This window comes from Pezoporus flaviventris, unplaced genomic scaffold (assembly GCF_033815535.1).
Source record: "Pezoporus flaviventris isolate CSIRO_AGI_PZ_B2104156 unplaced genomic scaffold, CSIRO_AGI_Pfla_v1 ptg000050l, whole genome shotgun sequence".
Lineage (NCBI taxonomy): Eukaryota > Metazoa > Chordata > Aves > Psittaciformes > Psittacidae > Pezoporus > Pezoporus flaviventris.
In genome coordinates, this window is record NW_026892598.1 from 2,243,040 (window position 1) to 2,531,397 (window position 288,358).

The 288,358-nt window shown below is 38.6% G+C and overlaps 1 protein-coding gene and 1 long non-coding RNA gene across 4 annotated transcripts; both read right to left on the reverse strand.

Annotated features, from left to right (window-relative positions):
* Window positions 1-27,667: 27,667 nt before the first annotated feature.
* Window positions 27,668-187,307, reverse strand: PRR16 (proline rich 16). Of its 2 annotated transcripts, none has more exons than XM_061468688.1 (3): window positions 186,945-187,307; window positions 73,855-74,727; window positions 27,668-28,138 (listed from the first exon to the last, which is right to left on the reverse strand). In XM_061468688.1, exons 1-2 carry the CDS (start codon window positions 187,104-187,106, stop codon window positions 73,969-73,971), a joined length of 921 nt encoding a protein of 306 aa, XP_061324672.1. In that variant the 5' UTR covers window positions 187,107-187,307; the 3' UTR covers window positions 27,668-28,138; window positions 73,855-73,968. The 2 variants fall into 2 exon arrangements, with proteins under 2 accessions (XP_061324672.1, XP_061324673.1); XM_061468689.1 differs by lacking the exon at window positions 186,945-187,307 and adding an exon at window positions 161,601-161,793.
* A 3,538-nt stretch (window positions 187,308-190,845) lies between these two features.
* On the reverse strand, window positions 190,846-208,589 carry LOC133277110 (uncharacterized). 2 transcript variants are annotated; one of them, XR_009746089.1, is made up of 4 exons: window positions 208,340-208,589; window positions 206,886-206,966; window positions 200,749-200,884; window positions 190,846-192,855 (listed from the first exon to the last, which is right to left on the reverse strand). It is a non-coding gene; the product is annotated as an uncharacterized LOC133277110 (long non-coding RNA). The 2 variants fall into 2 exon arrangements; XR_009746088.1 differs by lacking the exon at window positions 208,340-208,589 and having other exon boundaries at window positions 206,886-207,281.
* Window positions 208,590-288,358: the final 79,769 nt, after the last annotated feature.

The window sequence follows — 288,358 nt, forward strand, 5'->3', positions numbered from 1 at the left end:
TTGCTGCACCACTGTAGCTCAGTTGTAACTCAGAGAATGTACCCACTTTTTCAGGGATTATGCATTTATCTATCAGATAAATATCACTTTCAAGTCCAACATGATTTATGGAAAATTGTGTTTATAATGAATAGTTCTGTTAGAGAAAAGTAGATTACCTTTTGCTACACAAAAACCTGTCAATTTATCTCTGTGGTCCTCAGTGCTATTCCAAGTATAATTTAGGATAATTTGGGGCATGATCCTTTGTATAACTCAATATCTCTGTATTGATCTCAAGTCACTGTTTATAAATGCTCATAACACTAAAAAGCTAAAAATTTCCAGGCCTCATTCCTCTTGCTATTTTCTACCCATCCAGGCTCTTTCTTGTGATATTTTTATACAAGAAATCATATGAAACTTAAACTTTATTATTATTTTAATAAGAACTGATTTTATGCAACTTGACTAAAAGAATAGAAACAGGTAGTGAAATAGGCTGGTAAGGATGTTCTCACTGAAGAGGCAAGTCTGCTTTCATTTCCATCTGAGCACTGCAGTGTTTTCATACAAAAGTTTAAAAAGTGTACAATAGTACCACATCATTTTGGCAATATGTTTTTTTTTTGCTTATAAGACAAAAGAATTTGACTTGTGTGCTAAGATTTTCTCTACTTACTATTAATGTTGAACTCTAGTGACCTCAGTGAATAGATACTGTAATTAATTTAAAATATGTGGCTTAGGTTAATTTGTATTGACAAAAACGTACTGGTATTCTGCAGCTTAATTTCCTTTGGGTTGCACTGTTTGAACCATAGTCACACTACAGCCTTCAAAGTTTGAGATGCTAGCAAACAGCTTGATTCCCAAAGTAGAGAAACTAGCAATGAGCAGTTTTCAAAGGATGCCTATCTTTTTTCTCCTTACTCCCACCTCCTTCTCTACTTGTCTGGCAAGGTGGCTGCAGCATGGATTGTGTCTCAGCTGTGTCCTGGGACTTAGCTGAGCTGTACCTTTGAGCAGTGACACAAATATCACATTTCCCTCTCTAGGGGCTTTGGAAGCTTCACATCATTGAGCCTTTTCCTTGTGTCAAATTTGGGTGATGGTGGCCAAGATTTCAAAAAGTAAGACATGGAGGCAGATAATACAGTTTCATAGGCCTTGTTTCCTCAGGGACCTCTGCAGGAAACCAAAAGAGCATAAAGTTCAGCTAAAATAAACCAATCTGTGTAATCACAGAATTTGTATGTGAAAGCTGATTCAATGGAGATAGATTTTAAATAATAGCTGAAGAACATGAACTATATGTGCTTTTTTCTCTCAAGATTTCAATGAAAATACAAAAACTATACTCACTTATCTACACCGATTAGCATGTCATTTAGAGGGACAGACCTGTATTTTTCTGTATTAGCGCTAGCTGATTTTTAATCTATGGTGTCTTAGGCAGAGATTTAAAGATAGTTTGGATTTTATCTAATATGTCATGGCTGGCTGCTACATTGAAAGCAACTCAAAACCTGAAATAAACACATCTGGATTAAGGAGATCAAACATTCAATAAAATAATCTGAAGTACTGCTTGTTCTGCTTGGTTTGTTGAAAAATAGAAAAATAATGGGAATATAGGGCCTTCGATTACAAAGTCAGGACTAGCTACTACAAATTCTGAAAGCCAAGCTTCTCTTTCCTCTGCCCTTTCTCTCCCTATGCCACACACAGCATATCATCTAGTACAATAAGAGAGCTATTCAGAGCACTCAATCGGATGAATAATCTCATTTTATTGATTTACAGGCAATATACTTGGACCTACAGCAAGACCAAGAAATATCAGCATTGCTTTTACTTCATTCCTCATAAACTGTAAATTTAAAAATATATTTTAGTTGTATTAAAATGTACAGAAGTCTCAAAACCATTAATTCACTAAAACACACTTACTAATAAACAGCAAAGGAAACCAAATCATCTTTCTAGCCATTAACATTATTTTAAACCCCATGGTATCATTATGAGGTTCGTCCACTCTTTTAAAACAATTAACTGGAATAGTTGCCTTCCAACACTTTGGTTTAGTCTTCTTGTAAGTGGATGAATTTGAACATTGCCCTGGCCTGAAAGCAGCAGAAGAAAATCTAGAAAAATTGAATTTAAGTGAAGTGTTCCAACTCCTTGCCATAAAGAATAACTGCATTCTACAGGTACTCAAACTTTGGGATGGTCATTATTCCAGGCGACATAGTGACCACACAGATTCCAAAGGATCAAAGATGTTTTGGCTGAAAATATACTGTGATCAGTGCTCATTGGCCAAAAGGCTGAAAAGCTGCAGACATATTTTATATTGCCAGTAAAGCTGCTGCCTGCTGACATTCAAAATAGAATAACAACTAGCAGAGCTAAAATTGGGGTGCAAAATTTCCTTGTTCCAGGAATGCTAGTGGATGCTACATCTTGGAAAATCCCTACTTTAACAACTACAGAATTAGAAATCAAAGAGAACTTTTTTCAAAGCATACTCATATCTTAACAGGAATGGTGTGCATTGGAATGAACCATTCATGCTTTTGGCAACTTTGATGGCTATTACATAGTGAACCAGATTATTTATTTCCTTAAGCATTTTGCCAATAAACTCTTTTGCAGATTCTATATTCAGATGGAAAAGAAGCATTAAAACATTTTCATTTTGGTGGAACAGACAATTTCATAAAGAATACACCAAAATGTATATGCTGAACATTTCTTTTAAGGAAGAAAGGTAAAGTTCGTGTACTATAAATATGGTAGTGGTGAACTGCAAAGGCTATTTTGACCTTTCAGATCCCAAAAGGCTGAGTACTTGGTGGATGCTCCTTTTCCTATTTGCATTTTCAAAATGTTGAATTTTTTACATGAAAAGGAATATTAATCAAGTATTTTGTGTTGCTTGGGCTACCTTAAAATGCAGTTCAGCAGCTGAAATCCAGGAAGCATGCCAGCATTTTATAATGAGCTAACAATGCAAAAAACCACAGGAAATACTCTATGGATCACTTCTTTGAGATATTTCAAAACCAGAACACTGTTTGAAAACACAGGCTGATTTTCATGTTCTTATACCATAGCAACTGTCTCTGCCTCTTTTCTTATTTTATAAGGTATACAAATTATTATGTGGTAATACAAAGTATTTTGGCTGGGGACTGAGATGACAGATTTTATTATAGCTCCATTGTACACTTACTGCAAAGTCACCAATATATTATACTTGCTTTGTTTTGGGTTTTTTTTCCTCTGTAGAGGGATATGATTTTCCAGTTCTATTAATAATCTCTTGTAGAAATTAAGGGCTCAAAGCCAAGGAAAGATAACCATGATTATTACACTGAAAGATTTACGTAAGAACATAATGGGTTTTTAACATGAAATATGCACTTTTTAACAGAAAGATGATGATGTCCTAGGTTAGAGGAGTAGTGCATTTGAGAAATGCCCTGCAACTGTATACAATACAATTTCAGTATTAATGGCACTGTCAAACTGCTCGAAAACAATCAAAAAATAAGGAATAAAAAAGAAAAATACCACCACCCTTTAAACAATTTGTATGGCATGTTTCTGACTGAGACAAAAGGTGCATGAGCCTTTTAGAACTCTTTGGTAATAGCTGCCTATGGCTTACACATAATCACTGCAGATTCTGGTCAGAAGCAGTCTTTTCTTATCAGCTTTATTCACTATAGGTACAAGATGTTTTGGTATCCGCTGTCACTAAAATATCACTGACATTCAGGTCAGTGAAGCCGTCTTTTTACTTCTGACAGCCAGCAAAAAAAAAAATCTACCTGGGATTTATGCTGCTGGGAATTGTTGAAGGCACTTGCAATAATTTGTCAAAATAGAACATGCATGTGCTCAACAATCAAGATGGTGCATTATTTGGGGCACTAATGGAGTGACTGCTCCTTCCAAATCTCCCAGTGATCATGGACATGTCACTGATCCAAAGAAGCAAATGCTCTTTCCTCTCATGTTCAACCTAGACATGTGCGCTACTGCCAGGGTGTGATAATTTATAAAAGGCAAAATCAGGAGGTGACTTTGAAAGTCTTCCAGAAACAAAACCAAGAGATTCACAAGATTGCGAACATTCATTTAAGTGGACAGACAGACTAGAACTCACTTCTGCCTAGGCTGTAAATTAACTTCCTAATCTGACTCATGCCCAGGAGCGTAGTAGGTATACTACACGGTGTAACTTGGCTGTTAGTAAGTATCTGCTATCTTGATGAAGCTGAGGAAAATGTATTCTTGCTTAAAACTTTTCACTAGATAAAGCTCAGAAATAACCCAGGACTCAAACTTTATTACTTTGGAGGTATGTTTTATCCAAAGGACCTAGAAAAAGAAAGGCTTTTTCTTACAAGGAGCTGATTAGATACATAGAACCAAAGCAATCAAAGAATCAAGGAATGGAGGACAATAACTATTTTTCTTCATGGGTAATTTGTCAATTTGCAAAACTTTTAAGGTCTAGGCAAAACAAAATAAAGTGAATTTGCAAAATAACTGATAGCAATAATTTTGTACTTCATACTTGTCAAGACCTACCCCAGAGAAGGATCTTAGTATTTTAAGCCACATTCCAATATGACTTCAAAAAATTAATCTTGATAAAATTATCATCTAAATATTTTTACGTACTATGATGTAATTTTGACAGCAGACTGACAAGTCCTGGAACAGTGAGAATTTTTTTTCTATTTACATCAAAAGCCTGATGTTCATCAAACCAGAGTACAGGATTCTGTCAAATTTCAACTGTTACCTGTAAACCCTAATGCACATAGTTTCTGAAGATGAAACATGTTACTTAGTGACGCTACATTGCTGAAAGGCTTTTGTGTGCGTTTGTGAAGTCAAATTACTTTTACAGCTGTGCCAAAATATTGAGCATTTTCTAAAGAACAATGTAAATAAACATTCAACAGTATAAATGCAACACTGTTAAAGCCAGAGAGGTTTTTCTTATGCTCTTTTTATATCTAGGCACCTGAGATACAGAGTTTATCTTATTTAAACTTCTATAAAACAGATGATGTCAGTGCTTCCTCAACAGCCATCTCCTTCGTTGCAGGCTGGTTTAAAATGCTGGGGTTTTGTTGTCTGGGTTTTCTTTTTCAGTTTAAGGAAGCAGTAGTGATCAGTGAAAGTGTCTTACAAAATCAGTGATGCTGATTGATATTTCTCTGCTTTTACTTTCATTTGGCACATAAAAATAGACCTTTAGTGTTATATTACAAGTATAATAAAATTTGACATCTATCTGTGTCGTGGTTTAAACCCAGTCAGGTAACTTGTTCACTCACTCCCAGTGAGTGGTGCCGAGCTGACAACAATCAAGGTCCGTGTTCGTCTCCCCCCCCTCCCTGCACCGGGGCTCTCCCCTTCCCCGCTCCCGGAGGAACGGGGAGGAGGATCGAGAGAGTGCAACTCCTACGGGTTGAGACAAGAACAGTCCAGCAACAAATCACCACCGCTACTATCAGCTAAAACAATGATAAGGGAAAATAACAAGGGAAGAGAATACGATACCACCGGCCAAGAAAACGAGTTCCACCCGGAAGCTCCTGTCCTTCCGGGTAACTCCCAGTTACCCCCCACCCCGGGCATGACGTGCTGTGGTATGGAATACCTCCCCGGCTAGCCCGGGTCAGGCGCCCCGTCTCTGCTTCCTCACAGCTTCCCCTCTTCCCTGGCAGAGCATGAGCCTCACAGAGTCCTTGGACAGGGTAAACATCACTTAGCAACAACCGACAACATCGGCTTCACCAACACTGTTCTCAAACCAGAAGTCAAAACACAGCACTGCACCAGTTAACACAAAGGAAAAAACATGACTGCTACTGCTGAACCCAGGACATTATCCACCCCTTATTCCATACCATTCACGTCGTGCTCAGATCCCACATTTTCAATACACCATCGCTCTCCCACATATATACATCCATATACATACAGACCAAGAGGAAAAAAATCATTTTCTTAGTGCATGGACCAGTCCCTATAAAGCTGCCGAGTCCATCCAGTCTATGATGTTCCAAGTTCATTCTCTGTTGGGATGATGGCTGGAGGGAAGTCAGGGCCAGTCGCTGGTGACCTGGAGACATCTAGTTGATGGGCTATAAAAGCATTACACAGCAGGCAACAGCATACAATTGAGTTCACTGGCTGTTTTCCCCTAAAATCAAATCCCCTTGAGGTATACATCGGACTTCCCCATCTTCCCGCATTACCCACCAAGTATATCCAGGTCCCTGAGCAAAAGCAATCCCACGAGTGGGTTTGCCTTTACCTGAAGCAGGAATAACCCAGACTGTCTTCCCCAGCAAATTCTTCATATGCACCACGGGAACTTTGTCCCCCTCTACAATATGTAAAAGTTCTGACTGGGCTGGGCCAGCCCTGTTGGCAGATCCTCTGGTGTTGACCAACCAGGTGGCCTTTGGTAAATGTGTATCCCAATGCTTGAAAGTTCCCCCACCCATCGCTCTCAGTGTAGTTTTTAACAGCCCATTGTACCGTTCGATTTTCCCAGAGGCTGGTGCATGGTAGGGGATGTGATATACCCACTCAATGCCATGCTCTTTGGCCCAAATATCTATAAGGTTATTCCGGAAATGAGTCCCATTGTCTGACTCAATTCTCTCTGGGGTGCCGTGTCGCCACAAAATCTGTTTCTCAAGGCCCAGGATGGTGTTCCGGGCAGTGGCATGGGGCACAGCGTATGTTTCCAGCCACCCGGTGGTTGCTTCCACCATGGTAAGCACATGGCGCTTGCCTTGGCGGGTTGGTGGCAGTGTGATATAGTCAATCTGCCAGGCCTCCCCATATTTATACTTCAACCATCGTCCTCCATACCAAAGAGGCTTTAACCGCTTGGCTTGTTTAATTGCAGCACATGTTTCACACTCATGAATAACCTGGGCAATAGTGTCCATTGTTAAGTCCACCCCTCGGTCACGGGCCCATCTATATGTTGCATCTCTGCCCTGATGGCCTGAAGTGTCATGGGCCCACCGGGCCAAAAATAATTCACCTTTATGTTGCCAATCTAAGTCCATCTGAGCCACTTCAATCTTAGCCGCTTTATCCACTTGTTGGTTGTTCTGGTGTTCCTCAGTGCCCCGACTCTTGGGTACATGGGCATCTACATGACGTACCTTCACCACCAGATTCTGCACCCGGGCAGCAATATCTTTCCACAGTGCAGCAGCCCAGATGGGTTTACCTCTGCGTTGCCAGTTGCTCTGCTTCCATTGCTTCAACCACCCCCACAGGGTATTTGCCACCATCCATGAGTCAGTATAGAGATAAAGTACTGGCCACTTTTCTCATTCAGCAATGTCCAGGGCCAGCTGGATGGCTTTCACCTCGGCAAATTGACTCGATTCACCCTCTCCTTCAGCAGTTTCTGCAACTTGTCGTCCAGGACTCCATACAGCTGCCTTCCATCTCCGATGCTTTCCCACAATACGGCAAGAGCCATCAGTAAACAAGGCATACTGCTTTTCACTTTCTGACAGTTTATTATATGGTAGGGCCTCTTCAGCACGCACCACCTCCTCCTCTGGTGACATTCCAAAATCTTTGCCCTCTGGCCAGTCCATGATGACTTCTAGAATGCCTGGACGACTGGGATTTCCTATTCGAGTTCGTTGTGTAATTAGTGCAGCCCATTTACTCCATGTAGCATCAGTTGCATGATGTGTAGAGGAGACCCTGCCTTTGAACATCCAGCCCAGCACGGGCAGCCGGGATGCCAGGAGGAGCTGTGCTTCAGTGCCAATCACTTCCGAAGCAGCTCGAACCCCTTCATAGGCTGCCAGTATCTCTTTCTCAGTTGGGGTATAGCTGGCCTCAGATCCTTTGTATCCCCGACTCCAAAAGCCGAGGGGTCGACCTCGAGTCTCCCCTGGAGCTTTCTGCCAGAGGCTCCAGGTAGGACCGTTCTCCCCAGCTGCAGTGTACAGCACATTTTTTACATCTGGCCCGGTCCGGACTGGTCCAAGGGCTACTGCATGAACTATCTCACGTTTAATTTGCTCAAAGGCTTGTTGCTGCTCAGGGCCCCATTTAAAATCATTCTTCTTCCGGGTCACATGATAGAGAGGGCTTACAATCGAACTGTAATTTGGGATGTGCATTCTCCAGAACCCCACTGCACCCAAGAAAGCTTGCGTTTCTTTCTTATTAGTTGGTGGAGACATTGCTGTTATCTTGTTGATCACATCTGTGGGGATCTGTCTACGTCCATCTTGCCATTTTATTCCCAAAAATTGAATCTCCTGTGCAGGTCCCTTGACCTTACTCCGTTTTATGGCAAAACCGGCTTTCAGCAGGATTTGGATTATTTTCCTCCCTTTCTCAAAGACTTCTTCCGCTGTATCGCCCCACACAATAATGTCATCAATGTACTGCAGGTGTTCTGGAGCTTGCCCCTGTTCCAGTGCAGTCTGGATCAGTCCATGGCAAATGGTAGGGCTGTGTTTCCACCCCTGGGGCAGTCGGTTCCAAGTGAACTGGACACCCCTCCAAGTAAAAGCAAACTGTGGCCTGCACTCTGCTGCCAAAGGAATGGAGAAAAATGCATTGGCAATATCAATCGTGGCATACCACTTGGCTGCCTTTGACTCTAGTTCATACTGAAGTTCTAGCATGTCCGGTACGGCAGCACTCAATGGTGGTGTGACTTCATTCAGGCCACGATAGTCTACTGTTAGTCTCCATTCTCCATTAGACTTTCGCACTGGCCATATGGGGCTATTGAAGGGTGAGCGGGTCCTGCTGATCACCCCCTGACTCTCCAGTCTACGGATCAGCTGATGGATGGGAATCAGGGAGTCTCGGTTGGTGCGATATTGCCGCCGGTGCACTGTTGTGGTCGCAATTGGCACTTGTTGTTCTTCAACTTTCAGCAACCCCACAGCAGAGGGATCTTCTGAGAGACCAGGCAAGGTGGACAGCTGCTCAATTTCCTCAGTCTCCAAAGCAGCAATACCAAAAGCCCACCGGTACCCTTTTGGGTCTTTGAAGTACCCTCTCTTGAGGTAGTCTATGCCGAGGATGCATGGAGCCTCTGGACCAGTCAAAATAGGGTGCTTTTGCCACTCCCTCCCAGTCAGGCTGATTTCAGCCTCCAGCACAGTCAACTCTTGGGATCCTCCTGTTACTCCAGAAATATAGATGGGTTCCACCCGTTGACAGCTTGATGGCATCAGGGTACACTGTGCACCGGTATCTACTAGAGCCTTATACTTCTGTGGGACTGATGTGCCAGGCCATCTGATCCACACAGTCCAGTAAATCCGATTGTCCCCTACCTCCACCTGGCTGGAGGCAGGGCCCCTCTAATGGTCGTCACAGCATTGGACACTTAAGTCGTGTTGAAAGGGATTATTCTTCGTTATCACAGGAGCTGGAGTAAAATCAGCTCTTCCACTCCATCTGGGAAACTGCTCACCAGAGACTGAAGCCGTAGCTCTCATGGGACGATCAGTCTTGGCCCTTGCTCCCCTCTTCAGTTCCCTCACCCGTTCCTCCAAAGCTGAAGTAGGTTTTCCATCCCACTTTGTCATGTCTTCTCCGTGATCCAGCAGGTAAAACCATAGGGTACCCCGTGGCGTATACCTTCTGTATCTCCTCTCTTGAACAATAGGACGTCTTTTGTTAATAGCTGAGACGTGTGTTGGTACACGTGAGGAGCTGGATAAATCAGATACATCGTCCCTCAATTTGTCGAGGTCCTGGGACAGTTTTTTCACAGCTGAGATGATGGAAGGAGTGAGATTGTCTTCGAACTCTCGGAGTTTATGAACCATTTCATCCACTGTTAGTGGTACTATGTCATTCCAGGTCACTGTTGCCAATGAATGGGCATATGATGACGGTGCATTCCGTGTAAGTTTTCGCCACATGGGTCGTGTACATTCAACTTCATCTGGATCTATAGGTGTATCCCCGTTATTCGGCTTGATGTGATAGATGATCTCTACGATGGCCGATTCCCTCAGAGACTGGATGCCTTTGTCTATAGTAGTCCACTTGGCCGAACGACTCGTAACATCGTCCTTGTACGGAAACCTTTCTTTCACAGCTGCCAAGAGCCTCCTCCAAAGGCTGAGGGACTTTTTCTCTCTTGCAATTGCTTTGTCAATTCCCCCTTCTCTAGCAAGTGATCCCAGCTGCTTGGCTTCTGTACCTTCTAGTTCGTGACCATCGGCCCCATTGTCCCAGCATCGGAGTAACCAGGTGATGATGTGCTCCCCTGGTTGACGGGTAAAATCTTTTCGCATATTCCGCAGCTCGGTTGAGGTCCGAGGTCGAGAAGTTACCTCTTCTTCTTCTTCTTCGTCATGTGAGGATGACTCCTGATCAGATTCTGGACCGGGTGGTGAATTCATTGGTTCTTCATCTCGCTTCACCCTTTTTGCCTCCTTTTTGCTTGTTCTCTTGCGTACAGGGGCAACTGATATTGGTACGAATTGGTCCTCTGGTTTGGCTGCAGTGATTATCACTGTGGTTTGAGTAGCGACTGTACTTGTTGCTGGGGGTGGTGTAGCTACCGTGCTTGGAGCTGGGGTAACCGCGCTGTCTGTTGCAGTTGAAGTTTGAGCAGCTGCTGTACTTGCCACTGGGGTAGCTGCGCAGTTCATTGCAGCCAAAGTTTGAGTAGCGACTGTCGCTTTGCCCTCAAATCCGCCGATATTCTTTTCCTTTTGAAGGTGCTGGATAGTGTTGAACAAGGCCCTGTAAGCATAGGCCAAGCCCCAGCACGTTGCCGTGATTTGTCCATCTCTGGTATGGCCAGAATGACCACACACCTCATTTAAGTGTTTTACTAATTCTTCTGGATTTTGCAGTTGTTCGGTAGTGAAATTCCAAAATACTGGAGGGGCCCACTGACCTAGATACTTGCCCATACTATCCCACACACCCTGCCACTCATGGCGGTCCAGCCTCTGGGAAAATCTCTCGGTCCTCCTACATCGTCGTTTGACCCCAGACAAGACCCAAACCTGAATCTGCTTAACTCTTGAAATCAGTAGTGGGCAAAACACACTCTGTATGCGTGTTAGCATGGTGATTCCCATCACCATCAGCAAACAAGTCTCAAGAGCATTAAAAGGCCATTTAAAAAATTCAAAACTCTCAAATGTAAATGGTCTGGGGGGACGACTAGGAGGGTAAAAGGATGTCTCCTTCACAGGTTGAGCACCTGAGAAGGAGAAAAAAGATGTGTAATTGCTAAGCACCTCCATCATATACCTCCCAAAGTATAAAGGTGGTGACCACACTGGGAACATAAGCCAGATCAGTTTCATGATCAATGATTCTATTGTATTACAAGTCATTACCATAAAGTACAATGGGATAAAAACCTTAGCCCAAGCCCCACACTTGAAAAACACTAATACAGCCAATACCGGATGGACGTAAGATATGGTATACTGAAACTGTGAGATCAAGAGGAAAAACCTTGAGAGCCAATAAATCAGCATTGTGACGAGTGACTATCAATCCAGTCAGATCTGTTCTTATCTCAACCCCTCGTGCCCCACGTTGGGCGCCAAAAAGAACTGTCGTGGTTTAAACCCAGTCAGGTAACTTGTTCACTCACTCCCAGTGAGTGGTGCCGAGCTGACAACAATCAAGGTCCGTGTTCGTCTCCCCCCCCTCCCTGCACCGGGGCTCTCCCCTTCCCCGCTCCCGGAGGAACGGGGAGGAGGATCGAGAGAGTGCAACTCCTACGGGTTGAGACAAGAACAGTCCAGCAACAAATCACCACCGCTACTATCAGCTAAAACAATGATAAGGGAAAATAACAAGGGAAGAGAATACGATACCACCGGCCAAGAAAACGAGTTCCACCCGGAAGCTCCTGTCCTTCCGGGTAACTCCCAGTTACCCCCCACCCCGGGCATGACGTGCTGTGGTATGGAATACCTCCCCGGCTAGCCCGGGTCAGGCGCCCCGTCTCTGCTTCCTCACAGCTTCCCCTCTTCCCTGGCAGAGCATGAGCCTCACAGAGTCCTTGGTCAGGGTAAACATCACTTAGCAACAACTGAAAACATCGGCTTCACCAACGCTGTTCTCAAAACTAGAAGTCAAAACACAGCACTGCACCAGTTAACACAAAGGAAAAACATGACTGCTACTGCTGAACCCAGGACAATCTGTCATTGTAGAAAAGCTGACTATGAGAAAAAAATTAGTCCTAATTTACCTCCAAGCAATAATAGCGCAGCCAGCTTCATAAATAAAATTCGATGTCTTCTACCTTCTGTATGTATGTACCCCAACTGAGTTGAAACCAGCAGTCTAATTCCTATACTAGGTACATACATTGTGAAATCAGATGTGCATATTTAGGCCTAACACCAAACTAAACTAAGGAATAATTATGAAGTTAGAAAAATAACGCAAACCTTTAAATAAATACTGGGGACTCAAGGAGCTTTTCAATAAGAAATAAATATGATAATAAAATCATAAAATCAACCAGGTTAAAAAAGACCTTTAACACCATGAAATCCAACTGTTAGCCTAGAATTGCCAAGATCATCACTAAACCATGTCACTAAGGGCCTTGTCTACACTGTTTTTGAACACTTCCAGGGACAGTGATTCCACCACTTTCCTGTGGTGAGATTCCTTGTTCCAATGCCTTTCAGTGACGAAATTATTCTTAATATCCAGTCTAAACCTCTCTGACACATTCTGAGGTCGTTTCCTCTTGTCCTGCCACTTATTACTTGGGAGAAGAAATCAACTATGCCATGTCAGTGTTCAAGGCCAGACTGGACAGAGTCTTGGGTGACACGGTTTAGTATGATGTGCATTAAACTATGACGCTTGGAAAGTCTTCATATTAGCTGTGTGGTGCTGAGTGGCTGGGCTTAAACCATGACAATGAACACACAGCAGAACAGCAGGTGATGTCTGTAATCTTTATCCTTTTGTATCTATGTACACTTTTATCAAAGACATGAGTCCAGAGGGTACAAGAACAGAGTATATTACCTCTGCAGTTCATGCATTTGAAAGTCCCTATGTTCTTTATGTTTCTGCCTGAAGCCCAATTTTTCAGCTCTTAGAGACATCATTAAATTGCATTTCCTGTTTCAACCAAAATTAAAATATCATCCTTCAAGGATTATAATGAAACCTTTTTCATACTAATAGGGTCAGAGAGGATTCTGAAGACATCTTTTTTGCTTAGAAATGTTCACACTTAAATTGCATATTCTGAGCAAATACATCTGTCTGTGTCTCTGTTTTTGTCAATATGATTTTTCCCAAAAGAAAAAATATGCTAGTTGTTAGGGTAAATTCTAGATAGAAGTCCTATTAAATACTGATGCTGGCATGTAGGGATGATAATCTAGTAAAATTTCTTGGACTTTAATGAATATTAGAAGATATGAAGTTGTTATTTTCTATTTATCTGCATAAACTTTTTTTCTCTTTACCATCAGTGTGGTTTCTGATTATATCAAATATGACAAGACTATAACAATAAATTATTGTTTCCTCTGTCTTACAAAAGCCTGGCAAAAGCCAGTTTATCTGTTACCTTTACTGGTTTTGTTCAGTGAATCTGGCTGCAAATTACTAAATTATTTTTAGACGTGACCATGACGCATTAGTTAAAACTTATGCTTGAATGAAAAAGAATTCATCTTATGTAGCTTCAGTTCCCTTAAAGTTAAGTGTCTGATCTAAATTTGCTTCCCATCTGTTCATGCTTCATGAGAGTGGAAGGGTGTGTATCCAGAAGATAGTTCTAATTCTCACATAATAAATCTCAGTTAGTGTGAAAGAAACATTGTTTATTCTCAGCCCTTTTCCTACTGACATTTCAAGAAGATCCTCCCAAGAATCAGTGATCCTAGTTCTTTAATTTAAGAGCTATTCTACATGTAACCAAACAGTATCCATTTAGTGCTGACTAGGGTAAAACAATAGCGGGGAGGAGAAAAAATCTTATTTTCATTTAAGTAAATCCTTTTGCATTATACCATCAACAGAAAGTAGAATTGAAGTAAGAAAAAATTGGCTTTATACTTGTGGCAGGATATACATATTTTCATCCTGCAAAGTATCCAGATTAAGAGTAAGTGATAACCTAGTACCAAGTGACTAAATTTTTTTCTGCCCTTCATTTTGTCCACACAATAGTCACCTACATCCATATGCATATGGGCTGAGTATAAATGAAGTAAAAGCAAATTGAGATAATGTGTTCAAATGAGTTATGTGCTTGCCGGTATGATAGACTACTTTGTTTCATATCTTCATTCAGCAAAACGGGCAATATTCAATTTTTTGCAAATTTCACATTCTTTCAGGATTTTCTACAGTGTTCTTTTTATAGCTTGATCAGGGACAACAGAAGGCAAAGTTGACAAATTTCTGGAGGATGTTTTGTTAAGAGGCATGACTGACACAATGAATGAAAAAAATCAAGCCAGCAGGATCTTGGGAAATGAAGTTTAACAGGCAGAAGGGCCAAACTCTTTACTTTGCGTGGAAGAGCTGATGGGAACTGATTAGATGAGCAGCAGTCAGGCTGAAAGCATTTGCAGGTACAAGTACTAGCTTGACTACAAGGCCAGAAATATCCTTGTGCCCTGAGACAGATGAACTTTGTAGAATGCACAGCAGAGGACTACTAAAGCTCATGACTGAAATGGAAAGGTTGTTGGAGAGCAGAGTTGTTTCTAGTCTAGCAAAGTTAAAGCCAAGTGCCACACTTGAAGAAGCAAAGCTAAACTCTTTGCAGAAGTAACAGATGATACAAAAGAGACTGCACAAGGGATAGCCTTGAAGCGTTAGCTAAGCAAATCAGGTTGTACATATGGAAAAATTTCTTCACAGTACAGCACTACACCAGGATAGCCATAGAAAGTGTGGACACACCTTCAGAGAAGGTTATGAAGACAAAGTTTTGGTTGATCACCTCCAACGGGAAGCTGGAACAGTTTATATCCAGAAATCCATTCTAACCAGCATTTCTATCATTTCTTGGATTCTCTGAGACACAACTACCCTAACTGCAAAAGTCTGAAAGTTTAAAGGCAGAGTGATATATATTTTATATTTCACCATTTATTAATTCATATTTTGCGCACCTCAGTTCCACAAACCTAATATGCAGTGTGACCTTTGCTGCTACTTTTCTCTACATCACAATTTAGCTCTTTTAGCTATGGGTCTTACAGTGCATTTTCAGAAAAAGGAATTTTCCTACTTTTTATTTCTTTTTTTTTACTTTTATTAAGGTCTCCCTTCTGCTACGCTACATCTTATTGTTTACTCTCTTCTCTGCATATGATACAAAATCTGAAGAAATTTAAATCTTAATTAGAACCTTGTTTTAATGGGAGTTAAGACCATCTACACTGTCAGAAAAGTAAAAATTCTACAAACTAGAAACAGATTAGTTATGTAGTGGTGATTTCATTCAGTTCAATTCATTCCCTTCAAAACATCACATTGCAAGTCCAAATGAACAAAGCCATAACCAGGCATATGGAAACACTTCTCATCCATTGCCAAGATATTTTAAACTATTTTTTTCTTGGAAAAGCCTGTTTAAACAGCCTACAACAAAGACAGTGCTCTTAAGTCAGGTTTTCCACACAAATACCAAGTATTTACTTTTCCATAAGATAGAATCAGTCTCAGCTACATTAAACGAAGTCTGTTAACACAAAACCAATCTGCAGTATCTGCTTCTCAGAGAAGTAAGGTAAATGGCATATGATCAACAGGCAACAAATTCCAACAGATGAATTAAGTTAGTATTATAATGTTCCAGATTACATTTGTAGTTTGAAAACAGAGGAAAGAACAAACCAGAGGCCTCCCTTAACAATATGAATGCAGATCGCCTTACAGATGAAATGGAAAAAAAAAACAAGCGTTTGTTCTAAGAATAGGTAGATGAAAAACAGTGTTAAAACAAAATCTATTGTCTTATTTCAGCAATCACAACACAACTGTAACAGTGATGTATGCAAGGTCAGTATTGTACTTACTAAATTATAATAAATAGAAATTTTTACTGACGTTCCCAGCTGCAACATTTTAAAAACATTTTACTCTATGAAAAAATTCCTGATACTATTATTTTTGCACAAGATACTCATTGCTATTGCAAAATCTCCTTAAATGGAAAGAAATAGTAGGCCAACTAAAATAAATTATTTTACATTCTGCATTACAGATAAATTTTGGTTCATGTTAGAATCTCATCTGGTCTATCCACTCTAACTTCAGAAGCTTAAATTCTACTGAGTAGGTCTTCTGATAAGATTAATTTTAATCATGAATAACTAACAAAGTCAATTGCCTAAGTAAAGTTTTCTCTACAAATAATAGCTTTGTCTTACGCTCAACTGCTGTTTGTTTGGTTGAAAACTCTCTAGTTATTCACATGCAGGGAATTCAAAAGGAGTTTGTCCAGTCAGTGTCGGTCTTGAGTAAATTAAAAGCTCTCAAGTTTAATTATTCAGATGGCTTCCATTCACAACTTACACTGCAACTGTATTTATCAGTACAATATTAATTAACCTGAAGCTTTTTTCAGTTTGATTATATCCATTTTTATTTTTTTTTCCCTCCAGATGAAGATTAGAACTGGACATAGTATTAAAAAAGTTAAATATCATGGCCTACCACACATCCAATGACTGATAGAAGGACATTCACTTATTTTCTCTACTGTTTTCTTAATGCTTAACTGCATACTTGCATTTTTGTGGTGTCCTAATCACAGGACTGATATTTTCATAGAAATATTTAACCACTAAATATCAAACTAAGTGAAGTATGTGAAATAAAAATAGGATTTCATACAGATCAGCTTAAACTCACTGAATTTCATCTGCAATTTTAATAACAATTAATTCAGGCCACTCACATATAATACTTTTAAAACTTAGTATGATCAGTGAATTACCACATGCTTTTCCAGGATATTCACAAGTTCACATGTATTTTGAGAAACATGGATACCAGTACATGTTCCATGGAACATCACTCGTGACCTCTTTCCACTGTGAAAACTGAGCATGAAAAACCACCCTTTTCTCCCATATTATAACACTTATTAAAATTAATGCACGAACATTCCTCTTAGCCAGCTGCACTGTCTCCTCTATTTTATTTTAGATGGCTACATCATTTCCCATAGTATTTGATGACATTGACACTGTTAAATACCTTCCAGTTCTTAAAAAAAAAGAGAAAGTATTAAGACAGTTTCAACTGATTTGCCCAGTACTGACAATGTTCTGTACTCTTCTTTCAATCTCCCTCAAACTCACTTTAAAATTGTCAACATAATTTGCAGCTTCACATCTCAAAAGCCATCAAAATAGTTTTAAACAATGAATTTCACAGGACAGTTACCACTGGGACTGTTTCACCATTACCATTTTGAATGCTTCACTGAGTGCCTTTAAAAATGTTAGCTGTATGTCATCTGGTCATCATATTTTCTTCATTCTATTTTGTACCACCTCACACAGACAAAGCATGACTTCAGATGAGTTCCCCCACAGAGAAAAATTCATGTGTGAGAATCTACCAAACTCTTCTGCAGCAAAAGCACGATTAAAATGTTAAGCCAATTTTGTTCCTATAATTTCTAAGTGCTTCTGTTTTCCTTTATTATTTTTTGGCACTACAGACTTAATGCTGCTGCAACTATTTTGGTTAATAAATTTCTTATCTATTTTGCAATTAGTTTGATTTGCCTTGCTGTGGATTTTAAATTTATTTATATTTAGTTTTAAGAAGTTTGCAATCCTTTCATTTTCTTTAAAAATCTTCAACTATATGAAGGATGTCTTCTGGCACTCAGAAGTCCCTTACACCCTTCTGCTTAGCTATGATGGTTCTTTTTTTGCCCTTTCTCAAGCCTCTCTTGCTAAACAGGGTGTACTTCATAGAATCATAGAATGGCTAGGGCTGGAAAGGACCTTTAGATCATCAAGTTCCAACCCCCATGCCATGGGCAGGAACACCTCACACTAAACCATACCACCCAAGGCTTCGTCCAGTCTGGCCTTGAACGCTGCCAGGGACGGAGCATTCACAACCTCCCTGGGCAACCCATTCCAGTGCCTCATCACCCTAACAGGAAAGAATTTCCTCCTTATACCCAATCTGAACTTCCTCTGTTTAAATTTTAACCCACTACCCCTTGTCCTGTCACTACAGTCCCTAATGAAGAGTCCCTCCCCAGCATCCCTATAGGCCCCCTTCAGATACTGGAACGCTGCTATGAGGTCTCCACGCAGCCTTCTCTTCTCCAGGCTGAACAGCCCCAACTTCCTCAGCCTGTCTTCATACTGGAGGTGTTCCAGTCCCCTGATCATCATCGTGGCCCTTCTCTGGACTTGTTCCAACAATTCCATGTCCTTTTTATGTTAAGGACACCAGAACTGTACACAATACTCCAAGTGAGGTCTCAGAGTAGAGGGGCAGGATCACCTCCTTCGATGTGCTGGTCCCACTTCTTTTGATGCAGGCCAGGATACGGTTGGCTTTCTGGGCTGCGAGTGGCACACTGAAGCCGGCTCATGTTCATTTTCTCATCAACCAGCACCCCCAAGTCCTTCTCTGCAGGGCTGCTCTGAATCTCTTCTCTGCCCAACCTGTAGCTGTGCCTGGGATTGCTCTGACCCAGGTGTAGGACCTTGCACTTGTCATGGTTAAACTTCATGAGGTTGGCATCAGCCCACCTCACAAGTGTGTCAAGGTCCCTCTGGATGACATTCCTTCCCTCCAGCGTATCAACCGAACCACACAGCTTGGTGTCATCAGCAAACTTGCTGAGGGTGCACTCAATCCCACTGTCCGTGTCAGCGACGAAGATGTTGAACAAGACCGGTCCCAACACTGATCCCTGAGGGACACCACTCGTTACTGGTGTCCAGCTGGACATTGAGCCATTGACCACAACTCTTTGTGTGAGGCCATCCAGACAGTTCTTTATGCACCGAGTGGTCCATCCATCAAACTGATGTCTCTCCAATTTAGAGACAAGGATGTCATGTGGGACAGTGTCGAACGCTTTGCAGAAGTCCAGGTAGATGACATCAACTGCTCTACCCCTGTCCATCAGTTCTGTAGCCCCATCATAGAAGGCCACCAAATTGGTCAGGCAGGATTTCCTCTTAGTGAAGCCATGCTGGCTGTCACCAAGCACCTTGTTGATTTTCATGTGCCTTAGCATTCCTTCCAGGAGAATCTGCTCCAAGATTTTGCCAGGCACAGAGGTGAGACTGACTGGTCTGTAATTCCCTGGGTCATCCATTTTCCCCTTCTTGAAAATGGGGGTTATATTTCTCTTTTTCCAGTTGTCAGGAACTTCACCTGATTGCCATGATTTTTCAAATATGATGGCCAGTGGCTTAGCAACTTCATTCACCAGCCCCTTCAGGACCTGTGGATGGATTTCATCAGGTCCCTTGGACTTGTGCACGTTGAGATTTTTAAGATGGTTGCAAACAAGAATCTCTCCTACAGTGGGCCCAAGGTCTTCATTCTCACAGTCCCTGTGTCTACATTACAAGACTTGGGTGGTGCAGTCAGAGCCTTTGCCAGTGAAGACGGAGGCAAAGAAGTCATTCAGAACCTCAGCCTTCTCCAAATCCTGTGTAGCCAGTTCTCCCAAGAGCTTCCAGAGGGGGCCTACATTGTCCCTAGTCTGTTTTTTTATTTGCTGCGTACCTGTAGAATCCCTTCCTGTTATCCTAATGTCCTTAGCCAAGTTTAATTCTGACTGGGCCTTAGCTTTCCTAACCTGGTCCCTAGCTTCCTGGACAACATCCCTGTACTCTTCCCAGGCCGCCTGTCCTTGCTTCCACGTTTCATAAGCCTCCTTTTTTTCATTTGAATTTTCCTCAGGAGCTCCTTATCCATCCAAGGAGGTCTCCTGGCCCTCCTGCTGCACTTCCTTCTGGTTGGGATGCAACACTCCTGAGCTTGTAGCAGGTGATCCTTGAATATCAAGCAAGAGTCTTGGGCCCCCCTGCCCTCTAGGGCTATATCCCATGGAACCTTCTGAAGCAGGTTCCTGAAGAGGCCAAAGTCTGCTCTTTTGAAGTCCAGGGCAGTGAGCTTGCTGCATGCTCTTCTCACTGTCCTGAGGATCTCAAATTCGACCATCTAGTGTTCACTGCATCCAAGGCTGCCCTAGAGCGACACATTTCCAGCGAGCCCTTCCCTGTTGGCGAGCACGAGGTCAAGCATGGCACCTCTCCTTGTCGGCTCCTCTATTACTTGCAGAAGGAATTTGTCTTCCACACAATCGAGGAACCTCCTGGATTGCTTGTGCCGGGCCGTACCATCCCTCCAACAGATGTGGTTGAAGTCACCCATGAGAACAAGGGCCTGTGAGTGTGAGGCTTTTCCTATCTGTCTATAGAGAGCTTCATCCGCAGGTTCTCCTTGATCAGGCGGTCTATAACAGATCCCCACAGTAATGTCTCCCATAGCTGTTCTTCCTTTAACCCTGACCCACAAACTCTCTGTGGACTGCTCACCTGTCCCCAGACAGAGTTCCATACTCTCAAGCCTATCCCTAACATAAATAGCAACTCCCCCTCCCCGCCTGCCAGGCCTGTCTTTTCTAAAGAGCCTGTAACCTTCCATTCCAACACTCCAGTCATAGGATCCATCCCACCATGTTTCTGTGATGCCTATTATATCATACCCCGTAGATTTGCTCACATCTCTAATTCCTCTTGTTTGTTCCCCATGCTACGGGCATTTGTATAGAGGCATCTGAGCCGAGCTCCAAATGAAGCCGGCTCATTGGCTGGAGTAGCTGGGATATCTCTACATTGCTCAGAGCACTTATTATAGGTGCTGGCAGCTGACTAGGTGTGTTGGGATGGAATGATGCTCCCTTCCCCCAACAAATCTAGTTTAAAGCCTCCTTGACCAGTCTGGCAAGCCTCCTACCAAAACTAGCTCCACCAGCCCCTGGTAGACCTGGCTTACAAACTTGGGTCCCATGTTCAAGACATCCAAACCCCTGACTATGACACCACCCTTTTAACCATTTATTAACATGGCTAATCCTCCTAGCTTTTTTAGGTCCTCCCCTGTATCCTGGAGAATTGACAAAAAGACTGTCTGAGCTCCAGAGCCCCTAACCACCTCTCCCAGGGCTCTGTAGTCTTTCTTTATGTTCCCCAGTCTAGTACTATCTATGTCCCTAGCACCCACATGTATCACCAGGAGTGGGTAATAGTCCATGGGGCTTACTAGAGCAGGCAGCCTCTCTGCAACATCCCTGATCTGTGCCCCTGGTAGGCAACACAGCTCCCTTGAGAGAGGGTCAGGCCGGCAGATGAGTGCTTCTGTCCCTTTCAAAGCAGAGTTCCCTACTACTACAACCCACCGCTTTTTCCTGGCAGCACCAGTAGAGATCTTCTTTAGCAGTGCATCAGCCGGCTGTTTCTGGTGTGTTTCTTCATCAGCCCCCTGCAGGACAATAAAGTGGTTCTGAGTGGGGACATCAGATTTAGGAGGAAGCCCCTTGCTTTTAATTGTCCTTTTCCTCTTTTTTTTTGTTGTTTTTATTTGTCACTAATTCCCAATTTCCTGGGTTAACGGCCTCCTTCTTTCCTCATTGAGCTAGAGGGGAAGCTTGAGGCCCCTGCACCATTTGGGCAGGGAGCAGGCATTCCTGCTTCCTCTCACCTTCCCTGACATCTTCTGTGCTTCAATAAAGTATCAAATAGTCTTTGTGCCATCTACCATGACTTAACTTTCTGCGATTCCCTCCAGATACCTCCTTACAGGGGTCCTTGTTTTAATTGTCTTTTCTGAATTTGAGCACAACTGTGGGGGGATTTTTTTTGGCTTCTGCAGTTCTGCAAGGATACTGAATACAATCAGCTGAAGTATTTTGAATCACATCCACCTACCTGCCTTTTGTTTCTTTCTCATGGGATCTGCAACTATCCAGTCCATGAAAATCGGTAATTTACTCTCAGCAGCCCTCTAAGGAAACTTATTGTAATGTATGTGTCACTGTCAATCTGATTTCCTCTGTAAGACTCAGTCTTCTCCTTCCAACTCATTCGTACAGTTTTGCCCCAGTAACTGTGTCACCTTAAACAACATACTTGAACACCTTTTCCCCAAGTTTAGCTAGACTTGTGATCTCAACTTTAGTGTCAACCCTTCATTACATTCCTCTGTACTTGCAAGGTCTCCTTGGTTTGTCTTACAGATGAATGTTCTCCTTACACTGTTTTTGCAGCTATAGATGAAAATACTCCCTTTCAGACACTCTGTAACTCAGGGAAGGTCACTGCAGAGATCCTGGTCTGCTGCACCAATGCTGTTAAACCCTTGCTATTGACAATTGCTAAATAAATCACTCTTAAACCAATAGAATAATGGTATTTAAAAGCAGGCAACATAAACTGACGTTTTCCTCCCAGCCAATAATTTATCATAGAATCATAGAATAATTTGGTTTGGAAGGGGCCTTTAAAGGTCATGTAATCCAGCCTACCTGCAATAAGCATCTTCAACTGATTCAAGTTGCTCAGAGCCCTATCTAAGCTGACCTTCAATATTTCCAGCAATGGGGCACCTAGCACCAATCAGAGCAACTTCTTACAGTGTTTCACCACCCTCATTGTAAAAAAAAGTTCTTCCTTACAACTAGTCTGAACCTGTCCTCCTTCAGTTTAAAACCATTACTCTTTGTCCTAGTGCTACAGCCCCTCCTAAAAAGTCTCTCCTCATCCCCATGTAAGTACTGAAAGGCCCCCCAAAAGGTATCCCCAGAACCTCCTCCAGGTTGAACAAGCCCAACTCTCTCAGCCTTGCCTCATAGCAGAGGTGTTCAAATCACCTGAGCATTTTTGTGGCTCTCCCCTATACACACTCCAGTATGTCCATTTTTTTCCTGAACTAAGGAGCTGGATGCAGTACTTCAGGTGTGGTCTCACCAGTGCACAGTAGAGGGGCAGAATCACCTCCCTTGACCTGCTGGCCACAGCTCCTCTGGTACAGCCCAGGGTATGATTGGCCTTCTGGACTGTGGGCATACACTGACAGCTTTTCATCCACCAGTTCGCCCAAGTCCTTCTCTACAAAGCTGCTCTCAATTCCTTCATCTCACAGCCTGTATTGATACTGGAGGTTGCCTCAACCCAGGTGCAGGAACTTGTACTTGGCCTTGTTGAACTTAATGAGGTTCTAATTCTTGAGCTTTTTCACGTCCCTCTGGATGTCATCCCATTCCTCAGGTATGTCAACTGCACCACTCAGCTTGACGTAGTTTGCAGACTTGCTGAGAGTGCACTTGATCCCACTGTCTATGTCACTATCGAAGAGATTGAACAGTACCAATCCCAGTACGGACTTCTGGAGGACACTGCCTGTCATTGACCTCCATCAGGCCATTGAGCTGTTGGCCACTACACTCTGTATGTGATCATCCAGCCAATTCTTTATCCATCAAACAGTCCATCTCTCAAGTCCAAGCTTTTCAATTTAGAGAGAAGGACTTTTCTGAGGGCTGTGTCAGAGACCTTACATAAGTTCAGACAGACGACATCTGTAGCCTTTCCCGTGTCCCCTGAGGTAGTCACCGCATCCTAGAAAGGCTGATCATCCTTGGTGAAGCCATGCTGGCTGTCTCAAATTACCTCTCTGTCCTCTATATACCTTAGCATAGCCTCTATGGAGGAAGTGTTTCATGATCTTCCCAGGCTGACAGGTCAGTTCCCAAGGTCTTCCTGGGATTTGACATGAAGTCCACAGCTTCTTTCCCAACATCCTTTACATTTTGCCTTAGAAGCCACTTGTTTTCTTCTGCCACAGACATCCAGAGGGTCTATTTCCCCTGACTTCCCCTGACTGCTGTCTAGCAGACAGCCCTGATGCTGGATGATAAGTGGTACCTCACAGTCAGCAGGCATATTCCAGTATAACTGTCTCCCAGTAGGCTCTAGTTCTGTCAGATTCTGAGTGGCAGCTTCCTACCTATGGCAGGAGCCCCAGCGTAGGGCCATGGTCGCCCTCCCCCCATCCCTCCTAAGCAACACCCTCCCACACCAAAACCGGCACGGTTATCTTGTAGACAGGTTTTATTCACAAGATTATTGGAGAGGCTTGCTACAAACCAAGCACATATCCCATCAGAAAGAAAAACCTGTCCCTTGGGATATTCATGCCATGTGAGACTTAGGGTGATTGTTTATATCAGGCGAGGAACACTTCTGTAACATTCTGGTGGTCACCAGATATTTGTAACCTTTTGCTTCCACTTTATAAAAAAGATATGTATCCCCATTTTTCTGATGACTGATGGCAGTCCATGTCTTCAAAAAGGTTCAATTACTGAAAGCTTGTAGAGACACCCAAAACTGTCAGCTTTTTGGTTTGTACACCTCATCATTTCAAAATATTGGTTGTTTCAAAGAGATTTTCAGATGCCAGATAATGAAATACTGCACTATTTTAGAACCACTTCTGCAGGCACTTCTTATATACACAACACCCATAAACCATAAAGGACCCATCAGCTACCATAACGTCAGCTTAGTTGGAAAAGTTCTGCTGGTTTTGTCAAAATGTTTAGACTACAATAGTAGAAAAAAAACACAAAAAAATTGATATTTAATAAGATAATCTTATTGTCTCCTGTTTTTAAACCTTATGAAAAATAAAGTAAAATATTTCAGTGCTGATTATTTGCCAACCATTTGGGAAATTCCAGTAGAGTTTTATTATCTTGTGTTGAAGTGTTATCTCAGGGGAGTATCTGCATAGTATACATACATCAGCTCAATTTATATCACAATATTGAATATTTACCTAAGGATTTAATTATTTAAATTTACAAAAGTCAAGATTTACCGCAGTGTCACTGGTAGCAGAATAAGACATGGTACATGCAAGTGTGTGTGTGCGCATGCACTGAAACTTACTTTCCAGCACAAAACCCCAGTTAAAGTAGAGCTGTAAAGAAGGTGATTGATAGAACCATGTCCTCTTCCAATTACATTTGTAACTCAAATTAACCCTACATGTTGGCGTATGTTTATTATTTTTGCATTACACACATTATGTAAAACCACTCCAGGGACTATGCCATTATTTTTCAGATCTGCTGTATTTTTCTGAAGAAAACTGCATTGTTTGGATGGTTTTTGTACAATTAAAATTTCACACATGATCTCATCTAGAATTCAGCATAGCAGAAAAGTATTTGCAAGTAGTAATGAATTATTTCAGTAGATTTTTATTGGGCTATTTCCAAATATAGATGAATGCATTTTGTTCACAAAAATAGGAGCTTTTCCAAATATTATTATTATTAGATAATAATGGAAGTGCTCAAATTATCATTCTGAAATTTTCTCATTGTTTTGATAATGTTGTCCCTACTTTAAACAACTCTGAATACTAGTCTCAAAGAGTAAGCTCTCCAATTTTAAAATACAGGTTATCCAAGGAGGAAGCAAACCCAAGCCCATGCAAGTTCTGTGTCCAAGTATGTTACTCTAATGACACAGAAACGAAATCATAGTTTAAAAACTATAAGCCAACCATAAGCTAAAATGTGTGGGACTAAAACACAGCCATCATTCTTTAACGAAGTTTCATTTATCCATTGCACCAATGGAAACTGACCACTAACTTTGCTTAAAAAGAGTCAAACCATGAGATTATGCCAAGTTTTGCCAGATGAGGGAGGCTAATATTCACTTCATAATTTCATTTTCTGATTTCCTGACAAAATATATTTATGGCTTCAGAATCACAAGCAAAGACAGGGCTCAGGCCTTTCTCCAAGAAAAACAACAATATGACAATCTTTTGCAGTAACAGGACCTGTGGCACTTCAGCAAAATTGGCATTTCATTCATCAGCAGGTAAGGGTGCACATGTGTGGACACACACAAACACACACACATACACTATTTAGTACATTAGAGCAGAGCAATACATTTAAGATATCCGCCCTTTACGAAGTTAACCTAGAGATTAAAAAAGGCTTAAATTTTCCTTTTTTTTTGTTTTTGAAAGATAATTTTTCTGTTATTGAGCACTTCATGGGTTTCATAAAGCACTGAAAATAAAGAAAAAACTACTCAGCTTTATAAATCAGATACATGTGACTGGATTTAAGATGAATATTTTAAGTGAACTGGGAATCACGTGCTTCACTATTCTCTTAAAATTACACACAGGCTAATGGATTAGGAAAAAAGGAAAAAATATATTTTATTCAAAACAGCTCTAGCATTGAAATATTCAATAGCTTGACAACAAAACACTTCAGTAGATGGATAACAATGAGTTTTCTTAACTGTAAACTGTAGATTGTTCTAAGAAACAATCTCTTATTCTGTATCTTCTCCATTTGTGATGAAATAGTATCAACTTCATGGCCTTTTCAGTATGATAAAATGAACAAAATCCAAACAAACAGCCCTACACACACACAGAGAAAAAAACCCCACATCTCCCAAACCTCAAAAAATAAAACCAGTTTTTGAATAAAAAGAGACAACTGACAAAGGGTCTCTGCATAATTTGGGAAACCACCATTATTAGATTACATTCTTTTCACTCTTCAGCACTCAAATCTTCACTTGCTAAAACTCACTGATACTAAAAAATCTATCCCATTATATATTTAGACTTCTTCATGTCGATATTAAAATAAACTATGTTCTGAAATTAAGAGTTAAAATACCTCCTTTTGTATTCCATACATATTTGCCTGTATAAATATACTTCATCATTTTAAAAATTACAGTATTTATATTAAAGCTTTTGGTCAGCAAATCATTACAGCTTAATATGAACAATTCCTGCGTTTTGGTTCTGTCTTTAAATCATTTTTGGAGATAACGAAAACCAGCCAAAATGAGTGACTGCAAATAATACAAACAAGAAATTTATTTAGAAAAATAAACTGAAAATGCTGCTTGTCTGATAGGTATCTCCATGAAGCATAGACAAATGGCTAGAAAAAATTTATGTCAAATACATATTACAAATGACTTCTTTAACAGTAACTGGGACTATAATGTCAATGTTCAATAGGAACATTTTGGATGTATAATTCCATAGACTAAATTTCTTGGTTGCTAATACGATAAAAAATGGATGCTAATAAAAAAGATTATATCCCCGTTTTAAATACACCTTATCATGTTGATGCTTTTTCATATATATACATATATATATATATATGTATGTATATGTATGTATTTATTTAAACCAAAGAAAAGACCACAGTCCTTTCTGTGAAGAGATCCCCATAGTGAAAGAGAGCGCAAATATTCTTCTTCAGTTCTAACTTTCCTTTTGGAGCCCCAACAAAATATAGCTTGCTGTGGTCAAAAATCTCCTGGGGCCATCTGTGCAAACGGTGACACACATCATTACCCTGAATGGAAGTGACAGTGCAAATACTAGAAGTGCATTGAGATGCAATCTCTAACAGCTGAACTTCAAAGCTGGGTGGAGGACAGGAGACAGTGTCCTTTTAGGCAATTTAACATCACCGATGCTCTGTTCCTGTATGGCTTTGCATATGTACAAGGGTTTCTTTCCCTATAGACAGACATTCCTCTGTTATAGTAAATGAATTAATTTTCTGCTATTAATTAAGTGCTTCATCACTCCTTTTGGCTACATACTGAAATATTTGTGGATGCTGGCTGGACCTATGAAAAACTCATTGTTTGTTACTCTGGTTGGTCAGCACAGGACTCAAGTGTCAGGCTCGGAGACAGCAGTTTCTGCAATGGGGCAAGACATTTAGTCCTCTATATTCTTCTTTCCTACTAAATGGAATTTAAGGCTGTGGCTTTTGCCAGGACTCAGCTTGTAGCTGTTAGATCTGAGAAAGCTGATTCAATGCAGATTACATTCATGATCAGTTGTGCTCTGACTTGAAGGGCTTTTCCATTCTCCTCAGAGGGTCAGGTTCCTGGTTACTTCTCAGATCTGGCCTGCAGAAGTCACTATGATGAATCTGATATGCAAGAAATTATCTGATGTGCCTCCAGGTATAGATATTCCTTTAAGTCTGAAGGTGCTGTTAAAAAAAAGAGAAGACAAAGTTATAAAGATGTTATCTCAAACAGATGAAGTGAATAGTAAACAAAACAGAATTTTAAGTTATTGTTCTATTTCATGTGTGAGCAAGTGTTCAGAGAATTATGGTATTTTGAAACTTGCCCTTTTGTAGTTGCGCTTGGTTATTGATACAAGCCTTGGTTCTCTAAAGGGGTTTAGGTTCAATAATGTATTTGGAATCACATTGCATTACACCATCTGAGAAAGTGATTGCTACTGGCCTAGGTCTTGAAGCATATGAAGATCTTAAAATGATAACTTTTTTTTTTTTTTTTTTTTTTTTAGTTTTTCATTTTAGGAAGATTAACCTTCTTAACCTACCTAACAATTCAACTTCACAATATGCCTCAGGACGCAAAGTGAAACAAGAACTCCTGAGATCTTAAAAATAAAAAGCTATACATGAAGCAACAGAAAAAAACTCTAAGAATTCAAGTGTAATATAACCTGAGAATTTGCATTGTAATCCCTATTCTCAAATTAAATAAAAAGTGAATTCAGCAGAAGTTTCTCAACTGATATGTAAGTTTCCTAAACAATAATACAAGAGGTAAAATTTTGATTTGGTACCTTCATATTCCTTTTTGTTAAACTGCTTTAATTTGAATAGAATTGTCCTAGAGCCACTGGTAGAGAATAATACTCCAACTTAATGCTGAGGTTCACTGATTCACAGAATTTCCTAGCTTTATTTATTAGACATGAGATAAAGCAGCATCAAAGAGACCTTGGGATACTTACCTACTGGTAGCTAGGGCACTAATTTGGGTTAAATGATCGAATTCACACCTCTTGAGGAAAAGAATGAGAACTTCCTCTTTCAGCATTGGTGAATTACACCCAGAGCTACATTCTGCAAGGGGGAGGAAAATTACTTCTTTGCCATTAGTTTTATGAATGTAGCCTTTCATTCACACTTCTTTTTATTTCATATTGACTGGAATTCTTCAATTTGACAAAGATTGTCAAGGGTTAGGACTGAATTTCACCTTGGCAGGGTAAAAAAAAAAATAAATCTAAAGTTTGACCCTTTTTATTTTTTCTGCAGAACTAAAGCAAAATACTATTCAGGGAACCTTAATTAATATTCAGGATTGTAACAGTAGCCCAACAGTAACCCAACCCAGCAAACATGGTATAATAAATTTACAATAAAACTGTCCTGGAAGCGAATTTTTTTCTCAGTCAACTATTTAGGTCATGGCTTACATTATTAATGAAAAAGATGAGTATCCTAAATAGCTGTTAGTAGCTTATTTTTTAACTAAGGACAGTATTCATCTCACTAGAAATATACAGCCCTTTCTCAGCTGTCACAGCTTCTGGCTTCAACTACATCTGGGCTAATGATTCGTGTATGTTAATACCTCATAAAAAACACACAAAAAAGATGGCATTGTCCTTGTACTCAGCTTAATGTTCATAAAACATAATGAATAATGTACAACAAAACAAATGCAAAAGTAATAATCATCATAATCATCAAAACAGAAATAATATATATAGTATTTGCTCTGTGTCAGAAAAGTTGTTCCTTGAGCTTATTCTGAATACAGTACAATACAACACTGAGCAGCTGCAGGCATGAAAAGCAATATATTTTTTTTCTTTGCCCCTGGGTTGCAATTCATGAATATATTCAATATCATGTCCACAAAACCAGTAACTGGTATATGAGGTATATCTGGATTCCTCTAGAATCTCTGTAATTCAGGCACCAACCCACATCATTTGGTACATTTCCAGTCATACAACCACAGGATATCCACCTTCGTTTCATCAACATTCCACCAAAGAAGAAAAGCCCATCTTGTGTTTGTATATGATGTCTCTACTAAAAAGCACATGTGAAAAATATGACGCACCTTTCCACATTAATTAAGAATTTGTTCAATCTAGAAGATTATGGTTAAACTTCTTCAGTAAAAAATTAAGAAGGTGGCAATGTCTGCAGTAAAAACTGAAGAAGCAGTTCCTCTTATGACTTTCAAAAAAAAATCTGTAATTACAAGTCATTACTGCACACATGAAGAAGTAAGGCACCGGGAGAAAATAGGCCAGTTATTGAAAAAAAGAAGTGTCAAGTAATTATAGATTACTATCCTGATCTGTCTAGTTCTTAATTTTATAGCTTTGACTATTTTGACAGGCTGTCAAATCACTACATTCAAATCACTGCATTTAATTAATCACTGCAAAATCCCTCCATTAAACCATACCTTGTCAACACCCTTATAGTGGAAAAAAATGACTTTATTAGGGAGCTTGAATTTGGACAACTTATGGGAGACCCTTTTGTTAATTCATATCCCTTTTCCCTTTTTCTACTTGAAAAGCATTACTGGGTCATTCTCGTTCTTCTACAGCATCAGTGTGAAGTTCCAAAAAAAAGAGACTTAGAGAAACTAATAGCATTTTTTGCCCGTTCAAAACCAGATAACTAGTGTTCTAGAATAAAAATTTATACTTTACTTCTCTGACAGTATTACCGCAAAACACCTACTCCCTTTGTTTCCTTCTATTTGCCACAGTTTTTTTAAAAACGGAAAGTGAGTCTAGTCCAATCTAGCATGGCATTCTCGTCCCCATCATGCCCATGACCACAGTGTCACTGCACAGAGTTCTATGCTGAACACTGCAAATTGAAAATATTAAAGGAAAAGGTTACTAATGGAAACAGTCCTTTCACCTCAGACCTATAAAATGGCTATGCATATACTGGTTAGCATAAATTGCACAATGATTTACAGGTTTGGTACAAAAAAGGAAACTATAGAAAGGGACATTTATCCGCTGTTAGCTGAACAAGCAATAAATTTTGTTTTAAAGATACTCAGATACAGCTTCAGCTTACAGTATTTAAAGAATAATAAATGCAGTTTGATTCTGTAGTGGCATGATAGGAAGAACATCAAGCAAATCATATAAAAGACATTTATCAACCTGAACTGATGAGTGCAGTGGTGACTGACAATCACAGAAAAGACACTTTAGATGAAACTTTTTATGCTGGGTCTAGTGCCTTTTATAAAAATAAAAAATAAAAAAGGAAAAAAAACCTAGGAAAAATGCATTTCATGTTCAATTGAGAAAGAGAGATACGCTTGATTAATACTAAGCTATATAATTTCCACATAGTTTTGAATCTGAGAAAAGCACATGAAAGACTAGTCTAATGCAAATCTCCATTTTTTGGGCTATTTTAGCACAGACAGCATAATTTGAATGTATGTTGTCATCTGTCATAAGCACACTAGCTGTCAGAGTTATTACCTATACTCACATATTTAAGAGTATAACAAATGCTCCCAAAGAAAAAATAAAATCATATATTAATAAATTCTCCTAAAAATAGTGCACATATTGTGTAGATATTGCTTAAATAGTAATGACATCTATTTCAGTTACTCAGTTGTGCCTGAAAGATACAGAAATATTCAGATATAGACTGTCTTAACTCTATTACCTTGGGTTTATTACTCCTTTCAGATAAGATCCATTACTATACTAATTCATTCAATAGAAGAAAGAATTATTGAAAGGGAAGGAAATACTTTTGTAGATTTTTTTTTTTGCTTGTTGCCATTGTCCAAGAAATTCCCATCATGACTCCTGTTTTTTGGAGGGTTTTTATTAGGCATCAATTTAAATAACAGATTTCAGGAGACACACAGCTTCAGTCAGAAGCCAGAACTTTCAGATAAAATAGTGTGCTTTATAATTAAAAGAATTCTGCTGAATGCAAACCTGATTTTTTTTTCAAGCATTTTATTTTCCTGTTAACATTTTAACTATATAAGACAATGTTAATATTTTTGTGTTCTATGGTATAGCACTGTTGAGACATCTTTCCCTGTAAAAATGAAACAACCAAATCTAAACAAGACAGAATCTTAACAAATCTACACATTCTTTGTAACTCTTCCTGTCTTTTTCCTCTGAAGCTTCAGAATACTTATTTATGTATGATCATACTCATCCTACTGTTTCAGTCTATAAATAATTTATTTGCCAATGAGCAAACAAGAATTCCCTGCTGTTTATTGGAAGCTTTTTTTTTTCAAATCTTTGGAAGAGACCGTAAATGGAATAAAAAAACCCGAAATTTCTAAATTTTTGATAGCTAAATTTTCTATTTTTTTACTTAACACACTGTAATTCATTTTATATGTTGACAGTATGTATTAGCTTCTACAGTAATATTACTCATAATCTTGCTAAACAACACTTCTCTAATGTGATTATGAAGTCCTCCATTGTTCCAGCTGTGATATCTCTAGGGCTTTCTCTAAACCAGTTCTAAATATACTTCTAGGAAGATAATACTCAACAGAAATCTGTAAGTTATATCAGAGAGTATATGATGAAAGCATTCATTAAATACACTTTTCCAACTGAACTTACAGTGCTTCAGTAATGTATTTGTAGAATTTTACTGTCTTTATGTGTTTGCATAACAAAATGAAGACCATCAGAATATTGGCTCTGCGAGTTACATTAGAATAATTTTTTTTTATAATTAAAAGTTTATGGTAACAGAAGTACGCAATGAATGGCAGGAGCACCATGTTTGTCTATGTATGAATCTCATTTCTTGTTAATTGCTCATGAACTGCTGGCCAAATTGCTGTGGTACTTGTCTCAATAATGTTTGAAACAGTTAAAATTTAAAAGAAATGACAACATGAAATCAAGCCTTTTTTGTTGATACCCTTGTTTCCAATGCAGCTGATGCAGTTGAAATCTAGGAAAACAAAGTTACATCTTGACACCATGGAAGTCATTAGCCCACAGGGGTTGTCATGATGATTGCAAAAATTGCCAAAACTCTGATTACAAAATGCTATTTGCTGAGACAATGCATTTCTCTTCACCATTTTCAACTTTTGGAAACATTTTTATCAGGCCATTTTTCTTGACATGAAAGATTTTTCTTTCTTTTTCATTTTCCTTTGCCTTTTTGATCACTCATCCACTTAGATGTTGGAAAACTGCTTTGGCAATATATTAAAGCATTTCTTAACACAGAATTGGTAATACCAAGTGTGAATACATTCCTAGGAAGCCATTTCTTTTTTCATTAGTCTTTGGATATGTTATGATACATCTTTCATGAAGCAAGTATTCACAAAGCATTTTTTCATTTCATCTTTAAGATACGTATTTATTAGCTCCTAGAAAAGTTATTTTCTCAAAAAAAAATAGCTCTGGACTACATTTTACCTTGTATTTGATTAACATGCACAGAAAAAGCTAGAAAAGAAGAAACCAGCTTTTTTTTTTTGTGTGTGTGTGTGTGTGTGTGTTAAATTATGATATAAAATTCACACACTCATTTCAAAGGAACAAGGCATGGATCTTCATAATTATCATTTACAGTTAGGCTTCTGATGTAGACTTGCTTAAAAAGCAAGGCCAAGTACACTTACATGTTTATCGATGGCTGTATTAGAATGTATATACATATATGAAAACATAAGCATATATGCATTTATGCATTATTCATATATCATATGTACATATATATATATGAATTCTCTCTTCTGCTGAGTTGGGTTAGCTACAGGACAGATCTTGGACAATATCCACAAGGCTGCAACCAATCAGACTGCAGTTTGCAAGGTCACATCTGAAACAAGGGGGCACAAAATCACAAAATGGAATATAGAAACCTTTAGAATTAGATTTAAGTAATGTTAAGTTTGATGGCTTTGTAACAGTAGCAATGGAAAATTACTGAGGTGTATGATACATAGAGAAAAAAAATAGAGTACAGCTAGAGAACAGACTGAGAATTCTCACAAGATAAATCGTTATAGTTGTGACATAGTTTAAGAAAAACAGTCTAGAAGAACAGGACACAGGATAGGGAGTATCTAGGAACCGCAGGTGTCTAGGATGGGCTACAGTTAAACTAACTGATAAGTAGGAGGACAGGAGGATTATTATGTCTCTGGTGCTAACGAACCAATTAAACTGGTATGAGCACCTACTGCGCATGCTTCAAAGTCTGCCAGAAGTGATGAAGATTGTTGGAAGAAGTAAACAACCCTCAGGGACCACCACCACAATTCTGTATGCATGCGGGGAACTTTCTGGAAAATGATGTAATCCATACGTAGCCTCATGAATATGTATGTATGCCTAGTGGCTATAAAAGGACGGCTTGTGTGGCAATGGGGAGAGCTGTCTCCCGGCGCTGCAATAAAGAATACCTGCTTGTCAGCTTGAAAACTTTGTTGGCAATTTTGTTTCTGGAGTTTTCTCCGTATCAATTTGGCAACCCAGATGGGACCCTCTCTGCTCGGCTGCAGGACCTGCTGAGGACAGGGCTCCCTAGGGCCCTCGGGAATTTTTCCCAGAGGGACCCCTCGACTCATTCGGATAGCTGCAGGAGCAGACAAGGACCATCTCATAAAAGGTATTCTTTTCTTTCATATAGTTTGTAAGGTGCAGGGGGCATCTCGGTTTGGTAAATTGGTTTGGTAAATTGGTTTGGTAAATTTTCTTTTATATGGTTTGTAAGGTGCAGGGGGCATCTTAGTTTGGTAAATTGGTTTGGTAAATTGGTTTGGTAAAGCGGTTTGGTAAGTTGGTTTGGTAAAGCGCTGGTAAGCGTACGCATGGTTTGGAAGCCTTCCATAAATGAAGATAGAAAATCTCGTAGGTAAAGGTGTATACCCGGCTGCTAGCGTCCATTTGGTATACACCCACAAGAAGCAAGGGGCTTCTTGTGGTTTGGGTCCTGCAAGACACAGGGGGTGTCTTGTTGTCCTGTGTTGTGTCTGAGCCATAGGTGTTAGGATGTATTGCTTTTGATTCTACTGGTATTAGTCTTATTTTGTGGCTTGTTACAGTAATGATTTTGGTCTTGTGATTTTGGTACTCGTGACAGGATAACTGTGTTATTAACTGTTGTTTGTTTGGTTGAATTTTAGTCTCTGTCTCAAGTGTTGTAACTGTGTGGAGTGTGTCTGTGGGATCCCGTTTGTGTGTGTGTGCATGTGTGTGTGTGTGTGTGTGAATGTGAGATTGATAATGAAAAATCAGCAGAGTGAAGAGACTTTGAAAAAGAGTCCGTTGGGTGTGTTTTGGCACACTGGAAAGAACTTGGAGGGTCTCCTGGGGGCTCTGTAAATAAGAAAACATTGGTAAAATATTGTAACCAATGGTGGCTTTTGTATACTTTGGAAGATCAGGAAAAATGGCCTAAAAATGGAACTCTGAACTATAATACATTGTTACAATTAATGTTGTTTTGAGGGGGTAAGGAAAATGGTATGAAGTAATGTATGCAGATATGTTTTTCACTTTAAGAAATCACATGGAGTGACAGACTGAATGCAAAATTAATATAGCGCTGCCAGATTCCTTAATTTTGGCTTTGGAAAAGGACAGGCTAAAACTCAAAGTTAAGCGGGAGATGTTCAGCCTGTGATACTGGGGAAAGATGTTTAAAGTTAAAAAACAGTAATCAGGAAGATAGGTTGGAAAATCATGTATCACCGGTACCTCCGAGAGGATCACACTCTGCATCTGTCCTATCTGATACTGATAAGGAGGAAGAGATTGCTGTCACTGGCAACAAGTGGCACATTCACATTCAGAGTTACGAAGGGGTTAAACCAGAAGTGCTGTTGCTGAGGCAGGCATCTGCAGCCCCTGCAGAGCAGGGTAAGCAGCTGTGGGAAAAAAAAAAAAAAAGGGGAAAACCAAGGGGGAAAGGGGGGGAGCTCGGGCAGCTCCTGTGTTTGAGCATGGAGGAGTGATAATGGGCAGAGGTTGGGGGAGTGGGCTCTTCTGTGGAAACGGATCGGTGTGCGTGCTATGGGGAGTTTGGACATTGGAAGTGAGACTGCCCTTGGTGGGGGGGGGGGGGGGGTGTGCAGTGCCATGGGGTGGCTCCGGTGGCTGAATTGGAACTAGACTGAGAGGGACCTGGGGAATCTACCCTAGCAGATCCACTGATTAAATTAAAACTACAGACTAGAGGAAATAAAGAGGAATTTTAGTGGATACAGGAGCAACTTATTTGGTGTTAAATCAGAGAGGAAAGAGAATTTGTTACAGATGTGGGTGCTACTGGCCACCAAGAAAAAGCAGAAAAAAAAAAAAAAGACAAGACATTCTATCTGAAACCTTTAAAGTACAAATTGGGAAAACAGATAGGAATGCATAAATTTTTATGCATGCCAAATCCTCTAAAATCTTTATTAGGGTGAGAAGCAACATTTAAAGAAAGCAAAATGGAATTTAGACTTAAAAACAGTATATTAATTGCAGTTTTGAGTTTATCTTTAATGCAACAGAAAAGCAAAAAGAAGGACCTCCCTGAAGTAGAAGAAATCCTTCATTAGGTATATGTGGGAGTATGGGCATCTGAAGTTCCAGGTAAGGCAAAAAAATGCTTTACCTGTTAAAGTGGAAATAAAAAGGGGGGCCTGCCCAATTAGAATAAATCAATATCCCTTAAAATCAGAAGATCAAAGGGAATGAAAAAAAAACTGATAAATTTTAAAATATAGATTATTAATTGAATGTGAATTGGAATATAATACTTGTATCTGGACAGTAAAGAAATATGATGGGAAAAGTTGCAGATTGGTTTACGATCTCAGGGTAATCAACAAAATTGCAGAGGATATTTGTCCAGTAGTAGCTAATTCGTATGATTTATTGACTAAACTGTATAATAATCAGAAATGGTTTGCCGTCCTGGATTTAAAGGACACTTTCTTTTGCTTACCATTGGCCAAAGAAAGCCAAAATTATTTGCTTTCGAATGAGAAAATCCTGACGCAGGAAGAAAAACTCAATTAACTTGTACAGTATTACCACAGGGGTTTAAAAACAGTCCAGCGATTTTTGGAAATCAGTTAGCAAGAGAATTAGAATTATGAAAGCCACCTGCTCAGACAGGGACTCTGTTACAATATGTGGATGACCTGTTAAATGCTACAGAAACAAAGGAAGAATGTGTCCAGTGAATGGTGGGATTATTGAATTTCTGAGACTGAATGGTTATCAGGTATCCAGATAAAAGGCCCAACTAATCCAAACCCGAGTTTTCTACCTAGGATATGAAATAACAGGAGGACAGAGAGAACTTGGAACTGCCAGAAAAGAAGCCATTTGCTACAACCGTCGACTGTCAAGGAGCTCCGAAGATTCCTGGGAATGACAGGATGGTGCAGACTTTGGATCCATGATTATGGTGTTCTGGTAAGACCACTATGCAAACTGTTGAAGGGAAACCCTCCCTCTTTGGACTGGACTGATAAAGCAGAGGAGGCTTTTAGAAATTTAGAGTTAATGAGAGCTCCAGCTCTGGGACTTCCGGATGTGACTAAACCGTTTTGGCTATATTCCTATGAAAAACAAGGAATAGCCTTGGGGGTCCTTGCTCAGAAACTAGGACCATACAGAAGGGCAGTGGCATATTTTTCAAAACAGCTGGATGAAGCGAGCAAAGGATGGCCCAGATGCCTAAGGGCTGTGGCAGCAGTCGTCATGAATATTGAAGAGGCTCACAAATTCACCTTGGGGCAAAAGATTACTGTGCTAGTGTCCCATGTGGTATCAGCAGTCCTGGAACAGAAAGGAGCCCACTGGTTATCTCCTTCACGTTTTTTAAAAAAACAGGCCACCGCTGCAGAACAGGATGATATAGAATTGTGGTCACTAATGGTGTGAATCCAGCACCCTTTCTGCAGGAACAATCGACAGAACCACTAACACGCGACTGCTTGACCACCATAGAGACTGTATATTCGAGCCGACCAGATTTGAAAGAAAAACCTCTGGAAGATGCTGATTCTTGGTTTACTGATGGTAGTAGCTTCAGGAAAAATGGTAAACGAAAGGCAGGATATGCCATTACCATCACTTCACAGGTAATAGAAGCTAAACCTTTACCTGCGAACACCTTTGCCCAGAAGGCAGAAATAATAGCATTAATAAGAACCCTGGAATTGGCTAAAGATAAAAGGATAAATATTTTTACTGATTCTAAATATGCATTTGTTGTGGTACATGCACATGGTGCTATCTGGAAAGAATGAGGACTTTTGAACAAACAAGGGAAACAGATTAAACATGCTACAGAAATTCTATGATTACTGGAAGCTGTTCAGCTACCTGAAGAAGTAGCTATTATGTACTGTAAAGGACATCAACAAGGTGACTCTGATCAGGAAATTGGAAATAATTTGGCTGATTTTGAAGCCAAACGAGCACCTGAACAATCTCAAATCATGTCCTTAATCCCTGACAGCAAACTAACAATTTAAAAAAATCTAAACCTAGGTATTCAAAAGAGGATAGAAAATTGATTGAGGATCTAAAGGGACAGGAAAATAAAGAGGATTGGGCTCAAATACCTGATGGGCAAATTGTAATCCCCTATAACCAACTCTGGAAGTTAGTTCAGGAAGAACATAATAAAACTCATTGGGGTAGCAACTCTTTGTATAAATATTTAGACAAACAAATTGTAGGAAGGAATCTATACACCACAGTTCAATTAGTGACAAAACAATGTCAGTTATGTCTTAAGAATAATCCTAAAAGTGAAAATAGAAATCAAATTGGGAAAATTGGGAGAGGAAGTTTTCCAGGACAGCAGTGGCAAACAGATTTTTCTGAATTACCAAGAAGAGGGGGTTATCGATATTTGTTGGTGTTAACAGATACTTTTTCAGGCTGGCCAGAAGCATTCCCTTGTAGGATAAATAATGCAAGACAGATGATTAAAACATTATTAAATGAAATAATACCTTGTTTTGGTGGCATTTTTTTCCGACCAGGGTTCACACTTTAGTGCAAAATTGTAACAAGAAATTAGCAAAAAATTAGAAATTGATTGGCAACTACATGTTCCATATAGGCCTCAGGCCAGTGGGCAAGTACGAAAGATGAACCATCTGATTAAACAACAGATTAGTAAAATATGTCAGGAAACGAATTTCTGTTGGTACCAGGCGTTACCACTGACTCTATTAAGAATTCGAACTAAACCTCGGACGAAAGAAGAGGTCAGTCCATTTGAGATTTTTTATGGAAGACCATATCAGTCCCAGTTTAAAGGAGAAAGTCTTCAGGAAGTTGGAGAAGGCTATCTCTGACAGTTTCTGATCAATCTGGGAAAACAATTGGAGGAGATAGAATAGTAGGGACAAGAGCAAGATGTTTGGATTATCCAATTCACCCTTTCAGATCTGGAGACTGGGTTTATGTTAAGAATTTTTCAGGAGATCATCTACAGAAGTGGAGGGGATCGTACCAGATATTACTGACCACCTCTACAGCAGTGAAGATAACGGAACAACCTGCTTGGATACATTATTCAAGAATTAAGAAAGCACCAGAGCCAGAGAAGACATGGCGGATCAAACCTTCAGGACCCTTATGTATGAATTGCATCGGTCATAATTTGGACTGATATGATAACTGGCACACAAGCTTGGGACCAGAACTTATACCTGAAATTAGTGCAGAATGTTACTAATGTTTTTAATTGTAGTGACTGTTGTGTGTGTGCACAGTTGCCTAAATCAGGAGGAAGCCTGGATCTCCCATTAATTGGAGTTCCAATTCCTAACACTGTCTCATGGACAAATTTGTGGGTGAACACTAGCAATCTATATTCGAAGAAAAGGTTAAAATTTGGAATAGTTAATCCTAATCCAAGTAATAAATATTACACCTGTGCACAAAGATGTATTACACCAGGAACCAGGGTAGGAAATCTTGCTTAAATGCCACAGATGTAGGTCACCATTCAAATTGCAATCATACTATTAACACAGATGGTTTCATAGTTCAGTGATGGCCCATTCCTAAAGGGAAAGGATGGTATTGGTTATGTGGAGAAAATGCTTATAAGACTCTACCCCCCAACTGGAAGGGGGCATGCACCTTAGGTGCTGTAATACCCAATTTTAACCAGCCTCTCTAAAGTGGTTTTACAAAACCGAATGTCTCTAAACATGTTATTGTCATCACAAGGAGGGGTTTGTTCCATAAATCAATGAAAGCTGTTGTTCCTATATAGACCAAAGTGGCAGAATCGAAACAGATCTGGAGGAAATTTGGAAACAAACTAAGATATTTCATGAAATGGCCATGGATGACACCTCCTGGGGTTTTGAAGAAATATGGAAAAAGTTAACTTCATGGTTACCCAGTCTCTCCTGGTTGAGGCAACTGGTTGCAGTAATATTGATGTTAATTAATTTAATATTGATTACTTGTGGTATGATACAATGTTCCCTCTGGTGTTGTAAACGATCTATGATTGGAAAAGGAATGAAATTAATCACCAAGGAGAAATAGGAAATTATTTCAGGAAGAATTTTGATGGTAATGGTAATATATAAAATGTTGCAACAGAATTTGCAAAAGGACAGAAAAAGGGGGGAATTTGAAACAAAGGGGCACAAAATCACAAAATGGAATATAGAAACCTTTAGAATTAGATTTAAGTAATGTTAAGTTTGAAGGCTCTGTAACAGTAGCAATGGAAAATTACTGAGGTGTATGATACATAGAGAAAAAAAATAGAATACAGCTAGAGAACATACTGAGAATTCTCACAAGATAAATCATTATAGTTGTGACATAGTTTAAGAAAAACAGTCTAGAAGAACAGGACACAGGGATAAGGAGTATCTGGGAACCGCAGGTTGTGCTACAAGCACAAACACAAAACCAAGAGTTTTGATGCTTATTGAGGGCTTTCTATACTTTTGAAACAACAGAAAGAAATAAACTGTAAGTTGGTAGTGGTAAATAAAACCTTGTTTCTTAAAGCATCCTTCTGCTGAATATCAGAGGGCTGGGGATACATGGCTGGGTAAACCTGAGGCCTACTGCTATTTTCTGAGACTGAGAATCTGTATCTGAAAGGCAGAGGACACCCTACACTGATATGGAAAACAATATAGTGCAAGGAATCCACCTATTCAGTCTCACTGCATTTTTTTTGGTGTTTACACATAAAAGCAAGAGAATATGTTATACTATTTTAATCTTTCTGTCCTTATTTCTGCTCTCCTTTCCATGCTATATCAAAGAAAATGTCATTAATTAGCCAGAATCCACATCTATGTCAAATGGAGGTAGAACAAAGATTGGGAAAAGAAAGAGAAGCAAAAGACAGCTAAGTCCCTAACTGAAGTAACTTTCTGTTTCTAATGATTATTAGCTATTAACACACTTGGGGAGTGGGTTAAAAAGTTTACCACAGTTATCTAGCTTACCACAGGCAATGCCATAGCAAGGAAATACTGAAACAAAAATATGAGGTATGAAGTAATTTTGCATTTGCAATAAGTTGACGAAGAATTTCACATCCAATATTCATGCTGGAAGTTCCCTGTCAGTAATGTACCTATTAACTACCTCTGCTTTATCTAAGGATGTTGCCATCATTGCTTTCTTACATTCTAGCTGTTGGTGGAAACTAAAAGAGGTGGAAGGTCTGATAGGTGAGAAAAGACACCACCACCCCATACCTAATAAGTGTAACTGTTTTTCCTGTAAAAAATCAGATTTCTTGTGGTTTATTTTTAAACCAGTCAATTTCTAAGGCTGACTATTTATAACTGAAAAAAGGATAATAATACAAATCTCTATGAACCTACAGTCACCGAATAAAAATAAGTTCTTTGAGTATATAGCATAATCTATCTACAAATGGAAGAAAACCTTTTATCAGTTGGTGAAACAAATTAGTCTCAGGACACATGAAAATTCACACAGAAAAATTAATAAATGCTTTAAAGGACTTGTATCTGCTATTATTTAAATCGTTTATGTTTCAATTTTTAGAGTTTAGAGGTTTTTGTATAATTACATGTCTTAAGATGACATGTGAATGGTTTGAAAATCATTCTCCCTGGAGTACATCTTCCAGTTGACAGGTGCAACCTTTTCTCATTCAGCCTGAAGCTAGGAAGACTGGATGATATGTGAGCTGGCAGCCCTCCACTTGATTATTTTTTTTAAAAAAAGAAAGTATATGTGTGAAAGGAGCCATGCTGGAGACAACGTAACTATCAATATTTCTGCCTTTTTTTTTTTTTTTTACATTTCCTGATCTTTCATCCATTTCAAATTACTCAAGCAATCCAACAGCCTTGTAGGATTAGACCTACTTCACAAGCCATTAGGAGATATCAGAAAATATCTGCAAGTACTTTGGCACTGCCTTTCTGCAGGTTTGCCTATTGAGGGATGAAATTATTTGTGATTCCAGCTGACAACATGCTGTTTGTTACAAGTATTTGCAGTACTTACTTTTTCCTTTATTATTTGGCAGAAATATTTTGCTACTCAAGAAAAAAACAAACAAAAAAAATCACTGCCAGCAGATATATGGAGATTACTGAAATTACATTATCTCATTCTCCTTAAACATGCCAATGTGACTAAAGGCTCACAATGATTCATTACTTTCTGGTTAGTAAACGTACTCAAATTCAAAAATTTTTTCTTGACAAAATAAAACGGTTTTCTGTGATGTTTTGGAACACTGGGAGATTCTGTCTTTGCAGCTAGGAATTTTTAGCTGCTAGAAATTATTGAGTAGCTAACAGCTGAATCTTGAGCAGAAGCCTGTGGGTGCAAGAAGCCCTGGGCACATGCAGCAATGGCACAGTATTTACTACAAGTGTCCCCATTCCAGCAGCCTACTTGAAGGCATCCTGCCCATCAGTTGTAGCCCTTTTCCACCACTAGAGACAACAGAAAGGGTTGTACCTACTGCTTGAGATTTCATGCCCTATGAAAGAAAAATACTGAAACTTCTACATATTAATTTACCAAGACTTAGCCAGCTGCATTCTTGAGCTCCTGACAAAATCATGGTATCATGAAGAAATCGAATGGAAAGAGCAACAGTTATTCTAAAAATGTAACTGAATGTATTCTTAGATTGGAAGGTGAACAAAACCCCACAGCTAAGCATCCATAAATTACCTACCATCTTTGTATGCATTGCACTCTCAGCAACAATATGCATGAAAGAGATCAAACTAACATGACATTTACATTGAAGATGTATGAAAGATTCTCATAGTGGAAAGCATTATGTATTTTCTGTGAACGTTCAAAAGCAACTAATGTAAACTTTGTTAACGAGATCTGAATTGTGATGTGGTACATACACTACTAGAATGTACTTGCCTTCTAGATTATATAAATAAGCACAGGAAGCTTTATTTCTCTCAATTATTAGCACAGACATCCCAATCAAAATCTACGCATGTGAAACGTAATAAAGAACTGCTACAAGGGCATAAGTAGCAGTATGTTGTGATCTCCCAAAAGAAAAGGGGATGATTACATAGGGAACAATATATCCCAGTTTCAGATCTCTTTCCTTCTTATAGAAAAAAGCCATAAAACAGCTCTGCCTTTGATCTTTCATAACGTCCATGAAATATGCTTAAAAACTTGGCAAACAGCAAACAAAAAAGTCCTGGTTTTTTTCATGAGTTTTTTTGATTTTTATTTTTTTTTTTTGGCTGGAGTTTATGCTTTTTTTTTTTTTTCAATATAAACATTTGCAAACCTTAAGACCTTTGCCAGTGCAGACTGCCCTGCTGACTGAAAATCTCTGGCCATCAATGCTTCAGCACAAATATCCATGCTCAACTGGCCTTGGAGTGATTTGTTTAACAAAAAGATATTCAGGCCAGCAAAAGCAGCTCAGAATTCAAATACAGCCCATTAAACTCTCCTAATGCTATTCAGGAAAAGGTTAGTAGCAAAATGTGCAACACAGTGCCTTGCACATTAAGCATAGGCCTCAAATACAGTGTTTATCTAGCCAGTAAAATACCACAAACAATTAGATTAGCAATACTGCAAGCTGTTCACCAAAGTTTAGCCATTTTAATCGGCTGCCTTGAAGTTGAAAACAAGAATAAAACCTCTGGGTCTATTTATCTAAATCCGTTAGGCAGATATGTAAGAAAGCCTGCAGTAAAATCCTTATTCCAATCAGACCAGCAGTGCATGCTCTGGGCTACATAGATTGGAATTATGTTTGAAGCACAGAATCTATGTGTGCCTGCTGAGGTGGCTAAGGCCCTCTACAATGCTGTTTTCCAAGGCACAGTTCTAAGAGAACTTGCAGCTCTTCAGCTAAGTCACAGATGGCCTTCTACGTATTTGAAACATCTCTTCAAGCATGTACTCCTCTGCATGGGACAGAAGGCCAAAATCACTATTAATGCTTTTCAGGTAGGGTAGACTTTCTATATCATATGACATACAGCAAAGACACTTGTCTTTCTTTTCTGTAATTGATGCATCCAAAACCAGTTTGTTCTTGCTGAACTGGTAAAAATTATTAAAGTACTTAATCTTGAACAAGTATTCTCAAATCTTACCAAGTCTATGACTACACTTACAGTTATATGGACAAATTTCAGATTTTCTGAATTTATTTATTTTGCACTTGCAACCCAAAAAGCCAACCGTATCCTGGGCTGCATCAAAAGCAGTGTGACCAGCAGGTCGAAGGAGGTGATCCTGCCCCTCTGCTCTCGTGAGACCTCACTTGGAGTAGTTCTGGTGTCCTCAACATAAAAAGGACATGGAACTGTTGGAACAAGTCCAGAGGAGGGCCACGAGGATGATCAGTGAACTGGAGCACCTCTTGTATGAAGACAGGCTGAGAAAGTTAGGTCTGTTCAGCTTGGAGAAGAGAAGGCTGCATGGAGACCTCATAGCAGCCTTCCAGTATCTGAAGGGGGCTTATAAGGAGGCTGGGGAGGGACTCTTCATTAGGTTCTGTAATGATAGGGTAAGGGGTAACAGGTTAAAACTTAAATAGGGGAAGTTTAGATTGGATATAAGGAGGAAGTTCTTTATCGTGAGGGTGGTGAGGCACTGGAATGGGTTGACCATGGAAGCTGTGAATGCTCCATCCCTGGTGGTGTTCAAGGCCATGTTGGACAGAGCCTTGGGTGACATGGTTTAGTGTGAGGTGTCCACGGCAGGGGGGTTGGAACTAGATGATCTTAAGGTCCTTTCCAACCCTAACTATTCCATGATTCTATTTTGTACACCATTGCTCTTTAAATCTTACCCTATATTATATCAACTTTCAGTTTCTGGTGTTTGAAACCAAGTTAATTCTCACTTACACATAATCCCAATGCCTAACACAAGTCTATGTTCGCTGCTGTGATCTTGCAGGGGAATTTGATACCTTCTCTTGAAGTCATGGGAAATCATCACTGGTTTGATGTTTCTGCAGATGCTCTGAGAAATATCTGTGTATTCGCAGTGACTTCTCCAGTGTCCCTCTTGGGTTTTCCAACCTAAACAGTTCTATGTTTTTATCGTTCTATGGAATGGAAAGTGTAAGAGTAAGTAGCAATATACGAAACAAAACTGAAAAAGACATGTGGCCCCAGAAGTTTTGTGGGCCACCTCTGTAAGAGCTGGAAGAGTCTGGAGGACAATAATCAGTCACCTACCTGTCAGAAAGATAAAAAATAAAAAATAGCCCTGACAAGTAGATCATCACTTTTGTTTTCTCATAATTACACTTTCTTCCTGTATTCCTTTTCTTCCTTTTAATACTAAATTATCCAAAGAGAAAGACTAGTGTTAGTTTAGAGAGACAATACTACCAAGTCCAATCACCACATATCACCAGTTCAAAAGACAAACTTACTTAAGGTGTGGCTAATTTCAGGAAAAGGAGAATTTCCCAATACATATGACTTGATTGCTTGAAAAGCAGCAATTTGGTCACATAACAAAACTAGGTAAAGTTATTGTGGATTCTCAGTTGCCCTGAGGTAACTGAGTAAGTCAGATGTAAGAAAACAAAAAATGTAATATCTAAAATTTGAGTAAATTTATTCATCAAAACATAAATTCACATTTTATGAACATTTTTTTAAGAGACCAGACATAATTTTAGACATCAATGAGTAGAGCCTGGTAAGGACAACATGCACTTGTGTTAAGAGTTGTGTGATGAAGCAATGTACCCAAAAGCGAAAAAGGATGGATAGCCTGCTGAATCTGCAATTTGGATAATTCCTTTGTAAGTAGTTGAAAAATCAACTTTGCTCCAGTCATAATGAACCCTGATTTATTTTAATGGATTTGGGGTTTGTTGGACTCTGTTTTGTGCAATGAATTGTACTTTTCACAGCACAATGAAGAGGTAAAGTACTTATTGGAAATTCTTAGCTGATTAAAATAGCAATGAAAAATAAAACGGCTTTGTATTTTCATTTCAAACCCAACAGCTGGAAGTTTGGCCTGATGAAACTTTCTTTTACAATTAACATTGAAAAATCTATTAATTTTTAACATCAGTTCTCTTTTCTAAAGTTATTTAACAGCCTCTTAACTCTTAAATTCTAAAACAGCCTCTAATCAAGAGCAGTACAAAAATGTTTAAGAAAACAAGAATATCTTGTTTTTATTTCCAATACCTACATTTCATAGCCATGTGTCCTGGAACAATAAACTGGGATAATAAACCAAATAATCTGTGTTAATAATTAGAAGCACCTTTTTACTGCTTACAGATAAATACTTAACTTTCAAAATACATTCCCTAGGTTAAAAAAAAAAGGCATCAATGTGTAAGCATCACTAAATGCATCACTAAATGCAAAGATATTAAATTTATCTTTGTAAACTGTTTTACCTGTGTCATAATGATTTTTCAATAACAAAATAAAAAACAGAAAACCAGGAAACAAAATAAAAAGCTTTTAGCATGGGGGTATATAACTAACTGCACTCATCACAACTGTAAGTCAGCAGTCAGTTGAAAACTCATTGATGGTGTAATGAAACCTTCATGGTATACCAAATCAAACCTGCAAAGTATATTATGGACAAATGACAAGCTGACAGTTCACATCTGAAAAGCCTTTTTCTACAACACCAGACTCCGTTTTGAGTGAAGTCTTACCACTCCTCCCACCAACACAGAGTATGTGCTGAATGCTAAATTGCTAGCTGCATCCTCCTGCAGTCTTCTATTAAAAATCTCAGTATAACTGTGAACTTATTTTACTTCAAGAACCAAATTCTAGGCTATTTTAGGGAATGCCTAAACATATTCCAGCTGAAAGACACTCAGCTGCCTTTGCTGCTGCAAAGAGCATCAGGTAGCTGACTCATTAAGAGAATATTTTCCTTAAAGGGTTGGAGAGATAAGAGTCGGGGGAAGTTAGAAAGAATCAGAAGGCTTCATCTCCTCTTTGTGGCTTGGAAAAAGTCAGCTGCTGGTATGGGACCTGAGATGGAAGGCCAGGAGGACAGAATAAATTAAGGGCTTTGCTCACATTTTTTGGTATTTGTGGTTGTTGAGAAAGAGGAAAGCTGCACAGCATGACCTATCTGGTAGTTCAATCTCTCCTTCAGGTGTAGATTACAGTAGATGAAAAAGGGATACTCTGTCTTCTCAGTGTGGTGCTTATTGTTCTTCTAAAACACAACAATCATCCCAGCTCTCTATCCTCTCTCACAGCACCTTCTTCTACCAAAGTCACCAACAAGCTGGATCTGCAGCTGTGAGCAGCTGAAGTCACACAGCTCGGTACAGAAACAGAGAGCATGCTATGAGGTCAAAGTGCCTCAGGCAGAGGGAGCAACTCGATTTGGATTGCTCTCATCTCTAGCTACAGAGGTCAAAAGAAAGGCAGTCTAAAATCATCATCTCCTTCTCCAGCAATTTGTAAATCTAGCACATCTGTCCCATGCTTTATGAGTGAACGAAAAACAATTGGATTTGTGTCAGCTAGAATATCTAAATGCTGAATGACAGATTTCAGTTTTTCATTTTGGCCACACAAATACACTCTCCACATTTTACTTTCAATGTGAGTCAAAATACACTGGTTTTACTTCCAGAGTTCAACAGGATGGATACAAATGAACAACTTGCGCCCTACTGGCTTGTTTGAAATAACGCAGCCTAGTGGTCACCTCAGATGGTAATAACAGTGGAAAGCAAAACTGTCACCTTTCTTTTTCTTATTGATGACTTGAGCTCTAAGACCAGGACTGTGTTAGCTATATTTCTCATGTTTCTAATGTTACTAGGAATATAGCACTACATCTGCACATAGCAACCAAAAAAGCAAGCCTTCTATCTTTCCTGTAGGCTAGGTCAAACTATAGTTAAAAAAGGGAATTAACTTGTATGCAAGGATTTTCTACAGTAGAGATTAGAGAAGAATAATTCTTTCCATCTATCATCCTCCCCCACCCCATGAATAGCTTTTATAAAAAGGAAAGTTCAAATAGTGTGAACTGATTAAGAGTTAGCTGAACATTCTAGTAATTTATAAGAATGCATCAGCAGTAACCAAATTGTGGTTTGTGCTTTAGAGGTTTTAACTGAAATACAAGTCTTCTGCTGTTCAGACAGTAATTTAATAAATCTATGTGTAGAAGCAATTAGTAATAACTGCATTTTATTGCAGCTGTCAAATAGTAATGGTACAAAAGCTAAGTGGGATGATGGTGTCTTGGATTCTCCCCCCCTTTAAAAAATAGGCAATCAGAATAAAGTAACATAAAAGCTGTTAGAGGAGGATCAATATGCTCTCAATCTTGTTCAAGACAATAACACAAAGTTCTCCCTCAGAAAATTACAAGATTAAAAAGATAAACCCCTCCGTTTAATAGGATTTTGAAATAATGGCCTGTTAACTGAGATGGAATCAGAAGGAAAATCCAACGAAGTTATTTATATTATCTGTGTTAAGTAAAGTATAATTCCTAATGTTGGAGCCTGTAAGACATAGTATACTAATCATTATTAATGATATTTAAATTTCTCATTTAATTTTTTAGCAATTAAGAAAACTACATTTAAAAATCTCCTAAGGTGACAAATGTTTAATAAATTTAAAATCTAGTGCATATTCAGAAATCACACTTATTCATACACATATTGGTTACTTTTCAGGGCTTACAGAAATACCCTGCTTGATTTAATGCTCTTACAGTAGACTTTTCTTCTGTGATACTTGATAGCACTAAATTGATGGGTTTTGATGGCAGATACAGAGATAAAATATGTATTAATCATATAATTTAATCTTTTGTACTGCTGAATCAGTTATGCTCCATGTAGCTTATTTCAGGTTCACTTGCATCTTTCAAACAAGACCATAATACAGCAACTATGCGAAAGGCCACTGCACTTATCTTTTGTTTGTTCCACTCTACTACTTAGGATGATGTCTGTCATTATGTGCACATCTACTCACCTACATAAGCCCTGCAACTTGGCTGGCAATATAGTCTGGACAACAAGGAGACTATCTAAGTCAGCGAAAAAGCTAAACTATGTGTAAGATGTGCATATAACCCCATGGCCAAGACAGTGGTCACTTTTACAGTCTTGTAGACACCCAAGAGTGTGTCTACACCCACCAGTCCTGGGCAGGCACACAATGGCTGGTTGGAGTGCAGCATTCCCACCCCAAGAGCATGCTGTATCACACCTGCCTGTGTGAGTCCCAGCTCCTGCGAGGGCAGGCAGACTTATGGTCAAGGTGTATTACATGCTTTTACTCAAGAAAATTATAATCTGAAAAATCCCAGCATACAATGAGTAGTGATTTGTCATTTTATTTCTTGTGGTACTCACTTCCATCAAGGCTTTGTTTAACAGAGGTGAAATATATTGTTGCCACATGATGCTTCCTGTCCTGCTTTGTGAAAAATGCAAATTTTCACTTACTTGAAAAATGTAGATAGACACACTTCAAACCTTGCAAACCTGCTGATCTCTTCCACTGCTGTTCCCTAACTACTTCAAGTGATGAGTAGGCACTCCAGTATTTCTGATCTTTTCCTAAAGAGTGATTCAGATACTGTTAGCCATGTACAGATGGACTTATAAGACTTTTTTTACCATTGCTCTGTACTTTAATATTTCCATATGACTTTGTGATCCTCACATTGGAATGGCTTACTCTAAACCTAAGTATTTACGTCTTCATTGACATATACTATTGTGAACTTGCTACACAGACAACCTCAAAAGTGACAACCTCAGAACACACTGTTCCAGTTATGCAAACCATAAATTCAGGTAATGCTAAAAAGATACTAAATTTCTTTCATCAAATGGAAATTTTACTTTTTATTTTGCTAGTTATCCAGCTTCATAGCACTTACAATAGTTACTCAACTGTCTTTTCTTCAATTTCTTAATCATACTGTGTGTTTTACATGCCTGGTCAGTTATCTGCTCTCACACTGTTCACTGCCCATTGACTGTTCTAATGAAGCTTCAGAGGAAAGAGTATGCTTCCTATCTATTACGTACATGTACTTCCTTCCTACATTTCTACTCACTAATGACTTACAAAATTAATATGTTCACCAGTTACATAGCTGTATATAATATATATAGAAATAACTCACTTTTTCTATCTTCTGTCATATCCGTTCTCTTGCTTATGGACACTCAAGGCTCTCTGGAAATCCCATTTAGACTCTCCTCTAGCATCCTCCTGCAGCTATAACCCTGTGCAGTGTCAGCAGCTGATTTGCACTGAGAAACTTGTTTTACTCAAGCATGTAAGATCTGTTACAGTTGCTGAAAGCACAATTATTACAATATTATGAACTTAAAACATTTCTCATGCATAAGTTCTATCTTAAAAGAAAATAATGGATTTTCAGAAGAAAATTAGTAGAAGATTCTGTTTTATTCTTTTATAAAATACATGCCCAGCTGAAATTTAAACAACAAAAAGAGATACTGTTATGTCCAAGTATAATTCCTGTATTCCTGCTGTTATCAAATTCAAATATGCATTTCACACGTCTAATACTATTTAAAAATACTATTTCCAAGTTTAGTTGTTTGTTTGGTTTTGGGTCTGGTGTTTTTTTTTTTTTTTATTTTCCCCTCTTTTATTCTGGGGCATGTATGCACATAAATCCATTCGTTTTCTAAAATGCGAAGTTCATCAGCTGTAACAATGAAATTCTGCATTTATGGCACAGCATTATTATAGAAACCATGTAAACCAGTGATACTATTTAATTAGTACACAGCATTAACCACTTCAAGGTGTATTTTGAATTCAGCCATCACGTTTTGTGCCCACTGCACAAATCACATAGAGGGCCATAACTCGCTAAATAATTTATTTAATAATTTATTTATAGAATATCTAAATGCAAATAACTGCAAAGGTGTGAAATAGATGCTCTGATATATAACCCAGAGTTTAGATAAGACATGCCTAGGTTACCTTAAATTTCAGCATTTTAAGCTTAATTTCTAGAGCTTCAACTAAACTGTTGAGATTAATTATAACAAGTTTCACAGTCCTTTTAAGAGGTATATTTTCTTTATCCTCTACGCATTTAAACAAACCTGTTTAATGCATAACTAAAAAATTATATTGACACATTTTAAAGATAATATGAAGGTAATGTAAGACTTTTCAAAACAAACAGTAATATGATCACATTTCCTTAAGCCCTCTACCTGCATGGAGTGTCAGAAGTGCCACTAGTTACCTTGAAACTTTCTAGTAAGTGTATTTCTATTTAGACACTATGCTTTTTACTTTACTGACAAAATTTCTTTAAAAATTAATTCAGATAGTTGAATGCCAGCAGCAAGCCTGATGATGAGAATTTGTAGATAACACAAGATTTTTACTATCAGAAGGAATACAGGGGCATGCCAGCATGTCTATAGTCCTTTGTAAATATCATCATTTGTGACCATCAGTATAGGAACAGCAAAATAATTCACATTTTCTTAACAAATTCTTAACAATTTTGATTTTGTTGCAGTTTTGGGTTTTGGTGCTGGTTTGTTTTTTTTTTTTTGTGGTTTTGTCTGTTTTTTTTTGGAAGGGGGTGAGTTTAGATTTTTTTTTTTTTTTTGCAATTATGCAATATTGATAGTGGCCACAGGGATGAAACTAATTTGTACTTACCCCAAATGTCAACATTTTATACAGATGGTGTCCCATTACACATTACACCACACCACTGTTTTAAAGACATTCTGGGCTATAAATCACACATTTCTCTGCATCAGAGACACATGGAGGGCAGGTAATGTCTCACATGTAACTAGCTTTTAGCTGAAAATACATATTTTAAAGTATTAGTAATTAAGATTCTGGAAGTTTTCCTCTCTCAGTTTTATCAATAACTTAGAAACATGGATTATCTGAAGTTCATCTCTGCTATAGAGTTAACTCACTCCTGTGACTTGCTCTTAAATTCACTCTCCAAATCACCGCTTATATTGTTTTCTACCTGACTTGACTGGTTTCCAGGGGAAAGAAAGACTATGTGCATTTCCCATCTCTACTGGTGATCCTGCAGTGTGCAAACCTCTTGAATCATTTACATGCTAACAGGTGAAAAGTCACCCTAAAACATATTCTGAAGGAAAATGCACAATAAGCCTCTTGCTCAGGATCCAAGCATACATCCTAAGAGTTTTCTAGGCTCCACAGAAATGAATGCAGCAGCCATATAAATGATGCGCAGTACTTTTACAGCAATTTCTAATACAAAGTATTTCAACACAAAATTCTCTTTTGAACTTGCCAACAGAGCTTGTGGAGAGAAATCTTAGGTACCTCTGAGACTTCAAGAGTGCTTGTTCACCTGTGAGAATGAGCTGCAGAACTGGTCCCAGTGGCACCCATTTATTCCATCTCCTGTGGTGGCGCCACATAAGAGATTGAAGGTAGTGATGCTCATCTGAACACCATCTTTCCCAAATCCCAGGCTTCAGTTCCACTGAGCTAGGACAGGCAAGAGGTGCAATGAGGTGACTGCAATGGAGCTATTACCATTAAATTATATACATGATATCAAAATTGTCTGTAATATTACTTCCAAGGTACAAAAAGAGAAAGCTGTTCACAGCAAAGTGAAACTGTTGCACATTCAAAAGCCTAGAGCAAAGCTGCTTTACACTGAAGGGAAATCTGTAACTTGGGAAACTAAAATATATTGGAAGACTGGAGAAAAAGTCTGTGTGGGCCAAGTTGTATTTTGACTTGCATCATAAGTATTTAGGACAGAATTTATATTGATCATACATACAAAAATACAGATGGAAACCAATCAAAAAAATTTTTAGGGAATCTAAAGTTAATATCCAGAACAAGAATTCTTATTGCTGAATACTTCCAAAGAAAGCAAATTGTTTACACATTCCCAATACACAAAATAATTTACTAAAATATCACATTACTTCAGTTTTGCTTTTATAGGAAGGTATAAGGTATTGAAACTTTAATCAACTGAAATTTCAATCTCTGAAAGTCATTTTCCATTCAAAGTAATTTTAACTAGACTATGCCAAATATTCAACAAAAAAAACAACCACTTCTGGTAAAACTGAACAATGATGGAACATTGCTTTGTCAAATGAAGAATGGGAAAAAAGAAAGAAAAAAAAATATTTAACTTGAACTTTTTTCCTAGACTTACCTGAAATTTCACAAAAGTTATTAGGATTTCAAGCAGTGAAGTGATACAGAACCACTAGTTTATCTTGGAAGGGTCATTTGAAGTGAATCCAGTTCTATCTAACTGCATGGCACAGATGGCTAGAAAAATAACATAACTAAAAAATTCAAATTTGAAATGCCTGGAGTTAGTGACTACTGAATCCTGGAAATGCCTTTAATTCATAAAAGCTTCAGCCCTGCAACCTTATATATTTTGGGGTTTGTAGATATGCAAAAGTGATTTGCAGGGCTGAGCCACTTTGTCCTGCTGGCCTTCACAGTTGTGATCCAGAAACAATCCTCCTTGTACCTAATTTCCCTGTGAACATAGATTTTCATACTAAAAACTGTCCAGATCAGGTCTGCTCAAAATTAATTAACTTTTTTTTTTTTTCTGTTTAAAATGCATCCAGAGAAGGCATATAGAAGAGAGAGAGAAGAGAGAGAACAGAGGAAGGAAGAGATGAAACCACATTTTAAATAAAATATCCTTCTAGTAGTGGGAAAAGCAATGATCATTTCCCTCCTCTGACTGGATTTTAACCCCAGCCTTCTGTTCAGAGACAACCATGATTCTCAATTACAAATTACTCTGAGATCTCCCCTCATTGCTTTTGATGTAACTATGCAATTTTTGAAGAAAATAATACACGAGTCATTGAGCAAGACAGTACGACTGCAGTTAATGACTCACTACAGACGATGGGAGGATTCTGATGAGAAATAATTATAAACAAAGAAATACATTTTATATGAAAACCAGACTTGTGCTCTCCTCATTTCTATCCTAGTACTCTGCTACCTAAAAGAATTTTGACTACTACCCTAGGGCATTAAGCAGAGAAATTATATGCAAAAGTTCTGCCTTGGGACCTGAAATGGCATGCGGTTTTCAGGCAATTCTGCTAAATGTTCTCTGCCCATTCCAAAATTTTCATACTGCATGCCCAATCATATTACTCTGCAGCACTCCCTGCTCTTCTCCCAGGAGGCACAGTCTACCCTCACTACCTGCTGTACCTGTAGTACCTACACAGTGCCCAAAAACTAAAATGAAAAGAAGTACAGACAGAACAGTTATACCAGCTGTCACACAGACATGTAAGATGTCCTAACACAGTCACTGTAATTTATTCCATGAAACTAAACAGGACAAAACAGCAGCCTCATTATGGTGTTAAGCCCAAATCATCAGTATCATTGCCTCCAGTTTTGTATTATTCTTAACTGCTTCTACTGGTAATTTCTTTAGTAGTTGCAAGACACAAGGAAGATTAAGTTTTTTTTTTAGATACCTGACTTTTTGGTATACAGCAATATATGACAGCAGTATTTCCCAATTAGATACTCTTCCAGGATCTACTGACCACAAATAAATAACTAGATAGATAGATAGATACATACATAAATAATGAGATAGATAAAAGAAACATACTCCTATAGATGGGAGTAACGGAGAATGCCGCATAATATTTCCTTCACAAGTTTCTCTGGTTAAGTTTTTCAGGTAACTGAACCCCTGAAAAAAAGAGTCCAGATTAGAGAAGCAGTCAGAAACTAAATTCCATGTCAATCAAGTTACTGCAGTTAAGAGAATTGGGAAGCAATCGAGTGCTGAGATTTCACATAATTTCCACCTATTTGCGTTCATCTGTACATGTAAAGAGCCTGAGCTACTACCTATAGTAATTTAATCACCCCAATTCACAAGCTTTCATCTAGTCTGAACATTTTATGAGCTGGCTTTGGGATTATTTTATGCACTTGTGATTTTCTCTCTCTGTAAGGCAAATGAGAGCGCAAAGTAAATGAATATTTTCATGAAAAATTTTCCTACAGGATCTGCTGTTACTTTAGAAATTACACTAATTTTGATCTGTTAAAAGGACACACTGCATCACTGGGTTGCTTCATCGCCTGTGACATTCAAATCAACAATGCCTGATGGTCCTACTGGAATTCAGTGGTAATATTGGCAAAGTAATTCTAATTGTCCAGCACTTCTGAAATACATTAAGTTGCTATTGAAAAAAACGGACTTTGAGATAACTAACTGAAATATAACTGTGTACTTCATGTGTTCCACAAGTTGCTAACATAGGCAGAAGCACAGCTCTTTTTGTTTCGTTTTCTTGTTTGGTTTTGGGTTGTTGTTTTTTTCCTAAATGGACACCATATTTTGCTCAACCCTATACACAGGATTGCTACTGATATGAAAATTTATTAGTAAACTCAAAAAGGAAGTATTATAGGCAAAAATTAATCCAAGTAACCAAATTACTTCTTATGTAGCACATATCTCTGAAAAATCACATCCAGTTACTAACTCAGCACACTACTGAATGGATTCAATGGGCCAGAATATCTACAGCCAGTACACTGACAATATCAACGAACAGGAGTGACAGAAGGCACGTTCTTATGCTTGTGTGTTAAGGAATGGAAAGAAAGGCATAATTATGCTTAAAGACATTATGTGATAAGTCAAGGAAGCAAGTCAATGTTAAATTATAAAGCCACTGATAGTGTCATTAACTAAATCTAATGAAAGTTTTGATGATTATACTCTCTGCTCCAACTATAAACAACAGTGATATATGGTACAAATGATACAGCAAAACTGTGTTTTCATTTCAATTCACAAAGCAACAAAATTAAAAGACCAAATCACCCAGAACCACTGCATACATGAGAGAATTCTAACACAGCTTTCTGCAGATTGCTAAATCTGAAACAGCCCATGGCATACACGTGCATCATCAATACCTATCTTTAATGCTACATTACCTTCTCAGCAAAACCAGGCTTAATACATGGCTTTGAAAACATACATTAACAATCTCAAACGTATCTTCTGGAAAGAATTTCATAATTAAACTAGGCATTATTAGTAGTATCTTTCCATGAGTGAAACTCCACATGTTGATGGATGCTGAAATAGGCAGCAACTTTGTGAGCCCATTTCTTCAGATAGTTTTAGTTACCTCAAACCAGTTCATTAAAAAAATTAGAGAAAAACTGAAGCTGGAAGGAGTAGTCGGAGTCCAGCTCAAAGCAGAGCTGACTTTACAGTTAGACCAGGTTGTTCTGGACCTTGTCGCAAAGAAACTTTAATGTTTTCAGCTATGGATATGACATGGAACTTTGAGCATCTGCTTCCAGTGCTTACCCACTCTCAGCATAAGACACATTCATGAATACCTCTGTCTTTCGATGCTTGAACACATAAATGTATAAAAGTCTCAAATTCTAGAAGCATTCAGGTTGGATGGTCTTTGAGAAACCCGATCTACTGGAAGATGTCCCTGTCCATGGTAGGAAGTTTGGAAACATGATCTTTAAGGTCCCAAACCATTCTATGATTCTATATTTGGATATCATTAAGGTAGTAGTTATACAATAAAATAATTAATCTAAAAAGGAATCTGAAACTAAGACTTTGTATGTCCACTATCTTCTGAAAAGGGATTTTGAACGGCATAATGAAGAATATCTATTTACTGTTTCCTTGAAGGTTTCCACACATGTCTACAGTCAACCAAGTGGTCAAAAGTTTCTCCATATGTGAACCTGATGTTTTTCTTTTAAAAATATTTTTTTATAAAAATATGATTTCAGTGTTATTTGCTGTTGAAGGATCTGCAATAAAAGGAAGCCTCTTCAGAATGGGGTATCATTATTATTCACAACAGAATTCTTAATTTATTGCTATGAAAAACACTAAAGGCTCTTATGACATGCTCATTTTCTTCTACTCTTCAAAAAATATTGTCTATGATAGTTAGTAGAACTTATGCTGCACCTGCAAGTACAAATAGCTCAGAGAGACAAAATTTTAGCCTTTCAATCATTCCTGGTTTTCTACCCATGCTCCATAGTTTCTCTAACCACAGCTCACTATGCTGTTTTGCTGTTCCATACCTTTTACTTAAATCTTTTCCTTCCTTGGATTATGAATTTCAACATAATTTATATCTAAGGAAAAACAAAAAAAAAGAAACAAAACAAACTTGAGCAGAACTAATCTTTACAAGCATGAACATCTAGCAAGGTATAAATATATTATCTTTACAATATTATTTTTCTAGCAAATTGAATATAATTTCAGTAGAAACAGACCTCTGCAGAATTCACATGAGAATACAAGAAGAAAAATTGTTTATAGCAATATTCCTTCCTTTGAAGATGTTAGTAAATTATAAAAGAAAAATCTATTAGCTCCGTGAAATGCGAAATTATTTCTGGTTCTTTTAAACAGGTATTTGGCACAGAAAGGATTCTAGATGCTGCACCCCGTCCAGTATCAGGCTGTCTGCGCAAAATAAAGTTATCAAGTGGAGTTACATTTCTGCAATATATGCAGTTTTGTAATTTACAGCATATCTTTTATTTCTGGTATGAGCATTTGTAAACATATCTGTGTTCTGAGAGCAGACACTATTTTTCAAAATACGTCTGTATCCTTGCAATTTTTCATAGGATATAGAAATTTCACCTGTAAATAAAAATACCTAAAAACCATCTAGCAGTCTGCAGTAAAAACCAATACCAGTTATATGGTATCTACTTTATTATTTATTTTTCTATGGTAGGTAAATATTAAAAAAAAAAAAAAAAAAAAAGGACACCAAAACAAAAATAAAATATGCAGAGAATGAATTCCTCTCAATGTAAGTAAACAGTTTTTATGCAAAATAGTATAAGCCTTAGTAATTTACACATCTGCATGAGGTTTAGATCAGCAACATGTTGCCTTCAAACCTGGAGAGCTGCATATTCAACAAAAATCAGTATGGTCCAGAAAGGCATGCGTGAATCATTGCAAGAAAGAGCATTTTGATAAAGCAGTATAATCAAGTTCATGAACTTATCAAAAATGTCTTAACCATCCCAGGTAGGCTGGAACAGATACTACATTAATTTATCCTTGTGATTAATCTTAGAAATTTCTTGGTGCAACTCTATACATTCCATCACTCTGTGATGGAATAGAGGTGTGCAGCACCTTTCTGTGATTCTACAAGATACTTGGAAGTTCCATGTTTCAAACTTAAGAACTATGCTGCAGGCTTAAAGAGTTTTCTTTAAACAGGAAAAGCTGATTTATTCTGACAGCTTTGTTTAGGAATTCTTTCTCTTTAAATAGACAACGTTGTCAAAATTTTATTATGCAGATTTCAACGTGTTGTCTTGAATATGTTGAAATATGAGGCATTTGAATTAATGACTTTCCACTAATACTAATCACGTAAAGTAACTTAAAACCTTACCACACCATTCCCCAACTGGACAATTTAGCCCCCTTTTTCTAATTATTACACAAGCTGTTTGACAGAGCCTGCAACATTAATGCCTCCATTTTCAAAAGGTAATGTCATATAACAATAGTTCTTAAGAAGCAATGTTTCTATAACCATGCACAGAGCTAAAATTTGTCACAGAGTGGAATAAACTGATTATTTATGTTCTCCTGTGAATTAACCTTTTTAAAGACACTATCAGTTTAGTTTTCCTTTCTTTTTTTTCCTGTGAGCATACATCTAATGATGAAGCTCAACAAGGCCAAGCGCAAGGTCCTGCACATGGGTTGGGGCAACCACCAGCAATAATACAGGATGGGGGAATAAAGGCATTGACAGTAGCTTTAAGAAGGACTTGGAGTACTGGATGGATGGATGGATGGATGGATGGATGGATGGATGGATGGATGGATGGATGGATGGAAGGATGAAAAAATGGACATGTGCAGGCAACATGCACTTGCAGCCCAGAAAGCCAACCTACACATCAAAAGGAGCGTGACCAGCAGGTCAAGTGAGGTAATTCTGCCCCTCAACTCCATTCTTGCTAGACCCCAGCTGGAGTATGGCACCCAGCTCTGGGGCCTTCAGCATAAGAAGGATGTGGACTTGTTGGTGTAGGTTTAGAGGAGGGCCGAAAAGGTGATGAGAAGGCTGGAGCACCTCTCCTATGGAGACAGGCTGAGAGAGAAAAAAAGAGTCTGAGGAGACCTTATAGCAGCCTTCCAGCCCCTGAGGGAGGCCTACAAAAAATCTGGAGAGGGACTTTTTGTAAGAGCAATTAGTAATAAGACGAGGAGCAACAGTTTTAAACTGAAATTGATTAGGTTTAGATTAGACATTAGGAAGAAATTCTTTACTGTGAGGGTAGTGAGACACTGGAATAGGTTACCCAGAGAAGTTGTGGATGTCCCATCCCTGGAAGTTTTCCAGGCCAGATTGGATGAGGCTTTCAGCAACCTGGTGTAGTTGAAGATATCCCTGCTCATTGCAGAGGGTTTGAACTAGATGACCTTTTATGGTCTCTTCCAGCTTATACCATTCTATGATTCTGTAATTTGACTGATACACAAATGTACAGAATATACTAAACGGGTTTCAACATTGCCAATTTACACCTCATTGTGGCAGAGAATAGAAAGAACTCTTAAGGATATCAGCTTTCACCCACACAGATCTTTTTTATTTGAAGCAGCTACTGAGAGATATCAGTCTCCCCCTCCCCACCCCTTTCTCTCACTGTTCCCCTCTTCTTGTCCCCTTGTGTTTTTCATCAACTGCTTTGCCCAGTGGCTACTCCACAAATGCATGATTCTAAAAATTCTTTTTGACATCTGTTTCCAATTCATCTTTTTTTCATGCACTTTTCTAGCTCCATATCCTACCATGAGTACAGTGGGCCAATTCACCCCTGATATAACTAATGAAGCCACTAGCTCTAGGGGTGGTTTTGGTCTTGTCTGTTCAGAGGGTTAATTTTTGTCTAAGCTATTTAAAATGACATTTCAATGCAATTTCCTCCTACCTGTCATGTTTTATAACATGATTCTCTACTTATGTACTTTTCATTTATTCACAGGACTACCTCTATGGCTTTTATAAAATGCTATCTATTTCATGCTGCACTTCTTTTGTTTGAAATCCCAGGAATGTTCTTAGGTTTCCTGTGGTTAAGTTAGTCAGAAAAGTTTATGAGAAAAACTTCCTGTTCAGCCACAAAGACTTCCAGGCATTATATGAATTAAAAAAAAAAAAATAGCAGCAAACACTTGATGATGTGGAACTGAACTAAATGCTCTCTGCTCACTCCTTACACATTCAATGTAAGCCCAACAAATATTAAATACTATGTATTTAATTTATTGTATCAATTCATTCCATGTGGCCTTCAGAAAAAAGATATGTTGTGACAAAGCCACTTAGACATTACCTGTAAAACTAATCTAAGATGGGATGTCAGACAGTGGTGATACAGTTATAGTACTTTCTAGGGGGGCTTGCTGTTCTTGCATCCTTCTTTCACCCTTTCTTTTTCACCTCTACTTTACCCTCCACTTTCCAATTCAGTGGGGTCCTTCCTTTCACTGACTCCTGCTGTTGCCTGTTCATCCTCTCCTTTTCAGCCCTGCAACATCACGGCATAATTTTGCAACAGTCTTTTGGCCAGCATAATGTCTGTTTCTTCCACACTGTTTCTGTGCTGAAAATTAAGGTTAGGGCCTTAGGAAGGAGGAAATAACTTCCTGTTCTTTGCAGTACTTGTTGCAATCAGCAGCCCCTCAATAAATATAATCCTCATCAATGCCCCAGGTCCAGACAACTGGTGCTTGATCTGTTGACAAGTATTAAAGAGACCCAAATCATAACTGATCAATAAAATGTTATGTCTTAATACGGGTGTCCTGGGTTCAGCAGTAGCAGTCATTTTTCTCCTTCTTGGTAGCTGGTGCAGTGCTGTGTTTTGACTTTCGGCTTGGGAACAGAGCTGATAACAATGATGTTTTGGTTTGACCAAGGACTTTGTGAGGCTCATGCTCTGCCAGGGAGGAGGGGAAGTCAGGAGGAAGCAGAGACAGGACACCTGACCCAAGCTAGCCAAAGAGGTATTCCATACCACAGCACGTCATGCCCAGGAGGTAACTGTGAGTTACCCGGAAGGGCTGGGACTGCAGGGTTGGAGGAGGTATCAGCTGGTGCTTGGTCGGGCCTTGGGGGCGAGTTATCGGTCAGCTGGTGGTGAGGTGATGTATTCTCTTCCCTTGCTGTTTCCTTTATCATTGTTATTATTGGTGGTAGCAGTAGTGATTTGTGCTACACCTTAGTTACTAAACTGTTCTTATCTCAACCTGTGGGAGTTGCATTCTTTTTGGTTCTCCTCTCCGTCCCTCCGGGAGTAGGGGGGGGGGGGGGGAAAGAAGGGGGGGAGTGAGTGAACGAGCTGTTTGGCTGGGTTTAAACCACGACAGGGTAAGAAGTAATAGCATAAACTTGTGGTTATTTGCTACCGCATTGTTATGTACAGATAAGCACATTCAGAAAATGCTTAAAAATGTTTTTAAATTTTTCACGTTTGAAACAGTAGTAAGCATTTCCATTGGAGTTGGAGCTTTGGCTTTTATAAATAAATTATTAAAGCACCATTTGAAAATTATATGCCAGGAAAGAAGCCTCATATTTTGAAACCTTGACCAAAGAAGCATTTTTCCCCCTACTTTTTCTAGGAAAAACTAGTATCTTGTTAGCTATGTTTAAATATTTGCTTTCACATAAACATAGGCATGACATAATTGCTGAGGGAAAGAAAATACATTTAAAATTTCAACACTTTGCCAAAATATTTGCTACTGAACATCTAGAAAATTACTTCTAATGTAAAATGAATGTGGCACCTGTACAGACTGGGCAGACAGAAAACCCTCCGTCAGCAAGCAAAAGTGATGAAAAGTGAGTAGGCAAAAATCCTTATTTTTTGATAACTCAAATCACTTTAAGCTCTTTGGTTCAGAAAGGCATGAATAAATAATGAGCAACAACCAAAAAGTTGTCCAAAGATAAGAGGCCAAACTTTTCACTGTTGTATATCACACAAAACAGATGGTGAGTGATGAAAACAAGTTACCGCAGTAAATTGGATCCAAACCAAGAAACTAAAGAGTAAAGTGAATCATTAAATCTCATGTGCTTGTGCCACATGAGCTGCTCAGCTCAACAACAGCTGTGTTTCTCTCCTTTTCTGTTCCTCCTTGGGAAAGAAAGGAGAAATGTGTTTCTCATCACCCCTTCCCTACACTCTTCTCATCATCCCTTTGTATCTCATTGCTGATTGCTTTTAAGTGAATCCAATTTACCCAGGAATGAATTCTCCTTGGGTCATGTTGCCATTTACTACAAGTCTTCAAAAACAGAAGAAGGCTTGAGAAAGCCTATATTCATTATTAATCTTTCCACCCACATATTAAGTCTACAGTGGTTAGCTATAACAACAATACTGCTTATAAACTTAGTTCATCCTGTAGTATCTGCTCCATCAAGTAGCAACTATATTTAATTGCAACCAAAACATACAAGGTTTGATTGCTTATATTCAGTGTAGTTTGTGAGGTTCCCTTATAGATGTAAACCAATCCAAATTACTTGCTAACCTCATGAATGACCTGGTGATTGTCAGTCAGCTCTAAGCTGAAAAAAATTTAAAGCAAATTGAAGCTGGGACAGCCTGTGGGGCTCCCTCCTGTGACGCTGTGCAACAGGCTACTGGAGGCACCTTGGCAGGGCCATGAGTCCAGTTGCAGCCTGACCCTGGCAGGAGTTTCTCCTTCTGCACCATGACCAGCCAGGGGCTGGTCAGCTGAGGGCAGCGCTTCCTGTGCTCTCAACCTGGAGGAGTCCAGCGGAGCCCTTTCTCCCTATGGCTGAGGGAGGCTTCTGCAGCCAGGGCTCAGGCACTCCTGCAAGCCATGCTCCATCCCAAGGAGTGGTGCTATTTCTGTTGCTAAAAATCCATTTGTTTTTCATACATATCTACAGGCATTGTTTTAGAAAACAAACATCCATGAGAAGCTCTTCATTATGTATTCATTACTTTACTGGTTTTATGACAACTTGGTGCAGAAATGTTATAAATTCTGAGAATTAGCATGTTATGTTTGCTTACCTTAAGGCTGATGAAAAGACGTATTTTATTAGAAGGATTACTGAAATCACATCAAAACACAACTCAAGTTCCTATTTCAGTTATATTTTTCTTCTCAGCTACACTAGTGAAGCCCAACCACCTCTCTGAATTATATAATGGTATGTATATACAAAATCATTTCTCCTGCATCCTTACATGCTTTTTAAATACTAGTCAAGCCAAGACTAAAACCATCATCCATGGGGCAAGGTTGATTCTTTTTGTTCATTTAATGGTAATATCAAATAGAAGCAGACAGGCTTAGATATCTATTTTTATTTTAAAAGTACATTAGGTCTGCTGTTGGAAACTTATTTCCATGTATTCATGAATTAGCTTCCTCCTAAATATTGTATTTGTTAAGTTAAAGCAAGTCAGAAAATCTTAACTTCCAGGAAACCTTTAAGAGTATGAAATGAAGTTTTTTTTTTCTCCCTGAATTTTTAATTGGCATATTTTTTCTGATTATCAATTATAAGGAAAGGATGTTTTCCACTAACAGCCTCAGTATATCCCAGCACTCTTAGACACCAAAACCACTCTACCTCTCTCCCTCTCTCCCTCCTAACTGGACAGTGAAGAACAAACGGAATGAAAGGCTCATGAGATGAAGCAGGGACAGGGAGAGATGAGTTGTTTCCACAGACTGCAGTTCTTCATGAACTGCTCCAGTGTGGGTCCCTTCAACAGGTTGCAGTCCTTCAGGAACAGGCTGCTCCAGTGTGGGTCCCTGTGAGGTCACAAGTCCTGCAGCAAACCTGCTCCAGTGCGGGCTCCTCTCTCCACAGGCCACAGCTCCTACCAGGACCCTGCTTCAGCACAGGGTGCTCATGGGATCACAGCCTCCTTTGGGCATCCCCCTCCTCTGACAGAGTCCTCCATGGACTGCAGTTGGAGTCTGTTCCACCATGGACCTCCATGGGGTGCAGATGGACAGCCTGTCTCACCATGGTCTGCACCATGGGCTGCAGGGGAATCTTTTGTCTGGATTCAGAAGCACTTCCTTGCCCTCCTCCATCACTGACCTCAGTGTCTGCAAATTTGTTTCTCTCACAAATTTTCACCCCTCCAGCTGCAATTGCAGAATTTTGGTTCCCCCACTTTTTAAGATATGTTATCCTGGCAATGCTACCATCAACACTGATGGGCTCAGCCTTGGCCAGAGACAGGTCCATTCTTTGCTGCTGGCATTTGCTGTATCTGACATGGGAACTAGTAAGGACAGTAAGTCTTTATGAATCACTGCTTCAATATATAGCCACTAAAGCGGGCAAGTCTAACCCAGGTGGCCAGGCATGTGGCCTGGCCTGTACTTTACCATGCTAAAACCTAAGTGAATCAAATAGCAAACCTCTGTACTAAACACTTTCTTTGAAAAGCTGTTACAGAGAATGCTTGCCATCTGTAAATGTTTAATGACCACCAGCATGAATTCTTTTATAGAATATCTGAAGTTGGAAGGGACCCATAAGGATCATCAATTCCAACTCCCTGCTCCTTGCAGAGCTGCCTAAAACTAACAGTATGACTAAAAGCATCACCCAGTCCTCCACAAACTCTGACAGGCCTGGGGCTGTGACTACTTCCATGGGGAATCTGTTTCAGTCACCAACCACCCTCTCAGTGAAGAACCTTCTCCTTATTTCCCTAGCACAACACATCTTTGCTCCAAAGCCTACAGACTCCTTTGCATAACAGCTAAAACACTCCTGTCCTTATATTAATCTATGAACTTTGGTGTTGTGATGCCTGTAATTTATTAATAAGTCTCCTAGAAAGATGTATTCTGAACTAGCAATGATAGTAAAATACTGGAGATGTACACTCACTGGAAGAAGTATTTGTTATATAACAGAAGAGTTACACTATCAGCTACCATACTATCATTACAGAAAGGCATCACTGTGGATACACCATACACATGTAAGATGGTACCAACGTATCTTTGCATGATCATGTAAATGATCCCAAAGTGGAAACGTTCACACCTGTTTAGGGACATGAGCCAGGCTGACATTTATACTATGCCATCAGAAGTTCATTTCTTCATATCCCTGCACCGAGCTGACCCTTCTGCCACTCTATCTTTCAAAGTTCTTAATCACAATTTAACTGCCTCTCCTGACATCACACATCAAGTAAAACTGCTGATGTGACTAAATACTTTTAGCAGCATTTAATCAAGTCCGTGCTTTCTGAAGCACGAGAATTTGCATTCCATCCTTAAGGACATGCATAGATCAGGGACAGGATCATAAAATCACAGAATGGCTTGGGTTGGAAGGGACCTTTAAAGGTCATCCAGTCCAACCCCTCTGCAATGAGCAGGAACATCTTCAACTGCTCAGAGCCTCTTTCAACATGACCTTGAAAAGTTACAGCAATGGGGCATCTAGTACCTCTCCAGGCAACCTCTTCCAGTGTTTCGCCTCCTTCATTGTAAAACATTCCTTCCCTGTATCTTATCTGAATCTGTCCTCCTTTAGTTTAAAACCATTACCCTTTGTCCTGTTGTTACAGGCTGGCTACAAGGTCTGTCCTCATTTTTCCTAAAAGCCCCCTTTGAGTATTGAAAGGCTGCAATAAAGTCTCCCCGTAGCCATCTCTTCTCCAGGCTGAACAACTCCAACACTCAGCCTGTCTTCACAGGAGAGGTGCTCCAGCCCTGATCATTTTTCTGGCCTTCTTCTGGACCTGCTCCAACAGAGCTATATCTTTCCTAAACTCCAGAGCTAGATGTAGTACTCCAAGTGGGGTGTCACCAATGCAGAGTAGTGTGGCAGGATCACCTCCCTTGGCCTGCTTCTTTTGATGCAGCTCAGGATACAGCTGGCTTTCTGGGCTGCAAGTGCACACTGCTGGCTCATGTCTGGCTTTTCATCCACCAGTATCCCCAAGTCCTTCTCCACAGGGGCCTCTCAATTCTTTTATCTCCCAGCCTGTATCGGTACTGTGGATTACCCTAACCCAAGTACAGGACCTTGCACTTGGCCTTGTTGAACTTCATGAGGTTCATATGGACCCACACCTCAAGTTTGTCCAGGCCCTTCTGGATGGCATCCCATCTCTCAGGCTTGTCAACTGCACCACTCTGCTTGGTGTAGTTTGCAAACTTGCTGGGGGTGCACTTGATCCCACTGTCTATGTCATTATCAAAGATATTGAACACTAGGGATTCCAATACAGATCAATAGCCACACTCCAGTCATGGTATTTGTCCCACCAAGCACTCCAGCTGGGCTGTCCCCTTTAATTTCTCTGAGGTATTTCACCAGTATTCTTTGGTTCCTATTACCTCAGGAGCCACTGTCTCACCTCCATAAAAGCAAGTCTCAGAGAAACAGCCTCAGTGCCCTCACTAGGTCCCCATCCTTCTTACTTTGGTGTGCCATTCCACGGCTTGTCTGGGGCAAGTTTAATATTATCCTCCTTGCCTTCAAGTCTAGTTTAAAGCCCTGTCAATCAGCGCCACTAAGTCAGGAACAAAGACCCTCTTGCCAGTTTGAGAAGGATAGATCCCGTCCAACACCAGCAGGCCTGGTGCTGTGTAGTCCACAACATTATAAAAAAAAAAAACTCAAATTCAGATGGTGACATCAGCCATGGAGCCACATATTAATGGACTGGGTCTGTCCATTTCTTCCAATATCACCGCCTGCAACTAGAAGGATAGAGTAAAAACTCTCAAGTAGGCCTACAGCAAGATGAGGGTTAATAATGGACTCCTAAAAAGTCTTGTACCTTTTATGAGAAGCTTGGCTGTGTCCAAGGTGAGACATGAAAAAAACAGATAGAATCTGTCAGTGCCTGGGATGTTCTTCCAAGACTTGCCACTGCAGCTGGGAAAGAACAAGCAGTTGGTAGCACCTGGAGCACCCGGCAATGGTAGCCTGACAGACACCCAGAAACACAGACTAATTCAACTGAAATGTCACCAGGCTTGCACCCCTGCACCAGACCAAGGCTGTACAGATGGGAAGCTGCCTGGTAGATGCACATCAACTAAAGGAAAACAAGTCAAATGAATACTACCTATTCCACCACCAGGGAAGTCAAGTTGTAGCATTCACTTCCAGCTCCTCCATGTACAGGGTTGACACCCACATGCATGTCTACCTCTACGATCTATCTTGCAGTAAAATACAAACCTTTGTATTTTTGACACATTACTGTTGCGAAGCTGGAACAAAATTTGTATTCTGGACATTTCATAATGAATTTTTATGTTGTTTTTATGTTTTCTTCCCACTTTTGACACCTATTCAGCAGCACTGATTAATCTGTTTATCCTCCAAATCATTTGATTTTGCCCCAATACCAATGAAAACTCGGCTTTAAAATCATTCTCTATATAGCTAGCTGTGAGAAATCTTTAGTTTCCTCTTTGGCATTCTTTTACTCCTTTAGGTCCCTTTAAACTGAAAATTTATTTTGTTGGGATATTGCACCCTATACAGTCTCTTTAGTTTTAATACTTTCTTGTTCCTAAGTCAGCTAATATAAAATTAACTTGATGGCATCAGATATTTCCTGAACCGAGCTTAGCAAATTTCTCTAGAGGCACAGAATGTCATCACCCATTTCTATCACAAGCATTACACACTTAGAGGTTAAAACCTTGACAAGTGGAAACCCTGCTGAATGAAATAAACTCAGTATTTTTATCCTTGCATTTTAAAATATCAGAGTTATGTTATTTTAAATACTTGATTCCTAGTTTCCATTCAAGGGAATTTCTAAGCATGTAAAGCCTTATCAGTGAATATACCATTAAAATTGTTTCAGGAAAGAAGTGTTTTATTTCAGTCTTTTGATAGATTTACTACTATGTTCTAGAAAACAGACCGATAGCTCAGGATATTGAGGAAAAATACCTTTGGAGGGAGGTTGAGAGCCCAAGAGAACCTCTTCAGGCAAAGATCAGTCTAGAAGTCCAGCCCCATTTGACAAGAAACTACAGACATTTCTGATACAAAGCTTTTGATGTTGTTTGAAGAGATGATAAAAAATGCCCACTCTTTTCTCTCCTCCAATATTCAAGCATGAAGAACAGCATAAGAATCTTTATTCTGAATCTTTAGAAGAAAAAGTACTGACCCAAATGCTACAAATCATTTAATCGCATCAGACACATCAAGGAACCCTCCAATGTGTGAAATACAACACCTTTAGTTTGTGACAACCATAGACACTTCAGTTTCAATCACCTGCTTAAAAGTAAACTCAATGATAGTATAGGGAATCTGGCTGTCCACTATCACTCAATGCATGCCAACACATGGAACATAAGTGGTTTCCTCTCTTGTCCAATTCTTGGCACTCACTGTTGATGATAAGCATGTTTCCAGAGAAAAGAGAACTGAGAGTATCTGGATACCCTTTATAAGTGTTTTGTTGTCACACCTAATAAATTTTAGTGATATTGATCCAAATTAAGTAAAGCTAAACAGAGAAGCAAACTTCACCCCATTCTAATACTACCTTGTATTTGTGGAGAAAGAAAGGGAGGAGTTGGAAAGGAGAAGATAATGAAGGGTACAAAAAGCCAAACTTTCAAACTACCCAAATATCAAGTAATTCTGGTAGAATTAAAACTTATGCTGAGGAAATTGTGTGGCTTGTGTTTTCTGTAATGTACTGAGGCACTGTCCTCTTACTACACTGACCTCCAGACATGACTGGCTATGCAAGGGATATAATGTCCCTTATACCTGATTTAGTATCAGATCTAGAAATTTTGCTGTGCTAGGAATACAGTTCCTCTAGGAAGAAGTCTGTCCTTGCCTCCCAGTGCTCCTACTCGGCAGTGAGATTATGCATCATATCTTCTTCCATGCTGTATCTAAAGGGCAAGTGTCAGAAATACTAAACTCCTACTAAGTCATTAGAATCTCCTTTTAAATTTATCATTTTCCTGGTGCACAGGACAGGATGTAAAGCAGTTAACCACAGTTTCTTTATTTACTATATGCTACTAAATTTTATGTTTTCTATGCAGTCATTAACAGGTTCTAAATTCATATGACAGCTAATAATAAAACTCCCCTCCTGCTAATTCTGAAAGTCCTACTGAATAGCATATAGCTTTCTGTATTTCTCTACCTTCAATTCTAAGCACTAGAACTTACTTTTAAGGAAGATATCGCTCATTTTTTTCAGTTACATCCTAAACAGCAAAAGTTAGTTTTATTCTTTTATTTAGTCAGTGAGAGATGCATTTCAAATACTTGCCCATCTAGGTAATGTAGTAAAAGTTAAGGTTTCAGCAAATTTATTTATGAACATTCTTCAATACCTCTGTACTTTAAATCTTCTGCTGTAAATGGAGGCGGCTTTCAAATGCAGATGAATTTTGGTGCTTTCAGCGTGGACAGAATGGCCTGATTCTACTTTTTCCAATTCTGCCTCTGCTATACCCACTGTTCCCACTGTGCTACAGTCATTTTACAAGCATATGCATGCTCCATGCTTTAAATGAAAAAAAAAAAAAAAAAAAAGCCCCTGTTTCTTACAGGTATAGAAAGACCCATACTGTCTTATAACCCAAACTAAAAGAAGGAAAGCAAGCAAAACAAAATTCACTTAATCTGTTCATTTTTTTGGTACTGATTCCACTGGACCGGTGTAGCACAGTATGAGGAAGCTAGTCCACATGGGCATATATAAACTTTGAAGTTGTCTTCAGTCATGTCTTTCAAACGTTTCATCAGTACAGAGATGTAGTACTGTCCAATGCAAAATAAGTGCATTTTCATCTGTAACAATTACTACATAGTAGCATAAGCATCTTTCTTCACGTGTCTTGTTATACACCGTTGAGAAATAACTGATATATAGTTTTCTCATAAGAGTAAATACATGATATTGTGAGAAACAGAAAGGTTGTTTTCTGTTTTTTTGTTTTGCTTTGTATTACCGTCAATCAATCATTATTTTCTTATATCAAATATTTGCAAATCTAACACTGACCAGAGTGGCTGTCACTGTGGAATCTTTTTTATAAACATGGACATAACTGGAACATACAGACATACAAAGAACTATTTATGTAGTACCAGAAAGATTCTGTAACCAATCCTTTTGCAGTGGGTGTAAGGAAAGTACACTGGCTTTGTTTCAAAGGTCAGCTTTTACTGATGTTGGCTGTAGTTCATCTTAATGACTGCTAAACACAAATGTTTTGTCTCACACAGATCTGAAGCAAAAAAATTAAAATTGTAAGGTTGGACCACGTAATCACATTGAAACTATGAAACTACAGGAAAACAGTCATCCATTAAAATTACAGTATGTTAGTTACTCCTTGGTGACAGAAGATTATACAATTTGTAGCTCCCGTACACAATCACAACTGTATTTGCAAAAAATAAAACCCAAAATTTTCTGTAGCCATTAGATATATATACTGGAAGATTTTATCATCATGATTGTTTTTTCTTATACTAATTTATCCAGGAAAGAGACTGACATGCACTACTAACTTTTACTTAGCAAAAGCAACATTGAACTGGAAAGGAAACACACACTTCTATGAAAAATTCTGCCACTGACTGTCTGTCTTCTTGCTCTCTTATGCTTAAAGCATTGAAAATTAGGTTACAAGTAATAATAATAATCCTACACAAAGAAAAAAAAGCTCTGAGTTTAATGTAGTCATCATCATGGAAGCACTGCTGAAGAATATAGTTAAACAAATTTGTTCAAAGTTTTTTGTTTTGTTTTTTTTTTTAAATTTACCTATTACATTTCCTGCCTCAAGTAAATTATTTCTTCTGTTACTGCTTGCAAAATTGCACAGAAGTCAGCTACAAGATCAGGCAAAAAACATCAAGGGACAGATCTAAATTGAGAAAACTCATATAAAGATATAATTTCTTATTATGAACATAATTTACAACCAACAGTGAGGTAGACTGTGCTCAGTTCCTTAAATAGTCCTAGTATATACATCAAATATTTCAGGGTGAAAATAAAAAAACTCTTGAGGAGAAGATACCGCAATTTCTGGAGCTCTGCTTTCTATCTTCCCCAAGCAAGGCAGCAAAATGGTCCTGGTCCTACCCACTGTTCAAAGCACACTGTTGCTTGCTATCAGTGGCTGTTTATGTTCTACTTCTTTTACTGGATCAGAACTTTTTTCCATCTACCTGTAAAAAATATTTTTACATCAAAAAAACAGATACATAGTCCTACAATACTGTTTTTTGCAAAAAAGTCCTGCAAAGTATTAAAGGTTCTAGGTTCCTCCTGGTCATACCTGCATGAGAGATTTTTACTCATTTTTATAACCTGAGAGGAGACTGATTATCTCAACAGTAAGAAAACTGCCCCAAAATTTTAACAGAGGCAGCATCACAAAACACTGGGCAACCTAAACATTGTCCCACCTGCTTACACTGATGAAATATTGCAGCCCAGCTGATGCATACAGTGCAAGGTGCAATTTCTTAACAAAACCCTCCAAGTATGTAGGAACATGGGGACTTTGCCATACATGAATAAATATGAAAAAACAGAGAACAGTAGGAGACTTGAACAGGTTGACATATACTGTACAATGGACTGTGGACAACTCTCCTGCAGCAGGATACCTGATCAAGTCTATTTATTCCAGCAGCTCCAGTCTTAGCTACAAAGAGTTCTTTGACCAACATGAGCTAGCCATGTGTCAAAACATTTGAGACGAGGCATGAAAGCTAACTTGCCTGTGCTCTCTGGATCCATCCCAAGACTACTACAGATACTTTGTCAAAATTATGACTGAGAAACTTGCTCTGTTAGGCTTTTCTGCACCACAAAACAGGCCTGTGAGATAAATTCCCTACTAGTTTTTCCAATTTAAAAACTATCACTATGTAACTGCTACCAAAGATGGGTCTGAACTGTTGTTTGCATACCTTGCGCTGCAGCATGCTGAGCAAGTAAAAATCAATGCTGATGCTGCTGCTTCAGTCAGATTAAACACTATAAATGTACTATAATGTGTATACAATGAAATGGCTGGAAGATTGGTTTCCAGTTTAATATGTATTATTGCACGTAAATTGAAATTTACATTAAAAATCTGCTTTGTCCATTCTGCCATACAGTACATTTTATATTTTAGCTGAAAAACATCTTTATATAGCATTTGCTGTTGGCCATTTGAGATTAATCTGGCACAACTTTTGAAAATAACAGATTTATTATCAGATTTTCATCACTGATCGGATGGTTTTTAACTTTAGGTCCCAACAATTCTCTTTGTGAGAATATAAGAATTTCTTTCATAAAATAATTAAAACCACTGAGGACTTTTTTCAAGTAGTAAGAATATTAATTGGGGTCACCATCAAAATGTGATAACTGTAAAATATCTTGTTTTGCATGTTAACGCTTCATAATTTTACAGAGCTTTTCAACTTCAAAGCTCTTTACATAAATTAAGTCGATGCCCCTGAAGGCCTTAAGCAAAATTTTCTTTGCCTTCAAAAAATATATAGGCACCAGATGAAAGCCTTGTGAAAAATTTAAGACTGAGCTTTGTTGGTTTAATCTATCGCCATCGCATGTGAGATAAAATATTACTACCGTTTTGCAGATGGAGCAACGGAAATTGGAGAGGGGGGAACCTAATGGGACTATCCCTGTTCATCTGAAAACTCTGTACTTCACCTTGGCTGTGGCACAACTGAGTGGCTGAGAAACAAAATGCAAGATAATTCAGTTTTTGAGAGCCATGTCAGCATACCTGTCAATTTATTTACTTCCCCATCAAAGATCAAGCTGCCTGAAAGTCCGAGGATTACCTCCTTATTACACTGCTCCACACAGAAAGCTTTAGATCAAGCAGTCAGCAGTCAGGCAGAGAAAAAAATGCATCTGCTAGAATTCAGTCAAAACTTGTTATCTGGTACTCCACTTTGCTTCATCAAATCACATTTGAAAAGGTACTTGTTAAAAACAGGAAGTTTCCCACAACCCAGGAGCAATGATTATTCTCTTATGTCAGATTGAAATCCATCATGAACCATCACTCAATTTTTTCAAACTGAACTTTCTTTTCACTGTCTTTTAAATTACACTACACAAACAAAACTGAAATACATGTTTGCAACCTATAATTTAAAGCATAAATATTCTTTTCAGCATCCTTTGCCATAACAACATTTTTTTGTGAGTACAAGATCAACAAGTGTTCCTCTGTACTTACCATGTGATTTTTATGCCACTTCACTTGGGTCGTTTTATTGCTCAAGTAGAAAGTGCTCATTACCTATTTATCTTTAAATATAGGAAAAGAGAGAGTTGTTTCCAGTGGCATACATCACACTGTTGTTGTAGTTGATTTCCTCAGGATGGTTTTCTGGGGTTTTGGTGCAGTTTGTGGATGCACAGTTGCAGGTCTTGGAGGAGGGAAGCTATTACTGGGACTTAACCCCAACCCTCCATTTTCCAGAGGAAATGCAGGCAGTGGAGGTGGTGGAGGCGGCAGAGGAGGGCAGTGGTGTGGCAGCTTTCCCATAGCACGCACAGGGTCACTGTGCAAGTGCACCTCCCTGTTTTTAATGTTATACCGAACATCACAATCAGGGCAATAGCCGTGGTACTGTACTTTTTCACTAAATCGTACCCGTTCCCTTGCTCCAGGCTGAGGACATCGCTCTTTCTCAGGTCTGTGCATCAGAGGCTGCATTGCAACTTTCTCCAAATTACTGCCTGGTGTACAGCATATATCTCCATTTGGGATGAGGCTGGGCCCAACTGGCAAGCCCCCGTTTCGCAGCAGGGTGCCATTAGTCTTGACGGGGTTGGCCGAAGGAGGCAGCCTGGGAGGCTTGTCACACTTAACGGGTGTCAGTCGTGGTGGAGGAGGAGGCGGATTTGGCTTCCTCAGCACAGTAAGGATAGCAGAGGGGTGTGCAGGAGGCTTGATGTGTGGTGTGCTGCCCCGCAGCTTGACTTTCTCCAAGCTAGAAGCTGTTGTGCTGCTGGAGCTGCTGTTGAGCGTGTCCGTTTTGGAACTGTCTGTCATCTCATCCTCCAGCTGCAGGTCAGACGTCAGAGTGTCAATCTGGTCAACCACCTGCACAACAGCCAGAGAAAAAATGGTGAGAAAAGCTTGCCCAGGAAAGCCACAGGAAAACAAAAGCACACTCCACTACCAGTTTGGTCCTTCTCGGAACAGAAGCGGCCACATTTTTTTTGACCATTGTTTCTTTTTTCTTCCCAACATAATAAAATAAAAACAAAACCAAATATATGAATGGGGCTGGACAGTTTGCTAGTTCACCACCTGAATACAAAAGAAAGATAATGTTAAAATCTTTGGAATGAAATTCCATTTCTTTCCCTCTAGGGTTTACTTGGCAATATCATTGTAAGTGAACTGTAATTCTTCAGTATTATGCTTCGCCTTCCAGTCCCAGGGGAGACTGAATTATTTAACTTTAGCTTCTACATGACAGCTTCTGAATCCAAATCTTTTGCAGAGTACCTTTTAGCTCTCACCTTTCACACAGTCTGTATTTAAATATACATGTCCATATAGGTGATCTTATGCACCTACAATTTTGTTTGGTACACTCTTTCTTCACAAATTTTTACCATAAATATGGCATTGAGAAGCAACTTCTCTCTTGCATTAGACTGCATTACCTCCCTTTACAAAATCCTGAAATAGCACTTGCTTCAAGAAAATAGAAAAAGTAGCTTGTTTTTCAAAGTTACAAGCATTTATTAATTCATGCACTTTGTATCAAGATTTCCTCTACCTCCCATATTCCCATTTGTAGTTTCTACAATGTTAGATCTCTTCTAGTCTTTTGGACTCCTTTTTCTACTCACTTTTTTATAGGATATGCAACTGATGGTGGCTTTACTGGGTAGCAAAAATTTGCAGTGCAACAATTACAAGCCCTTCCTGAAAAGTGCATTTCACTCAGTACCTATTGAACACTATACACACCACAGGAAGTAAGCATACATTTAAAAAGTGATTTTTATCCTTTATGTCCTCACAGGGATATACATAAAGTAATCAGTAGCTGAAAAGTTACTAGCTAAGTTTGGTGCATGAATAAAAACCTTGTGCCATTGCTTAGGGATCTTACGGGAGATCTGTGACGTTCTGGAGGGAGAACTGGAAGGGCTGGTTACCTGAGTAGATCTGAAATGAAACTAGATGCCTCCAGTTGTGTAACTGAGTCAATCGTTACCCTTCCAAGACTTTCATTTCTACTTCCTGCTTTCAATAATTTGATCGTAACACTACTGATTTCTAAGAAAGATGTTTTTTTGAGGAGTATAAGCCATATGTTAACTGAAAAAAAAAAAAAGTGAAAGTAGTTACTGAAGGCAGCAACTCTATTCAGTCAAACTAGTAACTCACTTATGTGGTAAAACGTAAGCAAAATCACCACAGAATTAAAAAGCACTTTAGCTTTCACTACTCATACTACAGGAAGAGTTGTGTAATATAAAATTCACAAAAACTCATATTCAAAAATCCAGTTTATTGCCTTCCTTCTCCCCAAACCAGCAAATGTTGCAGATAACCACGATTCAGAAAGAGAGCTTTCACACATCTTTGAAAAAAATCTCCAATACTTTTTCTATTAAGACCAAACCAACTACTTATTTATTCACTATTCAAAGCCCAGTATTATGTTGCATTTCAGTTTCTATTTTAGCATTTTAATTTTTCTCTGATAAAGAAAAATTATACCCTTAAATGACAGATATTAATTCCTCCAAATAATCACCATTTTAATTATTAGTCTAGAAGTTGAAACGTACAGTTGAACTCTGGTAACTATCAGATCCCAAACAGCTCCTCCAGGGTAGAGTACAAGTAACCTTGGCAGATAAATCACATCTTTACTAAGACAATGCAAAATTCATAGCAAGAACAAGAGCTTACAGGAGAAAGAATGCACAATGTCACCTTACTTTATCATGTAAAGTAAGGTTGTTGTTATGGCTAACCAAGGTAGCAAGACCTTCTCAAAATGAAACAGTGAATCTAAAGGAACAAAGAAAAGACACTCATGTTCTGGGCAATAAGCCTGAAATTCAAGCACCCCTCTGCAAGTTTTATGTGGATTTGTTTAAATATTAGGGTCTGCCTACATATGGCCTATATATACTATCGATGCCTCACCTGGAATACAATATATAATCTTTTAATGAACTATAATAATTATAGAAGGTATTGATGCATCATAACCCAAAGAAACTCCTTGGCATGCAAAGAAACAAAAAAATTGCCATTAAACAGCTCCAGGCAAGACAAAAAGGAAACATATCTGTAAGGATACTACATATAGGAGCACTGGATAGCTTGTACAAATGTCAGTACGTTGGTCTATGTTACAGTATTAAATAATACTAGGTGATAATATTTGGTTGATTCACACTGTGTAATAAGAGCTATATTAAAATGACAAGAATAAAAAATAGTTTCTTTTGCAATTGGTTTATTGCCACAAAACCTATTTTTAATTTTTCTTAATTTTCTACCATGAATGTCCCCTCATACAAGGCCTTAGATATTAACAGAGCACAAGTGAAAAAAAAGGCAGCCATGGCCCACTGATATGGTTACTGTACAACTCGCTATGGATAAATCTAATGGAGATCATCCAAATAATATGCTAAATCCTCCTTACATTAGTAAAATTCACTCACAATTTCAAATACCAAATTCCAATAAAGAAGAAAATAAAATAACAAAAATGCATTTTAATGTTTTTTTTTAAACCATGGACAGAATTCTCATCACTTCCTGTCTTTTTTGTTTTTATTTTTTCTGCAGAACCATTCACAAATGATGGCTTCTTTGCTTTATGCCTCATGTACAACAAAAATCATCCTTGTTCCACACTGCACAAAACAGACATACTCCATACAATGTAATTCTAGAGAAACACCATTTTATTTTGAAAGGGATAGACTGAAGGTTCTGAGAAAATGCAGCTGTAATTATGTAGCACGTGTGTCATAAAATGGCAGCAGACCTTGGTGGTGAGAAAATTAGCATCCATTCAAACTGTCCTTCAGACAGTGCAAAAATGTTCTAAGAGTAACAGGAAAGTCTTTTATTAACTGTCCTTGAATTTAAATGATTACAGAGTTTATCTCTTGCCCTTTGTGAAATGTGTAGTACACATCAGAATTTTTTGTCACTTACTCATTTGTTAAACATAAAACCAGCATGAAATGGCTCTGACATATTAAGTTTATTTGTCCAGATTCATTCCCACCCCCAGTTTTGATTTTGTTTGCTGTTATAACAGAGAACTGGTGACTAACACGGGGAAACTGAAGTAGTTAAAAAAAAAAAAGTGTGTTTAAAAAATAGCTTCAATTTCACAATATGGAAATGCTATGTAAGAGAGAGAATATTAAGAAACAAAAACACTGCTCCAGTTGTACAGAATCTGTCCATTTTTCAGTTCCGGAATATAACAGGATTTGATTCACATGCACAGGCATGGGGGAGACATCCTTTTATAGCCTGAGAGCTATTTAGCCATTAACCAGATTTGAGCTTTGCACAGATGCCTACTTCTCTCCTGCCAGCAATATCCTGAGGGTTGAAACTCTGTAGGATCCGGTGTGACACTCCTGCGTAAATCAGGATATCAGCTCATTCCTGCCTCCTTTCTGGGTCATTACTGGACAACAGCATTAGGTGCACAGTGGCGATAGAGTTGGATTTCTCTAGCTGAACCAAGTAATTATTCAAAGTCTGTTAACACATGTACAGACCCAAAATATTTTCTCTTGGAATCTAAATAACTCAACAAATTAAATCTCTTCTTACAGCATCACCCTAGTCTTAGGAATATGTGTGAAGCTTTCACATTTGTTTGTTTGTTTGTTTGTTTATTATTTGCTAAGTAATCAGGGGTACTTCCCTCTTACCAGCAAAATCCAGACCTTTAGACAATGCTATAGATATCTGAGACGTTTTACAGACAAGCAAAATAACACATTTTTCTCTACTTCAAGAGCTTTCACATTTGGATTGGACGCAGAAAACTAAAGAATGAAAAGAAAATTATGACAAAAGGAAAATTATTATCTGTGGTTAAATCTGATATTTGTGCTTAATTTTATTAAATAATTTTCATGTTAATTTTCTGCTAAATAAAGGCTACAACTAGTATCCACCAAAGAAGTAAAAATGAAAACAAACAAATAAATATGAATGGCTAAAAGCTCAGCAAAAACTGTATGTCTCTTTGTCAAGTCAAAACTCCACACTCCAGAGAGGACACAAATGAAATTAAGTCCCTCCCCACAGGAGGGTTATATCTTTTGCATGTGCCACAGCTAAATTCACTAGACTCCCCTCCCCTCCTTGGTCCCTTTCACGGCAAGGAGAAACGGAACCTAATTCAGACTAGGAATATGTTTACAAAGTTGTGTGAGCCAAAAAATTGCAAAAAGAAAACAAAAGAAGGGCTATACTAGGAGACACAAATGGCCTACTTAGAACAATATTGTGAAGAATTACAAAAAGCAGGTGCCCAGGCAAAAATACAAGAATAGGAAAGTCATGCAGAAATATTACTGTAGAACCTTATCCCAGCCTCAAATGACTTCTAACTCAAGGACTCATCAGACTTCGCATTAAGTAGATCTTGACATATTAATCTACCATGAACATGCCTATTTTTGCTTGAACCCATATAAGCTTTCAGCATCCAGAATATCCTGCAGTTTCCCACCTTTATTATATGATATACCACCTACTCCACTTTCAGCGTGGAAAAAAAAGCAGAAGCTTTTGAAGACTAAGTGCTTCATGGACTTCTAAAGCCACAGCTATCAGCTATGCAAGCCATCTCAGTCTTCACATTTGTGTGTTTGCTTTTTACTCAAATACATGATAAATGTCTATAGCACAAAGAATAACGTTACCTATGGAAATGAAGACTCAAATAGCTGACTAGATTCAGGATTTCTTCTGCCATAACTAGGAACTTATATATACAGTGTATCCAGCAGCATATTCATAGCTGAAGCTTTATTAATAAATAATCATGTCTATTTATGCTAAGATATTCTAGCACAGCATGGGGGACGAATGCAATATTTGAGTTAATACACACTTCCAGGCAGATTCAAAACTCAGCTTTCAGGAGATGATTTTTACAATAGCATCTAAGACAGCTCAGTCACTCACCCTGAAGCCCCAGAAAAGGGCAAGGTTAGTGTGCAGCCTGTCAGTGTTAAGATATCTAAAAGATCAGCACCACCCTAAGCAAACTTACACACATCCTAACTCAATAAATAAATAAAAAAATCCCCCCAAAAAACTCATGCAGTTTTGTTGTCAAAGAAAGTTTTTGTTAAAAAATACTTTAGGAACCTCAGAAAACCAGCATTACCTTCTGGAGTATACTATACAGTTGCTGATTCAACCTTACCTTCTGTAAAATAAATTAATCTAGAGATACATCATTTTCAGTGACAGATTTAACTAAACTCTACTCTGACATTTGGAAGTATACTGAGTACCAAGCTAGGCTGGATGTAAACGTATAAATGGAAATTTAATAATATGATGTACTCTTAGGAATCTAACAAGGCCATGAAAGCTCATAATTCTGACTTAGCATTTCAGAGAAAGCAAACTAAGAAGCTCACATTCAAAGTATGAAAAGAAAAAGCCTTCTTTTCCAAGAAAAAGTACAAAAGTAAACAGAGAAGGCAGTAAGCTGCTCTCTGTGTTCTCCTTTAAGAACATAACACCCATGGTAATTCCTCTGTGTATCCTGTGTATGAAGTCTGCTGGAGACACTGCTTAAATCAGAGAGAGAGAGATGAAGGCAGGTATATGGCAGGTATTCATACCATGAAGAAATGTACAATTATAGTTCCTGTCACACACACAAGAACCCTGATAAAATTATGATAAACAGAAACTTTGAGAAATTAAAGTAAAACCCCCAACCGAACAAACCCCTTTCTAGAAAAGCAAGCTCGAAGTATATTTGTAAGAACAAAATAGCTGTTGTAAAAATACTAACTGAATTAAGACAGCAGTCCTTATGAATGGTAACAGAATTTATTTACACTTCCACTGAAATACTCACAGCATCACATACTTAGCAATATAGGAAAGTAATTAATTTCACAAAAGTAAAGGGCATTTAATCTGGTTTTATGTCACATCTAGATACAGAGAGATGATACTTGTCTTAACTCTGGTAAGGGAGTGCGATGATTTTACAAGTAGCACAAAACCCAGGCTGAAAGACAAACTGCAGCTCAGACTCCACACTAAAAAATAGGTCTCACCTTAAGTTATCAGACATGCCTTTCCTTTGCTCCCTTCTCTCCTGTCCATGATGATGCAGTCACCAAAATTGTAGAAGCAGCAAATCAACCCGTGTATTTGAAATAACAAGTACAACGTATATTTCTATGGGCAGCAGTGTTAACTGAGAGATGTTCAAGAGAAGAGCCCAAGAGCAGCAGGTGAATCTGGAAATCTTGTCCTGAACATCAACAAAAGACTCAAAGCTAGAAAGAAGGGCTCTTAAGTACTGGAGAAATGAATGAGGACTACATAATAAAATATAAAGAAAGCTTAATTTAATATGACTCACAAAGAAATTGCAACTTAATAGGAAATCAGCAGTTTTCCCTTTATTTTTATACTGATGTCAATTATACTTTTTTTCGGTTTCAGGGTTTTGGGGTTTGGTTTTTTTTTTGGTACTCTTCAAGCTCAGGTTTGGCAGTAAGATATAGTCTGTGAGACTATTTAAGCTCATGAAAGTAATAGAAATCATGCTAATTTTCTTTTCTGGGGAACTGAAATCTACTGTTGATCTTACCTCAGTATAATAAGGAGAGTGTACAACCACTTTATTATTTGAGGTTTGTACATTTTTCCCTAAATTTGTGGAATTATAAATTACATTTATGGAAACACAAAGACTGTATACTCTATTTTTATGCTATTAGACGAGAAAAGAAAAAACACTGGAAAGGATGAACCTGGACATGGTAATTATGTACTTGGTCAACTTGTAATTTTTTAATTCATTGACATAAAACAGGAAATTTCAAAGACAAGCTGTTAATCAGTATTCAATGCTTAAATGCATACATAAACAGAAGTAAAAAGGCTTTCCTGTAAAAATAAAAAAAAAAAAAAAATCAAGACATTTAATGTGGAACCTTTGTGTACATGTTTAAGTAACACTCCTTAGCAGTGGACTTTTTTCAATATAAAAAGGCTGGAGAATACTAGAGCTGTGAGACTTTGGTATGTCTTCTGAATCAAATGAATCTTTCTAAATCAACATTTCAGAAGCTGCTGCTTACTATTGCTCTTCTCTCTCAAAGCAGGTAACAAAATTGAAAACGGCTGCATGCTGACATGGATGTGCATTCTCATTAATTTCTAGTGTTTTCAGAATAAATGTGCTGTGAAACAGCTGAAAATGCAGTATCATAAAATATTAGGCATTATAGTCCCTACATAACAACCTTTGCTACAAACATTGGTTCATAATTGCCTCATCAGGCATCGTACTAATTTAAATGAATGCTAAATATTTATCTAAGCTCTTAACTATTAATGTCAACAGCATGAAGAAGTTTACCTTAAAGTATGTGCATCCCCAAACTACAAAGCTCACCATGGAGACTGAAAGTTACCCTCTACAATTACAAAAAAAGGTCACACTAATCACATAAATAGCTTGTTAGGTACGGTCCTCAGATACATTAAAATAGCTATCAGGAAAAAAAAAAGCCCTCACAGCATTATAGGCCTGAAAAAGAACTTAAAATATTTAGCACATCCAAAAGAATAGTCTGAGAAGCCGGTAAACAACTCTACTGCAATTTGTGTTAACTCCAGTCATAAACACTGGACATACTTCTCTAATTCTAAATAAACCATCCCATTATACAGAGTACCAATCATCATCCTTCCTTTTCCCCTGACAGTACAAAAGAGACTCCAGAAATGAATGTTTAACATCTTTTTGTTCTGAAAACAGAAAGACCTTCCCCAGCAACAGCCAATGTATCTTTTTGGAGATCAGATGTTGGGCTGATGGATTTTTTGATTGAAAGGATTTTATTAGCGAAATAATACTCTGAGTCTAGATGGCCTCCATATTTTAATATTGCAGGACCATTTCTGTTACAGCTCCAAAGCTACATTTAAACCAGAATGAAATGTGTAATGAATTTACATTAATCTGGAAATACTAATTCCAAGCCTGCTGGACACTTTATTTTAAAAAGTTTCAACAGAGCTGAACAGAACTGGAGGATTTAGCTTAGTAGACACACTTCTAACCAGTCCTTTTGGCTTCAAAACATGACCCATGCAAAATCCATTAATCATTCTAATTAAAAGTTTGAATAAATACAAAGTTCAAAGCAAATTTCAGATGAATTGATAGCATTGTCTGCTTTTTAAAGTGAAAAAATACTAAGGCAGTAGGCTATTTTTCTTCAGATATGCCTGTAATACCCCTTCTGTTGATACGGTTTCATTGAAAGAAAGAGCTTTTGTTTAGGCATTAAGTTGAACTATTTGCCTAGTTAGAAACAGTGTTATTGACAATGATGATCGTTATTAAAAGGCTATATAAGTCCTTCAGTTGACAGTTCTTAAAATGGGTAAACTGCTTTCTCCCCCTTGCTCACCTAGTGGACTGGTGGCAACACCTGGAAGTAAGTGTGCTGTAGACAATGCTCCAAGAATGAGAACAAAAAGAGATGTTGCAATGCTGGTCATAGCAAATGCTTCTTAAGACTCAATTTGACTTTTTCCCATATGGGTGTACCAAGCAGAATACATAACAGGAGATAGCCCATGGTGAGCTTACACAGCTAATAAATAATAGTAATGAATCAGCCAAACTTGGCTAAGATAAAACAATTGCTATGGACCATACAGGTTTGAAATGAATACTTGGGTTGCCTTTTAATTATTAGTTGCTCCAAGTTAAATTACTTCTGCTCACACTGCATCTCAACATATTTAAGGAAGTGAATTAAAAGTCACAAATATTCTACCTTAATATTTATGGATAACTCTTTTTTTCAATTTTCTTTAAACAAAATGCTTCATGTGCACAAAGGAAATATAAAAATTAGGAGTTTTATCTCATCCTTGGTTCTAGATAGATTATACATGTCAAAATGCTATATGAGTTTATTGAGTCTCAGCTCTCCATTGCTTTGGCCTGATTCAATATACTAATAACAATATAATAAAGTCAAAACTTTTGTTCCCTTAGTTAAATATCTAAATCTGACCCCTTAAAGAGAAAAAAAAAAAAAAGTGGGTGTTTTGTTTGTTTTTTTTCTGTATAAATAATATAATCAAATGACTTAGCAATAACAATGGTATTCATATTATCATAATATGCACATTGCCAAGACAGCTGTTTAAAAAAAATTCAATGTAATGTTATATGTTTACACAGATGGTTGATTATAGTTACAGCTGAATTTAATAAAAATCACTTCTTTCAGAGCTTGAATAGAGCTTTGTAACTGCCTTCAAGTAAAAAAAAAAAAAAAAAAAAGGCACCCAAAACCAAATACCATGCAACCATAACCACAGGGAGCAAAGGTGAAGGAGCAGAGTTTGCAGATGTTTGCACTGAAAAACACAGTCTGTTTGCTAAACCTTAAAAATGCTTATCTAACATCTTTAAGATGTCTTTAAGATTTAGGAAGTCTTCTGTTTTCAAACGTAGTATTTCTACCATTAATCACCCCAACAGAAAAGAATCAGGAAATTTGTACCTCAGATACTTGCAGCAGTTTTGAAGGGGGTAACTGTTTCAGAGTAAAAGTAAATCAATAGTTGCATTACAGCAGTGAACTGGGACAGCAGACTACACTACATTGATGCAAAATTATTTCCAAATAGATCTGCAAAACCAAGCGGTTTGCAGTGTTGGGGACAAACTCCCTGCCTCAGTCATTCGGGGTAGAGAACTGCAGTCAAGATTCAGCACAGCTACTGCAAATATCCAGCCAAAGATAAAAGTCTAAATGATTCACTTCTTGAAACAAACTTGTTGATCCTTAGCCTTTGAAGCTTTATTCCAGTTTTTGGCTTTCCTACAAAGCATGTAGTTTAGTCAGCATGCCTATAAAAAAAGTAATGGAAAATTTACTTTAAAGTTATGTATATTAATAATTATTTTTATATCAACTATGACAAGACAAGGAAAATCTGATCGAAACATCATGGAAACAAGAAAAAAAAAACCAAGTTTTCCATGTTTGCTGGCCCTTTCTTTCATGTTGTCTTCTGGAATTTATAAAACAATAATTATTTTTACTCTCTCTCTTTTTATTCTTTTTATTTTATATATATATATGTGTATATATATAATATGCAAGCAGAACAATTTATGCTCACAGTAATTACACAATCCCTTAAGTGCTAAATCATTTCTTTGATTGCCACCCACATTACTAATCAACTTTGAAGAGTCCTCACATCCAGTCCCTGTAATTCCCAATCCCTTTCTGATAATTGGACTACTTGTGGCAGCAGGAATGAAATAGTTTGTACTTATTATGTTGAAGTGGTCCTTAGGTGTAAAGAGTGAAATTTTTCCAGTGCTGCTGGCAGTATGCACAGAGCAGCACTGGGAAGGCAGATCAAGTGCCTGCTTATGCTGCTCATCTATGGAGGTCATCTTGGTTTGCTTTATTTCAAGGATTGCTTTTTCCGAGCTCAAGATCAGAGCATCCCGACACATAGGAAGTCAAGGAAGAGGGCCAGGAGACCTGCGTGGCTAAATAGGGAATTGCTGGATATGCTCAAGTGGAAGAGGAGAGTTTACAGGTCATGGAAGGAGGGGCTGGCCACTTGGGAGGAATATAAGGCTGCTGCTTATGTAGGAAGGCAGATAGGATGACTAAGGCCTCCTTAGAATTAAACCTGGCGAGGAGGGTCAAGGACCGCAAAAAGAGCTTTTTCAAATACATGGCAGATAAAACTAACACCAGAGGCAATGTAGGCCCACTGATGAACGGGATGGGTGCCCTGGTGACAGAAGATACAGAGATAGCAGAGTTACTGAATGCCTTCTTTGTCTCTGTCTACTCTGCTGCAGGCAGTCCTGAAGAGCCCTGTACCCCTGAGACCTCAGACGAAGTCAGCTCAACGGAGCGGTTCGCCTTAGTCGATGAGGAATGGGTTAGAGACCAGTTGAGCAATCTGGACATCCATAAATCCATGGGTCCAGATGGGATGCACCCGCGGGTGCTGAGGGAACTGGCGGAAGTCATTGCTAGACCACTCTCCATCATCTTTACCAAGTCTTGGGAAACGGGAGAGGTGCCTGAGGACTGGAGGAAAGCAAAGGTCACTCCAGTCTTCAAAAAGGGCAAGAAGGAGGACCCGGGTAACTATAGACCGGTCAGCCTCACCTCCATCCCTGGGAAAGTGATGGAACACCTTATCCTTGGTGCCATCTTAAGGCATATCAAGGATAAAAGGGTTATGAGGGGCAGTCAACATGGCTTCACCAAGGGGAAATCATGCTGTCCTGGGTTCAGCAGTAGCAGTCATGTTTCTCCTTCATGGTAGCTGGTTCAGTGCTGTGTTTTGACTTCCAGCCTGGGAACAGTGCTGGTGATACCGATGTTTTCAGTTGTTGCTAAGTGATTACCCTGACCAAGGACTTTGTGAGGCTCATGCTCTGCCAGGGAGGAGGGGAAGCCGTGAGGAAGCAGAGACGGGGAGCCTGACCCAGGCTAGCCAAGGAGGTATTCCATACCACAGCACGTCATGCCTGGGGTTGGGGGATAACCGGGAGTTACCCGGAAGGACACGGGCTTCTCGGCTGGGACTCGTTTCTTAGACGGTGGTATCGTATTCTCTTCCCTTGTTATTTTCTCTTATCATTGTTGTCGTTGGTAGTAGCGGTGGTGATTTGTGTTGTACATTGGTTGCTGGACTGTTCTTGTCTCAACCCATAGGAGTTGCACTCTTTCGATCCTCCTCCCTGTTCCTCCGGGAGCAGGGAAGGGGAGAGCCCCAGGGCGGGGGCCTCGATTGTTGTCAGCCTGGCACCACTCACTGGGAGTGAGTGAACTAGTTACCTGACTGGGTTTAAACCATGACACATGCTTGACCAATCTCATAGCCTTTTATGAGGAAATAATACGGTGGATGGATGATGGCAGAGCGGTGGATGTGGTCTACCTTGACTTCACCAAAGCATTTGACACAGTCTCCCACAGCATCCTCACAGCTAAATTGAGGAAGTGTGGTCTGGATGATCAGGTAGTGAGGTGAACTGTGAACTGGCTGAAGGAGAGAAGCCAGAGAGTTGTAGTCTATGGGGTGGAGTCCAGTTGGAGGCCTGTAACTAGTGGAGTGCCCCAAGGGTCAGTACCGGGACCGGTATTATTTAATATATTCACCAACGATTTAGATGAGGGAATTGAGTGTACTATCAGCAAGTTTGCTGATGACACTAAGCTGGGAGGAGTGGCTGACCCGCCAGAAGGCTGTGCTGCCATCCAGCGAGACCTGGATAGGCTGGAGAGTTGGGCAGGGAGTAACTTGATGAAATATAACAAGGGAAAGTGTAGAGTCCTGCATCTGGGCAGGAACAACCCCAGGTTCCAGTATAAGTTGGGGAACGACCTGTTAGAGAGCAGTGTAGGGGAGAGGGACCTGGGGGTCTTAGTGGACGACAGGATGACCATGAGCCGACACTGTGCCCTTGTGGCCAAGAAGGCCAATGGCATCCTGGGGTGTATTAGAAGGGGGGTGGTTAGTAGGTCGAGAGAGGTCCTCCTTCCCCTCTACTCTGCCCTGGTGAGACCGCATCTGGAATATTGTGTCCAGTTCTGGGCCCCTCAGTTCAAGAAGGACAGGGACCTGCTGGAGAGAGTCCAGCGAAGGGCAACTAAGATGATTAAGGGAGTGGAGCATCTCCCTTATGAGGAAAGACTGAGGGAGCTGGGTCTCTATAGTTTGGAGGAGACTGAGGGGTGACCTTATAAGTGTCTATAAATATATAAAGGGGGAGTGTCACGAGGATGGAGCCAGGCTCTACTCAGTGGCAAACAATGATAGGACAAGGGGTAATGGGTACAAACTGGAACACAAGAGGTTCCACTTAAACTTGAGAAGAAACTTCTTCTCAGTGAGGGTGATGGAACACTGGAACAGGCTGCCCAGGGAGGTTGTGGAGTCTCCTTCCCTGGAGACATTCAAAACCCGCCTGGACACATTCCTGTGGAACATTATCTAGGTGCTCCTACTCCGGCAGGGGGATTGGACTAGATGATCTTCTGAGGTCCCTTCCAATCTCTAGCATACTGTGATACTGTGATTTCAAATAAAAATGCTGTCCTACTATTCAACAGAACATGGCCAGTGAGAAGTGTTATATACAGCAGATCTCTGGCATGTGCACTGACGTTTTACTATAAATTTTACCTGCTGGTGCTGTATATAACATAGTAATACAGTACTAAACATATAATCATTTTGTTGTCTGTGATATTAGTAAAACTAAAATTATATAGGTAAGCTTTATAGCTATAATTCATATTTTAATACTGAGACCCAGGATTTTAAAACAAGGATTTGCTCTTTTAGCAAAGCAAATATAAGCTGCAAATGTAGATACTTGGAGTTCAGACTGATAAAACAGGTGTGTATACTAAAGAGGATATATCTAATACAAGAAAGTGCTGCAAATTCTGTGGAAGGTATCAGCTATACTTGAAAAATAATGCTATCCTGAAATACCTAAAGAAAAAGTAAGTACTGCAAACTAAAGTTTCCAACAAAAATTACTAAAAATCCTACGGACTTGCAATTAGGTTTAAAAAATGCATAAGAAAGGTTATTAGGTTTTGTTAAAACAGTTATGTTTATTTAAGTTAAAACTGTAAGATCTCACACACAAGGCAGCTCAAAAATACGGAACTATTTATTCACAGGTAGATCGTATCTTAGTAGAAGATAACATGCTTCTTTTGGACTAGATGTAACATATTAAAGAGAAGAATTTGGGGAAAAGGAAAATTTAACATTAAATAACGTTAAAATTTATTTTGAATTACCTTTTAGAGACTGTAACTTTGTACATTTAAATTCCTACTAGCTAATACTTTATTGGTACAGCATTACTACTGAGTACTAAATACGGCTATTTAATATCAGTGTCTATCGTATGTTTCTGTGCACCAGGATTCTGACACACCCCAACTGCTTCTTGACAGAAAGTACTAGAGAGAATGTCCCGAGTTAAAAAAAAAAAAGGCCACTTGCACATACAAACAAGGATCATGGTTATTTCTAATTTTCTTAATGTCTGAACAGTTAAGACAAAAGCACCTCTGTAAAATATGGCAAACATAGTTAAGTGTTTAAGTTTTCCTCAACTTTCTCTCTTAGATGTGTTATTATACAAGAAATATATGCATATTTCACACCTGCTATCAAATATTTATAATTTATCTAGTTATGCTGGTGATCAGTGTATTTTGCTTGTTCTTTTCATTAGGTTAGTAACAAGGGCTGAATTACATTTTCAGCCTAACAGTTATGACAGTAGCCTATCTTCATTGATAAAGCCATTTAAAAAAAAGTGTTCACTGATGATTCCTCCACCTATGATTACAGCAGGTAGTTTTGCTGCTCTTGATTTTACATTGCTAAGTATTTTTAAGGTCAAAATTTCCCTCCCCTTTCCCCCAGATCAAGAAGTGTAAAAACAAAAAAACCTTGATCCATTCAAAACCTACTCATATATGCCTATTATCTCAATAAGAAGTTTTAAAACACTTGCCCCAGACCCCAAATTTCAAGCAGAAAACAATACCACTTTCTCCCCCCCCCCCCCCGCCTTTTTATTTTTATTTTAAGGAATCTAAATAAATATATTCATTAAATGAGAGATTAAATACACCCACATGTGAGATAAGAGTTGAAGTACAGAGACAGGGCCCATAAAACCTGTTACAAAAGAGAATATGGGATGAGAAGAAGCTACATGAAGTACCAGCAAAACAGCAGAGTAAATTGTCCTAGCAGCTAAACCATGTTATCTTTGGTATTGAAAACCAAAACTTTCCAATTGAGTTTCAGAAGAATTTCAGGCTTCAGCTTTCTTGGGATTATCCATCTCAAAATTGCCATGCTTTGAGGGAAGTGGACAGCAAAATATCAGACTGAAAAAAAAAGTCTTCAGTATGAAAACATCACCATATTTTTCATATTTTCTATAGATCTCCCAGGCTACTTCAGGGAGAAGTAGCTACATCTTCATTACTGTCTGGATTGGTGCTCCGACTTTCCATGCAGCACAAGCAAGTTATACAGCAAGTTAATATATGGATACACAGTGATTTCTATCAAAAACACTCAGACTTCCTGAAGCTATCATGTCTCTATACCCACTTCATTGTCCATATTCAAGGTTAACTAAATTGTACACTATGAACTCTCTGGCCCTGCTTGTTCCTAGATCTCATAAAAACTGTGAACACTCCATGTCACCCATAACAAAACTAGGAATAAGAAAAATGTAACTTTTGACAGAAAATTGTCCACAAACTCACCGAGTACGCCTTTTCTTACATATTAAACAACACAACCTCACCCATCTGAGCATGCACTGCCCTTTTCAGACATAACTGAGATTCTTGTACTGAGTTTCAAGACACACTGAGACCCACTGGTTAAACAGCACACAGATAATGCAGCTCTAACTTAATCATCTGGTTTAAAGTCATTATAGAAAACACTAGTTCTTCCTATAAAAGACTATCAGCATTTGTAGTGAGCACAAAAATAAACACCAGTGTGGTGTCTCAGAGACTAGCATAAATAATGATATGCTTCACTAGCACGCATTCATCTCAAAGTGGATATTACACTGAATATTATAAAAAAATAAACATATGCTGCATCTATATATACAATCACAGCAGAAAGGTACGGAAGCAAATGAAGTATAAGAATTGCTCAGCATATTCATAAGCTTGCATTGTGTGGGTTGCCTTATGCACAGGAGTATAGGAATTAAAAATTTCTAGCACCTCTAAGGCAAAAAAAAAATACAAACCCCAGAACCAAGGTAGTTTAAAAATACCATAAAAGAAAAATGTTGGAGTACTACTTCCAAAATGAGAAAAACATTTTCTGTTTGTATTAAAAATAAATATAAAAAAGCAATTGAAAACTGGGTGCCAAGAAGCATCAGCTACTGGTTTTTTCACTTGAACCTTTAAGTTGACCTTGAAAGGCAGCAAATAAGCAGTGTCTACACAACAGACTTTTAGGGTTTTTCTTCCTCTAAAAGGATACACCCACATTACAGATAATAAGGACTTACTCCCCTTCTTAATTAAATCAATGTTTTCTACTCATAGACATCAGATTCTGATTCTACAGATAAAACTTGGTTTCTCACAATAAATATAATCTGAAATGGTAGCCCTGCTATCTAAAAAAAATAAAAGAGAAAGAATAAAGAAAACATCATGATGATATAAAGGAGGTAATAAAGGTGGGAAGTCCATGAGCAAGCTATTGGGCATACACAACATGTTCATCCACGCTAACAGTTTTTACTGATGGAGTGGAAGAGAGACTTGCAGAGCATAAGAGTCTGTATTTTTTTCTTCACCATGCTCTAGTAAAATTGGGGAAAAAACCCAATACTACAGTTCTTTCTATTCCTAATAAGAGCAGAGGTACTTTTAATCCTCCTCTCTAAGGACAGACTTTAGATAAATCATGAACATATGAATAAATCAATCCAGGTTGTTTAAATTAATCTTCTAAGGAATACAGATTTAAGGCAGGCTACAATTATTTGTTGTATTCATAATAAACCAGCTGAGTGAAAGCTATATAACAGACTTTTTTAAAAAAAAACAAACCCTCAGCTTAGCTAGACACCTAAATGCATATCACTCTCAGACTAACGTGTTTACTTACAAAAAGAAGCAAGCAGTAATATCTTTATAAGACCACCTGATGGCTGGAACAAAGCCCTCTGGCTTTCAAACATTAAGGATTCTTACTAAATAAGAAAAAAAAAAAAAGAAAAAATTTTAGGTTTCACCTCTTTACAGCATTCTGCCCAGTTCAAGACAGCTACCTCCTTCTCTCAATAAAAACAAAAGCTTTGAAAAACAAACAGGAAAAAAGCCTTATTGGCTCATTCAAATTCTTCACTAAAACCAGACAAAACACTCCAACTTCTCATTTTGTGCATTACACCAAAAAAGGAGGTGAAAATGAATTCATGTGATCTCAGAAGCCAGGGGAGAAAACATTTATTTTCATTATGAAAAATGAAGACATAGCTATTTTCAACCCATGAGGTATGAAATATCTTCATCAAAGTAGCAACATTCAATGAAAATCAAATTAAATTATATTTTTTAATTCACATTGCCTTGCCAAATTTTTTACAATCTGTTATTTGCAGCTGCCCATTCCACTGATCTCTTTTATCACACTACTTTTAATCTTCCACCTTGCTTTGATTAAACATGTGCATAAAATTAAACACAGTTTTCATTATCTCAGTATCTGACATTTCAGACACCTGTTTGCTCTTCATATCTTTTACTATTACCTTTTGCCAAATAACTTTCCTGCAGACATAGGTCCAGTACAAGATATTTAACATCTGAGCCAAAGCAAAAGTAAAATCATGTTAGTTCAAAGAATAACTGACATTTATGTTGGTCAATTTTTAAAGCAGCTATATCTAAACTGAATAAAAATCACTTCATTAGTATGCAGTAAAAAAAGAAAATTATTTTTTTTTCCATTGAGCTCCTGTTCTGGTCACTGGCACAAACTCCTATGTTCAAGTTCATGAAATCTGAACATTTGCTAATTGCTATGGTTGCCAAGACACTGGAACTCCAAATTGCACCATTGAGGTGGCAAAGTAACTGCCCTGGTAATATTAAACAAGCAATTAAAATTTTCATATTCAATAGTAAGTACCATGCCTGTGCAACATCCACATACCAAGTAAAAGTGTAAGAACAATTCATATTTCTCAAAGCTTTGTAATCATCAGTAGTACCCAACTCTTCTAGAAGAAAGATAACTGACTGTCCTGATAATCACTTTATGGTTCAAAACTACACAAGTAATGGCCTTCCAAGTAGTTAGCATATCACTGAATGGCAGACAGTATTCTTGTTCTGTAATTAACAGACAGTCAGAAAGTGTATAACATACTTGCTTTTCTTGTATGTCTTACAGCTAAAAACATTGAATGACTGAAGGGATAAAATTTTCATACAGTGATTACAGCCACATGAAAGTAATGACACTATACAAATCAGCCAGTTAACAATATATCCATATAATCTCTATTTCACTTTTGCCAGTACATTACCAACAAGATGATAGAAGGAAGACTTAGAAGAGCAAATCTTCAACAAAATATGTTAATTTTTAAATATAACGTAACAAAAACTCTCCTGAGGATCTTGGGAAACCACTACAGTCAGAAATAGAAAAATCTGTTCACCACCTGAATGTAAAGGAGGGATGAAACATACTGAGCAGCCCTCACAGACCAAAGCCTTCACTTTACCTTATTCACTGCTCCTGTACCAGAGTTACTTTTGTCTGTCAGGTAGCATCATGAGCAGAGCAAGAGCAAGAGCTGTGCCTGAGCACTCTCCCTGTGCCCGCCCTGCAGTCAACAGTGCAACATCGGCCACCACATTTCAGACCAGCTGCACACTACAAAGTTTTGCTGGCCTAACAAACATTAGCCAGACCTTAAGAAAAGTCTCCCCCTCCCTCACTTCTTCTCCCAGCAAAATCACATATCAAGCAACACTGTGCCAGTAAAAAGGAGCTCTTGTTGCCTTGCGATCTCTTCTGTGCAGGGTGGGCAGTCATGCCTTTGGAAAAGCCTCCTCCATTGGCCTGTGCTGTGACTGCACTGGAAAAGTCTCTGCTGCCATTGAGACTTGCAGACTTACATTTTCTGCCCACTTGAAGTTCCAGCTCTGGCCACCATCCTGTGTTTACATTAGTTCTGAGATACCTGGGAGATACTGATGAGCCCATCAACCCATACCAACTGATACCCAACTGAGGAACAACACTGCAGCTTCTCTTGCATCACTGGTCTGCCAGGTATGGGGGCAGAGCAGTAAATAAGATGTTACTTTATCCTTTAAAACCCCATAGCATGAGCTCAGGATTTGCTCTAAGGGACGATTCTATGAACATGTTTTTTACTAACTTCTGAACCTTAACCTGTAGAAAAGAATCTGACTGCCTTGAATGACAGAACTGTTTATTTAAAGGGTAAGAAAAACTAAAAACATTGTCAGTACTGAAAAAAAAGGTCTTCTAATTTGAGTTTTTTGAATGCCCCCCAAATTATATTTTACCAAAATATAGGTGTATAGGCTTAGTAGTCATCAAAGAATTTGAGAAATTACAGTTTATATTGATTTATAAAAGAGCTCCATAGTTTCTTGAAGTACAGGTGTATTTCCATTATCCTGGTTTAGTGGGTTCAAATTCAGTATCCTTTCTGATTTCATCAGCTACATTTGCACTAAATACTGTTTCTGATGTTAATTTTTGATTGACCACATGAACTTCACAAAAAAAACACAAACAAAAAAACTCCCCTCAAGAAAAACAAAACCCCCAAAACAAACCATACCACAAAATGTCTCTTCTTTCTTGTAATTGCTTGTAGTTCTTCCTACTGTTGCGTAACTTTGTGGGGTTTTAAGTTTATATCCAGTTTAATAAGAATGTAGCGTGCTGGGAGTGATACTATGTTACAGAAAGCAAGCTAGTAAATGCATTTGAGGGAGATTTTCTGTAGTTAAAAGAGATAGCTTTAGAAAGTTGGCTGGGTTATTTAAAAGGTTTTATGTAATACATTACTTGGATTGCTTTTATTAACCCTCAAAGAGTGAGTACCTGCCCATAAAAAAGTCACAGAATTATGCGCATTCACACACCAATATTTCTTTTGTCAATATATATGTTTGGCTAGGTACATTTATTAGAGAATGAGGAAAAAAAAGATCAATATTGTACTTCTACTCATAGAAATAATGCCCTAGTACTACTATATTTAAAAATATTATGTTCTGGGTTTATTTCTCTGCAAAGCTTCTTATGCATCAGAGAAGATTTACATAAACAAGACTAAAGAGTACTCAGAACAGTAACAGTCATTACCATTTCCTTTGAGAAGGAGATATAACCAAACACGAGCTAACTTTTTAATATATTTCACTGGTCAAACGGCATTTGTGAGGTGACTGAAAATGAAAGGCATTTAACAGGAACAGCAGAGTGCTGGCACAAGACTCAAAACCCATTTCACCAAAAAGGTCTCAGAAAGTGTTGACTGGCTGTGCATATCCAGGCACATGGTCAAATCCTGGGAATTTTAAGTGCTCTCAAATTCAACAAAAGTGGGAATAAGCCATTTAGGTTATTTAATCTTTACTGAATGCATTGCCTCATCTCAAAAACTGTGTCATATTTCTCTGGTGTATGACAAATGCATTTTGTCTTAAAATAGCATTATTTTTCAATTTATATGGATATTTTATATATATATTATTATGAACATTCACAGACATACATATATACAAACACAGTAAGTATTCCATTAATCTCATGCAAATACTTGCAAAATAAGTCTACAGGAACATAAAATGCATATAGCCATGCCAGTTAACAAAGACTGAAACATAAGGAAAATTTAGTTGGTGGCAACCGTGGGGAACACATGGTCTCCCAGAAATGATTTTATTTTATTAATGAAAACTAAAATAAACCTCCTTCTTTTGAAGATGTACACTGTTTTCAGAGTATACTACATGTATAATGTGCACAATGAGACAGCATATTAAATCACCTGAGATCACCTAAATTGTGGTTAGAAATTAATAACTTCTGAAAAGTCTTTAAATTATTAAATCACCAAATAGATCTAAAATCCCCTTATATAAGGCCCCTCAGGTCTGATTCCCAGATCTCGTCTGTAAGTACCCAGGCAGCTGGAGAAGCCTAAGGAAAGAATCAGCAGATTTCCGGATAACAATATGGTGAGAGAGACATTGAAGTGGCTGCTCTGGTAAGGACACTCAGTCTTTGACACATGCTACCTGTACCACCTGCAGAGGTTCTCCAAGCATACACTGAGGCAGACACCACCACAAACCTAAATAATAACCAGAAGACAAAAAAATCCCAACGTGCCTTTCAAGTCTTAGCAGAAACAGGGCGAGTGAGATGGGAGGAATCAGGTAGTGCAAGGAGATAAGAGGAATGTGGACAATCCCAGATCAGGAAACAGGAAAACAGGAACGGAAGACTCCTGCTCTGGAGAACAACAAAATTAGAAAGTTTTCTGCATTTCTCTATGTGCACTTTATGGTACAGATAACATTAAAAGTGTATGCAACAAGGTTAGCTGAGGGGAATGCTTGTAAAAAGCACAGCAGATTGGGGCATTTAAAAAATAAGCTTGACAAGCATTAACAAGATCTTATGCAATAAAATTTTATGCAGGAACATCACAAATTACTTAATAAGCCTGATTTCCATAGGATGAGGTCAGAGTTCAGTGCTGATTATTGAATGACTACTTTTATGGTAACCGCATAAATTACTGCAATTCTATATTTAGATCAGTACATTAATTCACAAAGAGGCAGTTATTCATTCATAAATACTTGTGATTATAGATGACCTATTTACTCATGAAAGTTTATGAAAAGAAAATCCAAGTTCAGCTCTAGAAATACTAAGAATATCAGCACATAAATTTTCCTATAAACACTCATCTTGCAAACCCAGAATAAAATTTCTTCATTCCTCAGAATCAATGATAGATTACTGCACACCATGAGAAAGACAACTTAGACTAATCTTTCACTTACTGTTGGTGTTCCTTATTGCTACTTTCAGCTAGAATGACAGGCTTCAATATCAATTTGTTAGAAAATAGCTAGGGGTTTACACTTAGACACACCTTCACACAAAACTGATTACCGTGGTGTGGCAGGTCTTCCTGGCAGAAACTCGCCGAGGGTGGAAACTTCCCTTACCACTTTTTTTTTTTCCCTCTTCTTTTTCACCCCTAGGAACATTAAACAATGCCTGGAATCTTCCCAGAACAGGTTAAGAAAAAGACAACTAAAACTTCAGCAGCGGTGATGTTGTAAAAGGCACCACATTGCTTCTATTATTTTCTTCAGTAAGATTTAAAAATTTGAATCAGGAACACTCCCCCCAACTTTTTGTTTTAAAATTAATATGCTTACTATTGCAGTAGCTATTTTCAAAAAACCCCTCTAACTCTATGTGTTGCAGAGAACATTAAATCCCTGAATGCTTCCTTATGAATGCACCAAGCTGGAATGCACTTTTATCCCTTTTCTCCTTTATTTTCTTCTCCCTCCTCTGTCACCAAAGAAGACATGTTAGAAATACAGCAGGGAGGCTCCTGGAGCACAGGACAAGCAAACCCCCAAACTGAGTGAGCTAACAAGGTAAAGAAGTTCAGCTGCAACAACAATTTAGTTATGGCAGCAGGAAGCCAGTGAATAAGTCTCAAATATACTGTACTTGGGCTGATGTGCTCAGTTCTGGCCTCCCATCCCAATGTTGACACAGTGGAACTAGAAAAGGTAGCTAGAAGGGCAACAAAGGCAATGAAATGGCTTTTACACATGTCTTGCCATAAAACGGAGTAAGGTCAAGGGACCTGCACAGGAGATTCAATTTTTGGGAATAAAATGGCAAGATGGACGTAGACAGATCCCCACAGATGTGATCAACAAGATAACAGCAATGTCTCCACCAACTAATAAGAAAGAAACGCAAGCTTTCTTGGGTGCAGTGGGGTTCTGGAGAATGCACATCCCAAATTAGAGTTTGATTGTAAGCCCTCTCTATCATGTGACCCGGAAGAAGAATGATTTTAAATGGGGCCCTGAGCAGCAACAAGCCTTTGAGCAAATTAAACACGAGATAGTTCATGCAGTAGCCCTTGGACCAGTCCGGACCGGGCCAGATGTAAAAAATGTACTGTACACTGCAGCTGGGGAGAACGGTCCTACCTGGAGCCTCTGGCAGAAAGCTCCAGGGGAGACTCGAGGTCGACCCCTCGGCTTTTGGAGTCGGGGATACAAAGGATCTGAGGCCAGCTATACCCCAACTGAGAAAGAGATACTGGCAGCGTATGAAGGGGTTCGAGCTGCTTCGGAAGTGATTGGCACTGAAGCACAGCTCCTCCTGGCACCCCGGCTGCCCGTGCTGGGCTGGATGTTCAAAGGCAGGGTCTCCTCTACACATCATGCAACTGATGCTACATGGAGTAAATGGGCTGCACTAATTACACAACGAACTCGAATAGGAAATCCCAGTCGTCCAGGCATTCTAGAAGTCATCATGGACTGGCCAGAGGGCAAAGATTTCGGAATGTCACCAGAGGAGGAGGTGATGCGCGCTGAAGAGGCCCCACCATATAATAAACTGCCAGAAAGTGAAAAGCAGTATGCCTTGTTTACTGATGGCTCTTGCCGTATTGTGGGAAAGCATCGGAGATGGAAGGCAGCTGTATGGAGTCCTGGACGACAAGTTGCAGAAACTGCTGAAGGAGAGGGTGAATCGAGTCAATTTGCCGAGGTGAAAGCCATCCAGCTGGCCCTGGACATTGCTGAACGAGAAAAGTGGCCAGTACTTTACCTCTATACTGACTCATGGATGGTGGCAAATGCCTTGTGGGGGTGGTTGCAGCAAGGGAAGCAGAGCAACTGGCAACGCAGAGGTAAACCCATCTGGGCTGCTGCACTGTGGAAAGATATTGCTGCCCGGGTGCAGAATCTGGTGGTGAAGGTACGTCATGTAGATGCCCATGTACCCAAGAGTTGGGCCACTGAGGAACACCAGAACAACCAACAAGTGGATAAAGCGGCTAAGATTGAAGTGGCTCAGATGGACTTAGATTGGCAACATAAAGGTGAATTATTTTTGGCCCGGTGGGCCCATGACACTTCAGGCCATCAGGGCAGAGATGCAACATATAGATGGGCCCGTGACCGAGGGGTGGACTTAACAATGGACACTATTGCCCAGGTTATTCATGAGTGTGAAACATGTGCTGCAATTAAACAAGCCAAGCGGTTAAAGCCTCTTTGGTATGGAGGACGATGGTTGAAGTATAAATATGGGGAGGCCTGGCAGATTGACTATATCACACTGCCACCAACCCGCCAAGGCAAGCGCCATGTGCTTACCATGGTGGAAGCAACCACCGGGTGGCTGGAAACATACGCTGTGCCCCATGCCACTGCCCGGAACATCATCCTGGGCCTTGAGAAACAGATTTTGTGGCGACACGGCACCCCAGAGAGAATTGAGTCAGACAATGGGACTCATTTCCGCAATAACCTTATAGATATTTGGGCCAAAGAGTATGGCATTGAGTGGGTATATCACATCCCCTACCATGCACCAGCCTCTGGGAAAATCGAACGGTACAATGGGCTGCTAAAAACTACACTGAGAGCGATGGGTGGGGGAACTTTCAAGCATTGGGATACACATTTACCAAAGGCCACCTGGTTGGTCAACACCAGAGGATCTGCCAACAGGGCCGGCCCAGCCCAGTCAGAACTTTTACATATTGTAGAGGGGGACAAAGTTCCTGTGGTGCATATGAAGAATTTGCTGGGGAAGACAGTCTGGGTTATTCCTGCTTCAGGTAAAGGCAAACCCACTCGTGGGATTGCTTTTGCTCAGGGACCTGGATATACTTGGTGGGTAATGCGGGAAGATGAGGAAGTCCGATGCATACCTCAAGGGGATTTGATTTTAGGGGAAAACAGCCTGTGAACTCAATTGTATGCTGTGATTTTAGGGGAAAACAGCCAGTGAACTCAATTGTATGCTGTTGCCTGCTGTGTAATGCTTTTATAGCCCATCAACTAGATGTCTCCAGGTCACCAGCGACTGGCCCTGACTTCCCTCCAGCCATCATCCCAACAGAGAATGAACTTGGAACATCATGGACTGAATGGATTCGGCAGCATTATAGGGATTGGTCCATGCACTAAGAAAATGATTTTTTCCTCTTGGTCTGTACGTATATGGATGTATATATGTGGGAGAGCGATGGTGTATTGAAAATGTGGGATCTGAGCATGACGTGAATGGTATGGAATAAGGGGTGGATAATGTCCTGGGTTCAGCAGTAGCAGTCATGTTTTTCCTTTGTGTTAACTGGTGCAGTGCTGTGTTTTGACTTCTAGCTTGAGAACAGTGTTGGTGAAGCCGATGTTTTTGGTTGTTGCTAAGTGATGTTTACCCTGACCAAGGACTCTGTGAGGCTCATGCTCTGCCAGGGAGGAGGGGAAGCTGTGAGGAAGCAGAGATGGGGCGCCTGACCCGGGCTAGCCGGGGAGGTATTCCATACCACAGCACGTCATGGCCGGGGTGGGGGGTAACTGGGAGTTACCCGGAAGGACAGGGGCTTCCGGGTGGAACTCGTTTTCTTGGCCGGTGGTATCGTATTCTCTTCCCTTGTTATTTTCCCTTATCATTGTTTTAGCTGATAGTAGCGGTGGTGATTTGTTGCTGGACTGTTCTTGTCTCAACCCGTAGGAGTTGCACTCTCTCGATCCTCCTCCCCATTCCTCCAGGAGCGGGGAAGGGGAGAGCCCCGGTGGGGGGGGGGGGGGGGTCGGTGGGGAGACGGACACAGACCTCGATTGTTATCAGCTCGGCACCACTCACTGGGAGTGAGTGAACAAGTTACCTGACTGGGTTTAAACCACGACAACACAGAAAATGAAAACAACAAGAAACAGCTGCCCCCCCCCCCCAAAAAAAAAAAGGAAAAAACCAAACAAACAAAAAAAAAAGCCAAATAAAAACCAACCCCAAAACAGAAATCCAAACCCCACAAAGAAAAAAAAACAACACCTTAAACAGACTAAGATGGGGCAAGCAACAGCTGAAGGAAGATATTAATCAAATCATAAACTGTTATTCACCAACCCTGTAGTATGACAGACTAAACTTTTTCCTATTCACCACTAGCAAGGTAAAGATTAGTTACTCACTCACAATGCAGGACATAAGAAGCATTAAATGAAACTATCAAGACATACTTTCATGACAGTATAACTCGAAGTCTTGTCTTAGCTAAAATCAGTCATTCTTCTGTATTTCCTACACTCTTCTTCAGTTCAGAAAATCCTTTAAGAAACTGGAATTATAACTTGAATGTTTTCAATAGACTAGATGTTATCCTTCAGTAAACAGGTTTTAGGGGGAAAAAAGAAAAAGAAGACACATACAGCATTATGATTTAAGGAAACTGTTAGGTCTTGCTTTTTACTTCTAAACATGGACCATCGCCTGATTCCACATAAAAGCCAAAGCTTGATCTGAGAGTGGTAGAGTCACACCATCCTCCTACATGAATAAATGTAAAAACATGCAATCAGAGGCATTAATGAAACCTGAGAGGAAACATAGCTGCAGATAACTAGGATGAACCTTTTCCAGATTACATCCTTTGGCATCCTTTGGCATGACAGAAAATATAAACAGCATTGTCAAGAGCTAGGACAATCTTAGGACCCTACTGACTTAACTGATATGTCCAGCAGCGCCTGTGTCTTGGGTTCAGCAGTAGCAGTCATTTTTCCCCTTCTTGGTAGCTGGTGCAGTGCAGTGTTTTGATTTTCAGCCTGGGAACAGAGCTGATAGTAATGTTTTGGTTTGGCCAAGGACTTTGTGAGCCTCATGCTCTGCCAGGGGGGAGGGAAAGCCAGGAGGAAGCAGAGACAGGACACCTGACCCAAACTGACCAAAGAGGTATTCCATACCACAGCACGTCATGCCCAGGATGTAACTGGGAGTTAGCCGGAAGGGCTGGGAGTCTGCAGGGTTGGAGGAGGTATCGGTTGGAGCTTGGTCAGGCTTGGGGGGCGAGTTATCGGTCAGCTGGTGCTGAGGTGTTGTATTCTCTTCCCTTGTTATTTCCTTTATCATTATTATCATTGGTGGTAGCAGTAGTGATCTGTGTTATACCTTAGTTACTAAACTGTTCTTATCTCAACCCGTGGGAGTTGCATTCTTTTCGATTCTCCTCTCCGTCCCTCCGGGAGTAGGGGGAGGGAAAGAAAGGGGGAAGTGAGTGAACGAGTTACCTGACTGGGTTTAAACCACGACAGCCTGACAGCAACTCCCCTTGAGAACATGCACCTAGAGACAGTTGTCTATCAGGATAAATGGAAGAACAGGTTTGGTTATGCATTTCAGACATTATAATTGAAGAATCAAATATATTTGCACGAAAATAAAATCTACTAAGTGATGTACTTTTGTTCACTTGATGAGGTACAAACAGCTCAATAGGATGAATTTACAGGCCATTTCAGTTCATTCGCAATACCAACACATTCAGAAAAACATCTTATTATGTAAATTAAAAAAAAAAAAGTTCTTTAGATGCAAGAAGAGCACTCCTTATAATGGATTTGCTTTATTTATTGTAACATTCACTCATGTAAATTAAGTCCCATCTTAAGGGAATACAATTTTTCTGGGTTAACATAGAGAAGTGAACATACACTTTTATTTTTCATGCACTTTTGTTTAGCTGCATTCAGAATAAGTAACTTCCTAGCATGAAATACTAATTTTCTCATTCTTGGAATTTTTTGTTGTTTGGTTTACTTGTTTTTGTTTGTTTGGTTTTTTTGTGGGGTTGTTTTTGGTTTTGTTTTTTTTTGTTTGGTGGGTCTTTTTTGTTTGTTTTGTTTGTTTTTGTTTGGTTTTCTTCTCTAGTGGAAATGAGGATATGAAAGGAATAAAATAGTAAAAGAAGTGTTTTAACTGAAAATCAAGCAAGCTGTTACATACTGAATACCAAAATTTAAGATATACATACTCCTGTACATGCTGCTTTCAGAAGGTATGTGCTAATTTACTTTAATACTGATGCACTTTCCTTTTAGGTTTCTAATTTTTCATGTCTCTTGGGGAATTCTTTAAATACTAAAATGGGCCTCAGAACAACAAAACACTGGAAATCTAAATCCAAAGCACTGAGCTTATTGCACTCGGATGACTCTTTCATAATGAAGGGAAATATTAAAAAATAAAATGTTCTGGTTGAATGAAGAAATTTAACTGAGTTCAGACAATAACAATCTAGAGATTAATTTACTAAGTGTTCACCGCTACTCCAAGGCAATGCAAACACAAAACCTTTTACTTAACACTCTAATCTCTGTTGCTATCTCATAATTAGATAAACCCACCCCATGTTACTCTTAAAGCATCTTACTTACTTCTTACACAAAGAAAGTAAAATAACACCTGCAAGTGTATTAACAACCACTGCTTTTAAGAGGGTGGGCAAAAACAGTGTGCTAGTTCCCTTGCAGATTTGATTCCAAGAAACAATCAACTGACACTATTCCATTAGTAATAATAGTATTTTTGATGGAGCTCATGCATGTAAAGCAAGAAGGAAGAGGCTTTTTTTTAGCTTTGACTGAAACAAATATTAGGGCAGAACAGTTGACGTGAGGAAAAAAGATTTACTTAGAAATACTGAAAGGCAATATTATGGTAGGGATAATTTTAAAAAGAAAACACAGGAAAGCATCATACACAATATTGTGCTTACCCTTTGTGATCATGTATTTCATGTACCTAAAGATATACACTGTAATACAGTACGCATATAACCCTGGGTAAAAATCTTGGGATTTTGATTCACATGCAAAAGCGATACACATCAGGCTCCAGAAGTGTTACTGAAAATACGTTCTTGCATACATATTGCATAAGATATTTCTGAAAATCCATGTGGTTTCCCATTTAACCAAGAGCAATTACAAACCAGAGCCAGTTTCAGCTGTGCAAAGGAAAGTTGGCAATTCAGCAGCATCTTCTGCCATCTCAAAATCCACACTGGATTTACTGGATTTACTACCACACCTGCCACACTGGAATTTACAGAACAGTTTTACAGAACAGTAAATGACTCTTTCCTTCTTATATTTTGTGATGGAAAGAATGTCAATGCTCTACTTGTCTATTTCCTAATGCATCTAAATGAAAAAGTAAAAATAGCAAAGATATGTAATGATGAAGTGCCTACAGAAGATCAAGAGAGCATTCAGACTAGTTTACTCCTCTATATTTTTCACTGGGGACATTTTTAAGTGCTGGGAGTCTACAGGTTGAGGATACAAGGACTAACAATTTGTAGAGATTATAATGTGGCCTGGGATTGTGTGAGACTTCTGAAACACTACTAGAAAACTGCTATTTTATAAAACTTGATGAAACAGAACTTGATGACATGAAAAGATAAAGACAGTGTAAGCATCCCACGTGTCTTCTGCACTTTTGCTAAAAGGGCAATTATTTCCTAGACTTCACCTTACAGCTGGTGAGTTTCAAGGTACCATTTCCACCAACAGTATTTCTATAAACACAATTCCTGTACTTCTTCCACTTCCTGTTTATGCAGCAGAGGGTAAAAAGTGTTCCTTCCGAAACTTTATCTGTGTGCCTGTGGCAAGTGGAAAAGAAGGAAAAGAGTAAACTTGATTGCAATTTCCTTTTACCCTGAATTCACATCTGCTAAGCCTTAAGATTATTTTTGCCATTCTGATTTATGCATTTTCTTGCCTGAAGTATTCTGAATTAGTAAACACTTTCAAAACAGCTTTTAAGAAAAAAAATACATCTCTTTTAACTGCCATAATTGAGTAATGCTATCTTCTGGGAAACTTCTCCATAAAAGGAAGAACAAGGTGCCTTAGCCCCAACATATGGGAATTATCTTTAAAGATGATTTAGATTACAAGGCAATCAGATAAAAAATATTCACATTTTAACTGTGAAGTCCCTCTGCCTCATTTTGATATTTCTTTAACATGTACTTCACATTTGGGAAATGTACACTGAGTAATCACTGATACCCAAACTATGCCTGAAAGCAAATACCACAAAACTTGATGAAAAGAAACACTGCACTTAAACTTGAGGCTGATATTTTGACCATCATGGTCTTTAGCAGGAAAAACATGACATTCAGTAATACGAACAGCACTGAACTATTCAAACAAATAGAATAGACAAGTTCAAACGGTACAAACTTTGTTTAGATGGGCCAACTGAATTTATGAGCGTCTTAGTCCTTATTCACATCCTGTTGATTATAAGATAAAAATGGGATGTCTGCATGGCTGAAACCTCCCAGGAAAAAGCTGGTCTTTCCCTGTTGTCCTAGTTTGCCTGAAGCATTGCTTTCCTTTCATAAAATGGCAAGGCTTTTGGTTGGGTTTTTTTTTAATCTTTTAAAAAGAATGTATTTGAACTCAGGTTTTGAAAATATTGATTGGATCGTAGGCTAAAGAGCCTCTCAGGAGTGCAGCCTCTTCTCAGAAGTTGGCTGTGCATTCAGAAATGTGGATATCCACATTTATGGATACGTGGCTATGAAAAGGACTATAAGACTAAGGAGTGCAAAACTGAGTAGTTGGTATTTTGAGCATATTAAAGGCTACAACTGTGGTACAAAAGCCAAAAATTCTTAGCTTACATTACAACCAACAATCTCTATATGCCATTGTAAAATTACCCAATTAATTTCTCATGCATGAAAATAAAATGCTCTATGAATCTCTTTACTGAGAAGGCATTTCTAATTTAAAAATTTCTAGTGATATTAGTGAACACATATATTTGTAAATGGGAGCTGATAGCAATTACCTATGATTTATTATTTGGCATTATGTAATATTTAACCTCTACAGAGAGGTCAGCTATTCCAGTTTCTGGAATTAAAGGCATGAACTTCTCATCAAATAACACTAGAGAACTTTAATTTCTCCTCATAGCTGTAGGCTACCCTAACAAATGGATTTAGAAGAATATTCAGCCACATGCCACAGGAAAACATGCTTGCAACGTAAATTCAGATTATTTACTGTTTGCTAATGTTTTGTTTTACCTGAATGGGGAAGCTTATTTGCAAGACATAGCTCTTCCCCCAGCTCATAGCCACTGGGCATCTTTACTGGGGTAGAATAACTGACATTTCCTCTCATCCAGCAACCTGTTACTTAGTTAACCTTCTGAGAAAGGAGTCTTTAAATTCTAAAACCTTCTTGGCCTGCACAGCAGTCAACATTGTGACCAACAGAATGAATATTCTTCTAGCTATACAGAAAATTCATAACATTTGGCAGCTTTTTGTGAAATTTGTGAAATTTCCAAGTCAGAAAACCAAAACCCAGTGCATCTAATCAAGTTCACAGACTGACAAATAGTGAAAGTTCCAAAATTACAGTTGTCAAATTTTGCAAAGATGCCTTCATAATTACTGCTTGTGATAAAACACAGAGTGACACATGCAGTCAAAAAAGCAAGCGTAAAAGAGAGATCTTGAAATTCCAGGTCCAGGGACTTAAACACCTTTTATCAAGGTGAAATGAAATACCAGTACCAGTCCTAGCCTCCTAGGAGGCAAAGACAGCTGGAAAGTTTTATCATCAGAGTACCTGCAGGAAGTGTGCACTAGTGGACCACATCCGCCAGAGAAGTCAGCATCAGAGCTGAGAAGAAAGAGATGGACTGTGCCTCCTCCTAGCCTTGTGGCTTTGCAGGCTAGAATTCTGCCAATCTACCAAAGAGGAGGAAGCAAAACCAAGGATTATCCAAGTGGGAGCCCCATGAGGAAGGGGGCTGTAACGTCATGACTTCTAGCATCAGATGGCTAAGCAGCTGCAAAGCAGCTTTGAAGAAAAGTAGTTGGGGGTTCTGGTCAACAACAAGCAGACTACGACTGTGGCCAAGCAATGTGCTCTTATAGCTAAGAAAGCCAGCAGCCTCCTGGGAGATCATTCTGCTCTGCTCTGGTGAGAATACATCTAGCGTTTAGGGCCCAGTACCAGTCTCCCAGTACAAGACGGTATTACTCTGGGATTTTGCTTTGTTTTGGTTAACTGCTACTGAAAAGGATTCACCTCAACATGGAAGGAGGTGCTGCCTGGTTGAACAGTGAATTGGCAAATGATGAAATTCTAAGTGTTTCAGCTGTAAGAACAAAAGAATGTAGTTATAAAAAAAATAATTAGAATCATAGAATAGTTAGGGTTGGAAAGGACCTTAAGACCATATTGTTCCAACCCCCCTGCCATGGGCAGGGATACCTCACACTAAACCATGTCACCCAAGGCTCTGTCCAACCTGGCCTTGAACACTTCCAGGGATGGAGCATTCACAACTTCCATGGTCAACCCATTCCAGTGCCTCACCACCCTTACAGTAAAGAACTTCCTCCTCATGTCCAATCTAAACTTCTTCCTAAGTTTGAACTCGTTACCCCTTGTCCTATCACTACAGTCCCTAATGAAGACTCCATCCCCAGCATCCCTATAGGCCCCCTTCAGATACTGGAAGGCTGCTATGAGGTCTCCACGCAGCCTTCTCTTCTCCAGCCTGAACAGCCCCAACTTTCTCAGCCTGTCTTCATAGGGGAGGTGCTCCAGTCCCCTGATCATCCTCGTGGCCCTCCTCTGGACTTGTTCCAACAGTTCCACGTCCTTTTTATGTTGAGGACACCAGAACTGCACACAATACTTCAGGTGAGGTCTCACAAGAGCAGAGTAGAGGGGCAGGACCACCTTCTTCGACCTGCTGGTCATGCTCCCTTTGATGCAGCCCAGGATACTGTAATTCTGTTATAAATGTTTTCTTCTTCTAAATCAAGTTTTAATATTATTATTAATAGTGAATGTTTGAGAAGGATGCTAGTAAATGTAAGGGTTCCCATATGTTTTGATTGAAGATACTGTGCTGCAACACTGCTGAAAGCAACATGTTTCATGGCTGTCGTGGTTTAAACCCAGTCAGGTAACTTGTTCACTCACTCCCAGTGAGTGGTGCTGAGCTGACAACAATCGAGGTCCGTGTCCGTCTCCCCCCCCCCCCCCCCCCCCCGCACTGGGGCTCTCCCCTTCCCTGCTCCCGGAGGAACGGGGAGGAGGATCGAGAGAGTGCAACTCCTACAGGTTGAGACAAGAACAGTCCAGCAACAAATCACCACCGCTACTATCAGCTAAAACAATGATAAGGGAAAATAACAAGGGAAGAGAATACGATACCACCGGCCAAGAAAACGAGTTCCACCCGGAAGCCCCTGTCCTTCCGGGTAACTCCCAGTTACCCCCCACCCCGGCCATGACGTGCTGTGGTATGGAATACCTCCCCGGCTAGCCCGGGTCAGGCGCCCTGTCTCTGCTTCCTCACAGCTTCCCCTCCTCCCTGGCAGAGCATGAGCCTCACAGAGTCCTTGGTCAGGGTAAACATCACTTAGCAACAACCGAAAACATCGGCTTCACCAACACTGGTCTCAAACTAGAAGTCAAAACACAGCACTGCACCAGTTAACACAAAGGAAAAACATGACTGCTACTGCTGAACCCAGGACAATGGCATTATATATATATCCTTCCTTTATATACACTGTAGTAGGGTGGAAGTGACCTAGATCCAGTGTGACATTTCACACATGATCCTAACCAGCTGTGTTACTCAGAAGAGGAAAGCTAGTAAAGATAGCAGGGGACAAGCCTACCAAAACCAAAAGTTTCATTTATATGATAGTGAGAAGAGATGGAGTCACCAGAAGAAAGCTGGAGATGTTAAGGCATGGCTGGCTGAGTCTTGCTGCAGAAAAAAAAACAAAAAAAATATGATGTTAATGGCAGTGGCTTCCTCTATGAGCAACTGAAAGGAAAATAGTGACAGCATTTTGTACAAATAGACAATATCCAAAAGGTCTTTGATCTCATAACAAAGGTGGATGAATCTTAATTTTCTCGAAATGTCACTTTCTAGACGTACACTGTTGGCTGCCATTGGAGGCAGGTTCTTGAGCTGCATATAGCCTTACTCAGTAAAGCTGCTATATGCTAATTAAGAATCCATCAAATTTGGATAAAATTTGGATTGCAATTTTGGATAAACAGCCACTCACTACCAGATCTTGTAACAAGAACTCACCTCCATCCACTACATATCACACCCTCTATATTCCAGCGATATTTGAAGCTAATCTGAAAGGCATCTTTAGACTGCTGATGTACTCAGCATCTAAAGTCAATCATAAACCTAATCCTGCTTTAACCAGCTGAAACTGGCAAGTCTCATTCTCATGGACAGGAAGAAGCTCTTCTTTCAGACTGCCTAGAAAGGTATTGGACTATACATTTCTTGGACCTAACCCAATTTCTAAATCTTTTTCTTTTTTTCTTAAATGATTGCTAGATTAATTTCCATTACAAAGCCCCTAGTTTTATTGTTTTATTTAAGACCATGTCTAAATAACTAAATAAAATAAATTTTAAACCACAAGATTATGCAGAACCCAAGAGACAATCAACGCAATTCCAGAAATGCCGGAAGCGTTCTAAATTCTCTCACAGACACAAATTTGACACTCCTTTTCATCTGATGAACAAAGTAAAAAAAATAAAGAATAATCAAACAAAACAAAAAAAAAAAACAACAAACCCGCAAATTTTCTTTAACGTCAATGCTATTTCATTTAGCTTAATGACAAGACAGAGCAACTAGAGATGAGGCTTCCTGTTTCTTTTTATAATTTTACTTATTTGTCTTCTGTGGTCTGGCATAGAAACGTAATGTAGCCTTTAAGTATAATTAAGCATTAATACGAAGGCCATAAATTATCTCTCAGCCCTGTGCATTTGAAGTCCATGTATGTGTTCAGAATTAAAGAAGAAAAAATCTCTAGGAACCTGGGAGTATAACTGCAGAATCACATTTTAAGATGATTGAAGCATCTTCTGCAACTGTGTGCTTGTAGTCATATTCCTCAAAATGATCACATTTTTTCAATATTGAAATTTAATTCTTTATTATATTATTTTCATAGCATAAGGACTCCTGCATGTCTGGACTATATCTGCAAGTTTTCAACACATGATCAATATCCTTATCAGCAGATAATATAAAAATATATTTCAGACATACTCTCTTTCTTGGAGAATGGTTTAATTTTGATCTTATCAGAACGCATTCAATCAGTTTCATATTATATGTTTTTCTGAAAGACTATTGTCTTAATAACCCTAACTTAAAATAAACAGCCATAGAAAAAAACTCCATGCTGTTTCAGCTACCAGACCACTTTAATAAAGGAATAGGCTATAATAAAAAGCCTTACCAGGGCTATTTCCCCTCATGAAAAAATGAAAAAGACCTATGAAACATGGAACCTATAAGCAGTTTTAGTCCCTACTATTATAGGAACTGCAAAATTTTACTGGAATTTGTCCAACTTCCTTTGTTAAAGATCCTTACCAATTAAAAATACATTCTAAGTAACCTAAATTTTAATTTAAAGTTACTACTTGTTTGAGGTTGATTTCAACATTCTTTAGATGTTTTTCATTGTAAGAAATGAAGTTTTAGAAACCTAGGTATTCTCTGCTCTCTGGGCCCCTGCTCCACCTTTCCTGCAAAATTTCTTCCCCTAATGCTTAATCAGGATTTCTCTTTTTGCAATTTTCCTGTTGTCCCTGATCCTTCAGTTAAGCATCTTGAAGAACAGCATGGCTCCTCTTCCTTCAAAAACACCCAATAGGTAGCAGAAGACACTACATACCCCGCATCTGCCCTTAGCCTTCTCTTATGCAGGACAGGGAAGCACGTTTCCACTCCATGCGCCATGCAATCACTCTGAAATTGGAAAGTTTTCTGGGTTTTGTCCAATTTGTTGAAGTCTTTCTCGTATCTGGACACCAAAATGGACAGAGGAAGCCCAGATGTGGTCTGATACACACTGCAGCAGTACTACTAACCACATCCAGCTTCAGCAGCTGTTGAAAAAATCAGCTTCCCTTCAGACGGCTGGCTATGATTGGAATCCAGCATTAAGTTGAGAAAACAGTTACAACTGATGTATATTACCAGGAGTAATTTGATAGAGTGAGAGAGAAGACTGGGAATGATGCCACTGGTTGACTTTGAGAAAAATAAATCATGTATATAAAAAAGTGATAAATACAAAGACTTTTCCTCAAGCACTCCTGCCGAACAGAATTTATCAAAGTAGCATCTGTCAAGGAAAAAACGCCAAAAAACAACAGTAAACACCAAGTGCAGGAGAATCAATGTGATTTAGAGAGGTAGTCATCTTTAGCCTTCCTCAAGTACAACAGACGTGATTGCAAAAGCAGAATTCATACAACTTCAAATTGCTTTTGGAAGCAGAGACCTCTGAGAATGCTGCTAACCAAAAAGAAGACCTTTAGATGCATTATAAAGTCCAAAACCATTTCAAATGCCAAGCAGCTCCCATAGTTTTACTAGATATTGTTTGTAACATGTTTGGCCAGCATTTGGGATATATGATTCAAATGCTATATAACTAAGCAACAATCCTTTAATTGTCACGTGCTCAGTACCTTTGAGCACATCACAATGCTCTAACAACAAACGGAGTTAAGGTGACGTTTTAAGAAATACTGCAGCTTGCAAAGACTTACTGTGAGATTCACCTATACAATAAACTCAAAATCAAGGAATGAACTTTCTCTGCACAGCTACAACAACCCAATGCATTACTCTAAGGGCAGCAGAGCCACAAAAGGATTTTAAAGAGAAATTCCTGGATAGCAATGACACATCAACACACTCGTACTCTGCTCATGATTTTTAGTACTATTATTTGACTATGTTTCATTTTTCAAAACTGTTGGTTGTTTTTTGTTTGTTTGTGTTTGCAACAGTATGATTATCCGGGTTCATTACATTCTGGAGATTTTCAGAAACTAAACCATTAACAATTCACATCAATAATGTATTGAGTAAAAAAAAATCTTGCTGATACACTGGTTCATGTTCTAAAATTTACAGTAAGAATACCCTTAGAAGTTTATACTTGCTACTGGATTATTAAAGTACAATTTTGTACTGTCATAGACAAAGCACTTCTAACAGCATGACAATATCCATCTGTTCTTTTTAAACTTAAAAGAGCTCTTGAGAACAAAAATAAATATTTTATTTCAGGAAACCAGAGTTTGCTAGGTGTGGTGAATGTTGAAAATTTTTTAACAGTTAGTGTTCATTAGTTACAATCTTAAACAAATAAACATTGTTGACTTACCAAAAAAAAAAATCAGTTGAAAAGTATTTTCCGCACATTTCAACTATGAATTCATGCGAGTCACTGACAGCTCCTCCATTTTGTGAGTGTTGTGATTTTTCAAAAAAATATAAAAGGGATACTTCTCATTTCACTGTCTTTTGCTTTAATACATTTTATATTTATGGTTAAAAAAAAAGGTATTGGTGTTCATTGCTCAAATAATACATAGCTTTGACTAGATCAGCTTCAATACAAGCCCTGAAACGTTAGTCTGAATTTCTTTTTCCTGATTGTCAGACACATTTTATAAGGTCTCTAGCCTTTATATTCCCAAGAAAAAAGTTCATTTGAAAAACAGCATATGATTTTCAGACAGATTCTATTAATACAACCTCACAGGATTCTAGTATGCAGCACAAAATTAGGTAATTTCAGCAAGAAGCAGGATGCAGAAGGTCAGCAACAAAAATTTCTGTATTCAAAATAAGAACCTTTACTTGTGGAACTCAAGCAAATACTGCAATATAAAATGATTGCGAGTGAGGTACCATACATAATTTTGAGTTTTCAACTGAGATATGCTTCTTCCCATATGCTTTCCACTAGAAATATGCTCTATGAATCAGAGGCCCTCATGAAGGTCAGGTTCCCCCATGTCAGTGTGATTCTCCCATTCTGTCCTGAAAAGCACATACTTCATTTTCAGCTGATATAAATCAAAATCTGAAATACAGAGTTTTCAAGGTAATTACCCTTCCAAAAACATTTTGACTTTTCATGGAAACTAGAATATTATCCCACTTTAGCCTTTCATAGCCTCCCTTAGTAGGTGCTGATCTGAGGGCAGAAAGTTTATGATTGCCTTGGCATCCTCATGTTCAGGTTCTTCTGATTTCACTCAAGAAAAAAGATTTATATCATGAATATAGAATAGACTGAAAATTTATTTCAGTAATATTGACGGATCTGGTGTTTTCACTGAATCTTCTTAAGCCTCTAACCCAGCAATCCCTAATTTGGAAAACTGTTATAGTTAATCCTACCACTTAAAACAGTTTCTACACAAATACATTTACATTTAAACATCTTTAGGAAAACTGTTACCCATGTTCTCAGATCTCACAGCATTTAAATAGCTAATTTTTATTTAATATATGGTTCCCAAACCTTATAACCAAGTTGTCTCATTTATATTAAGCTTTAGAGAATTAACAATGACAGAAAGTGGTAAGAGAACACACAGGAATTCCTGAGGAAAGCTAAGAGCTATCAGTCTTTATCTTCAGAGGCAGTATTTGGTCTTACAGTAAGGTTAGCAAGGTTTTTTATTACCTGAACTTAGTCACGGAACTATTACATGCAGTTACTGTCTGCTTTCCTTGAAATAAATTGCATATTTATAGCCAGCATCTCAAAAACTAAAACATTATCTATCTAATCATGCAGAAAATGTTAGATTCAGTATTATTCTGCTTTTTTAAATTATGTTCTCCAACATTGCACCCATATTAATATTTTAAGAAAGTGTTTATAAATATACCCTTTTAAAGCAAATATGTTGAGTTCTGAGTCTGTTTTCTGTTTTTTTACTGAAAAAAAAAACATGAGTCTAGACAGTAAAACCCCGTAATACTGGTGTCTCAAAAGCACTGAAAAGCCAAAACACCAGCTAACCTAAGGAATACAGACACATCAAAACTGAAGGTTCAGGGTTAATCTCTTTCAGATATATGAAAGGTGTGAGTTTTATATTTAAGTGGTACCAACTGTCTTGTATGTCTGCCCTGTTTACACTTGGGCTAAAATGTGACTCCTTTAGAGCAGTCTGGTTAGCCAATTCTCATCTGTAGGTAAAGAAGAAACACATGGCTCACTCTCCCTTCCTTCCCCAGCCCATGGGAATAAGCTCTTTCCCGTAACATCTCTTAGTTGATCCACTGATACACTGTAAATACATGTTTAATGTATTATTGAACACAAAGTTGTCCTACAATAACAAAGCTCCTCCCAGGCAAGAAATGTCCTTTTTCGCTGAAAGCTTGGTTTCACTGGAAGGCTTTAGGAGAATGGCAGTTTTAACAGTAAGCCTTATGTGCTCAAGGACTCTATGTTTAAGTGGCTGTATTCATTTGAGAAAGAAAGCTCTGGTCTTCTCAGTAAGAAAAAAAAATGAGGAAACCAAACTCAGGGCTAGAGATACAGTAGGAGGAAACAGCATAAATTCTGTATAATGCAAATGGTGAAATAAGGTTCACGTTTCATCATGTGTAGAAACCCTGCTTATGAAGGACAGATGAAAAACCCCGAAACAAAACAGCAACATCCTGAGAGTTTGTAATCAGCATCAAGAAAACAAATCTATTGCTTGAAAACATTACAATTTCAGGATTACATATGCATATACAAAATGGTAAACAGTATATTATGAAGAACTGCTTTTGTTCCTGTGAAACCATTACCTACTCTGAAGTTCACGGATCATTGGAACAAAGGTGGTTTTATTATTTTGTACTAAATGAACTTAGCATAAGAAACAAAGAAGATTTCCCAGTTACCCAGCAGGAATTTCCTGCTCATTCCTATGCTACCCCTAATCCTTCCAAGGCCTCTGGTTCACCTTTCCCACAAAGTCATAGCAGCATCTCTATATTTCAGTACATAAAGAAAAATTAAGCCCATAATTGCACAAGACACACTGGAGATTACTTCCACTAGAGACCTAGTAATTTAATTTTGGTTTAACACATTTGTGGAAAGACTGAGGTTGAAAGTTACAAAAAAAAATCTGTAAGGAAGATTAAGATGATGAAAATCACCATGAATGAAGACATACACATAAACCAATCGACAATACTTTTAACCCCTCTAGGGTATTAAAAAGACAGGGCTACTTAGGATTAGAAAACGTAGGGCTAATATGAGTATGACACTTGAGGGTTTGCTTACAACAACAAGGCTTTATCTGTGCAATCTGCACACAGTACAAGAGACTTATTGCAGGACATAACCCTTTTCAAAATCCTAGAAACACTGATCACAGTAAAACTTTTCAACACAGCAGGAAACTCTTCTGCCCTGGGTCCATTTTCTCTAAAGAAAAACACCTGTTACGATCACAGTTGGATCATTTGTGGTTTCAGACAAAGGAGCAGAAACAAAGAAATTCCATAAAGTTCTAATATTAAACTTGAATTATAAGAATGCAAATAAAGTGACAAAACAATATGTAAATGCAGCCTTCACCTATACTTTTGTTGCATGAAGGCTCCCAACTTTCTCATATCTAAGGTCCAGCAGACATGGATTGGTCATCAGTTACATGACTTTGTCTGCATAACTACTAGCTTTTTCTGATTATTGTCTTAGAGCTGGCTTAAAAGCTACTGATGTACTCCCAATGCTCTGCTGTCTTGCCTTCAAGCATTTCTAACCTCTCTGTGTTTAGTTTTCTATTCTTTACCCTGCTTTTGTCTTGATGCCCTGCTCTTAAGCCAGTATGAGTAAGGCTTTTTAAATCTTTTTATATCTACTTCTTTTTATATCGTAGGTGGGGGATGTTGCTTCTTGTTTAATAAACACACAACCCTGCTGATGTGTATCTCCTCTGTCTATTGTTTTTGAAGTTTGGTAATAAACTGGAAAATGACAGAATTTTTGACCTCTTCTCTCATTACTCACCTTCAATCATGTCTTTCAATTGCTTCACAGTTGGTTTTCATACTAATTTAAAAGATCTTCTGACTGCTGAGAACTCTTTAATACTGTTATACAACAAATTACTCATCATGTGAAATATGCATTATGCATGGTTTGTATTGTTGCTCTGTAGCTTTGTGACTATTGTATCACCATTGCTAGCAGTAGATTTCATACTGATTCTGAAAGGCTTTGGAACTTGTCAGGCTTTGTCTGAGTATGTCTAGGCTTGTGCAGAGATTTGTTTTAGCTGGTTTAGGTGTAAAAGCCTAGACACATACTATCTTGTTTTAATTTTAATCACATTTGTATAATCACATGGTATAACCAGAATTTTTCATAGCTAGTAGTAACAAGCAGTTAGACTTCATAGAATTAAATACTTACAACCCTGTCATAATGATGTCATATGCAGAAAAAAAAACACAGTGTGACAAGAGCAGCCTCAAAAGTGGGGACACAGGATGAAATGCAGAGGAGTATGGGCACTATAGAAGACTGGGTATGGGATGATAGTGGGGATCCTATGGCTGTAAGCAAGTTAGAGACTGATGACTATGAGCCTGATATAAAATGCAGAAGACCCCTGAGGTAGGAAGAAGGCACTAATAACATCACACTTCCCTTGGCAAAGAGGAGGAAGAAATGTGCACCATCCTGGCACAACAAGCATGCTGACTGCTTGCTTATATTATCACCACACACCCAGAACTGAAGCCAAACATCATAGGGACCACCCACCTTCTGGTGACAGAAGTTCAGCAGAAGACCAAGAGAAAGGGCAGACAGGAGGAGGGGTGTCTGTAAGAATTTCAACAATATTGTTAAGAAGAATGTATGTTGATTGTGCTGTGCGCTGCAGACCTCAAACTTTATTTTCCCTATTGTACTGCAGGCTCAGTTTTGGTGATTTTAAATGGGGTAATTGCAAAGACAACTTTTAAAAGTTTTGTGTGAAGTCATTCTCTTGGTATCTGGTTCCAAAATCTTAAAACTTGGGGGAAGAACTTTGTATCATTTCTGGCAGATGTAAATTTGCTGGGGTTTAAATAAAACTGGAAGCTAGCCTCGTAAGTTACCACATGAAATTTAACCACAGTTCAGGTTCTCAGTTGCAAAGACTCTACTGCTCTTGGCGAATCTTGCTAAAACTCTCCCCAAATTGTTGCATTGTGTGGGGAAGAGAACCTGCCTGAAAATTTTGAGGCTGTCAGTCACAATACTAAATGCTAGCTTGTCAATGCCAAGTTTCAGACTGTATTTTGTAAAAGGTTTTCACTAATCATCTGACAGCTGCACAAGTAGAGAGGAAGCCCTATGCGAGCTAAGAACTACCCTGCAGTTACAATCTAAACATAAATGTGATCATTCAAAAGGGAAAAGATTATGCAATACTGGGAATGAGGTATTTTCCAATCCAAAATGTATCTAAAAGACAACGGAGCAAATCCTTGCTGGCAAAGATAGCAAACTTATCATTTTATTACAGTATAAAACAGAGAACCACTAACAAACAAGGAATTCATCCAGAATGGCTACTATCAAGCTAGTCTATACAGCCATACAAAATGAGTACTCTTATGAACAACCAACAATTCAGTCCCATTGACAGAATAGATAATGGAAATAATAATAATACAAAGGGACTATCTAAGGACACACACCCAGCAACTGATGTGTCCAAAGCTGTCTGGAAACAGAAAAACAGTTGAGGCAGAGCCTCACTCCCTCACCATGTAAACCTGGCAGCAACTGTAACTTTTGAACACTGTTTTCCATCCATGCATTTCAAATGTCTGTAACAGGTAGTCAGCAGTTCACAGATAATACCTACCTACATACAAAGTAAGCAAACTTACCTTCACTATATTGCTACAGGCAGTCTAAGCCAACTTTCTTTTTAAAAAGCAAAGGCTGGGAGTATCCTCTGGAGAGTCAAAATAGGTCACTTTCTTCCATATGCACATCTTAGGCTATAATCAAGAGGTTCTTGGGCAGGTTTCTGCACCTAGGAGCAGCTGCATGTCTGTGAACATAAGCCAGGATGAACACTGCCACTCTTTAAATCAGGTATATGAAACCAGGCAGGGGCTAAGATATAGTGCAATAAGCTTTATTCTTCCTCAGGAGACCTGCAATAGAGCAGGTATAAACAGGAAAGCACATTACAATACAAAGACGCAAAGGTAAGGAGGCAACAGCAGCTTGTTACCAAGATCAAAACAACCTGTCCATGTGAAATTCACAGAATCATAGAATGGTTTGTGTTGGAAGGGACTTTAAAGATCATCTAGTTCGAAACCCTGTGCGGTGAGCAGGGGCACCTTCCACTAGACCAGGTTACTCAAAGCCTCATCCAGACTGGCCTTGAACAGTCCCAGGGAAGGGGCAGCTATAACTCCTTTAGGCAACCTATTCTAATGTCTCACCACCCTCACAGTAAATAATTTCTTCTTCATACCTAATCTAAATCTACCCTCTGTGTCCTGGGTTCAGCAGTAGCAGTCATTTTTTCTCCTTCTTAGTAGCTGGTGCAGTGCTGTGTTTCGACGTTTGGCCTGGGAACAGAGCTGATAACACGATGTTTTTAGTTACTGCTCAGAGGTTTAGTCTGACCAAGGACTTTCTGGGTTTCATGCTCTGCCAGGGAGGAGGGGAAGCTGGGAGGAAGCAGAGACAGGACACTCAACCCAAACTAGCCAAAGAGGTATTCCATACCAGAGCGTGTAATGGCCAGGAGGTAACTGAGAGTTACCCGGACGGGCTACTTCACTGCTCGATCAGGCTAGGTATCGGTGGGTGGTATTGTACTCTCTTCCCTTGTTATTTCCCTTATCATTATTATTAGTAGTGGCAGCAGTAGTGGTTTTGTGTTATACCTCAGTTACTGGACTGCTCTTACCTCAACCTGTAGGAGTTACATTCTTTCGATTCTCCTCCCCATCCCTCCGGGTGCGAGGGCAGGGGGGAGTAAGGGGAGTGAGCGAGTAGGCTGCGTGTTTTCTGAGTGAAAGGCTGGGCTTAAACCATGACACTGCCACATTAAAGATATTCCCCATTGTCCTGTCACTGCATGCCCTTGTAAAAAGTCCCTCTCCAGATTTCTTGTAGGCCCCTTAAATATTGAAAGGCTGCAGTAAGTTCTCCTTTGGAGCCTTCTCCAGACTGAACAAGCCCAACTCTTTCACCCTGTCTTCTTAGGAGAGGTGCTCCAGCTCTCTGATAATCCTTGCAGCCTCCTCTGGAATTGCTCAAGCAGGTCCACATCCTTCTCATGCTGGGGGCCCCAGAGCTGAATGCAGAACTGCAGGTGGGGTCTCTCGAGATCTTTTGATGCAGACCAGCATACAGTTGGTTTCTGGGCTGCAAGCACACACTACCAGCTCATGTTGAGCTTCTCACTGACCAACATCTCCAAGTTCTTCTCTTCAGAGCTGCTCTCAATCCAGTCCTTATCCAGCCTGTAGCTGTGCTTGTGATTGCCCCAGCCCAAGTGCAGGAGCTTGCACTTGGCCTTGTTGAACTTCAGGAGATTGGCACAGGCCCACCTCTCAAGACTGTCAAGGTTCCTCTGGATGCCATCCCTTTCCTCTGCATCACAGAGCTTGGTGTCATCAGCAGATTTGCTGAGGGTTCATCAATCCCACTATCCATGTCACCGACAAAGATGTTGAACAGCACCAGCCCCAATACCAACCCCTGTGGGACACCCCTTGTCACTTGGGTCTCCACATGGGACATCTGAGTGAGGCCATCCATCCAGTTCCTTATACACTGAGCGGTTCATACATCAAATCCATTCCTCTCCAATTTAGAGACAAGGATGTTGGTTGGGACAGAGTCAAATGCTTTGCACAAACCCATGTAGACAATGTCAGTTGCTCTTCCTGTATCCACCAATGCCATGGCCTCATCATAGAAGGCCTCCAAATTTGTCAGGCACAATCTGCCCTTAGCAAAGCCATGTTGGCTCTCACCAATCACCCCCTTATTGTACATATGCCTTAGGACAGATTCCACAAGGATCTTCTCCATGATTATGGCAGGCACAAAGACTGAGACTGACCGGTGTGTAGTTCCCCAGGTCTTCCCTTTTTCCCTTTTTAAAAATGGGGGTTATGCTTCCCCTTTTCTGGTCGACAGGAACTTCACTGGACTGCCACAACTTCTCAAATATGATGGATAATTCCAGAATTTACGGGCACACAAACATTGTTACAAAATATGCTGCTCCCCAGCATCAGGAAGACCTAAAGCTAAACATTTTTATCACTGTTCATTAAAGAGCTGGACAAAACTCCACTTAAGATTAAGTAAAATGAAAAATCCAATCATCTGCCCTTCAGGGTATTCTCTGCAGTTACTGCTTCAAATGAAGCTCACAGGGATGTACCCAATTCAGCTTAAAGTTGCTAACAAGGTTTCCATGGCAACATACAGCTCACCCTTTGTGAACCATCTCCATGGTTAATAAATCAGTTACACAAAACTTGGGTGGGTTTTGTTCCTGCATTGCTCTCTGTGCTGGTATGGTGACACTGCTTTTGGCAGCCTCACATGGTTAGTACCATCCAGGGCCCTGCTGCACCTCCTGCACTGGCAAGCTCACCTAACCTTCGTCTTACATTCTGAGGCCTCACAAAACAGAAACCGTTGCCTGGCTCCAGCAATGAGCTTCAGCTTAATCTGGAGAATAAGGTCACAGAAAAAGCAAGAAACTATAATATTTCACTGAATTGGAATCATTGCCACACACACAGAGAACAAAAGATGTATTTTTCCAGACATAGACACTATGAAACTGCTGTCCCTCTCTCCTTGTGTCATCTGCCTAACACATGCTTCCGACACAAGTCAACATATCAGTCTCCTCTGCCAGCTGGAGAAAGTGTGAGTGATGTATCTTGGATAAGAACTTAAATGTATACTAATAAGCAATAATGCGTTATGTGAATTCATACAGACACAGACTATCTTGTAAAAAAGACCTATTTAATTTGTATGCAACAAGCAGCTTAATCATAATTCCAAAATCAGCTTAGGATACAGTATTTTCCAAAAAACAATTGTAACAGTTATACTGGAAATATTACTTGAAAAAACACTCAGAAGAGTGTGTGTGCTGCAGATGCAGAGAAACATCCCCTGCTTTAAAGACAGTAATACCTGAATGACTAAAAGGGTCACAGAAAGCATATGTAACATTCTAAGGAGAAACTACTTGTGTAATTTGGTTTTTTACACTGAGGAGACACACTTCTTGCCTTGTTTTCAAGCAAAAGCAGTAAAATTTGCTTCAAATGCCCATGAGATTAATTCAGCCTTCCACAATTTCTGAAGGAAATTTACATTAAGCATTATGCCTTCTTTCAATTATGGCCAGTTCTTTTCAGGGTAGTATGATAGAATCTGTCATGCTACCCTGAATTGAATGACAGTAAAATGAATATGAATAGAATTATGACAGTAAAAGAACTGAATCATAGAATCATAGAATCATTAGGGTTGGAAAGGACCTTAAGATCATCTAGTTCCAACCCCCCTGCCATGGGGAGGGACACCTTATGCTAAATCATATCACCCAAGGCCTCGTTCAACCTGGTCTTGAACACTGCCAGGGATGGAGCATTCACAGCCTCCTTGGGCAACCTATGCCAGTGCCTCACCACCCTAACAGGAAACAATTTCCTCCTTATATCCAACCTAAACTTCCCCTGTTTAAGTTTTAACCCATTACCCCTTGTCCTGTCACTACAGTCCCTAATGAAAAGTCCCTCTACAGCATCCCTATAGGCCCCCTTCAGATACTGGAAGGCTGCTATGAGGTCTCCACGCAGCCTTCTCTTCTCCAGGCTGAACAGCTCCAACTTCCTCATCCTGCCTTCATACGGGAGGTGCTCCAGCCCCCTGATCATCCCTTGTGGCCCTCCTCTGGACTTGTTCCAACAATTCCATGTCCTTTTTATGTTGAGGACACCAGAAGAGCACACAATACTCCAAGTGAGGTCTCACGAGAGCAGAGTAGAGGGGCAGGATCACCTCCTTTGACGTGCTGGTCACACTCCTTTTGATGCAGCCTCGGGTACGCTTGGCTTTCTGCGCTGCAAGCGCACACTGAAGCCAGCTCATGTTCATTCTCTCATCAACCAGCACCCCCAAGTCCTTCTCCTCAGGGCTGCTCTGAATCTCTTCTCTGCCCAACCTGTAGCTGTGCCTGGGATTGCTCCGATCCAGGTGTAGGACCTTGCACTTGTCATGGTTAAACTTCATGAGGCTGGCATCAGCCCACCTCACAAGTGTGTCAAGGTCCCTCTGGATGACATTCCTTCCCTCCAGCATATCAACCAAACCACACAGCTTGGTGTCATCGTCAAACTTGCTGAGGGCGCACTCAATCCCACTGTCCATGTCAGTGACAAAGATGTTGAACAAGACTGGTCCCAACACCGATCCCTGAGGGACACCACTCGTTACTGGTCTCCAGCTGGACATTGAGCCATTGACCACAACTCTCTGTGTGTGGCCATCCAGCCAGTTCTTTATCCACCGAGTGGTCCATCCATCAAATTGATGTCGCTCCAATTAACTGAGAACTGAAAGCAATCAGTACAGCCACAGCTTGTCAGTTAGCTGGTCTTTAGAAAATATTAATCTGAAATTACATTAACATTACTCAGGTAGGAAGTCATGTTTGTTGCATGATAAACATTAATCAACTGACAATTTTTTTTTCTCAATAACAGTGCTTGGTTTCAGAGGAGAATGAAATTTGGAATTTTCCCTTTTTCTGAAATTAGAAAAAAAAAAGTTTCAGTCCATCTCAGAAAAACTACAGTTTCAGCTAATTTGCTGGAATCTGATTTATGTATTTTTGTAAAACCATCAAACCATTTTAGTTTAGTGGTTCAAAGAAGAGACAGAGTAAAGGCACGAAGCTGAAAACTGAAGCCAGACCTCTTACGTAGCCAGCTGTGAGCCTAGAAACTCTTCAGATTAATTGTAGCTTTTTTGGTCTGATCCTAACAGTCCACAGGCTAAGAATGCAAACTGCTGCAGCAGAGATTATCAGACAGCTCTTACTCAAGTACCACCACTGACATCAAGCTGCTAAATGTGCTGGTGCCAGCTTCTACTTTGTATTAAAGTAACTTCTGAAGCATTACGTATCAACTTGGATACAAGGATACTGGCTGTACAGAAAAGTATTTTCCATCTCGAAAACTTAAAGTCTAATTCTATGCTTATGTTTTCATCTCAACGGGGGAATATAAACTAAGCATTTTAAGTCACATATAAACCAACTATTTTAACAAAAAAATGGATCCTTACTTTAAAAGCTCTATTAGCCAAGAAGCATCAGACCTGCGCAGCTGAATATACATGTAATCATGCAGTTGCATTCACAACTTTCTCTACAGCCGTAGGAACTTTCAGGTCCTGTAATTTCTTATTCTGGTTTGGGTTTTGCTTTGTTTTCATCCTTAACATAAAATACCAGCATCCAAATATTCAGATATTTTGGATATTTTTTTATCCAAAAAAAAAATTCAGCATAAACAGAAGTGACAAAATAAAGGATATAACAGCTGGCTTGATAAGTATTACCTATTGCCCAAAGTGGTGGACAACCATATATAATGCACAATTTATTTCTGCTGAGAAAAGTCTGACCTCAGTGTCTCGTCTCTCAGGAATTATAACTTAATGTTTCTTGACTAGAAATAAATAATACAGCAACATACAGCTGTCCACTGCACTCTGATGTATTTTTTTTTGTTCCCCTTCTGTAAGGCTGCAACTGGGAACATGCTGTTAGTAGCAAACAAGAGGCAGCAAATAAAAAGCTAAGGAACAGGGAAGAATGAAGAACTGTACTTCTTAGCGGGGGTATGTGAATCCCAGATCACTGCAGTTGAGTTATGTTTGATCTGCTGAGTTGGTTGAAACTCTCAGTGTGGTCAGGGCAGTGTTTTATAGCATGCTAGAAACTTGTGACCTCAGTAATCTAGCCAGAGTGACAGTAACAGATGACATTATTTGCATGTCTGGAAACCGATACAAAGGATATAGAATGTTCAAGAAGTAAAAGCAGGAAACAAGAAGGAAAAGCAACAAGATAATCATCTTAGTTACTCAAATCTTGAGAGAAAAGAAAATGAGCGCTGTCCAGCAATGACTTGCAGTCAGCCCAGCAAGAGAAGTGCCATCACAGAAAACACTTCTCTTGAGCCACAAGAAACCCATCTAGACTTGTAGACTGCATGACTTGGTTCTAATTACTTAACAACATCTTCTGAAAAAGAATATGGCAGTACACAATGCATATCCAGCATCTTCCTGGAGCAGTTTGATACAAAAGACTGAAAATAAAAGCTAGAATAGCTTTGCTAAATTTAACTCTGAATAAAAGGGAGGAGTTGGACAAAATGTGAATGGTAGCTTATACAACCAGGAGTTGTGTAACCAGAAGAGTTCTTCTTAAGAATAGAAATAACCTCATCCGAGAAACCTGACAGATCTTTGAAACTAGATCTGCTTAGAGCAGTAGGTTAGACTGAACACTGAATTAGCTCCACAGGCCTTCCAGATGTTTTAGTTTGTGTATTTGGGGGTTTTGTTGGTTTGGTTTGGTTTATTTTTTGTTGTTGTTGTTGTTTATTTGGCTTGTTTGGTTGCTTGGTTTTTTCTCCCCCAGATTTTTTTGTTGTTTCTTCATTGGGGGTTTGGTGTTCTGTGTTTGTTTTTTTCCTTTTACTTTTTTTTGGGGGGGAGTTAAGCATAAAGACAATAATATTCAGCAAATGCAATTCTATAAACTCATAGAATTGATAACCAACATCCCATGGTAAGAACAGATTATGGAAAAAAATATTCTTAATGTCTTAAACAATTCCAATACAAGGAATCTACTTACAAAGGAAATCAACTTCCGCTGGAAATAAAAAAAACAACTGTTAAAATGTGAACAACAGATCAAATTATTACAGATAAATATGGAAAAGATTCAAATAGAAGTGTATGGATAAGATCACACAGGCCAAATGTTAAAAATAAAAAAATAAATAAACTGCACAACTGCCATGTAGTGTACAGTAAATATGATGAAAAAAATAACTCCTGGAGAACACTAAAATATAGAAGACCTTTCAGTCAATAGCAAAAAACAAAATAAAATAAAAATATAGGAATATGGGACTCTGAGAAGGCTAACATGCTTCATTCTTAATAAAGGTAATTCAACAAACAAACAAACCCCCCAAGAAGTAAGAATCCACCTTAGTCTAGCTAAAGAGTCTGAAGTGTACTTGGCTAAACTACAGGTTTTTCAGTTATATGATGAAAAGTCATTCTAGAACATTTAAGGAATTGCCTGCACTAAATACATAGCCCTTTAATAACTGTTTTGAAAAGCTGTGATCCAAGATGACTAGGAGGGGACAAAAATAGTATCTGTCTGTAAGAATGTACAGACCAACGACCCAAGGAATTACTGAAAACCCCTAAATTCCTGAAAAACTACTGAAAGAAACAGTCAAATCAACTATGTGTAAACACAGACAAAACACCAAGATGAGTAATAGCCAATGCTGTCTTGTCAAAACCAAACCATGTCAAAACAGCCTCATTTGCTTCTGTGACAGTGTACCAGGTATAACGGATATGAAAGACACAAGCATACAATAATTCATGGTGTCTTCCTCATGTGTCATTCTCCTAAGCCAGTTAGAAAAACACTGCAACAAATACAGCTAAATTTCATTACTCCTCCCCTGTGATGTTTTGGGATTTGACTAATAAAGGAAAATAAAAATAAACATTTTGTTTGCTAAGGAAGAGGGAGACTGGGATACCTCCGGTCTCCAAAAGAAAAATCCTCCAAAAGAAAAATACGGGTAATGCAAATCGCATGACACTGCCACAGGTGCTGCAAATGCACCCAGCTGTACAGAATTTGTGCATGATATTTTCCCACACAATGCATCAAGGTCGTGAATACCCACTTAACACTGACCCTGTAAGCTCCTGAGTTATGCTTCCTCATTCTTCTTAGTCTTCAGGACAAGCCTCTCATTTCAGAGACTTAAGGCCAAAGAGGAATAAGACATGAAGGTTTCTCCATGTCAGAAACACAGTCACAATCCTAATGCCTCACAAAATCCTTCCCATTCACCCCTGTTGCCCCACAAACTGAAGTATAGGATAAGCCTCAGTATAAGACAGAGAGACCTGGGAAAATGATCCTTGCACCCCACTACTGCTCCAAAAGCATGCTGCCAAAGGGAAGATTGAGTACAGATATTTGCATTCTCCAAACCATCTCGTACAGGGATTCAACTACACTACACCTGCAAAACTCAGTGGAACACAGAACCAAAATAGCAACTGCTAAAAAGTCCTTATTAAACCGGAAAATTTGACCAAGTGAGACTGTTCAGGTATGTGGCTTAGGTCTGCTGTCACTCCACATTTTTACTAACGACTTAGAGAAAGTATCCTTTTAAAATCTGCAGACCCTGGTGATTCAGTACTTTTAATTAGAATTCAGTATTTTAATATTTTATAATAATATTTTATAATAAATTAAATAAATGTAATTTATAATCAATTAAATAAACAATATTTTATAATAACATAACATTTTACAATAAATAATATTCAGTATTTTAATATTCAGTATTTTAATTAGAATTCAAATTACAAGAATTTGAATTAAAATCACAAGCTTGAGACAGGATTTGAAATAGATAATATGCAAGCCAACTATGTGCTACTTCTAGATAAGAATATAATAAGCTGGTCAAAAAGAAGATGGGGAAAATACAGCTAAATCTGAAGAAAGGATCTTGGATCCACAGGAAATCTTGTATTAGTCATTACAAGTTTTTTACAAAAGCAAACAACCCACAACCAAAAAAACACCAAACCTCCAACCCCCCTCCAAAATCCCCAACATACCAGATGAAGTTTGCAACAGTGTCTCCACTAACAATGCAAAAGACTTCATCAAAGCTACAGTACCTCAATGGATTCAACTCGTGGGAAACCCTCCCCCCTTCCTGCCCTGCTTCCCCAGGTGTCCCTCCATAATAGGTTCGAGGCCCTGGATCTTGAAGGAGAGGTAGGTGAGAATGTGGGGCAAGGCCAGCCCACAAGGCCACATAGGAAAAGGCGGTTGACTTTGCACCTCAAGACTGCCTCTGTTAAGAAAGAAAGAAGGGTCATTGTAGTAGGGGATTTCCTTCTGAGAGGAACAGAGGGCCCGATATGCAGAGTTGACCCTCATCATAGGGAAGTGTGTAGTCTGCCTGGAGCCCGGATCAGGGATATCACGAGGGCGCTCCCCAGCCTGGTGCACCCGACAGACTACTACCCGCTGCTGGTCTTCCAGACAGGTGGGGAGGAAGCTGCTTCCTGCAGTCTGAGGGGGATGAAGAAAGACTACAGGGCCTTGGGGCGGATGGTGAAAGAGTCTGGGGCTCAAGTGATCTTCTCCTCTCTCCTTCCATCTTCCACTGATGTGGGAAGGAATGGGAAGATTCAGTCCATAAACGATTGGCTTCGAGACTGGTGCTACAGGCAGGGCTTTGGATTCTTTGATAACGGCTGGTTTTATAGGGCACCAGTCTGGACAATGACAAGTGAGAAAGGTTTGTGTCACAGAGGCAAAAGGATGCTGGGGCACGAATTAGCAGGGCTCATTTGGAGAGCTTTAAACTAGATTCGAAGGGGGATGGGGTTGTAGCTGGGCTTGCCCCAGTGGGGCAGCGCTCCAGAATTGATGAAGACTGGGAGGCCTCCTATAATCCTAGGGTGAAATCGGTGTGCTCAGCTCGCTCCCTGGAATGTCTGTACACCAATGCGCGCAGCATGGGAAATAAGCAGGAGGAGTTGGAAACCTGTGTTAAGTCAGGAGACTATGATCTGGTGGCAATTACAGAGACGTGGTGGGACAGCTCACATGACTGGAATATAGTGATGGAGGGCTATGTCCTTTTCAGGAAAGACAGGCCAGCCAGGAGGGGTGGTGGGGTTGCTCTTTATGTGCGGGAGCAACTACAGTGCACCGAGTTCTGTCCAGGGACAGATGATGAGCGAGTTGAGAGTCTGTGGGTGAGAATTAAGGTGCAGGCTGGCAGGGGCGATACTGTTGTGGGTGTCTGTTACAGACCACCGGATCAGGGTGAGGAAGTTGACGAGACCTTCTACAGGCAGCTGAGAGCGGCCTCACAGTCACAGGCCATGGTCATCGTGGGGGATTTTAACTTCCCTGATGTTTGCTGGAAGGACCACTCGGCAACCCAGTCACAGTCCAGGAGGTTCCTCCAGTGTATGGATGGTAACTTCCTCCTGCAAATGGTGGATGAGCCGACCAGGAGAGGAGCGCTGCTGGATCTCATCCTCACTAACAAGGAGGATCTGGTTGAAGCAGTAAGGGTTGAGGGCTGCCTTGGTTGCAGCGACTACGAGATGGTGGAGTTCAGGATCTTGTGTGGTAGGACCAGTAGAATAGCAAGTAGAATTGCAACCCTGGACTTTAGCAGGGCAAACTTTGGCCTTTTCAAGCAATTGCTAGGGGAAATCCCATGGGCAAGGCTGCTTGAAGGTAAAGGGGCCCAAGATAGTTGGTTGACATTCAAGGACTGCTTTTTCCGTGCTCAAGATCGGAGCATCCCGACACGTAGGAAGTCAAGGAAGAGGGCCAGGAGACCTGCGTGGCTAAATAGGGAATTGCTGGGTATGCTCAAGTGGAAGAGGAGAGTTTACAGGTCATGGAAGGAGGGGCTGGCCACTTGGGAGGAATATAAGGCTGCTGCTAGAGGATGTAGGAAGGCAGCTAGGAGGACTAAGGCATCCTTAGAATTAAACCTGGCGAGAAGGGTCAAGGACAGCAAAAAGAGCTTTTTCAAATACATGGCAGACAAAACTAACACCAGAGGCAATGTAGGCCCACTGATGAACGGGATGGGTGCCCTGGTGACAGAAGATACAGAGATGGCAGAGTTACTGAATGCCTTCTTTGTCTCTGTCTACTCTGCTGCAGGCAGTCCTGAAGAGCCCTGCACCCCTGAGACCTCAGATGAAGTCAGCTCAACGGAGCGGTTCGCCTTAGTCGATGAGGAATGGGTTAGAGACCAGTTGAGCAATCTGGACATCCATAAATCCATGGGTCCAGATGGGATGCACCCGCGGGTGCTGAGGGAACTGGCGGAAGTCATTGCTAGACCACTCTCCATCATCTTTACCAAGTCTTGGGAAACGGGAGAGGTGCCTGAGGACTGGAGGAAAGCAAATGTCACTCCAGTCTTCAAAAAGGGCAAGAAGGAGGACCTGGGTAACTATAGACCGGTCAGCCTCACCTCCATCCCTGGGAAAGTGATGGAACACCTTATCCTTGGTACCATCTTCAGGCATATCAAGGATAAGAAGGTTATGAGGGGCAGTCAACATGGCTTCACCAGGGGGAAATCATGTTTGACCAATCTCTTAGCCTTTTATGAGGAAATAACACGGTGGATGGATGATGGCAGAGCGGTGGATGTGGTCTACCTTGACTTCAGCAAAGCATTTGACACAGTCTCGCACAGCATCCTCACGGCTAAAATGAGGAAGTGTGGACTGGATGATCAGGTAGTGAGGTGGACTGTGAACTGGCTGAAGGAGAGAAGCCAGAGAGTTGTAGTCTATGGGGCGGAGTCTAGTTGGAGGCCTGTAACTAGTGGAGTGCCTCAAGGGTCAGTACTGGGACCAGTATTATTTAATATATTCATCAATGATTTAGATGAGGGAATTGAGTGTACTATCAGCAAGTTTGCTGATGACACTAAGCTGGGAGGAGTGGCTGACCCGCCAGAAGGCTGTGCTGCTATCCAGCGAGACCTGGACAGGCTGGAGAGTTGGGCAGGGAGTAACTTGATGAAATATAACAAGGGAAAGTGTAGAGTCCTGCATCTGGGCAGGAACAACCCCAGGTTCCAGTATAGGTTGGGAAACGACCTGTTAGAGAGCAGTGTAGGGGAGAGGGACCTGGGGGTCCTAGTGGAAGACAGGATGACCATGAGCCAACACTGTGCCCTTGTGGCCAAGAAGGCCAATGGCATCCTGGGGTGTATTAGAAGGGCGGTGGTTAGTAGGTCGAGAGAGGTCCTCCTTCCCCTCTACTCTGCCTTGGTGAGACCCCATCTGGAATATTGTGTCCAGTTCTGGGCCCCTCAGTTCAAGAAGGACAGAGAGAGTCCAGCGCAGAGCAACTAAGATGATTAAGGGAGTGGAGCATCTCCCTTATGAGGAAAGACTGAGGGAGCTGCGTCTCTATAGTTTGGAGAAGAGGAGACTGAGGGGTGACCTTGTAAGTGTCTATAAATATATAAAGGGGGAGTGTCACGAGGATGGAGCCAGGCTCTACTCAGTGGCAAACAGTGATAGGACAAGGGGTAATGGGTACAAACTGGAACACAAGAGGTTCCACTTAAACTTGAGAAGAAACTTCTCAGTGAGGGTGACAGAACACTGGAACAGGCTGCCCAGGGAGGTTGTGGAGTCTCCTTCCCTGGAGACATTCAAAACCCGCCTGGATGCATTCCTGTGTAACATTATCTAGGTGCTCCTGCTCCGGCAGGGGGATTGGACTAGATGATCTTTCGAGGTCCCTTCCAATCTCTAGCATACTGTGATACTGTGAATCTCTTCAGATTGTGGTCTTCAGAGACCACATCTGAAACTCATCTTTTTGTTCTTTGTGCTGACGTTGTGCTTGCTAATTTTGCAGGAAACAGGGAATAAGTCTTTAGGCGCTTCTACTTCTCCCCATGCCTGTCCGAAATTCAGAACAGGAAAGGAGATAATCCAAGATTTTGTAGATAAGAAACTAATTTTACTTACGCACTTGCATCACTGTAATTTTGCTTGAATAAAAGAAGTGAATGGATGGAAAAGCACATTTCATATCAGCATCTCCAAAAAAAAGTTTCCTTGCCTGTCTGTGTACGCAAACCTCCACAATGACATTAGCAGAATATTACGTTCTCAAAGACAGGAAAGACTCACATCCGTAAAAAACCAAACCCATATAACTTCTGAGACTGTTACAGTGAACAAGAATTATTCCCAGAACAGAGTCAAAGCTATTAAATTTAGAAACTAAAATCATGCTTATTTAAACAGTTTTGTTAGATTTCTATGTGATTAATTTTTTTAACTCCCATGTAGCCAATAACTACATGCTGCCTCAAATACTTGTGTTTAATGTGGAGTGTTATTTTTTATTTGTGCCTTTTCTTCGTGACCTTTTTTTCATAAACAAGACGGGAAAACACATGGAAAATTTATGATAAAATTAGGTTGTCCTGACGTGAGCTGACTGCAGTCTTTTCATAGACTGCAGTCAGCTGACATTATTTTGCTATATAAATCTGTTAAAGAAAGTGTTTGGGTTTTTTAATTAGTGAAAAATAATACAAGCATGGGTTAGGAAGTGTCAAAATGAAGCATCCACGGGAGATTCATTCTTCTGGTTCGCTGTCTGCATGCTATGTTATGTTAAAAGATTTAAGAACATCAAATCTAAGAGTAGTTTAACATAGCAAAGAGGAAGGAAAGAATTGTTATTCCTTCTTAGAAAATAAATATTGCATTTCTGCCCAGCAGTAAAATTTCAAAAGTGGGATGAGTGTCAGAATAGGAACCAATTGAGAAGAATGCCTCTTGCATTTCATTACCTCTGAAAAGAGCATGACTGACAGATTCAGAAACAATATCTTCTTTCTGCCCAAGACAAGTTTGACACAGAGAGATGTGCCCTAGAAATTTCACTGCCAATGTATTTCAATCCTTACCTACAGAGAGGCCAATTCAGCTTTTAATCTGCCATTCTTTGTGATCTCCATTAGAATTGCCAAAAGGGGAACAAATGTGTACCAAAGAAAAATCAATTCTCAGATGCAGCCACCTGTCTACAATAGATCAAACAAAAATCATGAAGCTGTTTCACTAAACCATCAGATAACAATTTCCAACTAGTAGTAACCCAAACTACCAATCCTTTATGTTGCTCAGTCACTAAGCCCAGTAAAATTGTAATCTCTTTCTCACCATCTTCTTTACACTTTTCTGCTGCACACTTCTCTTTCTTCTTTTCTACAGCTCTATTACCATTCTTTCATATGCCTATGCAGTACATTGGAAAACAGAAAAATGCATCACAACATTTAAGAACAGTTTTCAGAAGTTGCAGCAAGATGTCCCTGCAAAGAAACTTGGAGTGGACAAGAGCTCTATACACCAAAAAAAATAGAGAAAAATTATCAGCCTAAAAAAGCAGAAAAGAATCCATTAAGAAAACTTTTGTAACAGTAAGGGCAGAGGAACACCAGACCAGAGCAGCTGGGAATTTTCTGTAATGTACATCACTTGAGAAATTTATAGAAGACATGATTTTGATCCAACCTTAGAGCACAGAAAGGGGAAAGAATTATCTCTTAATTTCCCTTTGATTTCAGGACTGGAAAGATAAATTATTTAATTACTTGGGAAGAATCTGGTAAAATCAGTTTAGACTAATGAAAAGTTCCTTTTTTCTTAATGAGAAAGCAATTTTACAGCTTACTACTTGTGCATTTTAACATTTTGTGGGTATATGTGTGTACTACAAATGTTGGAACAAGTGTATCTCACAAACTTGAGCACATCTATTTTCAGTAAATGCATACTGATATTGGTAAATATGCAGACCTGCAATATCTTAAAGGTACTAAGAATAATCAGCACAGTAACAGCTACTTCTCTTTAACAACACAAAAAAAAAAGTGCTTTGCTGCTTCAATAATCCTTAAAAATCAAAGACCTGCAACTCACTGGAGTCTTTTGTATTACTAAAACATATCACCACTTTAGCCAAAATTCTCAAGCTTTCTCCAGTTTTATGCTTTCAGGCATAAAAGATGCAACAGGGTAGGTAGACGGACAGGTAGATAGCTGTAGTCTTGTCTATTCTTATCACTGGATTAGTGCAGATTAGTTTCAACCATTTGTGCTGCAATCCTGCAGACTAGATCAGAACATATACCTCCTGATCTACTGGCTTTCCACCTACTCTTCACCTCAACATTTTCAATAAACCTACTCTTATTCCTCAGTACCATTTGGAGGTTTTGAACTGACGGACTGCAAGTTTCTCCCCTACCAACCACCACTATCTGGCCTCCAGCTCAACAAAAAGATTGATTGGTGATTTAAACAAAGAATGGCACAAACATCTCGGCAGAGGCTGGTCACATACGTGTGCTAAGAAATTTTATATCGAGTAGGAACATAAGCAGGCAGCACTGAAAATATCTGCAGTAACTGAGAAGGAACACCAAACGACAGCTGAATCCTTCTGCTGTTTCCCTTGGTTGCAGGCTTTCCATTCTTTCTTGCTTTCTCTATGTTCTGAAATAAAACCTCCCACTAGCAGAAAGCAATTATCACTGTTATTTTTAGATACCACCTCCCTGCACTTCCTGATATTTTCTATAACAAAGTGATGCCTCTGCTGTTTATGAAAGGAAGCACTCACACTAGGAAGGAGTTGGACATCCAACCTGTGATCAGAGGCAAGATTAAAACACACTCAGCTCAAAAGTGTTTTCTCCTGACTAGTTCAGCTGTCCTGTCCTGTCTGTTGATCGCTGCAATCCCTAGTTAAATGTATCTAAATCTGAATTGTTACACAAAGAGCTTAAGCACTCAGGTCTGTGATTTCTTCAGTATTGCAGCAGCTTCCTAGCTACACTATGTAGCAGTGCAGAGCACAGACATCCTGACATTGCACATATACAAGCCCTACTTCTTCACATAATGCGATAGAAGTTGAGGTTCATCTGACCAGCAACAGTCACACGAACACAAATTTTTTCCAGACCTCATACAGCATCCATGGTTAGTGTGGGTCTAATTAACTGAACTGCCTTTTCAAATCATAGTCTGAAGCCATTTTCCCTTCCACTACTAGTGGAAGGGAAAAAATCAGATATACCATGCTCTTTGAACAATGCTCTTTGATAATACCAATGCTCTTTGGACAGAACCAGGTTAATCAAAAGCACCAAAAAAATAATAAAAGTGAATCACGACATCAAGTATACAGAGAGAAACACAGATCAGTGCACATAAACCTCTCCCCACCTCTTTTGTCAAATCAAGAATCTGAAATTATTTCTTTTAAAAGGTAGAAATCAAATATTAAGCATCTTCCATATTCCAAATATTTATTTTCTATGAAAACAGAAGCCTAAATTGTAAATATTTTCCCATGTTTTATTGTAATAAAATTTATTGCTGTTAATTTGAGAAAAATATGAAATATTTTTATTTCCCTATTTTAAATCTTACTCAGTATAGACCGCTAGCATGCCCATAGCTTTTTTAAGGTTTTACTGATCAGGGACAATTTGCTCAACCAAGTTGAAGAGAGGCAGTGACAGACAGCAGTTTTCCCTCCTGTGCTAAAAATAAAGAGCCAAATTCTGCTCTCCAAGCTTAAGCAAGATTTTCTCCCCAGCTTTCTTCCCTTCTCAGCCAAGCTTCCTTCAGCTGTTTCAATCTCCTTTAGCTAGTCTAGCAGGAAAAGTAAATATATCTGCTGGTATAGATAACTATTCTGGTATAGCTAACTAACCTGCGCATCTATGTTGTTAAAGCTAAAATCACACCTCAGGCTTACATGCATTTTCTCCTAGATGTTCCACTTTTAGAACTAGAAGAGCTTTAATGAAGCACCAACAAATACCTTGACACTGATACTGTCCTTTAATATTTATTCTGCCCAGTTTATATTCTTAAGCACTCTGCACCCAAACACACAGACTGGAAGCCGGCCAAAGGACCCCCAGTTTTTGAAAATGACTGTGAAACATAGATAAGATCATTTTCCCCCAAGTTGTGTCCATCACCAAACTCCAGCAGTTCATAAAAGATTAGAAATTTCCTCCTCTTGTTCACTCTGTGAAAGTTCCTAACTTGCTTTCCAGGAGGGGGTGGTGGGGAGAATTTGTTTTTGTATTAAATTCAGACTTTTCTGCAAATGCAAGAAGAAATATCCATTTTAATGGCCTTGAAAGAAAATTAAGGTTTCCAAAAGGAGAGTCTCAGAGAAAATAGGAAAACATGAGACACCCTTTGTGAATAGTGTTAAACAAATGACAACAAAACCTTTGTTTCACTTTTCATAATGTTAAAATTCCATATAGGAATCAGATGGCCTTCTATCTGTGATGGATTTCCACCACAAACTTGATTTACCAATACATATCAGCCATTCACTGGCAAAAGTGATGTCTCTAAGGATGAAATCAGAACTAAAAAGGATATCCTAGCAAAAATATAAAAAAGAAGCCTAAGAAAAGTTATTTCTAATTTTGTAATCCAATTTATGTTTTACACTAGTGTCACCTTCTCCACGTCATGATTATTTGTGACTGCCCTTTGTTGGTGCTCTGTTGGCACCTCCATAGAACTGCATTTTGCCCCAGCTCTTCTCAAGTCCGTGCTTTCTGCTGTGACCACCTGATGGAGCTGCAGTTCAGCCGATTCTCTGTTAGGAATGCAGGATCGGCTTGGGTTTACCCAGCAACTCACACACTGGTTTTATCCGTACGTCTGTGTGGGGAAGAGATTCTGAATGAGTGAGGGCTCCCATAATTTTGTAAGATCTTTTCAACGCTGTTATATAGGACTTCTGTTCTGCTATATAGAAAGGGAAGTTCACAGTTTTAAAAGAAAACTGTATTTTATACCTGCAGAAAGAGTAAGAACTTTCTCATATTGTCAGATTTCTCTCACATAAGCTTTTCCATTTTCGTATTAAAGTTTTCACATTACCACATCCTCATTCAGTATCTAGTTAAGTTGCTTAGAAAAATCTGATCACCATTCTACAAATGTCTTGCAATTAACTATAATTTAAAAATTAATTTTTCATAGGAATGATCTGAAGCAGATCTGAAAAGATCTGAAACTATCTGAAACAGACCAAATTACTGTATCTTTTCAGTTACATTTAGAAGATGTATCTGTCTTTGAGTATCTAGCTATCTGATGAATCAGACTAGACATTCTGATTGCCAAACTCAGTTAAACAGTAATAAATCATTAGTAAAATACAATGCCCTAATTTTTTAAAAATGCTGAATCTTTCACACAGCTATGTCCATACCTGTAGAAGAAAAACATGAAGAAATTATCTCAGATTCATTAGCAATGAATCCCTTGTTACTGCAGCTGAATTTCTACCAGTTGTCTCCCAAATGAATTAGAGTTCTTAAAATACAGCAAGTACATGGTCTGGTTCTGATAACAGTGTATCATTTTTAAAATTCCAAGTTATTTTCAGCCAGAAAATGTGTAATGATACTTTTTTATTCCACAACATTTATTTAAACAAAAAAAAAAACAAAACAAAACAACAAAACCACTCCTTTGCTTTGCAGGCTTTTAGGAACATAAGTAATAGGATGGTAGAATTAAATAAATTGATTTGTTTTACTTTAATGCCCTTGGTGCTTGTACAAAACCCCAGAATTGCATTGAGAAAGTAGCAATTAAAAAATCTATATTAAACTCAGTTAAAGGTGCAAACATACAACATGATGACATTTCTTTAAATGTCCATTACATCTGTTCACTGACAACTGAAAAATACTCATTTATTCTAACACAAAAAGGTTCTCAACTCTCACTTAGCTCTTTTCATAAACCAGAGTTCATGCTTTAACCATTTTAAAATAACAATTTTACAAATTTTATGAGGAAATTAAGTTTGCAAAAAGAAATCAAGGGGGTTTATTTGTTTGCTTTAGAACATCTACATAGAAGCAAAGAATCATAGAATGGTTAGGATTGGAAAGGACTTTAAGATCATCTAGTTCCAACCCTGCTGCCATGGGCAGGGATGCCTCACAGCAGACCATGTCATCCAAGGCTCTGTCCAGCCTGGCCTTGAACACCACCAGGGATGGAGCACTCACAGCTTCCATGGTCAACCCATTCCAGTGCCTCACCACCCTCACAGTAAAGAATTTCTTCCTTATATCTAACCTGAAATTCCTCTGTTTAAGTTTTAACCCATTATGCCTTGCCCTATCACTGCAGTCCCTGACGAAGAGTCCCTCTCCAGTACCCTTGTAGGCACCCTTCAGATACAATTAGTCGTAAATGCTAACAACAAAGTTAGCCATCTCTCAAAAGAAAATTGGCCTTTCTTCAGTAAATCAGAGTGACAGCTCACTCCACTGGTGTATTTGTCCTTAACAGATCCAAAATAAAAATCACCATCTCTGTTCCCTTTGGGCGTCTCCCAACAGGAATTTTTCCCCTCAAGCGTTATTGTTTTATGTATCACTTACATGGACTTTCAGTCAGCCCTCCCTGAGGTTAGGAAGATCTGTCTGTCCTTTGTCCACATCTCCTAGAGCAGATGAACTGGTTGTCGTTATCAGAAAGTTTGTGGAGTGAAACAACAGCCTTACCCCATCACAGCAAACTCCCCACTTCTACTAAATAGAAGACAATTACAGTGTTATGTGTTGACAGTTCCTTTTCCAGCCTCTCATCTAGCAGCTGACAGAATGGAAAGTTAACAAGTTTAAATAGAGCAGGACTGCCTTGCACCCCATGGTCAGGACTGTGTGGGATCTTGAGTCACCAGGGCAGATACAGTTACACCGGGTGAGCTCTTTAGGTCTTGCAACCTATTTAATTTACGGAACAGAAAACAGACTTTCTCATTTTAGGAAAAGAAAAAAGAGCATATTTATATGAAAAAGGTCATATTTAAGACAGGCTTCAATCTGATAAAAAGGAGTGAAACACCAACTTCAGCGGCAATCCCACTTTCATGAGTTTCGCCCTCTTCTGAAGTTGATAGAGTTGTTTACTGGCTTTCAATCCAGCTCTGCAGACTCAAGTGCAGGAAAACCCACTGTTTAAAACCTGCCTTCCACAAACTATGTTTCCTCCTTGCCAGCAGTGTTTTGTGTCCGTAAGGCCATGGCCTGTTGTTACACAAAACAGAGCAGGCCATCTTTCCTGTTGCCTCTGCAGCACAAATAACACTAAGAGAACCTAAGAGGACAAGGGCATTCACCACTTCACATGTGCAAGCCAAGATTAGGATCTACCTCAACCTATGCATACTGAGAATGCCAAGCTTTTGGAAGAAGGGAAGTACCTCTAATGCCTGGCTGCAGCTGTGAATTTCAGAGCCCATGCTTTGGGCCTAATTTTCCTTTTGTTTTGGAGATGCTTTATAGCCTGCACACATCACGACTCTTAACAGCAGGAAATGAATGAGTTTGTGCTTGGTGTTCATGTATTTCATTTCTGCTAACCTCCCTTCAATTACGCCCATTGCTTATTTGCTGGCAATGACCAATCCGAAAGAGCAATCTACATGGTTATAAACAGCAATCAGCTAACATAGTATTGCATTGCACCCTCTACATCTCCTGTTAGTGACACTTGCCAGTCAAGAAACCTCTAAATCATCAACTTTCTTGTTTCTGAGATGTATGACATCTGTTAGAGCATCTGTTCATACTAGGGCTCTATCAGCTAAGCACATGGAAGCTGAAAAGGTTTTCAAAGCAATTTATGTTGCTTTTCATCTTCTCTTGGGCAATGGGTCAGTTCTCCTATCCAAAACAAATTCTCTATGGTGAAATAATGAAGTTCTTGATCAGGGAAGAAACAGTTGAGATAAAGTACTGCTGACCTTTAGAAATGTTTTCCCAATCCCTTGTATATTATGAGGACACAACAAATTTTTTGTGACTTCACTAGACTCTGAGTTGAACAGTGTGTTTGAATTCTTGGTTTCTAGGGATGCATTTTTCAGCCTTTGTGCTCAAATACCTGGTGCTGCTATGCTATTCATTTCTGGGAGCCCCACATAAGGGAAAAAAAAAAAAAAATCAATGAGCCAATTTGCCATTCAGAGCAGAATTTGCAACATTCAGAGGAGTTTGTCTGCTTCATGGAAAGGAGACAGCTAAAAGCAGAACTGAGACATGATATTTTGCTAAACCCTGTACTTGCAATAGAGTCATCTTGCCTAGGTCTCCAAAAATCCAAGAACAGCCTTCAGAGAACTTCAGATCAGTAACCTTACCTTTATTTCTCACAACAAAATATGGGTACCTATTTCATACAACAGAAGTTTTTGTGAAAAGAAGAAAATTGTTAAGTACATTCTTATGAATAGAAGGTGGGGTGAGTAGCAGTTTAAGTATTTATTACTGTACTCAGCAACACAAATCATCATAACACCCCATAGGCATTTTCATGAGAAATTTTTGGAACTGTAACAATATTCTGTCAGTTCAGATAGTCATAAAGGAATTAGAATGTGTTGATTCTTTCTCCTTCCCCACCACATATGCTCAACAGCCAGAGCAGGCTCTCCCATGCATATAGGTGTCCTTCACAAGGGTTAACTGCTCCCCAGACTTCAAAGCCAGCATGCATCCTTGTGCTGGTTTTAAAGGCTGTGGTAGAATTAAATTTCTTCATTGTAGACAAGTACGGGCTCTGGTTTTGCTTTGTGCCGGAAACAGTGCTGATGGTACAGGGATGTTTTCATTACTGCTGAGCAGTGCTGACACAGAGCCAAGGCCTTTTCTGGCTTTACCCACCCCATCATCAAGGGCTGGGGGTGCACAAGAAACTGGGAGAGGACACAGCCAGGACAGCTCACCCCAACTGACCCAAGGGATATCCTGCATCACATGGCATCATGAGCAGCTGGGGAAGAAGAAAGCTGGGATACATTTGGAGTGATAGCATTTGTCTTCCCAAGTAATCATTACACATGACAGGGATCTGCTGCCCTGGAGATGGCTGAACACCTGCCTTCCCATGGGAAGTGGTGAATGAATTCCTGGTTTTACTTTGATTGTGCGCACGACTTTTGATTTGCCTACGAAAAACTGCTTTTAGCTTGAATTATGAGTTTTCTCACTTTTATACTTCTGATTCTCTCCCTCATCTCACCAGACAAGGAGGCTAAGCGAGCACATCTCAAGTTGCTGGCTGGGGTTAAAGCACATCAGCCTTGTTCCCTCTCCACTGTGGAACTGAAATACAGCCAACATGTTCACCATGACCTCAAAACCCAGCAGTATTCCTGAATCACACCATTTAGATATATATGTACATGTTGATCATATGCTCATCTAGGTGCTGATCCACAGCAAATCCCATGCTGAACCAGCCACAGTGTCATAACAGTGCCTACACCACATCTGAAAATTCACTGATGTTTTTTTTTCAGAACCTGATGCTACTGAGATGCCCAGGTACTACAAAGTCACATATAATCCCAGGGTCAGCAGATGCCCACAAAACATGCAAACCACTGTTTTGGCTTTTTAAGTCATCAGATGGTGGCATATAAAGAAATGAAATGCCTACCTCCAACTTATCATTTGTATCAATTAGCTTCCTACTTTCCTAGAACAAGTGAATATATATCACAGAGGTTTAGTCAAAACCTCCCACTACCATTTTCTCTGTGTACCATACCAGTAAATTTCTCAGGCTTTGCTGTCTGTGACAGATGCTTTTTAGATTTCAGACATAATTTCCCGTGAAAAGTTCATCCTTATTAAAGATCACAAAACTTTGCCCAAAGCACGTGATAAAGCACACCCACAAACAAAGATTTAACTAATCCATCCATTTAATTTTTTATTTTTCTATTTTTTACTTATTTATTTCTTTAAACTGCCCAAGGAACTCAAGTCTTAAGATTTAAACTGTTACAACATTGCCTTAAAAAAGCCATGTATGCTAATGCAAGCCTGACATTTTCAAATAACACAGAAATTATTTTCTACAGTATTACTTAGTGCAATCAGTAGTTTAAATATCTTCTGAGTTCTGTATTTGCAAGAGATGATGAGCACAAATGGCAGCACTTAGATTTCTTTTTCCAAACAGTACCTATAATGTTCCATGGATGTCTATACATTACCTAACTTAAAAGTGCAATCTGCTAATTACAGGAGTAAATGGTATGGTTTACATTTAAACCATGTGCCTTCAACACCTAGCTTCTCTAAAGTACAGGCCTTACAAATGCTAACATAAGTTAAACTTTCCCTTGGCTCTCCTCTCATTTTTTTGTGCTTAAGTACTGTAACAGTTTGAAATAATCTGAGTAAGTTATTTGCCAATTATTTTTGTTAGTCTCATAGTATAAAAACTTCTTGCAAAATAAAACACATTTCTTAAGAGATGATATACACTTATTTAATGGTTGCAAAATATCGAACATTATTTATCTGTTGGTTTTCTTCAGTTATTTACAGAGCCTTTGTGTATAGACAACAATTTTTCAACCATCCTGTAATTTTTTTTCTCCCATGGACACACAACACATGCTCAGCAGGAACGGACAAAATAAAATCTGCAAACCACTAACATGATGGTTCATCTACTATATTCCTTCACACCAATGGGCACAAGATACGAGAGACCCTTTGAACCACAGATTAATGGCATAATGGACTATGCCAGCTTGTGTTGATTTCTATTTATATTGCTTTAATAAGGATTACCAACACTGGAAAAGCATCAGGGCCTCAAAATACCCGTTATGTTCTATTTTGCAAAAGAAACATTTTCATAAATGGTAATACTGCAATGGGATATGAGCATACTTTATGTATCACTGTCACTCTCCAAACAGTATAAACTATTTATATTATTTTGCTCTGTCCACAGTTTAGCTTACATAGAATCATAGAATCATAGAATTGTTAAGGTTGGAAAGGACCTTAAGATCATCAAGTTCCAACCCCCCTGCCATGGGCAGGGACACCTCACACTAAACCATGCTACCCAAGGCTTCGTCCAACCTGGTCTTGAACACCGCCAGGGATGGAGCATTCACAACTTCCCTGGGCAACCCATTCCAGTGCCTCACCACCCTCACAGGAAAAAAATTCCTCCTTATATCCAATCTAAACTTCCCCTGTTTAAGGTTTAATCCATTACCCCTTGTCCTATCACTGCAGTCCCTAATGAAGAGTCCCTCCCCAGCATCCCTATAGGCCCCCTTCAGATACTGGAAGGCTGTTATGAGGTCTCCACGCAGCCTTCTCTTCTCCAGGCTGAACAGCCCCAACTTTCTCAGCCTGTCTTCATAGGGGAGGTGCTCCAGTCCCCTGATCATCTTGAAGAACTTTTACTTTAAGCCAGTAAAATGAGAAGAGTTTTTAAAGAAATTATCAGGATGCATGGACAAGTTCAAGATTTTATTAAGAGAGAGATACAAATGAGGTTCTTAAATCTTTTGAATGTGATTTCCTGCTTTCTTCCATTGGAGAGATATGGGCCAAAAGGCTCATGCTTTTGGCACAAGCCTTTTGAATGCTTATGACAATATGCTTTGTACAATATGCAGTATGCATGATATTTTTATAAATTATCTGGACACAGGAACTGAATACACATTAAATAATTTCACTGACAATACTAAACTAGTAAGAGCTGTGGACTCCCTCAAGAGTGGAAAGGCGTTACAGAGATAGATAGACTATGGAGCTGAGCAATCACTAACCTCACGAAATTTTGCAAGCGCCGATTCTCTGCCTGGGATGGGGTAATCCTGATTTTACATACAAATGGGGGAATGAGAGGCTGGAAAGCAGTTCCACAGAAAGAGATCTGGGGATCTGGATTGACAGCAAGTTGAAAATAAGTTGACAGTGTGGCCCAGAAGCCAAAAGGGCCAACCATGTCCTGGGGTGCACCAAGCACACCACAGTCAGCTGGTCGAGGGAGGTGATTGCCACACTGGGCACTGTACTGGTGCAGCCCACCTCAAGTACTGTGGATGACCCCATCACAGCAGCTTCCTCACAGGGGTCAATGAGGGGGAGGTGCTGATCTCCTCTCTCTAGTGACCAGCAACAGGACATGAGGAAATGGAATGAAGCTGCATAAGGGGAAGTTCAGATTTGACATGGTAAAAGTTCTTCACAGGAACAGGCTCCCCAGGGCAGTCCTCATCAGAGAAGGGCACCGAACCTGTCAAAGAGTTCAAGGAGTGTCTGGATGGTGTTCTTAGTCATGGGCTTAGCTTTAGGCAGTCCTGAAAGAAGCAGGGTGTTGGACTCAATGATATTTATGGGTCCCTTCCAACCTCAGATACTCTATGAAAAACTATTGCTATAAATATGTATATTAAATAATTTTAAGATACAATATGCTTGTTTGTTTTTACTTAAAGTAGTCACGAACATGAAAATTACCTGAAAATTACTCGAGAGGGGCCTTCAGCTTACAGAATTTTAAAGAAGTTTAAAAAATTTAGGCATTTTTTTACTACATTTCATTTCTTCATCTAAACATCATAATTAAGTTTAAAAATATGGAAATAATGAAAGAGAATATGAAAATGGAAAATGGAAATACTGAACCTAGTTTATAAACACATAACAGAGTTTGGCAGACCAGATACACCAATCTGCATTTAAATAATGTCACATTTACTATATGGGAATGCCAGTGTAAGATGAGATAGGTGCCTGTGTTACACATAAAATTATATCAAAATATGCATTTGTGTGTCTTCAATGTGTATTGCAGTAAAATTCAAAAAGTGCACCACTTTGATCTTAGTATCAATAAAATAAAGAACAAAAGGTAGTTTGGGATGGTGGTTCTTATGTCCTAAATTTAGAAATATCTTCTGCATGTTAAATTATTGAAAATTTCAATTTTACCTCTGGAAATTAAATCAAAATCAAATAGTAGTAAAGCCTCTATTTAACAGTAGAAAAAATTAAACCATGAAAATTTGTCATTACTGTAATACAACATTGCAATTTTTTATTTTTAAGTCTTGCATTTAATTTATCCTTTGAATCCAACTCCACTAGGGTTCTGTTACCTGTTTAATGACCCTACAAAGCTTTCAACACAGAAAAATCTAATGTAAGTAATGATCATTATTATCTTGCTGGAACTAGAGAACAGGTAGTCAGCTTCCACAAGAATAAACACCACAACAATTTAAATACATTAGTATTTAATATCCTGAGTAAAGATCTTAATATTCAGAAAAAGCACTGCACCAAACAAAATATTGTAAGGATTCAAATGAACATGAAAAGACAGCAAAGGCTGTCATAGCATTTTTCTTGCTAGCTTTTGAAGCACAGAGATAGTGACTTCTTAACTGGCACTTGCAGGTTTTATAGTTTAGTGAGATACTTTATTCAGAGACCTGGCAATAGAGAGAGTGTTAAAAAAAAAGAAACAAACACTGTGGCCCGGGCCCATCAGCAGGCCTGGCTCCCTAAGAGATCCCTGTTAAAGCAACTCCTTTTTTTTTTTTTGTCACTGAGCTCTCTGACCCTGCTACTACACCTTTCTGATTAATCAGCTGTAAATCAGAGCAAGCAAAGCAGAAATCACAAGTTTCTGTTTTAAAAAAAAACAAGCAAATGAGCAAAAAACCCAGATACAGAAAGCACAGGAGCTTGAATAATCACAAAAAGGAAAAATTGAAGAGAGGCTGAAGAAATGAGTGACTTCATACTACTTATTTCACATTTTCTGGAGTGAAAACTAACGCTGAATTTTTAAAAATCAGCCAAAAAATGCCTCCAATCCATTTCTCAGGTTTTGTATTTTTTTGTTGTTGTTCTTTCATTTCTAAGTCTAGCTCTTTGACTAGATAACCAGTTCTGTGAGAAGCCAAATTCAAGAACTACTTCAATTCATTCACATTTTCACAGCATCAGGGAAAAGGCATTTTTTTTTATATAAAGGTATATAAGCTATAAATACTATCATGATAAAAAAGGTGCTATGCAGTTCTCAGCATCTGAGATCTCAACAAAAGGCACCAACAACTTCTATCCTTTCATTACTAGTGAATGACAGTTTACTCTAAAGGAGAGGTTAGCTCCTGGTAGAGAAGCACTGGTTTGTCAGGAGTCAGGTACACACAAATGTTACCTTAGGTGCCACTGCTGCTGCCCAGATTATCAGCTGGAAAGCTGTAATACTGCCAAATCTGAGGTCTTTATTTTCTGTTGATACTTTCAATAACTCAAGCCATGGGGAAACTTTCTAGTGACACCCTCTCAAAACTCCAACAGACTTCAGCAACTCTTATGGAAACAATGATCTTGAATAAGGGGGGTTTATTTCTTAAACGTGATTTTCATTATGATAAATTTTCTTATCAGCTAGAGATAATGCTGTGCTGGTAAAGGATGTACATCACTTATTGCTTAAATCCAGTGCTTTGAACACCTGAGATGTAAACCTTCAGTGCACCTCTAGGAAAGACTGTTCTTCAGCAACAACTTGGACACCAAGTTTGAACCAGTGGACAGTAAAGGCCAACCACATCTTGGGATGTATGAAGAGAAGGATGGCCAGTAAATCAAAGGATAGCATTTCCCCACCTCTGCTCAGCCCTCATTAGATCATGTACAGAAACTGTGCCCAGTCTGGGGCCTCCCACTGTAAGGAAAACACCAATAAACTACAGTAGGCTCAGTAGAAAGGCACTTTCATATGCAGTAAGGTCCACCATGCAATAGCCATGCTAAGCTATCTTACCTGTTACTATTAAGCCTGTTATTTCCTTTTTTCCTTTTAAAAAAGCAGTCTAATACTGGACACAGTGTCGCAAATGAGTAATTTCTAACATATTTCTAACACAATTTTTAGTTTCAAACCGTTTCTTAACACATCTAAGAATCCTACCTAGTTTGTCAACTCCTGTTGCTAGATGCAGTTAATGCTCAGATCAAGCTGTGATATTTTCACTGCAGGAAACAGTGACCCTGTAAGTACTGTAATTATATCATCAGTATAACCATAGAAAATGATGCATGCACAGAAGTGGATGTCAGTGAAGAAAGAAACACCTTTGTTGAATATATTTAATGCATTAGGTCCAGATAATAATAGTCTGGGGTTGGTAATATAAATACTGGATTTTCATTATTGTTGCCAGATTATGTTCTTCATTTACAAAGTAGACCACGCAGACAACCAGCAGGAATTGGAGCACAACAGGCTAGACCCCTCTGGAGGGGTCTCAGGCCCCAAGAGGATGAAATCCTGAGCAACTAGGTCTGACCGTCAAGCTGACTCTGCTGTGAGCAGCTATTTGCACGAAGGACCTACCAGGTTTCTTCCTCAATCCAGTTATCATGTATTTGTGATTCCTGTTTCAGTGCTGGCAAGAGCGAAAAGCTTCCTTGACATCTTTTCATGCCTTGAGTAGTAGGAAGAACATGACTATAACATCTATTACAAATAATGAATTTCCACTGTTTACCATGACGCCCATGCTGTTTTTATTTTACCCATTAAATAAAAACTTATCATTGTGGCACTGGAGTACCATTCCAGTGTACAAAACAGTATGTCACCTATGAAAGCATGACCCCAGATTTTTACATTTAAAAAAGAAAAAATCAGGTGCATTTTATGATTACCTGAAGAGATTTGTCTAGGCTGATGATTTCTCCTGTTGTACTCAACTAAGGTTTATAACTAGACTTTTCACTGCCTCAGAAAGCCCTGCACTGTAAACCATTTTGCAATACAACACTGATAAAGTTAAGAAAGACCTTACTGTATGCTACTGCTCTCTTTAAATGAGATATACTTCCATACACTTCAAGTTACCTCTAGTATGAGACAACATGCTCCAAAAACAAAAGAAAAAAAAAAGAAAAAAGAAATAAGTCTTAGAATGCTATTGACTTGATTTATAGAAAGCCTTTGTAGAGGTGTGGAAAAGAGAAAAAAACTCAAAACAAAACAAAACAAACAAACAAAACCCCAGAGGGGAAAAAAAAAAAAAAGAAAGAAAAAAATCTAAAGGGTATTCTACAAAAAAGACTGATTTATTTTAGCCAAGCATTGCGCCAAAAATATCTTCAGAAAGGCTGTTGGTTAGATGAAAGCAATCAAGTATTAAAAAGAACAGAATACAGCAGTTAGAAAGAAAACATACAAGTCGTTTTAATTATGATTACCCCTGGCATGATGTTAATTAATTTTCATATAAACATCAGAGTAACATTTTGCACTTTTTAATGTAAACATCAGCTTTCAAAGCATATGCCTTTCTTCCTGCATGCAAATATCTTCCACTTTTAATACCAGCTTTCATCCTTCTTAAACTCAAGTTTTCTAAAGGTCACAACTCCCTGTTATCAAATATAAATAGAACTTCTATTACACTTTGTGGAGCAGAAAAATAAGGGAACTAGCACTAGTGTGCTGTTAATTCTCAAAATATTTGGGTTTCAAATACCTTCTTTTATATCGAGCTTTATATATCCAAGTTTACAACCATGCAATGCAGTCTAATTCAGCTATGCATCAGTATCTTCTTGTCTATTGTAATTATTGCGTTAGCATTTTGAACCTCACACCTTGTATAAACAGCTCATAAGGTGCATAAAACTCCTCCTTTCCGGGCGGGTTTTAGGTGCTTAGGTAGTGCACGATCAAGTTAGTTTTATGCCTCAATATAATTACTAATAAATTATTTGCACAAGTTTCTTTCTGTCAAAAACAAGAAAACTAGCAAGCTATGGAAACACAATTATGTTAGGCAGAACTTAGTGCTTATGCATATGTGAGCACATATAAACATGTGACATGATATAAAGATTTTACCTGAATAAATTTCATGTAGATGATTTTATACAAATATAAAATTTATCAATTACTAACCCAGGCCAATCATTTACCTCCCTGTTTTGTTTGTATAACATCTCTGAGACAAAGTCCTGTAAATCTTTACTAATTGATTTATAAGACAATACCATGTCTATATATAAGGAGTAATTATACAAATTATATATTCTATACACGGGCAATTCTGTTCACTGAAGCTTGGTTTATGAGTATTTTGGGGTAATAAGTACAATCCAAACTTTCTTGCATTTAGAGGAAATATGAAAAAGTAATTAATGCTATAATTTAGGAACACTACTACTGGTAAATGAGGAATGTCTGCTCTGCAAGCTATTGCTCTATCTGCTGTGCTAGGTTGTGTAACTGCTATGCTACTGGGTGTGCTACCACTGCTGTCCAAGATACAAACAGATATAGTTGGAAGTGGACAAGAATTTTTTCTGCTGAATATCCACCTTTTAATATACATATTGAACACAAGCCATTAAAGTAAAAGAATTACTCTAAGATGTGAAAAGATGTCTGATTCACCTCCTTAATAAACTGGGGTGATATATATTAATATTCATCTAAACTGATACTTGTCTTGGCAAAGACATTTAGAGAAAAGGTGAAATTGAGTAGTAACTATTTTAACCATTATTTTAGTAAATCACAGTCAAAACAGAACACTGGTAAAGCAGGTCATCTACATGATTACTGTATTTTTTTAGACTAGCCTGACATGACCCACTTTCTGTATCTAAATCAATCTCATGCTCAAGCTGTGGCATCGGTAATCCACTCAGATATCTACTTCAGCATTCCAAAATGGTATAAAGTGAGCCATCTAGGGAAAGACAGGTGGTCAAATGCAGATTTAAATTAAGATAAGTGATGTAAGGGTTAAAGGAAATTACATGATAAACAAGAAAGTCATTAGCAAAACCACCATCTGCTGAAGACAAAGTGAGGAAGCTGCAAAATACTAGATCTGTTCTTTTTAAAATTTGTCTTCTACCACTGCTAAGTGGAATAAATGTTGGCAATGCGGATCTTTATGAAACGCAAAGTTACTCTTAGGAAGATGAATCAACAGGCAGAAAATATATTGTGGAACAAATGTCTAAAAAGAGATGTCTGTGGTACAGGTAGGAGTGAAAGTGACCACATAGAGTGTTTGTATTTCATTTTCTTTTGCCACAAAGACCAAGCTCGGAGCAAGCATAATACAGCCATGCCTGAATTGGGCTGCACTCCCACGAGATACATCATTTTCTGAGCTCCTACCTAACTCAGTGGGCTGAGTGCTTTCAGTCTAAGCAAACTACGCTTTAGTGCAGTACAGAGAATGTAAGACGTGGTTATATTGTGCCAAAGACTGCAAAACTGCTTAAATCAGCAGTGTCCAAAAGATCCATTCCGAAGAGCTGCTTTGGAAAACTCCCAGAAGGCTCCAAAGCAAGCCAACAATACACACTAAGTGACGCAGTATCACATAACTACCTGCTTTGGCCTGGACTTGGTTTGACCTTGTTCCTGTGGCACTTGAATCACAGTTAACATGTCATAAGAGACTCAGCTTTCTGACTCAGCTTTCTGAGTCTCTAGTCCCTCATGAGACAACCTGAAATAAAGGCAAGGTGAAAATAAAATACAAGTATCACTAAAAGTTTTCCGTGAGGTTTGACATGACGCAGACTTATTGCAGAAAAGCTTGGTTTAGGCAGGAAGCTCTGCTCTCTCTCTGTAAGCTCTTTCATTCACTGCTGGCTTTGAAGATACTCATGGGTTAAGGCTGTGGAAGCTGTGTCAAGAATCCAGCGATTTGCACATATTGGAATGTTTAAGTTTTTCGGTCACTTCCCTCGCTTTTATTCTGAGATATAAAGAGAGATAGAAAACTCCAACAGAGAACAGGACTCCAAGGTCTGAGGTATTCAAACCCACCTTCAACCTAAACAAAAAAGCCCATGCAAAAAGGATTTAAAATTAAGGTTCATATTAGCAAAATGACACTCATCATGGGGAAATTTTATTTTGTGAGCTTTCAATATATTATTTGTAATCTACTTTTAGGTTTGCAACAGAGTGGGTCTTTTCACTTCAAGCAAATTAAGTTATGCTTCTTTGCCAAGCTTCCCACTGTCTTGCCTTATAAAAAACAAATGGGACTGAATACTTCACTAAAAATGCTTGATACTTCATATTTCACACAAATACTCCAACGAAATATTTTTATTTACAGATTTTTCTAAAGAATGTAGCATGCCAAAAAAGACATAGAACATAAAAACAACAACAACAACAACAAAAAAAAAAAAGTATGAAATTAATTCACGAATATATTTGCTGAGTAAGAAGGGTAGTAAGTACTGGAATTTACCTGCAAAGTTGGACTTATATTATGGGTGTCAAACAAACCCTGAACAGAAAAAATTTAAAATACTTCGCAAATGGCATTTTGGTTTGCCTATTTATATTACCAAACCACTAAACTGAAACTACGTTATTTGTCCAGAAGACAGAAACAGCACTTTACTTATTTACAGATCTTAACTCCCATTAAAAATAAATAACTAAATGGATAGGTAGATAGATAAATAAATAAAATTAAATCTCTGTTATGAAGTCTATACCCATTTTAGAGCCAGGAGAGAAAAATGCTGGCTGAAGAAGCAAAGGAAAGCTTGAGGTTAGGAAGCTTCAACAGTGAATTCTACTTATGGTTATCTTCTAATAAGCAGTGTAGGTTACAAAAGAATCCAAAGAAAGTCCTGTCACTTACTAAACATATCTTTTAATAAACTGCATTTTGAACACTAACCTTCTTCCTCCTGCATTCCAATTCTGAAATAGAGAAAAATTGAAGGGGAAATATTGCATTGCTTAAAATGGGTGGTGCAGAATGAATGACACTGTCAGCACAGACATGTCCCGGGGTTTCCCATGAACAAGCTTTCCATGAAACTTTATGGGATCCTCTAGAATGTGCAGTGCTATAAAACAGCAAAATAGTTTCCTCTTTTCTCCCGGGATATTTTACCTTCTCCCCTTAAAAATTCAGCATAACCTTTCCCACCTACACCTGCGCTTTTTACTGTTTAAGACAGCTGCAGGTTTGCTATATATCAAGCTAGCTTGTTGTTGCTAGATCCAATTGAAATCTGAAAATGGCTCAAAGCTATTCATGTTAGCATTTCTGTACAAAAGAAAAAGGGGTTGGCCACAAAAAAATATCATTGGTTATGCTAACAGACCAAACAACCATTTTACTTAACAAGAGTGCACAGACTTTTCTTGCGCATACCCAGACAACAATGCACTAGTGTACAGGAGATCCATTCCATGACCAAGTCGTGAAAGGACAATGTATTGGCTTCTCACAAAGCCTATTCTGTATTAGAATTCACATGTATTGGCATGGTTTTAAATTTGCATTAACATGTATACTGACAGTAAGAGAGTTTTTCTCCATCAAAATGTTAATTACCCAGTATTGAAACTGTTACAAATAATGATTTAGTAAGTTCCCAGTTTTGACAGCCTTAGTGTCCTCCTTGTCAAATGACTAAAATCAATCAAATTTCACTCCATTTATTTCACTTGTGAAACAGAAAACTGAAACTGGGAGGTGAGGGAGTAGGTTGTTTAATGTGGGCCTTTTAGAATAAACTTTTAAAATAAGACACAAGGAATGACAAAGGAAAGTTTTAGAATCTAACTGGCATGTATAATGTTTTTTTTCTAAAGTATAACTTTGGTCCCATACCATGAACTGAAATTGTCCATTTTCTCACTGAGTCACAGCCTGAAGTATGCTCGCAACAACTGGCTTGCTACCCAAGAGTAAGCTTTGTTACTTTTGTGAGGCATTTTGTCAGTGTATCAGGTTTACATGTTAAGGTTTTGGTAACAAAACCTGTCTGCAAGGGCAGCTTCTGTGAGAAGACATCAGAAGTTGCTCCCCGTTGGACACAGCCAGCTCCAGCCTGTTTCAAGACACACCCACTGTTGGCCACAGCTGAGTCTGTCAGCAAAGCTGGTAGCGCCTCTGTGATAACGTACTTAAAAAGGGGTAAAAAACATACCAGCACAACAGCAACTGGGAGGGAAGGGTAAGAAAATGTGAGAGAAGCAGCCCTGCAGACACCAAGTTTGATGATGAAGGAAGGGAGAAGATGCTCCAGGTGACACAGAGATTCTACTACAGCTCAAGAAGATGACTATGATGAAGCAAGTTTTCCCTCTGCAGCCCATGGAGAACCACACCAAAGCAGATATCCATCCTGCTATCCTTGAATGATATCACACCAGAGCAGCTGGATGTCCCCTGAAGGAATCTGTGACCCTATGGAGAGCCTATGCAGAAGCAGTTTTCCTTCCAGGAATGTCTGTTCCGTCTGTTCCTGAATCATAGAATAGCTAGGGTTGGAAAGGACCTTAAGATGATCAAGTTCCAACCTGCCTGCCATGGACACTAAACCGCATCACCCAAGAATGACCCAACATTGAAAATGTTTATGAAGTACTGTATCCCATGGCAGGGACACCACACTGGAGCAAGGGAAGAGTGTGAGGAAGAAGCAGCAGCAGAGTGTTAGGAACTGACCACAGTGCCTATTCCCCATACTCCTGCACCTCTCACAGGCTGAAGGTAGAAGAGTCAGGCTTGACGATGAGCCTGGGAAGAAGGGGCAGGTGGAAGCTGGTTTTAGCATTGTTTTTATTGCTCACTATCACACTTTATTACTGGCAACAAATTAAATTAATTTTCCCAAAATTGAGCCTGTTGTACTTGCAGACTATACACACTCCAGAACTCTTTTGAAATCTAAATATCTGTCAATTTTGGATTTGACAGGTTACGTCCAGTGAACAGGTGAAGTCCTGCAAATTAAAAGTTTAAGATACATTAGTCCCTTTGTTTCTCATGGTCAAACAGAGGTAGTTAAAGGTTACTTTAACTGTGAAGACCAGTGGTGTCCCTAGGGGGTGGGTATTGGGACTGATCCTGTTCAACATCTTTGTCAGCTACATGGACAGTGGGACTGATCAGCAAGTTTGCTGATGACACCAAGATGTGAGGTGCAATCACTATGCTGGAGGGAAGGGATGCCTTCCACATGGACCTTGACACGCTTAAGAGCTTGGCAAATGCCAGCCTTATAAAGTTCAGCAAGGCCAAGTTCAAGCTCCTGCACATGGGCTGGGGCTATTCCAATCACAACTACAGGCTGGAAGGAGGCTGGACTTAGAACAGCCCTGAGGAGAAGGACTTCAGGGTGTTGGCTGATGAAAAGCTCAACATGAGCTGGCTTCAGTGTGTGCCTGCAGCCCAGAAACCAATCATGTGCTGGGCTGCATCAAAAGGAGCATGACCAGCAGGTCAAAGGAGGTGATTCTGCCCCTCTACTCTGCTCTCCTGAGACCCCACCTGCAGTTCTATGTTCAGTTCTGGGGCCCCCAACACAAGAAGGATGTAGACCTATTGAAGCGAATCCACAGCACGGCTGTGAAGATGATGAGAGGGCTGGAGCACCTCTCCTATGAAGAGAGGCTGAAAGAGATGGGCTTGCTCAGCCTGGAGAAGACAAGGCTTCAGGGAGACCTTAGAGCAGTTTCAAGTACCTAAAGGAGGCCTACAAGAAACCTGGAGAGGGACTTTTCACAAGGGCAGATGGTGACAGGACAAGGGTGGAATGGCTTTACACTGGAAGAGGGTAGATCTAGATACCAAGATGTTCTTTTTGATGAGTGTGGTGAGACGCTGGAACAGGTTGCCCAGAGAAGCTGCGGCTGCCCCATCCCTGGAAGTGTTCAAGGCCAGTCTGGACGGGGCTTTGAATAACCTGGTCTAGTGGAAAGTGTCCCTGCCCATAGTACAGGGCTTGGAACTAAATGATCTTGAAGGTCCCTTCCAGCCCAAACCATTCTATAATTCTATGTAGGTTCTCTAATTTTATACCTTTTAAAATCTGCATTAAAGTAAAGGTCATTCTCTGAAGTGAAATGAGCAGGTTTATTTTGTGGTGTTTGGGGTTATATTTTTGAAGAACAAATAGGCTTTGCTAAAATACCATGAGAATGACAACAATGTCATGGCAACTGACTGAAAGACACCTCAAATCTCCCAAAACTTAAAAAAAACCACCCAAGATCAAAACCAGTCTCCAGGCATTCAGGCATTAAAATACCTTTTCTTTCTCCATACCTTTGGTCAAATAGGCCAGGACACAAGCCCTAAAATGCTTATTAACCTAAGAATATATAATTTCTTCTCCAACACAACTATCTCAGAAACTACCATCATCATATATGACAAAACTAAAAAAAAAAAAAATTAAAAATAAATCCTGAGTATCTGGGAGGTGCTCCTTTTTACTTCATAGGAAGCTGAAGGTATTCAGCATCCCTAACACAAGGTCAAGGAAAGGAAATGAAGAAAGAAAAAAACTGTTCAGAAAATAAATCCTTTTAATTATGGCTGCTATCTTTTTCATCTTTTTAACCTTCTAAATCAAGCACTGAATATCTGCAGTACTCTGCAAAGAGATTAAATAGTAAGGCACACATGGATAGCACAGACATATGTTCTTCAGCTTCTATCGACTAACCTGCCTCTAGTTATATTTCTGAAAGGAAATGTGTATGTAAGCACTTTTCTCTACGATCCTGCTCACACATACATATATGATATCCTGGGCTGCATCAAGGAGTGGGGCCATCAAGTTGAGGGAGGCAATTCTCCCCCTCTATTCCACTCTTGTGAGACCCCACCTGCAGTACTGCATTCAGTTCTGGGGTCCTCAGGACAAAAAACACATGGACCTGCCGGAGCAAGTCCAGAGGAGGGCCACAAAAATTATCAGAGAGCTGAAGTATTTCTCCTATGAAGACAGGCTGAGTGTTGGGCTTGTTCAGCCTGGAGGCTACAACCAGAAGGCTCGGCAGAGACCTCGTAACAGTCTTCCAATACCTAAAGGAGGCTACAAGAAATGTAGAGAGGGACTTCTTACAAGGGCATGTAGTGATAGGACAAGGGGGGAATGCTTTTACTCTGAAAGAGGGTAGATTTAGATATTAAGATGTTCTTTTTGATGAGGGTGGTGAGCCACTTGACCAGGTTACCCAGAAAAGTTGTGGCTGCCCCACCCCTGGAAGTGTTCAAGGCCAGACTGGATGGGGCTTTCATCAACCTGGTCTAGTGGAAGATGCCCATGGCAGGTGGGTTGGAACCAGATGATCTTGAAGGTCCTTTCCAACCAAAACCATTCTGTGAGAAATTTCTTCACAGAGAGAGTGATCAGACATTGGAATAGGCTGCCCAGGACATTGGTGGAGTCATAATCCCTGGTGAGCGTTCAAAAACTGTGTAGATGAGCTGCTTAGTGACATGGTTTAATGGTGGTCTTGGCAATCCTGCGGTAATGGTTGGACTTGATGATCTTAAAGGTCTTTTCCAACCTAGTTGATTCTATGATTCTATGTTTCTGCTCACCTTGTACATTATTAGTTTGCAAATCTTGTTCCTGGAGTGCTAAAGACACTTGCATAAGGATCTCTGCCTCAAGACAAATGCTTTCAACTATAGCTTTTTTTTGAATGATGAGGAAGTAGAACATTTTTCAGAATTTTACTTTTTAAAGTATTTACATGAAATTTAGCACAGAAAAAAATAACTATATTTGAACAGGAGAAAAAGGGAACTAAGTGATCACCAAGAGGTTCCCATTATCTTGTTATAGGAACTTGCAACAGATGGCATTCAACCACCACAACATACCAGAGGTGGTTTCACTAATCCCATAAAGAAAAAAATGATGTTACTCAGCACTGTCATTCATGTTGGCAAAAATAAAAAAAAAAAAAAAAATGTTGCATTCAGGAAATTGCTTAAGCACTCCTAAGAGATTTTGCCTTTCTCAAATTGCCCAACTGATATGCAGATGTGAAAAAAAACCAAGGATAGAAATAAGGAGGTGATAAGCCTAAGATGGTAGTTTAAATGAGTAAGATAGGTAGCTTTTATGGGTATTTATCTACATTATCTGAAAATAAATTACATACTTGCAGACAGTACCTAAACTGAGCTTTCAAACACTACTTATTACAATATTAAAGTTGTCAAGCCACACCAGTAAGCCGAAAAGTACTTCCTGAACAAATGTTTCTTCTCTCCTTACACAGAAGATGGGAGGAAGGGTAACTGAGAAACCATGAGATGCCAGCCATGTGATAACGTGTATTAATTTCAGACAAGGAAAGGGAGGCTTACCTCTGCAAAAACACTTGGATCAGAAAAATCACTAAAGTTGTTTTCAAAGCTGTGTCTGCATTTTAGTCATGTTCCTCCATTTCCCCCATCTTTTTCTATTCCTGCCTCAAGCTACATGAAACCTTTGGGGGAAAAATATCCATTTTTCACATATATGTTCTGTACATAGCCAAAATAAAATCTTGAAAAAGAGCAACCACATTTCAAAAAACCCTAAAAAATAAATATTTCTAGATGACACATTTTTATAGGTTTATGGTTTTTTTTTTTTAATAGGGTTCTTAAAAGTATTTTTCTTCAGGTGTTACATGTTTCTGATGCTTATTTCACAGAAGGAAATTAAGCTAGCTATAACCATGTTGAGAAGTCATAGAGAGCTCAGAAAGGAGCATGTTCATAAGGGTGAACAGTAATTGCCTGAACTTCCTGAGCTGCCAACTACCAAACAAGCCGTAACATAGCCAAAAAAAAAACAGCTGAAAAACAGTACGTAATTAGTTTCTTCCCAATTCAAAAGTTACTGACAATAGTACCTTATACCTCAATTGAGTTAAGTACCTTTTGCATGTCATTTACAGAAGATTGGCTAAACATTGGCCCAAGTGCATCCTGTTTTATTTATATCATTCAATAAGATTTCTACAGCTGACTTTCAGCACTTGAAGTATTTAAGTCAAATAACTCATCTGCAGTATACGTCTGAGATTTATCTTTAATAACTCTGATTCTCTTTTAAAGCTACAAGGCAACTATTAGACAATAATACACTGGAACTCCTTAAAAATTGGTAGGTAGCTGGCAGCTTTCACTAACAAAAGGTACGCTTACAGAACAAGAATCACATGCACTGAAAGAGGTGACTTAATTTTTTCAATGAGTCACATGCCTGTTAGCATATTAACTCACTTTCAATTATTTGAGAAAGGATTATAAAATAATATGAAGCCAATTTCTTTTAATTCCCCTAACTAGCAAGCACATTTAAATTGCAGCACAGGAAGTAAATTGAACTGAAAAAGATTTCTAACGTAGGATCTCTTGCTAAGCCATGTCTTTAAGGTTCCTGCTGTTCTGCAGTTTATTAGTTGGAGAAGAACAGCCATTAGAATAGATTTTTTTTTTCCCCCTTCACCTAATCACTAGAAAACAACCTCCAAATACAGGACTTTATTTAAAAATTTAATATTTGCCACATTTCTCTAAGTGGAAAGGGAATAAGAGGAGAGAGAGAAACCATTCTTAAAAGCATACATTTTTCTTCCTCTGCCCTTAACACTGATTTTCTTGGCATTAGCTTCCAGGAAGTTGCTTTTCTTTTCTCAGCTGTTTTCTGACGACAAGTCATGTTGTGATAAGTCATATCAGGCTGCATCAGTCATGCAGCAAATACACTGAAATGCTGAAAAACACTTTTCCCCTCAAAGCCATACTTAGAGCAGTAAGGAATGTTAAAGACATTTCATAGGACTAAAATCAGGCCTCCCTGGTCTAGTGAAGAAAAAAAAGTTACAGCATTAATGGCCAATTTAATCCCTACATTAATTCTGGTTATTCACTGGAGCAGAGCATAATTTCTGATGCTTGTTCATGAAGGAAATTTCAGTCAGCTTTTTTTTTTTTAAAGTCTTCGGATAAAGAGCAGATGCCTCAAAACCAATAGCAAAAGGCAAAGCAATACATTTCAGCAACAGATCTGTGTACACAAAGAAGTGAACCCAGAAGACATACAGTTCTGTACATCGTATACTTTAAAATATCTCTCCCACTATCTGACTAAAAGTAATACAGCAGTGCAGCCACAAAATGCAGCTTTCACAGCTTTGCTAGTGAAGGCCTCCTAGAAATAACAACAAAATAATGAAGCATGCAATTAACGTATAGGATACTTTTAAACATGGAGAACTATAATCAAACAATAACAGCCTTCATACAGGCAAGACAGCAATGAGTTTTATAAAATTAGGATCAGTAAAACACAGTCTTCCTGGAATGGATACTGCATATAACCTAACACACACCTGGGAATGAAGAAAGAAGGAGAATTAAGAGGTCTTGCACTTCCAGAAACTTTAAGTGATGCAATACTCATTCCCATGATGCATGATATGATCACAGCTGCATGTTCTCCTCTTGCCTCACCTGATCGGGTCCAGACTGGTAACTTCATCCTAATGGCACTGCTTTGAAACTTTTGAAAAGATCCTGACAGAAGCTGTCCAGTTATGTTTCCTCAAAAAAAACCCAAAACAAGACAAAAAAAAAAAAAAAAAGCACCTCTTCACAGCCTGTTGGAATTGTTTATTGGCAAGGCAGGGGTGCTTCCAAGATCAGTGACCATAAAACCTGGACTGTAGAAGAGGAACTGATAAGATCAATGCAAAAATGTGCTAGTTGCCCTAACATATGGGATATCTTTACCTTTCAATAAAGGGCTGAAAACCACTCCAAACCAATCTAGAAGTCAGGCCCCCCAAATTCACAATAATAGCTTAAAAAAAAAAAATCCTTTCTCAGCAATGCATTTGAATATATTTACTCACAGCTTCTTATACCCTTTAGGCCTCTGCAGCAAATGCACTACTGCAATTATAACAGCTTGAAATACTGAAATACTGGGCATTCACCACCATGAAAGGGGTTGCCAGGAATTCCAACATTTGGCACTGGGTTTGGAGATTTTAAGAAAACCAGACAAACACAAAAACATGGTACTGCAGTGGGGGCTTGTAAATCAAAGCAATACTGAAAGTGAGCTGCCATGTTTCGGGATGGCATTGCTTTGCAAAAAACAGAGCCGGGGTGGCTTTGAGATAGGAGAAACTATTTACAACAACTTTCTGAGGTTTATAGTCTTGGGATGGGTAAATAGTGGGGAAAGAGAAAGAGGCAGTGATGTCATCTGTCAACTAAGATTTCTGGTTTCACACTAGCACGTTGTAATTAACAGGGCGCAGGTGAGTCATCAATACCACTTCCAGCATCCAGTTCTTGCTGTGTTGTAATCACTTGTTCTCGGATACAAGTTCTGTTGCCACTGACAAATACAAGCTTCCATTCCTCAAGACAGAGCAATTACTGATGGAGAAAGGGCAGCTGTAGAAGAAGGCAGTTATTCCATGATCTGTGACATCCATGTATTGTGCCCAATCCTCTTACTCATACACCTGAACAGTTTTCATAATCACTGCAGGCTGAAAAACACTGTTATGCTCTAATGGTAGAAGTCTTATGAAAAACATCAGTGACTGCTGAGGTAGAGGATAGCCACCAGTAATGGTACAGATTATTGCAACATCCTTTTTCCAGGCCTTAAGACAAAAAAAAAACTTGCCTCATCCAGAACTATCCAGAATGTTGTTACAAGAATGACTAACCTAACAAGCCTTTTTGAAAGAGGTTCCTTTCTACTGGAGCACCTTTCCAAGCATCATGTATTTTGTTTTACCTTTCCCATTCCCTACAGCATTGCATCAGAAACAGTAATAGCACCGTATCCGTGATTAACCCCCAGTTTTAAATTTTAAAATAAGACATCTCCAATAGTATCCCCACAGAGGTAGGGTGGGTATTTCTGTATAAAACTAATCTCTTCCCCATATCTCCTCCTATAGAATATGTGTAAAGCCATAGCTGAACTAATCATATTGATTAATCTGTTTTCCTGCGCTTTCAGTTAATACTCACCCATTGATTTTTGTCTTATCCTTACACTATAAACCACTACAGTACCTGATACAATATGGTCCCAATAAATAGGAATAATATGAATCCTTCTGAATTACAAAGTACTTGTGGAAGTAACCTGTGGATTTCTTTCCCCTCACCAGTTACTGACTGAGTCTATTCCTTTTTCCAGCCTGAGGTATTTTATTCTAAGCAGCAATGTAAATACTTGCACAAAACCTAGGAAGCCTGGCAGCAGGCTGTGGTTGTCCCTGAAGCAAAATTAGAAAGCTGTGTACAGACTCTCTGAGCTGCTGTTTTCAGTTTTGCTTTTTCCCCCTGAAGTAAAATATTTCACATACAGAACTTAAAAAAGCCAAGTCCATTTCACTTTATTCTCCTCATCCCGCCTAGCAATCCTTCTACACTTCAGATCTGCGCTTCCTCCAAGGACATCCTGTAGCATCTACCAGCTCACAAGATAAACACATTCAATGAATAGAAAAACATGCATTTGTTCAAGATAAAAATATTTTGTGTCTATATCTCACGTGAAGGGACTTCAGGAGTCACACATAAAAGTTATGTAATTGCTGTTTCTTATCTATGTCTAAAATTTCAGCATTGTACATTTCTGACTTTGCCATAGGTTCTCCCCACCTCTGCTAACCCAGATACTTGTCCCTTTACAATGCTGATGCTAGAGGTCTTTAGACTCAGTCAATTATCAACCAAATTTACTTTGGGTCACAAAAATCATTTAAAAATCACATTCTTGGAAACAAGTGCAACAAGAATAACTTAATACCGATTCCCTTTACTGTAACCTGTCAGCTCTTTTAAAGACTTCAACTAGGATATTGTTCAGGAGATTCACTTTAACAGCTTGTTACTAACAGATGTGTTAAAATAGCAGTTTTGTACTAATAAACACAATCTTCCATCTCTGGATACTGGACTACATTTCAGGGAAGTCAGATTAAGCTTCATACCCTAACAAAGTCTCTTAGCTCCCAGGGTAAATGCCATCATGATGTCCTGACAATTCAGTGCTCTTACTGAGTGTCAGAACCACAAATTGCTTCTGCAAGGAAATCTGAAATGTCCCTCTGAAGCTGCAACAAAGCATTCATTCAAATGTGCCTCTTACCTATGGCAACCTCAACCCAAATGCCCTGCTGGACTTGAAAGCAGTGACAACACTTATGATGTCTAATGCACTTTAATCAACAAACTGTTCATCATTATATCGATTTTCAAGAAAAAAAAACTACAGAAGAATGATCCAGTTTGCTATAACACTAATACAATTGAAGAGGGAAGGAAAAAGTTGAATCACATGAAAAAAGAACCTGCCAGGTATCAGCCTCATAGGCTGATCACACATCAAACTTGCACTATTCAGCTACTCAGCTAGCAGGCTTTCCATTGGAAAACAAAAGCAAAGCAAAAATCCTACAGCCTCCAGACTGCTTTGAATTAAGCCCAAAATACATTGTAATCATGCAAACAGATTTTCAGAGCTGTGACAAAGACTTTGCACTACATCTTGCGTTCAGCATCAGGGTTTCCTATTTGAAAGAAGTCACTTATTAATCAAAGGTGCACTCCATTTCTGTTGCACACTCTGTTTACCTTCTGGAACAGGCTTTGGTGCTGGGTGCAGCTGCCCATGGACTGGCAGAGGGCTGCAGGGGCTGCCCTGCACCAGGCACAGCCATTCCAGCCAGCTCTAACCAATCCACCACAGGGCACAGCTGAGCCCCACAGCCAAGGTGGTAGGGCCTCTGTGAGAAGAAAGGGTAAAACCCCTGTGCAGCAGCTGTGGGAGCCAAGAGTGAGAAATCTGTGAGAGCAGCAGCCCAGCAGACACCAAGGTCAACGAAGGATGGGAGAAGGTGCTCCAGGCTCTGGAGCAGAGGTTCCCCTGGAGCCTGTGATGCAGACCATGGAGGTCTATGGTGGAGAAGATATCCCTCTGCAGCCCATGGAGGGCTGCACACCAGAGCAGGGTCCTGGAAAGAGCTGCAGCCTATGGAGAGGAGCCCATGCAGGAGCAGGTTTCCTGACCGGACCTTTCATTCATGGGGACCCATGCTGTTGAAGAATTGCAGCCCATGGGAGAGACCCTATACCAGTGCAGGGGAAGAACATGAAGAGTAAGGAACAGCAGAGATGAAGCATTAGGAATTGTCTGCAACTCCCCAGCTCCCCATCCCCTTGCATCACGTTTGGGGAGCAGGTGGAACAGTCAGGAGTTCAATTGAGCTTGGGAAGAAGGAGAGGTGAGGGGAAGGTGGTCTACCTTTTGCAGTTGTTTATCATCATGCTACTCTATTTTTAATTAGAAATAAATTAATTTCCCCAAGTCAAGACTGTTTCGCCCATTACCTTAACTTCTGAGTGATCTGCCTGTCCTCATTTGGCCCACAAGCTCTTTCATTATAATTATCCTGTTGAGGAGGCAGAGTGATAGAACAGCTCTGACAGGGGGTCTGGCAGGTACACAAGGTCAAACCACCAAAGCTCATTTCTTTTGCTACCAAGTAGGTTTGCTGCTGTCATAACAATTACATCTGAAAGAAATCCCACAGGGGAAAAAAAAAAAAAAATTAATGGCATTCTTAGCATTTTAAAGTTTATAGAAAAAATTACTGTTTTCAAAGGGAAAATATTACATACAGCATGGACTCAAGTAGTTTTAGTGTTTCTTTAAAACTGAACTGGAATTAGAAAAAAAATCAGGAACCTCTAAAGCCTCGTGTCTCAGGCAAGAGTCAAAAGAAGAGTAAGAATACAATCTAAATCATCCAGGCAGCTAAATGGTCACTAGAGACAAACTTATTCAGCTCCTAATGAAATAAAATTAGGAAAACAAAATCTAATTAAGTGTCTCTTAAAGCAAAGTACACAAGTAAATATCTCTTCACAAAACTTCTACTTATCATCAAAACCAGAGAAACCCAGAGTTTGAACCACCAAATATGACATCTGACTGTAAAACAATTTTACCTTTTTAATTATTTTCTTCTGCAAGTATTTGAAATTATAATTAAGAAACAAACAAATAGGCAAACAAAAAGAAATAAACAAAAAAAACCAAACAAACCAAAAAAAAAACCACCAAAAAACCAAACACAAAGCAGATACCTAAGAAATTTATACTAATAAACAGGAAAATGGAGTTTCTTTATTAGCAGAAACCCAGGCAATTATAGCACCACCATTAGCCTTTTCTTAGACTTAGTGCCACCTGTTCAGCCCTTCTCACACTGGCAGAGTATAGTCAGCTTTTTCAGACTTTGATTTAGGTAACTGCCAATTACTGAAACACGTACTTTGATTTTACCTATAAGCTTAGAATTCCGCATGTGACAAACTGCAGCATTTTGCCATTATCAGAAGTCATTCCTGCTTAGAACCATAAGCTGTATCATATCTTCATCTGAATTAAGGATGAACTGCCTTTGAACCCTGCTTCAAATGAGTGACAAACTCATTTTCTGAAACAGTAAGTGCTATGGTACTGTTCTGCACTTCCAGTGTTTCTTTTCCAGCAGAAAAGAATCCTACTTTCCAAACACCCATCACAAAATCCTTTGTGTTCTAATGGTAAATCAACATTTAAAGTCTTAAATAAGAAAGTGTATATAGCAAAATTCCTGGTGGACTCCTGTTCCCCACACACACTGCAGAAGTGGCAGAACAGTGCCATTAGCAGATCTGATAACAGACAGGAGGATGGCTCTAACATTTATTGAGATCCATGAACTGAGAGCCTGGAACTGAAGGGAGTTTCTTAGGCAGACAATGATCAAACAGTTAGGATTTTGTTCTGATGAATGAACTTCTACATGTATCAGCATTCTGCAACATTGTCTTAATGAATTAAGAGTTATAACAAAAGACAGCTGCTGAGGTCAATCACATTATTGCTGTCTGCTAGCCAATTAGCCCAACACCCAGATGCTAATGGGAGTTCCACATTAAGTTATAAGATGCAGAGTGACTGATAAGGAGTGCTATTGGTTGTTCTCAACGTTAGTTGGATTTCTTGCATCTACCTATTTTGACAGGTGTTGGCTGTTTCCTGTTCCATGTTTCATGTTTGCCCAGTCTTGGAAAATGGCACTTTTTAGATTTAATCATATTCAAACCAGTCTAGCACAGGTTATTCAAACCATGTGTTTGCACCATCTGTAGTAGTTTCTACAACTAGGAGATGAGGAAACCAGCCAACCTGGTTACACCCAATGCTGAGAGTAACTTCCCACAGATGATGTTCCTGCCATCCTTCATCTATTCCAACTGTTAAGAGCATTCTCCTTTCCCTGAAAGCCTCTTCTTCCAGTGTCACTTCTGCCTCTTCTTACCTAGTCATTTGTCTATGACTGTATAGAATACTAACTTACAAAATGAGTAAAATACTTCAAATGCAAGCTTATTAAAATAACATCATTCCGGAAAAGAGTCCAGAAAGTGCAACAAACCTTGTAACTTACAGGTTTGTTTACTTATGTTTCAGGAGAACAGGATTTTTCATCATGATTAAAACCATAAGGAGCCGCAGTTGTAAAGCCCGTGAAATGTGTGAATGAATGCCACAGGAAGAATTGTAAGCAAGGTTTGTGATACTGACTTCCATCACCAAGGCGCAAGGGCAATGGGAAAAGATGGCTTGGAAAGGTGATTTTGGAAAAGAGAAGAATGATTTTTTTATTTTTTTATTTTTAATGACAAGCATAAAAAAAACAGAGAAAGAAACAGTGGGGAGCAATTAATGCAAATCATCTGAATGGCTCTAGAGAAGAAAATGACCATATACTACATTACAATGACATTATCCTTACAAATACACAAACACTGAAAAGATCTTTTTAATGGGTCTCTAAGCAAACATTGCTTCAAACAGGTTTAGCAATGCTAATTTTAGAAATATTTTTTAAAATAAAAACCATGTTTCTTACTCTGTAATCACGATTTTATGGCATGATGTAATTTATAACTTTAGATGTACAGGTTGAAGTCATTACGTGTAATAAAACTTTAAGAACAAAATCATAGAATTGTTTAGATTGCAAAAGACCTTTAAGTTTGTTGCATCTCACCATTAAATCAGCACTGCCACATCCAACACTAAACCAGGTCTCTAAGTGATTAATACTTCAAATATATACATTTGCTCCCCTCTGTATTTTTATTAGTGGTTAAATAATTACTCCAGTAAATGCTTAAAGAACTACAAAGAAGTTTTTTTTCAAACCCTTCTCACCTTTCAAACAGGACTAGTTTTTTCAGAGCAGTATTTTAGAGCCAAATGCAGGACAAAATGCATGTAGGATCCATACACCTGAGTGAGCTTCGTGTCCATTCCCTGTCACCTTTGGAACAGGACCATTTTTTTCAGAGGGGTATTTCAGAGCCCAATGCAGGACAAAACACATGTAGGATCTACACATACCTGAGTGAACTTTGCATCAATTCCTGTGGAGGGGGTGGTTTGGGACATATTGTCCCTACCCGCCCATTGCCCCATAAAAAAGCTTTCTTGATGAGCTATGGACTTAAGGACCTTCTGATAAACTACCAAACTTTTTACAACACAAACAATGGGAATATTGAAACCACAGTGGAGTTTACAGCCAAAAACATTAGAGTTCAGCCTACCTCATTACCACAGAGAAGACATGATATGTTGGTTTATGAAGTATTGCAAAAGATGAGAGTTACATTAAAACCCAGTGAACTCTAATAAACCCTTGGCAGAAAGGTGACATAAGATGACACCACACACTCATCTTTTAACATGATTTACAGTTTATCATCTTAAATGGATCTTGTCTTCCCTTGTGCACAGCACTTTCTTCTTTTTATTTTGAGCACAACATGAATGCCTAACGAGAGAATGAGCCATAAAAAGAGTAAATCCTAGAAACCTTCAGAAACAGACACTGGCAAATTTAGTGCAGTAAATCCCAGCACTCCTGTATATTATTCAGTGCAGTCATAAAGCTTCATGTCAAAAGCTGTAAGTACAGTGGACAGTCCCTACAGATGTAGCTGCTTTGAAATACATTGCGTAGAAACACAATGCACTTGAACAACACAAAGCAATGTGTTAATATGTTATTTGTATAAACTCTGTTCAGTGAGGGAGTAGGTTCTAAATGGCATCGTTTAAAAAGCAGACAAGGACTGTATAAAGCTACAGAATACAATCTTACATGTGCTGTAATACTACCATTTATCTGGAAGACAGATCTGATGGATGCTGTAAGAGCAAACTTTCAAGCCCCTGAAAGAAAAAAATTGTAATAATTATCCATAAAAGCTTAGTGGAAAATTTTCTTCCATTGGTTCTATTAAAAAGTAATTAGCACCTGTGCAGCTGCCAAAAATTGGCAATTAACATTGCGGCACAGGAGAATACTGGCACTTAATCTGGTTAGTGATCTGAAGGAACCCTCTAAAGCACTAATGCTATCTGTGTCTCCATTTATCTTAGGTACTTACATGCCCCCTATTGTCATAATACATAGGCATTTTACAATCTTCAGTGCAGTTATTTTTACAACACTCTGGTGAGGTCAGGGAAATGCAGCGAAACAAGTGCACAGATTTGGAGCTGAGTTTAGGCTATAGTGTTACACAGCATTTCATTTTCAAAATCCTTTGTCAGGAAATATTTCCGGGTGCACTATACTTGTAATAAAACCTACAACTAGGTCAACCAAGGAAAAATAATTAACTTCAGGGCTTCATTTAAAATATAAATCCATTTCAGATACTAAAATGCTTTGCAAAAAGAATTTACTGCAGCCCAAGTTTAAAGCCTGAACCAAGACTTAGTTTATTGTTTGCTGCAACAACAGTCCCCAGTTCCCTGAATTCAAAACTAATTCAGCTACTGAAACAGCAAGGATGGTCTTTCTAGTATCTGAACAGATGCATATTCAATAGAAGGACAGCAGCTGAGCAAGAAAGCTGACCATGAACAAACTAGACTTCAACACTGCTTCAGTGATGATCTGCATAGGTGATGGGAAGATGCAAAAGAAACTACATTTAAAACAACAGATAAGACAGCGACTGTGCCAGTGCACGGCTGTGTGTGAAGAACAGACAGCAGCAGTACATTCAAACCAAAACTGTGCTAAACTCTTCTTTGCTTAAAACCCTAACCTAAAAAGGCACAAGCTATATAAAAATCAACAAAAGACCAATATCAACTTTTCTCAGTTTCAACTGATGGTTTAGGCATAATTTTAGCTGCATGTAACCTAGTGATTTGTCACTTCTAAATACAATGAAAACATAAAAAAAAAAAAAAATCCCCTTTTTTGTCTCTCCAAGTAGTGATGAGCCTCTCAAGATATGTGAAATGAAACACATCATTGACTTTAGGTTTATGCTGCAACACAATTCAGTAATCAAAAAACATTTTGGAGCAGTAGCTAACAGCATCTTCCCTAAAGGTGTACTATGCCAGAAGCTGTCCTGCCTTTATAGTAAGAAATAAAACACAGAATATACAGTGAAAAAACAAGGGAGCCCCAGGGACAGAAAAAGTGAGTATTGTAAAAGATTCATACCTTCATTTCCTGTGTTCTTTTACTACATAAAAAGTACACTACAAGGAAGTTAAATGTGCCATGGAAATGAAGTAGTGTGTATTACATAGTTCACGTACAGGAAGAATTTCCTTTTGTGATATGCTTAGTTTTTTATGGATTTCAATTTACAATTTTAAAAAGCATCTACCCTGTTTCCTTGATGGCTTTGCTTAATTAAAATTCCAATGTAAAAAAATGTAACCAGTCTGTTTTTTCACAGTACATGTCATAACGAAGAGAAAGCAAATTCCACTTCCATTTTTCTTTATTAAAAAAAAAGCAACAAAAAAAATCACTTTCTTTTGAAAATGACCACGATTATCTATAATTAGGGAACAAAAGATTCTCTATGAATGTCATACTATCTTTAAAGGTGATTATTACTCAAGCTAACATGGTAAATAGATTGCACATTTCTTCAAAAGCCTGAATAATTTTTAAATGAAAATAATTTACATTCTCTTTTAGCAATGAAATAGAACAGGACTGAAATTTAAAACAGGAGGTTTATATAAATTTGGACTGTAAGAGAAAAAATAATATATTTGTAGCACAAAATGTTGATTTAATAACATTATGCAATTCAGATCATAAATAAAAATATTTCCATAGACTGATGAGATTCCACAAATCTTGAAATACCTTTTATAGCACTTCTGCTGAAAACAGTTAACAGATAAACACACTATTACACTTCCTCATAATTCAGCTATTTAATTTCAGCTAACTGTTGATGTATTTTGCATAAGCTATCTTAGAACTTACCATTTTTAGTAGCTTCATTTCAGTCAGGGATCTGGTTTTAGACATTGGTTTTGGTATATATGATTCAGTTTTTCTAGACCACTTAAATAAATATGAACTTTGCATCCCCTTAATGTCCTTTCTACCAAACCCTGAGGCAGTAAAAAAGCAAACCAAAATAGGAGAAAAGATCATCCCCACCATTTGGCACTATCTTGATAGTTGAGTCATGTAGGTCATTGTAATACCACTGGTACACAAACAGAATTGACAGTCATGATATGAAGGATCTGAGAGACCAATGGAGCTTTTACTAGGGGATTTCATACATTTAGGCATGAAAGTGGGAGAGAATCTGAGATTCTTGGAGCTTTTTCACTCAGCACTCTGAAGAAAAGGGATCTCAATGAGGGATTCTGTTCAAAACTCTCAAATCTGACATCTTCTTCCCAGAGCCCTCTCTGATCACAGCCTTATCATCGCATCAGTTTTTCATTTATGTCATTTTCCCACTCCCCTCTGCCAACTTTTCTTTAAGCAAAGCTAAACTGTACATGCAGATTATTTGCATTGCAACATTCTCACTCCAGTTTACCCTCAACCTGTTGCTCAACCTTCTCCTTTCATTTCAGGTATGCATCGCCCTATCAAGTTAGCTCAGCAGAGTGGAATGATTTATGCTGGGGGTGGATAAAAAAAATAACCCAAATCCTCACTTAAAGTTGGTGTCCTGGACTCAGACCTGTTACAGCAGCTCAGAGAGGGCATTTTCATCTCCTGATCATGTCCTGCAGGTTTCCATGATAAGGAAAATACTGCTTGGAATAGATCAGCCACTTTAAGTCTAAAGTAAAGTTGGGGTTTTTTTAATAATGATGTAGAACTCAGCATTGAAAATTGAAAAAAAAAAGTCATAAACAATTGAAGATGGTATTTTATAACGCAAAGCACCTGGCATCTAGTGATATGTTACATTATCTGTAACATTATATTTGTCTGGAAAGCCAAACAAAGCAAAATTAAATGAATAAAACCAAGTAAACTCTTCAGAATTGCCTTTCATGCCCTTGAAGATGAACCCAGCCATTCTGGACATTAGTATATAGCATGTTACAGCAAATTAGTCCTTCAGACATTATTTTATTTCACTGATAGAGTAGGTTATTAACAACATTCAAAGTCAAATTTTTAATGCCCATCCCTCATAAAAGAACACCACTGAAATTGCTGTCTTCAGCTGGTATTACTCTTGCTTTTAATTGGGCATCTTGATACAACATTACCCAAAGCCTGAAAATCCACAGACTGGATAGAGGAGAGGGGAAAACAATCTACTAGAGAGGACACTATAGTTCCAGCAGAATGTTACTCTTTGGCCACAGTTTCACAATAGATGAAACCTAACTCTCAAGTAAGACAGGAAACACTGAGAAAGTTCACTCCCCTGCTGAGAGAATTAAGGGATTGCCACAAGACAAATCAGGACAGAACATCTAACAGTAGTTAATCAGAAGCATCACCTTATCTTAGAACAAGGACAGATGTAGAGTGATGTAAATAGACTTTGTTTCCTGTAAGATATAATATAAGAGAAGAAAAGGAAAAGATACTTTGAAATATGCTTTTTGAAAGTAAGTAAGTGTTCTGAGAAAACGGGCAGAAAAAAAAGCAGAACCGTAACAAAAACTTCCTTAATCAATCACAAGACAAAAATACTATGATGTCCTAGCATTTAAAGAACAAAATATTAACAAAAAAGTCCCAAAACAGACAGAAACATCTACAAGTCTATACATAACAACAGACTATAACTGTGGAAAAGTCACAGCAGACATACTCCTTCATGAAAGTAAGAGTTAAAGGAAGCTTTTACAGACAGAGGGGGAATAAAAAAATAACAAGATTATATTTCAGCGAAAATCCCTCCTGAAGTAATATTCCTAACATTTCAGATTTCCTTAAGAGATCAGACAAACATTACTCAGAGTCTGAAGACCAACATCAGTTTCCTCCACTTTTTGTTTTGCCTTTTGCAGCTCATCTCCTTGCAGTTTCAACTTCTGTTAGATTATTGGAACAATAATTTAATAACACTAGAGTGGTATAACCAGCCTTTCATAAAAATATTTGGTAACTATTAGTATTTGAACCTGCTGGGCAGGTTCTATGAGCAATCATAGAAAGGCTTATATTGGATATTAGGAAAGGCTTATATTGGATATTAGGAAAAAAATCTTTACTGAAAGGGTTGTCAAGCCTTGGAACAGATTGCCCAAGGAAGTGGTAAAGCTACTTCCAGAAGTGATTCGGTGAGAAACTACTTCAAAGAGCACACAGAAATAAACAGTCCAAAAAGACTTCATGAAAATAAGACTGTACAGTAAAGAAGAATATATTATTAAAGAGATAATTAAAAATCTGAATTAGACTTTGCAACTGATATTGAGTAGTGAAAATTTTTTCAAATCTGCTGAAGAAAAGAAATATGGATACCAGTATATTTAAAGACAGGTAGCCCTCATATTTTAGTTTGTATTAGCTTTCAAGAGAGCTGGTTGAACTACTTGTCTTTTCTTCCTATAATGAATATCAGTCATGCCTACCTAGCAGCAAGATGGACCATGGAAATTAAACTCCAGGCATCATCAATCCAGCACTTCACTGTCTCTCCTGCTCTGAAAGACTATTCCAAGAGATGAAGCCCAACATCATGGATCGGATGAATTCAGCAGCTTTATAGAGATTGGTCCATGGACTAAGGAATGATACCTATCTCTTTGTGTGGGTGTGGGTGTGTATATGTATATATGCATATATATTTGTATATGTATATATGAATGAGACAAAAGCGATGGTATATTGAAAAATGTGGGATCTGAGCATGACATGAATAGTATGGAACAAAGGGTGAATGCTGTCCTGGGTTTAACAGTAGCAGTCATTTTTCTCCTTCTCAGTAGCTGGTACAGTCCTGTGGCTTTGATTTTCAGCCTGGGAATAGCGCTGATAACACCAATGTGTTTAGCTGTTGATAACTAATGTTTACTCTGACCAAGGACTTACTCAGTCTCTCATGCTCTGCCAGGGAGGAGGGGAAGCTGGGAGGAAGCAGAGACAGGACACCTGACCCAAACTAACCAAAGCGGTATTCCATATCACAGCATGTCATGCCCACTATATAAGCTGGGGGCAGTTACCCGGAAGGCCCAGATCGCTGCTTCGGTCAGGCTGGGTATCAGTCGGTGGGTGATGAGCTGTTGTATTCTCTTCCCTTGTTATCTCCGTTATCATTATTATTATTGGTGGTAGCAGTAGTGGTTTTGTGTTATACCTTAGTTACTGGACTGTTCCTATCTCAACCTGTGGGAGTTACATTTTTTGCATTCTCCTTCACATCCCTCCGGGAGTGGAGTGAGCAAGAATGGGGGGAGTAAGCAAGCGGCTGAGTGGTTATGAGTTACTGGCTGGGCTTAAACCATGACAGTTCTTTACTTAGCAACAACTAACAACATCGGTGTTATCAGTGCTGTTCCCAGGCTGAAAATCAAAAACACAGAACTATTCCAGCTACTAAGAAGGAGAAACATGACTGCTACTGCTGTAGGGCAAAGACAAAAATGAAAGTCCAGAAACTAAATGCACCAAGGTGAGCAGCATGGGACAAGCTCAGCTGTGCAGCTCTAAAAATGCTGACATAGTTATCTCCAGGGATAGTCGCGAGACTTTTTAAGCTTGACAGTTAAATGATGGCGATGGAAAAAAATTTTCCAGCACGTGATGGAAAAAAATTACTATATTATGTATGTATTTAAATGTAAGGATGGCAGCTACAGGCTGATAAACCTAAAATGAAACCCTTTAAGTTTGGAAGTGTCTTTGAGAAAGAAATAAAGACAAAAACTAGAATTGACTAAACTATGACAATCAAGCTACATAAAAATGGCCATACTAGATGAAATCAAACCTTTATTAAGCCTATCATCTTGTCTCCAACAGTGATCAAAAACAGATGTTGAAGAGCGCAATGAGTAGTCCCCTTAAGCACTCTTCCAGGCTACAACCACCTGAGGCCAAGGATTTTCCTGAGATATGTGCTTCACTCCATGCATTTGGTTAGCTTTCAGGCTCTTCTATGCATTTAGAGCTCACTCTCATTAATTTTGTCCACTGTCATCTTCAACACATGAAAACTCATATTCTCTATAATATACAGTGGCAAGATATTCCACAACTTAAATACATACTCTTTGAAAAGCCACCTCCAGGTGGATTGCTGATTACTTTACAGCTAACTGATTCTCCAGACATGCAAAAAGCAGTAGACTTGGGTCAGGAGGAAAGAACAATGAAACTCCTTAACCAGACTTTGGCTGAAGTCAGTCAGTATTTTTATTAATTACCCCGTCACAAATGTAAATGCTCTGACGAAATCTGCTGATCCAACACAGATAGGAAGTAATACTCAGGGGATGAATTAAACCTCACAAATGCTTAGAAGTGCAATAAAATTCCTACTGTGCAATGTGCAAGACCATAATCATGAAGACAAACTAAATAGGTTTATGCTACAGAGTGGATGTTCACTAATTCATAGACCTGTAGAAAAGACACTCTGTGTACAAAGTGATTACAGGTGTCAGGTGCCAATCTGACACAAAATGGAAATGCAGCTTCAGGATGTAGCAAAATAGATAAGGATCACTGTGCAAAGCAATGGTTAGACCTCACCTACAGTACAGGACACATTTCTATGATTATTAATCAAAATAGGGATAGAAAAGCTCTGTTTCATCAAATGGAGGGTCTATAAAATTAATAAAAAGAGTGAGATTTTCTTTAGTAATGTAAAAACAAATACAGGTAGAGGAAGAAATATTCAAGAGCTACCTGAGCTTAATAGGAATACTAGCAAAAATGCTGTGGTTGTTAATAAATAATAAAATAAAAAAAGTTAAAAAAATTCAAGGTGGTAAATGAACTGTGATAAAAATACTCTTCTAACAGGAAGAGTAAGAAGAAAATAACAACAGAAGAAATTAGTATATTTTAAATGGAGCTAAACTCAAAAAGAAATGTGTGATCTGCCTCTAATAAAAGGGTCCTGCATTCAGAGACATAGTTTACTCTTTTCAGTTGTCTATTCTTAAGTCAAACATAGACCACTATACAGAAAAGTCATGACATTTCAGATACTATAATCTGAGTTTACGGCTGGAATACCTTTACTCCAATTACATCTTCCTTTGCTAACTGGCAAAATTGTCAGTCAAAGCAGGTTTTTTTCACCATCCACCTGCCTCCACCATCAATATCCTTCCTTTTTCTTCCTTTCTTTCTTTTTGCATTTTCTCCAAGTTTTTAATTCTATGTCAGCAGTTCCAGTGCTGGAGGTTTTAGCTAGAATTAAAAAAAGGAATCACAATCAATTCATATTCCTACTTTTTACAGTTATGATTTCCTTCATACCTTCAGTGAAAATTATCAATCTTGTTACATAAGGCAAAGATAAGCCGCCGAGGTCCAACAGCAGTCTGTAAATCAAGATGATAACACTGTGTCAACATTCATACAAAATGTATTCTTTGGAAAATAGCAACACAGCACCTTTCTAAAAATGAAACTGTTAAATTCTTGCTCGATGTAATGCAACATGTCTGTCTTCTCAATTAAAAGACTATTCACTTTGAAGATTTCTTTCCTGATAACATACACACTGCAATGACAGAGGACAACACTACTATCTCACGCTGCAGATACTTCTACTTAGCCTGTGAGTCTCTACAGAGCTTTAACAGTTTCATTATTCCTCAGATGTGGTTCAGAAAACACTAAGGCAGTCTGTTCCCCTTCAATGTCCTTAAAGAAAATCATTCCTTCAGATTAATCCTTCTACAGAGCTAGAAACAGGATGTGCTTCTTAAAAAAATAAGCAGGATGCCTTGTGTATTATCTGCAACCACTTCCCCTAAAGGTCATATATGCATGAACAGAGAATATTATGTAAAGCTCACATCTTGTCACAGGAGACAAGATCTGCAAGTAGTCTAGCCACAACAACACAGTGCTCTGTGTATGTTAATGTATCATACATACATTTTGCATCTCATATAAATGCCATACAGAAACCAGAAGCAGAAGGAAATCAAAAGATAAAGGTATTTCTAAGGGAAAAAACTTTGTGATAAACCTCCTCCTTATCTGCACTACTACTAAAATTTTAACAAAATCTTATTGTCACTGTTTATTTGTTTGCCTGGTGTGGTTTTTTTTTTTTTTTTGCCTAGATTTGTTAATGTTTTCATTTACAAATATATTGTACTTGCTTCCTATGTCTGTATTACAGAGCAGTCAGCACTAGGAAGCATGTGAAGACTCTGGAAACATCCCCTTCATTGGAAGAAAACCTTAAAGCCACATACTTGTTCTATGTTAGAAGAAACAAAGATGCTGCCATCCTGTTCTCTAGCCATACAACTCCCAAAGTCTAACACAAAGTTCTTCAACGAAACATCGTAGTGAAGTGTTGCAACACCACAGTTACTGTACAAAAACCAAAGAAGCAATTTAATCTGTACAAAACAGACATTTAAGTATCACAAACTCCATTTGATCACGATTTAATTGCAGTGTATTAGCATTTATGTCACAGGCAACTTTGTTTCATTATATACAAGAAACCATGCACAGAAGGAAGACATATCATATCTTCAATTCATAGTGATAACAATAATGTGTCATTCTTGATTAATAAATTAGCCTGAGAAGTAATAAATGAACACTGGAGAGCTACTCTGCCTGTACAAAACAGGCAGTTATTAAATCCAGGACTTGATTTTCAGAAAATTAAGGCTCAATAATGTTCCAAACATCCTCTAAGCCTTACCACTCTTCCAAAAGATAGCTATAAAAGAAACAGAAAACATTTGAAAAGCTGTCACATAGTACTGGGACATTACTGTTAAACCATGACATGTCACTGTCAGAAGAGGTGAAAACTAAATGTGAAGCATGCAGCTGTTTAGCAAATGATCCACAAGATCTACAGAAATATAGATCCTTTATTTTTATACTATGTTATTACTAAATGCACCTGATTCCATAATACAAATGATCAAGACAAGGTTGTTTGCATTTTCGCAAGGAAAGAATTCATCCAGAGGGTTATTTATTAACTTTCTCTTTTAGTATTTTATTTTATACCCTTGGTTGACAAATACGTGTTAGGCATTCAATCTCAAAAGTAATTTATATTCTACGACACAATATCAGTTTGCAGCAACTACCGAATTATGGGGAAAATAACCGAGTATATATTATATAACTAAGTAAATTAATATTCTGCTAGCAGTATTATATGGGAAGCCCCTATTGATAAGGTTGTATACACTTAATAAGCTTACATTGTGGTAACTTTGTTTAAATTTGTAAGAATCTTGAAGTAGAGATTCATGATGGCTAGCCAAGTGTTCATCTCTTAGAAATAGTATACAGCCATTCATTATGATACAGTCAGGTTTTCTACTAGGATGCTACCTGTAATATTTAAAATCTTGCAATAAAAACTCAGAAAAGATTCAGTGGTGAACAGAAGATTTTATAAGTCCTTTTAAGGGCTTTTAAGATTTTTAGAAAACATTTTTAGAGATTTTAAGACATTTCCATCATTCTTCTAACATTAAATGTAAAATTCCTACATATGTCTAATGTTAATCAATCCTAGACTCTAATTCTTTGGTATGAAATGAACTTAAGCCTTGGATAAAAGAGCTGGAATCTCATCATTGCAATTCATACACATTACTGTCTATACAAGTAAAGGGGTCCTAATTTCTCCTGAAAGGAAGAACATGATCACATGAATCAGATACCAACTTCACATACACATACCAAATATCAAGAGGACAACAAGCCAGTTAATACAAAACAGCCCAGCTCTTGTCAAAACCCAATCAAGTTTATTTAGTGTACACCACCTGACAAAAGGGGGGGAGGGAAAGTCATCCAAGCCACTACTCTAATCATATTATAGTGTTCTCAGTTTCACTATATCCTTCAAATCTCCCTCAAAGACAGACCTGAATATTTTTAATCTACCATTTTTCATTTCTTGTTATTCCCATTTTAACTTGAAGAGACAGAATACATAAACTCTGTAGTAAATAAAAGTTCTTACTCCTCTGCAGTAGACTTTTTTACCTAGTTCAGCATCTTCAGCACCTGAAGTAGTATGACTTTTTGTTGTGTAACTCATCTATCCACCCATCCATCCATCCATCAATCCACCCATCCATCCCTCCCCACTTTAAAGATTACTATGTGTAATCATATTGGCTTAGAGGTTGGGGTTTTTTTCTGCAGCAATATTGTCTCGTGTATCTTTATCTTCAATAAAAATATAGTAGTACACTGTATTTTCCAGTTAAAGTCTCAGCTTAGCCAAATATCTTGATGATTACATCAGCAAAGGCTCTGCTTCCTAAGATTTAAGACAGCTAATGATAACATTTAACTAAAGTGTTTGCATATGATTTAAAATGCTTACAATCCAACCATTCAAATTTTATGATTTTTTTTTTAATAGACAGGATCAAATAACCACCATCTGAAAAGCACACACATGCAAATCAGTTGCCAACAGGAAACAGCAAAAACTAATAGCCAAAACCTCCTCATGCTCTTGCTTCAACATAAACTGTCCAGTTTCATCAAACACCAGTTTTCTGTAAGTCTTACAGGTTCACTGTACCATCTTGGCTTTCAAGAAACAAAAGTTATTACTTCAGGAGAGCCACCTATGCTTGTATAGTTTCCCAGTGTAAATAAATGATGAAAACTACTAGACACTGCGACCACAGATACTTCTTTATTCAAATGCCACAGCTTTACAGAACCCTAAACCACCCCATAAAATTAACTACATGGAATTAATGTAAAAAAACCCTAGTCTCTACCACTCTGATTATCACAGATAAATCTTAGCAGCACTAGCAGTGATCACCTGCTGTCATAAACTTATCTCATCCAAATGGTCTCTGCAATCATCAGTAAAAACACCTGGAGAATAAAATACACGCTAGTAGGGTACTGAAAATCATTTATTTAAGAGAGAAGCACTGAAGTATTTTGAGAAAAGATGGAGTGAAACTTACATATTCTAGATGCTGAACCGAAAAGATGGAAAACAATGTTGACATAAACTATATCATGGATTTCAAAAAAAAAGCTTTTGCTTGCATTAACAACCTAGATAGCTTTGGAATCAAAAAAAACACAGGTTTCAATTGCCTTACCAGATTGGAAATTGAGCTAGAAAAAAATATTAACAATGCTTCCAGATCCTATACAGGAGAATCTCCTATTAGCATGCAAAAGATGCATGACAGAACAATTGTGTTGCTAAGATGAATGCCACCTAAAATTCTTAAAGCCAGTCTTAAAATCATGACACTGACTTTTCTGATTCAACATTCAAGAATAGACAGACAAGCACTTTCCTGTTTAACAACCCAGATGTTGTTTTGACAGCCACTAACAGCGAGGTAGATAAAGATGCAGGAGCACCAGAAACTGGTTATGAGGGAAAAGAGGAAAAGGATTAAGAAAAGGAAACAAAAAGCCTCATAGAATTGGAGGGATTAATATCATACAACAGAAGATGAGAAATCAAAGCGAAAATTGACATCTGCAGAGGTTGGAGCAGAGGGGCAAATTAATCTGAGTGGTTCACAAAGTTAATTTGAGTTATTACATTACTCAAATTTTCATTTACCTGGACAATTTCATTTAGAGGTGGGGAAAAGGATATATCATAATTTCACAGAGAAATGCTAAAGATGAATTCCTGTGAAAGCACAAGGAGCTGTAGCCCTCCCTTCCAATTACCACTGCTAATGTTACATATATGCTTCAGTGGCTGCACTTGCTTGCAAACACCAGCTCCCCATACTTGGTGTATGCACCTCTTATATAGACAGTTTACTGCAAATCTGTTATTTATTCTTCTATCTGAAAGTAAGGAAAATCTAGATTCAGATCAAAGGCACTGGGAAGTCCACACCATTTATTACTGCAACTTTTAACGAACAAGTAGGTAGCATTTCAGCTAATTCAAAATTTTATATTATTATTAGGAAATATTTATTCAGGGAAACTAATGGTTGTAACATAGCACGTCTAGTGAAACCTGATTTTTTGATACCACATCTGGATTATGGTATGCAGTTCTTGGCTCCTCAGTACAAGACAGATATGAACACACAAGAACTAGTCCAGCAAAAGGTTGGGAAGATGACTAAGAGTTTGGGGCATCTATTATGTGGGGAGCAATTGAGAGAACTGTACTGTTTAGGCTGGAAAATAGAAGGCTCACAGGAATCTTACCATAATGTGACTAAATACTTAATTGCAAGGGGTAAGAAGACAAAGCAGAGTCTTCTCAGTGGTGCTAAATGACAAGACAATAGACAATAGGCACAAGATGAATTACAGGAAATTCTTCTGTATTTAAAAATAAATGTATTTGTTCTAATGATTTGTCCAATAACTACTGAATTTTCAGTAGTTAACTTAGCTGGACAATTGCACTCGTATCAGCATGTGCCCTTATGAGAATTCAGAGAACTAACACAGAAAATGTGTTCTTCTTTTAACAAAAAGGAAGGAAAAAGTAGAAGGCATATCATAAAAAAAAAAAAAAAGTTCCAATTACAAAGCATGTAAAGAAAAAATTATACATGGGGTTTGTTACGCGGCAGTAAAGAAAAAACATACTGACTTTGATTTTTTCACATTTTTACATTAATTTTATACAGAAAGGAACTGTTACATGGGTATAAACCAATAAATTATAATGAAGAAGCAAGCCCAAACTGTTCAATGTTAATGTTTTCTGTTTGTTTTTAAAATCTGCATCTTTTAGACCACATAAACTGCCTGTTTTAGAACAGTGCCGTTTCCAGTGAAATATGAAATCTTACTAGATACCAAAATTTTGAATACTTTAAGCAGTTACAGAATCATAGAGTAGTTACTGTTGGGAAGGACCTTAAGACTTATCTCACTTTCTGTTGTTGAATGAGAAGCCCAAATCTAAGGTTGGTTTTTTGTTCTTTTTTTTCCCCTAAGTCCTACAACCCCATGCAGACGGCCTCACTTTAAGCAAATAACAAACTTCTCACAATATTTTCAGAAGTATTAAATTACCTTCTTCTCTTACAACACAAATTATTGTAATGCAGGTAAGGAATGTCTTACTCTACTTCCTCCATGAAGCTGCTTACTGAAAAAAACATAAACACGCTATAATAAAGAGAAGCAACCAGGTCTAGTGGAAGATGTCCCTGCCTATGGCAGGAGGTTTGGAACTAGATGATTTTTAAAGTCCCTTCCAACCCAAACCATTCTGTAATTCTATGAAGAACACAATACCTTCATAGGTAAAAGACTAATTACTGCAAATTTATTACAAAAAAAACAAAAAAAAACAAAAAAAACCAACAACAACAAAAGGTGTTTTAAAATTGCACTATATTTCAGATTACTGAGGAATAATCTACAATGAAATCTGGAAAAGATTCAACATCAGTGTTCTCAGACTTTATAATTCAATGTGGCACATGCTGCATGAGACAACGGATGAGTACGTGAGCCCATGAACATACTACAATTTTTGCACAAGCAACAGCTAACTGACAGTACTACTCATTTGGAGTCAGTTGCTCCTCATTACTCTCATCAGCTGTAGTACAATTTTAAGCCAAACCAGAATTCTAGTGGCACAAGGACCAAGCCCTCCCACCCCAGTCACTCAACACACACAACCTGGCACAGGGCAGCTGCAGTGAAAGAGCTGCTAGAAGAGCTTCTCAGCCCTTCTGCAGTGAAAGCAGGCTCTGTTTCACTTCTTTCCCCAAGTACAGTAAGAAAGGGCATTTTGCAGCACTGCAGGTTGCTGCAGTAAGAATGACCAGAGTCAATGATGCACAGAGCTGAACAAGAACTGTGAGAGAAGGGGGCATGTATACGCTGCAGCTTTTATCGTACATTCATGGTTAACATATTAGAGATTCAGTAAAACAGATAATATGAGCCCTACATGGAAATTTGAGTGAAATGATACTTGAAGACTTATCTCAAGAAAAAAAAATGTAAATTAGTTGCTATTCACTGCATAAAAAAAAAAACAAACAAAAACTACAGACAAACAAAACCCACCAAAAAAAACAAACCAAAACACCAAACCCAAACAAAGTATCGAACCTAAACAAAAATCCCAAATACTAGCAGATTAAAACACAGCCTTATCCTTGTATGGGTAGCATAGTCTTAACCTGCATGGCTAAATGTCAGTCACAGGCTACACGGCCAAGGACAGCAGTCTCTATGTAAAATAAGCCTCTTCACTCTGTTTGCCTCACAGCAATAACATCTACTAAAGAAAAAAATGGGAACATATGAGTAGGGTATAAATGACCTATCTGTGAGGTCACTAACAATTCAGTTCACCTGCCTTTCATAGAACAGATATACTATACAGAGAAGACTATAAGCCACCAGTATTTTGCAGCTCTAAAAGAAATGGAAACTAGAACAGGACAGTGATGCTCTTTCCAAAGGTATTGTGAAATAGGCACTATAGGAAGGTACTCTTCAAACACGGACAACATTTGCACCTCTGTTTCACTTTCCCCAAGAGGAGGGGGAAGTACACAGAGTTGTGTACAGATTGACTGTGAGAAGTAATCTGACTGGAAGTTTTTGACTTCAGGAAGGCTATTCCAGAACTTCGTCCAACGTCTGTGATGGGAACAGAACCATTGTTTCATTTCCAGAAGAAACTGGCAAAAATCTGCAAAACTTCAACGATGGTGCTCAACCAACTCATTGTTTTTGCATGACACATTCATATACACACATGGCAGCAACTGATTCTTCTGAATTCTGAAGCTTCAATAAAAATGAAGAAGCCCAAAACTAACTTCTGTCACCCTCACACTTACTTTTGTTCCTGCTGAAGTCAATGGAAAAATCTGACTGCAACAGACTGAAGTTCATGCCTCACTACTTTTGTTTTCTATATCACGGTCAGTAGTGCACAGATTGTGTAAAGTTCAAACTGTAGCATGAAGACGCATATTTTCACTGTGGTTCTGTTTTTATTTGAAAACTGAATTTATATATGCTCTATTTAGCTCATGGTTGCACAATACACATTACTATCAGAAGCTTAGTATTGCATAAAAGGAATGAAGTAGCTGACATGAGTGTGTTTATAAAAACAAAATAGCATAAACTGACAGTGTGCATCCCTCTGTCAAGCCTCTGGATATTAACAAGCAATGCTCTCTATGTACACCACTTATTCTTTTTATTGCATTATACAATACAATTACTAACTCTTGATAGTTTTGGTTACAACTCAGATGTGGAGCAATCTTACCTCATCGTATACCAACATTTAACTGTTCCTGACAACCTTAACACATAGGGTTTTTTAAGGTTCACAGTTACCTTTTAGCTTTATTAGCTTTATTGACATTACATTTTATATTAAGACATTTGTACTTTTTTGTTGTGTATGACTGTATAAATGCTTCACAGGCCACAAGAAATAAAAAGAAAATTATTATTGAGTTACCTGCAATGACTTTTTATGGCTTTGTTTGGACCCCTGGGCAGATCGCAATGAAGTTGCTGTGCAGTGCTTCTCTTACATAATGAATCATACTCTGCACTTACAATAAACATCCAGATACAGTTCATGATTGCATTCGTCACTAAGGACTGCAATAAGAAATCAGAAAAAAGTCTGCTGCTGGAGAGATTAGCAAGTTTTGGAATGGGCAATGCAGTCAGTCATGCAACACCTTGGTCCTGGTGCCTGACCTGGCAATAAAAATCACAAGAAAGCTTCAGTCCCTGTCACATCTCACTGACCAGATCTGCATATACAGAGAGTGTACCCACTGAAGCAAGACTCCATGAAGAACACAGTATCCAGAATCCATACGTAAGAAGGTCATCTGCATTTACTCGATTTCTAACAGTAGGAGCAAGTATGCTGAAAAACATCTTTCTTCAACTGCCACCACCTAGCAGAAGGAGCAGAAGAACCTTGACATCCGGGGAGACCCCCAGAAAAAGAGGCAGGGATCAGCAGAAGGAGGAATGGATTAAAATGTTTTGCTATTGGTTTACCTACTCTTAGGTTTCTATATAGAACATTCTGTATCTATACTGTAATACCTTCTCCCCTGGTCTTCATGCACCAATACGAACCCAAAACATTTTTTTGTATTCATGTTTGTGCTGCTGCCTGCACATCGGATTGATTGTTGCTGCTTTTATCGTCCTGGTGGATGCAAACTACAGCTTCCTAGTTTCTGGAATAACAGGCAAGAACCTGAAGTGTCTTTCTGCCATCCACATCATTAGCTGAATATAAAAACAAAAACAGAATAGAAAAATCGGCATTGAAAATGTAATATGCTCCTGCAGGCCTGATCTAGAGATGAAGAAAATGGAATACATGATCACCCTCCACTTAAAATAATGATTGGCCTGGTTATGGACTCAGGCCATCTACCCCATAACAAATTTTGTTGTGGTGTTTAGGGGGTGTGGGTTGGCATCTGCTAGCTCCATCAGCACTCAGAAAACATTATTTGTTAAGTCATGCCCAAATTTTATAGATCACATTTTCATGGAAAATAAATGCATCAGTTATTCAGTTATTATTCAGTTATTATTCAGTCATTCTGTCTGCAAGACATTTTTGGAGTATTTAAAGCAGAGGAGGTAGATTAGGAAAGAAAGGAAATTTACTGATGCATGTGCAATGCCTATGAAGGCTTCTATTTCTCCTGCACCTCCATTCTGGGTCATTCTAAACGCTGGCAATAGCTGCACAGCTGCTTCCTTTTGATAAATGGTGAAGTGTATTTAGCCAATTAAAAGCTGTGCAAACGTTTTACACATATCTTCCAGGAATTTGTTCTGCATGATGAATTTTTATTACTATAAAAAGTATTTATCAAATGATCTAGTTAAAAAATTCCTTAATGTAAACAAGTGCAAGGCTACAGAAATGTGCAACATTAACATAAAATGTGAAAGCAGGTAAGTCTTAACAATTATAGTACCAGTTTTAAGATGATCTCTGTGCCCTGCTGTCCACAGATGCCCATGTACACCCACTATAATCCCTTCTGAAGTCATCAGATAATTAGGGCTACATCACACATTTTGCATCACACAAAACAGTTTAATTAGCACACATCTTCTGGTTTCTAGTAGTGCTCATCATCACATTATTTAAGTACAAGACTGATAAATATCATCTGCAAAGCAAGACTTAATGAGAACCATCTTTATAGACAAGAAGCCTGAAAACAATGTCTTTTATCCAATTCTCTAGAAAAAAAAAAAATCAAAGTTTAAAGCTTCACCAACTTAATTTTGAAATAGTGTGGACTAAAGGAATAGTTGGTGTTACTCAATCTTCTGGCACCCCTTTGATTTTTCTCTGGAGTAGTCATCAAATAACAGCCACTCAATCCATTTAAAATCCATTTTTTCCAGCACAAAAACACATCCTGCTGTTGGTACACACCCACCCAGTGTTTCTTTTTAGCAAGGAGACAAAAGGGGCCTAAGTTAACTGAACCCTAGAGAAGACTAGCCACACAGGAGTTCAGACACTGGAGTTGGCATCACTTCATCCTAACATGTTCCCCAGTAAACCACCCCCCCACACCCCTACTTACCCCCCCTCACCCCCCCCCCCCCCCCCCATCCTTAGTCTTTTGTGGTTGCTTACCCTAAGGAGTTCAGACCAATAAATAAGTAACAACAACAACAAAAAAAAGCCAACAAAAAAAAACAGATGTTCCACTTCTGAAACACAGTAGCACCTAACATGTACTTATTTTAATCCACGTGACTTAATCATGTGTTTTTACAGAAAATTTATAAGCTTTATGGTTTCTGCATCTGAATTTAACACCCCATCCTCACTGCACTCTTCTCTTGCTTCCACTTCTTCCTTCCCCCCTTTTAAATATAAAAAATATTAAAGCATCAATTAGGAAAACCTTTGGAACAAAGAGCAGATGCAAACAGAATCATAGAATCATAGAACAGTTAGGGTTGGAAAGGACCTTAAGATCATCTAGTTCCAACCCCCCTGCCATGGGCAAGGACATCTCACACTAAACCATGCCACCCAAGGCTCTGTCCAACCTGGCCTTAAACACCGCCAGGGATGGAGCATTCACAACTTCCCTGAGCAACCCATTCCAGTGCCTCACCACCCTTACAGTAAAGATTTTTTTCCTTATATCCAATCTAAACTTCCCCTGTTTAAGTTTGAACCCATTACCCCTTGTCCTATCACTACAGTCCCTAATCAAAAGTCCCTCCGCAGCATCCCTATAGCCCCCATTCAGATATTGGAAGGCTACATTAATATAAGTAAATCGTAACAAGCCAAATATAAAAAGATATACAAGTCTTGTACAGCCATTCAGAACAGTTCACTTTGAAGCAATGAAACTATCTTTCAATTTGACAGTACTTTGAATATAAAAACTTGCAAAACAAGACTGAAAGAATCTAGGCGAGGACATCCAGTCCATCCTAATATATTAAGCATAATCTAATAAATAATTAAATATTTTACATTTAAGGGTCACAAATGCATAGGCATACACAGGAGAAAAAGAAAGGCATTCTACAAATGCCATATTTTCAGTATCACAGCCATTACTGTAACTGCACAAAAAAAGACCCTTCATGCCCTTCATGCCCTACCACTGTAGCAGAATTGAAGTCTTTTTTAACAGTAATAAAAAGAATGAAAGGTTGTTTTCAGAATACTGCGCTCATCATTAAAAAAAAAAAAAAAGAGAAAGGAATGAACAGAAGAGTTTGTAGCGCAACAGCTGAGCTCCACCAAACATACACTGAAACAAAAGGGTAGTCACAACATTTCCAGAGCACAATTTGTACTGAAAATAGAATGCAAACTTATATCCTCTTGTTTATTGCTTTTCCTGGTCTTACAAGAAGGAGCCACAATGAACAACAAGTGTACTTCTGTTTATAATACACCAGAACTGATTATAGACCAAATTCTTATACACTTTAATGAAACATCTGCCAATGCTTTCTAACACCTACAAACAACCTATAAAAGACACTGTTTACTGGCTTCTAGTGTCTTCAGTTAACACACTTTCACGTAAAAAGGTATACATTGCATATGTCAGTGTTAAGAGATCTTGTACAGATTTAGCCTATACTACAAAAGGTAGAAAACTGGAGGTACTCAGATGGCAAACTTCTATGGACATTTCAGAATAAATGTCTTACAAAGTGTATTTAGCACATAATGATGATATTGCAAGCAAGCAGATGATTGCATATACAACCCTTGTTTCTCTCAGTATTGCAGCTATCTTTGTGAGACAGATTCAGAGAAAAGCCTTACTCAAGCTCATGTGCTGCTATGAACAAGATTTAACTATTCTTTTTAGAAAAATATTTTCATTTTCTCTAAAAAAGGTGCTCTTGGCAATCCTTCCACCCTTCAGCAGGTACACAGTATTTATTAGAGCTACAGCATCATTTCTCTACAACTTCCCTTTTACGTTTCACTTTACTTGGGAAGAACAGTTTCACACAAGCCACTTCCCCATCAAGCAGAGGTAAATCCAGTTCTCTCTTGCAGATGCAGTCAACCAGAACACAGAAGTTTGCTGAGATAAAACATGACACAGTAAATGATGGCATATGACCTCTACCTAGTGATCTTGTTTGCTCACTAGCAGAAAGCTAGGACTGATTCTTTGCAGGGAATGATTTACACTCATGGGGCAGATCACAGTACATCCTCTCCAGCCCCTGAAAATGTGCTTCTGCAGCCACAGGAGCCAGTTTGCTCTACCAGTCTTTAAAACGTTGGAAAAAACTGCCTTACAAATAATGTTTATTTTCACTTCAAAATACCTCAAAAATTACAGAGCACAGACAGCAGCATGTTAAAGAAAAGAAAAATTATAGAGGTTTCTGATTTTGGTTGGTTTTTGGCTTTGTTTTTTGTTAAAAAAAAAAAAAAAAAAGGAGAAATGTGGAATTGTGGGTGAGAAAGAAGTCCAACAGCTGTGATTAGTGAGCTGTGTGTTTATACATCTTTCAACATTATACGAAGCACTGGGCGAATTTCAGACTGCCCCAGATGGCAAAAGTCTGTTGAATGAAACTTGTTGACAATGTTGTTAAAATAAAAAACTAATATTTGATAGCAAAAAAAAACCCCACAGCATGTTACAAATGTCAAATTTGTAATTTATAAAATTACAAATTATAAAGCAATGTACAGGGATTCTGGACTTGAATTTCGGTTCATAACCCAACCATCTGTCGAACACTTGTGTAGCAAAAGCAACATAACGTGGAAATCTCTTAAAGGTCAGCCAAACCCCTTCCTTCAGCTACAGGGTTTCCCTGTTTACGAACACGCCCGCCGTAATCGCACTCTGCCTGCAGATTAACCGAGGGGAGATGACACTCGCCACCGGCAAAAGAAAGATTGCAAAGGCAACCCTGTCAAATAGGTAAAATGAACGGGGTGCTCAGCTCACGGTGAAGCTGCCTGCAAGAGGCAGAGGGAGACTTCGCACGCCGGTACTGCCGAGCCGCGCAGGGACCCTTCGCCCAGGGAGGTGGGTGCGGGAGATCCGGTGCACCCAGCCCTCAGCGGCCGGCAGATTCGAGCAGGGCTGTTGCCTGGGGGAGAATAGGGGGCTGCACCGTGCACCCGAAAAGTTAAACCCACCGGCGCGGGATGGAGTGTCTGACGCCTCTCCCACAGCCGGGATGCTAAGCCGGCGCAGTCCGGGATCGGGCAGGGCTGCGGGTCCCGCATCTCCCCCAGACACCCTCCTCGTCCAGCGGGGACTCCGCAGAACTGCCCGCTGCTTCCCGGGAAAAAATAAACAAAATAAATGATAATGTGAAAAATAAAAAAAAAAAAAAACAACTCCGAGGGGGTTCGCCGAAGTGGAAAGTCCCCGGAAAGAGCCGCCTCGTAGCCGAGGAGGGAGCACGACCTGCCGGGGAGGCGCAGCGCACTGCACCCGGGACACGGGGCTCCAGCCCCACCACCCCGTCCCGTTACGGACCGCCGGCGCAGCTTCTCGCCCCTGGACACGGCTCCCTACCCAGCCTGAACACTAGTTGCTCCACCCACGGTGAAGAAGTGGTGAAAGGCGCCCTGGGGCAACAGCGGAGCTCCGCGGCACAGGAGCCCCAGCCGATGGGTGCTCCCCCCATGCATGGGGCAGACCGGGGTCCGCCCGAGCAGCCATCCGCTTCTCACCTCTTTAAGTTCCTTGGCCACGTCTTTCAGGTCCCCCAGGACTAATTCCAAATCCTCCACGATAATCTTGATCTGCTCCTTCACCTTGGTTTTGGAGGCTGCCGGCGGCCCCTCGGACGGCGACGAGGAGGAGGATGCGGTCCCCTTGGACTGGGCGGACATCCTTCGGGGCAGCCCAGCGCGGCCAGGGGGGCACAAAGGTCAGGCGAGCGCGGCTACCGCCGGCCGCCCGGCCTCGTCCCTCCGGCTCCTGGAGCTACTGCAGCTGCTGCTGTTTCTGCTGCCGCCGCCGCCGCCTACCCGCCCGCGCATCCCACGCCCGGCGCGTTGAGCCGCGCCGCGCTCCGCCGGGCGGGCGCGCTGTGCAGTTGCCATCAGCTCCCGGCAGCGGCGCGGGGGCCCGGCTGCAGCCCTCCCTGCGCCGCGCCTGCGCCTCGCCCCGCCCGCGCCACCGCCCGCTCGGGCCCCGGCCCCGGCTCCGGCTCCGGCTCCGGCTCCGGCTCCGGCTGGGGAAGAGGGGCCGAGGGAGGAGCGACGGGCACCTCACTGCCGTCAGCATCGCACCGCTGTGCTGCCCGGGGAGCGGGAGGCACGGGGGCTCCTCCTTGGAAGAGGTACTCTGCGCCCCTCGTCCCTGCAAGACAGCCCGTAGGGCGGGGGCATGGCGCCGCGTTTGGCCTGGAGCTCTCCCGGGGATCCCCGGTCGCGGCGGCCTATTGCACCAGCTCTGATGGAGAAGTGTTAAGCGCCCGTCAGAACAGCCCCCCCAAAAGGGAATCGGTTTCAGTGGCTGGCGCATTGCAAAATTCCTGCCAAAGGAGACAACAGAGCCTGTTCCTGCTAAAAAAAAAAAAAAAATCTGCACTTGTGAAGTAACCCTTCTGGCTGCTCTGGGGAGCCCCCTGCTCTCTTTGGACTTTCCTCCTCAAAGGAGTCTATAGGAAGGTGTTTTGTAAATACCACCGAATTGGTAAAAGGTTCACATCTTTGCCCATGCCTGCAGATTGCCCTGCAAACACTTATTAGTGATCAGTAGACCCTATTCAAGTTGCATTTGATCAGATAGAAGTAAAATGCACGTGAGCCAGAGCAGCTTTTACAAGCCATCTTGCTACTTGGCTCCCTGAGGCAGAGGCCTGTGCTGCATTTTGAGCACACACTTTCCCTAGCATTATTCAGAGATCAGTGTGGGGGCCAAAAGGAAGAGATTGCTGGATGTCATTCACCTCGGTGGTTTTTCATTTTACTGCAAAAAGGTGGCAAGTTCAGGAATTCTTAAAGCTACCTCCCAGTAGCTATGAAGTGCAAGAGGGCATGCAGCCAAGCCCTGCTTCGAGGATCACCCGGCATGGTTGCAATTGGCTTTTGATGCTTTAAATGCTTCCAAGAGTTTTGGCAGCCTGAGATGTTTTAACCTAGCTAAAACAGGAGGAGAAAAGTAGAACATTTCCCAGACTGGTGTGTCTGCACATGGTAAATAATCTCACTTGGTGACAGAGAGTTTTTCTCTGGAAAAGGTGTGGAACGGGGATATGAGTAGACAAGGGCTGACAGCACCTCTTACTGTCTTGGGTTAAGTGTAATTATCTCTGCACATTTTACCACTATAAAACGGTAATATGTTACCAATGTATTACCATTTACATAGTCAGCCAAACACCAAACAATGGTGTAGTGTTAGACTGAAATAATTTGTTAGTGGGCATATATTGTATTTTTTCCTCACCAGGTGTCTCCCAGTTTCACGTTTTTTTAAACAGTTTCAAGGAGGGCAAGTTCAGGAAGAGCCTGTGTCTTTCCTCTTGATTTCCCTTAAGTCTCATGGTAGACTTTTTTCATCTCACCAAAGCAACAGTTCTTCCAACACTGACTTTTAAAAACATTCCTACTGGTTATTTTTGCTTAACTGTTTCTGTATGAGCAACAACATCATATGATTTTTGGAGCTAGCTAAGTAATAGAGTCTGAATTTCCAAACTGCAGTCACCACTAAATTAGGAAGAAAGCAACCCACAAGTTGTTGAGTAAGTTTTAATTCATACATGGCATTGTATGAACAGAAAAAAAAAAAAATTATGAAGAGCTATCAGTGAAATGTCGATGCAGCAGCCAGCACGTCCCCAGTTTATAACTAAAGGAAAAAAGGTCTATTTTCTGACACCATTGAAGAATACTGTGTAACAATACACTGTACATACCTATACAAAACATAGCTTAAATAGGTAAGGGATGGTTTCTACAACATTTCTGTAGAAATCATCAACATGGTCACAAAATTACTACCAGATTTGCTACAGACCCTCTATAAATACTGTCTAGCCTAATTGAGCATTCATTATTATACAAATTTTCCAACACAGTTTCTTACTTTCTTACTGTATGAAGCTGTGGCACCTCTCGCATACTTTAGGAAGGGAAAACTGATTCCTGTTTTACCTCATCAGTTAGTTTGAAGTCATAGAAAGATTGCCCATGATCCTGTGGTTATCCTGTTTCCTTAATCCTGCAACAGCATTGGAGAATTCCCAAACTTTTGAAGATGTCCACTTCACCAATCCCTTCACTTCTATAGTGACATTCTTCTAAGGTCTCTGCAGGATTATGTAGTGGCTGATATTTTGTATTCAACCAAGTCTCTACTGCTTATCCCTGAAAAAAACACTGACAGCTCTTCTGAGTCCTGAGTAAAGTTCAGTGTCCTCTTGATCTTGAATGCAATTTTATGCCTTTAAAAAATGAGCTCTACCATGTCTCAGTTAACTAATCAGTAGTGTCCCATAGCATGTAGCAAAGCTATCTACTAGTTGTTCTATTTCTTTTGCTTCTGTATCTACAAGTAAATGTTATTTATTTTTGGCAGTTTATCCTTTTTGAAGCCTTTCCGTCTGTACCTTCGCTAAACGCAAAGTGGCTAATCAGGGAAAAGAAGGGTAGCTCGTTACTGGAAGTCTGACTTCTGTAGACTAAGAAGATGAAGAGGATGCACAAGAAATCTCTGCAGAAATCTTGGGGGATAAAGGTATTTTTTAAGTAAAAGCTTAAATGTCTTTAAAGTGTGGTTCACTGATCTCCCAGTAACACCTTTTAATCCAGAAAAAGCACTCAAAAAAAAAGGCAACACACATTAAATAAATTCTAAGTGAAGTAATGTGGTGCTCAACCATACCATTGCCAGCTGTGATCTCATTAAAGATCGCAAGTTGTCTAAGGCTTGGCCTGATCAGTAATTGGAAAGGACATGTCTCAGGAAAATCTCTCAAGATGCTGCAAAATTTTGTTTTGGTGATTCAGTAGATGGCACTTTTCCTTTTGGAAAAAATATCCCGTATTCAGTCCAGTGTTACAAACAGAATGAACTGAACACACACAACCACACACAGATCGCAGTCATTTTATCATATTATTTAATTTATACTATTTATTATATGTGTGGAGTCACAAAGAAAGTTGGCAACTGTGCAGGAAATCATTGAGTGATCATAAAATGTACATGAATCACAGAAATAATTTTTCATGAGAATCACCCAGACCAGTCATGTCAGTAATTAGTTTTACCTTTAGTCACTTCTCCCTTATTAAAAATAAAATAATTTTTTTTAAAAATGCTTACCTACTGGCAAGGCCTTGATACCGTTATCATAAAGCTTTCATATATATTCTTGCGTGAGAATAGAAACCAAATGAGCACTTACACAAACAATGTGTGTAAAACTACATCCCACAGCTACATCCAACTTTCCGCAAGTCACTAGTATTCCAAATAGATTAATTAAAAATTAATTCCCTGTTGCCTCTTGAAAGCATTTTGTTTGGTATTTGGACTATTTATCAAAAGTAAAAGTTGAGCAAAGTCTTCTGGGCCAAATGACATTTTTAATCCAAATGTTCGGATTGTTTTTTAAAGATTTTCAAAGTTTCCAAACAAAATCAAGGTTTTTAAAAGCAAACAGATACCTAGCTGAACTAACTAATTCTGGGAATGGTTAAATATAACCTTATTTTCCCTCCCTCTTTTAAATTTGTCCCTAAAGGAAATATTCCACATACAAGATAGGGAAGCACTAAACCGGTGAACCTGTTTTTTTCATCCCAAATGAAATTGTGAAAGAAAGCCTAATTGAATTGCTGCAGGTTTGTGTATTGGACACTTACTAAATTAAATACCTATTTCAATCTTCAAAATTAATCATAAGTTAAATTAAAACAATGGGTTAAGCTATAGTACAATGCCAATAACTTCTATTCCAGGTACTTATTAAACACAGGTTTCCATCTTTTAACTTTTCTAGCCTAAAAGAAGAGTGGACTAATCTCTTTCCAAAATGTTCCCATGTTTAACTGAATATAGTGCTCTTTTCTGAATTCCTAAACAATTATTTAACAATTGTGCTGAGGAACTCACATCGGCTGCTTACACTCCAAACTATAGAGTTGTAGTTCCTTTGGATGGATGTTGAAAGACTCTTCAGTTAAAGGGAAAAATTAAAAGTGCTTTATGAAATGTGGTATATATATTAAATGACATTATGTTATTTCACTTATTTAAAAAGTGAAAAGAAAGGAAACTCAGGAACTCACAAAATAAACTACATACTTGTGAGTTAAGTTGGTTGTTTCCAAACGGTAACTAGCAAACATAACAAAAGTCAGTGTTAAGGCAAGGTGACTTTATGCTCTAAGTTCTTGTCTTATTTCTCCTACATTTTTCTTCTTGATACTTATTTAAAATTGTATAGCAAAATACTATACATGTGTGGTATGAATTCGTAATTGCTTTGATTCAAGTACACAATCCGCACATATTTCCCATAAGGATTTAAGTACTGGTGAAAGTTTTCTGCAAACTAGCCCCTCAGTACCTAGAGAAAGAAATGGAGCATCTTGCATGAGTATCAGTTATACCTGTGACTTCTTTATATTCAAAAGAGTCAGTTTTCAGTGTAAAATTCAAGAGCCTATGAATTTAGTAAAAGAGGATGATAAAACCAAATTCAGTCAAAATACAAATACCTAGAGGTGATGTGATAATATGAACTTTGTCCAAGTTATATGAGGTTTGTCCATTCATATTATACAATGGCATCTAATATTGTGTAAATAATTGTGTGTGCAATACTTTGACTTAGTAATGATGCACTGGATAGGCAAGTAAAATAAAAAAAAAATTATTTTCATGTATGAAAAGAAAATAATCTGTTATTTTAGAGTATGGAAAATATTAAAATATGCATACACATCATTGAAAGATTCAGAAATGTATTTGCTCTCAAAATAAAAATTCAATGTCCACTTTTTGATGGAAAGAATTAACAAAATGACTGTACATATAAATCAATAGAATAATATATATGATAAAAAATAAATAGCAAATGGGTCAGGGAAGAAAAAACATGATTATACCATTCTTATTCATCTCTCTTGAAAATATCTGTCAAAATGTTTTTTAAGTACAGGAATAATATGAGATAAACTTATTATTTCCTCAGCCCAATACGCTCCGCGTAAGTGCTTGAAAAGAGAAGTTTATTTATTTCCTCTTCAAAATTGAAAAGCATGATTGTGAGGCTAAAAGGAGATTGGTGGCTGAATATTTCTGCAGTAAACCTAAAGCAGTAGTTTATATTAGTAATTCCTTCTGCTTGTTTTCCAAATTCAGTTACTGGAAGTTACATACTTAGTCTAATTTTACCAAGATTACTCTTCTGTTTACTGGTTAGCTGCTAGCTAACAAATTGGTGCCTTTTTTTTTCCCTAAGGAGCTATTCGTTGGTGTCAGATGCAAAGTATTTCCTGTGGAGGAATATCCCTTTACTGCTGGCACTCACTTCAGTAGTATGTTATTGCAAACATCTGGAGCACACAAGAAAAACACTGGCTGGATTCCTTCCTAAGGCATCTCAATCAGAATAGTCTGAGAGAGAGAAAATGCTGATTAAATGAGTAACCCAAACATGGAAAAGGGCAGTATCATGAGTACAGTATCAAGAATACAAAGGTAAAAGATGCAATTCTTTAACTTGCAGGCCTACAGTGGATTTATAGAACCTCTATCTCAAAGCCCACTCTAGCTACTGCATTTAAAAAAATATTTTTTCTGTCATACACTGTAAAGCAAAGGTGAACATTCACACATTTGAGGCTTTCAGTTTAGATTGATGAATTATCTATTGGCAGACAATGAATCTCTGCCACTTCTTCCCCTACTGTCCAGATTCAAATAATGTTAAAAGCCATAATGCAAACTATGAAAAAGAAGCCAGAAGCATAAAAAGGAAGGATCCATTACTCACTGATGAACATAAGACTGGATTGTGTGAGTGCCAGGTAGTCCCGTGAGATACTGACTGTTCTCCAGGCAATGGTTTGAGAACATGCTGATTCTATCCATGCCTCATTGAACTTGGCCAATAACATTACAAACCCAAGTACCCAATCAGTCAGAATCTGGTAGTCAGAATCTTCCAAACTTCCAAGAAAAAAATTCTCATATTCCACTCCTAAATTCAGATAATTATAAGTGAAAATATGTGATCTTTCTACTATTCAGTGTTCACTGATTGTTATATTATCAGTGTCATTCATTATTAATTTGGACACTAATGCTTTTCCAATATGTGTTTGGTTTGGTTTTTTTTTTTTTGTTTTTTTGGTTTTGTGTTTTTTTTTTAAGCAGTATTTTCTATGAAAAAATCTCCTTGAAAAGTCCCACAGTCAGTTAACCTGGGATCAGTTACATGATTTCTAGCAGTCTCTCAGAACCTATGACCTGTCTTTAAAATGTCAGTTGCACAGTGACACACACCAATACATACATTTACCTACTGCTGCTTTGAGTAAGCATTCTAGGTGTTTTCAAAGAAGTAACATTTTCAGGGGATATCCAGATGTCTCGTCCACCAGTCATTCAGAGTGTCTGTTCTGCTTGCACCAGCTTCAGATTTGTTCCAGAGAATTTGCAGTTCTCTGCAGCTGTGCTGGGAAAACTCACAACTCCCCTTATCCTAGGTAAGAGCTATTACTAACAGAAATCTTCAGAATCAAGTGTTCCATTTGCTTCCTCGGTAGTTATAACCTGTCAGTTTTTAGCTACTGGTTCAGAAAAAGAAGCTGTAGAGCCTATGCAGTCTGGATTGCTATCTCAGGAGAAAGGTACAAAACTAACACAGTGATAAAGCTTTAACTTTTTCACGATCTTGAGTATCTGTTTTCTTTCAAAACAGGGGAATAGTTTCTGATCTTTTTAGCAAGCATCAGGAAAAATTAATAACACTCAGAAAAAGGCAGTTCTGCCTTACTCTTTATTATGGTTTTGTTGTGTTTTTTTGTTTGTTTGTTTGGGGTTTTTTATCAGGTTATAATGTTGCAAAAGCTTAGGAAGTGAATCCAAATGAGACTGAATTTTTCCATTCAAATCCAGTCTCGTTGTTTGACAAGCTAAACCATTAAACACTCGTTAACATGTAGAGAGAAAACCAGGCCTTTTCTGCCTTCAGAAAAGCCCCTGTAATTAAATATAGTTAACTAACATGCTTGACTAATATTACCTGAAGGCCTAACCCACAGTCTACAAACCTCCTTTAAAAGTGAGACAGTTTGGTCTAAACCTCTGTAAAACTGTTTTGTGACCCCTCTTCAGTATGTCCAATCTTATCTTTTAGCAGAAAGATATAATTTCTCTCTAAAAAAGTCAGATCACAGGAAGACTCCGTGTTTTAGTTTCTGGGGATGTGCTTTGTTTTTATGCTACTGTCATTTGGTTCTGTGGTAATTCAATACCAGACACTGCTTACTGGGATAAAAGGATCTTATGTCTTACCCAATGCACATATACTTCTGTTCCTGAGGTTTCAACTCAGTCACTCTAAAATCATATTGCTGAATACTTCTATCCTGCCAATGACTATAACTAAATTACTTTCAGTACAGGAGTGAAGTACCATATTTAGTAAATTGCCGTAAAATTCCCTATGATTTTTATTTATTTTTAGCATTGAAAATGCTGGTTTTTATTAGCATTGAATATTCTTGCTTTAGCTCTTACATAAAATTACTCTACTCTGAAAAGAACTTTAAAAATCATTAGTGAATGAAAGGAAATTCCTGCATACCATTTACAGTCTGAGAGGTGGGGAAAATCCTGGGTTTTGTCCCTTGCTTTAAAATATGCATTATTTTATACAGGAACAGCACACCTAGGCTACTCTGGTATCTAGAGATTAGGAAAGGAAGAACAATCTGAATTTTTGTTTTTTGCTACTGCTCAGGCACTTTATGTTTGAAGATACCTTATTTGTGTCATTAACACTATTTTGAAGTTTCTTACACAAACTCATATTTCATCTAGAGATAATTTGGAAAAGATCAGAAGGCTTAAGATAAAGAGGTTCATTTGTGTCTCTGTGATAATTTCCATTATTTTTCGGCACTTGAATAATAATGCATCAGTAGTGTACCTAACAAACACAATAAACCCCATTTAGTATAATTCAGCCTTGTAAGTTTGTGACTTTAACAATCTTGTCAGTATTTGAATAAAAAATCAGTCAAACAACAAAGGAAGAACTACACAGGATTCTAGAAACATCTTAAAACTCTCTTCAATTTTGCAAATTGTTTGGAGGGAAGTGTTGATTAAAGAGTCCATAAATATTTTACAACGCTGACCTTCTGCTTTGGAAATTGCTTAAACTGGAGACACAGAAGTAAACTACAATCCTAAACCTATGTAATCTGCTAAAATGGATAATCAACCCAACAGTCTAGCCAGTTTACAGCTACTTTGGCCTGCCTTAGCCCACTACTGAGACCATCTCTTCTTTTTCTGTGGAATTCAAGGGAGTTGTTTTCTTGATGGGGTTTATATGCTCAGCTCTGTATAGGAGACAAAGGATGATCTAAGGTCTCAAGATCCATGATGAAACCTCCTTTCTCCAGATTTGCAGAAGGAGAATACTTACATACTGCTTTGTTCTCAGAGCACCCCTAAGTCAAAACAGAAGTCCTTCTGCTGTTGTGCAGGTCGCATAACAGAGTTAATTTGTGGGTTAATTTGTCTATGTAATTTCAATCAGTAGAGTGACAAACAGAAACCTGTAGCTTTTGCTTTAAGATTTTTTATATTTACTTCTATTTTCTGCAAGAGGAAAAATGTAATTATTGTGAATGTTTATTGAAGAAGTGGGTAAAAATGCATCTCCATTTCCAGGATCCTCTCCAATGATCATTTATTCTGCAGTGTTGAAATTTTTATCAAACCTTGGCTTTTATGTGATGCCTTTTGAAGTTGATAGACTTTCCAGTTACTGAAGGTCTGTTGTTGCAGTGCAGCAGTTTATTATAGCTGAAACGTTTTTTGCATGTCAGAGATTTTGACTTTGCGCTCACCAAGCTAAGGGGTAAAAGATGAATATAAACTGAACAATAATCAGAGGTAAATATAAAAAAAATCATCTCTTTGATTCCACACTGCCATTGACAGGACTTCACACGCATGCAGATACAAAGGCAAGAATCTGAAATCATAGTATGAAAAGGTTCTGCACGGAATTATCTGCCATGCCTCTCTTATGTAGCCTTTGGAGTAAGGTCACACAGTTTTGTTTTGTTGCAGCACTGCCAAATCAGACATCAGAAGGCTTGGTAGCTCAGTTTCTGTTTACTTTTTATCTTACAAAAGATACACATGATAAACCATGGGAGTCAGGGTTTTAAGTTCTTATTGTTGCTTTTACTTAGTACTTGTTAAAATATTTACTTTCATAGCTATGTTTTAATCATTGAGCTACTCCCTTGTCCTGTGGCAATGACAGGGATTAGAGCTCAGATTTTGCATTCATAGCAAGAAGTTCTACTTTATAGGATCAGACTCACACAAGATCTGAATGCCTGTTTAATGGATGTTTACAAATTGGAAACTGATATTTCTAAAGTTTCAAGAAAGCCCAAAAACTCATTACTCCCCCAACCTGTTGAAAATGGCCCTATGGACTTATGAATGGACCTTGTCACACAGAAGCCTGTGTGTACTGAATTCACTGAGACAGACAAGTTTAGGTTAGCTATAACAAAGTTCTTTACTGTGAGGATAGTGAGGCACTGGAATGGGTTCCTCCAGGAAGTTGTGAATTCTCCATCACTGTCAGTGTTCAAGGCCAGGTTGGATAGTATCTTGGGTGACATGCTTTAGTGTGTGGTGTCCCTGCCCATGGCAGGGGGATTGGAACTAGATGGTCCTTTCCAACCCAATCCATTCTATGATCTATGATTAACGTCAGCATTCACTGAGGCTGTCATAGGCCACTAGAGAAGAGACAGTCTTCTGTTGTTACATACAGATATGGTGTACCTAAAGACTTCTGAGCATCCTTAATAACAGATATTTAGATTCCTAGATTTTGCAGATACAGATCTTTGGGAGCCAACAGACTCATATTTGGATGGCCCCTGACAAAAGAACTGAGTGTGGAAATAAGTGAAAGAGAATACTTACATTTTTGTTAATCTCTTTTCCCTTAGCTTAAGTGGTTAAAATTTCTGAAATGGTGGACTTAAAATTTGCAAGCTATGGAAAAGCTCAAAATTGGTTTTGCAACAATTCATTACCAGTAGGGTAAAGCTAACACGTCTCATGATGGTCTGGAATCATCTTTTAAAAATTGTTTTATTCTTAAAAATTTAAAATAAGAAATGGAACTGTAAGCATTCTATATTTTTATCATTTGTTAAACTTTTCAAATATTATTGCCATACTCTGATAAGTTTTAAAGTTGAGAGTAATAGTGTCTAAAGTGAGAAGACATTCTGTCAATCCAGTCAGTATTCTTAAATATTTGGTTGACACTTTTAATACTCAGTGATAGGAAACATATGAGGACATAAATAAATAGACATCACTCATTCACTTTTGGCTAAGACCAAACTCTATTCCATTCTTACACTTCTGCTTCTACATACAAAACGGTGACTGAGGGGAAAATGTTGGCTCAGTTGTGTGGCAAGATGGGATGCTTGGAACTTTCAATATCCTGGCGTGTAATTCCTTGGAATATGTCCAAAATACTCATGTTTTATTCCAGCTGGCATGTAACATACTTCTGCCACAGTCAAGACCCGAAAAGGTTTACTCAGTAAAAAATCTTCTTGCATCAGGCACAGAGTCACTCTTTTCTTTTTTTTTTTTTTTTTTTTGGTTTTATGGTAGTACTGCTGTCTCCCAAAATTATTTTATTTGTCTGGTTTTGCTCCTTTTGACTTGATTCTCATTCAGGTGGAATTTTCAGTCCTCAAAGAAAATGATAAAATGAGGTTGTGTGTGTCCATACTTGCAATATTTTTTTTCTTTCTGAGTCTTTTTCTATATTATTGCAAGTTGATACAAGGTAACACATCAAGAAAAAAAAAAAGATTGATTACAGGAATAAATTTTAAATTACACTAAAAATGGAATTCATATAACCATAATGACTAAGCTATAATCTTTAACAGATTTATAAAATAAGAGCATATACTTTAAATCAAAATTAATGGCAATGTATGAATGTATGTTACCAAACATTGAATAATGTACAGAACAGTCTTTTGACATGAGGAGCAGGTCATTGTCCTACTCTTCAGGCTATAAAATCACACCACTGTCTCCTCCTTGTGACTTTAAGAGTTGTATTTTTTCCTGCTCAGTGCCACACCTTCCTCCTCTGATTCCTTAGGACATTTCCGTATGAGGCAAAAGGCATATATCTGAATTTAGTTAGGAAGATTTTACGGTCTTCAGCATCTTGAGTGGATTCTCTGATCACTCGTAGTCAAAACATGCAACAGCTCACCATGTCTAGCAATGTTTTAAATCCTAATAGTCCTGCATTTGTCTTGGAGTGGTTCTATAGCAGATGTGAACTCCTGTTAGTTATTTTCATAGGAGAATACATAGGGATACAGCCATGTCCTTGGTATTTGCTTTTGGTTAGCCCTAAGCTGTTCTTCTGGAACCATGGTTCTCTGTGAAAGGCGTTAAGAGACCTCCTGCAACTTACAATGACTACCAGGTTCCGTTCCACGGGTCGTACAAGATGGAGTTGATGTCAGAATGCTCAGACTTTGTTTATTTTCATTTCTCTCTGGAGTTAGATGTATGTCTAGCAGCATCATTGGATAGGTCTATTCTGTCACAAAGATAGAGGCTTGAGGACAAGCAACCAGAATAGTTTTCTGACTTGCAACAAGAATAGTTTTCTGACTTGTGCTCTGCTCACAATCCATACCAAAGTGTACTCAGATGAGAAGAGATCATGGATGTCTTTGGAATCTGTCTTGATGGAGCAAAGTTGCCTTAAAGTCCATAAAACTGAAACTCCCTGAATATATTAAAATATCTAAGCTGTCAGCTGACATACACAGATCAAGTTTCAGGTCTACTGAATTAGATAATGACCTTCAGAAAACCTCTGGTTTTGCAAATTTGTCTTGACTTCCTAATGTTAAAATTAATTAGACCCTTCACTGTTAGACATACCTGGAAATTTCTGATATGATAATGATGTCTGAAGAGACTTGAATCTGCATTTTTGTGGAGAATTCGTTTCTCAAGGAGGTAGGTGGCAATGGTCCTCAAGCTTGCTTCCATTTCAAGCCACAGAATCTCTCATGAATAAATTTGTGGGCCAGGCCCACCATATGCCATGAGGATACAGCTCAAGTGTGCTGCACATGAGGAATGAGTGATGCACTGCACATACAATATACTCAATGCTTCTCAGTGAACTTGATGCAAGCATTTACTTCCTTTTTGTACATCTTTGCACATGGCAAAGATTTTCAGTAACTGCCTGTTATACATAGGAAAGCAGGCTGCCTGTTCTTGGTCTCCCTCTTCCTTTCATAAATATGAGCTGTAGACAGACTGCAAATCAGAGAAAATGTTCTGATTCTGGTAGCTCGTTCTCATCTGCCATCTTCTATCAGGTTTCATGAATCCTTTCCGACAACAATTATTGTTGTGTGCTATAATGATTGCGATATTGTCAGATTGTACTTGCTATCTGGTATGGATGTTCACATACTACTACTCTTACAGGGAACAATTAATAGCAAGTATAAACTAATGATGTCTCCCTTGATCTCTTTTTGTCAGGACTGCAGATCTTGTACCACCTTAATTTTATTGGCCTATACATCTGTAAGAGATCTATCAGTCGCAGTGTTGTGGCACCTAATTTAGTTGGTATTTTGGGCAAGCCCAACAATGCTCTGGCAAGATACAACAGTCAATAGACATGAGTTGCGTTGCTGAGTGGAGCGATAGACCCATAGTCTCCAAGAGAGCAGCTGGAGATGAGTTGCTGCCAAAGGAGTTCTGCCAGCTGCAGTTTGTTCCTATTCACACAGGGATGGCAAGCAAATTCTGTGTACCATTGTGCAGGTGGACATAGCATAGCACTGATCTTTGAAACTGTGGAAATCATACTGTGCTTTTCATCTTTTCTGTTGAAATCGTTTGAACACTTGGAATAATTATACTCGTTATCTAGAAAGAATATCCAGGGCTAAGAATCCACATGTATATGATGATAAAAGCATTTATTTTCAAAGAAGCCTCCACCGCTCGTTTCTAATCTTAGAAATTTTATTCTTAACTAATCAGGACTTGACCATAGGTCTTGTCTTTTACACAGTCAATTGCTGTAGCCACTAAGTTACACACAAATGGTTTAAGCAAGTATATATAAGCCATACCCAAGATTTAAAGACACAAAAGTGAAGAAAACTTAGTTAAATAAATCTTCGGATGAGAGGATCTGAAGGCTTGTACCTCATTCTGTATTTCTGCAAGCAACAGCTGGAAGGTTGCAGGGAAGCCCTAGGGGCCTCCGATAGACATCTGTTGATGTACCTAGGCACTTTGGGGCTTGAAGCAGGAGAGGATGCCACAAACTGTGATGTAAGTGCTGAGGAGGGGAGAGAAAAAGACTCTACTATGAGCTCTGATAGAGTTGCTTTGGGAAAGCAATTATTGCCATTTCTTGAGCTGGAAGTGGTAGGGCTGTGGATCACTTTAAAATAGAAGTACATAGCAAATAAGATTGCTCCCTCTTGCCTGTCATTAACATCCTTCATTCATTATCGTACTGATTTTAGAGATGGAATCCTGCCTGTTTATACCATACAAAATTAGACTCATTTCAGTTAGGGATTTGAGAACCAAACTGCTGTAAAGTCTTTCAAAACCCAGCACAAGGTTCATTCACTCAAGAAATTGAAAGACCTGGCTTCTAGCACTTACCCCAGAAGGACAGTTTGAGTTTAAGTTTCTTCAGGCAGAGAGATAGTTTTAATGAAAGAAGTTTCTCATATCTCTGTGTGAATGAAAGTGGGACAAGTATCTTGCACATATGCCTTTCTTCCAGATTCCTATTTGAGAGAAGTGTTGCCTGGAGCAAATCACTGAATTTATAGAGAGAAATAGAGATGAAGATGAAAAATACTTCCCAGTTTAGCAAATGAGTTTTTGAAGACCAGCCTCTAAAATGCTTACTTGTCACTAAATGTTGAATAGGGAGTTTGAACACTGAATCCAAGCCAGTGGTTTCTACAGCACTTAGGAGACTTCTGTTAACTTTTGCTATGCTGAGGTTAAATTGCCAAACCAAATTTGCAGACCTACACCTGAACTGCCATTTCATATTTAAGCAAGTTTTTTGTTTTAGATAAAACCTTTCTTTTTAGTTCAAGAGTCTTGATTTCAGACAGCTGTATCACCAAAAAGTGTATTTACAGAAATGAAATATTTACTAAGCAGATTTAAACAGATTATCTCAAATTTAAACGGTTAAATTTAAAACATGTTAGAAAAAATAATATTGAAAACGTCATTTGGTCTTTACAACAATACTTAAACAGCTGTGTCATGCCATAAATGCCAACTGAATAAATTTTTTAATTCTTGAATTAACAAGACAGGGTATTTTACATTTGAAAGACAATGGTTATCCACTTCCTTAGGTTAAAATATTTTAACCAGTATTATGCAACATAGTTATGTTAGTTTAATTAAGCTTCAACAAACTGAATATATTCCTTGTAAACACATATTACCAGCACATGTACTTCAATAAACAAGGATTGCATCCTCTTGTCACAAAACAGTGAGTTCCAACAACTCTAACTTTCCTAAATCACACTTGCAATGACTGAAGCCATCTAATTTGCACAAAAGAGCAGTGGAAAATTAATTTAAGAACACATTTGGCTTCACGTATGTTTGCAATAAAACTGTTGTTTTAAATATCTTAATTAGAACTGTTTGTCATGGTTACTTGAAACTAGCATAATGGCATTGTTGTGACCACAAAAATCAAAGGGAGTGAAAGGACTGGGGGTGGAAGGAAGGCAGCAAGTGTTTTAAAACTCCTGAAGAGTTCAACAATTTCAGAAAAAAATCCCAGACAACTCAACTCCAGTCACACACCCCTGTGTGTGAACACACATATGTGTTTTCTTAAGGGGAGAATTGCAAATTTATTTTCAGCATGTATTTAATTTCTTCAGTAAACTGTAATTACTAAATCTTGGTTAAACTATGTTACGTATCTCCAGTGGCACCACGCAGAACAAAAGGAAAATACACAGCCAACTGCCTTGGCTTTTCCTACACAGGATTTTCAACTTCGACCTCTAGTTACCAACAATGCTCCTCAGAAGTCCTTCCAACTCATTATGGAAGGAAGGTTGATGGAAACATCATGGCATAACAACCACACTAAGCAAAAGTTTTTGGAATCAAAATCCCCAGAGCAGGTTTTCCTTTTCAGTGGTGTTTGAATTCAGTCTCTGACCCACATCCTCTCTTTACTCAGGTTCATTATTAGCCAGCAGTTCACCCTAGCGAAGAATGTGCCAGACATAATTTACTTTCCCCAGAAGCTCACTAATCTTTCTTCAAATGCTTCTTCTCATATATTCCTGTTTCAGGTAACTTTCTATAATATCAGCATTGATACAGCCACAGCACAGAGCCCTGCCGCTTCAGACTGATTCAGACTTTCGCCTTCCGTTATAGCTCACTCTGTTCTTTTAAAGTAACTCCAGAATATTAATTTTATTTGACTCAACTTATGGACAAGAAAAAAAATATTTTCCTTGCTCTTACACAGACTGAGAGGATAACTTCCACTAGATAATTTTTCAGAAGTCACAACTCCCACCATCCCAGACCATTATTCCTGTATTCTTTCAAGACTGATCCTTTCAAACACACTGTCACATCACTGGCATCACATACAAAATTTTTTTGGCTGTTTTCACAGTGCTTTGTGTTCCTTAGAAATCAAATGCGATAAGCATGATACACAAATTTAATCACACAAATGAACAGCTAGCCAACTAATGGATGTATCTCAAAGCATCTTAAACATTAAGGAATATACTATAACATGTATTACTGGGGCAGATTTAAAGATACCTAGATATTTAAAAAACAAATTGATGTCTCAAGAAGTAGTCATATACATTAAGAAAATTAACATTTCAGGAAATGAAAGTTAGAGATGTAAATATCTTTTAGAATTTCAGTAGAAGAGAGAGAATGAAGAATAGGAATTTCTCCCATTTCAGTATAGAAGTTTCATTATAAAGAAATGTCCTGCAACTCCAGAGAATTCAAAGCTATGAATGTCTTTGTTGTTTTCTTTAACTCCCTTTATTGCTGGAAATCAAAAGCAGGTTCTGTCCTCCTTTCCTCACCAATTTTAGTATCTTTGAAGCAGGTTCACAATCTGTTTGTTTTAAGACGTCTTCAGTGTCACACCAATTAGTCAGGTAGGCAGATTTAGAGCTGGGAGAAAGCAAAGACTTGCTTATCACTTTGAGTAAAATTCTCCATGCTTCCCTACCATACCAGACACACTTTTACCTATTTTTCCTGTAAATGAAAAAGAAAAAAAAAGAGTGAAAGGTTTCTTGGGGTAGTCTAGAAACTGACAGAAAATTCCCTTTAAAATACAAGTTGCTTCCCTGATGTCTCCATAGTAGGGAATTTAATGCTTTGGGACTTCATATGGCTGAATTTTGCTCCTTGAATTTGGGTTTTGCAGGTTTTCTGTGTCATACAAGTAACTTACTGGAATCCATATCCTGATTTTATTTTCCTATGAGTGTAAGAATACAAAATAATATATGAAAGTCAACAATCTGGAGCCATGGGTAACAGTCGTTAGTAAAATACAAACACTTGAAATGAAACAAACAGATTTGGAAAAAAAAGTCAATATCAGCAACAGTCTCTCACCCTTCTTTTTTTTTATGAGAAACTGAAACTTTTATGATCCTGTCTGCCTGAGACACTTACTGAAAGAATTGTACAAAAAATTATATCATCCTCAGAATCAGCAGTGAGTTTGAATCACAGATGGAGTGAAGTAGAGAGCTCTTGTCTCTGTCTTAGTTACATATGTCTTTGCTCAAACAAAAATTAGAGTTATCAAGTCTGTAGTATGGCTTTTTTCCTTTCAGCAAAATCTTTAGAATTAAACACTTCTGTGCTGAGAAAAGACTGTTGAACTTTCCATTCTTTCTTCTCCTCTTTAGTCTAAATTCCATTAAAAATATCTTTCTGAACCTAGAAGGCTACTCTGATTTTTATAGCCTCTGGAGAGCAAAGGAATTATGTTAGAATTTAAGCAGTGGAGAGTGCTGGCAAGATTAAATCTAATCTAAAAGGAAGAGGCTCAGGAGAAATATAATCACAACATACAAAAAAACCTCAAAACCAAACAACTGAACAAAACCAAACCCAACAAAACAATAACAAACCACCCACCACCACCAACTTTCAGGATGAAGTTTTAGTTCTCACATTCTCAAAAGCAGCTGTGCATTCAAGAGAATGCCAATTTTTTGTCTTGAAGAAATCTGTGTGACTCCAGATGGAGTATTTGTTTCTCCATTTCTGCTTTGGAATAGAAAACATATATCTCTTGTTCAATTGCTAGGTATGCAAAAGTCAAACATCAGCAGTCTGTTATGGAAGAGATGATGTCAGGTGGAAATCAGTGGTCATTTATTTATTCTTGAGTCTCAGAAGTAGTGAATTTATAGAAAATATTATTTTATATATGTATTAACAAGTTGTATAATAATTGTATAGCAATAACAATTTATAACAATAAAATTGTAAAATAATGTCTCCATCATTATTTTTCTTAACATATCTACCCCTTTTGCTGCAAGTGTTCCAAGCACTGGGGTTGGTTAAAAAGCTGAACCTTTCTGAGGAAGTATTTATACTCAGCTTAATGTGCCTTTCAAGCTCGTGAATCTTTGGCAGGACACTAATGATTACTTGGAAAGTAGTAATCACTACTTTATTAATTAGTGAATAATTGCAGTAATGAGGACTGTTTGTACAGTTAGCTAATAAACTGGCTATTCTATTGCCCCAGAATCATATGCACATATTGACTAGGCTGGAAAAAAATTAATCTTTCCAAGTCTGATACTTTTTACTCTATGCTGAGTCTCTAAGAGACACTGTATTAGCATGCTTTCTTTGCCTATAAACTAGGTAAGTTTCAGCAATGCGGGTCCGTTAACTAGAAAGAAGGCTTCACTGATCTGAAGGATGTTGGTCCTTTCTCCTTTTGTAATATGCTGTCTTTGAGATTCAGGTGAAAAGAGGTAGAAACATGATATGATACTAAAACTCCAGATGTCTGCCTAACTGAATGATAAACTAACATCCATATACAGAAGCTTTTCTGATTTTGACAGAGCTGTCACATGGAAATGCTTAAAGCTGTGGATAGATTCTAACCACCTCAATTATAAAAGAATAATTTAAAGTTATAATGCAGCAAGTAGCATATTGACCCATTATTCAGACATCCTTTTATTATTACATACTATTAGACTTGTTGAAATATGCACTGAAATATACTAGGAAATCGATCTTAATGACGAATAATAGTAATTTAAAATGGAAAATGTCAGTGGGGAACTTTTGTTTATAGTGGGTTTGGGGTGAGTTTTTTTAGCAAGAATAAAGTAAGTGCTGAAATTGCAGATAGGCCATGGGTCTGGATTTTTATATCTTTTCACAATGGGCTCTGAATTCTATTTCTTTGTATTGTTTTTTCTTTTTTTCTTGTTGTAGAATATACCATTGGCTTTTAGCTAGGAAGCTCAGCTCCTCTGAGAGAACTTGGGCAACTGTTGCTGAAGTGGATCATAAGCTACAAGTCGCTTCTGGTTGAGCATGGAAAGAGAACATGCTCCATTCATTGTGATCATCTGTGGTGAGCTAAAAAATGACTTAGCATTTTAATAAATAATAGAAAAGGCATCAAATTAATCTTAGGTCAAATAAGTATTCTGCAGAGGAATGAGGGCCTTATAGTAGACTTGTGATAGTAAACTACTTCTTGCTTGTGCATAGTTTTTATTAACTACTTTGCTTCCAGAGAGAATTAAAAAAAATAAAGAATTGAGAGGGTAGATCTAGAAGAAAGATATTTTGGACAGACAGCTACAGATACCAAGAATAAAATCTTCTGGAGAGAGATAAATCTGTTTGGAGTAGAGTGAAATTCAAAATTTTTCTAAGTTTCCAGAGATGATTGAATTCTTTCCACATATGAACAGAAAACAGGAAAAAGCTGTAAAAGTAAACAAGATTTTGTTTTCTTATGTAAGAATATAAAAAAAAAACCAAAACCTCCACTCTAGACACTTTTCAAATCAGGCAGTATTTTACAGGAACTTGTGCCTTTTCATGCATAATGATCCAGACACCACTGCCACCAAGACTAGTGAAACTTTACATTCAAAAGTGACAAAAAGGGTAATTAAACTATTATTCAGTAATTTTTATTTTTTTTTAAATATGTATACGTATGCAAAGAAGTAATTGGTCTTCTCCAAATTAAAAGGAAACTGTTTTAAAGAAAAATTCACCTTTGAGTCTTCATTTAGCTTGTGCTTTCTGCCTTCCTGGATGGGAAATTTTAGGCTTCACAGTACACAGCATGGAAAGTTCTATGGAAATAGAGAATATTACAGCTCTGAAATGCTTAAGAAAAAGATTTATCAGAGTTATGAATCAGATCCAGCACCTGTTTTCATCACTTTGATAATATATGTCAGTTATATGCAAGTTTCAGTTATTGCAAGCAGCACCAGGTAGCATACAAATGTTTCTTTGACGGATTGGATAAAACTAACAAACTGTGACAGTGTAAAGATGTTATCCCAGCTAATAAGGTGATGAATGTTTTACACAAACTACAATACTCTATTAGAGAAAGAGTCTGGCACTGTCTTCCAGAAGACATCAGATTTCCTGTGAATGATTTTTTTCTGGAAGATGCTGGCTTAAATGGAAATCATATTTTTTACAGGAACAACACAAGATCACAATTTGGAGGAAAAAAAAAAAATTGTTCTGAATGGTTTCCTAATATTATGTGATGCCACTATCAAATGGTTAACAATTGACCATCCAGGGCATATGAGTCCCCTGGCTTGCCCTAAAATATATGATTTTAGGGACAGTCAGATCATCCATGAGAGAAGGGTGATGAAGAGAAAGAGACGATGAATGGCATTGTGATAGTTTCCCTTAGGTAAGACATGCAATTGTTCTTCATATGACAGTGAAGATACTAAAAGAAAAACAGACATAATAGCTGCTACTGACAAATAGCTCTAGTTCAACAGTCCCGACTGGAAGCACACTGTGCTATGTCCTGTGGGTGAAAACATGTGGTGACATTATCAAAGTTCTTTCACTCCAAGACACAAGACAGACATTATCCAGCACACAGACAGATTGCTCAGATCACTCTTTCTAAAGTATTCTGGGTATGTTTTGACTTAATTTAAGTAATCCTGTGCAAATGCTGTATTTACAAAAGCACAGTGGGTATTCATCCCCGATCCAACAGATCTGAACACAACTAGCTGTACTTTTTCAGTTACCAATGAAATTACAGTGGTTTACTTACTTCAATACTTAACACCCAATGAAAATAATTTGTTTCATTTAATCCCTGGCAGAAATCACAGGAATACATGTCACAGGAAATCCACATTATTGTCAACTGCTATATCAAGCAGACATCTAATCTGTTGCAATCTAAGAAGTTTAGCTCTATCCCTTCACCCATCATGTTTAACCTTGCAGAAGTCAATATGCGACAGGTGTACACTCCAGACACCTTCTCTGCACTAGATTATAGCACAGGCCACTGATCTGGAACCAAATTTGGCTGCAGAAAGCTAGTTTTTCTTTTCAGTCATTTCAAGTCAGATTTTGAGTAAGCCTCCAGTTCTGTGAGCCCTACACAAAAACGTAGTCAGAAATTTGTGCATGTTAGACCATCTGAGTGGTCATAACCTACTACACTCACCACTTGCTATTAACGTCCTTTGCAAGCTGCAAGGGAAAAAGGAGTGTGCAATGCAGAATTCTGGTCCAGGGCACAGACCTGCACTGCTGGTCCCTGCCCTGTGAGTTCAGCTGCATCCTGGGAGGCTGTGTTTCTAGGACTTCCACTGAACATGAAGCCCTTTTTCATGACAGGATAAAAACCCATTGCTATACTTTCAAAATGTATGTAAACCAACCTTGCCTAAGCCTTGGGATAAATCAAAGGAATACAATTGAAAAAAAAAAAAGTTCTGAAGTATTTTGAGAGTTATCTGTGCCTTCTACTGCAAGTACAAAAGTCTTTCAAATCACCCTGTGAGAAGCAAAAAAGATTTTTCTGGAAATTAAGCCTAATTCTCTGCTCTGCATATCAAAAGATCACTACGTAAAGTGATGTGTTTGAGGGATTTAAGACATTATAGATTCCTTATCAATCAGATTACTTTATTGACTAGATTTTTTTTCATTTCATCACAGATTTTCAAACATAAAAGTTGTAGTTATTTAATAGCTACTCGAAAAAAAAGAGGTCTTTTAAGTAAAATAAGATTTCATCTATGAAATTATATGGGTTTTTTTTGGTTGTAAATCAGGATATGACAGAATTAATGTCTCTTCTGGAGATGATGTAATCTTACAGTTTAGTAGGCATAGACAAGATACACTATATGGTTATTTGTTTGGAAAAATCCAAGTATGTTTCAAGGTCTTGCAATTCTTTCATGTCAAGGATTTTATTTGCCTTCCTGGAGGATATTTATAGGGAAAGAAGGAAGAAATAGTTTCCCTTGTAAGTCTAACAGGAAAAAGGTGTGCAGATATGAAGTAATAAGTTTGAGTTTAGTCATAGTAAGAAAACATTTCTGCCTAGAAATACACATGACATGGAACCAGCTTCATCCTTTCATAATCCAAAACTCAGATGCAGTGGCGTTTGTCAGGTATGGAAACCATCATACTCCTGTTTGGTTTCCATAAAAATGACTAAAATTCACTGATTTTTCCAGAGCCCATTATAATATCTCTCAGATGCCTGTGGTCTGATAGATGCATGTGAAAAGTACATTGCTATCACTGGTCATGAAAGTCATTAAAGAAAGAAATTCAACTTTCAGTTTCTGGGATTTGACAGTAAACAATTTAGGTGTAAACAATCATTTCAATCACATTACGAGAGTGTTCAAAATATACTGGGAGAGTCATACTGGGAAAACTTGGAAACTGAAAACATGGGATAATTGAATCTGCAAAATACAAACTGGTAAGACATGGTTTCTGAATAACAAGGTATTCAGAATTGAAGTAGTCTCCCTAAGAAAGCATATTAAATACTGATTGTATAACATTTCTGGAATACAATCTGTAGGCACAAAATTAAATTAAGCACATTGTTTTACAGATTACTTAATCCAAAGGGGAAGAGGAAGTCACACAGCACAAACTGCAAGTTACTTTAGCTTTGCCAGAAGTCCTCACTCATGTCACAGAATGTTTAGTAAGTCCAGTATTGCCAGATCACATGATAAAAAGATTTTTTTGTTATATTCTGGTTTAGTAAGGGTCTTGATATATATGCAAGTATTTAACAAATAATTGGCCAGTAAATGGGAATCAAAAATATATACTTTCATTCCCTGATTTTGCAAGATCAGCAAAATGTCTTGCTCTGAACTTTGTTCCTACTGATCTTCAAGTGTGAGAGGATTTGCCAGGAATTGTCTACAGTCCTCTCAGAGGTGCAATCATCAGAGGCAGAAACAGCATTTCAGATAGCACAAACACTGACCAAAGAGAAGTCCACTAATATCTAATTCAGAGGTTTGAGAATAAGTTTTTTCAATAATAAAAATTCTATTGCTTAGCTTTTAATGTAAAATGTTTTCCTTGACATCCCCATTAGCCAATTCACTGACTCTACTAATCAAACAATCCTAATTCTAAATACATCTAATTGCTTTATCCTCTCATTTGCCAAGCAACATGGTGTTAAGATATCTACCATTTCTTTGTCTCTTCTGCTGGATTTTCCACAGCTATTTTGCTTTTTTTTTTTTTCACTTTCTGGACTATTTTACTTTCCTTCTGCTCACTGCAAATATTCTTTATTGAAAGAAATCTTTATAAGTGGTTGAAATATCCTCTGTAATACTACACTCACTGCTTCCTTCTGGTCTTCTATCTTCTAACTTTTTTATGACTCCCAATGTTTCCCCTTTTCAGAATGTTGTGTTACTTAAAAGCCGCCAGCTTCTTGCTTATACTGACTTTTCATATCCTCTAACCATGTTGGTCTCTGTCTCCCCATTTCTTGTTTAAGTTTGAAAAGAATGAATTTCTATTATAACCTCTAAAAAAGCATTTCAGTATTTTCCAGTGTTCTCGTGGTGACTTCACAGATATTAAAGGATTCAGCAGTTAGTGTTCTTGCCATAAAAAAATCTTTCTTTTTTTTTTCTTTTTTTTTCTCATTTCACTGAGTATATCGTCATCTTCACTGTTATAAATCTATGTTATGTGTAGCTGTCATGATCATTCTAGTAACAGCATCCAGTAAATGCTCTTAGAACTGAAATTCAATAAATTATTTTAGATTATTTATTGGAATTGGAAGAATACAAACTGGTATCATTTAAGAGACTAGAAAATGTATCTAAATAAACAACTACAAATAACATATTTATTTCCTTTGATAATTAAAAATTATTACAATGATAAACTTTTCAGTTGTCCTTAACTGTAAGAATTTCAATAGATTATCATTATTACAAATTTAAAATGTCGGCTTTTTGTTTGCACTATTTTTCTTACCCTGCAATCAGTCCATATGTATCTACAGTTAGATGTTAGTTAAAACAATGAAAAGAGGTAAATATTCTCCATGGTGGCAACCTACGAAGCCCATGTGGATTATATATGCTTGCTGAAAATCCCAGCTGTGGAGTTAATGGTGGTCTCTGACTCTCTGGGGCATCTAATTACTAGTGCCTGCTCACTAGTTAAGCATATATAGAGTCAGAATATCATCTTAGCTTTTAGCTTAGTAAAACTTTCTTGACACATCTTTTATCTGTGTCAGGTTCTGAGGCTTAAACCCTCAAATATGGAAGATGCCTGTATTCTAAGGATCAAAAGAAATATGGGTCAGTTTCCTGACAAAATTGGTAAACTTTTCACACATTTTTTCTTTTTATTTAAAAAGAAAACCTGTATGAGAAATCTCATTACTGTTACATTTTTCTTACCTTTCTGTTTTTTGTATGGATACGTGTTGTTAAAGGAGTTATTAGGGAGACCTTAATTGATTAAGGGGGATTCAGGGAGTTTTTCGGTGCTACAGTTCACATGTTACTCATTTTTGACATTCATTTAACATAAATACTAGGATTAACTTTTAATTAAAATTAGAGTCATCATGTTGGGATATTTTAGAATTAAAAAAAAAATATTTAGACAGGAGATATAATAATTGCAGGGCATCCTGAGTGTTTCTTTCTTTCAGTGAATTTCTCTTCCCTTCAGGGGCCCAAGAAAGTCCAGTGCCCCCAGATTGCTGTGCTATTACTGTCTTACACAGAGGGCTGGGAAAATTGTCCAGTTCAAATTGTAGCTGAACAACTTTAGCAATCACTTTTAGTAGTCTTGTGGACCATGCACCACCACCATAACAGATCAGTGTTTCTTGTACCACTCCTACAAAAAGCTGGAATTCCTAATGTTTCTGAAAGGTGTGCACAAACGAAATTATTCCATAGCATTTTTAAGAAAGAGGGAAAGAGCAGCAAATATGTGTAGACATTTTTCCACAACCACTTCCCCAAACTCAAAACCAGAAAACCAAAGACATAAATATGAGTCTTGACAAAAACACTCTGAGTAGACTTTTCACACATAAGCACATCACTAATACTGGGAAATGAAAATCAGCCCCTATGAGATGACAACTCTGAGACATTCTGAGATGACATTGTGAAAGAAGCAGCTTTGATGGAAAAATAAATTTATATATATAATAAAGTTAATATAGTTCCGTGCCTTGTGGCTGCATTCTCATAATAAAACCTCAGTTGTTTCATTAATAAAGATGCATCTTTAATGAGTAGGTGTTCCTGTTGTGATTGCACAGTGCCAAAAAGTTTACTGCCTATGTTTGATTTCCTTTGTTTGAAACAAAGCCCTCAATAATTTCAATAGTCTGGAGCAATTGCATCACAAAACCTAAATGGCTATCTAATAAATTTTCTATTATAAGCAAGAAGCCTTTATTCTGCATATTTGGACAATAACTTAAGCTCCAAAAATATCTCACCTCTCTAGTATCAAAAAAAAAAAAAAGGGAGAAAGAAATGCAAGAGGACATTGGAGAAAGCAGGTCAACAAGTCTCCTAACATGGAAAGAGAAAAGCCAAGCACGCAGATTTGGGGAGTGATAATCAGCATACAACAGTGGGGTCCTAAAGCTTCAGACAGAAAATAATCTTGGAAGAAATACAAACAGTTCTGTAGTCTCTCTACAAATAAGAGTATCTACATGTATTTTGAGAACAGTACAGCTGCCACAGATCCATCACCCCATAGTGTCAGATCAATGTCATTATCAGTGAAAATGAGACACTGTAACGTGGACTAATTCTGGCATACAGATTAACATCTATTGGGGGGCAACAACAAAGTGTCAATAACAAAATTTTTTATATCTAGGTGTCAGCACCTAGTTGGAGCACCCTTGAAGCATCTTCTTCCAGATGCTTCCAGATGTGTTTGGCTCATAGTCATTGGCTCATAGTCATCTTCTTGAAATCTATCAATCATTGACTAAAAGGCTTGTAAAACAGTATTCCTTAGAGAATGGCTCTCCCACATGGCAAAAATATCTGAGGGGTTGAAGAAATGATTTAGGTAGGGACAGCTTCCTTTTGATCAAAACTCACCTCCCTGTCTCATTAAACTTGTCAGGATTGAAGAGCTCAGCAATCTGCTTGAGTCTCAGCAACATCTGATTTTTCATTAAGGGAGCTGTCAGAAATGACCATAATTCTTAAGTTTCAAAAATATGCTTTACTTCTCTCCAATTTATGCACATAGCCAGATTTCTATCCTCCAAAATTACAGCAATAAAACATGTCGTTAAGAACAGATACAAAATTCTGCAGATCTGATACATGAGATTCTGCTGTTTGCAATCTAGCTGAAAGTCCTCTGCTGTCTGCTCAATGACAGTGAAACTGTGCCACTTAGGCCTCCTGTTGTTGTGTGCCAAAACTAAGAGGGGCATGTTTGTGTTATCAGCAGCAGAGTTTAGACAATATTAACTGAAACAAAGGAAATAAATAAATTGTTTTTATTAACCAAATTAAAAGAAAATCCCCCAAACCTCCTATTCGTCACAAATATTTCTTCAATTTCTTGTTATCAAGAAAGCTTTATCTGGCTTTAAACTAGATTCGAAGGGGGATGGGGTTGTAGCTGGGCTTGCCCCAGTGGGGCAGCACTCCAGAATTGATGAAGACTGGGAGGCCTCCTATAATCCTAGGGTGAAATCGGTGTGCTCAGCTCGCTCCCTGGAATGTCTGTACACCAATGCGCACAGCATGGGAAATAAGCAGGAGTTAGAAACCTGTGTTAAGTCAGGAGACTATGATCTGGTGGCAATTACAGAGATGTGGTGGGACAGCTCACATGACTGGAATGTAGTCATGGAGGGCTATGTCCTTTTCAGGAAAGACAGGCCAGCCAGGAGGGGTGGTGGGGTTGCTCTTTATGTGCGGGAGCAACTACAGTGCACCGAGTTCTGTACAGGGACAGATGATGAGCGAGTTGAGAGTCTGTAGGTGAGAATTAAGGGGCAGGCTGGCAGGGGCGATACTGTTGTGGGTGTCTGTTACAGACCACCGGATCAGGGTGAGGAAGTTGACGAGGCCTTCTACAGGCAGCTGAGAGCGGCCTCACAGTCACAGGCCGTGGTCGTCGTGGGGGATTTTAACTTCCCTGATGTTTGCTGGAAGGACCACTCGGCAACCCAGCCGCAGTCCAGGAGGTTCCTCCAGTGTATGGATGGTAACTTCCTCCTGCAAATGGTGGATGAGCCGACCAGGAGAGGAGCGCTGCTGGATCTCATCCTCACTAACAAGGAGGGTCTGGTCGAAGCAGTAAGGGTTGAGGGCTGCCTTGGTTGCAGCGACCATGAGATGGTGGAGTTCAGGATCTTGTGTGGTAGGACCAGTAGAATACCAAGTAGAATTGCAACCCTGGACTTTAGCAGGTCAAACTTTGGCCTTTTCAAGCAATTGCTAGGGGAAATCCCATGGGCAAGGCTGCTTGAAGGTAAAGGGGCCCAAGATAGTTGGTTGGCATTCAAGGATTGCTTTTTCCGAGCTCAAGATCGGAGCATCCCGACACGTAGGAAGTCAAGGAAGAGGGCCAGGAGACCTGCGTGGCTAAATAGGGAATTGCTGGGTATGCTCAAGTGGAAGAGGAGAGTTTACAGGTCATGGAAGGAGGGGCTGGCCACTTGGGAGGAATATAAGGCTGCTGCTAGAGGATGTAGGAAGGCAGCTAGGATGACTAAGGCCTCCTTAGAATTAAACCTGGCGAGAAGGGTCAAGGAGAGCAAAAAGAGCTTTTTCAAATACATGGCAGATAAAACTAACACCAGAGGCAATGTAGGCCCACTGATGAATGGGATGGGTGCCCTGGTGACAGAAGATACAGAGATGGCAGAGTTACTGAATGCTTTCTTTGTCTCTGTCTACTCTGCTGCAGGCAGTCCTGAAGAGCCCTGTACCCCTGAGACCTTAGATGAAGTCAGGTCAACGGAGCGGTTTGCCTTAGTCGATGAGGAATGGGTTAGAGACCAGTTGAGCAATCTGGACATCCATAAATCCATGGGTCCAGATGGGATGCACCCGCGGGTGCTGAGGGAACTGGCGGAAGTCATTGCTAGACCACTCTCCATCATCTTTACCAAGTCTTGGGAAACGGGAGAGGTGCCTGAGGACTGGAGGAAAGCAAATGTCACTCCAGTCTTCAAAAAGGGCAAGAAGGAGGACCCAGGTAACTATAGACCAGTCAACCTCACCTCCATCCCTGGGAAAGTGATGGAACACCTTATCCTTGGTGCCATCTTAAGGCATATCAAGGATAAGAGGGTTATGAGGGGCAGTCAACATGGCTTCACCAAGGGGAAATCATGTTTGACCAATCTCTTAGCCTTTTATGAGGAAATAACACGGTGGATGGATGATGGCAGAGCGGTGGATGTGGTCTACCCTGACTTCAGCAAAGCATTTGACACAGTCTCCCACAACATCCTCACAGCTAAATTGAGGAGGTGTGGTCTGGATGATCAGGTAGTGAGGTGGACTGTGAACTGGCTGAAGGAGAGAAGCCAGAGAGTTGTAGTCTATGGGGCTGAGTCTAGTTGGAGGACCGGTATTATTTAATATATTCATCAACGATTTAGATGAGGGAATTGAGTGTACTATCAGCAAGTTTGCTGATGACACTAAGCTGGGAGGAGTGGCTGACCCGCCAGAAGGCTGTGCTGCCATCCAGCGAGACCTGGATAGGCTGGAGAGTTGGGCAGGGAATAACTTGATGAACTATAACAAGGGAAAGTGTAGAGTCCTGCATCTGGGCAGGAACAACCCCAGGTTCCAGTATAGGTTGGGGAACGACCTGTTAGAGAGCAATGTAGGGGAGAGGGACCTGGGGGTCCTAGTGGACGACAGGATGACCATGAGCCGACACTGTGCCCTTGTGGCCAAGAAAGCCAATGGCATCCTGGGGTGTATTAGAAGGGGGGTGGTTAGTAGGTCGAGAGAGGTCCTCCTTCCCCTCTACTCTGCCCTGGTGAGACCGCATCTGGAATATTGTGTCCAGTTCTGGGCCCCTCAGTTCAAGAAGGACAGGGACCTGCTGGAGAGAGTCCAGCGCAGGGCAACGAAGATGATTAAGGGAGTGGAGCATCTCCCTTATGAGGAAAGACTGAGGGAGCTGGGTCTCTATAGTTTGGAGGAGACCGAGTGGCGACCTTATTAGTGTCTATAAATATATAAAGGGGGAGTGTCACAAGGATGGAACCAGGCTCTAGTCAGTGGCAAACAATGATAGGACAAGGGGTAATGGGTACAAACTGGAACACAAGAGGTTCCACTTAAACTTGAGAAGAAACTTCTTCTCAGTGAGGGTGATGGAACACTGGAACAGGCTGCCCAGGGAGGTTGTGGAGTCTCCTTCCCTGGAGACATTCAAAACCCACCTGGACACATTCCTGTGGAACATTATCTAGGTGCTCCTACTCCGGCAGGGGGATTGGACTAGATGATCTTTCGAGGTCCCTTCCAATCTCTAGCATACTGTGATACTGTGATACTGTGAAAGCTTCTAAGTTTCTACCCTGGGGTAACTTACCATGCTCTCATGAGTATAATCTTGGTATATGGATGAAAACAAAAAGAAAAATAACAATTTACTGTTTATAAGAAGCTGCATATATATTTTTTCCATCATGAATGCAAGATATCACAAACCAAAGATAAAGAATCAGATACAATATTTTTTCAGAACTGTTATGTAAATGTGAAAGTTAACAGAGAAGAATAGGGTAAAAAAATTAAAAAGGCTTTCAGGTTAGTAAAGAGGTGTTTCTGTATGCATGAAAACTTATTTATAAATTGGATTTTCTCAAAAGAACCTAAGATTGCCTTCTTACGTAATCAAGTCAGTGAAATGGAAATATTTTCCTAGAAAGATTTAATCTTTAATAAAGCCTGCTGTTCTCTACCTTAATGTGCTGGATCATCCTGCTCTTTATATAGTCAGAGCACTAAGAACGCAGCTCAGGAGAAAGGCCACACAACCATTACTACAATTCACAACAGCCATGACATTAGTCTTAACCCATCCTAGTACTCTGGGAGAAGAAGAAGATAAAAATTAAAACCTGTAAGTATCAATATTATGCACATCGGACGACAGGCTTGAGCAGCAGTAAGGGATTTGTGCATTACTCTTAGAATGGTCACCAAGAAAACTATTCACTCTAGTAATTTATTTGTATTTTCAAAGTTCTTGAGAAGTAGAAGTTTTGGAGTTAAGAAAAATGGGAAAATGTTTCGAGTTCAAACTATCAGGAGAAATGTGACCCACATTAGCATATTTTCCGTCTTTCCTATTCTGTCTTCAAAAAGGATGAAAGAGAATGCAAATCTACATCCTGTAATTCTAACCTCTGTACACGTTATATCAGACCTAAGTTTTAAGTCTGATCTAATACACCTGGAAGAAGTAACTAGGCCCTTCCTTAACCATTCATAGCTGAAGTTCAGAATGTAACTCCCTGCCCCCACACTTCAGACATTTATATATGACACAGTATCAATCTTTTGTCCAATAATATAAGAATCATATTTCTAAATAATGAGACACAAGCATTTCATGAAACATTGAAAGAAAGTATGTGACTTCTGGGGTTTTGCTGTAGGGTGAGGTACAAATAACTGGAAACTAGCACTTACAGCAAGGCAATTTTATTCTGTATCATCAGGTTTTCAGATACTTGCCTTCAGGCTGCATGTATTCTTTTTAGCACTCTTGTTTTTACTTGCTGCACACATATTTTTAACTGCACTGCTCTACAAATGCAGTTAGATTCTTTGTTCTACAGCACAGTGCCATAGTGGTGTAATTAAGTACATACTTCCACTTGCAAATGCTTCAAAGTCAAGACAGAAGTATCAGTAATGTAACATTCTTGGAACTGAATAATGGGGAGAAAGCCAAACAAAGCACCATGTTACAGGGATTGTGATTTTGAATTCATAAATATTCAGGTGTTCCTGAACTCATTTTCGTTCCTCAGCAATGTCAGAGTAACCTGTGAATTTGGAGTGGGTCTTAATGTGCACAGTAAACCAGGAGTGGCTCATTTACATAAGTAACGGTCAACTAAGGAGAAAGAATACATTTTTCTCAAAACAGACAATTATTAGGAAAAAGAATTATTTATTTATAGAATAAGAAAATGCTTATTCTTAAAAAAAAAGTCTTCACAATATTCTTCTAAAGGATGCTGTTGTAAATATTGTTTGGATTGTGGTGGTACTGTAGTTGTTCCTACTGTTGTTGACAATTTTATTACTATCACAGCAAAACACAGTGTTACAAGGGATTATTTGGATGGTTTTTTCCACTCAACATGTTTCCAAAGTGTGAGCATTGGAGAAAGCAGAGGCATGCTACAAAGAGGGATAATAGGAACTGCTATCATGAGTAAAGTGAAAGTGAGTCTATGAAAGTCATAGTTGATGAAAATGGAAAGGGAAAATTGCCTCAAAAGTTTAAGAGAGCAGATAAAGCTAGTGAAATAGGCATAGATACAGCATGAAAAAAAATAGAAAAGCTAAGAAACTACTTCTTGTGGCAGAATTCTGACTCATATAAGCAAAGCCACAGGAAAGGGTGCTGCATAATCTGAAACATAATATGATAGAAGCCTAGAGGAGAGTTTTAACCATATGGCTACTTGGGAAAGAAATATCCATAACACCCACATCTAAAGTTATTATACTCACAAACACATGAGGATTTTAAGCACATTCCAAATTTGAAAATTTAGAAATCAAAGTGGAATATTGCAAACACATTACAGATCTGTGTGATAGGCTGAATGGTAGTACTGTCAGTGCCAATCAAAAAATAGGGACAGTGAGAGAAACAAATACAGGTTTTAGATTAGATAAGAAGAGAGAGGAGAACAGAAGCTGATCTGTGGGTTGTCATAGAGATATTCACTAACTACAGGCTTATAGATTAGATCAAATTTAGAGAGAAAAACTGTAGTGATTGACTGAAGAACCATTGAATTGCCTTCTGATAGTGTATAGGTGCAAGGAACAGGTAGAAAAAATGGTGATGATTTGGTAGATAATGGTACTCTAAGCCAATAAATTACAAGATCTTACAAGGAAAAGCACGGATGATTTTTGATGAAGATAACGGTAGTTTTGAAAATTGTCAAAGGAGTCTTAAAAAAACCCCACCAAATCAAGGGAATTCAAAAACCCACAGGGAGCTAAATTGAAATTCTAAAGTGAAGATAGGAAACTTGACAAAGATCAGTGAGAGTTTTGGATTAACTGTTAGGTGAAAATGAGAAAGAAGTAAGGCAATTAGGCTATTGTTGAATATTATTGGTACAATATTATTTGTGCAAAACTGGAACACTAGCAATGATGTTTGTGTTCAGAAGAGCTAAAACATGTATCATACAGCATACCAAGTAACAGCTACCGCTAAAAATGTGCTAACGTTTGAGCACTCAGACTTGTAAATACAGTCAGTGTGACACTATCACAAGTGAAATGAATGAATTAAGTTAAAGAAAGTAGACACATATACCTAATCTAAATGTACAAGGGTACTATGTAACTCTGTTTCGTAGCCTATTATAATCTTGGAATATTTCTGAGTGGTATACTTGGTAGGAAAAAAATCCCATTAGGTTCAACATTAGTGATCTGAAAAACTGGTAATTTTGTCCTATAGAAGACTTTGCTGCACTAATATTTTAAGTACTCTGCAGTTCTGATTTCTGCATCTCAAGAAGGACATTGGGCAATTAAACATGATTACAGGATGAAACAACTAAACTGTGAATTGACACTGAAAATATAGGGATTCTTCATTTAGGGCAAAGTGTGATGTGGAATATGATCAAGGTTTACAAATCATGAAAGCAAATGAGATGAGAGACATTCACTGAACTGTACAATAGCTAATCAGTGAAAGTAGAAGGAAATAGTTAAGAGCAGTTAAAAGAAAGTACTTCTTTTTAAACAGCACCTAAATAACTTCTGGAGTTTATTCCTAAATAATAGAGGAAGTATCACCAGATTCAAGCAGGAGTTAGACAAGCTCATGGAAAATAAGCCTGTAAGAGATAATCAGGGCAGTACCTTCCAGTATCCATAATGCAACAGCTGTAGACACTAGCAGATGCAGGTAGTACGGAACACAGAAAATGGCTTGGATTGAGAGATCTTGGTAAAAAGCACTTTGCACTGCCACTGGCTATCTGAACTGCTGGTCTTACCCAGAAAGATATGTCAATAGTGATTTTATTTTTAAACAATTTCCTTAGAAAGGAAACTTATCAAAATAAACACACACACAGACTGATGGTGTCACTGAAATCTATAAACTCACAGATGTTCTTAGTGGTAGCTGGGCTTTCTGTAAAACTCCAATGTCTTTTCCTTCTGAAATGGTGAGTATCAAAAATACCCATAGCTAATCCTTTAGTTTATCTGATTAACACCAGCATTAGCATAACCTGGCTCATCTTTTCTGAACTCATTCTTCTTCCTCTTGGCTTGATTTCTAGTGTGTTTTGTTGACGCTGGGAGTATTAAAAGCGGTATTAACAGAACAGGCCTTTGTTAAGATCACCTTCTGTTACAAACTTATTCCACAGCTCTTACCACACAAAAATGTGCTCATCAGGACTACTAAAAAATAGACTGCCACATCGTTTCTCCTTACTTTATTACATAATTCCCTTTGTAAACAAAAATGGATGTGATCATTTCTGACAGATTTTTAATCTTAACCATTGAAAATACTCAGATAGGAGCTGTTTTCTGTTGGGGTTTTGTACTTATTAATTCACAATGTATTTCTACCTGGTTTAGTTTGGTTTCTTTGTTTTTCCAGCTGGACAGCAGAACACAATTTGAATGCTTGTCAGAAATTTTCTTCTGGCACCTATTTATTCCCCCTTATTGTTGATAATTTTTGTTAAGGATTCAATAATCAGTTTTCACAATCTTCTTTTCTAGTGATTTGGAAAATGATTTCCAAACTGATGGTAAAGGCCGTAAGTCAGGCCATAAACTTTTACTGATATTGTACAGTTTTACATGCTTATAAATAACATCATTTGATTTTAAAACTATGTAGAAAACACTAACTGTAGGTTTATGTAAGTTTATGTTGAAAATTCTTACTCAGATATTAGTGGTTAATTGATGAAGGCAGTTTTATTTTAATAAGTTTTCTTTAAAACCATTATAGATATAAAAGAACTAAAGAAACTTACACACTGTTATATGAAGTGCTATAGCTTAAAATGCTTAAAGCCAAAATAACTTTGTATGTTTTTTAAATTACACAGAGTGTTAAATCACATAGAGCACTCTGTCCCTGCTTCTGGTGTTGTGCATGTGAGGAGTTGGCAATTCTCTACAGGTCTGTAGAAATGCATGAGTAAAAGGAGGAAAAATTTACAGCTTTCTGAATTTTTAGAAAGAATGCCATCTGGACTAATTTGCTTCAGTTCAGCTCAATAGTGAAGAAACAGACTGAGTGGGAGTATGGTTATGGAGAAGAAAGCTATTGACCTATTACTCATTTGTATATTTTAGGAGTCCTCTAGTATTCTTTAGAAGATTGTCTTCAACAGATGATAACAGAATATTTGAATAAGGCGGTGCAAAACATTTGGCTCACTGGAAATGAATCCCCAGCTTTAAAGAAATAACATCTACCTGTTTGGCTTCTGGTTTTGGGCACAGAGAAGAGTTCAGTATGCGAGGTGCTGAGTGAATTGCATCAGCTGTTTATCTCATTTATGTGACTACATTTTTGCTACCATGTATTTATACAGTATGTGCTTACTACTTATTACACCATAGCCTGAAATTCTCAAACAAAGTATGAAACCAAACCTTTCTGGGCCCTAAATAATGTTTGTCCTCTTCCTGTCACTTGCCATCTGCTTCCCGACACTTGCCAACAATGCTGTATGTAATACTTCCAGCAGTTCACACGTGCTTCCACTGTTGATCCTGGCCATACTAAATTTTTCCTGTAGTTCTAGAAATTACCTAATGAATCATCCAATGATAATAGGACACATACACTCACCATCTTTATTTAATATAAATATTTGATAATTTATGATAAACTTTAAATTAAAATAATCTGGAAATATTCAGATGTTGCTTATTGTGACATCAGTTTTGATTGTTTCTGATTTGTAAAATCCAGTGATAAAGAAGAAAAATAGTTCTGTTTTAAAAGGAAGATAACCTGAAAAACTCAGATGAAAATGTAGATTCTTGCTAATGATTTCTTATGGCAAGGATGAATCTGAGCTATTTACGAACATGAATCAAGCAAAACGTACCTCATGGTTCTGATTTTCCTTCTTTGCCAATGGGAAAAGAACATATTTCCCAGGAGTTACGAAAACTGAATTTCCATTAAAAACCTAAATTACAGCAATACCTAGTGACTGGCCAGTAAACTTTAATTTATGGATATCCCTATGATCTTATCATTCTTTGGTCCATATAACAAATTCTATTCTTAATTACAGCAAACAAGCTACTACAATTGCAATCAAATGTTGAAGCATTGCAACTTTCACTCTCACTGTGCTAGGTATAGTGACAACAGTAGTTGATCCAAAAAGGAATATTGTTGGTAAGACAAAGACTATGCTTTTGAAGGTATTTGGAACCTCTTATGTTTCTGGACACCTAAACATCTTTAAAAATATATATTCCATAATAATTTATTGCCATGGAACTGTTTGAATTGACTCCCTGATTCCAATCAGTAGTAAAACTTGACAAGGCATCTAGGCAGGCTTTGACTAACAACATGCTTACCCACTTCCTGTGGGAAAGTAGGCTTTTTGACTGAAAATTAACGTAATGTGTTGCAGGAGTAATGTTTAGAGACTGCTTGGGGCCTCAGAGGTGCACTTTAGGACTTTACTCAAAATGTAGCTGTCTACTAAAGTTTCACTTAGCAACTGCCTAGCAGTAGGCATGGCTGAATTCAGTGAGAACCTGCTCCTAATCCTCAGGGCTATTCCTCCCTGCTGAAGGACTTCATTGAACTTCTTCAGACTCCTCTCTGATGCCTTCTCCACCCTGCTGAGGTTCCTTTGTACAGCAGGATGACTATCAGACCTATCATCCCACTTTCTTATTGTCTGCAAACTTGCTTAGGATGCATTTTGCCTCATCATCCAGGTCATTAATGGAGATAGATGTTGGCCAATATTACGTATCACAAGTTTTACAGAAATTCACAAGATGAAAACAGTGCCTCGGCATGGGGAACACCAGCAGGCTTTACCAGCTCTGCCAGCCTCCCAGTGGCATGCCCTGTCCCTGCCTGTGGCCCAGAACCCCTTCTCAGCACCCCCTCCTAGTTCTGTCAGTTGATGCCGCATTATTGCTTCAGCAGGGCTGGTATCCATCTCCCCACAGCCCTGCCCAGCCATGGGCCCTGCTGAACCAGTCCTGACCCACAGGCATGGCCTTGCCCTGTCCCTGTCCCCATGGTCCTGCTCAACCATCACAAGCTGTTCCTGGCCATAGTTCCCCTCAATGGTCCTGATCCTGACCTCCACCTGAATGCTGACATCCTAACCATCCCTGCTGCCATGTCCCTGCCCAGCTGTCACTGAATCTGGTTCTAGATTGCCACTATAGACTGGCTTCTCATCTTGACTTCACCCCTACTTCATGATCATGCACTGCATTATAATCTGGATTCCTGGTTGGATCTAGCCACAACCTCCAGGTCTGTCCTACTGGCCTCACTCAGGTCGTCACCTCCACGTCCTCGCAAGTGGGCAACTGCTGCTCTTGCTGTTTCCCAGCAAAATCACAAACTAGTTAGCAGGAATTTTCCTTCCTGATATTGCTAAAACAGGCAATCTTAACCCCTATATAATTCATACATGGGTGGATGCTGCAGCATTTTCTGCTGGTGCATGCAGCCTGTGGAGAGAAATTCACAACTCAATACATGATTTAAATGGTCATAACTCATTCAAACCAAACCAAAGTACTTCCACCATAAGAATTTTTGAAAAAGTGCCATTCTTGTGTCAGATTTCCACTTGCAAGACTCAGCTTTTTTTTTCAGAAGAGTGTTCAAAAATAGGTCAGGTTTTTATATTGCAAAGATCTTATTGTTTCCCTCCACTTACTCTCAGAAACATTCTAAAATTACTTCTTTATGCTTTTAAAAATGTACTTCCTTGCGCTTTGCCTTGAAAGGAAAAGATCAAATAGCAGAAGTACTTAGGAAAATATTTAGAGAAGAGATCCATAGGCAACTTTATTTTAAATAGCAGTTATTACTTTGCTGTGTTAAAGGGGACAAAATCTCTATTTGATTCCAGTAGGTTTATTTGATTCTTTTGACTGATATTTTTCTTCTCTCCTCTCCTATGTATTTTTTCACCCAAAAAAACTCTCCAGAGTTGCTAATATTAAAAAGATTATCTTATCAGCTGAGGCAAAATAACAGTCCTATGTCTTTCTGGAGACAACATACATGGAAGAGGTCCTTCATACCTTCTTTGCTTTGATCTCTCCTGGAAAGACCAGTTTGGGAATCCAGGCTTTCTGGAGCAAGGAGGGCCTACCCTCAGTGGAGAAGGAGTAAGTTAGAGAACATTTAAAGAAATTGGATACACTTAGGTGTGTGGGACTTGATGAGGTGCATTGACAAGTGCTGGGAAAGCTGGTCAGTGTTTTCCATAGGCCACTCCTGAAATACACCAAAGGGAAAGCAGTTACTGGGAGTAGTCAGCATGGATTTGTGAAGGGGAAATCCTCTTTAACCAATGTGATAGATTTCTGTGTTAAGATGACAAGCTCAGTGGATGAGATAGAATGGTGGATATTGTTTATCTTTACTTTCGCAAGTCTTTCAACTAGACAAGACAACTGTCTTGTCTAGCGCTCTCAGGAACAGACTGGTAAAGTGTTGTCCCATAAGTCGACAGTAAGGTGGACTGAAAACTGGCTGAAACGCAAAGAATTATGATTAATGGCAATGTATCTCCTGCTGGAGGCCAGTCACTAGAGGTCTAGTCAGGGAGTTGTAACTGGGGCCAATAACATTTGACATGTTCATTAATGATCCCCATTATGGGACATTATGCATCCTCAGCAAGTCTGCAAATGATGTAAAGCTGTGAAGAGTCATTGGCACATTTTATGGATGTCCTGCCATTCAGAGGGACTTCAACAGGTTGGAGACATGCAGGCAGGTGTCTGATGAAGTTCAACAAAGTGACATACATGGACATACTGGAGCAAGTCCAACAAAGGATCATGGAGGTCTTTGAGTAACTGACATAGATAGAGAGGCAGAGTGAGCTTGGAAGCTCATCATGGAGAAAGGAAGACTCAGAGGAGCAGTGGGCATAACTAGCTGGTGTGAGGAGCTAAAGATGAAGACAGACTTTTCTCAGTGGTGTCTAGTGTCAGGAAAAGGGACAAGAGGCGTGAATTGAAATGCAAAAATATATTTTCAGAAGTAAGAAAAAACATTTTACTATGAGGGTAATTAAACACTGAAGGGGTTAAGCAGAGTGTTTACAAACTCTTCATCCTTGGAGATACTCCATATCTGACTGGACATCACCCTGAGCTGTCTGCTGCAGCTGACAATCCCATGCTAGAGCAGGGGGATTGGAACAATCTCCATAGGTCTCTTTCAACCTCAAAAATTCTGTGATCCTGTGTGAATTTGTGATATACCTACAATCTTCTTTCTGTGTTTCAGAAAAAAATAAACCCTAACATCAAAATTATGTTTAAACTGATTGGGAAGAAAATGTGAAGTATATAGAATGTAAGTTATTTTTGGATTGGCTGACATGATAAGAGTTTTATTCTATCATTCATGATATATGTAAAGATCCACATAAAGTGAATTCTTTTAAAGAAAACCCAAAGCATAATTGACTTTTTTTTTTTCTGAATCTGTTATTGTAGATAACTGAGTAGTTAAACAAGATTTTGTTGTTATTAACTAAAGAAATGCTACATTTTTATTCTAATTGACATACATTGCATCATCAACAGGTGGTTTAAGAACTTTCTTGACCATCAAGAACTCAGTGAAGACTTCCTGAAACACCTTTTCATGTGCAGAATAATATTCATGTCATGAGGTACTTACCTCTCTGAAAATGTATTGAAAAATTAGGGGTTGCGCTTTATTTAAATTACACACTCAGCATATCAAAGAAATAAATACTAAATTACTACCAAAATACTCTGACTCACCTGCATAAAAAAAATTATGAAAAATATTTTTAGGCTACAAAGGCAAATAACCTAAAAAAAAAGCAAGTATATTATTTCCTAATGAAAAAATACTAGTGGCAGCTTCGATTCTGCCCTTACATATCAAGGCTGCACCCTGAATGATATAGAAGTCCTTTAGGAAGAGTATGTGATGATGTAACTAATGACAGTTTCATAGTGTATATATGCAGAAGAAAAGAAAAAGAGTGGGAGGAAAAGTGAGAGTGTGTAGCAAACCTAGCTTTGAATTGTTTAACTTTTGTTTATTTAATATAATGAACTGTCATGTTTATAAGAAATTATATTTACTGTAATGAAGAACGGGTTGTGTAAGTGACAATCATTTCGTACATCGGTCATCACAGTTTGACTCCAGACCTTCAGCAACAAAGTACAGACTCCTACCTATGTGATTATGAACTTACAGATACACTTACATGAAGTGTATTTATTTTTAACTCCCCTTTCAGTAGAATATTACTGTAAATTACATATCTGTTCAAATGGTGGCTATTTTTCAAAGTCAGCCATTAGAATTTCATGCTGTGTTAATTGTTCCAAATAAGAGGTAGAAAATAATGTAGTTTGCTGTAACTCAGAACTAAGTAAATGTAGTGATGATTGGTAAGATTTTCATCGATCTCCAAGTATGAGGAAACATATTATCAAGCATTCTAACTGTAATTCAGGTTTTATGCTGAATAATAATTTCCAATCCACAACGTAAGATTTATCATTAATTGTGTTTAAAATTTACTGAGAGAATTAGTCATGAGATAGAATAGTAAATGATACTGGCTTGTCAGTTAATTACATACAATTAGATTTTCTTATTTAAAGTGGTCTAAGTGATGATTGCTGGTGGATAATAGAAGCAACATGCACCGAGATAAATATCCCCTGTTTTTCAAGGGAGAAGAAACTGTTGAATTCTAAAAGAACCTAATTCTTTGATTCAGAAACTTGCATAGGTAGATAACTGGAAGACATACAATCAGAATATAAATACAAAGTAGAATGGAAGCTTCTCTTTCATGTAAATAGATTTACTGTGATTTATGTTGATTCCTAGCCAATATAAAATTATTCTTATGGGATCTCAGGATTAAGGCAGTAGGACATTTGCTAATACCTTATCTTTAGGTCAAGAGTTACAACAACTGTTGAAATTTGCAAAAACAGTAAGAACACCATAAAGCACCTTTTTTTTTTCCAGAAGATTCACAAAGAAGTAGAAATGCAAAGGCCAGGTGAAAACAATCTGAACTGACCACTGAAAAGGAAAATGTGTGCAGTGGTCATTGGTAATGCATTGTCTTAAGTTAAAAAGCTATTTAGCTTATTTAAAACACTCCGTCACATATATGCCCAACTCCGTCACATATATGCCCAACTCTGTTTGTTACCAACAGACTGTGGTAAACTCAGCAATGCTTATCTTTTCCATACTGAACTGTATTAATGGTAAGTCCATCTCCTTGCCAAAAAAGTTGATTTACAGGAAGCAGCAGAGGGAACCTGCCACATTTCAGAGAGGAAGTGAGCTACACATACATCAGTGAGTCATTTGCAAGGGACTCTTCTGAGTTTCCTCTTCATCTACCAGATTCATCAGCTACACTGAGATTTATTATAATCCCTGAATGATTGCACCTCTAGTCCAAGCAACAATAACAGGAACCTGGCAGCTGACCCACAGCAGCACTAAATCTTCCCCCAGGTTGTGGTATAAAACCAGAGCATTTCACTCAGACTGTTTTGCTGGTAATTATATCTAATGACCTAATTGAAAGATGAAACCACTTTCCTAAATTGGAGAATAACATCTGCAATAAAGGGAGGCAATATGAAGATTTTAGTAATGAATAACTTGTTAATAAATAACTCTGCATTTCACAAGTGTAGGCAGATTTCTGCATTGGTATTACTGTGTTGCTTTTGGGATCTCAGCTAATATTTGGATGCAAAAAAGTAAGAGGTTTTTTTTCAGCACTATATAGCACTCTAAATTTACTTATTTTCCTTTCTGCAGAAAACAGACAGTGAGCCACCTCTTTTATAAGGTATTCTTAGGTCACTGCATGAAAAGCTATAGAAATCTCTTTCTTATTGTTAGCTATTATAGCTAACATAGCTACATTGATACGCCAGGTAATTGATATAGGTGTGTAACTGTATGATAGCTTCAGCTGATCTACTGTGCTCCAGTACTTGCGATTTTGTACAAATCTGCAAATTTCTGAATGGATGAGGGAATTTGGAGCATGCCACTGGTTTCCAATTTAGTTGTGCTTAATCTGATAATAACCAAAACTTGTTACCATATGATTTTTAATTTTAATTAATTTTAATTATTTTTAATTATTTTAATTAATTTATATAAAACAAATTACCGCTCACATTTGTTTTCCATATCAAAGAGAAAAAAAAAAATCAATTAATAGTTCTCTTTCTATGGATTTATTCCCCACTGGATAAAGAGTCATGTCTGTGGCCCCTAATTCAGCCCTGAAACTGTCTCTCTAGTTTGTTTCTGAACAAGCAATTTGACCATTTATAATATTGGCAGAATAAAATAACGTAGCAGTGACCGAACTACAGCCTGTGGGTTATGGCATCCACAAAATAAAGATCTGGCTGCCCCAGAATAAGCATACCACTTTATAGCATGATGTTTCTAATAGTTTCTCCACAAACTTACTGAGTAGTTCTGATATACAGAAATATTCATAAAGTTCTAGGAAATCTGTGCTCCCCTGAAATCAGTTAAGTTACAAACTTGTGGGCTTTCCCAGGTTTTATCTCTTATTACTCAAGTAGAAAGCTTTCATTTTAAACAGAATGATAGACCAGCAATTACAGTTTCAAACAGTTTCATGAGCATAGTTTTGATATATGAGTATTGAAATGAAGTAAAAAAAAATGTAATAATAAGGGTTTAGCTGAAAGTTTTGATTGGTATGTATAGAGTAGTTCCTGAATTTTTCATCAGGAACTACAGTGAAGGGAGGAGTTACTGTGGGGCAGAATGTACTAAATCTGACTTTTTTCCTCAGTTCAGACCTCAGGAAAATTTTAGAAGTGCCCTTGTCATCTTTACCTAACTTCTTTACAACTAGGCATAGTAAAAAATATGGCAAAGCCAAAGGCTATAAAAGCTAGGTTACCAAGGCAATGCTTTAATGACTTCAAGCAGTTCTCATAAATTACAAGGTTTTCAATCAAGATTTCACAAATTATGAAGAATTCCATTGGACCTATTTAATTTCTAAATCTACTGTTTTATTTCTCAGTTTCCTTCTCAAGACATATGGATTTTCTGGAATAGTCCTGTCAGGATTATTGTGGGAACATATTAGAAGGAACATTAGAAGAAAGAAGGGAAACTCTTCATAAAAATCTCTCTAGAATTTTTGAGCTTTTGGTGGATTGTTTTTGTGGATTTTTTGTTCATTTGATTATTTGGTTTTGTTGTTTGGTTGTTGTGTTGTTTTTTTTTTTTAAGCTGGGCAGATTTCATTCTCAGATATATGCTTGTAAAGAAAATTAAAACAAAAAAGCAAACTTTGGAAATGATTGAGACAGATTCTCAGCCAAATCACTCTGATAAGGAAAAGCTGTCTGCACACTTTTGCAATTTAAAGGATTTGTCAAATGAGCTTGAATAACAAGTTTGCAATTGTATTTGACAATGAACTGGCTAAAAATAATGTGATTTTCATACGGAATCAATAAGTTTGCTATGCATGTTCTCTGTTTGTTGCATATGCCCTGTATGGAGGAGAAAGAGATACAGAAAACATCCAATAAAACATGTTGATGCAGCAGTAGGATATTTCTTTACTATTATTGGTATGAAAACTAAAAGGCATTTCTATGCAGAATATGAAATATTACAGGCAATTATCATATTTTAAAATCTCCTTTAGTAGATATTTCAGAGTTATGTATTTGACAAATCACTGTTAATCTTTTCAGACAATTTAATGGGGGCTTGAAGATTAATCTAATCTCCCCTTACAATGGTTGTCTGGGTAACAAACAATAGTTTTATACTTCTTGGCAGCAGCTCCTTTCACATTAGTGTTAAAGGCTTTACAGGAATGAGCTAGTTAACATCACATGAAATTGATTATTTCTAGATTAAGTTTCCTCAGAAAACAAGTGGTTTGTTATTTTTTTTTTTTTTTTTTTATCAAGAAGCATAAACCACAGGTTTTGAAAATTCTGTAGGCAAATTCACAAATTTGCTACTTTCCTTTCTGATACCTGAATATCTTAGATATCTACATTCTGCTAGTAAAGTTACCCAAGCACCTGCAAATCAGATGTCTTATAACACACGCCAGTAACTAAGTCCCACACAGTCACTCACTCATCGTCCCTTCCCACCTCCCTGGGCAGGATGGGAAGGAGAAACAAAAAACTCATGGGTTGAGACAAGAAGTTTAAAATAAAGCACAATATATTACTACTAATAATAATAATAATGGTAAGAGAAATAACAAGGAGGTAAATCTAAAATTAAAAGGAGAAAGAAAAAGAAAACACAAACACAAGTGATGTACGATACAATTGCTCACCACCTGCTGACCAATACCTAGCTTACCCTTGAGCAGCAATCTGGCTCTTCTGGGTGACTCCCTCCAGTTTATATACTGGGAACGACGTGCTGTGGTATGGAATACCTCTTGGCTAGTTTGGATTAGATGTACTGTCTCTCTTCTCTCCTGGCTTCTTGTGCCCCTCCACACTGGCAGAGCAGGAGAGACTGAAAAGTCCTTGATTAGGGTAAGTGCTACTTAGCAACAACTAAAATATCAGTGTGTTATCAGCACTATTCTCAGACTAAAGCTAAGACACAGCACTGTGCCAGCTACTAGGAAGGAAATTAACTCTACCTGAGCCAAAACCAGGACATCAGCTTGGGCCATTTCATGGAGGTATGTGCTTCTTGGTGTCACAGTTAGGTACCCCAAGCCAAGTAATTTGGATAAAGCATTCAGTGTTCTATATATTTCTCTTCAGTTCATTAATGCAGAATAATCTTTTATATCATGTCACCCATCTACAAACATAGAGTGCTGTTGCTCCATTTTTCCAATATTGGTTAAGTTGGCTACCTAAGATGGAAGAAAAATACCAAAGTTCAAAGCAGACCTTCAGACAGTGAATCCACTTCTCCCACCTTTTAAGAGACTGTGTCTCTCTACTGTTCCTTTCATAAATGTTTCATTTTGTATAATATACCTAGGCACTTATGGGCTGCTACAAGAATATTGTGGTATTTTTTAAATGGTGGTCTATCTGTGAGCTTTACTGTTATTCTTTTTTGTTTGTTTGTTTGTTTATTTGACTGATATTTCATTCCTCATGTTAGTTATTCTGTATTATTCCTTAAAACTCACAAAACTAGAAAAGTCCAGGAACCTTAATTAATGGAAGAAGCTGCAACTGAATATTTAAGTCTCTCACCTAGAATACTATATTGTAATCAGAGCTTGGGCAAGTCTCCTGAAGCATCATATCCTCATGCGTGGGAAGGTGTTAAAACAGTTACATGATGCAACATAGAATAATAGAGTACTGTCTAAGTTTAGCAAATCCCATTGAACTGATTTCCTGCTTATTCTGAATACAAATCTCAAGAAGCATGAGGACCCAGTATCAATATAAATGCATGTGAATTATATCCTGGCCCTGCATAGCTTATATTGACATTCAAAAGGGCAGAGTAGGATTAAATCTAATTTTTAATGTTTCAAAACATTAAATCAAAAATGTTGAAAGTGATAGAAAATGGCAGTTTGGCCAGTTTACCTAAATAGCTGAGTGACTTTTTTGCAACACTTGTTCATCTATGACTTTTCTGGTCCATCATGGCTCTGGCAAGTACTGATGGGATGTAGGTAGCACCACTTTCCCAGTTATGCAGATCAACCAGAAGACAGATGTTGCCTCCAGTCACTGTCACCTACAAGCAAGGCTTCTTTATTTTTTTTTATTAATGTTTACAGGAGATTGAATGTGCCTAGTATAAATTATTTCAACCCCAAACCGTTTCTCCTTAATGTAAGGTGAATTAGACAGTTTCATTCATATACCATAACTGTGCACTACTCCGTAACCCAGAGTGCCTCAGCACTATGCTGACCTTTGTGCATAGGTACAGGAAGCAGGTACTTCAGTCTCATTGCTCCCTTTCACTTGGAAATCCCAGCTAAAGCAAGTATCTTCTGTCTGTGACACTATGGTGTCAAGCAGAATTAGACTCTCATTCACATGTTTGACCACAAGGGCACTAATTGTAAATAAGATGACTCGTCTTGATCAGCTTCCACGGAATAAGAATAAAAATAAAGCTATTTGTATTATAGACATAACAAACTGATTCAACAACAGCTCTCTGAAGTTATTACATCTGCTAAAATTGCTAACAAACAACATTTTGTAAGAGGAAGTGAAAATGTCATCTTAAAAAGGGGCATAAACTGAGAGAGGACTCTTTTTAACTTATGGATTGCAATGCTTTTCCCAATAGGAATACAAGGAAAATCCATTTGAGTTCAAAGACAGACCAGTCAGCTCTATAGAGTAAAAGTGGAAATTCCACAGTAGGTGTATGTTCATACACAGGGGTTCTGTGTGTCATGTTTTGTACACCTTAAATTATTTGCAGTTTTTATTAGTAGGTAGCTATTTTAGAAAGAGTTAATAATATAAGAGAATCCACTCCTTTTGCTGTGCATTTTTAAAGTGAACCAGTTGGTGTTTTGACACAAAAATTTGTTTCCCCTCAAATTATAAAGGAGAAGAAGAAATAGAATTTTCTTTTGATCTTTAAATGGTTTAATACAAGATCAGGCTGTTACATGCTTAAACCTAGAGATGTAGAAACAGCCAGAGGTTTGACCTAATTACCTAACAAGAGAGAATCAGATACATGTTAAAAATGTGTCTGCAGGGTGAATAGTTGCTTGACAAAAGCATATGATCTATTTCAAATGCTGCATGGTCAGCCAAACTCACATTACCAGTTGAAGGTCTCTGTTTCTATTTTTGATCATGAGGGATTCCTACAGTAGCCAGCCCATTGTGGCTATAGCCAACAAATGCCTATATTCCAGCAGTCTAGATACTCTGGAGCTGTTGATTTAAAGTTCAAGATATACAGAATTTTGAAATACCCATTTTTAAGACTGTCTAAATGTTTAAGTGAAAAGAGGTTGATGCTTCAAAGTCACAAGTCACTTAGGTATTTTTTGAAAAATAATCCTCTGTTTCAGGAAAGAAAAAGTACTAAAGATTTATCCTAAAGATAAGCTTTTAAATGGATATCAACATAATCCAAATAGTCCTATATTTTGTGAAAAACACATTGTGTTCCTCAGGTGACATTTATATCACAAAATGTAGCTTGAAACATTTTATGACCATGTTGTAAATCCTTGGAAGAAGAGAGGTCTTCAAGGGAAAAAAAAGCTCTCACACAACAATGGCACAAACAGAATTGGCAGGCATTTTCTGTACTTTTAGAGAACATCTGGAACTCATATGTTTATTGTTGAATACTGACAAAATCTAAGACCAGAAAGTAGGAGTGGTTTGACTTGTATTGGAGAAGAATTAAACAAATATTCAAGAAACATAACCAAGTAACACAGCAGTGAGGAGTTCTACATAGTTTACAAATATGATTTTTTTTTTGTTTGAACAATTGCTCAAACAAATCACAGTCAAACTACCAACATTGAACTGTTTCGATTATATCACAAGAAATGTCAGATACACGCAAGTTTGACCATTAGATGATGTCATTAGGAGATTTTATACATAAAGTATGTCATATTCGTTTATGTGGTAAAAACTTAGGAATTTTAGATACAGAAATAAACATCGTATAAGATGGTCTTGTATAATATAGGGAAAAAAAGGTGTTAAGTAATAATTCAGTGTAAATATTATCTCCTTAGAAGGAAAATCCACTAAAGAATACATTATATGAGCAAGATTTATCTCTTCATTAAGATTGCTCTACATTACTCTGCCACATAGTTGATATGGCAATTTAGAAGCTGTAAGAAGCTGTAAACTAAAAACAACCTCTCCAGATAACCTGCCTTGCAATAGGGATGGGCCTAAAACAGCTCTCAATTTTGAAGCAGAAAAAACATCCTGAAAGACTGCCTTCATATGTTCTCAGCAGATTTCTTGCCAAAGTTGTTATGGGACTGAGATGCTTAATTATAGTAGACACGAGATAAAGATATAATGTCTGGGTTATAATCTGTTCAGAAGTTTGTGGTTTTATGTGGCCTCATCGCTATATTATACTCTTAGAATCAGAAGGAGGAAATCCTTGCTGGAAAAAGTCAATTAACCAAGCAAGTTTTCTAAAAAAATGGTACAGTGTTCTATGCTGCTGATATGTTCCAAGACAATTTCTGCAAGCTTCATGTTTGCTCACCTCAGAAGCTTTCTCAGAAATCTAGGGAAACAACAGACTGGATTACAGGCTGTAAAAAAACCCAAATTCACTGTAGTGTTTCTGCTTTGAGGCAAGCAGGTGTCTTGGACCCTGTGGCCTAGTGGTAGCACTCTGCACAGAAACAGGATGCATCAATGTTGAAAGTTTGCATGAGTTTTTACAAACTTCCAACAGGTGTGATATTGACAAGGAAAAAGATACAGACAAATAAAGCCAGGTAAATAATTCATAATGTTTTATTTAGCAATGTGTGCTTGGGTAGGGCCCTCATGAGATAATTGAAACTGTGGCATATCTACATGTATGTTCTGGGAAACCTTTTTGCCTTATGCTTGAATGAAGTTTTAACAACAAGTAATTTTATTGAATGAAACAAATGTGGTTTATAGTTTCAAAATCAATAATTGAGTTGGATTCACACAGCTAAGGAATAAAATGTTCCACATTGTATTCCAGGGGAAAAAAAGGGAAAGAAACACTTCTACTATGAAAAGCTGTTTCTGAATGTCTGTGTATTGCTTTTCCTAATTTGGGGAAAAAAATTGAAAGAGCTAGCTTATTTCTGACTTAAAACTTACATGCCAAGATTAAGTTTGGAGCAAAGAATTTATTATAAGTTTTCAAGCCTCCAAATAAGAGGGGACTCTACAGAAAAAAAGTCAATGTTACCACAACAACGGTACAAAACAGAATCATGAGCATTTTACAATACTGAACATCTGGAAGCCATGTGTTTATTCTTCCAGCAGGGGAACACACATATTTTTGTATCCAGCTTTTTTTTTTTTTTTTTTTACTTGCATGAAGAAAATTACTTCTGTCTTAAAAAAAAAACCAAACAAACAAAAAAAAAACAAAAACAAACCAACCAACCAAAAAACCCTATTAAGTCCAGATGACATTTTTCAAATGGAGTATCTCCTTTATAAAAAGCCAATCCTGACTTAAAGTTTTTGAGTAGTGCTGAATATACTCCTGGCTTTTGTGTTCCTTTCTGCCTTTTTGATTTCTCCCGATCCTACTGAGACAGCTAAAGAGGCCCCAGAATTTATATCCTCGAACAGATACATACATACTTAATCCCAGCAGTGGACCGTAAAATTATAATCATGTATCAAGATACTGGTCATACAATTAGGTGTAAACTGCAGTCCTGCAGTCTGTCTTTCCATTGCTGAGGCTTCTAGGGATAAGGAGGAACCTTTCACAGCTGTTTCAACCATTAGCTGAGAGCTATATTCCTGTTACTCCTAAAAATAATTACTGTAATTTGTTCATTGTGCTCAGATTTTTTTTTTTCCAAAATCAGAGTTCCACAGAAACAGGAGGATGAAAACTGTTCAAGTAAGCAGAATATGCAACCAAAGGAGCATGTTATGGTATGCAGAAGGAGCAGACATTCACATAATTTCTAGAAACTCAAAATGTTAATCAGTTTTAGTAATAGCCTCAAGCAAAGCAGCTTTTAGGGGGAATAAAAAAGCATGCTATTAGGTTTGCTATAATTAAGTGCTGTTTCTGATGATATCTGTGGTAGTTGGAGGCACACATTTACCAGGGTAAGTATTATTTGAAAATGTTGAGGAATATGTGAAACACCAAGTATGTGTTTTGCAAAATTATTACACAAAATGAGGTTGTTTCTTTTATTTGCTGAGCATCTTCTAGAGATTAATTTGGATAGAAAAGTATGCTGTTAGTCTTCATTCACTTTCTTTTTTGTAATTCCAGAGTATAATAGAATTATCTCTGATTAATAGTTGTACAAAAGCTAGCTGTTATATGGTATGTAATTCCCAGTGCTATAAATGCAAATGACTGAAGTTGAAACCAAGCCTCGGTGAAGGAATGATTGTAGCTTATGCCTGTGCAGGGCACTTCCTTCCCCTGCTACAGATGGGAACAACCTTTTCAGAAGCTGACTCAGAACGCAAGGAATTAAACTCTGAGTCTCCCCTGGAGGGGGGGGAAAGAAGAGAAGAAAGTAATAGGAAAAGGCAAGGTGCCTGAGGGCAAAATAGGTGAAATAAGGGTGCAGTTCACAGGTCTGAGTCACAGCTGTGTATTTCATCTTTCCAGGATTTGTTTACATGAGATAGAGTGGAAGGCTGAAGTGGGAGGAAGGATGGTGGACTTAGGTAATGCAAGTAGTTAAAAACTACCTTGGCGTTTTGGACCATTGCAGCCATGGTGCATTCAGTGCCAGATGATGATGGCATACGCTGAAGGTTGGTCAGAAGTGGAAGTCACGGGAGGAACCAGCATTCTGACTAGCTTTATACTGTAGTGTTTACTAGAAATAGTAAAAGTATGTATTAAACTCTACACGCTCCAGTGGAGACCTGCTGGGATTGCTGGGACTGCAGCAAATTTCTGTGGTAATATACATTATTATTATTGGTATAGAGAAAAGAGAAGCTTTTTTGACCAAAACCCAAATGTAGTTAAATAACTCTAACTAAGGCATTCAGAAGAAAAGCTTCAGGAGTTCAACTTTGCAAACAATGCGATAACTAACATTATAAAAATTGATTTCATGTCCTGTAATTTGTAATGATAAAGAATGAATTACTGTGATAATCTACAAAACTACCCTTGTACTTATTAAAAAAGAAAAAGAGCTCAATAATAACATTTGAAAAGAAAAATCACTTCTGAATTCTCATATTATTCTCCTAACAGAGCAATAATCTTCAGGATCTCCATTCTTTGACAAAGACAACAGTACAATCAAAATCTGAAATTACCCGAATTTGATAATATACTAGCAGAATTCTTTAGATATGTACTAAAAAGCTTCCTGTGTCTCCATAAGTCTCAGAAGTTAAAGATGCCACTATTCTCCTTGACACCAAAAAGGCAGAAGAGATTGTATAGCATATTGTTAATCATCTACTGTAACTTCAGAGTCAGAGAAGGTACAGGTGAAATTATGCTTAGCACTCTTCAACTATGAGAGGAGTAGGGCAGTTTGCTGTATTCTGTCTTCAGTAATCTGAAAGACACATACACAGCTGTTGGTAGAATTCAATTTTGTTACCTACCTTAAAACTTTGGGTCTGATGAAAATATACTAATTACATCTGATAACAAGGCTGCTCTGTGATGGTATGTTTGATAGAGTCAGTTAGGAGAGTGTCCTGACCAATTCTTATCCCATTGCCTTCAGCAAAGAAATAATCAAACAAAAGGGGCAAGGCCAAGTGCAAGGTCCTGCAACTGGGTCAGGATAATCCCAAGCACAGCTACAGGATGGGCAGAGAATGGATTGAGAGCAGCCCTGAGGAGAAGAACTTGGAGATGCTGGCTGACAAAAAGCTCAATATGACACGGCCATGTGTGCCTGCAGCCCAGAAATAAACCATATGCTGGGCTGCATTAACAGGAGCATGGCCAGCAGGTCAAAGGAGGTGATCCTGCCCCTTTATTCTGCTCTCCTGAGACCCCACCTGCAGTCCTGCATTCAGTTCTGGGGCCTCCAACATGAGAAGGGTGTGGACCTGCTTGAGTGTGTCCAGAGGAGCTACAAGGATGATGAGGTGGCTGGAGCACCTCTCCTGTGAAGACAGGCTGAGTTGGGCTTGTTCAGCCTGGAGAAGAGAATACTCAGGGGAGACTTAGAACAGCCTTGCAGTACCTAAAAGGTGCCTAAAAGAAATCTCGAGAGGCACTTTTTATAAGGGCATGTAGGGATAGGACAAGGGGGGGGTGGTTTTAAACTGCAAAAGAATAGCTTTAAGTTAGATAGAGATTCTTTACTATGAGGGTGGTGAGGCACTGAAACAGATTGCCCAGAGAAGTTGTGAATGTTCCAGCGCTGGAAGTGTTCGAGGCCAGGGTGGATGGGGCTTTGTGGAACCTGGTCTAATGGATGATGTCACTATCTATCTATGACAGGAGGGCTGGAACTAGATGATCTTTAAGTTCCCTTCCAACATTAAAAATTCTATGATTGTATGAAAAAAAACCTACAACTAAAGATCATTCTGTCCTCCAGATAAAGCAAGGAGCTTGATCTAGGTACTTTTTTCATAATGTGGAAATTGCTTTAATTTAATGAGTGATGAAATCCCCAGTATTTTTTTAGGCAGTTATGAGGTGTTGTATAGTCAATGTTTTGCCCTTAGGGCTCAAACAAACACTGATTATTTGCTTTATAAATATTTTTTATAAAGGGAGTCATTATGAACAGTGGAAAAATATTGAAGTGGTAGATAAGCCTTCCCCAGGTAAAGTTTAAACAGAAACATATGGTTGGAAGCTATCAAGTAATTTTGTCATCTAGTTTTGTGATACATAAGATGACAGCCTTTTATAGAAGGGCCTGACAGTATGCACTACCAGATACAGCTCATCTTTGGGCTGATTAACAGGCAGAGTTTGGAAAGAGCAAAGCAGAAAACTTCAAACTAAATAAAACATCTACACAGCAGCAGCAATGTCTAGTTTGCTATATGGGTGCAAAACTTCGCCTTGATGTTGATGATAGATACATCGTTTAAATGAGTTTCGTCTGCACCATCTGTGTGCCATATTGTGCACTATATAGCAGAATAAGATTTGTAACAACAAATTTTGGAACACACTGATCTGTCAGGGTGTAAAGCAACAGAACAACTGTGTTGGGCTGACCATGTACCTGGAATGGAAGACACCAAAATGCCACTGTAGATGCTGAATGGTAAAACACAGGAATGGTTGAAGTACAGGTATACGCAGGAACAAAATTTTGGGGGATATAGATTTCATGTCAGTAGTTAACATTTACTGTCAAAACAAAAATCACACAGAATGCAATAGTGTGAATGTCAGAATTTTTAGTAAGTTCCATTTAGAAGTTCCCAGTGCATGAAAACGTCAGTTTCCAAGACAGCAATGCGATTAGCAGGAAGATGCTCCACTCTCAGTAGGAGAGACTTCCTCTCTCAAGCTCCTTCATCAAGCTTTATATCAAAACACCTACACAGAAGGCACTCTCCTTCTTGTATGGCAAAACAATACTCCTAAAACCTAAATAAAGCTAGTTTACAGTTTTTTAATACCTTATTCTATGTGGTGTCAAGGTTCCATCTGAAATGTAACTAAGTATAACTACTCTTATCATTTGCTATGGGAATTAAAATCTCTAAGCACACTAATTTCAGACCCTTAGAAAACTAAAGTCTCATGTGTTATACGTCACGAGTACAACAAAGTTAGCCAAAAGCCTGTTAAAATAACTGAACAAGCCCTGTGGAGAGCAAGAGTAATCATCAAAGAGAAATTGCTCTTAAAAGATATAAGATGTTTTAATAAAGTATTTCCAAATAATGGGAAGTATTCTGCCTGAAAAGGAAGGTATCATTAAACACAGCTTTTTTTTTTTTTTTACTTTATCATGTTTTTATTTGGGCTCATTAGAAAAAAAAGTTGGTACAGAAACTGCAGTCTTTGATCTTGTCTTCCTTTTAATAAATTGTGTTCTTCACAGGCCACTTTGCTTCTTACACTGTTCCACTAAGAGCCAGGTCACCATTATTTTATAAACCAGTAAAATTTAAGTCTGCATAGAGCCCTATTGAAGCTGGTTAAAGTCTCATTTGCTGTTATTTGGAAAAATAGACGCTGAAACTCTTAAACATGAGCTCCTTATACAAACAAAAATATCCTGATATCATGGAAGAGAAAGAGATCTCATGTGAAACACTGAACTGGAAACAGACTAATATGATAAAGCATGAAGGTTCTTTGAAAAGACGGTCATAGCATACCGTCATCTAAGAAGACGCTACTTTGCTGACTGATCCAGTTCATTTTAAGGACAAACATTTGAGCAAAGAAAATCTCCTTTGATAGGGCTTGCAAAGTCGATACATATATATATGGCTCAAATCTAAGCCTTTACTAAGTGGGGACAACTTCTGTATCTAAAAATGAACCTCAAATCAAACCCACAAATCTGAGCATTTACAAATGTCTGGGGAGATGATTCATTTCCTAATTAAGACTCAGATTCTAATTTCACACCTGGATTTTTTACTTAAAAATAAATCTCAATAATATTGTTGTGTACATATGGAATTTTCTATCCCCAAGTTTTGTGAGTTGAGGCCCTCTCAAACGAAGAAGTTATTCATATTTCACAAACCCTCACCAAGAAAAGAAAATTATTAACTTTCATGTGACTAGATTAAAAACAAGGACAGATTTGCTCTTTCAGACCGCCCATAATAATACTAACAAAGCTAGAGACTCCAGCGTATTAAAGGTTCAAGTCCTTCACAAGGATTCATGTTAGTCACATTGAAACTTACCATCTTAGAAAGAAAACCAAGCAAAGGAAAATGCTATCATGAATTATCCAAATAGGCTAAATTGGTTTCCACTGCAAAAATCAATCTAGTAATGATTGGTACAGCACTGAAGGGGTTACATAACGCAGAACATGCTGGTTTCAAAAGGCTTTTATAATCCCCTTGATAATGCAATATAACATCCAAATAACCACTACTGAAGCCTGAGTTAATGACTAAAATGCAAAAGGTTCAGCATGAAACTTCTGGAAATGACTGTAGAGGCCTTAAACTCAGTTGTTTATCCAAAACTTCCTGGAGCAGCCAGACGTTCTCTTATATGAATTTTGATCCGTTCCCTCTTTTAGGAATATTACCTAAAAAGTATCCAAGCAGTCCAAACAAGCTATTTTTCTGCTGCATTTTTGTTTAGAAGAGGTCTCTCCAAGTGCTGTGAAAGATTCATTGCAGCAGGTGAAACACTAGACATTAGGAAAAAATTCTTAATGATGAGGATGGTGAGACACTGGCACAGGCTGCCCACAGAAGATGTGGCTGCCTCATCCCTGGCAGTGCAGCATTCAAGGCCAGGTTGGACAGGGCTTTGATCAACCTGCTATAATGTGTGGTGCTCCTTCCCATTGCTGTAAGGTCCCTTCCAGCCCAAACACTTCTGTAAGTCTGTAATTAAAGAGAACTGTGTTGAACCAAAACTGAAAAGGTGGTTTACCTCTATTCAGACACTAAAGGAACCAAGGCTTTTCTTACTTGTGTGGACCTGGGAAAGTCATTCCTCTGATTTATTGCTCCACTTTTTATTTATGATTACAGGAGATTTCCTTTGAGACAGCAAGTTTAAAACCTTTCAACCTTTCCATAGACATTGTCTAAGAGTAAGATATAAACGGAAGATGATAGGCCATCTGTTTTTCCCATGTTCCTTTTAAGTTAGTAGTACTTCTATTGAATGTGATGCTAGTTTGTGGGACAGCCAAAACAGGAAGAGTATTTTGTTTTCTACCACTGCAACTTGTTTTACAGGGCACATGAAACAAAAGCAGACCTATTCCTTCTGTTCATTCTGTCTTTCACTCAGGTGATCTGAATTTTACTCACCAGTAACTTCAGGTGAGGAGGTGTTACCAAATTTGTCCCAGTTGGACTTTTTAGTCGAATTTCCAGTACTCAAAACTGGAGGTATAGGAATTTGGTGCTTAAGTGATGAAATTCAGAAACTCACTGCTCTGTAATGTTCTATACAAAATACTATCGACAACACTATCATTTTTTTGTCTTCCAGAGTTACTCATACTTGTCACACACATACAGCATGCACACAACCAGCAAGACCTTTCAGTAGATGTTTTCTGAATGACAGCAGAGAGTGGTTTCTACAGATTGTTTTCCTGCAAGAATCCTACATCCTGCTATCCTTCCTCTACCCAGCACATCTGCCCTGTTACACCAGACTTAACAGGATTTAAACCCTCTTCCGAAGTCCTTCATTATCACTTGGGTAAAAGGCAGCATTCTGTGGCTGGTGCCAAGCTGAGCATGTGATGTGCTGGCAATTTGCTAACGTGCTAGCCAGCAGGGCAAATAGAAGCAATAGCTGCTGAGCTCAGACTGCAGCTTGTCTCTCTGCAGTGACAATCTTTTGGACATCTTTCTTCTACTTATTCACCATTTTTTACAAAATATGTCACTCTATTCCTCTGTTGTATTTAATGCAAATTAACTAATATGTTCATAAGTTAGTTGCAGGATCTAAGGTATGAGCAAGTGGGCAAGCAGTACTGTGTTTCTGTTTTGCTTGCTTAGGAAATCAAATTAAGTTTTGGCAACTGCTGCAGATTGACACTCAGTAGTTCTTCTTTTACCTTGGCTACCATTTTTCCAACATGAATGGCCAACATGAAATATTTCAAGAAGTATTTCTCATACCTGTGTGGTACTACCATGTCACTGTGTTTCAAAGCCTACTGGGAAGAAGTATGTTGAGCACAGGAGACTGAAGAATTTGAAGTTTTTATGACAAAGTCCCACTCAACTATTACAAATTCAGGACATATAAATCAGTTCATTTATGTCTGATTCTTCTGTTTGCCGGAAACCATTATATTATTTAGGCAAAAATATTTTCTTCTTAAATAATTATCCTAGCTCCAGAATCCCACTGTTCTCAGGTCCTATTCATTGTACGACTGTCCGTTAATCATAAAATCTCTTCTTCAAATCTCAAATTGATTAGAATAATATAGGTATTAAAAGATTTTTTGCAAACATCTGTTTAAGTAATTAATTTCATTAAAAGTAATTCTGCTCCACACAGCTCTCTTCTTGATTTTTACCTGGCTTTCTAAACTATGAATGCTACCAGTCCACTGAACCTCTCTGTCTCCCCTACAACCTAAGCTTTTTCATGTTATGCCCAGCAACTGAGGCTATAATAGGAAAATGTGCAGCTTAAGTTAGGTGGAGCATCAGACTATATCTACTAATTAAATTGAGAGTTGTATCTCTCCCTTTTGGTACAAACGGTTTCAAGCAAAATTTTACAAATTTAACTTATATATAACATAGATTCCAGAGAAATTATTGGAAATCTATTTTTACCAATGGCATGAAAACTCATTATTGTGTAGAGGACTGTTTGCACTGAGATAATGTGGAAGTAAGAAAATGGAGAAACATTTTTTTTTTATTATTGTGCTAGCTTTGTGCACAGCTATGAAGAATTTAATAGTGCTAATGCAGCAATATCTTGAACCTCACATTTTACAGGGACAATTGAATTCAGATTAATGATAAAAGACACCTGACTTGACTTTGCTTGGCAGCATAATATGTGAAAGTTTGATTCTATCCTAGCATTGTTTTACTTAGAGACAGATGGACAGAAAAGACAGAAAATGTACAGCATGTGCATATACGTTGGGTAGACCTTCCTTGGAACAGAATCCCAAACGGGATAGTTTGAAACACTGCCAATTGCAACAACAGCTAGAATTTACATAATATCATTGTTTTTCATCTAGCATATAAAATTACACAGTTTGACTTTTTCTACTAATATTCCTAAAGTGTAAATAGATCTAAAAAGCGGATTTCAGACATAAAATTGAGTTATTTTCTATGCTGTATTCATTTATTTAGTGATTATTTCTAACAATCTTCTCAAGACTTTCTGAAAGTCTTTAATTATACCCAGCTTATTAGTACTCCATGAATGGCACTTCATGAGTTAATCTGCAGCTTTCTAATGATCAGGGAATTAATTAGTTCCCCTCAAATACCAGAGCAGCATTTCTCAGACAAGTGGGATTTCTGCAAGGTGTCACACTAAAGATCTTATTTTATCCAGCATAGCCATATCAGAGCAAGCACAATCTAGATCTATACATACAGTAGTCCCTGTAAACTAGAGCTCAAAGCTTATAACATCAGTGTAGTGGAAATTGTGGGTTAAAAGACATTAATTAACATCTTATTAAAAAAATCTAAAATGTATTAAAATATTTGAGCTCTCTCAAACTCTCAAAGCTCAGAAATCTGTTGTCTGGAGCACAATGTAACTCTGCTTTTAGCAAGAGGTTGCTCCAGTGACCTCAAGGGGTTTCTTCTCATCTAAATTACTGCGCCATTTTATCATGGAATGATAGAAAGCTGTTTGCTGTGGATTGTGGTGGGATGCAAACTTTGGAAGGAACTAGTGTAGGAAAGAAGGTTTACATTTCGCCAGCTGGCTTTGGGGATCCTGTTTGTTTGTTTGTTTATCATTTGTGGTTTTTTTTTTTTGTTTGGGATTTTGGTGGTGGTTTTTTTTTGTTTTGGTTTCGTTTTTTGGGGGGTTTTTTCGGGGTTTTTTTTAGAGCCCACCTGGGTATTTAGTATATTAAATAGAAAAAAAACAACAAATCCCTAAGTCTGTGAGTTTAAGTGAAAGTAACATACTACATGTGGATAAAGTAACATAATATCCACTTTTTAGTCTCTTGTTTGGAAAAGACCAGAATTGTTCTTTGATGACCTTAGGCAATACAATTGCATAAATCAAAGGCATAATGAATAAGAAAAGCAAAATCAGTAGTTTATGGCATCAAAGAACTTCTTACGCTTTGGAAAAAGGACAGAGACAAAGCCAGCACAATGATCCAAGACTTTACTATTTCTGCAAGCTATTCTTCAGCTTTGGAAAGACTTACAAATTATCAAGATTTTAAACATCAGAGACAGTAAAACTTGTAGACCCTAAAATTCTATATTGGTCTAAATATTGTTTTATTTCAGAGAAAGTAGTGAAAAAACAGAAGCAAAACAAGGTGCTGACATTATTTTCTTTCACCCTGATTCTTACTGTTCCCTCTAGGTTTACTCTTCTGTTCAGACTTTTGCTGCGTAATGTGCTTCCCATACGTCTCTAAAATATATGGTATGCAGTAACACATAGAATTATAGGGTATGAAGACACATCTTAGATGGCAAGAAGCATTAAAGGAAACTGGAATTAAAACAAGGTAATACCTTTTACATTTTCAGATTTCTAAGTGGTAGTTTGGGAAAAATGTATCCCTGTTCTGTCAATGAACACCCCATTATATCTTTGATCTTCAGTTTGATTGCAGCCTTATATATTTAAATAAATATATGGCCTGAAAAGAAATACAAATTTAAATGAAATGTAACTCTTCTCTGGCACAAATTTAATTCAGAACATTATTTTTAAAAGTATTTTAAGGAAACATAAAAGAAGTATTAGCAAAAATCTCCCTAGATATTAGGATAGCCAGGCAACGAGTTAACATATATTTAACCTAAAATTCTAAACTACATATGTTGTGGTTTAAGCCCAAACACCAGCCCAGAAACCACGTAGCTGCTCGCTCACTCCTCACCCCCCATGCCCCCCCTTCCTCCTCCTGCTCCCGGAGGGATGGGGAAGAGAATCGAAAGAATGTAACTCCCACAGGTTGAGATAAGAACAGTCCAGTAACTAAGGTATAACACAAAATCACTGCTGCTACCACCAATCATAGAGTCATAGAATAGTTAGGATTGGAAAGGACCTTAAGTTCATCAAATTCCAACCCCCCTGCCATGGACAGGGACACCTCACACTAAACCATCTCACCAAAGGCTTCATCAAACCTGACAAAAAAATCACAAAACACAAACTAATTTAACTTGAACTCATCTCAATTTACAGAAGTCATTTGTTTTGAAAATGTTATTTAATTATTAATGTGTTGCTGTCACTCTTAGAACTCAAAACTTGAAGCTATAGCATTGCCACACGCATCAGTCTATCATTCAATTCATACCTTTTCCATACAATGAGTTTCACTAAGAAGTCATTTTCCTGTTGTTAACAAATACAGGGAAGGAAATGTTTTTTGTTCTTGGGTATATCTTCTCTACATTCCCTCCCCTCTCTCCCTGCCCCTATTCTACAGTGGGATGAAACTGGGACTTCATCAAGTAAATGTAAGTTTTTGTAGAATCATAGAATAGTTAGAGTTGGAAAGGACCTTAAGATCGTCAAGTTCCAACCCCCCTGCCATGGGCAGGGACACCTCACACTAAACCATCTCACCAAAGGCTTCATCCAACCTGGTCTTGAACACTTCCAGGGATGGAGCATTCACAACCTCCCTGAGCAACCTATTCCAGTGCCTCACCACCCTAACAGGAAAGAATTTCCTCCTTATATCCAATCCAAACTTCCCCTGTTTAAGTTTTAACCCATTACCCCATGTCCTATAACTACAGTCCCTACTGAAGAGTCCCTCCCCAGCATCCCTATAGGCCCCCTTCAGATACTGGAACGCTGCTATGAGGTCTCCACGCAGCCTTCTCTTCTCCAGGCTCAACAGCCCCAACTTTCTCAGCCTGTCTTCATAGGGGAGGTGCTCCAGTCCCCTGATCATCCTCGTGGCCCTTCTCTGGACTTGTTCCAACAGTTCCATGTCCTTTCTATGTTGAGGACACCAGAACTGCACACAATACTTCAGGTGAGGTCTCACAAGAGCAGAGTAGAGGGGCAGGATCACCTCCTTCAACCTGCTGGTCATGCTCCTTTTGATGCATATCAAAATAATGATAAGGGAAATACAAGGGAGGAGAATACAGCCTCTCACCACCCGCTGACAGATACCCAGCCCAACCCCAGCAGTGAACTAGCTCTTTCAGGTAACTGCCCCCAGTTTATATAGTGGGCATGGCATGATGTGGTATGGAATACCCCTTTGATTAGTTTGGGTCGGCTGTCCTGTCTCTCCTTCCTCCCAGCTTCCCCTCTTCACTGGCAGAGCATGAGACTCAGAAAGTCCTTGGTCAGAGTAAACATTACTGAGCAGCAAGTAAAAGCATCAGTGTTATCAGCGCTGTTCCCAGGCTGAAAGTAAAAAACACAGCACTGCACCAGCTACTAAGAAGGAGAAAAATTACTGCTACTGCTGAACCCAGGACAATATACATGTTGAAATGCCTCAAAATATATCAGAAATCAGAACTACATACAGAAATATAACTGTTACTGGTATCTCATGGTCATAGCTCATAAATGTTTGCATGATAAACACAGAACCTGATAGCTGTGTACTGGGTTTGTGTAGAAAGGTTTTGGCAGCCAGAGAGAGGAGTGAGGATCTGTGAGAGCAGCAGCAGCCCTGCAGACACCAAGGTCAGTGAAAGAGGGAGGAGGTGCTCCAGATGCTGGAGCAGAGGTTCCCTTGCAGCTCATGGTAGTGAAGCAGCTGTGCCCCTGCAGCCCATGGAGGTCCCCATGCCAGAGCAGGAGGATGCCCAGTGAAGGCTGTGACCCTGTGGAGCAGGCTCATGACAGTACTTGTGACCCGCAGGCCACCCAAACTCTTCCTGAAGGGTTGCACCCCACGGAAGGGACTCATGTTGGAGGAGTTCATGAAGAACTGCAGCTGCTAGGAAGGGTTCACATTGGAGAAGTTTGTAAAGGATTGTCTCCCATAAGAAAGACCCCAGTCTGGAGCAGGGTAAGAGTGAGAGGAATCCTACCCTGAGAAGGAAGGAATGACAGTAGCCCCTGTTCCCCATCCCCCTGTGCTGCTGCTGGGGAGGAGGTAGAGAAAATGAGGAGTGAAGTTAAGCTTTGCAGGAAGGGAGGGGTGGGGGGGAAGTGTTTGAAGATTTGGTTTTACTTGTCGTTACCCTTCTCTGATTTTATTGGTAAAAAATTAATTTCCTGAAGTTGAGCCTGTCTTGCCCATGACAATAAGTGGTAAGTGACCTCCCTGTCCTTATCTCAACCCATGAACCTTCTGTTATATTTTCTCTTCCCTGATAGAATGGCTTGGGTAAGCACCTGGCCTCCAGCCAGGGTCAACCTAGCACACTTTGTCATCTGCTTCACAAAACAATAAGTTTCCACAGAAGACTGGGTGGCATACCTTCTCCTTGGGCTCATTTTTTCATTCTTAGTCTACTGTGCAATAAGCTTCTGATCTCAGCAAGACAAAAAACAAGAAAATTCTTTTATTTTTAAATCATTACTTATTTCAAAATTTACTATGACTTTTGGTCAACCATGGTTTTTGTTTAAATATATTTCTCTTATTGTCTCATTCTTTTACTAAGTAAAAGTAAAAAAATGTGCTTTTCTGGAAGTTGTAAGATTTGTGAGCTCCATTTGTGTTTCAATGTGAAACTCCATTGATTTTCACATTTCTATTCTGAGAAGAACTTCAAGAGCTTCACTGGATTTTGTCCTTTCCATTTTCCATAGTTTGGTTGAGATACAAATTAAAGCTTTTGGTTTTGCCAAACTATTTGCCTAGTTCATTGACCCATTTCATTGATCTTCATGACCTTAGTAAACCGTGGTAGGTATGTAAAACTACGAGTCTACCAAATAAGTACCAGTGGTTTTGATTTTTCTGCAGCATTTGGCATTCCAGCACTCTGTATTTACCATCTGTCCTTCTACTGCCATAATCATTGCTTTCATATCTGGTAAGTTTTCCTTTCTAGCTCACCTCTACCAGAGAAAACTACTCAACAAAATGCAGAACAGTATGTTTTTCTGATCATTTCTTTTATATATTTATATGAGTAATGTGTGGAAATTAAAGGAATTTCCTAATATAGTGTAATGCTTTTGGCTGTGAAAAAGTTAAATTTCTTCATAGTAGCTTACGTGATTACATATTTCAGATTTGTGGCCAAAATGATAACACAGGGTTGTTTAAGCTGTTGCTGAGCAGTGCTACAGAGTCAAGGCTTCTCACCCCACCAGCGAGGAGGTTGGGGGTACACAAGAAGTTGTGAGGTGGCACAGCTAGAACAGCTGACCCCAATGGACCCAAGGAATATCCCACACCATATGGTGTCATAAGCAGCTTATAAAGCTGGAGGGAATAAGGAGGATGGGGAGTGTGTTTGGAGTGATTGCATTTGCCTTCCCAAAAAAACATTACATGTGATGGAGCCCTGTTTTCATGGAGATGCTTAAAACCTGCCTGCCCATGGGAACTAGTGAATGAATTCATTGTTTTGCTTTGCTTTCATGCATGGCTTTTGCTTTACCTGTTAAACTGTCTTTACCTCACAGTTTTTCTCACATTTGCCCTTCTGATTCTCTCCCCCACCCTGCTGGGAAGACTGAGTGCATGGTTGTGTGGGGCTGAGCTGCCAGTATGGGTTAAATTACACATACATTCCCAATATCTGGAAACATTACAGATGCTAAAAATATAACTACAAGATGAGAGCAAAAAGCATTAATGCTGGTCAGAATGACATAATTGAGGGAAGTGTACTACAGAATTATTACTGTAAAATGAATGTTCTTGACCAATTATAAGCATGTAAATATTTGTGCATCTATGCTTTTTGATCAGAAAAATTAGAAGCAATTATATATATAATTTATAATTATATTCACTTTATAGTATTTTTCTTGTAATATATGTATTGCATGAGTAAATAATAGTGATGACTGAATTAAGAAACTTTGCAGCGTAGCACTTGGCATTTTGACCACATAATAACCTACTTAAAATATAGAAAGTGGATTTCCATTTACTTCAAGACACTTAGGAATCACTTTCCATTTAATTTTAAATATCCTATTGAATTTTTGAGCTACCTCTTACTTAAATAAAAATCTTATTATGTATTTTAAATGAATATTGCAATAAGCAAAAAGGCTTTTGTTACAATAATCATCAGTTATTGAATGGAATTGGAGCAGATCCCAATTAGCATTTAATTAACATATTATGAACATGAAATTTGAGAAACTATGCCATAAAATCTGGTCTAAGCATAGAACGCAAACTGGCTAAAGACCCAAAAAATAGATCTAGGTTCTACTTAAACTTCTTTTTTTGGTTTTGTTTTTTTTTTTTATTAGCTCAAAGGATACTCTGGCAAGTTCCAGTAAGGTAAACCCTTTTTAAAGTATTTGATTAAGTTTGCTGCTCTAAATAGTGTTTCAGAAATGCAAAAATTAGGGACTTTATTAACTATCGCAAACTCTCCATAGCCGAATGATCTCTCTGGAAATGCCTCACCATTGCTTCTAGCATTAAAACCATAATATATATAAATACAGTTAATATAATTAGGATTCCTGAGGACTTCTACTTTGATAAAATCAAATTTATCAAATGTGGAAGGTACAATATAGTTCATATATGCAGAATTGCTGTGATGTTTAAGGTACAGAGAAGAATGTAACTTGTTGCTGTCTGCTATTGAAGGTAGTTTCCTCCTGGCTTTGATTTAGGCATCACTTGAGGTCTTGATATTGATGTGGCTTTTGTTCTGGGGAAAAACTGTAATTTCGAACAACACATGCACAGATGTTCATGGCTAATAGCAACTTTGATAGAAGCAGCCTTGATGTAACTGGTGACCAACAGACTTGCAGCTCACACAAAATGCCATTGCTTACTATGCATTTCACATTCAGGTTATCTTAAGCCATAAGGTCATGTCTTTCTGTGACAATTTGAGTACAAGAAAGCGAGAAAGCAATACTTTATTAAGTTGACTACCTTACTTCAGTCACCTTTGGCAGCCAAATTCATTTAGGACTTGCTATAATGAAACCAAACCCTGATCTGCAAAGAAATATCTACATATAGTTTATTTGCTTTATTTTATAGAGGCCTAAGCTCCCTTCTATTAGGGTTACAGCAGTGTTGAAGCTGTAGACAGAACGAAGCATAACTGAAAGTATTTTGTACTTAAAAGTCTGTCACAATATTCAAAAATATTACATAAATGAATCAAATTCACAATACCTATAAGAAAAGAAAGAGTCTATAATAAAGCAGTCATAATGTGCTCTCTCAAGATAATTGCCTTTGTTGTTAAACTTGTAACTCTACAACTCCCTGAGAGAGTTTTCAGAGGAATCACATCTGGTTGGTCTGTTTAATTTTGCAGAAAATTAGTATGTTTAGAGACAGTCTTAGGATCTTTCAAGTAAATAGTACAGAATTGTCTTAAGCTGCGTATTTTCAGTTGCACACTACAGGGAACCTAACTTTATTTCTAAACTACCTACCTAAACACAGATTGTAGATTTCTTCTTAGAAGAATATTAATTCTGTGGTTGTGTTTCATGACTAAGGAAAAGTGAAGGAAATCCACTCCCTTTTGCAAGTAAAGAGCCTTTTATTTTTGAACCAATGGCAGAAACCTATTGTTTCTTCAGATATAAAGTCAGTACCTATCTCTGCATTCTTTTCTTCTTTGTTGTAGAATTATTAAAATTATTAAAATTCAGATATTAAACACAGAAGTTCTTGACAATGTCAATTTGCACTTCTTGCTAAAAATAAAACCCAGGGTTTTTTAATAAGTCTGGTATGTCAGTTCTTATCCTTCCTTTTAAAGAGAAGTATTATAGACAGAGGTAATTAATATACACATATATGGAATTCTAAGAGATCATATGGGGACAATGTAAAATAAAGTCACGTTAAGGTAGTACCAGTTGTAATAATGGTCTGATTATAAATGTATTTGCATCTTAATCTTACCTGTCAGAAGCCTTTTCTGTTTGCATTCACAAACTTTATTTGAGCTCAACACTCAAGCTTAATTTGAGTAAGGCACATCACAACCAATTGAAATGTCCTCTCTGCTGTCCCTTCTAGCCATAAAACTATTTCAGTTAAGTCCGTACAAAATCACAGACTTAACTAGAGTAGCTCTGCAGCTCTATTGAAAAACTCAAGTTATTTTAAAATTACACCAGCGTAAGGAAAAAAAAATCTGGTATTGTTGTATCAGATTTGTTTATCAGTTTACCAGCTGCAAATTCCACCTTCTCCATCTGGGGGTTTTAGACTGGTATTTGCTGGGCTGTTAAATACATTCTAATTTGATCTCAGACATTTGACGTTGCAGTGTTTATTGCAAAAGCTAAATTATTTTTCATTGTACAAAGACTGTAAGATTTTCCAGGTACAGTTAAGAGGACAACCGCTTAATCTGGGCAAACACACTTTAGCGTGTCTACATCAGCATTAAATAGAGCTTCACATCCAGGCACAGCTGTCATTTTAAAGTTAGGTTTGGATAAATTTGGTAAGTGTGCTGTCTTTCAAAAACTAATAAAAATAAAAATACAAAACCTAAAAGTCAGGATAATCTTGCTAACTTTATGACTAAACTCTAATTTACAAGGATAAATCCACCCTGCATAAATCTTAGTTTATAGCCCTCAAATCCAATATACCTGCTTCTTAGTTTATAATTCTTTGAAATCTCTCACATAGTGAATCCAAAGCATAAATTATGCTGAGCTCCTCCAATGCTGAGAAGGTGGGCTACCAGGCATGCTATTCAGTCTCTTGCATGGTGGGATATATATGTAACCTCCACATATACATAAATTAACTGGCTAAACTATAATGTTTTGGAACCTTTCTTCTTCTTACCTTCCCTTTTTACCACTTAATAATAAATTTACCAGTGAGATTTTTTTCACCAAGATTATTCTTTACTGTTCTTGCACTTTATTAAGTACTATGAGATAAAAATACCTCTTTTCATCTTCTTATTTTAATTCAGGTACATTTGGACCTTGTTCCAACGTGTCTGTCACTTTTCCAACAGCATGAGTGTTGTTATATTCCATTTTTGATTTATGTTTCCATATAAAGAACTACAAAGGCTTACAAAAATACTGCTCATGATATTGCATTGTAGTCTTTGGAAAAATTTCAGTAGACCACTTCCAGAAGTGTTTCAAGGGCACATCCACAATTAGGTGTTTCAGAGCTCATACTGGAGAATTTATTTTTTTGTATCTTAATCCATGCCAACTAAAAATATTTTTCCACTAAAATTGGTCGCTTCCAATTTATGAAAGTTAAAAAGATCAGATGCTAATGCGTATCAGGTGATAACTACAGTATGCAAATTAAATCTGTTTGGGAATTTTCCAGTTAGGCACATTTCTGTATTTCTTCAAAAGAAAATTGCATTTTACTAATTTATTACATAGCTTTAAAGGAATAAATTAAAGAGATTGATAGAATTTATTTACATTTTTATGGTGGGTGGTCCCTGGCTGGCAGCCATGTGCCCACCCAGCTGTTCCATCACTCCCCCTGCTTCAACAGGACAAGGGGAGAAAATAAGACAAAAAAGTTTGTGGGTCAAGATAAGAACAGGAAGAATACTCTTCAAGTACCATAAAAGACAAAATAAACTCAAGTTGGGGAAAACTAATTTAATTTATTGCCAATTAATAACAGATTACGATAGTGAGTAATAAAACCAGAACTAAACCCACCTTCTTCTGCCAGCTTCTTCTCAGGCTCAACTTCATTTCTGACTCTTCTGAAATGGTACAAGGGGATGGGGAATGAAGACTGTGGTCAGTTCATAATACTCCATCTCTGCCTCCCCTATTTCCTCATGCTTTTCCCCTACTTCAGCATGGGGTTCCTCCCATCAGATAGAGTCCTGCACAAATATCTCCAGTATGGCTCCTTCCCATAGGCTGCAGTTCTTCAGGAACTGCTCCAGCGTGGGTCCTTTCCATGAGTACCGTCCTTCAGGTATGGTCTGTTTCAGGATGGGTCCCCCATGGGGTCACAGGTCCTGCCAGAAAGCCTGTATTCTTAGCTCCTTTGTGGGTTTTCTTCATGGGCCACAGCTCCTGCTAGGAGCTTGCTTCTGCATAAGTTCTCCATAGGCTCATGCAGCTTCCTTGAGAAGATGTCCACTGGCTATGGAATGGGGCCCTTCATGAGTTGCAGTGGGAGAACCTGCTTCATCATGGTCTTCACCGTGGGCTGCAGGGGAACTTCTGCTCTAGTGCCTGGAACACTTCGTCTCCCTACTTCTGCACCAGCCCTGATGTCTGTAGAGCTGTTTCTGTCATATGTTCTCACTTCTCTCTCCTGTCTGCTGTTTCACGGCATTACTCTTTCTTATATACAGTCTTAGAGGTACTGTCAGCATCACATATAGTCTCAGGTACGGCCAGTGATGGGACCATCTTCGAGCAAGCTGGAACTGGTTCTGTCTGACATGGGGGCAGCTGCTTGTGTCATCTCACAGGAGCCACACCCTTGGCCCCTCTGCTACCAAAGTCTTGACACATAAACCAAATACAGCTTCCTGAAGACTTCTGACAAAGTCCATGACAGAAGGCAATATGTAGGCAGAAAATGAGATGCAAAGTATAAATATGGATCAGAAACTGGTTTGGAGTCAGAAAACAACTATTAAGTGACCTATTTTTATTAACAAAAATAATTAATGAAAAAGGCAAAAGACTAATAACAGAGGGGGTGGTGTCGTTTATAACAAGGAGTGGTGTCATTTAAGCTATAGCTTGCAGACAATAGAATTGGGGGTTCAAAACTTGAGTTGCTATATTCTTGGTAGCCTAAGAATGCAAAACTAACAATCAAAACCCACCTCAACACCACAAATGGTCTGTCTTAAAGCACAGCCTAGCACAGTGCAAGCATTTAGCATCTCAGAGGCCTTATAAGCCTAATGAGCTTATGTGGCATAAGAACAGATGTTAACTGCAGGTTCATGAAGCACGATTTTACAGAGTTAACATGACCTGTCACTCAGAAAGGCCCAATGGCATTCTCAGAGGATTAAATTGCTTGCTTCTCCAAGGCAATAATGTTTCTTCCCAGCTGAGGCAATGCTACGCATTGCTCCTTTGGGCATCATAAATAAACTTAAGGGATAGTCAACCATGAATTTTGTACCTTTCCATTGCAACCAGGCATACCATATTCTTCATGAATTTCCAGAAAAAAAAAAAAAAGAAGAACCATCCTCCTGAATTGATAAGGGTAAAAATTAATGGATTTCTCATATCCATAAGGCAGATGGAGTTAGAGCAAGAACATGCTGAATCACTTAAAAAACAGATGCCTGAAAATAGGGCAGAATGTGTTGCATAAAGTACCGCACACTTTCTTTGGCAATGTCTTATTTGTCTCTAACATCATCACCCTTCTACCAGTGTTTTTTATGTTCTTCCAGTGTCTTTTATGTACTAATTTTTTCTTTGCCTTGGTAATTATGTTAAGAAGTGTAATAATTAGGGCTGTAAATTTAAGTCTTTATTACCATCAGTGGCACTTTCTTGTTAAAACTGCTCCCATGAGACCTTTTCTTTACAAAGAATCAGAGACGTAAGTAAAGATAACAGAAATGTTTTTTAATGTTAATGTGGATATTCTAGAAAAAGATAAACAGATTAAAAAATTGGCTTTTGTATAAGTACTGAGTGCAATCAGGTTTTGTTATCTGCAGTAATGCAAATGACAAGCAATGAAAACCCTTTTTAAACCATGATTCTTCCTATATCACTGTGACAGCATTTCAAATCATCCTCCTTCTGAGGGTAGATAGATATATATTTCACTCCTTATTAGCAACACTGCAAATTTGGGTTATCAAACATGTCCCTGAATAAATCAGATGAGTCTTTCACACATAACTAGGAAGAGATAAAATCTTGGAGAGTCTGACATTTCAAACTTTGTTTAAATTGCAGAGAATTCTCCCATTCTACCCTTGTGCTTGTAAGAATTCTTATACCCGTCAGCAGCTGGCTTCATTGAAGGTATGGTGATTGCTTTTCTTGATGAAATACACACACAATTTCAATAATGTATTCCTAATGCTATGGGGTTCTTGTGTTAATTGATTAAAAGGGGTAATATCTAATTGGTTTCTTAGATGCTGCTGTATTTTGATATATAATTTCAGGCAAATGACAGGCACTCCTACCACCTGCATTCTGCTGAAGTACAGGTAACTTCTAGGTCACGATTAGTCCTTGATTCTTCCAGGAAGTTTCTCAATGTTTCTGAATGCATTGGCATAAAGGTTGATGGACATTAATATGATGAGCAGCTATATGATAGTATTTTTAAATAGAAGCAGAAAAAATTATTAGATTCATTATTGTCAGTCTTTTTTTTTTTTTTTAATTAGTTGTTCTTCATGTATTGTGTAGATCTTCCTTCTCTCTGCTCTAGTTTATTTTCTGCAGCATAGGTGCAGGAAAAACCTACAAACCAACCATTTTCCAATAGAGTATTTGGTCAGCTTGCTCAAATGTTCAAGAGGGTAAGGATCTTAGTTAAGAAATCATTATAGGTACTTTAAAGAGAAAAAAATTAGTAACTTATTTGCATCCTGAAATACTTCACAGAAGCAGCATCAGCTAGGCACCATCTGTTTTAGAATTTGGAGAAACATTCAGTCTGGAAATCAAAAAACTATGCATTTTAGAACTGTTCATAAGGAATAAGAAAACGAATTGTTACATGATAACTTGCATTGTGTGTATGTTTTGTACGAGTAAGAGATACACACAGGCACCAAAGTGTGACTTGACCAACTTCTGTGACAGCTAAGTCTAGCATTATATGTGATAAAGATCATAGGTGTCAAAGATAAGTGTATATTACTTGCGTGTAGAAGTACTGGTCTTTTATACCATTAACTGATTATCAAGACTTACGCTTACAACTTTGATAGATTCTTCATTGTATGGGAGCACAAGCTAATTTACCAGGATAGAACTCCAGCCAAAATGAAATGTCACAGTTCTTCTGCCCTCTGGTTCTCTTAGCTGACTTTAAATGTCAGAATCCACAAATTCAAGAACTGTATACATACAAAGATCATTCAGTTTCTTGCTTTATTAATAATTGGTGATGTTAATAATTAGTGATTTTAGAAAGACATCCAGACATACTGAAATTTTTAAGACATAATCTATAACTCCATTTATAATGTAATTAATAAGATTGTTAGCAAATACAGTAATTTGAAGTAATGATTTTAGAGATTCTCACCATCTGGTTGAAATATTTTTAGATTTATTTGAGGAAATTTAATAGATGGAAATGAATAATACATATTTCTTTGTGGTATTTCTGTGCATTTAGTCTATAACAGAATGTTCTTACATGTTGAACTTTCCACTCTAACATTAAAGAAATTAGTTCTTTGGTATATTGAAGTTTTCTATATGATGCACTACTCCAGAATACCTGTATGCTAAGTTTATTCTTAATTATTGCTAGTGGGATGTAACAATCTAGGGGTTAGACAGTGGTTTGAATGAAGCTGATGTTTGATCCAGGGCTTCTGAAACTTGTTTGCTCTTCTCAGAAGGAAATTATTTTCAGTCTCTTTGTGGATTGCTCTCTGACAACTTGTTCAAAGACAGAAAAAATTGCTTTCAGTTTTATGTCTTAGGTGAGTGTTAAGCATCTTTGTTAAGTTTGGGAGGTGGGGGGGTTCAGAAAACAAAATATTGTCCCATACAAGTTTTTTGTGTGATAATTGCATTGGGAATTCAATTCTGGAAGGCTTATAGGGTAGTCCCCCAAAACATTATCATTAAAATTAGATGCAGTCATAGTTTGTCTCTTCTTGAAAGATGATGGAAATATCAGCAAAGAAAAAGGGCTTTTGTACTCTAAGATAAGGAGTTCAGTCATTTGCTTTTCACTGTATGCCTCTGTACTCTATTATATGCTTTATGCAGCTAATACTTTTTTTAGGAATTGCTTGTGAAACAATTACCCTACTGACCAACAATTTCCATTATGCTTTTGACAAATCCTGAATCTGTACCCTTACTTTTCTGCACTTTTTGCTGTGGAGAACAAAAGCCAAAATTCACTTGGTTTTAAAGAAATAGCACATTTTTACCACACACATAAAATTTCAGCCAGAAAACCTTCAGTACTCAGTCCCTACTGCAAGGAGAATTGGTGTAATTTACATAAACCAGAAATATTTAGTAGGATGTCCTTGACTTAGGGTTTAGAACTTCAAAAAAGAAGAAGCATACTGTCAAGGTATCCTCTTTATTTACTGAGACTGCAGCAGTATAGCCGTATGCTTTCCTGCATTCTGCTTTCACAACACTGAGTATAGACACAGTCATGTTTTGTGGTTGCTTGTAACATTCTTGTTCAGTTTTGAGTACCACTTAACCTCTCCAGTTTTTTTTTTTTTTTACAAGCAGTCTAATTGTTGCAAAATCTAAGACTCTCTTTCAGTATAATCTTCAATGTAGCATTTATATACCCTATGAGAGTACCCATTCAGCTACACTGTTGATGGGAAGTACACAATTGCATGATGACTCTGCAATTGTCAGCACAGAGAGGGACTCTTGAGGAGAAAGAGGAATGGGCAAGAGAAAAGCTCCATCATGCAGGAATGGCGGGAAAAGTAAGAGGTAGACAGAATCTCTTCCTGTTGCCACTTTAACCAGTACATGTTATAATGTTTATACGTATGTTATAATAATAATTATTTTACTGGTTATTAAACTTAACTGACCCATTATATGAGTCAAGTGAAAAATCAGTAATAAACACAAAGAGATGGTGTACCGTTTTTTGGTGTCTTTCTGTCCTCCCTGTGTATTTCCCTAGAAGAGTCTTCTCGTAGGTTACATTCTTGTGAAAGTCTTACCTCTGTGTGGAGTATTTTGTACACATTAAACACTGGGATATCAAAATAATAAAGATTAGTTTCAAAGTCAGTCTGTATTAATGTAAAGTGCTTCTATGTTTAAAAAAAAAAGCCATAATTCTTTCTATGTCAGCAATCACTCTTTCATATTTTTATACGTATTAAGCCATTCGTCAATACTCTGATACTCTTTTATAATTTTGGCAGCCTTGCATCTTCCTTGCGGCAAAATCTTATTTGCTTTAATTAAAAAAAAAGCCAACAAAATTATTTGAATGAATATGGCTCTTAAACTATGACACCACACTGTCCTGCAAAGATAAAAATCTGTTTTCCTGAATTTAGAATAGAAGCAAATTAAGAAATTCAATAAAATGTAAGAATTTAGTTGAACTTCATTGAAACACTTGAATTAGAATGGAATTTGTTCTAGAACATATTAAAAAGGATAAGGAAGAAACCGAAGACTGATATAAGAATACAAGATGGAAAAATGTACATGTAGATTTATAATTTCTGAGAAACACTGCATTTTCATTTAATGTCATAGGGGACAATGATTTTCGAGTTAACTGGGTAACATCATTGTCTCTAAATGCAAGTACCAGTTTAGTGACAGTTCCAGCATGTGTGGCGCAGTAGTAGCATGCCCAGTGCTTCAACAGCAATTCCTTGCTTGCATGCTAAAATCAGCAGCATTGTCATTGCTAGAATGGAAATTAATTCTATAGGGTTGTGGGGGTTTGGGTTTTTTTTTATTTGTTTGTTTTTTTGTTGGTGGGGTTTTTTTTTTTGAAAGAAGTCATTTTCTCTTCACCAAGAGGGACTTTTTATGACTTTTTTTTTCATGTAACTTCAAATCACCATTTTTACTGCAGCAGATTTTGGAATTTCTTGGTGCTTTCTGTGAGCAAAAGAGAGTACAATATTTCAAAAACACAAATAGTAATCAGACACCTTGTTTGGCTTATAAGATAAGGCGAGCACTCATCAAAAAACTGCAAAAGTAGTTGTTACAACTTATATAGTTAAGTTACAACTTATATAGTTTAACCATATAAGTTTATAACTTTAACTGAAGTTAAAGCTTCAGTATCTTAATCACCTAGGGATGCCAATTTACCAGCTGAAGTTTGTTTTTCAGTTATCTGTTGTTTTTCAGTTTGTTAGTGCTCATATTGATATAAAACAGCATTTCAGTGTGACGGTGCTCAAAAAGTATATCTAAATGGGAGTTTTTCACTGGTCAGTGATCAAAATCTCAAGTTCTTTATAGCAGCATGAACTTCACACAGTTTAGAAAAAGTGGAAGAAAACATTTTAAATTGATCCTGAGAGACTTAAATTCATAAGAGGTTCATCTCAAGCAAGAAATCCAGGGCTAAGCATGCATAATAGAAGGCCCTGAATATTATTATGAAGAGTAAAGCAAACATTTCAGAATAAGTTAAATCTGTGGTCCAATGATTGGACATGGTTTTATCAATTATCATCCCATATGATGATAAAATATTAATCCCTCTGTATTCTAGACTGTGGTGTCTTACGAGTCCTCTGTACGCCACTGCTGTTTGGACTGGACCACTTGTGATTCCATTTATCGGAGGAAAGGGGAAAAGTTGCTAAATTTCTGTGAGTTTGCCTGAACAATGAAGGAATCTGAGAGTGTCTACTCATTAATGATAGGAAAGCTCAAAAAGTGTTATCAGCTAACCTTGCATAGGTATATCACATTTATTAAATATAGTTTTAAAAAGTAGAAAAAATACTCAATTTTTGTATTGTGACCTACAATCTTGCATATAAGCAAATCTCTGCTTCAGAGGCATTTGCTGATACATTCCAGTACAGATGGAGAGAACTGCTGTGAGATGCTGATTTCTTTCTTTAAAGGTCTTTTCTTTCTGACTTTATTTCCTTTCTGTCAATGAAAAGCTGTGAAAGTAAAAAATGAAGTTTTAACCTTTATGTGATGCTACACAGACTTTTTTCACTACATGGGGAGAAGACTCAGTGATTTCCCGATCAGCTCGGCAACTCCAGTTAAAAAGATATCTCTCTCATCACAATCATTAAAGAACATGCAAAATGGTATGTTAACTTGCATGGATTTAGCTTCAGTTGTTCAGTTGTCCTTCTGAGATTGACTCTGAAAATTACACTGGTGCAACTATTAAGAGATGCATATTTATGTAGTAGCATATATGTTAAACATAGTGGAACAATATGTTAAAAAAGAGCCTTGTGCATCAGAAGCCTAACTCTTACAATTTATTTTGAATTCCTAAGATAATTCTTGGCTGTTCTCCTTCCCCTGCACTTCCCTGACAAAGCATTGACTATGTCTGTTGCAGACAGTATTTGAAGGAAGCTTGAAATGAAATTGCATTGAGAAATAACGTACCTTCTATAACTGGCAAAGTTAAGACAAGCTGAATAGATCAACTAGACTATTTGGGGAGATATAATTCTTTAATGATAACTAATGGGAACTACTAAAAATCCAAAAACCCGAAGAGGGCTGAAATGGTTAAGATGAAGACCCTTACATAATGCTGGCAAATGGAACATTTCAAGTTTATTATATTACACAGAAACTAAGACCTCAAGTGGGAGAGGAATTTCCATATGACTTTTGTATTATGTGAAATGAATGATCATTTTGATCATAGTGCATAAAGAGAAAACTCATTTGGCCACATAAACAGTAGGAACACATGAAGTCATAGCCCTTCACTCCTTCTTACAATCTTACATTCATTTCCCCAGCAGGCACACTGACAGTAATAAAGAATATTACATTTTCCAGCTAAGAAGATGGTAACTGACTACTTACAAAATATTGACAGAACAGCATCAAAGAAAGTTTAATAGATAATAGATTAAATTTCATATTATAGTGTGGTCAAGCTTTCTCAAGCCAAGAAAAGGAAGGAAGGAAGGAAGGAAGGGAGGAGGGAAGGAAGGAAGGAAGGAAGGAAGGAAGGAAGGAAGGAAGGAAGGAAGGAAGGAAGGAAGGAAGGAAGGAAGGAAGGAAGGAAGGAAGGAAGGAAGGAAGGAAGGAAGGAAGGAAGGAAGGAAGGAAGGAAGGAAGGAAGGAAGGAAGGAAGGAAGGAAGGAAGGAAGGAAGGAAGGAAGGAAGGAAGGAAGGAAGGAAGGAAGGAAGGAAGGAAGGAAGGAAGGAAGGGGAAAAAAGAGGGCAAAAGAAAAGACTGCACAACATTGATAAAGTTCTTTAATATAATGAATCAGGGAAAAAAAAAATTTGATTTTTGATCCCCCATTCATCAGTATTTCCATCAACATTGCTTTTGTGAGTTTAGGCTAAATTTAAATCAAGTATTAAGATACTATCTTTAATTTTACCAGGACTATAAACACAGTAGAGTTGTAAAACATAACCAGTCCTACACCTGGAAATGCTTAAGTAGTACCAGTTCATCTTGTTGAGTACTGTTTATATAAGGGAGGACAATACATACAAGTAAAACTAATGAGTAGTAATGAGGTTAGAGTGCTTATGTTTTTAAAAGCAGGAAAGCAGCTGAAATCCTTTGTTTTTAAGCATAGCAAAATCCTTTTTTTTTGGGGGGGTGCATAAATTTAAAATACTTGCTACCAACCCCTGCATATTGTCAGACAAGTATGTGTGTCAATATTGCAGCAATAAGTATCCATAATTATTAGCAAAGGAGTGGGAGTTGTCACCAACCGTCACCTTAATTCCCTTGAAAAAAACTCGAATTACTACCAAAGACTCTACAAAACAATTATATAATTGTGTCCTAATAAACAAAAATATTTTTGCTTCTTCTTGAGACAAAAGAAATGTTTATGTCTGATAAATACTAAATTATAGATTTTCCAGACACTGCATCAATTATGTCTATAGGAAGACAATGCTTCTTACAGCTACCAGTGAAATCCTGTGAGAAGATCCTCCACATGTTCAAAATGTGTAAGACCTTTGAAAAATAGGCAATTAACTCCTTAAAATCTGCTCAAGGAATAATATTTCAAGCTGCTACTTTTTGAAAAGAGTCAAAGTCCTCTTCTGAGTTACTTGTCATAGTTAAATCCAAAACTAATGTAAGGGCAAAAAGGCATAATGTAGCTTGTGTGAAAAAAAGTGTGTTACCAAAGCACTACGCAATGCTTATCCAGTGAGCAGTTGCCAATACTACTGTTGCACCATATTCTTCATCAATTGCACTGGAATAGGTGCGCTTAAATTAAGGAACTGCAAATAGATTTTTCATGAATCAAATAACAGCCTTAGCTGCTGTAAATGGACAACAAAAAATATATATGCTATTAATGTGGTAGCAACTACAAAAGATAGAATGAAGCATACAGAAAGCTGGGAAATTTGAATAATTTTGGGAACCAATATGACTCAGAAGCTTGTTAGTAGTGTGATATGTGCTTTTAAAGTTGCTTTTGTTTAGGAAAAATTAAAAAGGAAAATGCAGTTTGATTTGAACCCATCTACTGACTCTTTTTCTCTCTGCTGTGAGTGACTAGTAGCACGAAAATCAGAGCATGAGACGTCAGCATGGCTTTTAAGGCAAGTATCTGATAGGTGTTTGAGGAGAGTAAAAGGAGACATTTCATCAAGAAATTCAGGGAGGTAGGGCAGGATCCAAGACAGCTCTTCTCCAGCCTTTTAAAACAATGATGTAAATTCATTAAGATTAATGTAGGGCAAATATTGTATCAAATATGCTATGGCCCAATGTTCTACCATGCAAGACTGATTAAGGACAAGCTATAAAGTCACAGCCTATATCTCGAGATAAGAGAACTTTTTCACCTGGGAACAAAAGTACCTTCATCTTCCCTTCACTCCTTTGACAAATCTATGTGTGATATACATCAAGAATTCAGCAATGGAAGTAGCGGGAGAAAATAGTTTCTGATTGTGCTTTTTCTTCAGAGTTGAAAATTAAACCCTTTTAGTTTCAGAACACTCTTTATGAAAAATCAAACTGATGTACAAAATGACAGAAGATTCATGGAGGTAATATTCTTTTCTTTTATGGTTTTTCCCAGCAGAATATGACAACCTATATGGTATTCTACCATACTTAGCAACATAACATATCTTTAAGAAACTGATGTTTCAGACTGATTCTGCCTAGTATTCTGACAATATTCTTTCCTAGCACAACAAAGGAGAAAAAGGAACCTGACAAAAAGCCAAAGTCTCTCTGGAAAGACTGAGAGCATCACTTTAAAAGGAAAATGATTGTCTGAAGTTAATGTAGTATTCAATATAAATGAATTTGAAAAGCTCAGATAAAAAAAAAAAGAAGATATATGGAAAAAAAAGAAAAAATAAAAAATACATCAACAAAGTCCATTAGTATGGGAAATGAGAGGGCAAGATTTGTATGATCCTTATTCCTTATTCCTTTTTCTTTTGAACATATATATTCTGTACTTGTCAGTTATTCTCCCAAGACAGTTCCTGTTTCCATTAATTTCCATCTTTATGATTTCTCCCATATTAATATCCAACTCCAACCTTTGTCACTATTGCTAACCAGAGTGTTCTCAAGGAGGAACGAGCTACACACAGCTACAGATCTCAGCTTTATTCTGTATGTGCAACAAAACAAGCAACACCAGAGGCAGCACCTTGACTGCAGACTCGGATACTGTCATGGCCCAGAGCAGATGCCTCTGACAGCAGTTTCGCTGAAGGGCTTGTTTACTGCTCCTGATTTTGTTAGCCAGCTCAGGTTTCCAGCTTGATCCTGGACTAGCCCCATTACCATCACCTGCCTGGCCATGGGAACTGGAAGATGCCCCTTCTGCCTGCCCTGTACCCCAGCTGGTGAGACCCTGCCCTGTCAGCCTGGAGATTATACTGTGCCTCACACCCCAGCTGGCCCTTGTTGCACCCTGACAGCCAGATCAAAAGTCTTTAAACGTTTGCACCCCAGTGCCTGAAAAAAAACCATGTTTTAAGTTTTGCCTCTACTTGTTCAAGTTGTACTTTTCACTGGCATTTGAAGCATTTTCAAAGTCTACAGTAGCGAATACAACATTTGCATACTGAAAAAGAAAAACAAAGAAGGGGAATAATCCGTGTTTCCTCTTACATTTGCCAGAATTTCAAGCTATGAATTCAGTGGTGTGTGGTAGAAGTCAGTGTCCCCACAAGCATCCATCTTGAAAAAACCTTAATGTTCTAAATAGCTTTCTAAAACCATCATCATTAAAAAAAAAAAAAAAATCACAAAACACAAACTAATTTAACTTGAACTCATCTCAATTTACAGAAGTCATTTGTTTTGAAAATGTTATTTAATTATTAATGTGTTGCTGTCACTCTTAGAACTCAAAACTTGAAGCTATAGCATTGCCACACGCATCAGTCTATCATTCAATTCATACCTTTTCCATACAATGAGTTTCACTAAGAAGTCATTTTCCTGTTGTTAACAAATACAGGGAAGGAAATGTTTTTTGTTCTTGGGTATATCTTCTCTACATTCCCTCCCCTCTCTCCCTGCCCCTATTCTACAGTGGGATGAAACTGGGACTTCATCAAGTAAATGTAAGTTTTTGTAGAATCATAGAATAGTTAGGGTTGGAAAGGACCTTAAGATCGTCAAGTTCCAACCCCCCTGCCATGGGCAGGGACACCTCACACTAAACCATCTCACCAAAGGCTTCATCCAACCTGGTCTTGAACACTTCCAGGGATGGAGCATTCACAACCTCCCTAAGCAACCCATTCCAGTGCCTCACCACCCTAACAGGAAAGAATTTCCTCCTTATACCCAATCTAAACTTCCCCTTTTTAAGTTTTAACCCATTACCCCTTGTCCTGTCACTACAGTCCCTAATGAAGAGTCCCTCCCCAGCATCCCTATAGGCCCCCTTCAGATACTGGAACGCTGCTATGAGGTCTCCACGCAGCCTTCTCTTCTCCAGGCTCAACAGCCCCAACTTTCTCAGCCTGTCTTCATAGGGGAGGTGCTCCAGTCCCCTGATCATCCTCGTGGCCCTTCTCTGGACTTGTTCCAACAGTTCCATGTCCTTTTTATGTTGAGGACACCAGAAGAGCACACAATACTCCAGGTGAGGTCTCACGAGAGCAGAGGGGCAGGATCACCTCCTTCGACCTGCTGGTCATGCTCCTTTTGATGCAGCCCAGGATACGGTTGGTTTCTGGGCTGAGAGCACACACTGAAGCCGGCTCATGCAAAGTTTCTTGTTGACCAGCACTGCCAAGTCCTTCTCTGCAGGGCTGCTCTGAATCTCTTCTCTGCCCAACCTGTAGCTTTGCCTGGGATTGCTTCGACCCAGGTGTAGGACCTTGCACTTGTCATGGTTAAACCTCATGAGGTTGGCATCAGCCCACCTCACAAGTGTGTCAAGGTCCCTCTGGATGGCATTCCTTCCCTCCAGCATATCAACTGAACCACACAGCTTGGTGTCATCGGCAAACTTGCTGAGGGCACACTCAATCCCACTGTCCATGTCAGCGACGAAGATGTTGAACAAGACCGGTCCCAACACCTATCCCTGAGGGACACCACTCATTACTGGTGTCCAGCTGGACATTGAGCCATTGATCACAACTCTTTGCATGCAGCCATCCAGCCAGCTCATTATGGTAGGACTGTGAAAAATTCTGGGCCCATCATTACAAGAAAGACATAGGGATACTGTAGCATACCCAAAGAAAAACAATGAAGCTGGTGAAGAGTCTGGAGGACAAGTCTTTTGAGGAAATTGGGGTTTATTCTGGAGAAAAGGAGACTGAGGAGAGAGCTTATGGATCTCTACAATTACCTGAAAAGAAGTTGTAATGAAGTGTGTATTGATCATTTCTCCGAAGTAGAAAGCAGTAAGATGAGAGGAAATGGGCTCAAGTTGCTCTAGTGGAGGTTTGGATTGGATATTAGGAAAAATTTCTTCATCAGATGGGTTGTCTAGCACTGGAACAGGCTGACTAGGGAAGTCGTGGATTCAGCACCTCTGGAGGTATTTAAAAGACATGTAGATGTGGCATTTAGGGACATGATTTAGCAGTGGATTTGGCAGTGTTAGATTAATAGCTGGACTTGATGGTCTTAAAGGTCTTTTCCAACCTAAATCGTTCTATATGAAAGACAGAACTGCTGCTGCTTTCATGATCTGTAACTTTGTTGTGAAATTGTAGTACTTTTTATTTAGGAACAATAGTACAAATGACAAACATTTATTTTAATACAATATCCAAAGAAAGATGTTTTGTGTGCTCATCAAGGAGAAAAATATCTAAAATGACAGATTTTAGGAAAGGTGTTTTAACCAATGGTACTGCATTTAAAAATAAACACAGATATGGATACATATTTGGGAGACAGCAAAACATTGCTTCTTCTGTCAGGTTTAAATGCTGCTACAATTTTAAAATATTTTTTTCCTTAAAAAATTATAGAGATAAAATGAAGTAGGAAAGAGGGGTTTTTTTTCATCTTCAAAGGAACATTTTTTGCCTGATGGAAGCATATTGTTCTCATTAATGTAAGTGGGAGTTAATCACAGAAAGGAAAGGAAAAGCTTCTCAGTACACAGGCATAAATGTACATAAGGTGGACATCTGCTGACAATGCCCTATTTTAGTTCATTCTTGAATTTGAGCCATACCTGTTAATTTGAGCCATACCAGAACTGAATTAATTTTAAAGGCAGTGTATGTTGTTATTCAAGTGCTGTCAGTGTGTTTAGTGCACACATGACAAAGGAAAACAAGTTTCTCAAGAAACATGTAAAACAAGAAACGATTCACTATGACAGTGTGCCCAAATTGTAACCCTTACTTGTTGAGTAACCCCAATGATTTCAATTCATGAGAAGGATAGTAATCCAACTGTGCTAAATCAAGACTTCTATAAAAAGAGTGGCATGCTTACAGAATGGAAAGGGAGAAGTAGCACTGTTTCTAGTTTGCAGATTTTATCTTTTTCCTTATCTACAACTTTTGCATTCTGCCCATTCCATAATGTGAAAGTTTACAAAACTTAATTAAAAAATAAGGTGAGAATTGATGATATAATAGAAGAAATACAGACATGAAAAACTGGTGGATAAAAAAGTCTAAATTTTCTACAAGGTAAATTAGCTTTGCTGTTCTTACTGACAAGTGATGTGAGCCGAAATTCAAGCTGCTTGAGCAGATTGAGCTAAAAAAATATGTTACCTGTCCTTTTAGATTTATCTCACTGCTATTTCAACACCTTGTCAAAATGTCTTCCAATCCCAGATTAGCTTCCTAGAGCAAAAAAAGTCACTTTTCCAGTAACCCAACTTTGGCAGATTACTGGTACATTTCTCTTGAGGAGAAAATATTTCCACTTGAATTCTTTATTTTAAGTTTGCTGGCACCCTTCAGTGTTGAAAGTAACTGGTTTTGTAGTGTACCTTCTCAAATGTAAATTATTAAAATTTGTTTAGTATTAATGCTAAGTTTAGCTCTCCTAAATTATTTACATAGCTACATGATTCATATTTAATCATTCTCACAGCTTCACCTCTAGGAAATATTACATTATATCTGCAGGTATTTCACATTTTGCACTGAGGTTATTAGATAGATTCATAAGGAATGGTGTAAATATGCCTTGTTTCTTCAGTACCTAAGACCAGATGCTTTCTCAAAAGAGATATTAAAAGATCAGGAGGCAACAGAAAAAAAAACAAAACCAAAAAAAGAACAGGATATACAAAAGATGCTACAAAAATAAATTGAAGATGAACCTTTTTGTTTAGAAAGGAGAACAGTAAAAAAAGATCTTATTCAAATTTAACAAATGGTAGATTGAAGTACATTTCAAGACTTCAGCATGTAAAATGAATTTGACAGATAGTGGTGACACGTGGTTAATGCCTTTATTGTTCTGTCATGTAGAAAATATTGTTAATGACTCCCCAGGCATTTTCAAGCCCCTGCTTCTTACTTATAGGTAACAGTGATGTAAATGATGTTTGCATTTTACTTTACTGAGTCACAATAAGGGAAAAAAAATTATGTCCTTTCTAGAGGGTAAGATCTAACTGCCTGGTCAGTGTATAAGACAGGATAGAACCATACCTATACTCTTTTCCTAGGCAAAGGTTCCAAGAAAATTATTTGATCACTGGATCACTGAGTAGTTTGTTAAATCATTCCCTGAAGTTCCCTTTCATTTCTGTAACTGTCAAGTAGTAAATGGTTATGACAGGTATGAAATTTCTCAGAATATTTATGCTGACTGAACAGCTATAATTCTTATTATATCATAGTTTCTAATTTAAAATTGACAATGGGAAATATAAGCAAGAACATAAGTAAATAAGGCAAAATAATTTTACTTAGTCCTCATTAATACTTCAAAAGACTCATAGATTAGGTAAGGAAAAGGAGGAGCCAGTAAAGTGCTAAGGGAATTAAAAAAATTCAACAAGTTTACCCATTCCAAAGAAGACATATTTCCTAACGTACTATTAGTGGAAATCCATCTGGAAAAAATACATACACAGGTGTTTAAGGAAGCCCATTTTCACTGCTTTAGGGAAGAGAGCTTTAATACAGCTCAATATGAGCATGCTGGTTTAAAATTTTCTACTTCCTCTTGGTTTTGTTCTTCCTGTTGAGAATAAAAACAACAAAAAAAGAGATAAAAATAAGCATTTAATTTCACAAAGTTGCTATTCCTACAGAAAGGAATTCCTAAAATTCCTAAATAAAAGCTCTCATGTGCTAATCCCAGTTGAGCATGCTTGATACCACAGGTCAAGAAGCAAATGAGCGAGGTGGTGGTAGCAGTGGAAATCTTTCCTTTGAAGGACTCAGCAGGATTTGGAAAACTCATCAGAAGTATCCTGATATCTGTAAAGATAAGAGATAGCCATGTAAGTCTATCTGACTAAATATTGAAATCTTAACAGGTATCTGCTTCTTCCGACAGGAATCTTAATTTATTGTTCCATGTGATATTTGAAAGTGACATAATTCTAACTTACATAAAAGATTTATCTATCAGAAGATGGAGAATGACTTTATAGGTGGCAGCTGGGCCTGTCTTCTGTCTGGCCCTTATGAGCTGGCTGCATATTGGTACAAAACAGAAAAAAAGTATCAACAGAGCGCACTCTACAAGGATGTATATGCTGTCAGATTGCTTAATTTACTGTTCCACTTCAAGGCCTATTCTTACAATAATAAACATTGTATGTATCTTAGTTTCTTCCTGTGTTTCAGTATGGATCACATTTATTCCCCCTCTTTAATACGGTTGTGGAACATGGGCAAATTCATTCTGGTTCCATTCAGTATATTCAGATGCAGACTGGTCTGCACAATTTACTAAAGGGACTACAACTTTGCACCTTGTAATACAGTATAAATATTAATATTTTGAAAAGTGTACTAGACCTAGAAAAATAAACTAGACTAGACTATAGCCTAGTGGTCAGACCATTATGTCTGATCAAGTTGACTTCAGATCTTCTCTGATAGAGAGGAGAACCCACATTCCTTATACCTTGGTTGTCCTATTCAAAGACAACACCAGCATTTCACATCATGTAGATGTTCAAATAACAAGCATTCAAATACTTTTTTTCTACACAGATTTGACAGACCTTATAAAAATAAGACTCAATTTGAAATAACCCAAATTGCTTCTTGGCTGTTAAAATTTGGTTTGCAGTTTTGATTTTGCTGGGATTTTTTTCAGTTATGCAGCAGTACAAAAAGTTTCTTTTTTCCATCTGTTATTTTAAGTGACTTTTCATTCTGCTTGTTAAACAAATAACAAGGAAAAAATGTAACCTCAAAGTTCAAATTTCTATCACACAGCATTTTTAATTTTCTGTAAACTTTCTTCACTTATCATTATTACTTCAAATAAACTATTCCTCTAGTTCCTTTTTCCACTTAACCCAGATACTGAATAAAAAAAAAAATCTACTGCTACACCCAAGTACTTATTAATGTTTTGTTATGTCCAGATACTTTGTCTATTGCAGAAGCTCAGAACTCTTTAGGTTGGAAGGGAACTTTGGATACCATCTGATCCCGCCACCCAGGTTCAAGCAGGGTCATTCCCAGCTGGTTCCCCAGGACAATGTGCAGTCAGGTTTCAAGTATTTCCAAGGAAGGAGACTTCACAACCTCTCTGAGTGTGGAGGTTTGGGCTGGGATAGTTAATTGTCTTCACAGTAGCTCATATGTTTCCATGGTTTGGATTTGTGATCAAAACGAGGTTGATAACAGAGGAATGTTTCATACTATTGCTGAGCAGTGCTTACAGAGTCAGAGCTTTTTCTGTTTCTCGTGCTGCCCTACCAGCAAGTTTTTTGCACAAAAATACTGTAGGGGATACAGCTGACCCAAACTGACCCAAGGGATATCCCATGTCATGTAATAGCATGCTCAGAAGCAAAAACTGGGGGGAAAGAAGGAGTAAGCAGGGAGGACATTTGAAGTGATAGTGTTTGTCTTCCCAATTAAATGTTATGTGATAACACCCTGCTTTCCTGGAGATGACAGAACACCCACCTGCCAATGAAATGTAATGAATGAATGAATTGTTTGTCTTTGCTAACATGTTCAGCTTTTGCTTTACTTACTAAACTGTCTTTATCTCAATCAATGAGTTTTCTTAATTTTAGCCTTTTGATTCTCTTCTTGCCCTGCTGGGGGCAAGTAAGCAAAGAGTTTTTTGATGCTTAGCTTCTGGCTGAAACCACAACACTATGCAACCTGCTCTAGTGCTTGACACTCTCGCAGTAAAAAAGTGTTTTCTTGCGTTCAAATGGAATCTCATGTGTTTTAATTTCTGTTTGATGCCTCTTGACCTTTCTGGCTACATCATCATCATTCACTCCCATCAGGTGTTTATATACAGTAACAGGATCCCCCAAAGCCTTCTCCAGGATGAATGGTCCCAGTTGTCACAACCTTTCCTCATTGCTAGATACCCCAGTCCTTTAGTGGTCCTTTGCTGGACTGTCTCAAATATGTCCATGTCTGTCCTGTACTGGGGAGACCAGAATTAGGCACAAGTACTCCAGATGTGGCCTTACCAGTCCTTATTAGAGCAGGAGGATCATCTCCCTTGACCTGCTTGCAATACATCATATCTTAACAATTTCTTACATCTTAACAAAAAGGTTGGACTCTCTGGTAGAGACCCCACATTTATTTTTCTTTATGTATGCATTTCAACATATGTATAAATTTCAAAATTCCTGTCATTTGTAACAGTGATATAAAATGCATTTCATATTTGATAATTTATTCATGTGGCACAAAGGAATGGCAGTAAGATTAGACTTGTATTTTGTATATTGAAATAACAAAGAAATGTCCCCATTGAAATCCTCACTTTTGTGTCTTGTATGAATTCCTAAAAGATTCAGATATAAACTGTAGCTGGGTAATTTGAGCAGATGCCTTTAGACAAATTAGGAATAATGTTTAGTTCTTTACACCAGGTTTACTTCAGGAAATACTTTGTTCACGAGTATCTCACCATCAAGTTAATGTATAAGAAAGTCCTTAATATTTTACACAGACATTACCTATTTTGTACTTGTCCTGGGTTCAGCAGTAGCAGTCATGTTTCTCCTTCGTGGTAGCTGGTGCAGTGCTGTGTTTTGACTTCCAGCCTGGGAACAGTGCTGGTGATACCGATGTTTTCGGTTGTTGCTAAGTGATGTTTACCCTGACCAAGGACTTTGTGAGGCTCATGCTCTGCCAGGGAGGAGGGGAAGCCGTGAGGAAACAGAGACGGGGCGCCTGACCCAGGCTAGCCAAACCCACAGCACATCATGCCCGGGGTGGGGCGTAACTGGGAGTTACCCGGAAGAACACGGGCTTCCGGGTGGGACTCATTTCTTGGTCGGTGGTATTGTATTCTCTTCCCTTGTTATTTTCTCTTATCATTGTTGTCGTTGGTGGTAGCGGTGGTGATTTGTGTTGTACATTGGTTGCTGGACTGTTCTTGTCTCAACCCGTGGGAGTTGCACTCTTTCGATCCTCCTCCCCGTTCCTCCGGGAGCGGGGAAGGGGAGAGCCCCGGGGGGGGTGGGCCTCGATTGTTGTCAGCCCGGCACCACTCACTGGGAGTGAGTAAACAAGTTGCCTGGCTAGGGTTTAAACCACGACAGTATTGCTCTATAGCACAAATTCAGCTTACTCATGATAGAGGTGACTTTGTCTTACCAATTAAGTATGCTACTTTTGTATAACCTAATTCTTAAATGATTTAAAACTAACCTTATGTGTCCTTAGTCTCCAGCTGCTTGCAATGCTCAGACAACTATTGGAGGTGTCTGGAGGATGAGACCAACTTTGCAGGAATATTCAAGAATTCAGTTTGTTTTCATTCCTTACAAGAGCCAATGCAGCTGCTCTTGGGAGAACCAGTTCTCCCAATCATTTACAGACTGTAAAAACAGTTCCCAGTAGACACCACCTTGCTCCAACCTGACCGTTATTTTCAATGGTCTTTATTAGGATCTCAGCTCGGCACAAAACTTTTCCACTGCTGAAGCAAGACCCTCTAATCCAAACTAAGTACTACACTTACCATGGATGTATTGGCTCCTGTGTCAGATCTATCACACAGCTCACTTTTAGTGAGAACAAACTAAGCTTGCATTTACCTACAAAATATTATGTACTCATATCTAATGGCATATAGACTCACTTTCCCTCTCTAGAGTTCAGTGAATAAGGCACTAACCTGAAAAAGACTTCAGTTTATCTCCTGGTTCTACCTAACTTGAATTTATCCCTGCTGCAAAATTCTGACCTAGCTCCAGATTTAAAACTTCTTTCTCTGGGTGACCATAGCCTGTAGACTGGAAGTGTATCGCATACTAAGTTCTAGATGTTGCCTTCAGTGATACTTCTACCGTCTTCCTCTATAATAGCAGCACTGCAGAGCAGGTGCAAAGAGTTTCTGGCTTTCTGCTTATTCTCCAAGCTAAATGCTCAGTATGAGGCTGTCAGCCTTGTAGCTGAACTAGAAAATTGCCTATCTTGAGTGAATCTGTCATGATTATTGACCTGCACATGGAACTATACCACATCTGGGTTGGCAGTGGCTCACATTCAGGAACCTTGAGGACAGTGTAAATCACATCTAGCTGTACATGTGGATATGTACAGACATGCAGAAGTTAACAATTATAGACCTTCCTAATTTTTCATGATATTAGCAGATTGTAGTTCTAATCCAATATTTCATGCAGGCCTAAGATCCACTAGCAATGTTGTTGGCTGTATTCCAGGCTGAGAGCCCAACCCTTTCAAAAAAAAGAAGCTTGAGCAAAGACAACAAAGGACTGCAGTGGACAGCATGACACTGGGTGTGGGTACTCTGGCTGACCATGGGTAAACAGACTGGCCTAGTGTCCCTTAAACACGCTGAGTTGTATTTTACTTCATTGTTATCTGGCTGGAAATGTTGCGTTATCCCTGTCTACTTTATAGACTGTACAAATTCACCTATTCAAGGGCAGTTGTCAACTGGGAATCGTTAATTTGTATAGGGTAACTTAATGCTCTTTTAGCAGTACAGAGAGGCAATAATTGAATCAAAGATTCCATCTGAGAGTCAAGGAAACCAAGAAAGCAAGAATGAAAGTTCTTAGTGAAGAACATCTGCTAATACATAAAAATTATGTTTCTTGCTTTTACCCAGGAATCCTGCCAGATAGTATCAGAGAATTAAAGTAATGAAATGAAAGATAAATGGGTCCACTAAAGAGGTGGTGACTTTTTTTCTTAAGAAACATTATTGTGCATTGTTCAAGAAAACAAATATGCAAGTAACTGCCCAAAGTTGTTATATTGCAGCTTCTGATATGTGATATTAAAAAAAAAATAAAAATGTGGTGGAAGAAACCTGTTTGGTAATTAGATCCAGAAATACAACTCAGTAACAGACATATAAGCACCACAGTAGTAAGTGCAAGATTCTAAGCCTTAAGCATAAATAAGGTGCCCATATTGAGTCTGGCCCTTATGGAGTCCAACATGTAGAAAAATGTCTACCTTTATTGCAAGGCAGTTCATAATTTAACTGTCTACTGGATTTTAAAAGCTCCTTAGAGTATGATTATACTGCAGACAGCATTCACTGCAGCTTATGTAGATGTTTTTGAGCTAACTTTGAATTGCTATTCATTAGAGCACCAGTATGCACTACACAGCCAGCACAAGAGAGCAGGTCAGTTTTGTGTCAGTAACTGCAAACATCCTTTACCTTTCCTACGTCCTTAACAACAAATTTGTTGTTCATGCCAAACAAATGCCCCCCAAATGAAACCCTTATTTTCTTACTGATATTGGTTAAAGAAAAAGAGTTTATAGATAACATTCTGTAGCTATCAAGCCCCAAAATGAAACTTATTTTCTGAATAAGTCAGATTTTACAAAGAAAAGCGCCCAAAGTGCATAGCTAATCCTCCATAGATACTAAGCCATCTTGGAGTGATCTGATACACACTAGGAGAATCTTTGCTTTGATGAACCTGAGTAGAACAAGCTCAGAATGAGTTAGAAAATTCACAACATACTGTAGTGAACTGGGTGACTCCTGTAAAGAATTAATAATAGCAGCTCAGAACTTGAGTTTTCAATAAATAATGAGATTTTACTTCTAGGCGTTACTAACCTGAAGTAGTAAGAAAGTGTAGAAAAAAGGTAAGATTTGGGCCTGACAATAATTGTTCTCTCAAATACCAGAAATGACCATCTGAAATGCATATCTCCAGAAAAAAATAGTTACTAATCCTAGGAATATGTGGCGAATGGCCTTAGCTAGTGTTTTGCATGTTCTCATTTCTACCTGCTGTCAGAATAAGACAAAATGCATGGGAAATTTGCAACACCAGCATTTCAGCTATTTAGCATGAAGGAGAAATAACATCCCAGAGCAAGTAAGGCACATCATCTATTGGCTGTTCATCCTGCAGCAAGAGTGACAGGTGAACAAAATGTTTCCAGCTGCAGGTTGGAAGTCCTACATATATGTGATTTAGTGTCATTTGGTCAAGGGCCTTATTCAGTCAGATCCTGGTTTGTCTGCAGAGACCAAATCCTGTCAAACAACCTTTCCAATTAGTTGTAGAGAATATTTTACATACAAGAGTTATCCATACCCTCATTACATTTTGGCTACCAATGCAGATATGAAGGAAACAGTTCACATGACTCCAAATAGCTGCAAGCAAACAGCAGGACCTCAAAGCAATCTTCAGAGGCAGTACAAAATGGGAACCATAATAATACAAAACAGGATATTTTGCTAGTAAGCTGGGAATTGAAGAGTTACTGTTTCCTACTTTGTACATAATATTATTATAATTTGCAATATCTATAGACTGTTGCTAGATTTACAAAATGGAAAAGATACAGGAAATACTTTGACATTAGATTCCTAGATCCAGAATATCTATAGGCTATATTGCCTAGCTGCACTTAGCCTGAAATCAAATGCAGGACTAGTAATTGTTAGAAACTAAATTTAGAAGCCATGAAAGAAGACATGTTTGTTTACTGCTAATGGCCCCTGATAAAGTATGCCAGCTGGTGGCTGTGGCTTCCCTGCTTCAGAGTATTTCAGTGCAATGAACCATATGCTTCAATGACTCACTGCCCACAGGCAGAACCAACCTGTTTGGTGCTGAAGAAGAGCTAGCAAGAACAGTGGGGCACTGACAAAGCAGACAGAACTGGTGAGGCCCCATGGATACAGCCAGAACATAATGGTGAGGTGCTCTTTGTACAGGCACAGTGGCAGAATCACCATAGTATGCACCCTCTGTTCCTATGCTGCTTTTGTATTTTTATTACTGTGTGCTCTGACATATGGCAATTTACCTATGCCTGCACTTTATCTAGAACAGGTGGATCCCCCTCCAGAAGTAAATATGTAGTACCATTAATGAAACATTTTAAATTGTTTTCTAAAACATCCAATCTAGATATTATCGAGTAAGTAATTATTTGAGAATTTACTTGAAAAGCCCAGAAAAGCTAACTTTGTGATTTTCTTAATTCAAAATATCTCAACTTCTCTGATTATCTTAGTAGCTTTCCTATTAAAGATGTCCGTAAGTAAGGAAAACTCTCCATTTATATTCTTGCTTCAATTATGCTTTTACCCAGAATATAGCAGGAATATAGAATGGTGTACATTGTAAATGTCATGAAAAGACTAGTTCCTCGTTTATACATTTTTTATTCCAAAGAAACAGGAGCAGACTTTCATGTTGCTCCTGCTCCTCAAACAAGTGAGGAAACATGGACATAGTAGCTCAGAATTACAGCTCTGTTTTCAGAAGAGATTATTGACATTGCTAGCATTGTTACTTGCATTTTTTGGCTGTTACCTTTCTCTGGTGATTCACCAGGGCTTTAGAAAGGACCAAAGAATTTTGCTATCGAGCTTTTGACATCAATGAAAAACCCAAGGAATTGTGTCCTTCTCTCTGACTTCCTTCAAAAGGAAAATATCAGAGCGCGTCGAGGCAGTTCGCATGGCAGTTTGCGCAGGCAGGCAAGCAGGATGGTGAGCACTCGTCGTATGACTGGGGCCCCCTCTGGGAGCTTTGCTCTGGCTGCCCCAGCGGTGACCAACGTAAGCACCCAGACAGAGCAGATGAGAGGGGAGGCTGCAGTGCAGAGCTCGGGGTGTAGAGAGTGCCTGCACTGGTCTGGTGAGGGGAGGGTGCACAGTGGGCAGGGCTGCACTCGGTGCTCCCCGGTGGAGGTCCTCCTGCAGCAGGGGCCGAGCTGCGGGACGCTGTCAATAGGCTGCGAGATGTCAGGGAAGCTGAGTGGAAGCAGGAATGCTTGCTCCTGGCCCAAACTGTGCAGGGGCCTCGAGCTTCCCCTCTAGCTCATGAAGGAAAGAAGGAGGCCGTTAACCCGGGAAGCTGGGAATTGGTGAAAAAAAAAAAAAAAAAGGAGGAAAAGGACAATTAAAAGCAAGGGGCTTCCTCCTAAATCTGATGTCCCCACTCAGAACCACTTTGCTGTCCTGCAGGGGGCTGATGAAGAAACACACCAGAAACAGCTGGCTGATGCACTGGTAGAGAAGATCTCTACTGGTGCTGCCAGGAAAAAGCGGCGGGTTGTAGTAGTAGGGGACTCTACACTGAAAGGGACAGAAGCACTCGCCTGCCGGCCTGACCCTGTCTCAAGGGAGGTGTGTTGCCTACCAGGGGCACAGATCAGGGATGTTGCAGAGAGGCTGCCTGCTCTAGTAAGCCCCATGGACTATTACCCACTCCTGGTTGATCCATGTGGGTGCTAGGGACATAGATAGTACTAGACTGGGGAATATAAAGAAAGACTACAGAGCCCTGGGAGAGGTGGTTAGGGGCTCTGGAGCTCAGGTGGTCTTTTCATCAATTCTCCAGGGTACAGGGGAGGACCTAAAAAAAGCTAGGAGGATTAGCCAGGTTAATAAATGGTTAAAAGGGTGATGTCATAGTCAGGGGTTTGGGTGTTTTGAACACAGGACCGAAGTTTGTAGGCCAGGTCTACTGGGGGCTGGTGAAACTGTCTTATGAAGGGAAAGAACAGTTTTGGTAGGAGGCTTGCCATACTGGTCAAGGAGGCTTTAAACTAGATGTGCTGGGGGAGAGGGGAGCATCATTCCATCCCAACACACCCAGTCAGTTGCCAGAACCTATAAGTGCTCAGAGCAATGTAGAGATATCCCAGCTGCTCCAGCCAATGAGCCGGCTTCATTTGGAGCTCGGCTCAGATGCCTCTATACAAATGCCTGTAGCATGGGGAACAAACAAGAGGAATTAGAGATGTGTGCACATCTATGGGGTATGATATAATAGGCATCACAGAAACATGGTGGGATGGCGCCTATGACTGGAGTGTTGGAATGGAAGGTTACAGGCTCTTTAGAAAAGACGGGCCTGGCAGGCGGGGAGGGGGAGTTGTCCTTATGTTAGGGATAGGCTGGAGAGTATGGAACTCTGTCTGGGGACAGGTGAGCAGCCAACAGAGAGTTTGTGGGTCAGGGTTAAAGGGAGAACAGCGATGGGAGACATTACTGTGGGCATCTGTTACAGACCACCTGACCAAGGAGAACCTGCGGATGAAGCACTCTATAGACAGATAGGAAAAGCCTCACACTCACAGGCCCTTGCTCTCATGGAAGACTTCAACCTCCCTGACATCTGTTGGAGGGATGGTATGGCCCGGTACAAGCAATCCAGGAGGTTCCTCGATTGTGTAGAAGACAACTTCCTTCTGCAAGTAATAGAGGAGCCGAAAAGGAGGGGTGCCATGCTTGACCTCGTGCTCACGAACAGGGAAGGGCTAGCTGGAAATGTGACTCTCCAGGACAGCCTTGGTTGCAGCGATCATGAGATGGTTGAGTTCAAGATCCTGAGGACAGTGAGAAAAGCGTGCAGCAAGCTCACTGCTCTGGACTTCAAAAGAGCCGACTTTGGCCTCTTCAGGAACCTGCTTAGTAAGGTTCCATGGGATATAGCCCTAGAGGGCAGGGGGGCCCAAGACTCTTGGTTGATATTCAAGGGTCACCTGCTACAAGCTCAGGAGTGTTGCATCCCAACTAGAAGGAAGTGCAGCAGGAGGGCCAGGAGGCCTCCTTGGATGGATAAGGAGCTGCTGAGGAAAATGCGAATGAAAAAAGAGGCTTATAAAAAGTGGAAGCAAGGACAGGAAGCCTGGGATGTTGTCTGGGAAGCTAGGGACCAGGTTAGGAAAGCTAAGGCCCAGTTAGAATTAAACTTGGCTAGGGATGTTAAGGATATCAGGAAGGGATTCTACAGGTACGCAGCAAATAAAAAACAGACTAGGGACAGTGTAGGCTCCCTCAGGAAGCTCTCAGGAGAACTGGCTACACAGGATTTGGAGAAGGCTGAGGTTCTGAATGACTTCTTTGCCTCCGTCTTCACTGGCAAAGGCTCTGACTGCACCACCCAAGTCTTGGAAGGCAGATGCAGGGACTGTGAGAATGAAGACCTTGGGGTCACTGTAGAAGAGGATCTGGCTCGAAACCATCTTAAAAATCTGAATGTGCACAAGTCCATGGGTCCTGATGAGATCCATCTGTGGGTCCTGGAGGAGATGGCAAATGAAGTTGCTAAGCCACTGTCCATCCTATTTGAAAAATCATGGCAGTCAGGTGAAGTTCCTGATGACTGGAAAAAGGCTAATATAACCCCCATTTTCATGGAGGGGAAAACGGATGACCCAGGGAACTACAGTCCAGTCAGTCTCCCCTCTGTGCCCGGAAAAATCTTGGAGCACATTCTCCTTGAAGGCATGCAGAGGCACATGAAAACAACAAGTGCTTGGTGACAGCCAGCATGGCTTCATTAAGGGGAAATCCTGCCTGACCAATTTGGTGGCCTTCTATGATGGGGCTACAGAACTGATGGACAGGGGTAGAGCAGTTGATAAAATCTACCTGGACTTCTGCAAAGCGTTCGACACTGTCCCACATGACATCCTTGTCTCTAAATTGGAGAGACATCAATTTGATGGATGGACCACTCAGTGGATAAAGAACTGGCTGGATGGCCACACACAAAGAGTTGTGATCAATGGCTCAATGTCCAGCTGGACACCAGTAATGAGTGGTGTCCCTCAGCCATAGGTGTTGGGACCGGTCTTGTTCAACATCTTTGTCAGTGACATGGACAGTGGGAATGAGTGCGCCCTCAGCAAGTTTGCCAATGACACCAAGCTGTGTGGTTCAGTTGATACCCTGGAGGGAGGGAATGCCATCCAGAGTGACCTTGACACACTTGTGAGGTGGGCTGATGCCAACCTCATGAGGTTTAACCATGCCAAGTGCAAGGTCCTACACCTGGGTCGGAGCAATCCCAGGCACAGCTACAGGTTGGGCAGAGAAGTGATTCTGAGCAGCCCTGCAGAGAAGGACTTGGGGTGCTCGTCAACGAGAAAATGAACATGAGCTGGCAGCGTGCGCTTGCAGCCCAGAAACCAACCGTATCCTGGGCTGCATTAAAAGGAACGTGACCAGCAGGTTGAAGGAGGTGATCCTGCCCTTTTCATCTGCTCTCGTGAGACCTCACCTGGAGTACTGTGTACAGTTCTGGTGTCCTCAATATAAAAAAGACATGGAGTTGTTGGAACAAGTCCAGAGAAGGGCCACGAGGATGATCAGGGGACTGGAGCACCTCCTGTATAAAGATAGGCTGAGAAAGTTGGGTCTGTTCAGCCTGGAGAAGTGAAGACTGCTTGGAGACCTCATAGCAGCCTTCCACTATCTGAAAAGTGCCTATAGGGATGCTGGGGAGGGACTCCTCATTAGGGACTGTAGTGACAGGACAAGGGGTAACAGGTTAAAACTTAAACAGGGGAAATTTAGATTGGATGTAAGGAGGAAATTCTTTCCTGTTAGGGTGGTGAGGCACTGGAATAGGTTGCCAAGGGAGGCTGTGAATGCTCCATCCCTGGCAGTGTTCAAGACCAGGCTGGACAAAGCCTTGGGTGAGATGGTTTAGTGGGAGGTGTCCCTGCCCATGGCAGGTGGGTTGTAACTAGATGATCTAAAGTTCCTTTCCAACCCTAACCATTCTATGATTCTATCTCTATACAGATCTGCATTGTGCATTAAGACAGCTTATTGAGTCAAAACATAGATTTTTTTTTTCCATGAAAATGAATGTTCTAAAATACCAGAGACCATATCTGGAAAGTACATACCTTCTGTTTTGCAGGGAATCGTACTTTCTGATCACAGTAGTGCCTTTTTGTCATCTTCACATTCTTTTGTGGATCTTCCTTATATTCCAAACATACTCTGAGAATACAACAAAATTTTAGCACATTTATTTGTCTCTCAGTCTACTCCAGAGGTTAGAAAAATAGTAAGAACACTCACCAGTGTCCCGGCTTCAGCAGTAGCAGTCGTTTTTCTCCTTTTTAGTTGCTCATGCAGTGCTGTGGTTTTGACTCAGCTGTGATCAGCGCTAATAACACCGATATTTTTAGTTGCTGCTCAGTAATGTTTACTCTAACCAAGGACTTTCTGAGTCTCATGCTCCACCAGGGAGGAGGGGAAGCTGGGAGGAAGGAGAGACAGGAGACCCGACCCAAGCTAGCCAAAGGGGTATTCCAAACCACAGCATATCATGCCCAGTATATAAACTGGGGGCAGTTACCCAGAAGGGCTAGATCACAGTTCGGGTTGGGCTGGGTAAATTAGAGACCAGGAGTAGGCTCATGCAGTAATTCCTTTGCAAGTGTAACCCTAACATGCCACCTAATATGTCCAGAAGCCACTAAACATGAGTAATCACACATAGATGCTTGAGACACACAGTTATGGTTACTGACATGTCCCCTGGCATGGCTGATTGTGCTAGACACATCACTTTCACACTCTGTAATAGCATTCAACCTTTGACATACACAGGTCAAAACAGTAGCTAAACACTGTCTTTCGACTTTGGACCTCAAGCCTTTATGTGAAAACTTCAAAACACACAGATCCTACATACTAACTAAAGCATCTTTTCCCGTGTCAGCTGCCCTTTCCCAACTTCCAGTTTTACTTTTCACATTCAACATAGAACTCCTCTTCCTACAGTATATGCAATGAGTTCTCTGTAATATCCATTCCACATGCTTGTCTCCACCTCTTTGTTATCCAGCTGGTTAGTCTTACAGAAGACAGATTACATATTTCCATCTGAGAGGTCAAGGGCCTTCCCTTTAGTCTTCAGTTCAGAACCAATACTGAAAGTGAAGCCTTGTGCCAGCAGGCTTCACTTCACTTCCATGCTTCTCCTTCCTTACTTCCACAGTCAGATTGACAAACTTCTTAGAGGAGAACCAATATTAACCATCAGCTGGTGTCCAGGCAAGTATGGTGCACTATCCTACTGTTATCAGATGTTCTTAGCCCTAGGCATAGGAAACATGAAAGTGTGTAAACAGAAAAGGTGTCTAATGAACTATGCCTAAACCTCCAAAGATCAATTTTTTTGACAGGGGCACATTCCAATTCCCTTCAAGATAAGGTGAACATCAAATGCAGTCTTTCGGAATACAGTTTTGATCTACAGTTTATGAAAGGTGACAATTGTCTGTTTTTCTCTTCATTTATGGAGAATTAATCAGTATTCATATATCCTAATAAACAGCTGAGATGTTTTTTGGTCTTTATATTTACTTACATGCTGTCCTTGTACTAACTGCTTTTCATTTGGTGGTGTGCTGCAAGCGTGATCCACTGCTTGAAACTGGGTTACAAGTTCCCAATTTTACTTATGAAAATATCTTCACAACATATTGTAGCATATATATGTTCAAAAGATGGATTTTTTCATACTGATATTTACATCATACTGTTTAAATAATGGCAGGGTATATTTGCAACCATGAGGCAACTACAGAATGTAATAAAACCATTGAGAAGTGGTGGTGTAATCAGAGGAAAACTGTGGGAGCCAGGCTATTTATATATGCCTCTATCACCTTTGGTTGGAATGGTACTTAGTATAATTACAGCATGTTTAAGTTTTGCACTCCTAAAATTACCCGAAGTGCTAAAAGTATTATGTTCATAATTTTAACAGCTACAATATCTTCTACTATGTATGACTGTAGTAACAAACTTTAGAATAGACTGATACATTGACAGAAAAATTATCTAGTCCACTTTTTTCACGCAAACAATATGTAAAAATAATTTTAAAATTCACCTAATCTTTAAATTCATGCAACTTTACTGACCTCATCTAAGAAATAAGTTTTGAAGTACAATCATGAGAATTCTGAATCTCACCAAGGATGAATAAAGCATAGACATGACAGCTTGGGGATGAGCAATAAATTTCATATATGTCATTTTTTTCTGGTACTTTTGATGTTGCAAAGCCCTTGAGAACAGAAGGCTTTTTCATATGAATTTTAGAGGCTTTCTTACAGCAACGCATTTTTTGCAGGTTTTTGAGTCTTACAGATCTTTTTGGGATGAGTTTTGTAATAGGCTGGGTAAAAAGAAAAAAAACAACCAAAACCCAGCACTTCCTTAATAAGAGACTTCTTAGCACTATTCTCTCAAGAGAGATTGCCCTAATTTACTCAGATAATGCTTTCACATCTCCTGTTTTGCAGAGTAATTCAGTGTGATTAGTACAAATCTCTAGTTAAAACCTGAAATCCCTACTTGTACAAATCAACCATATCAAATTCTTATCTCTCGAGGAAAAAGTCTTTATCACATATTCTTCCTTCTTGCTGATACTTCAGAAATGCCCTTGCTTTTATTAAATTCAGTAGATCTGCTTAGCTTTATAGCAACTCACATCAAATTCTAATATTTACTCATAAGCACTGACTTGTTTAATATTGGAGGTTTTAGGGTCTTTTAAAGATGAAATTACATTCAGTTTGTATTAGAAAAGAATATATCAGCAAAAAGAAATCTAGTTAATTACACTTTTTATTAATTCCAGGCTTTAAATCTGGGTGGTTCTTCATATCTTCTAATTCATATTAAAAAAAAATAAATCTACGTTTTCTTCCAGAAGCGAATTTTGCTTTGGTATTTCTGATTATAATGGTGCTACTGTATTGTCGTGGTTTAAACCCTAGGCAGGCAGCTTGTTCACTCACTCCCAGTGAGTGGTGCCGGGCTGAGAGCAATCGAGGCCCCCCCCCGCCGGGGCTCTCCCCTTCCCCGCTCCTGGAGGAACGGGGAGGAGGATCGAAAGAGTGCAACTCCTACGGGTTGAGACAAGAACAGTCCAGCAACCAATGTACAACACAAATCACCACCGCTACCACCAACGACAACAATGATAAGGGAAAATAACAAGGGAAGAGAATACAATACCACTGGCCAAGAAACAAGTCCCACCCAGCAGCCCGTGTCCTTCCCAGTTACCCCCCACCCCGGGCATGACGTGCTGTGGTATGGAATACCTCCCTGGCTAGCCTGGGTCAGGCGCCCCGTCTCTGCTTCCTCACAGCTTCCCCTCCTCCCTGGCAGAGCATGAGCCTCACAAAGTCCTTGGTCAGGGTAAACATCACTTAGCAACAACCGAAAACATCGGTATCACCAACACTGTTCCCAGGCTGGAAGTCAAAACACAGCACTGCACCAGCTACCACGAAGGAGAAACATGCCTGCTACTGCTGAACCCAGGACAATGGGTTAAAGTTAAAGCTTCTCCAATATAATAACAATTTCAAGAAAAAACAGTCTGGATTTCTCTAAGGAAGCTTTCCCTAATGTAAAATAAGAAGGCACTGTTGCCTGTGGAGATGGTTGCTTCTAAAATATTTCTTGTGGAACAACCATAAACAAATGAGAATTCATTTATAAAATGGAAAAGCAGTGACATGAAGATAAATTGTTGAACATTCACTGTGCAGTACTTGTATGGCATGAAACAGCTTTTTGCTTTGTCAGTAGAAATAAAGCTCAAGGTAGTGACTTCCTAACAGGAAAGAAAATCTGGTTTGTGCTTGCTCCCTGGGTTTATCGAAAGACAACATGACTGGGAACATTCTGCTTATGTTTTATTTAGAAATCTAGACGTCTTTTAATGTTAAGGTCTGCCATTATGTTGCTGGAACTTGGGGTGACAAGAAACTCACCACCTGTGTTGAAGTGTTATTTTCTTTGAGGATAGGAAGTGTAAACATCAGCAGTACCCCTTAGAAATGAGCCTGCCTGTAACACCCTGATGCAGTTCCTGTATAATGTCCTTATTATCCAGGTTCATTACACTACACATTATTTGAAATCCTTGTCAGAATCTACTTATTTGTTGCTCACTTTTTTAGATAAAAAAATCTATACCTGGAAAACTAAGCCATGATGTGTGTGTACTTGATTGTAAGCTTGATGTGCTATTTTACATGCATTCCCACTGAAAGCACATTTCCTTTGGTGTTTATTTTACACTGGATGCTCTATTTTTGGATGTGCAGTATTTCAAACTTACTACAAACCTATCATTATCCCTCAGCCTTACGTATCCCAGAAGAGAACATAATGTAGAAAAAATACGGTAATATTAAAGAGATTTCTTTTTTTTTTTAAACAATAAGAATTCATTGCTGTAGGTTAACTGCTACTTTTCATACATGTAAAAAAAAATGTAAAGGCTTGGAAAAAAATAGCAAGCTTTCTTTATCAGACGAAACTGTTGACATCTTGTAGGAGATAGGCAATCAAGAGTATAAATGCATAGAAAACATAATATAATTAATAAATCACAAGAATACAGATCTGGGAGATGAAGAATGGCATAAGATTTTCTATTCCATCTCACTACATAAGGCAAACTTATAAGATAATCCTTAATAGATGTTTGTCTAATGTATTTTTTAGAATAAGCTATTTCCTCAGTTCCTGTAGATAGCTCATTCTAAACTTTCATTAACTAAAATACTAGAAGAGTATTCTTAGCGTACCATCTTTTTACAAGACTAGTCCTCTTTTCTACCTTGTTTGCTATTGCTTGTATTCCACACTGTATAAAGCATTGTCGTGGTTTAAAACCAGTCAGGCAGCTCTTTCACTCACTCCCTCTCTTCTTGCCCTCCCTCTACTCCCAGAGGGATGGAGAGGAGAATCGAAAAGAATGCAGCTCCCACGGGCTGAGATAAGAACAGTTTAGTAACTAAGGTATAACACAAATCACTACTGCTACCACCAATAATAATAATTATAATGATAAAAGGTAATAACAAGGGAAGAGAATACAACACCTCACAACCAGCTGACCGATAACTCACCCCACCCCACCCGACCAAGCACGGACCAATACCTCGTCCAACCCCAGTCCCCTAGCCCTTCCTGGTAACTCTCAGTTACATTGTGTGCATGACATGCTGTGGTGTGGAATATCTCGTTGGTCAGTTTGGGTCAGGTGTCCTGTCTCTGCTTCCTCCCGGCTTCCCCTCCTCCCTGACAGAGCATAAGGCTCAGAAAGTCCTTGGCCAAACCAAACATTTGAGCAGTAACTAAAAACATTGGTGCTATCAGCATTGTTCCCAGGCCAAAAGTCAAAACACAGCACTGCACCAGCTACCAAGAAGGATTAAAAATAACTGCTACTGCTGAACCCAGGACAAGCATCAAAAATTGTTTAGGCTTTTTGCTTTGTTTTTGTTCTTAAATTCTTAGAGATTTATTTCCCGTTAACTATTTTTATCTCCATTGTTCCTCCTTTTGAAAATGTAAATAATGCTAGGTACAGTTTTTTACATAAAATTTATGTTGGTTTCTTCTTTATTTCTGATTTGATGGCTGAGTAGATTAAAATATCCTGGAGATACCAGAGACTAAAAAAACAACCAAACAAACAATGAAACAAACAAATATACCCGCCTCCACACACACACACAAAAAGCAAGCCAGAAGAATTCACCAAAAGCAGTTATTTTTCGTTTATCTGATGATGAAAAATGTAGTGTGTTTGATTCTGCAAAACACGTTATTTGAACACACCAGTAACAATGGCTTGGATGGGTATATTTCAATTAGTTTTCATGGTCTAGGCTAATAATTCATATTTATAGGACAGGCACTGTCATACGATTGAATATTATTGAATGAATTTCTGAAGTTTTATTCAATAATTTAATAATGTCCCAGTCTTACTGTATATTAAAAAAATAAAGGTGCCGATTCCTCAGTTCTGTATATTGGGAATTACTTGACTTTGAGTTTCAGTAAGAGATTCAAAACTTATTAATTGCATGCAGATGACAAAGATTAACAGAGTCAGCATTCCAAATGAAAAAGTGTTCTGTCCACCACCTTAGATGTTATTCCAGCTGATGATACTGAGATTCAGAAATGAACAAATGAACAGTCTAGACCATGCTGATCTGATTTGATTTACTAGGATTTTTTCTTGAGCATTTATGAAATTAAATTGAAGAAATGTTTCCAGTGTATTTTATAAGTTGAGACCCTTTCTGTAGAGTCACACATTTATTACAGAAAAAGTCTGCAATAAGGGAATGTTAAGATTACATCTGAAGTTCACAAAGGGGTAGAGGTTTGGCCTGTGCAGATACAAGCCCTATTCACACAGAAAGCATGATACCTTGCCGAAAGTAAGTTTCTAAGTTAGGAAAG

Excerpts from the sequence above, each read along its gene's own strand:
- PRR16 (XM_061468688.1), bottom strand. The coding sequence starts at position 187,106 with ATGTCCGCCCAGTCCAAGGGGACCGCATCCTCCTCCTCGTCGCCGTCC. Across the intron at positions 74,728-186,944 it reads TGGCCAAGGAACTTAAAGAG|GTGGTTGACCAGATTGACAC; the intron begins GTGAGAAGCGGA and ends GCTGTTGTGCAG.